At 42.4% G+C, this 288,358-nt stretch overlaps 8 protein-coding genes across 10 annotated transcripts; 3 read left to right on the forward strand and 5 right to left on the reverse strand.

The window, feature by feature from the left end:
- Positions 1-241: 241 nt before the first annotated feature.
- On the forward strand, positions 242-7,615 carry LOC123994913 (CMP-sialic acid transporter-like). Its single transcript, XM_046298022.1, has 8 exons — positions 242-384; positions 776-956; positions 1,150-1,309; positions 2,706-2,858; positions 6,265-6,331; positions 6,423-6,599; positions 6,746-6,880; positions 7,244-7,615. Exons 1-8 carry the CDS (start codon positions 375-377, stop codon positions 7,375-7,377), a joined length of 1,017 nt encoding a protein of 338 aa, XP_046153978.1. The 5' UTR covers positions 242-374; the 3' UTR covers positions 7,378-7,615.
- Positions 7,616-10,128: 2,513 nt separating this feature from the next.
- Positions 10,129-22,366, reverse strand: rars2 (arginyl-tRNA synthetase 2, mitochondrial). 2 transcript variants are annotated; one of them, XM_046299290.1, is made up of 20 exons: positions 22,189-22,365; positions 21,788-21,861; positions 21,021-21,123; positions 20,715-20,798; positions 20,457-20,554; positions 20,241-20,296; positions 20,014-20,097; positions 18,908-18,984; positions 18,596-18,754; positions 18,225-18,331; positions 14,602-14,697; positions 14,425-14,485; positions 14,246-14,322; positions 12,518-12,642; positions 11,759-11,826; positions 11,408-11,517; positions 11,177-11,272; positions 10,787-10,861; positions 10,628-10,691; positions 10,129-10,301 (listed from the first exon to the last, which is right to left on the reverse strand). In XM_046299290.1, exons 1-20 carry the CDS (start codon positions 22,228-22,230, stop codon positions 10,215-10,217), a joined length of 1,743 nt encoding a protein of 580 aa, XP_046155246.1. In that variant the 5' UTR covers positions 22,231-22,365; the 3' UTR covers positions 10,129-10,214. The 2 variants fall into 2 exon arrangements, with proteins under 2 accessions (XP_046155246.1, XP_046155247.1); XM_046299291.1 differs by lacking the exon at positions 10,787-10,861 and having other exon boundaries at positions 22,189-22,366.
- A 1,298-nt stretch (positions 22,367-23,664) lies between these two features.
- Positions 23,665-28,050, reverse strand: akirin2 (akirin 2). The gene is made up of 5 exons (XM_046298023.1): positions 27,516-28,050; positions 26,217-26,360; positions 25,839-25,988; positions 25,683-25,754; positions 23,665-25,034 (listed from the first exon to the last, which is right to left on the reverse strand). The coding sequence occupies exons 1-5, from the start codon at positions 27,691-27,693 to the stop codon at positions 25,024-25,026; spliced, it is 555 nt and encodes a 184-aa protein (XP_046153979.1). The 5' UTR covers positions 27,694-28,050; the 3' UTR covers positions 23,665-25,023.
- Positions 28,051-32,785: 4,735 nt separating this feature from the next.
- Positions 32,786-37,696, reverse strand: cnr1 (cannabinoid receptor 1). Of its 2 annotated transcripts, none has more exons than XM_046299317.1 (2): positions 37,434-37,696; positions 32,786-35,848 (listed from the first exon to the last, which is right to left on the reverse strand). In XM_046299317.1, the coding sequence occupies exon 2, from the start codon at positions 35,838-35,840 to the stop codon at positions 34,434-34,436; it is 1,407 nt and encodes a 468-aa protein (XP_046155273.1). In that variant the 5' UTR covers positions 35,841-35,848; positions 37,434-37,696; the 3' UTR covers positions 32,786-34,433. The 2 variants fall into 2 exon arrangements, with proteins under 2 accessions (XP_046155273.1, XP_046155272.1); XM_046299316.1 differs by having other exon boundaries at positions 32,786-35,890.
- Positions 37,697-74,261: 36,565 nt separating this feature from the next.
- rngtt (RNA guanylyltransferase and 5'-phosphatase) lies at positions 74,262-220,284 on the reverse strand. The gene is made up of 17 exons (XM_046298024.1): positions 220,135-220,284; positions 219,817-220,033; positions 215,517-215,626; positions 214,895-214,998; positions 214,676-214,764; positions 207,809-207,884; positions 205,807-206,062; positions 204,995-205,104; positions 203,620-203,721; positions 180,116-180,251; positions 175,470-175,541; positions 150,837-151,001; positions 120,233-120,301; positions 86,469-86,569; positions 80,271-80,337; positions 76,855-76,978; positions 74,262-75,504 (listed from the first exon to the last, which is right to left on the reverse strand). The coding sequence occupies exons 2-17, from the start codon at positions 219,878-219,880 to the stop codon at positions 75,338-75,340; spliced, it is 1,812 nt and encodes a 603-aa protein (XP_046153980.1). The 5' UTR covers positions 219,881-220,033; positions 220,135-220,284; the 3' UTR covers positions 74,262-75,337.
- A 1,280-nt stretch (positions 220,285-221,564) lies between these two features.
- On the forward strand, positions 221,565-225,787 carry pnrc1 (proline-rich nuclear receptor coactivator 1). Its single transcript, XM_046298025.1, has 2 exons — positions 221,565-222,214; positions 222,895-225,787. The coding sequence occupies exons 1-2, from the start codon at positions 221,864-221,866 to the stop codon at positions 223,369-223,371; spliced, it is 828 nt and encodes a 275-aa protein (XP_046153981.1). The 5' UTR covers positions 221,565-221,863; the 3' UTR covers positions 223,372-225,787.
- Positions 225,788-227,338: 1,551 nt separating this feature from the next.
- Positions 227,339-238,265, forward strand: LOC123994918 (xaa-Arg dipeptidase-like). Its single transcript, XM_046298026.1, has 7 exons — positions 227,339-227,772; positions 230,672-230,820; positions 231,386-231,528; positions 231,729-231,883; positions 234,585-234,720; positions 234,877-234,984; positions 237,074-238,265. Exons 1-7 carry the CDS (start codon positions 227,359-227,361, stop codon positions 237,262-237,264), a joined length of 1,296 nt encoding a protein of 431 aa, XP_046153982.1. The 5' UTR covers positions 227,339-227,358; the 3' UTR covers positions 237,265-238,265.
- A 3,516-nt stretch (positions 238,266-241,781) lies between these two features.
- LOC123994919 (gamma-aminobutyric acid receptor subunit rho-1-like) lies at positions 241,782-276,967 on the reverse strand. The gene is made up of 10 exons (XM_046298027.1): positions 276,550-276,967; positions 254,558-254,608; positions 249,139-249,245; positions 247,319-247,386; positions 246,936-247,159; positions 244,099-244,181; positions 243,808-243,948; positions 243,531-243,683; positions 243,137-243,333; positions 241,782-242,940 (listed from the first exon to the last, which is right to left on the reverse strand). Exons 1-10 carry the CDS (start codon positions 276,657-276,659, stop codon positions 242,647-242,649), a joined length of 1,428 nt encoding a protein of 475 aa, XP_046153983.1. The 5' UTR covers positions 276,660-276,967; the 3' UTR covers positions 241,782-242,646.
- Between the last annotated feature and the right edge of the window lie 11,391 nt (positions 276,968-288,358).

A 288,358-nucleotide genomic window follows, 5' to 3' on the forward strand; every position in this document is an offset into this window, starting at 1 on the left:
GGATAATGTCACCCAAACCTACCTCCCCGAAGATGGTGCGTGCCAGTGCAAGAGGGATAGCAAGAGCAACGTCCCCAAACCGTATTTTCCACCGCTGAATAGTGGTATATAGGTGTAGTGGTGCAATTTATTTCCTTTTCATTTTTGTATCACAAAATGTAACGTGAGCGGCCACCACACTCCCGCACTCTAGGTGGCGGCATGCACAAACAAATGTGCGAACGCCATGATTACCAAAGAAGAAGAAGACGACCTTATTCAGGATTTCATATCTGATAATCATACATGTGATGTTCAGTCAGACACGTCGGTAGGTGATCACGTTAAGTACCCAAGCATTCGTCTGACAACGGATCACAACAATCAAGTTAACCATGGCTAACGGTAAGTGACATCTGCTAGCTATGCTTAACGTTATTTGCACTGTTATTTACTATTTCCTGTTTCAGGAACTATTTAACGCAACAAGTTAGCCTAATACACTGAACTAAACAAATTGTCTTCGGTATTTTGCAATCCAGCTAAAAAAAAAGACAGCTTCTCTGAACGGAAGGGCAATGCGAAATAGCTAGTTAGCCACCTGCTGAGTCCAGATACAACTAGCTAGGTGACTGTCTAAACTTATCCCCCGGCTATATAGATTGTTCTTGTAACGAATGCGAATCTCTTCAGTGGGTGGCTGATCCACACTGATTTTCGGTTCCTTGCCTCATTGTCTTACTTTCTGTGAACTTCACACTTCATGCTGTCAAGAATCATTGTCCTCTCTCTACAGAGCCAGTGAGTGTGATGTTCAAGGTCTACTGTCTGTCAGTGATGACACTGGTGGCAGCAACTTACACCGTGGTATTACGATACACAAGGACAGTATCATCAACAGTTATGTACTTCTCTACAACAGCCGTATGCATCACGGAAGTTATTAAATTATTCTTGAGCCTTGGGATGTTGACCAAGTAAGTATATCCAATGTACTACCGTTCTCATAACCGTACATGTTCCAAATGCACTTGGATAGCCTTTTTCCATTGGTCTCTGCCTTGAAGAAATACTGTAGAACACCCTTGTGTTGAGTATTTTGTTGAATGAATATAAATGTCCCAGTAGCTCAGCTTTTATACATGTTTTGTCTTCATTTTCACCTTGCAGAGAAACTGGCAGCTTTGGCAGGTTAAAAGCGTCCATAGTTGAACATGTATTTTGGAGTCCAAAAGAGCTGCTGAAACTGAGTGTTCCCTCTGTGGTCTATGCAGTTCAGAATAACATGGCCTTTATCGCCTTGAGCAATCTTGATGCAGCTGTGTATCAGGTATAAACTACACATTTCTTGATTTCTGCAGAACATGTCACATTAAGGCTGGACGTACAGTACCAGTCAAAAGTTTGGACACTTACTCATTCAAGGGTTTTTATTTTTAAAAGATTTTCTACATTGTAGAAATGATAGTGGAGACATCAAACTATGAAATAACACACATGGAATCACGTAGTAACCAAAAAAGTGTTAACCAAATCAAAATATATTTTAGATTTTTCAAAGTAGCCACTCTTTGCCTTGATGACAGCTTATCACACTCTTGGCATTCTCACAACCAGCTTCATCTAGAATGCTTTTCCAACAGTCTTGAAGGAGTTCCCACATGCTGAGCACTTGTAGGCTGCTTTTCTTTGACCATGTGGTCAAAATGATCCCAAACCATCTCAATTGGGTTGAGGTTGGGTTGATTGTGGAGGCCAGATCATCTAATGCAGCACTCCATCACCCTCCTTCTTGGTCAAATAGCCCTTACACAGCCTGGAGGTGTTGGGTCATTGTCCTATTGAAAAACAAATGATAGTCCCACTAAGCACAATCCAAATGGGATGGTGTATTGCTGCAGAATGCTGTGGTAGCCATGCTGGTTAAGTGTGCCTTGAATTCTAAATAAATCACTGACAGTGTCACCAGCAAAGCACCATCGCACCACCTCCTCCATGCTTCACGGTGGGAACGACACATGCAGAGATCATCCGTTCACCTACTCTGCGTCTCACTAAGACATGGTGGTTGGAACCAAAAATCTCAAATTTGGACTCATCAGACCAAAGGACAGATTTCCACCGGTATAATGACCATTGCTCGTGTTTCTTGGCCCAACAAGTCTCTTCTTCTTATTGGTGTCCTTTAGTAGTGGTTAATTCGACCATGAAGGCCTGATTCACACAGTCTCCTCTGAACAGTTGATGTCTGTTACTTGAATTCTGAAACATTTATTTGGGCTGCAATCTCTGAGGCTGGTAACTCTAATGAACTTATCCTCTGCCGCAGAGGTAACTCTGGGTCTTTCTTTCCTATGGCGGCCCTCATGAGAGCCAATTTCATCGTAGTGCCTGGTTTTTGAGACTGCACTTGAAGAAACTTTCTAAATTCTTGAAATGTTGCGTATTGACTGACACACGTCTTAAAGTAATCTTCTCTTTGCTTAATTTGAGCTGTTCTTGCCATTAATATGGACTTGGTCTTTTACCAAATAGGGCTATCTTCTGTATACCACCCCTACCTGGACACAACACAACTGAGTTTTGATGTCTTCACTATTATTCTCAAATGTAGAAAATAGTAAAAATAAAGAAAAACCTTTGAGTAGGTGTATCCAACCTTTTGACTGGTACTGTATCTATACTTCCCCTCTGGCTCATATTCTCACTGTATCTTCCTTACCTAGGTGACCTATCAATTGAAGATCCCGTGCACAGCCTTGTGCATGGTCCTCATGCTGAACCGCTCTCTCAGCAGGCTGCAGTGGTTCTCAGTCTTTATGCTGTGTTTAGGTGTCACACTGGTCCAGTGGAAACCGGCAGAGGCCACTAAAGTCCAGGTACCTTTGGTGTTTCTGTTTTGGCTTTTTATTTAACATTTATTTATCCAGGAAGTCCCATTTGAGGTCAGAATACCTATTTATACAAGGGAGACCTGGCCAATGGGCCTGTAAAGTGTATACTGGTTCGTTGCTGATGTTCTAATGGCTTGTTTACAACCCAAGTCTGAGGTTTGGAATTCTCTGCCTTCTCTATTTATTAAAAATCTTATACACTTTTCACATAGGATTTATGGAATGTTGCCTGTAAAAATGTTAGAAAAAAAATTGGGGGCAGTGCAATGTTTATATGACCCCCTTTCAAAACAGGCCCATTTTTACCACATTATTGCCAGCATAAACCTTTTAAATACATCCAATGGCATGAATAGAATATCATATTTTGAGTTGAATTATGTTACTGGTCTGTGCAGCCTATAAGATACATGGCTGCCCCTTGCAAATGAAATCAATATTTTGTTCATTAAACAGACAAGACACATTAAGATTCCCTGTAGGTGCTTTAGAAACCTTAGAAAATAAAATAGCCATTTATATTTTCCAAAGCATTGCATTTCAACCTTTTTGGATTTGCCAATACGCCGACCGAGCAAACTAATAGGTCTACACTTGATTTCTGCTACATTATTGCATGCGAAACATTTCTGATCCGTGATAGATGAGCAATCGAATAGATGACATTATCTATTTGTTTGCTCATTATCTCATATTTATTTTAGACTAACATTTAGTTTAACAGCAGAGATTTGTATACACCTTGCTGTCTGTGTCTCCCTGACATTTACAACATTGTCTGTCCCATAGTAATGAACATGTCGGGACGAGACAAAGGCAGGCAGCGTTTCTCAGGCAGTCAAAATCATGAATCAGCTGGCATCATTTTTATGGATATATACACAACCGTTCAAAGGTTTGAGGTCACTGAGAAATGTCCTTGTTTTTGAAAGAAAATCTATTTTTTTGTCAAAATAACATAAAGTTGATCAGAAATACAGTGTAGACATTGTTAATGTTGTAAATGAATATTATAGCCGGAAACGGCAGATTAAAAAAAAAATGGAATATCTACGTACAGAGGCCCATTATCAGCAACCATCACTCCTGTGTGCCAATGGCACTTTGTGTAAGATAATCCAAATTTATCATTTTAAAAGGCTAATTGATTATTAGAAAACCCGTTTGCCATTATGTTAGTACAGCTGAAAACTGTTGTTCTGGTTAAAGAAGCAATACAACTGGCCTTCTAAACAGAGTTCCTGAAGATATTCCATAAAAAATCTACCGTTTCCAGCTACAGTAGTAATTTACAACATTAACAATGTCTACACTGTATTTCTGATCAATGTAATGCTATTTTAATGCACAAAATGTGCTTTTCTTTCAAAAACAAGGACATTTCTAAGTGACCCCAACCTTTGTGTGTGTGTACAAAGAAATGTCAATTGAAAAAAGGTAAAACGAAATGAAGTTCAGCTACTTTCCAGTCTTTTCAGTTTGAAAATGTTGTTAGATGTGTTGTTGGCCAGCTCCTCTGAACAACAGTGTCCTGAGGAGAGAGCACATTTTCTATGCCAGGAGAAATCACGCCTCATTAGCTCATTGTTATAGATGTGTCTAAATAAATGTCACTAGAAAACCGCTTAAACAACAAATGCAAATGCCATCACACTGTTATTCTGAATGCACTGTTTGACGCGACTGTAAATTAGCAGTAGTTGGCTAGCTAGCAAGCAAGGGATAAGAACGTTGCCAGACAGTAATGGAACATTTAGAACGAACGACTGGGTTGTGTCCAAAGATGCAGAACAAAAAGACTGAACGGCTGGGTCGTGTCTTTGGCAAACGGACCGATAGAACGAACAACCAGCCAGCTTGGGTAGCAACCCTAGTTTTGTGTCAGGACTATATCTTGTGTAAGGATGAAATAGTATGAACAAATTAATCAAAATATATTTTTAAATTAAACTATCAATCATTTTTTCAAAATGTTGAAAAACCCGGTTTGCCAGCCATCGACTTTGTCTCGGGACTAACAACCCCCGTGCCAATATATCCTCCAAACATCGGCTTCTCGGACATTATCACTTAATTATACTATGGCATTGTTGAATACTTGTTTCTGATTGGCTTGAATGACATTCTAGAGCATTTATTATTTCCCTATAATGCACAGTATATTTGCATGGTAGAATTCAGTGGCTATAGTTCATTTTTACGTGTTTGAGTTGCTTTTGAACGCAAAAGTAGAGTTGAAAACATTATTGGCATTGTTGAATTTGATTTTCATAATAGCAAGCCAGTACTGATGGGTTTTGTTAGCTGAACTAGCAAGTCTGTTTGTTTGACTACCAAGGCAACTACTGTTGCTATCTAGTGAACTTCAGTGGATGTTGAACACATTTCTAGCAGCAAATGTGTGACATCATAGCCATGGTATAAAAGGGATAATGAACTCGTTATCTGGAAAACAATGCAACTTCTTGGAAGGTGAGTTCCACTCCTCCAGACGTCATTGAACACACCTTCCATGAACACACCTTCAACTTGTTGTTGATTATCCCTTACACAATGCTGATTACTATCATGTGAAGCTGGGGAAGTTGATGCACTATCCCATGATGTTTTCAATATTTCTGACCAAATTTAAGATCAGTCTGATGTAAATATATTATAGCGATTGGATGGCGGGGAGTTTCAGTAAGCAGCCATTTGATACATGACTTTTTGCATTCGCCTACTTTATTCCAATATTTTCGTCATTCAGTGGTATTCAACCCCACAGTAATTCTTAATGGATTCATCCAGGTGTGGTTCAGAGAACAGCCCACCACTAAGAATGCACTATGTGAAGGGATGGGATGGTTACAGCCTAGTAATGGGTGCTGCCTAGCAAATAAATGTCTCTATTTGTGAGTGCTATTATATGATGCAATATCAGTACTAGTTGCATTTACAAGTTGTCTAAGTCCTATCATCAACTGATTTCAGCCGGTAGAATGACCGTGTTGTTTGAATGGAATATTGGCAGTTCATTTGCCAGTTCCTCTAAAACTGTCTGGCTAGTGCAGAAATTCATTATTTTATACTTCTCACAGCACTGGCAAGCTTTGGTTGACCATTATGGCTGACCTTTATCATCTCATCATAAGAAGGTTCATGTCCATTCTAGTATTCTTAATTCTATGGTAGTTTGTGCCAATGCCGCTTTGGCATTACGGCTACGTTTCATACTAAGCCGTAGACGACTTTACCGCAATCATGAATTGGTCAGTTGGCGGAATTAAAAGTACAGGCTTTCCTTTGTTTACTGGCAATACCTTTTCAGATCTAAAGAAAAGTGTCAAAATTTGGGTGCTAAATGTCTTGGTATGTAAGGTGTATTCGATATGTTCTAATCTTTTTTTAGGTGGAGCAGAACCCATTTGTGGGGTTTATGGCCATTGCTGTGGCTGTGTTGTGCTCCGGGTTTGCAGGTAATCTTGCTTTGTCTTCTATACCTTTTTTAATATTCTATGATGATAATGGCAGGTAATCTAATGGTGTCCCTTTTTTGTGTTTGAGCAGGTGTGTACTTTGAGAAGGTCCTAAAGAGCTCAGACACATCCCTATGGGTGAGGAATATCCAGATGTACCTGTCTGGCATTGTGGTCACCCTCGCTGGAGTTTACATGACTGAGGGCGCTCAGGTCATGGAGAAAGGCTTCTTCTACGGTTACACGCCTTGGGTGTGCTTTGTAGTCTGTGAGTCAAAATTCAATATTGACACATGAACATATTCCTGATTTTCTACAATGCAAAAAAATGTTTTTTTTTATTTTTATAAAAAAGTGTCCTAACCTAAATTTGTGAGGTACATTGCATTTACATTTGGTATTTTCTTCTTCCAGTTTTGGCCAGTGTGGGTGGTTTGTACACATCAGTGGTGGTGAAGTACACAGACAATATCATGAAAGGCTTCTCTGCTGCAGCCGCCATCGTTCTCTCTACTGTGGCATCCGTCACTCTGTTTGGGCTACAGATAAGTGAGTCAAATCATTCACATCTTTGGGCATGGACTATCATAAGTTACTGTTTAGCCACTAGGCTTTTGTGTGGTCTGACACTCAAGTACTAATATAGTATTTTATTTTTCAGCCTTTGTGGCAAAGGTCGTGGGGGGTACATTGCTACTAGCGCAATGATATGCTACCTGTTCCCATAAACTTCCAGTCATTAAGTCAACTACTATCCATTTGTGTGTCGTGGCAGAAATGTATCTTTATTTCTAAATTAATGAATATAGGGGAAACGCTGATTAGAAGTGAAAAAAATCTGAAAATATTTTTGAGTGAATTCATCAATAGTCCATGGCAGGTTTTCAGTAACCATTTTCCCTTTTCATGCAGCTGCTACCTTTGCTTGTGGAGCAATGCTGGTGTGTGTCTCCATATACCTTTATGGACTTCCGAAACAAGACACCACCAAGCTTCCAAGAGCAGACACAGACAAGGAGGCCAGGCAGAAACTGATCACTGTTTGAAGCCTGGGTCTGGAATAGCAAAGGTTTATGGTCTTTCCTGACCTCTGTGTTGGAGCTGCCCATGGAGCTGCCCTCTTTCACACTGCGGTCTACTGTTGTCCCATAAGAGCGTCGGCAAGGAACGTCAATCTAGATGAATCATTATATCAGTAATGATGGAGCATAAAGTAAGGGAAGTGTGGCGCTGAGGCAGAATGTATACATAGAAAATAAATACCATTTGGGTTTTTATTCCTTATTTCTTTTGTTTACTGTGGGACTGCTGTTTAGTAATGGACAACAATATTTTTGTTGAACCACTGTCAATGTCAACTACTCCACTATTGACAAAGTACCGAATGTATATACACAGCTGACAGAATCTCACCTGGGAGAGCGCATTTGCGGTGCATTCGGAAAGTATTCAAACTGCTTCCATTTTCCCACATTTTGTTATGTTACAGCCTTATTGTAAAATTGATTCAATTAATTATTTCTCAATCTATACACAATGCCCCATAATGACAAAGTGAAAATAGGTTTTTAGAAATGTTTTCAAATGTATTGAAAATAAAAATCATACCTTATTTACATAAGTATTCAGACCCTTTGCTCAGGTGCATCCTGCTTCCATTGATTGTCCACCTGTGGTCAATTAAATTGATTGTACATGATTTGGAAAGGCACACAACAGCACAGTTGACCGTGCATGTCAGAGCAAAAACCAAGCCATGAGGTTGAAGGAATTGTCCGTAGAGCTCCGAGACAGGATTGTATCGAGAAACAGATCTGGGGAAGGGTACCCAAAAAATAAATTCTGCCTCATTGAAAGTACAAGAACACAGTGGCCTCCATTCTTAAATGGAAGAAGTTTAGAACCACCACAACAATCTTCCTAGAGCTGGCCGCCTGGCCAAACAGCAATCGGGGGAGAAGGGCCCTAGTCAGCAAGGTGACAAAGAACCTGATGGTGAACCTTCCAGAGTTCTCCCAGGAGGACAACCATCTTTGCAGCACTCCACCAATCAGGCCTTCATGGTAGAGACGGAAGCCACTCCTCAGTAAAAGGCACCTGACAGCCCGCTTGGAATTTTCCAAAGGGCACCTAAAGGACACGGATGATGAGAAACAAGATTCTCTGGTCTGATGAGACCAAGATTGAACTCTTTGGCTTGAATGCCAAGCGCCACGTCTGGAGGAAACCTGGCACCATCCCTACGGTGAAGAATAGTGGTGGCAGCAACATGCCGTGCGGATGTTTTCAGAGGCAGGGACTGGGAGACTAGTCAGGATTGAGGGAAAGATGGAGTAAAATACAGAGAGATCATTGAAAACCTGCTCCAAAACATTCAGGATGTCAGACTGGGGCAAAGGTTCACCTTCCAACAGGACAATGACCCTAAAGCACACATCCAAGACAGGAATGGCTTCGGAACAAGTCTGAATGTCCAAGTGGCTTTTTTTATAAATTTGCAAAAAATTCAGAAAGTTTTTGCTTTGTCATTATGGGATATCGTGTGTAGATAGAATTTGTTTTACATTTTAGAATAAGGCTGTAACAATGTGGAAATAGTCAAGGGGTCTGAATACTTCCAGAATGCACTAAGTGCCCATACAGTTACATGTTAAAGTCATGTTATTGGTGTGGCTGTCTTTGTCCATGTATATACTGAATACAAAAATATAAACGGAACATATAGTGTTGGTCCCATTTTTCATGAGCTGAAATAGGAGCACACATTTTCCATATACAAAGCTTTCTCATTTTGTGCCCACATTTGTTTACATCCCTATAGTGTTAATTTCTCCTTTGCCAAGATAATCCATCCACTTGCTAGGTGTAGCATATCAAGAAGCTGATTAAACAGCATGACCATTACACAGGTGCACCTTGTGCGGGGGACAAAAGGCCCCTCTAAAATGTGCAGTTTCGCCACAGATGTCTCAAGTTGAGGGATCATGCATATGGCATGCTGACTGCAGGAATGTCCACCAGAGCTGATGGCAGATAATGTTAATTTCTCCAAAGTTTTAGAGAATTTGGCAGTACATCCAACTGGCCTCAACCGTAGACCACGCCAGCCCAGGACCTTCACATCTGGCTTCTTCACAAGCTAGGTTGCATCCCTGAAAACCGGATGCATCCGCTTGTTGGCAACTCCGCTACCGGTGCTTAAATTAAAGATCACTTGTAATTCTGATTAGTAAGCAACTGAGTTACTGCACACATTAAGGAAGCATTTCCCAAACTCGGTCCACGTGACCCCAAAGAGTGCACATTTTGTTTTTGTCCTAACACTACACAGCTGATTCAAATGATCAAAGCTTGATTCATTGGTTATTTAAAAACCCCTTGGGGTCCCGAGGACAGAGTTTGGGAAACGCCGCCTTAATGTGTGCAGTAACTCAGCTGCTTACGATAAGAATCTGCCTTTACTGATGTGATGGCGTTGATAGTTAGTGTTGAGTAGATGCAAATAATTAGGAAACCCTGCATTAAGTGGTTGGGCAACAAGGAATACAGGTAGGACAGGCTGTCAAACAACTTTGCATATTGAGGAGTACAGTAAGTTTGGTACAGAGAAATGCTCGGAGGGATCATCTGTTGTAGGCCTTGCTATAACAACAGTGTGGTTGGATTGACAGCAGCATGGTTGCAAAATGAGATCTGTCAGGAATATATATCATCAGATATTTTGGCCAGTTCCCTAACCTGTCAAAGCAAAGACAATTGGATTTGATGCAACCAGAAACCAGTCATTTATCATGTGGAAGTGTTAAATCAAGACATTTATTTACATTAATTCAATAACAGTAGTTACATACACAGGAACATTGATCAAGCAGGCATAGATTGGTCACATTTTATCGACTGGTGTGATGCCTAATATTTTCATCCCGTTGGCCAACACCGTGCAGACACCACTGAAGAGCCGCAGCCTAGCCTATCGACGAGGATGAACAAATGATCTGAATCATCATCTCAACAGTTTACATCATGAACATGTTCCTTATCAAAGGACGGTACTAAAACCTGTTAGCAAATGGTCAAAAGTAGATTTGTAATCTATATGGCTATGCCTGTATAAAATACATTTTCCAAGGTAAGGCCATTCACAATTAATGGATAGCATTGAATCTGAATACACCAGGCCCTAAATGCATCCATTGACTGAAATGACACTTATGCACATTGTGGAATTTCCTACCTTGGGTCTCAGGCTATTTGTATTGAATAAGATATATGAGCAAATGATCAGTGTTTACATACCTGTGCAACAGCTTGAGGGCTTCCCTTCACTGGCAGCTCCCTGTGTGCTGACGCAGCCAGGTGACTAGCCAGGCAGGAGAACAAATACATTTTATGATTAGATAATATAATCATGTCCACACTGCCTGGATGTCAGACATTAAACACCCTGCTCCTCACCTCAGTGTCATAAGGAAGTTGACAAGATGTTTTGGCTGCAGATCCTGTACAGACTGGTATAGAACTTCGTCATAGCTGAAAGTAGATAGTGAATGATGTAGGACAAATATTTTGATCACAATGGAAAACAGCATGTTCGGGTGTGACTGCATTTATTTAGCGACACTGACCCTTTCATCTGTGAGTACCCCACCTACACATGCTTACATTCCTCTATGATGTAATCAAATGCAACAGGAATGAGAGCAGGTTATTTAATTGGCTTCCAGTACACAGTAATTTGGGCTCAGAATAGTTCCTGGTTAGGGAACCATCCCGGCCCAACACGTAATCAGTGAAGAGTAAGCCTGACCATTCTCCTATGTGTGGGGTTAGAGGGCATTCGCTTACCGAAGGAGGTGCTGGAGTATCGAAATACTCCTCTGATCTAGAAGAAGTGACGGGTCAAAGGCACCTTCATCTCCGTCGCCATACCGATGTATTAAACTGAAATGACGACAGTTGGTGAGAAGTCAGACGATGAGTTGCTTAATCAAGAGTCAGTTTATGTATTGTACTAACGTTCTATATTATTGAAAGTCCTGCAGTTTGTGAAATGATGAATGCTTCCTCATCACTCACCTACAGAGTCTGGCATGTGTGTACTGTAGAAACACCCCTGTATCACCTTGTGCCTGGAGGATCCTGTCCCAGTCAAACTTGTAGTCTGATCCTAGAGGCCCTTTAAAGTCCTGAGACGAGAAAGACAGAAAACAGGGTCATGCCTGAGCATAACCTGGAGCAGTCTTCCATTGTTTTCATGCTTCAATAACCTATTTCCAAAGGCACAGCTGTCGCTACACCAACAGACCCACAGTGTTCTTACTCTTTGTTTGCCCTTCGTTTCATACAGCAGATAGGTAAGAAGAATTTGAAGAATAGGATGTTTGGTTGGTATGTCATATTCTTTAAGGTTGGGTCAAATTTGTTCACCTGAACTATGAGTGCGCTGATCCCCACTTTCTCAGCTGTGTCTTCTGGATACACCATTTCCTTGGTGGCTGAGGAGATAAAGAATGTTAACTGACAGACTATTCATGACTAATAACTATACACCTAGGCTGAATCCGAAATGGCAACCTATTCCCCACATATGGCACTATTTTTGACCAGAGCCCTATGTCACCTGGCAAAAGTAGTACACTATATAGTAAATAGGGTGTAATGGGAATATTTAAGATGAATAAAGTTCGTATTCAGTTTCGAGTGGTACATAGTTTAGCGTATTCATATATTTTCCCTTTCTGTAATACACATGATTTACAGTGTTCTGCTTGTGACACTCGGGTTGATGGTCACTAGACTCAATGCAGTATTTTATGGATTCAATTCATATCTGTTGATAGTGATTGAAGTACAAGGACTCACTGAATATTTTGGTATTCTGTGAAATGTTGTGCAATTCTTTCGCAGCTGAGGAAGTCACTGCCTTTTGTTTTGACTTCCTACAAGCCTATTGGGCTGGTGTTTACAGAACAGTTACTTATGGTACTGTATAATGAAGGCCAAATAGACATTTTCTCTGCCTCTGTGCTGGGTGGCATCTTCCTGTTGCAACTTGTAATACATTTTTGATTGACTTTTATCTGGGGCTGCCCTTCTCTTTTGTTCACCTGGAAATTCCTATTACTTAGGGTTTCATTTGGGACGCTGCCAAAAATCTCTATAATGAATCCCATGTCGTGTCCTTACTCTTGGACTGGCTCATGTTCCTGAGCATCCTAGCCCGGGCTTCATCCAGGACGTCTTCCAGGAAAACCACCTCTCCTAGCCTCGTCTTCATACCCTGCACCAGGCCAAACGGCACATGCTGGCACCTGCAGCCAAACAGATGAAACAATACCTACATATAAACTCAGCAAAAAAAAGAAAACATCCTCTCATGGTCAACTGTGTTTATTTTCAGAAAACTTAACATGTGTAAATATTTATGTGAACATAACAAGATTCAACAACTGAGACATAAACTGAACAAGTTCCACAGGCATGTGACTAACAGAAATTGAATAATGTGTCCCTGAACAAAAGGGTGGGTCAAAATCAAAAGTAACAGTCAGTATCTGGTGTGGCCACCAGCTGCATTAAGTACTGCAGTGCATCTCCTCCTCATGGACTGCACCAGATTTGCCAGTTCTTGCTGTGAGATGTTACCCCACTCTTCCACCAAGACACGTGCAAGTTCCCAGACATTTCTGGGTGAATGGCCCTAGCCCTCAGATCCAACAGGTCCAGACGTGCTCAATGGGATTGAGATCCGGGCTCTTTGCTGGCCACTGACATTCCTGTCTTGCAGGAAATCATGCACATAACAAGCAGTATGACTGGTGGCATTGTCATGCTGGAGGGTCATGTTGGGATGAGCCTGCAGGAAGGGTACCACTGTAACTGACAGCATTGATATTGCCTGCAATGACAACAGGCTCAGTCCGATGATGCTGTGACACACCGTCCCAGACCATGACGGACCCTCCACCTCCAAATCGATCGCTCTCCAGAGTACAGGCCTCGGTGTAACGCTCATTCCTTTGACAATAAACGCAAAGCCGACCATCACCCCTGGTGAGACAAAACCGCAACAGTGAAGAGCACGTTTTGCCAGTCGTGTTTGGTCCAGCGACGGTGGGTGTTTGCCGATAGGCGATGTTGTTGCCGGTTATGTTTGGTGAGGACCTGCCTTACAACAGGCCAAAAAGCCCTCAGTCCAGGCTCTCTCAGCCTATTGCGGACAGTCTGAGCACTGATGGAGGGATTGTGCGTTCCTGGTGTAACTCAGGCAGTTGTTGTTGCCATCCTGTACCTGTCCTGCAGGTGTGATGTACCGAGGCTGAGCAGGTGTTGTTTCACGTCCGGTCTTCCTGTAGCGCTGTCTTAGGCATCTCACAGTACGGACCTTGCAATTTATTGCCCTGGCCACATCTGCAGTTCTCATGCCTCCTTTCAGCCTGCCTAAGGCACGTTCACGAAGATGAGCAGGGACCCCGAGAATAATTATTTTGGTGTTTCTCAGAGTAAGTAGAAAGGCCTCTTTAGTGTCCTAAGTTTTCATAACTGTGACCTTAATTGCCTACCGTCTGAAAGCTGTTAGTGTCTTAACAACCGTTCCACGGGTGCATGTTCATTAATTGTTTATGGTTCATTGAACAAGCATGGGAAGCAGCGTTTAAACCCTTTACAATGAAGATCTGTGAAGTTATTTGGATTTTTACAAATTATCTTTGAAAGACAGGGTCATGAAAAAGGGACGTTTCTTTTTTTGCTGAGCTTACATAAATATAACATAGGATAAACATAACGGATAAAACAACTGCATAACAGTGCGGGTGGACATGCCAAGCCATGAAACCAAATAGATTTTGTATGGGATTATGTGTAGAAACAAATCGATTGTTTGTATTGTGACAGCTGTGTACACAGCGTTACCTCTCAGCCCACGAGTGTCCCATAGCCAAGAGGATCTGGAACAGCTGCTGGAAATGAATCCCTTGACTTTTGTCTGTCTTCACAAAGAAACAAATGATAATACGTTTAGATAAAAGTTCATATAACACTGCTTTTTGTAGCCATTGCTGAGTGTTAGAGCAGTTTGGCCGAATGCTTACCACATAGATCATCTCGTCGAAATTGTACCTTTCCTTTCGATCTATAGCTGCAGCAAGATCTCTGGAAAGACACAACATGACAAAAATTATCATCAAGACTCATGTGTCACTTGATAATTACTAAAGTATTGCACACCAGTCATAACAACACTGTCAACCTTCTAAAGCAGCACAGACCTGGTGATATAGAGAGATGTCCCATCACTGCGTAGTACTGTGGAGTAGCTGGACATGTCTCCAGCTGAAGAGAGATCCACCACGCCTGTCCCCTTCCTGTTAACAGATATATATATATATACAGTGCGTTGTGAAAGTATTCGGCCCCCTTGAACTTTGCGACCTTTTACCACATTTCAGGCTTCAAACAAAGATATAAAACTGTATTTTTTTGTGAAGAATCAACAACAAGTGGGACACAATCATGAAGTGGAACGACATTTATTGGATATTTCAAACTTAACAAATCAAAAACTGAAAAATTGGGCGTGCAAAAATTATTCAGCCCCCTTAAGTTAATACTTTGTAGTGCCACCTTTTGCTGCGATTACAGCTGTAAGTCGCTTGGGGTATGTCTCTATCGGTTTTGCACATCGAGAGACTGAATTTTTTTCCCATTCCTCCTTGCAAAACAGCTCGAGCTCAGTGAGGTTGGATGGAGAGCATTTGTGAACAGCAGTTTTCAGTTCTTTCCACAGATTCTCGATTGGATTCGGGTCTGGACTTTGACTTGGCCATTCTAACACCTGGATGTTTATTTTTGAACCATTCCATTGTAGATTTTGCTTTATGTTTTGGATCATTGTCTTGTTGGAAGACAAATCTCCGTCCCAGTCTCAGGTCTTTTGCAGACTCCATCAGGTTTTCTTCCAGAATGGTCCTGTATTTGGCTCCATCCAACTTCCCATCAATTTTAACCATCTTCCCTGTCCCTGCTGAAGAAAAGCAGGCCCAAACCATGATGCTGCCACCACCATGTTTGACAGTGGGGATGGTGTGTTCAGGGTGATTAGCTGTGTTGCTTTTACGCCAAACATAACATTTTGCATTGTTGCCAAAAAGTTCAATTTTGGTTTCATCTGACCAGAGCACCTTCTTCCACATGTTTGGTGTGTCTCCCAGGTGGCTTGTGGCAAACTTTAAACGACACTTTTTATGGATATCTTTAAGAAATGGCTTTCTTCTTGCCACTCTTCCATAAAGGCCAGATTTGTGCAATATACGACTGATTGTTGTCCTATGGACAGAGTCTCCCACCTCAGCTGTAGATCTCTGCAGTTCATCCAGAGTGATCATGGGCCTCTTGACTGCATCTCTGATCAGTCTTCTCCTTGTATGAGCTGAAAGTTTAGAGGGACGACCAGGTCTTGGTAGATCTGCAGTGGTCTGATACTCCTTCCATTTCAATATTATCGCTTGCACAGTGCTCCTTGGGATGTTTAAAGCTTGGGAAATCTTTTTGTATCCAAATCCGGCTTTAAACTTCTTCACAACAGTATCTCGGACCTGCCTGGTGTGTTCCTTGTTCTTCATGATGCTCTCTGTGCTTTTAACGGACCTCTGAGACTATCACAGTGCAGGTGCATTTATACGGAGACTTGATTACACACAGGTGGATTGTATTTATAATCATTAGTCATTTAGGTCAACATTGGATCATTCAGAGATCCTCACTGAACTTCTGGAGGGAGTTTGCTGCACTGAAAGTAAAGGGGCTGAAATAATTTTGCACGCCCAATTTTTCAGTTTTTGATTTGTTAAAAAAGTTTGAAATATCCAATAAATGTCGTTCCACTTCATGATTGTGTCCCACTTGTTGTTGATTCTTCACAAAAAAATACAGTTTTATGTCTTTATGTTTGAAGCCTGAAATGTGGCAAAAGGTCGCAAAGTTCAAGGGGGCCGAATACTTTCGCAAGGCACTGTATATATATATACACTGCTCAAAAAAATAAAAGGGAACACTTAAACAACACAATGTAACTCCAAGTCAATCACACTTCTGTGAAATCAAACTGTCCACTTAGGAAGCAACACTGAATGACAATAAATTTCACATGCTGTTGTGCAAATGGAATAGACAACAGGTTGAAATTATAGGCAATTAGCAAGACACATAAAGGAGTGGTTTTGCAGGTGGTGACCACAGACCACTTCTCAGTTCCTATGCTTCCTGGCTGATGTTTTCGTCACTTTTGAATGCTGGCGGTGCTTTCACTCTAGTGGTAGCATGAGACGGAGTCTACAACCCACACAAGTGGCTCAGGTAGTGCAGCTCATCCAGGATGGAACATCAATGCGAGCTGTGGCAAGAAGGTTTGCTGTGTCTGTCAGCGTAGTGTCCAGAGCATGGAGGCGCTACCAGGAGACAGGCCAGTACATAAGGAGACGTGGAGGAGGCCGTAGGAGGGCAACAACCCAGCAGCAGGACCGCTACCTCCGCCTTTGTGCAACGAGGAGCACTGCCAGAGCCCTGCAAAATGACCTCCGGCAGGCCACAAATGTGCATGTGTCTGCTCAAACGGTCAGAAACAGACTCCATGAGGGTGGTATGAGGGCCCGACGTCCACAAGTGGGGGTTGTGCTTACAGCCCAACACCGTGCAGGACGTTTGGTATTTGCCAGAGAACACCAAGATTGGCAAATCCGCCACTGGCGCCCTGTGCTCTTCACAGATGAAAGCATGTTCACACTGAGCACGTGACAGACGTGACAGAGTCTGGAGATGCCATGGAGAACGTTCTGCTGCCTGCAACATCCTTCAGCATGACCGCTTTGGCAGTGGGTCAGTCATGGTGTGGGGTGGCATTTCTTTGGGGGACCGCACAGACATCCATGTACTCGCCAGAGGTAGCCTGACTGCCATTAGGTACCGAGATGAGATCCTCAGACCCCTTGTGAGACCATATGCTGGTTCGGTTGGCCCTGGCTTCCTCCTAATGCAAGACAATGCTAGACCTCATGTGGCTGGAGTGTGTCAGCAGTTCCTGCAAGAGGAAGGCATTGATGCTATGGACTGGCCCGCACGTTCCCCAGACCTGAATCCAATTGAGCACATCTGGGACATCATGTCTTGCTCCCATCCACCAACGCCATGTTGCACCACAGACTCTCCAGAAGTTGGCGGATGCTTTAGTCCAGGTCTGGGAGGGAGATCCCTCAGGAGACCATCCGCCACCTCATCAGGAGCATGCCCAGGCGTTGTAGGGAGGTCATACAGGCACGTGGAGGCCACACACACTACTGAGCCTCATTTTGACTTGTTTTAAGGACAATACATCAAAGTTGGATCAGCCTGTAGTGTGGTTTGCCACTTTAATTTTGAGTGTGACTCCAAATCCAGACCTCCATGGGTTGATACATTTGATTTCCATTGATAATCTTGTGTGATTTTGTTGTCAGCACATTCAACTATGTAAAGAAAAAAGTATTTAATAAAAAGATTTCATTCATTCAGATCTAGGATGTGTTATTTTAGTGTTCCCTTTATTTTTTGAGCAGTGTATACACACACACATCACTTTTGTTTGTTAATTGGACACTCTTATTCAACATATACTATCACTGTTACCTGTGATCAATGCACACTTTTGTTGTATTTCTTATTCATTTCTACATACTTACCTATAAATAATCCATAGATTATTTCTCCGCTTAATTTAACACCTAGTAGTACTAGATGTTGGGTGGGAATGTTTACTTAAAGGTATGTGGTGACAGTTTGCTTAGTATTTGACATTCACCCAGACTTTTTACACAATGCTCTTTCATAACTCATAAGGATGTTTGCTTCCGTGACATACTCTGTGGTTTTCAGCAGGCCTCGTCTCTGTAGCTGCTGCACCACCTCCTGGGCTTGTTGTTGGTGAAAAGACTCTCCGGAGTAGATGTCAAAGTGAACCCCTAAGCGCTGAGAAACAGAAACACATTGCATCAATATTGACATCTGATAACAAAACGGTGTGTTACAAAGGCGCTGACGTCTTGTGCACGTCCCTGGAATGACAAACCTGTCTGAGTTCATGTTAGGCAAGTGCATGGGAATCAATACAAACAGTGTTTGCTTGAGTAGTGTACATTACTGTTTTAATTTAATAAAACAGTTTAGGCAAATGTTTAGTCCTACAAAAGCCTTTTGGCTAGTTGGTCAGAGGTGTGCCGGCCGGGTCAATACCTTATAGACTTGTTGGTACTCCTCCACTGTGATCTCTCTAAACTGTTTCCATAGTAACAAGGCCTGGTGTTCCTGCTGTTCCAGCTGTCTAAAGAACTCTCTGGCCGCCTGTCCTATGACCTCATTGTTCTCCGCCTCCTTGTTCACCTGAACGTAAACCTACAGGACATGTATACACACAAACAAACTTGTAAGGGAAGGCCGCCAAAGACGTGTTCACACCTGCTGACATGACTGTATAAAAAAAAACACAACACAAGAGGGCAGTGGTTCAAGTTCTCTCTCAGAACTACTATGATTCTCACAACTTACATCAAATAGGTGTTGTAAGGGATTCTTTTTCAATTTCTCCTGACACCCAAAGAGCTGAAAGCCAGCTCCCAGCAAACCTAAAATCCACAGGCAAAGAAGAGGTTATGGAAACCTGGTCCCATTTCCCAAGGCAATGGTTTACTATACCTTTCAGCAAAAACGATCATTCTTATTTTCAAAAAGTAATCAAATCACATATAGATTTATATTGCTTAAAGATAGACTCAGTGATATGACGTAGGTGCCCAAAGTAAAATCCCCCAAAGGAAGTTGAAGCTCGTTTACTGCATTTCTACACAATTTAAACTCTAAAATGATATTTTGGAGAAAAATAAATAAAAACCCCAGCCATTAATTATCACCACAATATTAGGTTTAAAGGTCTGTGGAACGGCATATACATTGTCAACCACTACTCAACCTCCTCATAAATTGACTCAACTGAGGAAAGGAGCATATATTCCAATGTAAAATAGATGCGTAATACAACCTATCAAGTCACATCAAGGCCAATTTGTTTTTACACTAAAGGATTGCATGCATCCATCATTCCGTTTGCAAAATAATGCAAGATAGGTTACTACTCCTAATGTGATTGCATAGTCATAATTTAGGCTAATAATATACCTCAGTTCAGAACAACGCATGCCTGAGCACACAGTGAGTAGGCCTAATCAGAGATGTTTCTTCTCCTTTCTTTGCATGGGAAGAATTTGGCATTTTAGAAACACATTTCATGCAATTTTACTACACTTTATATGACTGGAGACAATCAACATGTTTTTAATACGACACAAATTAGTAGCTCACTGACAAGCAGATCAGTAAATACGACCTGGCCTTGAATGCAACCATCTAACATAGATCTACGAAAACAAAAGAAACAAATTGTACAATATGACGTCCATCTAGTGTGGAGGAAATGATTGTCCCCAGGTGTACTGATCCAATAATAAAAGAGATGTGTGTGACGTTGTGGGAGCGAAGTCTTGCATCTCACGCGTCGCAAGATCTTCTTTGATGCTCGTGGCTACGTCATTTCACTGAGTCTACCTTTACAGCTTCTCAGTGTAATTCTTTATGCTCTTCTTCTCTGCTTTACTCACCAAACTGCATGCCCCAATCTCCTAGGTAATTCACTCTAATGACGTTATTTCCCAAGGATTCTTTCAGGTTGGCAATGAAGTTACCTAAAAAATAACATTGTGCATTTTTCAGTCACAATAGATACAATATTTCAAACACATCCTGAATTTAGCCTGAGGTAAGGAACAATATCAAGAATGAACTCTGCCCTCTCCTGGTACGTTAAAGAACTTCAACTGAGTCTCACCAATAATGGTGGAACGCAGATGTCCAGCGTGAAACTTCTTGGCAATATTTGGAGAACTGTAAGAAAAACAAAAAAAGGGAAATATTGTCAATAAATTCATAAAAAGAAGGTAGCTATTTCTTTAGTGCTTGCCTCTTAACACTTTGCCTCAACATCCTAGACTCTGAAACAATACAAAAGAATGGAAGTTTGAGGAGAACATATTTCATTCAATACCTAAACTCCACCACAGTTGTTCCTTTTTTGAGGCCATCGAAAAGTTCACTTTTCACACCAAATGTGTGACGTTCTTGGCACAACTGCTCTAAAACTTTCTGAAACAAAACAAAAACAAATGTGTTCCAGATGGTTGTCTTGTTCATTTATATACATTCTATTCCTACACGCTGGTTGATAAAAATATTTCAAACAGTGTCTGCAGTTTTCTGACTGACATGATCAAAATGAAAAGAGTAGGGAAAAAGGCATATTCACCTGTACTAACAGATTCCGACTAACTCTAAAGTGTATCACTCCCCGTCCAGCAAATATTTCTTCCACCACACTGTCTTGCTTTAACTGAAAGGAAATAACATGCACTGTAATTCTGACAGGAGGGTGAAATCTAAATATCAGCAGTGTGAGTATGTGACTGACTACAAAACGTTTCAGGGTGAAGTTTCCCCTAGGTAACGATTTAGGATCAGTTTCTCCTCCCCCAAACAAAACCTTACCAATTAGTGTGGAAAATGTTAACCTGACCCAAGATCTGCATCTAGACTACAATGCTATTGGTCCCACCTGACTGGCCAGAGCCTCTGTCTGTGCCTGGAGGTCTCCATTAGTTGGCAGGATCCCATTCCTCAGCAGAGTGTTGACGGACAGCCGGAAATCTGGGGATTGCCTGAGATGAACAATATCAGAAGAACTATTGAGAAACATGGTGACTGTGTAGTGATAATCATGTTTGATTGAGGGATCTGTAAGGACCAGACTAGGACTGAGACTTCATTCAGTAGATCTCTCTCTCCCCCTCTCACACACACACTGGTGTAAAGTACTTGTGTAAAAATACCCCCCAAAAATACTTAAGTAGTATTTTAAAGTATCTGTACTTTACTATTTATATGTTTGACGACTTTTACTCTACTACATTCCTCAAGAAAATAATGTACTTTTTACTCCATACATTTTTCCTGACACCCAAAAGTACTAGTTACATCTTGAATGCTAAGCAGGACAGAACATTTAGGTGTCTCGTTTGTAAATTATGTCTGAGTGTTGGAGTGTGCCCCTAGCCATCTGTAAAATAATAAAAACAAGAACATGTTACTGTCTGGTTTACTTAAAACAAGGAATGTGAAATTATTAATCCTTGTATTTTTTAATACTTAAGTATATTTTAGCAATTACATTTACTTTTTAATACTTAAGTATAGTTAAAAACCAAATACTTTTATTCAAGTAGTATGTGACTTCCATTTTTACTTGAGGCATTTTCTATTAAGGCATCTTTACTTTTACTCAAGTATGACAATTGGGTATTTTTCCACCACTGCACACTTAACTGTTTTTTGGAGACTGGGATAGCACAGAGAGCTGAAATGAAGGCATCTTCAGACCGTCCCAAAGCCCTAGAGAGCTAAACCAAGAGAGGTCAAATATGAAAACTGCAATACACATTGTTGTTGTATCAATTGAACCCCATAGCATAGATTATTGGTATGTTTTGAAGTCATGATTACCTACATTGACCAGCTTGAAATATTCAGAATACTCCGCTATCAATGTTAATTGGCCGATAGAAATTATAGTTATATATATTTAAACAAACCAAAGGCATCTTGGTTCTTAAGAATAATGACAGGCACAAACATGCGGATACTATTTTCTAACATTACGCACGAAATGAAACCCCACATAGCTAACGTTAGCCAACTACACAAATTACACAGAACACATGCACTACCTTCGATGCAATACTTCTTCTGAAATAACAAGCCATGTGCATACATCGACATCAATGCCGTGTTTTCATAAATTACATTCAATAGTCATAAAATAGATTATTCCATATCACATTCATGCGTGCTTTTGCAGTTGATGACATTCAAACACTCATTTCCTGCTTAAGTGATCTTTGAACTCAACCTCACACGTTTCATCCAATCGTAGTGGTGTATTTGCCGACTACGTCATAGAAGAGTGGGCACGTTAGATTTCCACTTCGACGCTCTCTGGCGTCGTCTGTCGTCACACAGACTGTGATACCAAAATGAAATATGCTCTCGCAAATAATGATATATTTATGCAGTACTCACTTTTTCATTTATTTTGTATTCATAGTGATACATTTTAAATTAATTGGCTCATATAGGTCAGATATATGTTCCAATACCATAGAATAAGAATTAAGAACATCTATATTTCTAAAGTCACTAATACACCTGATACTGTAACCACACAATTGCTTTGAGAGCAGTGATTATTTGACCAGTAAGTAATAACTCAACAGATAAAACAGACCTTTCAGGGTAGCCTATCAGTGTTTTATGATTGAGAACATGAAGTCATAGGCTTCATGTTCCTTCCGCTAACTAGGTTTCCATCCAACCTTTTTAATACAAGTAAAGTACATGTTGGATAACAAAATGTCATGACAGGCCTGATAGAAAGTGTCAGTAAAGTTTCAAATTGTCAAAAAATCTAAATATGCTGCGTCTGCTAAATGACTTAAATGTAATGTAATGTAATGTATATTTTTGTTTTGGTACAATGTGAGAAATTTTGATGGAGCACTTTTATTGATATAATAAATCATAAAGTAAACACAATGACGTGGTCCGGGCACCAAAGACGTGGATGTCGATTAAGGCAGCCCACCGCACCTCTCCGATTCAGAGGGGTTGGGTCAAATGCAGAAGACACATTTCAGTGGAATGCATTCAGTTGTAAACTGACTAGGAATCTAATAATAATAATAGCCATTTAGCGGACGCTTTTATCCAAAGCGACTTACAGTCATGTGTGCATACATTCTACGTATGGGTGGTCCCGGGAATCGAACCCACTACCCTGGCGTTACAAGCGCCATGCTCTACCAACTGAGCTACAATCTCCCTTTCACATCCCACTTTGACTGGTTGGGAAAGCCGGCAGTTTATTAAGCTACAGATTAAACTATTTATGAACTTCACAGGGTGGTGAAAATGCAAGGTGATGAGCTTGATGCTCCATTTCAATAAATATCGAGGGTCTTATTCTGGTGACACAAGACGCTGTAAAAAATAATCTCATTAATTTGTCCATAATAATCTCATGTACTCACACTGGATCTGCGAGCTGTTGCCTAGAACGCACATGCCAATATCAATGAGCACCAAGACATACATTTCTTATTTTTTGGGAAAACCATCAGTAGAGCTGAAAATGTGACAGAAACCCATTTAACTTTAACGTTTTTATTCGATACATGGGAATTTAACCACAATATGCATTTGTATGTCCACTACATCATTATCCATAACAAGTCAATTCAATGAAAACACATCTGGTGGGAAAAATTAACATTGTTTTTATGCAGATTATACAATATTCACCTGGAAATCTATCACCAATTGGATGGAAACCTAGCTACTATGAACATTTGTATTTGGACAAGATATAATACCTTCAAAGTACTCCTTCTCAAATGGTGGAGGAGATGGATTATACACAGTCCAAAATCAACACCATCAAAAGCAATCACTGAAGTGGAACCTTCTCCAGCACACATGGAAGAGATAAATTGAACAAAGATGTCAACTATTCTAGCATTTTTTACTATGAAAAAGACAATGTGAACCCGGAACATCCTTTAATGTAAACCTATTATTCATTAGCTTTACCCAACCCAAGTCCATTAAGCTACATAGGCAATAATATAAACAGGGGAAAAAAATGGCACTTTTTTTTAAAGATTTTTTTTTTTTTTAAGATAACTGTAACAAAGGTCAGGCAAAACGACAATTTACACAGGCCATTTACCATTACAATGTAACCATAGCTGATAGATCATAGGATGTCCTCTCCTGGTGTCCAGTCCAGAAGCTTCCTTGGATTATCTGCTCTTTTGTAGTGGACCACCCCTCCCAACTGTATAAGTTGATTTGATTAAAAAATAAAATAGTTGTGTCTTGCCATTTTCGAAACAAAGAAGCATGTTTATGGAACAAAATACATCTAAATGTGTGGTGGCAGAGTCATAGCCTGAGTGCCAGTCTGTTTGGGCTATAATGCCAACTCCTTGTCACTCATTGTCTTAGCTCGACAAGGACAACAATGTAGTTGGAAAGAGCACAAACAGATCTAAGACGAGGTTAGCAGAGTTGGGAATGGCAGGTCACTTTATAAAAAGGCCTAATAAATATCAGTACAGCAATTAAAACAACGGAGGCCACTGGTAGAGTAATAGGTAGCAGAGGTCCATATATGTGTTGACAGCAGGAAGCACTCCAAGGTTTCATCCAAAATGGCACCCTACTTTATATATAGTGCACTAATTTTGACCGTAGCTCTATGAGCGCTGGCCAAAAGTAGTAAATTGGGTGTTAAGCCGCAGCACAAATACCAGTCGCTGAAGAGAACGTAGTTGCCACTGACAGAAGCTTGAGGCATCCTAAGCCCACAGGGGAGATATGGCACTGCTACAAGTCCAAATAGAGCCTGTGAGTCTCTGGAGAATACGGTTGGCAGATAATCAAATGGGAAGCTTTGAGCAATAATAAAATGGGAAATTGGTATTCCATCAAATATGAGGTTTCACTCAGGAAACATCTGGGGAGGAAGAGAGAGCAGCTATGAATACAGATTCATGGAACAAAGTTCACAATACATTAAGCATGATACAGAAGTGACAGGGGTCTTTATAAAGAAGGGAGGAAGCATGTCAGTGTTTCCCCTAGGTGTTTTATTTCTTTCCGCAGTGGCAAGAGTCACAAAGGGGGGGGTGTTCAGGTTCACTCTCCAATCACTTTTTTACATAGAAAAGCAACACAATTGTATGTTCCAAGTACACAGAAATCATAAAACCACACTAGGAGACCACCTTCGAGGTCTGGAAAACATTAAGATATTTAGATTTAATGTTTACCCTTTTATTCAAGTCATCACGCACCTAGGACTGTTTGGTTAGCAATGTTTCTGTAGCACATGTGATGGCATTTGAAAAACAATTGCCCATTGGATTGATGGAAATAATCATGATATCATTTTACCAGGTAGGCATAGGCTACTTTATAGCAAGTTAACATTTAATTGAGAAGGTTTTTGGGAAAGCCTTTCCATCCACCAAGACATTAGAGTTGCTACATTTCCCCCAGTCAAATTGTAGGGGTGTGGTGGCAACAATTTAGCAGCAGCGGTGCAATGCTGCTAAAATAATATGGGAAACACTGCACTGACAGAGGGAAGTATATTACTCACAGCTAGCAGGTTGCTCTCCAAATCGCCGCATTAGCTGATCGTGAGTGAACTTAACGAAAGCATCATATTGCTCTGCAAAAAGAGAGAAAAAGGTCTGACAATAAATAGAGTGCTATATATTCTGCAGAGGTCACAGAAACAGTTTCTCCAACACACCTGCTAGTTTTGTTGTCAATATTTCGTCATATTCTTCCCTTATCTTCTCCTCTCGTTCTTTAAGTAGTCGTTCACAGATCATCCCAACCTGTCTCAAGGTAAATAGAGGTTGCTCTTTTCTAGATGGGGAGACTGCACCAGAAGATGTTCCTATATAGAGAATAAGTATCCATTATCAAAGAGAACATTCTCAAAACCACATGTGAAACTTGACCAATAAAATGATGACATTAAATGAAGCCAAGCGACATACAACTGCAAGCTAACAAAAGGGATAACAATTGTTGTGAGGTAACCAATGGTTTCCATTTAATGAACACCCTCAGATGTGTCCATTCCTCCTGATGTCCTTCCTGAGTAAAAGCAGACTGGACATACCTGGCAGACTGGATCCATTAAGGATGGAGCTATGGGGTTGTGACTCCAGGGGACAACAGCCCTCGGTCTGCTGAAAGCTGTTCTCCAGGTGCCTTCGCTTCTGCATCCGCTTGTACTCTTGCTTGATATTGTGCAGGATTTGCTCTGGAATGGAAAACAAGGGCAAGATGTGGTTAGGTCAAGCTAATCAATCATTCCAAATACGAAATTGCACATCATACTCAAACAATATACCTTGTGAGTCATCTTGATACTTCACTAAGTAACTAACAACAATATGACCTTAATTGAAGGACAAAGGATACAAAACACGAGCTATCCACTTCCGTAGCAAATGAGAACCCCATCCCAACCCCTGCAGGAAGCAATTCCACTGCACAGACTAGGCCATGTTTGACCAGTGGTGGAAAAAGTATCCAACTGTCATACTTGAGTAAAAGATAAGTTAATGGAAAATGACTCAAGTAAAAGTCCCCCAGTAAAATACAACTTGAGTAAGCCTAAAAGCATTGTTTTAAATATACTTAAGTACCAAAAGTAAATGTAATGGCTAAAATATGCCTAAGTATCAAAAGTATAAATAATTCCTAATTCATTATATTAAGTAAATTTACAGACAGACAGGGGCACACTCCAATATAATTTACAAACTATGCATGTCAATGATCAAAGGCAGTAGGGATAACCTCTTGATAAGTGTGAATTACACAACTTTCCTGTCCTTTAAAGCATTCAAACTATAACAAGTGTCAGGGAAAATGTGAGTAAAAAGCACATTATTTTCTTAAGGAATGTTGTGAAGTAAAAGTAAACAAAAATATAAAATAGTAAAGATACCCATAAAAATATGTAAAGTAGTTTTACTAAACCTAAAGTACTTTACACCAGTATTTGACTAATATATTGCCCATATGGCTACATGCCATCATCCTGTTGCTGTTAAATAAGTATTTATCAGATACATGTCTGGCTAAATGTAAAATGCTCATTTATAAGACTTATGCTAACTAGCTTAGCTTGAAGGTTTAGCACCGGCCTCCTAGCTGCCGTTAGTTAGCAAGCTAGTTGAACAAACAGTTGTGCCTAAGTCACAGGTTTCAACAACAAATGCAAGAAGTGTTTACAAGTTTATCGGTAACGTACTGTAGCTACTAGTCATGCATTTGATATTGCTTAGCCAACTAGTTAGTAGTTAGCTACGCTAACATAGCTAATATCATCAAGGTGCCCTAACGACTTCTTTCATTCATAGATTCCCACTCCTGCCTTAAAATCTAGTAGCTATTAACTGTTACTAACCCGTTGTGAGTCTGGACGACACTTCTCCAAATGGTGAGGGCTCCATACGCAGATATTTCTGGGGTGATGAAGTCGAGGCGGCTTGAGACATTGGGGTGCACCTCCTCCTTTTGGGGGACGCCTGGTTCATCAATGGATCGAAATCCATAGTCCTTTTCAAAGTAGCCCCACAAGCCATTCCGTTGGAAATATTATGAATCTATAAAAACGAGAAAGCTGTGGTTTTCTCTATCAGAGGGCACACCAGAGCTCCTGTGACTGGGTCCCTCCGCTGGCTTTCTTCGACTACGCTCAAGGGAAAATTCAGGTTATGCACAAATGGCTTCGTTTTTCACCTCTCGAGTCTTAATACCATCCAAAACGCAGACCCTGTAATGGCCTAGTGTTAGTAGAAATTCATCCAATCAATTATTGTATGTGAATGATCATATAAAACCAGATGACAGTAGATTTCGGACAAATATTTCCTTCTCCCAGCGCCGTTGTCAAATTCTCTCCTCGATGACAACCAACATGGCGTCAAAACAACGTTCATTTTACATTCTGAGCTAATGGGCATGCGCACTTAACGAATCTCGTGTTAGTTAATGTAGTTTATTTTTGTATACAGTTTATACTTGTTCATATGCAATACTTGGCGCCTTTGCACTACATTCCCCACATAAACCGTGAATGCCAAAAGCACTCCCCAATTTGAAATGGGTGTGTGCAATCTGGTATCCTTGGGACGTTCATTGAAATTGAAATGTAAAATGTTTAAGGTAAGGGTTAAGGTTTAGATAAGGGTTAGAGTTTAGGAAAGGGTTAGGCTAAGGGTAGGGGTTAAAGTTAGGGTAAGGATTTCGGGTAGGGACGTCCCAAGGATTCCACATAGCACTGACCAATTTAAATGCCACAGTACTTTCAAATTATTTACAGAATTGGAATAAAGCTATTAGTTAATTCCTAACGAAGAACAGAACGTTTGAAAACGTATCCTCCAGTCATTGTCTCATTTCTGAATGTGCATATTTGATTCAACTTATTTTATTGTTCTTGTAAATAACCGTAATTTGCTCGATCTATTCTCTATTGTTCTGTGCTGTAATGTGACTTTATTTACCAGCAGGAAGAAAGAACCATGAGCTGTGTTTAGACAGGCGACCAAATCCAGATTTTTTTTTTTACTCAGCTCTGATTTGGTTGGTCAAAAGACCAATTAGTAGAGAGAAAAAAAATATGCCTGTTTAAACGCAGCCCGTGACGTTTGCAGGAAATCTATTATTACAGCTAATCCCACAGACTTTTCAAAATATTGGACAAAGTAAAATATACCTTAAACGTTTCTCGCTCATAAGGGACATCCCCATGTCAGCAGGCTACATACTTTCAGTTTAGGACTGGCCCAATTGTGTTTGAGGTGCACTTCCTTATTTAGATGTTATTTATGTCCAGTTTCAGATATACCTGAACTAATGTCGGTTAAACCAGAACTAAAGTCTCACGTAATACATCAGCTGCTCGATTAAATTCCTGGTTCATATGTGTTAAAATAAGAGATGAGGAGGTGCAGAAAAGCTCTCTCTTTGCAAATTACAGGCCGAATGTTCTCTCTTTTGAAATTCGAAAGATGCGAACACCAGCAAAACCATGAGTTGTCGAAACCAGTGACGAAAAATCTAACTACAATCAAATTGTAGTTGTCACATGCTTTGTAAACAAGAGGTGTAGTGTTTACTTACGTGATCTTCCCAACCATGTAGAGAAAAATATGAGTAAAGATAAATTGGCTATATAGGCAGCGGTGACCCCTCATTCAGGGCAGAATAAATTAAATATATATTATTATTTTTGGGGGGAAGGGGGGTTGCATGTTATTTTAGCATTATTACGTGTCACATATCAGTTTGCAAACAATGTAAAAAAAATAAAAATAATTCATTGTTAAGCCACTTACAAACATTGTCTCTTTTTTTCTCCCTTGAGTAAGGCAGCTCCAAAACGCAGGTGTTTCAGCCAAGCTTAGTGCTTTCTGTGGTGGTGGGGCAGCAAACGGTAAATACTGAGAGTAGGGGTTGGTAATGTTCTCTAGTTGTGACGTGATTGGCTCAGTGTTCTGTCACTCATGGGGATTTTATGTCACCACCAAATCTAAGGGTAGAGCTTGAAAATTCAAGCCCCTTGGGTGCTGCCATAGAGTTACATTAGAAGTGCCCATCCAACAAGTCTCAAGGTAATTGGCCACAGATAAAAGGATGCCAAATCAAATCAAATCAAAATTATTTATATAGCCATTCGTACATCAGCTGATATCTCAAAGTGCTGTACAGAAACCCAGCCTAAAACCCCAAACAGCAAGCAATGCAGGTGTAGAAGCACGGTGGCTAGGAAAAACTCCCTAGAAAGATCACGTTAGCTTTGATTCTTTCAAAATCTTAGCTAGCAGTCATCATCATGAATCAAGTCTACAATCTACTGGCAAATCCTTTTTAATCCTTGCCATATGAAGAGAAATAACAAAGAGAAATTATAGATAAAATGTATCGGTGCTCATCTGCTATTGGACATAAACAAGTTGGAAATCGCAAATTCAACAATTTAGTGGTTTGGAAGGAATCAGTAGCTAACTGCAAGCATTGCAAAGAAATCACTAGCCTGCTATTCAGTGGAGTGGATGTGTGGTCCCAAGTCTGCGATTACGGGTCTCTTTTCCAAGCTTAAAATTATAAACATTCACCATTGGCCATACTGTCAATCCAGCATGATTTCTGCCCCGCTGAAAACAACTGTTAACTTGGAACTGGGAAATCTGACTTCAGTGAGTTCAAGACAACTGGGAACTCGGGGAAAAAACGAGCTCCGACATAGAAACATTGCCAGACATTGAGTCCAAACATGTAATGTATGCTGCTGCATAAATTATGTAATATGCCAGGGAGATATCTATACGGTAGTTAAGAAAGCAATACTAATTACTATGTTGTGTAGTAAGCTGTTTGTAGCCCATGTGCCTCACCCTAATAATTTGGTCTATTTTCCCTTCTTCATTTCGCCTACTGTTCTTAGTACACATGTAGCCTATAACCTGTTTTAGAGAAATGTAATCATTGAATATTGTAAGAACTTTCATTGTCTTCTTATATGGCCCCCTTTATTTATCCTACGGTTCTGACTTGATGTACAGGGAGAACACTGTAAGAATGGCCGATGTTCTGAATTCTGTCGCTGTACATTTCAAAAGTGCTGAACAAATAGTTATATTGACTACGTCCGTCCTAGCTCGCTCATTAATGTCTTAATCGAAATTACAGATTGCCTCTTATCTGCTTGTTGTCCCCTTATGCCATAGTTTGTCAAATCAAATCAAATTGTATTTGTCACATACACATGGTTAGCAGATGTTAATGCAAGTGTAGAGAAATGCTTGTGCTTCTATTTCCGACAATCAGTAATATCTAACAAGTAATCTAACCTAACAATTCCACAACAACTACCTTATACACACAAGTGTAAAGGAATAAAGAATATGTACATAAAGATATATGAATGAGTGATGGTACAGAACAGCATGTACATCTCAATTGTCAGTAGAAATCACATTTGTTGAAGCAAGGCAGCCATATCAGCTATGTTTTTTAAAAGTCAGTAAATGAGGCTGAATTAACTGTTTCACTGCCAGACAAGGCTCCGCTGATAGCCAGGTGTAGCAGTAATAAACTGTTGGGACTACTGACACGACACTGCTGTTGGGACAGCTGTATGCAAGCCCTGACAGATTGCGGGCACCGTTTTTCACCGTTATAGTGCAATTAATGTATTATTTAGTGTTGTGTTGTGTAGTGTCTTTGCTGGCATGCAAAATCTGTCCACGAGAGATTATACCTGAACTGACATCCTATGAAATCATGTTCATAGCATTGCCTCTTTCATGTGTCTCTGTTCAGCTGTAAATCTGAACTGTTCAAAAAAAGTATTGTCTGTTTATAATATGCATAGCACTGCTATTAGCATTGTCAAAGTCCCACGTAGGGGGCCCTATGTATCAAGCGTCTTAGAGTATGAGTGCTAATTAAGGATATGTTTTGCCATTTTTAGATCACAATGGATGAGATTACATGGAGAGTGGGAACTGATTGGAGATCAATGCTCAATCGGAGGTGCTTTATACATACAACCCTAAAGCCCTCAGTTTATAACAATTGTATTGTATTATATTGTATTGTATTATAACAACTGTATTATAATTATTCATCCTGCAGGATTGTAATCCCAGCAGGCCTGTTCTGATTAACTATCTTCCAAAAAGGCCTATGAAGTGGACAATGCAGAGTTGCTGGGAAATTCCCATCCTGTGGATGTGAGACAGTGAGGGCAGTGTTGTATATCGTCCACAAGAGGGCGGGAAAGCGTCAGGAGTCCATGCTTCCCTTTAAAGCCAACTTATACTTTATCCAAAAATGTGGTCATAAGCTTTGTATGGGGGTGTGATGCGATTCCAACGCCTCTAGAGGGGTGCAGAGGCCAAATCAAGCTCCATACTGTGTCCTCTCAAACTTTGTAACAATGCGGGAGGGCTCTGTATAGCTCCAACATTGACATAATTGGTTGATGGTAGGTGGGTCCGGAAGGTCCTGTATAAACACAAATGTACTTCCTTGAAAACTTCCTTCACAACAGCTCTGCTCCACGAAGCCAAAAGGTGTATTTTCTCTGACTTCTGCAGGCTGCATCATAGCGTTCTATTCTTGGGAAAAAAATAGATTTCTGTTCAGTGTCCTTCCTTTATTGCCTTCTTGAGTGGAGTAATAACATACCGTACTTGACATGGTTGGTGTAGGTGTATAAGCTATGGGTGTATGGTTGTATAAGTTATATGAGTGGATCTCTGCTTACACCTATTTGTGACAGATCTAACGCCTTGTTATCAGAGAATGTATGCACACATGACTGTAAGTCGCTTTGGATAAAAGGGTCTGCTAAATGGCATATATTATTATTATTATTATTATTAGATGACTTCAAAGAAAAGAGGAAGGAAGGGTGCTATTCGAACAAGACCTTGGGGTCACTTCTAACAGTTTATCAAATTTGTTCTATTGCGAGTTTCTTCTCTTTTGTAGGCTGAACATACTATACCTACTAGTCTACAGCTTTTCATCAAATAATCATGAACTTGGGCAGAAGACATGATAACCAGCTGTGACTTTATTCAAAAGCTTGGAAACATTACATTGCAATATGAAAAAAAACTTTGAATACCGCAGATCCCCCCCCCCCCCCCAAAAGACTTCTCAGATGCCACCACAGTACAGAAGCCACTTAACAGTTTGACATTTGATTTCCAACACTCAACATTACAAGAGGCAGCAAAACACACTGGTAAACAGCTGTCGGTAGTAGTTTAACACCAAGATAAATGTCTAAAGAACAATGTTAACTGAGTGATAGTTCTAGATTAAAAGTCCTATATAATATCATTGAAAATGACCATTTTCATCAACACTGGTAAGAGATTCATTCTAATGTTTTGTCTGCTAACGAATGAAAGGCTTGCCTTTGATTAGAATGAACTGCAGTCAACCTAAAAACTGACAGACAGGCTATCTTCTTGTTTTGTTTATCTAAAAGCTGTGCTGTATGTCTACTCTAGGGTAGCTATTGTGATCTCCTCAAATATCAAAATAATCCTAATCAAGTTAAATTATGTTTACGGTAACACTGACACAATTTGATGAGGTATTGAACAGAAGGTAGATTTTTTTTTTTTTTTTTTTATCAAGTTGTAAAGTTATTCACAAATGTACTGAATTCAATTAAATCCACTTACAAGTCATCTGAATTCAATCCATTGCTATGATTATTATGGTAGTGTGGCCAGCACACTGCAAACAGATCTCAATTTTCATGACCTGTGCTCAAGCTTTAGCCATACAATACATTGTTGCGTTGACAAACTGTTTTAAAGACAGACTCATAATGAAATCATTTTTGGGAACTGCATTGTATGTAACACTGTAAAATTGTTTGGTATACATTCATTTTTTTATTGAAAACATACCACTATACCCAAGAGTAGAGACAAAGATATGAAAGGCACAATACCTTATAATGACATTGTAGATTTTTGACTTTGTGAACACATCTCATCTCACATCTCATAAGTATTTAAAGCAGATGGCACATGGCACATGGCCTCAAATGGCACATTTATTCCATTAAATTGAAGACTGTGGTTTTCAGATTCATCCAGCTTCTATATGAAAGATGACTCAAACAGTCAATGGAGCTGTCTACACAAAGTCAGGTCAGATTTGATTTCCTGTTAGTTATTTCTGCATAAAAAAATTAATTCAGACCGGTCGGTATAAAAAGAAAATACAAAGGCAACGGTTCCTCTGTCGCTTTATGGATCATACATGTCTTAAGTAAATTTAAATTAAAGTTAGACCCTCATGTAAATCAAATGGAACTCTTCACACAACACTGTATATTTGTACATAACGCCTGGACAAAGCCAATGCCTGTTCTGGCTTCTCAAAGCCTAAATGATTTATCTTCTTTATGGAACACATATTGACATCTTGATAACATACTGAAACATACTTCTAATCTCAAAAACGTAATTAGCCCCTTATCCCATGAATGAATATATCATTGGTTCAGAACCTGAATTCACAGTACAAAAAAATATGCTAAGCCTTCTACAGTTTGATCATCATAAAGTCTATGGCCAACAGTCCCCATCCCACTGTCTTCATCACCTTTAAAATTCTATTTGGCACTTAGGCACTGGAACACTATACTGGCACACCTCGTAAACATAAAACAATTAAGTAATGAACCGCTGAAGCATTTAGCTATGTGTGTAATTCATTACATCCTGTGGAAGGTCCATCCCCATCTCGTGACGCAACATCGCTGTGACATGATGATGACCAGCTAGACAGCTTCTGCAGATGTCTCAGTGGAGACAGACATGGTCACTTTGGCTATTTTCACAGTGGTCTTCACACAGCTCTCTGCAGCCCTGTTGGCAGCAATGTGCCTGTTCTGGCAGTCAGACTCCAGGCTATTGTCCAGCTGCTGGGCACTGCCCCGGCACGCCTGGCATGAGTTTAGGAAGGCGTGTCGCATGTCCTTGCTCCTCAGGGCGTAAATGATTGGATTGACGGTTGAGTTGAGCAGACAGAGCATGCTGGCGAAAGCAAACACTGTCTTAATATCGTCATCCATCTTCCAAAACAGGTCATAGACCATGATGGCCAGCACAGGGCCCCAGCAGATGACCAGCACCACCAGGATGAGGACCAGTGTCTTGGCCAGGCGGATGTCCATGCGCGTCTGCTCAGGGCGCATGGTCTGCGACTTAGTCCCATCCGCCGAATACACCACCAGGCTCTTCTGGGAGGTGCGGCTCAGCATGCGCACGGCGTGGTGATGGGCCTTCCACAGGATGTACATGTAGGCGTAGATGATGAAGAAGACGAGCACACTAGTCACCCCGATCCAGAACATCAGGTACTTCTCGTCGATAAGCGGAAAGATGTCTGAGCAGACCGAGTTGAGCTGCTTGCAGTTCCAGCCCAGCAGAGGGAGCACTGCGAAGACAATGGAGATAGTCCACATCACGCAGAAGGCGATGACAGCCTTGGTCCGCGTGACGATGCGCCTGTAGGCCAGAGGCCTGTGGATGGAGATGTAGCGGTCTATAGCAGTGAGAAACAAGCTTCCCACAGAGGCTGTGAACGAGGCGGTGACTCCGCCCAGCTTGAAGAGGAACACATTGGGGCTGTCTTTTCTGTGGAACACATGGAAGTCCAGAAAGCTGTAGACGAAGATGACGCTGCCCAGCAGGTCGGCTACAGCCAGGCTGCCTATGAAGTGGTAGGAGGGACGGCAGCGCAGGGTGCGGGATTGGAGTATCACACACAGCACGATAAGGTTCTCCAACACCGTGAAGGTGCCCAGGGTGAGTGACATCACCGCCACAGCCAGCTGCTGGCTAGGGGTAAGGATCATGAAGCATTCCATATCCATGAAGTTCTCCCCACACTGGATTCCGGTTCCCTCATCTCCAAAGCCACTCCGGTTGCCAAACAGGTCTGTGGCATTGGTAGGGAAGAATGGGATGCCTTTGAGGATGAGTTCCTCATCTCCAGGCACTTTGTCTGGGAAAGAGTTACTGAGGAAAGCAGAGAGAGGCTTCTGGACGGACAATCCACCCTTAGTGAAGTCAGCGTTGATGGTGGTGTCATCATAGATGGCATCGTTGGAGCCCAGGTACTGCAGTCCAGATGTTATAGTCCGGAAGGTGGTGTCAGCCACACCATCTAGCACAGACTTCATGACTGGGCCTGAGAGGTGAACACTGCGGTTTAAGATGATTCCTGGTTAACCTATGAAATGATGAGAGAAATATTTGTGGACAGACATAATTATGGTTTTCTTTTTGTTCTTTGGATCCCCACTAGCTTTTGCAGAGGCAGCAGATATTCTCGCTGGGGTCCACAAAAAAACACAGAACATGACAAGTAACAAAACACTGGTGCACTAATAGACAAGGACAGTCACACAAATAAAAAAATACCATGATATACACACACAATAAATAAAACAATAACAAATCAAATAATAACACAAACAATACAACAACAACCAACGATGTGTGTGTTGGAGTGTCTGTGTGTGTCCCCTGACAGTCCCCGCCGTTCCAGGAGATGTTGTTAAAACAAATTGTAATGGTAGTTTTGCTTATTGCTTGAGTAATTGGAGATGGAAGGGAGTTCCATGCGATCAAGGCTCTGAATAATACTGTGCGTTGCCGTGAATTCTTTTTGGACTTGGAGACTGTGAAGAGACCCCTGGTGGCATGTCTTGTGGGGTATGTATGGGTGTCTGAGCCGAATGTTATTTGGTACTCTTTTATGACAGTTTAACTGGCATTGAATGGCACTGAATCACATATTCCGTGGCCAAAATGAATCCATGTCTTAGATTGGGTTTTTCTCACATTGCTTGAATGAGCAAAATCATCAGGGTGTTTTAACTCCAACCTGCTATATCTCATTCTATAAATTATATTACTTTATAATTATCTAATGATAATCATTAGCCTGAGGGGCAGCCTTCTTTTGTTTTTTAAATGATAGAGTATGCTAACCATTAGGGATGGGCAAAGGATGGGCAAATGATAAGCTATTGCCCTGCATGTCACACAGAGAGAAAATTCCACTCCTGTCAGATAACTCATGTGCAACAGGAGACAGTCGATTTTGTTCATGTTTGAATACATGAGATCACTAAACACGGCTCCTGTTATACATTCCCTTTACTGTTCTTCTGTGCTATCGTTCTCATGCTTAGCAGTCGCCATAGGATGGTGCACACAGGTGCAGTCATACCGAAGCTGATGGGGTATACTGATGGGGTGTACTGTTATCTAAAAGTGAACGAAGCCTTTATAACGTTGGTTTATATTTTACAAAATTTATTTAAAGAGTCCTAAATTCATTATATTAACTTTTAACTGCATTTACAATTTCACAATATGAGACTAAAAGGCTAAATGCCCTACTTTGTAAACGTTAGTTTCACTTTCACCACCATAGGCTTCCATTAAATTGGTTATTATTCTTTCAATGAGTTTAACCTTTTATTTTTCACATTAATTCTAGATCTACTATTCAATGCCATTGTATAGGCTTCGTTAACGTTTAGGTTAATGTGTCGATGTCAATACAAATGTTTTTTGTTTGTATCGTTTTTGTACTGTGAAATGAATGAGAGTCCTGAATTCGGACACATTGGCCTAAATAATTTATTTTAGCCGAATAAATCGCAATACATTTAATTATACATGACACTGTAATTTGGGGGGGGGGGAATGATTCCTTATTAAATTAAAACGGTAAATGAAATACAACAAAAACATCTATTTACCTTCACATCGCTCGCTCAGGTGTTGACTTCCCTCCACCCAAACTGTCTCCAATCATTAATCCAACCTTGACGCGCTGTATCTGACTAAATAAATATACGTTTAATCACCGAAACAAGGAAAGGTAAAAACATTTAAAATTATATAGAAAATATATTTATATAAGTATCTAAGTGGTAATTTATTGGTTTATAAGGTGTCTTGATGGGCGCTCATTTCCTTTGGCATCCGCGCTCTCATGTGCGCCCTTCGCACTGGTCTAAAGTTCTGGTTGCTGCGATGTCTGAGTTTTTTTTTATGTGCGTATTTATGAAGCATTGCTTTAGAAAGCCACATCACGTGCTATGAAACGCGCTATGCATAGATTTCTATAACCAAGTGCAGGGATTTTGGTGCCGTCAAGTGCAAGAACAGGGGAGGATGCAGACACAATAAAAACAGGGATTTTAGTCCCCAAAGCCCATGCCTTGGACAAAAGGACAGCTGTACATAGCCTACTGTTACAGGTTCCATGCATTATGGCTCAAATAGGTTCACTTACAGATAGGCTTTGTATAAGACAATCAGTCATTTTCACATCATTTCACTGTCATTGATTTGTCATAATGAAAAACGGCATTTACAATATTCTTGAAATTGAACTTGGTTGATTTGGTAAGCCATTGTTCATTACTATCTTTATCCAATGAAAATCTTGGATTAAACAAGCTGATTGTGAATCCCACCAGTGAGTGATCTGTTGGGGTGTTTTAAAGACAGTGGAACACACTGCATATAAATGACCATGCATTGTAACCTCGTCAGTGTGTGTTCATGAACTGGGCCATAGGAGCACTGTTAATGAACTCCTCAGTAGCACATCATGTCAAACTATCATTAGGCTATTTGCATCATTAGGCCGTGTTTTGCCATTCTTCAGATACATGATCTGTTTCTTCTCAGACAGTCATGTTATTGATTAAGGACATCGCTGGTGGGAGGGCACATTTTCAGTCTGTCTTTAAGATCAATTTATGTAGATATTGACCTCAAAGGGCATACATCTAAAAATGGGTCTGAGCACAGGGAAGAATACTGTAACAGAGTCTCAGAAGGATTGAAATTCCTTCAGGAAACACTGCGATTTCAACAGCCTGCCCAATTAGAAATCTAAAACATATTTAACTGGAATGAATTATATATCTCTCTTTATCTCTTTATGACTTTAATCATGATTATAAGCACAGACAATTCATTTCCATTTCATTGTCCATTGTCATCATTGAGTGGACCAACCTCTTATGCGTGGAATTTTATATTTTATTCTGCATCCTAAGCCAGCCGGAAGAAGGAATTGAATGGTCGGTTGGAGACATGAAAAACAGAACAAAACCAGAATTGGACATCGAATCCATAGGCAGCCTTGCCAGAGCGTGACAACCTTGTCTGCCATTTCAGCAATGAGAGAGAGAGAGGGAGATAGAGAGAGAGGCTCTCTCAGTATTGTGACAGCAGGGTTAATCACAAATGTGGCTGGGCCAGGAGACTGTAGTGAGTGTCCACAATGTTCTCTACAGTCAACACAGCTCTAAATTATGTTTTAATAGGCTGTGGGCGGCAGGTGACAGCTAGGTTAGACGTGACAGGCTGAAATAAAAAATGAGCTCTTGGTTTATAATTGTTCATTTTTACCCATTTACTAGTGTTCCTTTTTTCATTATACACACAGATATAACGAGAAGTACCTGATGTTCTGGACCAGGGTGACCAGTGTGCTCGTCAAACTTTTATGTGACGGAATTCAAAACTTTATTGAACTAAACATAAAGTAAGTACTAAGCATTTCATTAACACATTCGTGACATTGTGGTAGAGCCATGCTCGGGAGTATGGAGGCTTCTTCCTAAGAGGAGGAGGGGAGGACCATTCCTTTTTCCGACATAAAGTAAGTACTAAGCATTTCATTAACACATTCGTGACATTGTGGTAGAGCCTTAGTGGAGTATGGAGGCGCTCCTAAGAGGAGGAGGGGAGGACCATCCTCCTCAGTGAATTTCCTAAAGATCGTGAAACATTTAAAAAGTTATTATTTTGAGAAAACTATACAAAATATTTTCACCAAATAATGGATTAAAACACATTGTTTTTGCAACAAAGGTACATAGAAGCCTCAACAGCAGTCAGGGTAGCACCATGGTGCTGCCGGAGGACAGCTATGCTACGTCCTCCTGTGGGTACATTGACTTCAATACAAAACCTAGGAGGCTCATGGTTTTCACCCCCTTCCATGGACATACACAGTAATTATGACAACTTCCGGAAGACCTCCTTTGACCTCTCAGAGCTCTTGCAGCATGAACTGACATGTTGTCCACCCAATCAAAGGATCAGAGAAGGAATCTAGTACTAAAAGCATAAGCTACAGCTAGCTAGCACTGCAGTGCATAAAATGTGGTGAGAGCTGACTCAAAGAGAGAGAAAGACAATCGTTGAACAGTTTTGAACAGATTCATTCCTTCAAAAATGAAGGAGGAGCAAGAGAGAGAGAGCGCTAGCTATAATTTGTACAAAAAATGTTTTTTACTTACTTAGCTATCAAATGCAACTAGCTAGTTCTAGCCTACTCAAACACCCGGCTCAAATAGATGGATGCTATGTTAGCTAGCTATGACTATCCAACACCGGAACTCTTCCCAGGCAAGGTAAGCTTTTTGGTTTGACTAATTATTCAAATAAAATCAAATCAAATCACATTTATTTATATAGCCCTTCGTACATCAGCTGATATCTCAAAGTGCTGTACAGAAACCCAGCCTAAAACCCCAAACAGCAAACAATGCAGGTGTAAAAGCACGGTGGCTAGGAAAAACTCCCTAGAAAGGCCAAAACCTAGGAAGAAACCTAGAGAGGAACCGGGCTATGTGGGGGGGGCCAGTCCTAACTTCCAGAACTTTCAAAGCCGGAGTCTGATTGGGTTTTTGACCGTTTCAGAGTAGTCTGGAGTTACTTCAGCCCCTCTTCTGGCTGTGCCGGGTAGAGATTATAACAGAACATGACCAAGATGTTCAAATGTTCATAAATGACCAGCATGGTCAAATAATAATAAGGCAGAACAGTTGAAACTGGAGCAGCAGCACAGTCAGGTGGACTGGGGACAGCAAGGAGCCATCATGTCAGGTAGTCCTGGGGCACGGTCCTAGGGCTCAGGTCCTCCGAGAGAGAGAAAGAAAGAGAGAATTAGAGAGAGCATATGTGGGGTGGCCAGTCCTCTTCTGGCTGTGCCGGGTGGAGATTATAACAGAACGTGGCCAAGATGTTCAAATGTTCATAAATGACCAGCATGGTTGAATAATAGTAAGGCAGAACAGTTGAAACTGGAGCAGGAGCATGGCCAGGTGGACTGGGGACAATTGCCACCGGGACCCGCCGGTGTAACTGTTAAACTGCTTACTGGCTGTACACGGTGCTGCATGATTGTAGCGGGTTTACTAACAAGTTAGTTCTATTAGCTATGTGATTATGATTTTACTTTAGCTAATATTGTGACAACGATATAGGCTGTGTGTAGCATTTATGATATTGTCACGCCCTGACCTTAGAGATCCTTATTATTCTCTATGTTTGGTTAGGTCAGGGTGGGAAAGTCTATGTTTTCTATTTCTTTGTTTTTGGCCGCGTGTGGTTCCCAATCAGAGGCAGCTGTCTATCGTTGTCTCTGATTAGGGATCATATATAAGTTGTCATTTTTCCTTTTTTGGTTTTGTGGGATCTTGTTTTCTGTTTAGTTTCTTAGCCTTACAGAACTGTGCGCTTTCGTTTTTTTTGTCTTTGTTATTTTGGTGTCATCAATAAATAGATGATGTATGCTTACCATGCTGCACCTTGGTCTCCTTCTACCAACGAGAGCCGTTACAGATATAAAGGTTTGCCTTGGAAAGGTTTTTTCGCCTGGTCACGGATATCTGATTTGTTATGCACTGAAGTCCACAAGTCAAGGGAAAATGTGAGAGGACCTGTGTGCACCTACGTTGTAAACGTTAATTCACAGGCTAGGTTGTGGCAACCTTATGATGGGTATAGGGAAATTTGCAGTAGCCTGACCCTATCAATGTTATTTTGAACTAGGTGAATGGAATATGAATGACAGTCCTCCAATATGGTGTAACAGAAATAAGGCCATGCTCATTAAAAAAAACGATTGTCCTCCCTCATCTTAAACGGAACCAACCGCCACTGTGGTGGACCTACAAAAAAGCTACTCTCATATGTGGTTTTTCATAGATGTGAGCGGACCAAGTACTTTGAGGTTGCTCTAAAACGGAAAGGTGGACTAAACGAGTCAGGAGCAACTTTTCTTAATTGACCAAAGTTCTCTATTGAGGTTTTTTTCCCCTTTCAAACACTCCAACACTATCAAGGATGATCTCCCAAGGAAAACACAAATCTCCTTCTTTACAAGGGCAAGGAACAAAAAGGAGAGTATCTTTAAACTATAACATAAATCACGGGTGTGTTACCGCCTTAACGATCCATCCATGGAGAGCTCCCTATGGGTGGTCGTCCGGATCCGTGGTGGCCTTTCCCAAGAGGTGGTGTGTCCCCATCTGGCTATTCTGTTGTTATTGTTTCTCTTACCGGCCAACCACGTGAGGGGAGCATGGTCAGTAACGAGGGCAAACCTACGCCCGAGTAGGTAGTACCGGAGATAATCAAGAGGTCACTTAATAGCTAGGGCCTCTTTCTCTAAGGTAGCATATCTCTGTTCCCGATCACTGAGCTTCCTACTTATAAAGATAATAGGCCTCTCTGCTTTGCCTTCACCCTGATCTAGGATGGCTCCAAGCCCCCGTATCTGAGACGTCTACCTGCACAATGAACTCTTGGGAGAAGTCAGGAGCCTGCAGGACGGGATTAGAGCACAGGCTATCTTTTAGCAACTGGAAGTCTCATCCTTCCACACTCCACAGTTTGGCAGGTTTTTCTTGATGAGGTTTGTGAGGCAGCATTTTTTTGGATTGGCTGTCAGCCCTGTAGCCTCCAGGCTCACGAGCACCGCCTGTGGTAGCAGGAGGTGGCTATCCCAGTCCTCGCTGTGGATGACCACATTGTCTATGTACGTTGAACGTAGAGATGGCTTTTACACCCCCAAAGTTGTTGCAGAGCCGCATACTAACGTCGGGTTTGGGGACCAGGACTATGGGACTGGACCACTCACTCGTAGATGGCTGAACATCTCCCTTACCTTGTTCTTTGCGATGACTTGGCGGGCCTCAGGAATCCTGTAAGGTCGGATATGCACCTTCTTGCCGGGCTGATGAAACAGGACATCTGTTTGTCCTGGGAATGGCGAGAATACCCTGCCGAATTGCGCATCAGCTTGTCTAGCCGTCTCAACTGCTCCGGCAGGGCCTCCTCTTTTTCCTCATCCTCCACGGTCATCAAAGCTACACTAACTCTCTCCCATGGTACTTATTCAGCAGGTTGATATTATAGAGTTGGACCTTCTTCCTCCTGTCCGGTTGCTTGATGAGGTAATTGACCGGTGATACCCTTTCCGTTACCTCGCAGGGGCCCCTCCACTGCGCCAGCAAGCAGAGTTCGGACGTGGGCATGAGTACAATCACTTTTTCTCCCACGGTGAACTCCCTGGTTCCCTGGTTGGCTGGAATCGTCTTGGGAAGGCCCACCCGGAAGAACAGCATAAACAATTCCTTGGCGATTCCCTTTGACGACATGTTGCGAAGGGGTATGGCCTCTGGGAACTTGGTCGCGAAATCTACGACAACCAGGATGTACTCATGTCCTCTAGCGGATTTCTGGAGGTGTCCCACGAGGGCCATAGTTATGCGTTTGAAGGGGGTCTCTATAATGGGGAGAAGAATCAAACGATTACGCAAGTGTGGCCGTGGGGCCGTACACTGACATTGAGTACACGTCCTACAATACCTGGGAACATCTCGGGTGACACGAGGCCAATAGAACCTCTGCATGATTTTGTTGATTATTCTGTCCCATGCCAGGTGTCCTCCTAGGACGTGGGAATGAGCTAGCTGTAGGACAGTATCCCTGTAGGCACCATTAGTAATTCCTGTTTTTCCCCCCTTCGTTGCACGACCCAATAGAAGAGACCCCAACTGATTGCATAGTAGGGAAGAGAGGGCTCATCTTTCCATCAACATTTCTCCCATTGATCACCTTCACCTTCCTCATGGCATCCCGTAGGTCTGGGTCTCTATGCTGAGAGGTCCCAAACTGTCTCTTTAATTCTTGTGGCAGATCGACCTCGGTAGAGGGGTGGGGAGGTTGTTCCCCATCCCGGTCGGGGGTGCCCGAGGAGAATCCCTTCCATGTTCCCTCCTCTGATGGGGCTTCAAATATAGCCCTTAGCCTCTGGTTGCTCCTTCCTTCCTCCGTCGTGTATAACCCTTCGCAGGTGTCTTCATCTGAGGTTTCCTGGAACAGTTGTCGGAGGCGTTGGGTCTGTATTTCTTCCTCTGCCCCAGAGGACGAGGCCGAGGCTACGTTTTATTGTAGGGCTACTACTTCGGGCATGGACTTGGGTTTTGTCTTTCTCTGCTTTCCTGCCCCCCTGCGGTGGCCCGGCACTTGGCGTGTGATAGAGAGACCTGATCCTCTTTGTCTGGTGCATAACATCATCTGCCGAAGCTCCATATATAGGGAACAGTCTCTCTCGACCAATAATGGCACCTTCAGCTGGGGTAAATTCCCCGCCCTGACTGTACACCTTCCTTTCAGGGTGAGAATGGACAGACTCACGGTGGGGTAATAATAATCAACAGAGATGATCCTGCCCTCTCGGCCCGGGATGCGTGGGGACGGGTAGCAATGACTCGGTGGCCATGGACTCGTCCTTTCTGGGACACTGTGGGGCATAATGGTCTGGAGACTGGCATTTATTGCACCGACCCTGTTGTATGGATGATGATGACTACCACGTCAGGAGTGTGTTTCGGTGACGATCGTGCCGGGGTTAGTCGGGGAACGGGCTTGGCAGAGTCCTTCCGGTCCTCCTTTTAACAACTCCCATGTAGATCAGTATGTTTCCACAGCCTGGGCTATGTCGTCGGCTGACGACAGGTTTGCTTGCCTCATGACTATTTTTATGTCCCTGGGTAATTCCCTTAAAATCTTGTCCACTATGAGGGTCTCTACGGCATGTCCTACTCCCTTTCCGGGCTCCAGCCACTGTTTCGTTAGTCTTATGAGTGCAAAGATCTGGGCACGGACGGGTTGGTCGACAATATAGGTCCATTGATGGAACTTTACAGCTCTATCTCGGGCGGTCAGCTGGTACCGGGATAGAATCTCGGTTTTTAATCGCCCATAGTCAGCAACTTTGCGGGGGTCCAGGTCATTAGTAAGCTTTCTGGGCAATCCCAGTCAAAAGAGGAGCTAACTAAGGTGGCCGTCCTTTTGAACGTCATGATGAATGTCTCAATATCATCCTCCCTTGAGAGGTGAGGTAAGATGGCGTGAGCAACCGCTCTCGACTTCACTCTCGGTTCTTCTCGCCGGCTCAGCTGTTGTTGCATGAGTTCTATGGTTGTCTGCTGTGCCGTGATCAACTGTTTTAGTAGAGTGTTCTCCATCCTTCTTGAATGGTTCCTGTGACTACAGGTAGATTTTCATTTTCCTCACTTATCCTTGTGTCACTCGTCCACCTAATGCCCGCATTCTCCATTCTCTGCCAATGTGGACTAAGTACTTTGAGGTTGCTCTAAAGCGGAAAGGTGGAGTAAACGAGTCAGGAGCAGGTTTTATTAATTGACCAAAGTTCTCTATTGAGGTATTTCTTTCTTCTCAAACACTCCAACACAATCAAGGATGATCTCCCAAGGAAAACACACATCTCCTTCTTTACAAGAGCAAGGAACATAAGGCGAGTATCTTTAAACTATAACATAAATCACGGGAGTGTCACTGCCTCAACGATCCATCGGTGGAGAGCTCCCATCGGGTGGTCGTCCGGATCCGTGGTGGCCATTCCCAAGAGGTGGTGTGTCCCCTTCTTCTCCCTTCCGACAGGCACGTCCTCTCCTTTGTAGAAGAAAACACTCTTTTCTTTCTCCTCTCTCTGCCTGTTCCCTCCTCTCTCTTGTAGGGGAAAGAGAATAGCTCATTAGTACCGTCAGCTGTGCCTAATTGCCTCTGATCACCTTGACTCACATGCTGGGCTGTGCTACTGTCCGTGTGAGCAGCCTGCCCTCTGGTGGTCCTTCCACATGGACTACTGAAGAGAGTCTGCCACTATTTTTGCACAAAAGCATCTATGGACGCCAAGGTTTTTAAGCCCTCTCTACGCACAACTATTGTACCTGCATGATCTACAATGTTAATATTGTTCATCCCTTATCCAACACACACAGGCTTTTGTGATATTTAAAAAGCTGCTAAACCTTCATATGAACGACATCATTTCTTAGGAATGAGTAAACACTATAGTATATAGTGTGATCCTTTTGGTCAATACAGTTTGCAAATCAGATGACACAAGCGAAACACATTGCCGTCTGAGTCTCACATCATGTCATACATTTTGTTCCTGTCAGGGCTCAGATGAGTATACAGCACGACATAGAACTTGGAATGAGATATTCAAGGCCCTATCACCAGGGAATGAACTATTCCTTATATCATTTTCAGTAGAGTGCACTTCATGAACTGCTCTCATGAACTGGAAACGTCCTGTTGCGATCACAATCGTTAGGGTGACATGCAGGATAAGAATCAATCATGTTGATTTGAGTGAATTAAATGTATTTCCCCATTGCCATCTGTAGCCAGTGGTTATTTTTTTGTGTCCCAAATGACACCCTTTTCCCTACAAAGTATACTAGTTTTCTGGTCATAACTTACACTCGACAAAAATAGAAACACAACATGCAAAAATTTCAAAGATGTGAATAAGTTACAGTTTATATAAGTAAATCAGTCAATGTCTGGTGAGTATGCAGGCAATGGAAGAACTGGGACATTTTCAGCTTCCAGGAATTGTGTACAGATCATTGTGACATGGGGCTGTGCATTATCATGCTGAAATATTAGGTGATGGCGGCAGATGAATGGCATGACAATGGGCCTCAGGATCTTGTCACGGTATCTCTGTGCATTCAAATTGCCATCGATAAAATGCAATTGTGTTTGTTGTCCGTAGCTTATGCCTGCCCATACCATAACCCCACCACCACCATGGGGCACTCTGTCCACAATGGTAACATCAGCAAACCGCTTGCCCACACAACGCCATCTGTCTGGTACAGCTGAAACCGGGACTCATCCATGAAGAGCACAGTTCTCGAGCATGCCAGTGGCCATCGAAGGTGAGCATTTGCCCACTGAAGTCGTTTACGACCCCGAAATGCAGTCTGGTCAATACCTTGTTGAGGACAACGAGCAACAGATGAGCTTCCCTGTTTCTGACAGTTTGTGCAGAAATTCTTCAGTTGTGCAAACCCACAGTTTCATCAACTGTCCTGGTGGCTCGTCTCAGACCATGCCGCATGTGAAGAAGCTGGATGTGGAGGTCCTGGACTGGCGTGGTTACACGTGGTCTGCGGTTGTGAGGCCGGTTGGACGTACTGCCAAATTCTCTAAAATGACGTTTGAGGCCGCTTATGGTAGAGAAATTAACATGACATTTTCTGGCAACAGATCTGGTGGAAATATGCGGCATTGTGTTGTGTGACAAAAGTGCACATTTTAGAGCAGCCTTTTATTGTCCCCAGCACAAGGTGCACCTGTGTAATGATCATGCTGTTTAAACAGTGTCTTGATATGCCACACCTGTCAGGTGGATGGATTATCTTGGCAAATGAGAAATGCTCACTAAAAAGGATGTAAACAAACTTGTGCACAAAGTTTGATAGAAATAAGGTTTTTGTGCATATGGAACATTTCTGGGATATTTAATTTCAGCTCATGAACATGGGACCAACACTTTACATGTTGCGTTTATATTTTTATTCAGTATATATGAGGAATAGGGTTCCACTGCTATGCAGTCTCCAGTCTGATCAGTCAGCCTCTCTGTGTGGGAGGAGCTGAGGCCTACACTGGCAGGCACAGTTTTATTTATTCCACTGTGCCAGCCTCCTAATGAATCAGTAAGCACCTCATCATTCTCCCAGCCTAACTGAGCCTTTGACATACAGGATCTGTCTGGGCAGCTTGCATAATCAGCCCCAACCTGATTTCCCTCTAATGGGGAGAATTATATTAGCCCTCCATCCCAGCCTGGGCCATGGGCAGTGTGTCTAAAATGGCATAGTATTCCCTATATAGTGCATTACTTTTGACCAGGACCCATAGGGCTCCGGTCAAAAGTAATGCACTATATAGGGAACAGGGTGCCATTTGGGACGTAGCCATGGAAACCTGCCACACTCCTCTTCTAAGTGAAACAGCACATTTCCTGGAACAGAACACACCATAATGACAGTTAATTAAATGCAGTGATTGTGGCAATCATTGTAGAGCATAATAAACGTTATGCTAATAAAGGGTTTGTTAACAAGTCAAATGTGATTTTTTTTTTTAAACGCTTCATCATTTGTTTGTTAAGTTGGTAACAAATGGATGCATTGCTGTGTTGTTTTGCCAGTAAGCAGTAAAGGGGAACATGACCATTTTTTCTCCTCAAATGTAATCATGTGTTTTACGCATAAATTATGGAGAACTAAGGAACACATTGCTGATATGTGGTGCGTCCATAAATAGTCACTTCAGCCATGGTATATTTACAGTTATGCAGTTCCTGATAAATGACTGTTTCTACAACTCTGTGATTGATCCAACAGCTTGCTGTAGTCCACCAGAATATCTCTGCGGCATTTTACAGTAGAGAGGCTGTGTTTGTTACACAACTTTAGTATTTTCAAATGGTTGTAAAATTATGCAAGTAACCTGCAATATCTCCTATTTTTACCTGCCAAGTGCATTTGAAATGTATATGTTTGTGTCCGGAAGAACTTCAAGGTACAATTGCGATGACGTGACATATCATTGATATTTTATTTGCATGCACCAATCCCCCCCGGTGTCATTATGGCCACAAAACGCCTACCTGCTTTTCTGAATTAATGCTATTATTTATTTATTTTTTATTTCACCTTTATTTAACCAGGTAGGCTAGTTGAGAACAAGTTCTCATTTGCCACTGCGACCTGGCCAAGATAAAGCATAGCAGTTCAACACATACAACAACACAGAGTTACACATGGAATGAACAAAACATAGTCAATAATACAGTAGAACAAAAGAAAACAAAATGTCTATATACAGTGAGTGCAAATGAGGTAAGATAAGGGAGTTAAGGCAATAAATAGGCCATGGTGGCGAAGTAATTACAATATAGAAATGAAACACGGGAATGGTAGATGTGCAGAAGATGAATGTGCAAGTAGAGATACTGGGGTGCAAAGGAGCAAGATAAATAAATACAGTATGGGGATGAGGTAGGTAGATAGATGGGCTGTTCACAGATGGGCTATGTACAGGTTCAGCGATCTGTGAGCTGCTCTGACAGCTGGTGCTTAAAGCTAGTGCTTAAAGCTAAAACTGATTGGATTTGCAGATGAATGAACACCACTATGCACCCTTAGTGCATGTAAACATATTTCCCCAACATCTCCACAAATGTCATTTACACACCTTTATGAATCCTCAGTCAAAGTGACAAATGGGGTCATTTCAATATTCCGAATTGCATTGACAAGAGAATATATATATGTTTTTTATGTTTTACAAAACAAAGCCAAAATGAAGCCATGCCTGTTGTCTGTCCCAGTGCTCTGCCTATATCAAATTCAGCCAGTGCCATTAATGGTTAGATACAGGAAACCAACTATTAAAAAGCAGGTCTTTACTTATACAAGGGGATCAATTGATTGGTTTAAGAGACAATGTTGAAAGTATGTGTATGATGGTTAATTGCATTCCTCCATCCATGTCCTTTGCTCTCATGCCAGACATGTCACACCAGAGAAGAGTATTGCCTTTGCCATATGGCTACTTGGCAGTTCCACACTGCCAATGGAACAACAGCAGTGGAGGTGCAGAGATGTCCCAGACAGACCGAGGCCCCCTACTCCCTATACAGTGCACTACTTTTGGCAAGGCCCTCGCTTACCCCCTAACAGGCAGCAGAGTAACATGGCCTCAGAACATTTCCTATGAATCTTTATGTAAATCCGAGATACTATATTAAGTATGATACACTATATATATATATACACAAAAGAATGTGGACACCCCTTCAAATTAGTGGATCTGGATATTCAGCCACACCAGTTGCTGACAGGTGTATAAAATTGAGCAGTAAAATGGCCTTACTGAAGAGCTCAGTGACTTTCCAAGTGGCACCGTCAAGTGAGTTCATCAAATTTCTGCCCTGCTAGAGCTGCCCCGGTCAACTGTAAGTGGTGTTATTTTGAAGTGGAAATGTCTAAGTGCAACAACGTCTCAGCCGTGAAGTGGTAGACCACACAAAAATCGTCTGTCCTCAGTTGCAACACTCACTACCGAATTTCAAACTCCTTCTGGAAGCAACTTTAGCACAAGAACTGTTCATCAGGAGCTTCATGTGTCACGACTTCCGGCGAAGTCGGTCCCTCTCCTTGTTCGGTCGATGTTCGGCGGTCGACGTCACCGGCCTTCTAGCCATCGCCGATCCACTTTTAATTTTCCATTTGTTTTGTCTTTGTTTTACACACCTGGTTTCAATTCCCCAATTACATGTTCATTATTTAACCCTCTGTTTTCCAAATGTTTTTTGTGCGTGTTTGTTTGTTGTATTTACAGTACGTATTGTGGGCTCGGTATGATCGACTTGTATTTGAAAGTCTTGAGTAAATGTATGTGTATTACTCATCTGTTGTCCTGTGCCCGACTCATCTGCACCAGCTACACCCAGACCTATTACATCATAAAATGGGTTTTCATGGCCGAGCAGCCGCACAATAGCCTAAGATCACCATGTGCATTGCCAAGCGTCGGCTGGAGTGGTATAAAGCTCACCGCCAATGGACTCTGGAGCAATGGAAACACGTTCTCTGTAGTGATGAATCATGCTTCACCATCTGGCAGTCCGATGGACGAATCTGGGTTTGGCCGATGCCAGGAGAACGCTATCTGCCCCAATGCATATTGCCAACTGTAAAGTTTGGTGGAGGAGGAATAATGGTCGGCTGTTAGTTCCAGTGAAGGGAAATCTTAATGCTGCAGCATACAATGACATTCTATTCTGTACTTTCAACTTTGCGGCAGCAGTTTGGGAAAGGCCCTTACCTGTTTCAGCATGACAATGCCCCCATGCACAAAGCAAGGTCCATACAGAAATGGTTTGTCAAGATCGGTTTGAAAGAACATGACTGGCCTGCACAGAGCCCTGACCTCAACCCTATCAAACACCTTTGGGATGAATTGGAACGCTGACTGTGAGCCAGGTCTAATCGCCCAACATCATTGCCCGACCTCACTAAGGCTCTTGTGGCTGAATGGAAGCAAGTCCCTGAAGCTATGTTCCAACATCTAGTGGAAAGCCTTCCCAGAAGAGTGGAGGCTGTTATAGCAGCAAAGGGGGGACCAACTCCATATTAATGCCCATGATCTTAGAATGAGATGTTAGATGAGCAGGTGTCCACAGACTTTTGGTCATGTAGTGTATGTTACATTTCGTATGGTATGTATTAACTTGTGAATGTCCATCATCCATTTCGTATGATATGTTACGAACTACAATTTGTATGATATGCTACGAATTGCAATTTGTTCAATATGTTATGAATTTGCAAAACAAACAATATGTTACTAATTTGCTAAATGTATGATATGTTACGAATTCCAATTTGTTGTGGCTAACATTAGCCAGCCTAGGGGTTAAGGTTAGGAGTTATGTTAAAGAGTTAGGGGAAGTGTTAGCTAACATGCTAAGTAATTGTAAATAGCTAGAATGTAGTAAATTGTTTCAAAGTTGCTAAAACGCTAAGGTGGTCCATGATGAGACTCAAACACACAAGCTTTGGGTTACTAGACGTTCACATTACACGGCTACCCATCCACCCCAACCATCTCCTTTCAGGTTTTGCCTTAAGTGCATTCAGAAAGTATTCAGACGCCTTTACTTTTTCCACATTTTGTTACTTTACAGCCTTATTCTAAAAATGATTACATTTGTTTTCCCCCCTCATCAATCTACACACAATACTCGATAATGACAATGCAAAAACAATTTTTAGGACATTTTTACAAATGTCAAATGTAAATATCAAATTTACATAAGTATTCAGACCCTTTACTCAGTACTTTGTTGAAACACCTTTGGCAATGATTACAGCCTCGAGTCTTCTTGGGTATGACACAACAAGCTTGGCACACCTGTATTTGGGGAGTTTCTCTTTTGGCATTCAGGCCAACGAGTTCATTCTTGGTTTCATCAGAGCACAGCATATTGTTTCTCATTGTCTGAGAGTCCTTTAGGTGCCTTTTGGCTGTCATGTGTCGTTAACTGAGAAGTGGCTTCCGTCTGATTTCTCTGCCATAAAGGCCTGATTGGTGGAGTGCTGCAGAGATGGTTGTCCTTCTGGAAGGTTCTCCCATCTCCAGAGAAGAACTCTGGAGGTCTGCCAGAGTGACAGTCGGGTTCTTGGTCAGCCTCCCTGACCAAGGTCCTTCTTCCATGATTACACAATCCTGTCTCAGACCAATACGGACAATTCCTTCGACCTCCTGGCTTGGGTTTTGCTCTGATATGCACTGTCAACTGTGGGACCTTATATAGACAGGTGTGTGTCTTTCCAAATCATCAATCAATTGAATTTACCACAGGTGTACACCAATCAGTGGGGAGAACAAGTATTTGATACACTGCCGATTTTGCAAGTTTTCCTACTTACAAAGCATGTGGAGGTCTAATTTTTATCATAGGTACACTTCAACTGTGAGAGACGGAATCTAAAACAAAAATCCAGAAAATCACATTGTATGATTTTTAAGTAATTCATTTGCATTTTAGTGCATGACATAAGTATTTGATCACCTACCAACCAGTAAGAATGACAGTCAATCACCCTCGGTCTGGGGCTCCATGCAAGATCTCACCTTGTGGGGCATCAATGATCATGAGGAAGGTGAGGGATCAGCCCAGAACTACACGGCAGGACCTGGTCAATGACCTGAAGAGAGCTGGGACCACAGTCTCAAAGAAAACCATTAGTAACACACTACGCTGCCATGGATTAAAATCCTGCAGCGCACGCAAGGTCCCCCTGCTCAAGCCAGCGCATGTCCAGGCCCATCTGAAGTTTGCCAATTACCATCTGGATGATCCAGAGGAGGAATGAGAGAAGGTCATGTGGTCTGATGAGACAAAAATAGAGCTTTTTGGTCTAAACTCCACTCGCCGTGTTTGGAGGAAGAAGAAGGATGAGTACAACCCCAAGAACACCATCCCAACCGTGAAGCATGGAGGTGGAAACATAATTCTTTGGGGATGCTTTTCTGCAGAGGGGACAGGACGGCTGCACCGTATTGAGGGGAGGATGGATGGGGCCATGTATCGCGAGATCTTGGCCAACAACCTCCTTCCCTCAGTAAGAGCATTGAAGATGGGTCCGGCTGGGTCTTCCAGCATGACAACGACCCAAAACACACAGCCAGGGCAAATAAGGAGTGGCTCCGTAAGAAGCATCTCAAGGTCCTGGAGTGGCCTAGCCAGTCTCCAGACCTGAACCCAATAGAAAATCTTTGGAGGGAGCTGAAAGTCCGTATTGCCCAGCGACAGCCCCGAAACCTGAAGGATCTGGAGAAGGTCTGTATGGAGGAGTGGCCCAAAATCCCTGCTGCAGTGTGTGCAAACCTGGTCAAGAACTACAGGAAACGTATGATCTCTGTAATTGCAAACAAAGGTTTCTGTACCAAATATTAAGTTATGCTTTTCTGATGTATCAAATGCTTATGTCATGCAATAAAATACAAATTTATTACTTAAAAATCATACAATGTGATTTTCTGGATTTTTGTTTTAGATTCCGTCTCTCACAGTTGAAGTGTACCTATGATAAAAATGACAGACCTCTACATGCTTTGTAAGTAGGAAAACCTGCAAAATCGGCAGTGTATCAAATACTTGTTCTCCCCACTGTATATATAAAAAAATATATATATATTTTAGAACAAGGTTGTAACCTAAAAAAAATGTGGGAGAAGTCAAGAGGTCTGAATACTTTCCGAATGCACTGTATCTTTATGTAACCATACTAAAAGTAAAATATACTCATTTGGATGTCCCGGAATATACATGTATTATGTTACGTCTAGTCTATGAGACCAGTCTGAGGAGCGACACCAGCCATTACACCTCTTCCTCACTCTCTCCACATGTACTGGATATATCTGTCGACACCCTCCACCACTTGACTCTACAAGCTTCCTCAACCAACCGCCTAGAATATGTTGTTGGCATGACAACCACAGAGAATTCTGACGACTGGTTGCACGACACACACGAGGACGAAACACATTATAGAGCTGAAATACGATATATTTTTCACAAGGAAGTCTTTGAGTGCAATGTTCCGAAAATAAGAGCCAATTACAAGACGTCTTATGTCAGAAGTCTGAAAGACATCCAACACGTTCAAGGAAACACTCTTTCAGTACAATGTGAAGTGGTTGTATTTTGCACTGATTAGTGACGGTGCTGTTGAGCAGAGGAATACGACCGAAGCACTAAGGTTGAAGCACAGCAAAAAACATCAGCATCCATTGCATAAACAAACTACAGACCAACCAAGCTCTGGTGCCAGACAGGAGTGCCACAAAGGAGGTGTTGGTGTTCTTCCATCACACACGCTAACCACGTTTCATGCCGTATAAAAGTCATACCATATAGAAATGATCACGACAGCTGTGATGGAAATAGGAAGTTTCGGTTGAATTTTATAAACGCTGACAGTTAATCTGTTTGTTCCTCATGGTGGGATCTTTTTGTGTTGGTAATATATTAATTATGCGGAACATTGCGGTGGAAACGCCTTATGCGCAAAATATTGATATAATAACATATACAAGTAAAATTGTCGTCACTGGATTTTATTGCGCATGCAGTTTATTAGGTTACAGAAATTATTACGATTAACTTCACTGAGTGGTGAAAGCGCACGTTGATGGGCTTGGTGCTCATTTCCAATCAATATCGAGGGTTTTATGGTGACATTATCATTGATGCTTGGCTGCGGTTTGCAAATAAAAATAATCTCGCTCTTTTGTTCATACTAATCTCATCATGTAAACTATACCCGCACCGTATCTGCAAACTGTTGACTAGAGCGTACGTGCCGATACCAGAGTGGGCATACGCTATAACGTTTTTGTTGTTGTGAGAAAACCTCCAGTAGGGTTGAAAATGCGAAGGAAACCCATTTAACTTGTATTTTATATTCGGTATATGGGAATTTAACAGCAAAATGTATTTTATGTGCACTACGTCAACGCGCACATCCATTTATGCATAATTTAATTTGATGGGAACTCATCTCTGGTGGGAAAATGCGCATATTGTTTTTATGCTGTTTTAGAATATGTGCATGAAAATCTGTTGCCAATTGGATGGAAACCTAGCTAATGACAGGGGGCTTCTGGAAAGTGTTGATTGAGGAGCAAGCTGTACAGGGACAAAGCAATACAGGGACTAAAGCGTGCGTAGTCTCAGAAATACCAGACCTAGGGTGTATGCTTGAACATTGTTAATGTGAGAGGCAACCTGTCTGCCTACAAGAGAGTACTATGCGCTAGGAGCGTATGGTCTTTAGGCTCAGAACTCTAAACTCTATGTGTCAGGGTTTATGGTGCAGAAGTGATGAGACTCAAATCTATGAAATAAATAAATAGCTCATATAGGGAAAATCCCCTTGCGATCTTGAGGGAATTTCTGAATGGCAGATTACACTGTCATAAAAGCCTTGTAAATGACAGCTTAATTTTTATCAATATGATCAGTGATATTTATGATGCACAAATGGCATCTCCATAGGTTTGTCCAGTATCTTGTAAAATAGTTTTATGTCCTACACTCAAAACATTAGGGGTTCAACAAGGGTTTTTCTAAGATCCTCAAAGTTCTTTGAAGAACCTTAAGGTTCTTGGCACTGAAAATTGCCCCCAAAAGTTTCTTCCAAGAACCCCAAAGGAGGTGGGGTTCATCAAGGAACCTCCTTAGTTGATGGGGGTTCTTGCAGAAACCTAACTGCCCATTTGGATTTGAAAGGACAGCAGGTGCAGAAACTTAACTGAACAATGTAAAGATCTCCTCAATTTAAGGTAAGTTTTGTCCCTTGTAGTATGATCTAAATTAATATTGTTTTATGATGATATCATCTATCTTTTCATATTTGTGCAAATCTTTGTAAGACAGAAAATGGACACAATTCAATGGATATCAATCAACAAAGAGGGAAGAATATGTAGGCTATAATAATATGTTGAAGGCAAGCTGTATTGGGTGCAGGTGACTGAACTGCTCACTTTTGTGTCTGTGTCTCATCGATGGGGCTGTAGTGGAGCAGGTTGAGAGCTTCAAGTTCCTTGATGTCCACATCACCAACAAACTAACATGGTCCAAGCACATCAAAGACAGTCGTGAAGAGGGCACGACAAAACATAGGAGACTGAAAAGATTTGGCATGGGTCCTCAGATCCTCAATAGGTTCTACAGCTGCACCATCGAGAGCATCCCGACCGCAAGGCACTACAGAGGCTAGTGCGTATGGCCCAGTACATCACTGGGGCCAAGCTTCCTGCCATCCAGGACCTCTATACCAGGCGGTGTCAGAGGAAGGCCCTAAAAATGGTCAGAGACTGTTCTCTCTGCTACCGCACGGCAAGCGGTACTGGTCCAAGAGGCTTCTAAACAGCTTCTACCCCCAAGCCATAAAACTTCTGAACATCTAATCTAATCAAAATCTTTTACACCACTGCTACTCTCTGTTATTATCTATGCATAGTCACTTTAATAACTCTACCTACATTACCTCGACTAAACGGTGCCGCCCCCCCCCCCCCCACACACACACTGACTCTGTACTGGTAGTCTCGCTATTGTTATTTTACTGATACTCTAATTATTCGTTACTTATTTATTTTTTTGTATGTATTTTTCTTAAAACTGCATTGTTGGCTAAGGGCTTGTAAGTAAGCATCTCATTTTACGGTTGTATTCAACAGATAACATTTGATTTGATATGGGGATTAGTTATGGGGATCACATTTACCATCCTCCTCCGTTACCTCTTCAATAAATATCTCATAGGCCTCTACATTATGGACAAGGTATGTGTATGAAAACCATTATCAAAACAGTTTTTAAATGTACATTTACCACAGAAACCAAGGTATGAATTCTGTTGTGTGCATGTTTTTGTAAAAAATAATTTGATGAATATGACAGGAAACATGTTCGATCACCATACAGTGCAAAATCATTCTGGCTATGGATACATAGAACATCAACACATTAACATCAACAGGACAAAGGATATACCTATTGGACTCGGGGCTCTGCTAGGAGTTTAACTCGTATTTAGATTTTTTCTTATTCCGTTTTGCCACTAAAATTATAATTCATCAGAGGTGTACGGAGGGTGAAATTTGGGAATCCAAAAAATTGTAATTGTACAAATGATTACATTACTTTCAGACTGCATTATTTTCCCGTTGGCTGATCTTCTTTTAGCTCAAATCGCTAGGTGATTGTGTTCCCCGAGTACTCAAGAAAATCCTGGCTCCTCCATTTTCCTTTCATCTTTCTGATCGGTTGTTTTTTAGGGAGGTGTTGCTGCTCTCCCATGATACCCCATGATCAGGGGACATTTATCAGTGCCTGGCGTTAAATATTATACCAGCACCACCAAAGACGCTGCACTAGTAATATGTTTTCTGTGCTATTGGGTTAGAACGAGGACGCTCTTTGATGTGGGTAGGGGCAATATAGCAGGGCATTCAAGGTCCAATTCCTTATTACAGCATAATGCCATAACTCAGAACCACAGGGCTTGATGCCGCCTCTGCTCAGAATTACACAAAAGCACTGCACATGGCTTTACAATGCCTCTTTCTCTCTGAATTCATTTTTCTCGTGCACCCTAAGAACCCCCGACTCAAACATGACTGGAAATTCCCCACAGCCTTGGAATAGATCATTACAAATATGTCAGTCAGAGAGGGCAATTTCAAACATCTGTCTCTCTTCACTCTCAGCATTACACAGTATCTCAGAGACTTACAGTATACTGTACGGATCACTGAAGGCTTTACCTTGAAATGCTATCATTGTCCACAATTTCATATACATAACAATCTTTCTGTTGATTACCTTGATTCACAGTTGGATACTGTTCTAATACTCCCCTCGACCTTCAACGTGTTAATCTACATTTGCAGGAGGCTTTGAAAACCAAACCAACGTTGAAAAAAGAAAAGAAAAGAAGGAAACATCATTGTCTCTCAAAGTGTGCGATCGTCGAGATCAGATGAACCTCAGACGACACAAAGTCTTGCCGCATAACAATGGCTGCTAACAGAAGAGTGGTGGGGCTCCTAGGCTCAGACAAATTCAAATATACAGTAAGACTTTCGCCGAAACCGCCGTAGATAGATGATTGTACAGAACAAGTAGATATCTAGTGTCTGACTGTGGGAGGGTTGAGGTCAGTGGAGAGGGGGTGACTAGGTGTGAACAGCCCTCAAACCGAAGACAGTGTTCCTATCGTCACCCCATGGATGTGTTATTGGGTTACAGAGTCACGAGCCTCGGACAACCAGGTTTTGCTTGCCGAAGGTGGAAAGCCTGTGAATGAGTACAAAGAAACCTGAGAGCCTCTCTGACTTAAACCTGAAGAAAATAGATGTCTTGTGTAATATACCCCAGAATGTCAAGGTGTAAATATTCGTACTTCACCTGATGTTTTACATTATAAAAATGAGCTGTAGCGCACCCCCCCCCGAGGACATAGAGATTGGGTCACAGTGTAAGTAAGGAATGTTTTGCGGTGTGCACACAGAGCCAGTTGTCTTAGCTGCGGAGCTAGAGAAAATTGACCCTATCACACTGTATCTGTCACAGTAACAACATCAGTCTGAGACAAGACCCAAAGCCAAACGTGAGTCATAGGTTTTGTGTACACTCACATTCCAATAAATATCTGTGCTTATGCTTGTTTGCTGTAGCTCTGAGCTCAGAGGCTGGGGTGGAGGAGGAGAAAAATAGATGGGTATGTTGACTGTAAGACATAACCGTCTGGTTACCAAGATGGCCCCTGTTGAAGCCCACTGTCTGTGTCCCAAATGGCACCCTATTATCCATATAGTGCAGTACTTTTGACCAGGGCCCATAGAGCTCTGGACAAAAGTAGTGCACTATAAGGGAATAGGGTGCAGTCTCTATGAAGTAACACGAATAACATAACTATTACTCTGCTTCTCAAGCATCTCATTCATCTCCTCTAGCAGAGCAGTACACAAGCCCTCTAATTTAATAGTGATACATTATATTAATAGAGATTTTCTCAAACTCAAAGCTCCAAAGTAGGACAGGGTAAACAAAAGCTGATTTAAAAAAAAGTGAATTATTAACACAGCTGCAAGTAATGGGCAGAGAAATCAAGACACAAATGAGAAGTTTATTTGAATCCAGATCATTTGAATCCATCTGTATTGGCTTTTGGATTGACACAGTGATGCCTTGTTATCTGTGTATTTTGTCACCATACACGTGGGATTTCTCCACCTCTGTTATGACACGGGGCGGGGGCCTATGTTATACACTCTATCAGCAGGACAGCAGCCTCTGGTATTACACGGGGCGGGGGCCTATGCATTTATGTAAACAACAGCTGGTGATATCTAAGGACGTCTAGGTTTTTCTCGCCAGAGGTAGAGTATCTCATGATAAGCTGTAGACCACACTGTCTACCTAGAGAGTTTTCATCTGTGTTTTTCATAGCTGTCTGCATACCACCACAGACCGATGCTGGCACTAAGACAGCACTTAATGAGCTGTATACTGCCATAAGCAAGCAGGAAAACGTTGATCCAGAGGCGGGGCTCCTAGTGGCCGGAGACTTTAATGCAGGGAAACTTAAATCAGTTCTACCAAATCTCTCTCAACATGTTAAATGTGCAACCAGAGGGGAAAAAAACTCTGGACGACCTTTACCCCAAACACAGACTAGAATATGTTCCAGGGTTCTTCTGATGACATTGAGGAATACACCACATCAGTCACTGGCGTTAACAATAAGTGCATCGAGGACGTCGTCCCCACAGTGACTGTTCGTACATAACCCAACCAGAAGCCATGGATCACAGGCAACATTCTCACTGAGCTAAAGGGTAGAGCAGCCGCGTTCAAGGAGCAGGACTCTAATGTGGAAGCTTATAAGAGATCCCGCTATGCCCTCCGATGAACCATGAAACAGCCAAAGCATCAATACAGGACTATGATCAAATCGTACTACACCGGCTCTGAGGCTCGTCACATGTGGCAGGGCTTGAAAACTATTAAAGACTACTGAGGGAAGCACAGCCGAGAGCTGCCCAGTGACACAGCCTACCAGACGAGATAAATAACTTCTATGCTCGCTTTCAAATAACACTGAAACATGCATCAGCTGTTTCACGCAACGTTGTGACGCTGCAGGCTCCCTGCCTGTACCATTAAACCCCTTCAACTCATCCAGAACGCCGCAGCCCGTCTGGTGTTCAACCTTCCCAAGTTCTCTCACGTCACCCCGCTCCTCCGTTCTCTCCACTGGCTTCCAGTTGAAGCTCGCATCCGCTACAAGACCATGGTGCTTGCCTACGGAGCTGTGAGGGGAACGGCACCTCAGTACCTCCAGGCTCTGATCAGGCCCTACACCCAAACAAGGGCACTGCGTTCATCCACCTCTGGCCTGCTCGCCTCCCTACCACTGAGGAAGTACAGCTCCCGCTCAGCCCAGTCAAAACTGTTCGCTGCCCTGGCCCCCCAATGGTGGAACAAACTCCCTCACGACGCCAGGACAGCGGAGTCAATCACCACCTTCCGGAGACACCTGAAACCCCACCTCTTTAAGGAATACCTAGGATAGGATAAGTAATCCCTCTCACCCCCCCTTAAGTTTTAGATGCACTATTGTTAAGTGACTGTCCCACTGGATGTCATAAGGTGAATGCACCAATTTGTAAGTCGCTCTGGATAAGAGCGTCTGCTAAATGACTTAAATGTAATGTAAATGTAATTTACTGAGCTCTATATGTATGTTACTGTGCCGGGCTATAAGGTTTTTAATTGTTTAATCATTCCTATTGGCCGGTCTTTGCCATTAGCACACATATTTGGTTTATCTCTACAGAGTCCCATTACAGATGTCATCCTCTCTTATTATTCCTGCTTTGGAAGCAGTGCCGCATACTACTATTAACGTCAATAAGAATGGCTGTCTATTTGAAACGGTGCCTCCCGGACTCGGTGTGCCTTGGCTCAGGTAGAGCTCATAAGAGGGATTTGGGATTTTGAAACTGTGAATGTGAATTTGGTTGGATTGGAATTGGAAACAAACGCTCCACAGCTCTCCATTTTATGTAGCAAGATATTCTACCTCTCCTCAGGACTGCTGTCATAGTGTATAAAATATAAAGATAGGAGGCATATAGTGCATTCGGAAAGTATTCAGACCCTTTGACTTTTTCAAGATTTTGTTATTTTCTAAAATGTATTAAATTACATTTTCCTTCATCAATATACACACAATACCCCATAACGACAAAGCTAAAACAGGTTTTTCATTTTTTTTTGCAAATTTATACAAAAAATGTATTTTGTTATGAGACTCGAAATGGAGCTCAGGTGCATCCTGTTTCCATTGATCATCTTTAAGATGTTGCTATAACTTGATTGTAGTCTGTGGTAAATTCAATTGATTGGACATGATTTGGAAAGGCACACACCTGTGTATGTAAGGTCCCATAGTGCATGTCAGAGCAAAAACCAATCCATGAGGTCGAAGGTATTGTCCGTAGAGCTCCGAGACTTGATTGTGCTGAGGCACAGATCGGAGGAAGGGTACATAGAGCTGGCCCCCCGGCAAAACTGAGCAATCGGGGGAGAAGGGCCTTGGTCAGGAAAGTGACCAAGAACCCAATGGTCACTCTGACAGAGCTCCAGAGTTCCTCTGTGGAGATGGGAGAACCTTCCAGAATTTCAATAATCTCTGCAGCAATCCACTAATCAGGCCTTTATGGTAGAGTGGCCAGACGGAAGCCACTCCTCAGTAAAAGGCACATGACAGCCCGCTTGGACAAAAGGCACCTAAAGGACTCTCAGACCATGAGAAACAAGATTCTCTGGCCTGAATGCCAAGCGTCACGTCTGGAGGAAACCTGGCACCATCCCTATGGTGAAGCATGGTAGTGGCAGAATCATGCTGTGGGGATGTTTTTCAGCGACCTGGGACTGGGAGACTAGTCAGAATTGAGGGAAAGTTGAACAGAGAAAAGTACAGAGAGATCCTTGATGAAAACCTGCTCCCGAAAGCTCAGGACCTCAGACTGGGGTGAAGATTCACCTGCCAACAGGACAGCGACCCTAAGCACACAGCCAAGACAACGCAGGAGTGGCTTCGGGACAAGTCTCTGAATGTCCTTGAGTCAGCCAGAGTCCGGACTTCGAACATACATCTCTGGAGAGTCCTGAAAATAGCTATGCAGTGACACTCCCCATCCAACCTGAACACGCTTGAGAGGATCTGCAGAGAAAAATTGGAGAAACTACCCAAATACAAGTGTGCCAAGCTTGTAGCGTCATACCCAAGAAGACTCAAGGCTGTAATCGCTGCCAAAAGTGCTTCAACAAAGTACTGAGTAAAGGTTCTGAATACATGCGTAAATGTAATAACAGTTTATGTTTATGATTTTTTTTAAACTGTTTTTGCTTAGTCAATATGGGGTATTGTGTGAAGGTTGATGAGGGAAAAAACGATTTAGTCCATTTTATAATAATGCTGTAACGTAACAAAATGTGGAAAAAGTCAAGGGGTCTGAATACTTTCCGAATGCACTGTATAACGTTAAGCCATCAGCGTATACAGACACCATTCCATATAAGCATGCTGAAATTCTGCGATTTCAAAGTATTTAAAAAATTTTTTTTTTTAAATTTAGGGTCGGTTGCAGGCTGATCGGTCTGTTTGAATCAGTAAAGGGTGCTTTGCTATTCTTGGGCAGCGGAATTACTTTCCCTTCCCACCAGGCCTGATCTCACACACTTTCCCGTCGGCTTAGATTGAACAGATGGCAAATACGAGTGGCAATATAGTCCTCTACCATCCTTAGTCATTTTCCATCCAAGTTGTCAGTACCAGGGGCTTTGTCATGATTGTTTATTTTATTTTATATACTTGCACACATTTCTAAAAACCTGTTTTTGCTTTGTTATTATGGGGTATTATGTGTAGATTGATAAACAAAACAAAAATCTGTTTTAGAATAAGGACGTAACGTAACAAAATGTGAGAAATGTCAAGTGGTCTGAATACTTTCCCGAATGCAATGTAAACATAAGAGAGCAATAATTATCCACAGGTCTCCACAGAAGTATTTTGCCACTTAAGAGCCGGCATTAATGCAGGACATATGTAAAATCACGAGCTTATTCTACAACCCCCCCCCCCCGAATAAGGCTCATAAGTGTGTTTCAGTTTCATTCTCAAGTCCAGTAACAGCTGTTTCATATGTACACATAAATATTTCACACTTGGAACCACTACATCACATTTTTCACAGAAAACAGCAGAAAAGAAAGACAGAAAAACTGTGACGATGACTACCTTCTGGTACTTCACCAGGAACACGTTCAGAGAGAAACGCTTGACACCCAGTTTAAAACGAGTGAAAGGGACCTCTTTTCATGCAAATACATAAATTAGTCTTTTAGCAAATGCAGGATGAAAGTACTGTACTTTTTGTTTTTGATGTACCACCACACCCCACCCCTTTCATAACACAGCTACAGCATAACAAAATGTAACACTGAGGAAATTATCATTTTTGCAATTGAATATGGAGGAATTTAATGGTGATAATGCATAAAAGTTAAGTAATAATAATAATATAATAATAATATATGCCATTTAGCAGACGCTTTTATCCAAAGCGACTTACAGTCATGTGTGCATACATTCTACGTATGGGTGGTCCCGGGGATCGAACCCACTACCCTGGCATTACAAGCGCCATGCTCTACCAACTGAGCTACAGAAGGACCATCTGTTGTAGCATCCTCCTTAATAAATCACTGAAGCTGCCCTGTGACAAAACACGTGTTTTTTAACCGGAATATGAATAGAACAGCACATAAACTCAGCAAAAAAAGAAATGTCCTCTCACTGTCAACTAAGTTTATTTTCAGCAACTTAACATGTGTAAATATTTGTATGAACATAACAAGATTCAACAACTGAGACAAACGAAACAAGTTCCACAGACATGTGACTAACAGAAATTGAATAATGTGTCCCTGAAAAAAGGGAGGGGGGGGGGTCTAAATCAAAAGTAACAGTCAGTATCTGGTGTGGCCACCAGCTGCAATAAGTACTGCAATGCATAAACTCCTCATGGACTGCACCAGATTTGTCAGTTCTTGATGTTACCACACTCTTCCACCAAGGCACCTGCAAGTTCCCGGACACTTCTGGCAGGAATGGCCCTAGCCCTCACCCTCCGATCCAACAGGTCCCAGACACTTCTGGCAGGAATGGCCCTAGCCCTCACCCGCCGATCCAACAGGTCCCAGACACTTCTGGCAGGTATGGCCCAAGCCCTCACCCGCTGATCCAACAGGTCCAGACGTGATCAATGGGATTGAGATCCGGGCTGTTCGCTGGCCATGGCAGAACACTGACATTCCTGTCTTGCAAGAAATCACGCACAGAACGAGCAGTATGGCTGGTGACATTGTCATGCTGGAGGGTCATGTCAGGATGAGCCTGCAGGAAGGGTACCACATGAGGGAGGAGGATGTCTTCCCTGTAACACACAGAGTTGAGATTGCCTGAAATGACAACAAGCTCAGTCCGGTAATGCTGTGACACACCGCCCCAGAACATGACAGACCCTCCACCTCTAAATCGATTCCGCTCCAGAGTACAGGCCTCAGTGTAACGCTCACTCTTTCGACGACTAACACAAATCTGACCAGCACCCCTGGTGAGACAAAACTGTGACTCGTCAGTGAAGAGCACTTTTTGCCAGTCCTGTCTGGTCCAGTGAAGGTGGGTTTATGCCCATAGGCGACGTTGTTGCCGGTGATGTCTGGTGAGAACCTTCCTTACAACAGGCCTACAAGCCCTCAGTCCAGCCTCTCTCAGCCTATTGGGGACAGTCTGAGCACTGATGGAGGGATTGTGCGTTCCTGGTGTAACTCGGTCAGTAACTCGGGCAGTTGTTGTTGCCATCCTGTGTGATGTGATGTTCCGATGTACCAATCCTGTGCAGGTGTTGTTACACGTGGCCTGCCACTGCGAAGATGATCAGCTGATATTGCAATTTATTGTCCTGGCGACATCTGCAGTTCTCATGCCTCCTTGCAACATGCCTAAGGCACGATCACGCAGATGAGAAGGGACCCTGGGAATATTTTGTTTGGTGTTTTTCAGTCAGTAGAAAGGCCTCTTTCGTGTCCTAAGTTTACATAACTGTGATCTTTATTGCCTACAGTCTTTAAGCTGTTCGTGTCTTAATGACCTTTCCACAGGTGCATGTTCATTAATTGTTTATTGAACATGCATGGGGAACAGTGTTTAAATCGTTTACAATGAAGATCTGTGAGGAAATCTGGATTTTTACTAATTATCTTTGAAAGACAGGGTCCTGACAAAGGGAGGTTCCTTTTTTGCTGAGTTTATAAACACACTGTTCTCCTGTCAATCATCTCTTGCCATGCGGACCGGAGGCAAATCAACAGTGGTTGTCAGTCACACTACAGCAATCACTCTGACCCATATCATCCATCCCATTAGAAACGCATTAAGACAATAATTTACATCTCAAATCACTACATGGATTGGCTATAACATTATGCTAACGCCACCTACTGAAACCACATAGCTATAAAGCTACATCTATGTACACAAGCACACAGACAGTAACATGGCAAATATAAAATATTAGCAACAATTTAAATTTAACAATGTAAAACATTTTACTGAGTTACAGTTCATACAGTGGGGCAAAAAGGTATTTAGTCAGCCACCAATTGTGCAAGTTATTTTCCGCCATAATTTGCAAATAAATTCATTAAAAATCCTACAATGTGATTTTCTGGATTTTTTTTCTCTACTTTTGTCTGTCATAGTTGAAGTGTACCTATGATGAAAATTGCAGGCCTCTCTCATATTTTTAAGTGGGAGAACTTGCACAATTGGTGGCTGACAAAATACTTTTTTTGCCCCACTGTATATGTTTGCAACTTTTCAGGGAAGTTAGGAATCAATATTCACAGGCAGTTAAGGAAAGAAAAGGCTAGCTTTTTCAAACAGAAATTTGCATCCTGTAGCACAAACTCCAAAAAGTTCTGGGACACTGCAAGAGCACCTCCTCCCAGTTTCCCACTGCACTGAACCTAGGAAACACTGTCAAAACTGGAGAATTTCAAAAAGCATTTTTCTACGGCTGGCCATGCTTTCCACCTGGCTACCCCTACCCCGGTCAACAGCTCTTCACCCCCCACAGCAACTTTCCCAAGCCTCCCCCATTTCTCCTTCACCCAAATTCAGATAGCTGATGTTCTGAAAGAGCAGCAAAATCTGGACCCCTACGAATCAGCTGGGCTAGATAATCTGGACCCTCTCTTTCTAAAATGATCTGCCACAATTGTTGCAAGCCCTGTTACTAGCCTGTTCAACCTCTCTTTCGTATCGTCTGAGATCCCCAAAGATTGGAAAGCTGTCACGGTCATCTCCCTCTTCAAAGGGGGAGATACTCTAGACTCAACAGTTACAGACCTATATCCGTCCTACCCTGCCTTTCTAAGGTCCTCGAAAGCCAAGTTAAAAAACAGATCACCGACCATTTCGAATCCCACCGTACCTTCTCCGCTATGCAATCTGGTTTCCGAGCTGGTCATGGGTGCACCTCAGCTACGCTCAAGGTCTTAAACGATATCATAACCGCCATCGATAAAAGACAATACTGTGCAGCCGTATTCATCGACCTGGCCAAGGCTTTCGACTCTGTCAATCACCTCATTCTTATCGTCAGACTCAACAGCCGCACCTGCCTGCTCGTCTAGCATCACTACCCTGGACGGTTCTGACATAGAATATGTGAACAACTACAAATACCTAGGTGTCTGGGTTAGACTGTAAACTCCTTCCAGACTCACATTTTAAACATCTCCAATCCAAAATGAAATCTAGAATCAGCTTCCTGTTTCGCAACAAAGCATCCTTCACTCATGCTGCCATACCCTCGTAAAACTGACTATCCTACCGACTTGTTCTCAACTGGCCTACCTGGTTAAATAAAGGTGAAATAATAAATAAATAGAAAATAAGGAAAACAGCCAATTGAAATAAATAAATTAGACCTTAATCTATGGATTTCACGTGACAGGGACTACAGGTGGGCATCCATTGGTCACATACCATATATAAAAATAATAATAAAAGATAAGGGCGTGGATCAGAAACCCAGTCAGTATCTGGTGTGACCACCATTTGCCTCATGCAGCGCGACATCTCCTTCTCATAGAGTTGATCAGGCTGTTGATTGTGGCCTGTCGAACGTTGTCCCACTCCCCTTCAATGGCTGTGCGAAGTTGTTGGATATTGGTGGGAACTGGAACATGCTGTCGTACACGTCAATCCAGAGCATCCCAAACATCCTCAGTGGGTCACATGTCTGGTGAGTATGCAGGCCATGGAAGAACTGGGACAATTTCAGGAATTGTGTACAGATCCTTGCGCCATGGAGCCATGCATTATAATGCTGAAACATGAGGTGATGGCGGACGATGAACGGCATGACACTGGGCTTCGGGATCTCGGCACGGTATCTCTGTGCATTCAAATTGCCATTGATAAAATGCAATTGCGTTCGTTGTCTGTAGCTTATGCCTGCCCATACCATAACCGCACTGCCACCATGATGGGACACTCTGTTCACAATGTTGACATCGGCAAACCGCTTGCCCACTCAACGCCATACACGCTGTCAGACATCTGCCCACTACAGTGAAACCGGGATTCATCTGTGAATAGCACACTTCTCCAGTGTGCAAGTGGCCATCAAAGGTGAGCATTTGCCCACTGAAGTCGGTTATGACGCCAAACTGCAGTCAGGTCAAGACCCTGGTTAAGACGGCGAGCAAGCAGATGAGCTTCCCTGAGATGGTTTCTGACAGTTTGTGCAGAAGATCTTTGGTTGTGCAAACCCACAGTTTCATCCCCTGTCCGTGTGGCTGGTCTCAGGGGATCCCTCAAGGTAAAGAAGCCAGATGTGGAGGTCCTGGGCTGGTGTGGTTACACATGGTCTGCGGTTGTGAGGCCGGTTAGATGCACTGCCTCATTCTCTAAAACAACGGAGGTGGATTATGGTATAGAAATGAACATTCAATTCTCTGGCAACTGCGCAGGTGGACATTCCTGCAGTCAGCATGCCAATTGCATTCTCTTTTAGAGTTGCCTTTTATTGTCCCCGGCAGAAGATGCACCTGTGGAATGATTATGCTGTTTAATCAGCTTCTTGATATAACACACCTGTCTGGTAGATGGATTATCTTGGAAAATGAAAAATGCTGACGAACTGGGATGTAAACACATTTTTGTAAAGAATTAGAGAAATAAGCTTTTTGTGGGTAACATTTATTTTATTTCAAATCATGAAACCAACATTTTACATTTATATTTTGGTTCAGTATATTTGATTTGGAGTGCACATTCTGTAATATTTGCAGTCAAATTGCCCTCAGAGCATTTCATTTGCCAGTGTATAAGTGACATGGATATGAGAGGCTATCTTCAGTTCTACGTCCATGTTTTTCCAAGACTCATCTCAATACTCTAAATGACACCGACTGCATCGCAGCGGCACCATGTCCGTTCCGGTAGTTAAACAGTTGGTGTAATTAAGAGCTAATCTCTTTACCATGCAAATACGTTCGTTAGGGTTTAATTGCATCTGTACCAATCAAGGCTTTTTTATGTTGTTGATGAACATAACACTAGGCATCAGAGTGATTCATGATACCTATTCTTCAGCATGAAGTTCGTTGACAATGTAGAAGTTCCACAGGAGGAGGCAGATAGGATCCTACTGAAGTACTATCTTAAATTTGATCAATTTCTCAAAGTAGGAAAATAATCTGGCTGCAACAAGACGTGAATTATTATGTGATAACATTAATGGATATTTTTTAAGAGGGAATGACAAACTTTAAAAGCCCTTTATAACTTTGAATATAGTACAAGTAAAAAAAAAACCCGGAAAGTTTTCCTGCAACAGGGAGATCAAATTAAGATCCTACATCTGTACATGTGGGAAATAGGACAAATATGAGCACCCACCCATTTGTATGGCTCATCATGTTACGAAAGCCAGAAAAGATACAAAGGACTGATTGTTCTGGACTGGAGGACTTGGATAGCCTGGACCCAGAACATGTTTGTGCTCTGGCCTACTCAATTGTGATTGTCACGCTGGCATGACAATTCCATCAAGAGTTGGCAAATGAGCAGAAACAGTCTGGCAACCAGGCTGGGCATTGGCAGACCAGACAGACATCTGAGGGCCAAGGAATGCATGGGGCTGATAGAAACGTGAGGTCGAGACATTGTGACAGGAGCAGAAGGGCCCTGCCATGCCTACGATTCTGATGCCCAGGATCTACTCCACCTACCTGTGCCAGTTGAACGGCTGGCCGTTACACTGCAGTCTGTCTGATGAGAAAGTCATACTGTACAGAAGGTTCAAAATGGGGCAGACTCATTTTTCAGATGGCCACCTACATGCAATTAAATGTTTAATTTCAGGAGGGTAATTGGGTCAGACCAGACTGATTTAAAGCTAGTGCAAACCGCCCTGTTGAATCGGTTCTACAAAGACAGATGTATTGTGACGTTAGGGAGAGCTGTTAAAGTGGGCATTTCACATCTCTAATCATATTCAAAGTTAGGTTGTTATTAGCTACCTGCTTGCTCCTCTCACCTGCTTGATCAAAGACATGATTTGGGCTCCCTTTTAAATAATAACAATGATTGTACACACAGCACGCATGCACACTCACAATAAAAGACTACGGTTCTTCTTCCCAATGCCAAACCACTCTCAACAAATGCAATATTCAAGATCACAATACATATCGAGCAGAACTGCCATTCGGTCTCTTCTCCTGTGGGGATATGAGTGTGTGTTTGAGTTACAGAATTCCAAAAAGGCACACACACACCTGAACCAAGTGTGATCATCGTCCAACCCTGGAGTTAACACACACACTACAGTTTACCAGTGGCCCACCACACCGGTACCCTGGGTCTCGACCCCGCCCTGTGCAACTGGGTCCTGGACTTTCTGACGGGCCGCCCCCAGTTGGTGAGGGTAGGAAACAACATCTCCACCCCGCTGATCCTCAACACTGGGGCCCCACAAGGGTGCGTTCTCAGCCCTCTCCTGTACTCCCTGTTCACCCACGACCTGCGTAGCCATGCACACATCCAACTCAATCATCAAGTTTGCAGACGACACTACAGCGGTAGGCCTGATTACCAACAACGATGAGACGACCCTCAGGGTGTGGTGTCAGGAAAATAACCTCACACGCAACGTCAACAAAACAAAGGAGATGATCATGGACTTAAGGAAACAGCAGAGGGAGCACCCCCCTATCCACATCGACGGGACAGTATTGGAGAAGGTAAGTTAAGTTCCTCGGCGTACACATCACAGACAAACTGAAATGGTCCACCCACACAGGAGTCTGAAGAAATTTGGCTCGTCACCAAAAACACTCACACCTTTACAGATGCACTATCGAGAGCATCCTGTCGGGCTGTATCACCGCCTGGTACGGCAACTGCTCCGCCCACAACTGTAAGGCTCTCCAGAGGGTAGTGAGGTCTGCACAACGCATCACCGGTGGCAAACTACCTGCCCCCCAGGACACCTACACCACCCGATGTGACCAATAAAATTAGATTTGATATTTTCTTTATTTTTTTGCACATTTTTCATACTTTCTAACTCTGAATTGTTGGGACAGGGTTCGTAAGTCAGCATCTCACAGTAAGATCTACTACACCTGCGGTATTCGGCACATGTGAAAAATACAATTTGTCTTGAAGTGGTACCAGTGCACTAAGTCTGGAATCAACAGGACCCTGAACAGCTTATAGCCCCAAGCCATAAGACTGCTAAACAAGTCTGCTAAATAGCTAATCAAATGGCCACCCGGACTACCTGCAATGACCCTTTTTTGGGGTCTCTTGCACTGGTCTCTCACACCCTGGACTCTATAAAGTTATTCAATTTTTTATCTTTACCACACACTCACACATACTCCACTGACAGCCCAACACACACTATTGTTCAATAGTTTGGGGTACTTAGAAATGTCTTTGTTTTTTGAAAGAAAAGCACATTTTCTGTCCATTAAAATAACATCAAATTGATCAGAAATACAGTTTAGACATTGTTAATGTTGTAAATGACTATAGTAACTGGAAACGGCTGTTTTTTTAACGAACAATCTACATAGGCGTATAGAGGCCCATTATCAGCAACCATCCCTGTGTTACAATGGCACGTTGTGTTAGCTAATCAGTTTATAATTTTAAAAGGCTAATTGAACATCAGAAAAGCCTTTCGCAATTATGTTAGCACAGCTGAAAACAATTGTGCTGATTAAAGAAACGAAGCAAAAATCAGGTCTTCTTTAGACTAGTTGAGTATCTGGAGCATCAGCATTTGCGGGTTCAATTACAGGCTCAAAATGTTCAGAAACAAATAACTTCGTCAGTCTATTCTTGTTCTGAGAAATGAAAGCTATTCAATGTGAGAAATTGCCCAGAAGCTGAAGATCTCATACAACGGCTACTCCCTTCACAGAGCAGTGCAAACTGGCTCTAACCGGAACAGAAAGAGGAGTGGGAGGCCCCGGTGATCAACTGAGCAAGAGGGCAAGAACATTAGTGTCTAGTTTGAGAAACAGAGGCCTCACAAGTCCTCAACTGGCAACTTCATAGTACCCACAAAACACAAGTCTCAACATCAACAGTGAAGAGGCGACTCTGGTATGCTGGCCTTTTAGGCAGAGTTGCAAAGAAAAAGCCATATATCTCAGACTGGCCAATAAAAAGAAAAGATTAAGATGGGCAAAATAACACACACACTGGACAGAGGAAGATTGGAAAAAAATGTTATCGACAGGCAACTCCTTTCATGCATGTTTTCATGGAAAACAAGGACATGTCTAAGTGACAGCAAACTTTTGAATGGTAGTGGATACACAAATAACACGCGCACTCATGGATACCGACTCCACACACACATTTTCACTCACCACTTACGCTGCTACTACTGCCTATTATATATCCTGTTGCCTATTCACTTCACCCCTTCTGTACCTATATGTATATACAGTGGGGCAAAAAAGTATTTAGTCAGCCACCAATTGTGCAAGTTCTCCCACTTAAAAAGACGAGAGAGGCCTGTAATTTTCATCATAGGTACACTTCAACTATGACAGACAAAATGAGAAAAATCCAGAAAATCACATTGTAGGATTTTTAATGAATTGATTTGCAAATTATGGTGTAAAATAAGTATTTGGTCAATAACACAAGTTTATCTCAATACTTTGTTATATACCCTTTGTTGGCATTGACAGAGGTCAAATGTTTTCTGTAAGTCTTCACAAGGTTTTCACACACTGTTGCTGATATTTTGGCCCATTCCTCCATGCAGATCTCCTCTAGAGCAGTGATGTTTTGGGGCTGTTGCTGGGCAACACGGACTTTCAACTACCTCCAAAGATTTTCTATGGGGTTGAGATCTGGAGACTGGCTAGGCCACTCCAGGACCTTGAAATGCTTCTTACGAAGCCACTCCTTCGTTTCCCGGGCGGTGTGTTTGGGATCATTGTCATGCTGAAAGACCCAGCCACGTTTCATCTTCAATGCCCTTGCTGATGGAAGGAGGTTTTCACTCAAAATCTCACGATACATGGCCCCATTCATTCATTCCTTTACACGGATCAGTTGTCCTGGTCCCTTTGCAGAAAAACAGCCACAAAGCATGATGTTTCCATCCCCATGCTTCACAGTAGGTATGGTGTTCTTTGGATGCAACTCAGCATTCTTTGTCCTCCAAACACGATGAGTTGAGTTTTTACCAAAAAGTTATATTTTGGTTTCATCTGACCATATGACATTCTCCCAATCTTCTTCTGGATCATCCAAATGCTCTCTAGCAAACTTCAGACGGGCCTGGACATGTACTGGCTTAAGCAGGGGGACACGTCTGGCACTGCAGGATTTGAGTCCCTGACGGCGTAGTGTGTTACTTAATGGTAGGCTTTGTTACTTTGGTCCCAGCTCTCTGCAGGTCATTCACTAGGTCCCAGTGTGGTTCTTGTGATCATTTTGACCCCACGGGGTGAGATCTTGCGTGGAGCCCCAGATCGAGGGAGATTATCAGTGGTCTTGTATGTCTTTAATTTCCTAATAATTGCTTCTACAGTTGATTTCTTCAAACCAAGCTGCTTACCTATTGCAGATTCAGTCTTCCCAGCCTGGTGCAGGTCTACAAGTTTGTTTCTGGTGTCCTTTGACAGCTCTTTGGTCTTGGCCATAGTAGAGTTTGGAGTGTGACTGTTTGAGGTTGTGGACAGGTGTCTTTTATACTGATAACAATTTCAAACAGGTGCCATTAATACAGGTAACGAGTGGAGGGCAGAGGAGCCTCTTAAAGAATAAGTTACAGGTCTGTGAGAGCCAGAAATCTTGCTTGTTTGTATGTGACCAAATACTTATTTTCCACCATAATTTGCAAATAAATTCATTAAAAATCCTACAATGTGATTTTCAGGATTTTTTTATTCTCATTTTGTGTCATAGTTGAAGTGTACCTATGATGAAAATTACAGGCCTTTCTCACCATTTTAAGTGGGAGAACTTGCACAATTGGTTGCTGACTAAATACTTTTTTGCCCCATTGTAGCTACGGCAATTACCTCGTATCGTTGCACATCGACATGGTACTGCCTATACCCATGTTATTTTTACTCGTTATTCATGTATTTATTCCTTGTGCCACTATTTCATAAAAAAACAAAACATTGTACATTGTTGGTAAGTAAGCATTTCACTGTTAGTCTACACCTGTTGTTTACGAAGCATGTGACAAATGCAACTTGATTGGGTTCTTTCTCAGTCTATAGTCCATGGCACAATCACCTCCAAATCAAGCCTCTTAATGATTATTTATGTGCGTGTGTGTGTGGGCCTCCAGCTGTATGTGAATTACTACATCTCTGAGGCAGTCGAATACAAGACAAAAGGTAGTGTGGCTTTGATGAGGATTGAGCAGCTTTCATGTGTTGCAAGAGGGGAAAGTGCCTTGGCAGTACAACTCATCTACCCCCCCCCGTCTGTTCCCCTGCTGCAAGAAGGGCACAAACATTCAGAAACATTCAGAAAGACAGACGCACACACACACACACACACACACTAGGCAGACAACAAATAGACCAGAAATACGCAAAACATCATACACATGCAGTCACACAGAGAGACAGAAACACAAAGGAATATTCCTCAAATGGTACTTCATTTTAAGATCGAGCAACATGGAATCAGTCATCTGTAATCAGCAGGAAATAAGTGAGTATGAACAAGTTCTGATGAAAATATGTTCCCTTTTCACATGTATTGCTTTAATGGATCAAACCAAACAACAAATGCAGTAAACCAGTCATATTCTGTTATGAACCAGGGCAGTCCTTAAGGGGAGGAGCTGTTACAAAAGCAGGGGTTGGGGTCAAGGGTTGAAATATTGTCCTACACACATTAGAGAAGAAAAATACAAATGGAAAAACACAGGAGGAGCGGCGTGCTTCTATCATCACATTTCCCAAGCGGTTGCCGAGTTTATTCTGGGGTCTGACGACATGGTAACGCAACGTGGAGGCAGGGTGCGTTTGTTACACACCCACTGAGGATAATGCCTGTCATGGTTACTAATGTTGTCAACTACTAAATGTGTCAGAATATGTCAGAGGAATAGCCCTCTCTTGCTACTAAAACAATACATTGAAATATGTGCTTGTGAGTTCCTTCACGTCATTGTTGGGAGATCGAGAAAGGGTGGAGAGGAGGCATCAGATGATTGTTTGTTTCCCATCTGATTACCATCCTCCCAAATACAAATAGCTCGACAAAACATTTACAAGATCTGCATAGTCAGGTGCTGCTGTAGTCATAATACCAATTTGTCTGTTGTTGACCAATAGATTAGTTGGGAGATCCTTAAGAAAAGGAAATAAAAAAATAAAATCAAAATTCAACATTATGTCTTTTTTTTAATCCTTTTAAAGTACCATAGCAATTACAGTGAGAAGGGGTGCTACATGGGGATACCTAAGGGGATCTCTAAGCAATTCAATCAGATCTTTTTAAAGTCTTTAATTAAGAAAGCCTTTTCGAGGCCGACAAACAAATGGTCAGAGATAAGAGGGGCTTTCCAAATGTCTGTGTCACTGAGGGGGACGGCGACGGGACAAGGGCCGGGGGGGGGTGGTGGGGGCTGTAGCCATGAAGGACCTTCCTCTGCAAGCCACATACACACATTTCTACACTGGCCCAGCCCACTCCCGCGGTGTGGTGCTCTACGGTGCAGCCCGGTTTGGTCTCTTTGGAGCGGGAGGGGGCATGAGCTCCGTGTCTGGGTCAGAGGGGCGTTTCCGGTTCTGTCCTTGGGCTCCCAGGGCACAGCGGTCCAGAAACTCATAGAGGTTTTCTTTTGTGACAGGATACTTGATGCTGTTACACACAGCTGGAAGAGAAGAGAGAGACACAGACAGGAAGTTAGCTCAGACATGATGATGGACTCTTCCTGGGCTTGGTCCACCTCGAAATCAGGCCGTTTCTGCAGCTACACAGACAAAAAATACCAAAAGTCCAGGTAGTTTTAAACCTTTTCCTTTTATGCCCTACCCCAGGGCACAAGTGTACAGCAGCAACTCTAATCTCTCGTGGACAGACCACATAAACATGAATGGTACCATAGATCTTTCATGATACAACTGGATGCTTGAGAAACCGAGCAACATTAGTTCCGTTTGCGTTTTTTTGTCACTGGTTATTTGGACAAATCACAATTTGGCACATCTTAGGATCTTTCAAATTTCAGAAAGGGCACGGGGGATCCATAGACTTGCAAAGAGAGAGGGTGGAGCTCTTCGTTCTGGTTCTACCTCTTCTCTTAGCACGTTTGGACAACAAATGAAATCGAGAAACTGACCAAGTACGCAGGACTTCAGTTCTGGGTTAACTGATATTACAGCAACTCTAATACATGGTAACCTTCCAAAAATACAGGAATGTTTCAGGAATGTCAAAATATATGTTTTCTATGTTTAGGCTCCCTTGACATTTGCAGCTAGAAGGCTGGCAGAATTCAAGCATTCGGCAAACAGTTGGGAAACCGAGAAGGCAAAAGGAAAGAGTATGGTATACCATCAGTGGACATTGCTACAATAAAAGAAAAACAGAATAATGAACAACGTACACAAAGAGAATACGTTGCTCTCCTTACATGCAAGTGTAATCTCTTTTCTCTTGGGCACACACACACACACACAGTTCTTCTATACACTAACCCGTTACCCTAATTGTAACCATAAACCCTAAGATTAAAATAGCCTTTGTTCTCATGGGGATGTGGGACATTTTTTCGTGTTTTACTGTACTCGTGAGGTATTCACGAGGATAGAAGAACCAACACACACACACACACACACACACACACACACACACACACACACACACACACACACACACACACACACACACACACACACACACACACACACACACACACACACACACACACACACACACACACACACACACACACACAAAAGTAAGACAGGATGTGTGTTTGAAATATAGATGAACTAAGCCATTAATCTAATAGGCCCAGTAATTGTCTTATTGTAGACAGAGATAAAGAGGCTGCAGATATTAATACAGATTGCTCCAGGGCTAGCCAGGCAGTCAGTCAGGCAGCCAGGTAGGACAGGCAAGCATGCTCTCACCCAGTGTGTCCAATAAACACCAGCTGGCAGCCAAATAGCATTGCTTTTGTATGGCAAACATTTTGGGGAACACCCTGCACACTCACCCATGGCTGTGTCGTAAGAGTTGGGGAAGCTCTTGTCTACCCTCTGTCTCATGAACACCCAGGTGTTGTTGTTAAAGGAGCACTCGATGATCTTGTTGTCGTACTGCTTCAGGTCCTTGGAGGCCTATAGAAGGAGAGAGGAGAGTCAAGGTGGTTGGTTTAGAAGGTCAACATTTATAGTATATTATTGACTACAATAATTCTGGTCCTCCGGTCACAATATTGGGACTTACGTTATACAGCAGTAACAGTTTGACAGTGTGTACACTGTATGTACAATTGAACACTGCATATCAGGACCGGTATTTGTGTCATCTGTTGCCCATTTGTGATGAGCTTGATTACCTAGAATCTGTTTTAAAAAACTACCATTTGTGCTATTTAGTAGCTGGATTCCTTAACAGGAAATCAAACAGGCACCTTCTACTAATGCAAAGTCAAAGGTGATATCGGATGAGCCAAACTTCAGTACGAAGCTCTCATCGCTTTGGTCTTAAGTTCCACTGATATTGACTGTTCAATGATTTAATATCCATCTACATGGGTGAGGTGGTGTTTAAGAAGAGTGAGTGAGAGTGGGGCAGAGATCACACTTCTAGGGCCAAGCTGGGTGGGGCTCAGACGACTGGTGTGGGCCCGCTGCCAGGCTGCCCCTGAGCAGGTGAAGGGGCGGCAGGCGCCAGGGAGTGGGCAGCCCTGCCAGGAGCACAACACCTTGACTGGCAAGACCAAGCCTTAAGTAAGAGCCCGATTGCTCTTGGAGAGAAGGGCATCTGGGTACTCAACAGGGAAGGGAGGTAGCTGTGTGTGTGTGTGTGTGTGTGTGTGTGTGTGTGTGTGTGTGTGTGTGTGTGTGTGTGTGTGTGTGTGTGTGTGTGTGTGTGTGTGTGTGTGTGGAAAAAAAAGGTGTTGAGAGTGGGTTTGTTTGAACGAGACAGAGGGGACATGCTCAGGTGGACATCACACCACAGAGAGCATGACCTTGGAAAAAAAAAAGTGGGATCAATCCAAAATCACACATTTTAAGACTCAGGGAGTACACGTTCTCTCACACTAGCCGAATCACTAGTGTCTCAGAGCCAAGTCGCAGTACGCCGTTATTAAAATGAGAACACGCACACATTTCGCTGTCGTGATCTGTCGATTAGGTTCCATTTCCAAACCAAACACATTTTTCCCCCCAGACCTTCCTAAGAATAGCTGAGACTAAACTCAGGAGGAGTGACAGAACGGGCGAAGAAATGTGTTACACAAAGGCAAGCGGGGCGAGCTGCCAAATAACAATGCAGGAGGCAAGTTTGTCAGGCAGGGAGTGGAGTCTGTCCTGTTTGCTGGGATCCCATCCTAGTTGTGTGTGAAATGCTGGCTGCCTCGTCTCCCCCACCGCTTGGTGTTTAATCCGTCCAAATCCACTTCATTATGGTCTCACTCCTGCAGCCATCTAGCAGGAGACTCAGTGCAAAGGAAAACTCACTATCAACCCAATCTATTATTCTGTGTTTTCAACTGGACTATATAATAACTCCGTCAATCTGTCCTCCATGCCCCGCTCTTCCAATCATGGCGAGTTTAGGACCAGCAACTCTGCTACGGGGAAAAAAAATGATATTGTGCTTCATCATAGTGTCACAGCTGTGACTGATTGACTCATAAACAACACGACTCCGTTAAGAACAACAGCCGTGCCTTAACGCCTCTACACAGCCACCTTTTAAATGGGAAGAGTGTTAACAGTCTCGCACTGTGCCATTAAGTGAGGTCAATGTCTGACTACTAGAGGAGATGCTGTTGTTTCCACGCAAAACTATTAACAGATGCAAATTGGTTTAGTTTTGGAGAGAGATTGAAGGATATATTGATTTCTGTCTGCATTAAAGCAGTCAATTATCTACTTGGAAAATATCCAGGGCCTTAAAAGAAGACAAAACGGGCAAATCATAAGAAGTTGCTTCTGTACGGAACAAAAATAGAACTCCTAACAAGCATATCAAATCAAGATCTTTTATGTCAATTATTCTTCATAAAATTACTAAAGATCTGAGTCTGAAATTACCAAAACAATCTAGAGGCAAACAGGCATACATAAAATGTGTCCCATTAACTAGTGCTTCATTTGGAAATCTGGAGTTGCTGGATAAAAAAAAAAGAGCGAGAGAGAGGGGGGTGGGGGGGACCTGGGGGGCTCTGAGCTGAGGTACCGGAACTCATTAAAAAAAGAGAAAAATCCCCTTTTTAATAAAGCATTGCATGCAGTAGCATCAATTGTGCACAGTGGCATAGAGCAGTAGAGTAAAGGTGCTTGCAGAAATTTCCAACATGGGGGAACGTTTCTTTGTAGCTTTGGGTCCGGGAAAAATGTGGCCTTTTATAAACGCATTTCATGCAATTCGACATCATTTTACATGACTGAATCTTCTTTTAAACGCTGCACAAATGATCAAAATGCCAGGCTACTGACAAACTAAGAATATCTGAGATCAATAAAAACAACCATGCCTTGAATCCACCAATAATTGCCTCGGTGTGTGAAGACAGACATATTGCACGATACGAGGAGGAAATCATAGCCCTAAAACAGCTTTCCAATTTCACTGACTCACCCAATGACGCGCCGCTCACTCACCTGTGATGGCAGATGCGTTCGTGCCAAAAGCTCAGCTCTCTTATTTTACTTTGTAAAACAGTGCTGTTCGCTCAATAGGCCTATTTGGAAGATAACACATTTTTGGTAGCCTACAGGCAGATTAGTCTTCTCTTTTCAGCAGGAGCCATTTCCTTTCCAACCTGTGTTCTCCTGTGATTGTATTTGAAATATTTGCGAAAGGATTGTTTTGGCTGCATGCTGATCACAGACAGACTTGCGCGCGTTAACCCGGGCCGGCCCAACACAAATCCATTTTTAGAAAATCAAGCATGTTTTCACATTAACGTTTTTTAGGGGGCAGGAGAATTAGAAAAGATGCAACTCGAATTTACACTGATCGCTTTTATTGGAAGTTTTACATTGCAAAGAGTGAAAATTATTTTTCATGTCAGGAGAGCTACCGGTACGAAACAGTCCAAAACTGAGAGAGGCAGGATCCGGATAAAATTAAGCACTGCCATTAACCCACACATAGGTATAATACAATGAGACTGAGATGCATTACACTGTCCCTCCCCTGGGAAATTGATCACTATCTGGGCAGGTGATGTGAGAGTATGTCAATGTGTACACCATTAAAGGCTCCTCTCGTTTCACTGGTACCTGCTGTTTTCACCATAAACGCCGGTGGTGTCAGACATAAACAGATCGGTCATAGATGGTGCAGGCTCACTTGGAATTGTTAGGCAGATATTTTTTCATGGCCTGGGCTTACAGCATTCTGTGTGGGTGTTGGGTTGAATTTAGCAACACATCCAGCTTCTTGTCTCACCTTCATCTGTGCAAAGGGCATGTCATGGCTGCCGACGTAGAGCAATCCAACAGTCTGGGGAAGCAACCTGCAAAGACAAAACCATCTTCATTAACACCCCAAGACTCCCTGAGGTCACCCTGAGCGTCAAACGCAACACAGCACCCTCCAGTCTGCTCGTTAGATAGAAAGAGAGGGAACAATGGCTCCCTCGACAACAGAGTTAGCCTACTACTGCACACCGCTGATTACCAACTAGTAGCAGAATGATATTCTGCCAACATCCACCATCACACCTCCCATCTCTGGGTGCGTCGCAATAATATCGGCTTTGTACTGAAGTGTGCACTCATTCTTATACCAGTCATTTCCTTTCAAATCAGTGAAGGGAACAAGTATAGACATTGGGAGGAAGGAACGATGTTTGGAATGTAGCCTTTTTCTCAGAGCATCTGGAGGTTCAACATGTAGGGTACTGAGTGCAAACACACGACGGTGACAATGCTACATCTGGGGGGTAATTATAGCTATGCCCAAAACCCACAGGCATCAAACTGAGCACCTTCTACCTGGAACGTTATAACAGTTTTACATCCTCTCCATACATCATCCGTCGGTCTCTACGTCAGCTATTTTAATTATGATTTCTGATCACCAGCTGTGAGCGCTCAGCAGTTAATCAACCGTAATGTGGCTTTATCAGGGGTTTGTGTGTGTGTGAGGCCAAAAACAAGTGGTTCGCTGGCCCCCCTGTTCCTGTAGCCATGTGCTTTTCGGGTCTCATCCCAGGGAACACACCCCACAGTTGGCCTTAATGAAACACTCATCCCCTCCACTGAACACCCCCCAACCCCCCCCAGCCCATGGTTATTTCGGGATAATCATGGGCAGCCATCGTCTGCAGTTGATACGCACACAAACCCTCCCCCCACCAGACCTAAACGCGGTCTCTGACGATACTGTCACTGGCTTCCTGCTCCTGGTTGTCCCGACAGCATCACTTAACCAGTGAGACGCACCGGCGGAGAAGAGGGGGCTAGCGGAACTGATGTTCAAACCACAGTGGGTGGATTTAATCTCACCCACCATGTTGGGTTATCCTGTTGGAGACCACCTATTGGGTATACATGGATTTGGGTGACCAGAACACACATTAAGGGGAGGGGCCTGCCTCTCCACTCCCCTTTTCTTTGTAATGACGGTGGTGAAGAGAGGGCAGGCAGGAAGCAGCCGTCAACACTGCCATTGAACCCTCCGGCCTTCCATGAACTGATGGAAACAACTGGAGAGCAACCCTGACAGTTCCACGCCACACCCGCCCGCCAAAAAGGTCTCTCGCACGCTTCTTTACCCGACCTCTGTCCGACGTCCAACTTTCCTAAAATAGCATACTTTGCTCTCCTAAACTGCATGGCTCTGTATTCACCAAGCCCTTGTCACTGACAAAAAAGTAAACCATGACAAAATGTACAATTCTATTGACATGGAAATAACCAAATGTACCACAGTCATTAATGCCGATACTGTGAAATGACAGTCTGCCTGTGGCTTCTGTCATTTCAATTACTGGATCTTTACGTGAGACGCTAAGTTGACGTTCCACTGCAATCTGAATAGGTTACTCCGTGTTACTTAGTGTTTCACGTTTGACAATTGCTCAATTGATGTACAAATGACCTAAAATCCACCGAGTAAAGGTGATAACGTGCATTTATAGCCTACCTTACCCAAATTGAATCAAACACATTTGGGAACAGGACTTACGTTTGAATCCCCAAATCACAGAGAGCCACAGTCAACGATACAGCTCCAGTGTATTGAAACGGCCTGCGTCCAACAAGCTTCAAATGGACTGGGGCTGAGCTGCCGGCAAGGGCTGTGGGCCACAAGTGCATTTCAGATAACTTGTTCGACATGCACAACAGTAATTTCACAGAGAGAATACAGTCCCAAAGGAACATGTATTGCCCTGACAGATCTCCTTCTAGATGCTGAAGGATGGAACCAGATGGATCTCTGGCAGCAGCCCAAATGCTACCGTATTTCCCCTACATAGTGGACTACTTTTGACCAGGGCATAAAAGTAGTGCACTAGATAGGGAAAAGGGTGCCATTTAAGACTCAGCCTCCATCTCTTGCCACTGCAGCTGGCTGGGAGGGGGGTACGTAAACTAAAGCCTCTAACCCCTGCCTGCCTGCTGTAAGCTGCTTTCATGCAGGGCCATCAAGCCTACTCTCCCTGGAGTCCTGTTCAGCAGCTGATAAAAGTGGACACAGATTACTCACCTTTTGCTTACCGAGGTGGAACATTTGGTATGCATATACTGTACTGAGGTGGGAAGTTTTGAGCTAAGCTTTTTCCAAGGACAACAGACCTGTTAATAGAGAGCAATAGTAACAGCATTTTTTTGTAGGCACTAATCCCGCCATGCCTCATTGGCCAAAGCCGATTTTTAGGGTTTTTGGAAAAATGCTGAAAATAAGGTCTGTGGTAAACACAGGCTTAGCTTCTATGTTTTGTCATATGAGATAATCTTCATGGGCTAATGTTAGCTAATTGGGCTCCCGAGTGGCACAGCAGTCTAAGACACTGCATCTCAGCGCTAGAGGCGTCACTACAGACCCTGTAGGCTAAGCCCGTTAACTAACCCCAGACCTTATTTTTGGTATTTATCCAAAACCCCGATTCTTTTCCCATGAATAGTCCCCTAGGAATGGCTGAACAAACCAGAGGTAACTAATTTCCAGTTTTTAGAACTACAGGCTGGCGAGTTCTATTGCAAGTGTGTGGCTGTAACTCCGCCCAGACCTGTCAGTTGGTGTAACAACACCAGTGTCCCATATGACAGAGGCCAGGCAGAGTCAGAACAGGCCCAGACATGGCTGGCCCCCGTGGAGCATGTCCACTCCGCCTCAGCTTTGGTAATTCATATTCACACAGTGTTTTTAATGGAATGTTATTTTGGTTTGCATTCTCTCCCTACATTTATTAATTGCGACTTCTGATATTCAGCTGTGAGCATTCAGCAGGTTATCCACTGTAATGGGGTGCAGTATCAAATACGTCTGGCTGGCACCCTGTGGAGTGGCCCTGTCCAGTCCACCTGGGCTGCCGTGATTCATATCCACATATCGCTTTAACAGGGGCTGCACTGCAGTCAGGTCTCACCCCGATTGGTTGAATTTACAATGACGCATGCAGAAAATGTTTTATTGGCCCAATTAGAGGTAACCTCTTCAGAGAGAAACCAAACTCGATTAATCCATAAATCAAGTTGCCATGTCAGAAACCAAAGCACTACTTCTTCCATGCCCCACATGGTAAAACTCCTTTAATTACTTGCTGTCTCTTTCGCTAACTGTCTTCTTCTCTCTCTCACACGCCCTCTTCTTCCTGCTCCCTCTCTCTAACCTCCTTTCCTCCCTCCACCAAAACATCCTTTTCTCTCGGCCTCTCCTCCTGTTTTTCAGTTGAGGTGATGAAAGTCGTGAGACTGTGAGCTGCTTCTTCTCTGTAGCACAGAGAGCAGAGACACGCTGAGGGATGGAGTGGGCAGATAAACAAGCACTTGTTCCTTCTCTGTCTTCTCTAACTGAGACAAAGACATACTTAATGACCTGCACCACTAGTGGGCTCTGAGGAGAAGCAGAGGAGCGCTACTCTGCCAGCTAACAGCACTATCAGAACTACACTGAACAAAAAAATATAAACGCAACATGTACGAGCTGAAATAAAATCATTGGTTTGCCAGAGTTCGTTGTAACAGTCTTAGCTCCTGACAAATACAGTCTGTGAGAAAGTAAGTACACGCCCTGGAAAGAATCACACAAAAAAGTAAACTTAGATCATGTTAAGTAATTAAAATAAACAAAAACGCAATATACTTTTGCAGAAAAAGTTAGTACAAACCTAGCTTTACCATCGCAAAAATTAGAATCAGGTGCACAAAAACAGGTGCAAATGATTATAAAATCATTAGAGAGTAACTTGTGAGGTTCTAGCCTTCCATAAAAATTTGAAACTTGGTCTGGTTTGGTCTTTACCAAATGGGTGTGTGGCTACACATCCTGCCAACATACTATCCCAGATTATTGATGCCCATGCGTCTAAGAGGGGTTACAAATCCATTTCCAAGCTATTAAAATAACATAATTCCACTACTGTTTGACAGATCATCTACAAATGGAGGAAATTCCAGACCACTGGCAATCTACCTAGGACAGGTCATTCCAACAACTTTAGCCCAAAGCTTAAAGATGCTCATAGAAGTAACATCAAGGGATCTACAGGCCTCTCTTGCCACAGTCAATGTCAGAGTGCATGAGTCAACTGTCAGAAAGAGACTGCACAAAAGTGGTCTACCTGGAGAGCAGGAAGGAATAAGCCTCTGCTTTCAAAAAATTATATCAAGACACGACTAACGTTTGCCAGACAACACCTGGATAAAGACCAAAACTACTGGAACAATGTTCTCTGGACAGATGAGTCAAAGGTCGAGTTGTTTGGCCGCAATGCCAGGCGCCATGTTTGGCAAAAACAAAAAAACTACCTTTGAACAGAAGAACCTCACACCAACCGTAAAGCATGGAGGCGGTGACATCATGGTTTGGGGCTGCTTTGCTGCTTGAGGGCCTGGCCAACTTGGCATCATTGAGTCAACCATGAATTCCATATTGTACCAGAGAATCCTTGAGGAGAATGTGAGGCCATCTGTCAAAAGAGCTGAAGCTGAACCAACAGGACAACGATCCAAAACACAAAAGCCAAGCTACAAGAGAATGGCTCAAAAAAATAATCCTATCGAAATTGAAGCGGGCCGTGCATGCAAGAAAGCCCTCACGGTTCCAGCAGTACCTGACACAGTTCTAGCAGTACTGTAAAGAAGAGTAGACAAAAATTCCTCCCAGTTGACGTAAGAGACTGATCAACAGTGATAAGAAATGGCTACATTAAGTTAATTCAGCCAAACGGGGCAACACCAGCTATTGAAGCTAGGGGGGGGGGGGGTACTTTGGAATTGCTTTTCTGTTGATTTTTGATTAAGAAATGATTGCAAAGTATAATCTTTCAGTGCAATTTGTTAAATTAGGTTACCTTTATCTGTGAATAGTGTTGAAGTGAAGATTACATTACATAGCCATCTGTCCAAATATGTAGAAAAAAAACGGACTATATGACCCACTCGCGACAGTGTTTGGGCCCTGTCTCGGACACTTTCCCGTCTATCCCCCTCTGTGTTCATCTCCCTCTCTGATTTTCCTACTATACTGTGGAAAATAAATAAAAAAGGTGGTTGGAATTTTGGTCTCCTTAAAAAAAAAAAAAAAAAAGAACTGAACGGCTGTGCGCACTGCAGTGAGTCTTACTTAGAGTACCAACTAAGAAACCTCATCTCACAGACGAGCATAGCAGTACCTGGGAAGGTGCTGAGGGAATGAGGTAGCAAACAGGCATTTTCTCAAATATACCCCCAACATGATTTATTTAGCATGTTTGATGTATTAGCTGTGGACCTATAGGAAACATTTTACAGCCCAGTAAAGTACAGTACAGCACAGCAGTGCCTGGGGTAGGTAGTAGGTACAGAGGAACTGAGAATAATGGGTCAATTTAATCAAAGGTATTTTCTGGAAAAAACTCCCACCATTTCAGGAGCAGGCTGGCAAGATGAGATGAGAATATGTTGGTGATAAATATGGCGTTCTAACCTAATACAGGTGGAGAAAGTAAAAGAGAGCTAGAAGGAAATTACCCATCAGTAGGAAAACATCTGATTTATTTGTGGACTTTCATATGTACAATGAAAGGAATGGAAGTCTGCAGTTCAGGCAATGGCAAAGCCTGCTGACTTCTATTCCGTCTTCATTATCGGAAGTGGCAACAAAATACCAATGGTGTCTTGGACAGATATTGCAGTTGAATTCAATAAGGGCCCGTGGCAGAACATAATGTCAGTAGTTGTGGGCGATTCAAGGTATAGCTCATACAGAAAAAAAACATCTTATATAAAAAGAACGATACAAACAAAAACAAAACAGAAATGTCTAAAAGTGACAAAACATGGTTCAAAGCGATTAGGTGACACTCACTCACTACTACTATAGTACGTGGTTGGGTTTGATGTCTCAAACTACACGCATGTGTCTAAGAGATGGGGGTTTGTTCTTGCAGTGGAATCATCACGCAGCCAGAGCGTTTCCCCAGCAACAGTGACTCACCCTTCTCCTCCGACTTTGGTGATCTTGAGGCGGAAGTCTACAGAGTTGAGGCTGGGCGGCTTCCACTTGAGGATGTCATCACATCGCCCAGCTTTGTATTTCTGCAGACACACAAAGAGAGAGACCGATATTAGATCCGATTGGCATTCATTGTCATACAAACGGAAAAGCTTACTACAGCGCACACATTTCACACATAATACACATAGGACCACAGCAGGAAACAAACAACAGTAGACAATCAGATTTAATAGTATACCCCCGCCCTACACCCGCACAAAGGAGGAAGCTACATGTCAGATCATTCATTCCAAACACACTGGCATGTACTCAGAACATCACCTGTATTTAGCTTTTATTTGTTGTCTGTGTTCTATGTTTTGGATTGCTTTTATTACTGAACAAAAATGTAAACGCAACAATCTCAAAGATTTTACTGAGTTACAGTTCATAGAAGAAGAAGAAAAAAATCTGTCAATTGAAATAAATTCATTAGGCCATTATCTATGGATTTCACATGACTGGGCAGAAATACTCCTCAGTAGCACTGTGGCATTGTGTGACAAAACTCCAGTGGGCTTTTATTGCCCCCAGCACAAGGTGCACCTGTGTAATGACTAGGCTGTGGGGAAAAAGGGTGTGCAACTCAATATTAGGAATATTATTTTGTACACTCAGTGCTGGGGCACGCTCAAACATTAGCAAGCTTTTTTCATCCTAATGTCACCTTGGGGATTAATAAAGTACAATCTCATCTCAATGATTTCTTGATCCATGAACAAATGACTCAACAGGCAGAATAACATGAGGTACAGTATGTACCTTCACACTCTTAAGAGAAATTGACTGAAAATCCAAGTATTTTACACAGCTCCCTTCAGAAAATCACCACGTTTCTCAAAAGGCAGCCAATATGTCTGAAGGTAAGCTCCATTCGTAATCGATTTGGAGAGCTGAAAATGTCATATTGTTCAGGGAATGGCTCAAAACCTTGAACATCGACTTTGTTCCACTTCCAATTTAGGGTAAAAATCCTGTCTTAAAAATGAGTAGTAAGGTAGTCAGGCTATACATAATGGATAATAATTAAGCTTCCATGGCAGGTCTAAAATAGGAGGCTCATATTGTAGTTAAAAAAGAGAAAGCTTGTCAAGAGCAATTTATAGATAGATATTGAAAGGGCGGGAGTAGCCTACATGAATTCATAACTAATCAGAAATTAATTTCTGGAGAATCCAATTAAAAGCTGCAAATGGAAGTACAAATTCAACGTTGCTTTTAGGTCTTACGACGAGGTCTACAACGAGTAGCCATATATTCTGTTCTGATGATTAGGCTACATGTTGTCATAGACATTAGCATGACATAGATTTATATACATACGGTACATGGCATTTATTTAATCTAACTCATATGCAACTAGTGTAAAGAGTGTGAATGTGGTATTTAGGATGTAAAGCCATACAGTGTGACGGGGCAGGAACAGATGTGTCAATGGTGTAAGTGTCAGATTGCCCGGTAACAGAACTATGCCTCCACGGATTTCCTCAAAGAAGGCATCACATGGGCATCATAGTGCCACCATCTCCATTTCCACCCACTCTCACTATTCCAGAGAGAACGTGGAAAGGAAAGCATTTCCTGGAAGAATGTACAGTAGAGAATTCCAAGAAACCAATCCCCACGGGAAAGGATGGCGCAAGGATTTAAAAAATAATTTAAAAGGAGAAGTATAGGAATATATAGACAGAAACCAAAACAAATCCCATTTCGCCATAATAAATACATGTTTCCTCAATAAAGTAGCTATCAGCAAGGTCAAAGCTGGTAAGGGGAAAAAAAATATAGCGCGAGTATTAAGGGGGTGAGGAGGTAGGGGTGACATGGGAGAACTTGGGAAGGTTGAACCTCAGGCAGGCTGCAGCGTTGTGGATAAATTGTAGGGGTTTGATGGCACAAGCTGAGTTCCTCAGTATTAAACTAGAGTATTTATCTATTTTTATTTTTTAAATTGTACCTTTATTTAACTAGGCAAGTCAGTTAAGAACAAATTCTTATTTTCAATGACAGCCTAGGAACAGTGGGTTAACTGCCTGTTCAGGGGCAGAACGACAGATTTGTACCTTGTCAGCTCAGGGATATGAACTTGCAACCTTTCGGTTACTAGTCCAACGCTCAGTGAAGGCCACAAAGCATACTGAATTTGACAGACAGTTACATGATCTACAGCATGGTCAAGTTAATGTTTTTGACATTTTCGGACCACTAAACAACTATTGACTTAGAACCACAGAGAGTTACAAAGAGTTAAAAAGTCACAAAGAAAACAGGAGCTTCTTCCACTATTCCAGCACTGTTTCAACTTCAACATTCCTATTTGAAGTAGATATTGTGTGTTTGCATTGACATGTAGGCTACGTGTGCCTTTAAAACAAAAAAAAGGTATGTAGTTCTGCCCTTGAGCTGTTCTTGTCTATTGATGTTCTGTATTATGTCATGTTTTGTGTGGGACCCCAGGAAGACAAGCTGCTGCTTTTGCAACAGCTAATGGGGATCCTAATAAAATATCAAATACCAACATCAAATTACCTGTGCTTATGCTAATACGGTGACGACTAAGACACCAAAAACAATTCAGTCCAATCAACATAAGCTAAATATGATGTGGCTTTCCATGGTTCTGATTTCGGTGTGCGTATGCAAGTAGAAAAACATGTCGACTCACCCTACTTGTAGGGAAACGCCAATGCCATCCTCCTCTCATGTTGATGAAACGGTCTATCACTCTGTCATATAGTACACACTTATTTTTTGTTGTCCTACCTGGCTAAAATGTTTCCTCGCTAGACTAACTTCCATTTATGGGCAACGTTAGCCTTCTACATCTAGCTACATATTGAACTTCCATTCTCTTAGGCCAGGGGCACAACAATGTATGAATTAATGGTTGGATCAGAATCGCAGTAATAAACCATTGGCCAGGATCAATGGTGAGCCGTCATTCAGGGCAGGTGGGGCAGAGTTCCCAGTTGTCTTGAAAGCACAATAAATACAGAGAACACCAGACTGATGACAAAGTTTGATAACAAAATTTGCCCATGCTCACCTTCGTGTTCAAGTGAGCACAGCACAACAAGGTGAGTCCAAAAGTGTAATGTATGCTCCTGCCTAAATGATGTAATATGTCAGGGAGATATGTACACTGTAGCTAAGAAAGTAATACTACAGTAAGTATGTTGTGTAGTAAGCTGTTAGTGCCTCACCCTAATAATTTGGTCTATTTTCACCTCTGAATTTCACCATTTGTTCTGACTTCATGGTGCACATGTAGCCTATAACCTGTTTTTGAGAAATGTAATAATTGAATATTGTAAGAGCTTTTATTGTCTGCTTATATGCCCCCTTTATTTATCCTACGATTCTGACTTGGTGTACAAGGAGAACACAATAAGAACGGCCCATGTTCTGAATTCTGTCGCTGTACATTTCAAAAGTGCTGAACAAATAGTTAAATTGACCATGTCCGTCCTAGCTCGCTCATTAATGTCTTAATCAAAATTACGGATGGCCTCTTATCCGCTTGTCGTCCCCTCATCATGCCATACTTTGTACATCTCAATTGTCAGTAGAAACCACATTTGTTGAAGCAAGTCAGCCAAATCAGCTATGTTTTTTTTTAAAGCAGTAAATGAGGCTGAATTAACTGTCACTGCCAGACAAGGCTTCACTGATAGGCAGGAGTAGCAGTGGTATGGTGCAATTAATGTATTGTTTAGAGTTGTGTTGTGTCTTTGCTGACATACACCCCACATTTCTTTTGTTTTTGCCCCACCAAGATGTACACCACTTGCCAGCATGGATAATTAAGTAAAACCACAAGTCCAAATCCCTATCTCCAACCATGGCTAATTTTGGAAAGTGCCAATTGTATACCTAGCTAGCCAGCCACCGGAGGACAACACCACAACGAGATGCAACAATTCAAGTTGTCAATGACGTATGCACTCAATGCGATTTAACAGGAGTGACACGAAACGCAAACATTTTTTTGTTGTGCACCAAGACCATTCACAGTTGAGCTCCCTCAGATTAGCACATTTGTTATTTTATTATTATTATTTTTTTTTATCAAATGTTCGCTGGCTTCCCTTGCATCCAATGCTATGGGCTGCAACAATGTCATATGTGGTCCTTCTGTAGCTCAGTTGGTAGAGCATGGCGCTTGTAACGCCAGGGTAGTGGGTTCGATTCCCGGGACCACCCATACGTAGAATGTATGCACACATGACTGTAAGTCGCTTTGGATAAAAGCGTCCGCTAAATGGCATATATTATTATTATTATATTATCATATTCTTTCTAAATCAGGTAATTGCCAACTTGTAGAGAGACAGAGGGTCGCTGTTTCGTTCGCTCGGATGCTTTCTACTGTGAGATACATTCAGCCTTTTTATAATTGAAGGAAAATTATGAAACAGAGACGAAAGAACAAAAAAAAAATGTTGGTAAGCCTGGCTTCAGGCCTTTATGGTAGAGTGGCCAGGCGGAAGCTACTCCTCAGTAAAAGGCACACGACTGCCAAAAGGCACCTAAAGACTCTCAGACCATGAGAAACAAGATTCTCTGGTCTGATGAAACCAAGATTGAACTCTTTGGCCTGAATGTCTGGAGGAAACCTGGCACCATCACTATGGTGAAGCATGGTGGTGGCAGCATCATGCTGTGGGGATGTTTTTCAGTAGCAGTGACTGAGAGACTAGTCAGGATCTAGGGAAAGATGAAAGGAGCAAAGTACAACGAGATCCTTGATGAAAACCTGCTCCAGAGCACTCAGACCTCAGACTGGGGACGACGGTTCACCGTCCAACAAGACAACACCCATAAGCACACAGCCAAGACAACGTAGGATTGGCTTCGGGATAAGTCTCCGAATGTCAAGTGGGCCAGCCAGGTTCCGGACTCCAATCGAACAACTCTGGAGATACCTGAAAATAGCTGTGCAGCGACACTCCCCATCCAACCCGACAGAGCTTGAGGATCTGCAGAGAAGAATGGGAGAAACTACCCAAATACAGGTGTACCAAGCTTGTAGCGTCATACTCAAGGCTGAAATCGCTGCCAAAGATGCTTCAACAAAGTACTAAGTAAAGGGTCTGAATACGTATGTAAATGTAATAAGTTTATTTTTATGCATTTTTTAAACTGTTTTTGCTTAGTCAATATGGGGTATTGTGTGAAGGTTGATGAGGGAAAAAACGATTTAGTCCATTTTATAATAATGCTGTAACGTAACAAAATGTGGAAAAAGTCAAGGGGTCTGAATACTTTCCGAATGCACCGTATAACGTTAAGCCATCAGCGTATATAGACACCATTCCATATAAGCATGCTGAAATTCTGCGATTTAATTTAAAAAAAATCTAAAATGTTAATTTAGGGTCGGTAGCAAGCTGATCGGTCTGTTTGAATCAGTAAAGGGTGCTTTGCTATTCTTGGGCAGCGGAATTACTTTTCCTTCCCACCAGGGCTGATCTCACACACTTTCCCGTCGGCTTAGATTGAACAGATGGCAAATAGGAGTGGCAATATAGTCCTCTACCATCCTTAGTCATTTTCCATCCAAGTTGTCAGTACCAGGGGCTTTGTCATGATTGGTGAACACTCATTTTTTCACCTCTTCCACACTCACTTCACAGAATACAAAATGACTTTGCTTGTCTACATTTATTTGGTCAGACGCATGGATATGAATGTTCAGAGCTTGTTGTTGGAATGAAATACGTAAGTTTGCTAATCTTGCCAAAGAAAAAGTCAGTCAAGTAGTTGTCAATATCAGAGGGTTTTGTGATAAATGAACCAGATAGATTTATTTGCAATTCCATTTGCCTCGTCCCTCTCAACCATACAGTTTTTCAATTTCTCATCGAGACGCAGGGTTTAGTAGTTTTAAAAGTCAGTGTTTTAATGGGTGCATGCTAATCAGTAACTGAATGTGCAAATTCAGAATTGTGTCAACTGGTTGCTCATCATTACACACAAACAGATCAGCAAATATTCTTCACATCTTCAACATAGGAATAACAAAAAAAAATGTGTAGAAGCTTGAACTTTGTTGGAACTAAAACGACAATTGATCTATGTTATCCAGCTCACACACTCCAATGCCAAGCCCCCATCAACACATGTGCTGAGCTATTCAGACATTACCTTAATTAAATAAGCTTATTGATAGAGGAGCTCAGTGAGGCAAACCTTTTTGCAATTTTCGGTTCACTTAAGTGAAAGCCTGTCTCATTCAGTCCAAAGAGAATGAAAATAGAGCAGAGAACAGTGTGTCCTCTTTTTCCTGTGTCCCTGATCTAGCGCTGCACGTAGGCGGAGGCCTTCCCCAAACCAGCGCTTTCCTTCACAATGGCCATTCAGCAGAGGCTGCCAGAGAGCATGAAAAACAGGGCACCGCGCTCTTAAAGGACTTCCACCCCACCAACATATGTTCTTCCGAACATTCTTCAATAAAGGCAGTTATGTAGTACGGTGGATAAACAGGATTAATGTACAAACGCAAAACAAGTCTCAGCAAAGTGAATTATTCGGTCTGAAAACTCTGTACCGTGGTCAGTGGATAAAAATGAGAACCGATCACTAGTATAAAAGGCTCTGCAATTCTGTTGGAGGGCACATAGTTCACCAAACTGAACAAGAAAAGGGAAATACACACACATATATATACACACAAAAGTATATGGACACCCCTTCAAATTTGTGGATTTGGCTTTTCAGCCACACCCGTTGTTGACAGGTGTACAAAATTGAGCACACAGCCATGCAATCTCCATAGACAAATATTGGCAGTAGAATGGCCTTACCGAAGAGCTCAATAACTTTTGTGTGGCACCGACATAGGATGCCACCTTTCCAACAAGTCAGTTCATCAAATTTCTGCCCTGCTAGAGCTGCCTCGGTCAACTGTGCTGTTATTGTGAAGTGGAAATGTCTAGGAGCAACAACGGCTCAGCTGCGAAATGGTAGGCCACACAAGCTCACAGAACGGGACAGACGAGAGCTGAAGCTCGTAAAAATCATCTGTCCTCAGTGAAACACTCACTACCGAGATCCAAACTGCCTCTGGAAGCAACGCCAGCACAATAACTGTTCGTCGGGAGCTTCATGGACGGGTTACCATGGTCGAGCAGCCACACACGCCTAAGATCGACGACTCATTGCGAGCTCACAGAACAGGGCTCCGGGCAGCCGAGCGGAAATGGAGGAAAACTCGCCTCCCTGCGGACCTGGCATCCTTTCACTCCCTCCTCTCTACATTTTCCTCCTCTGTCTCTGCTGCTAAAGCCACTTTCTACCACTCTAAATTCCAAGCATCCGCCTCTAACCCTAGGAAGCTCTTTGCCACCTTCTCCTCCCTCCTGAATCCCCCCTCCCCCTCTCTGCAGATGACTTCGTCAACCATTTTGAAAAGAAGGTCGACGACATCCGATCCTCGTTTGCTAAGTCAAACGACACCGCTGGTTCTGCTCACACTGCCCTACCCTGTGCTCTGACCTCTTTCTCCCCTCTCTCTCCAGATGAAATCTCGCGTCTTGTGACGGCCGCCCGCCCAACAACCTGCCCGCTTGACCCTATCCCCTCCTCTCTTCTCCAGACCATTTCCGGAGACCTTCTCCCTTACCTCACCTCGCTCATCAACTCATCCCTGACCGCTGGCTACGTCCCTTCAGTCTTCAAGAGAGCGAGAGTTGCACCCCTTCTGAAAAAAAACCTACACTCGATCCCTCCGATGTCAACAACTACAGACCAGTATCCCTTCTTTCTTTTCTCTCCAAAACTCTTGAACGTGCCGTCCTTGGCCAGCTCTCCCGCTATCTCTCTCTGAATGACCTTCTTGATCCAAATCAGTCAGGTTTCAAGACTAGTCATTCAACTGAGACTGCTCTTCTCTGTATCACGGAGGCGCTCCGCACTGCTAAAGCTAACTCTCTCTCCTCTGCTCTCATCCTTCTAGACCTATCGGCTGCCTTCGATACTGTGAACCATCAGATCCTCCTCTCCACCACCCTCTCCGAGTTGGGCATCTCCGGCGCGGCCCACACTTGGATTGCGTCCTACCTGACAGGTCGCTCCTACCAGGTGGCGTGGCGAGAATCTGTCTCCTCACCACGCGCTCTCACCACTGGTGTCCCCCAGGGCTCTGTTCTAGGCCCTCTCCTATTCTCGCTATACACCAAGTCACTTGGCTCTGTCATAACCTCACATGGTCTCTCCTATCATTGCTATGCAGACGACACACAATTAATCTTCTCCTTTCCCCCTTCTGATGACCAGGTGGCGAATCGCATCTCTGCATGTCTGGCAGACATATCAGTGTGGATGACGGATCACCACCTCAAGCTGAACCTCGGCAAGACGGAGCTGCTCTTCCTCCCGGGAAAGGACTGCCCGTTACATGATCTCGCCATCACTGTTGACAACTCCATTGTGTCCTCCTCCCAGAGCGCTAAGAACCTTGGCGTGATCCTGGACAACACCCTGTCGTTCTCAACTAACATCAAGGCGGTGGCCCGTTCCTGTAGGTTCATGCTCTACAACATCCGCAGAGTACGACCCTGTCTCACACAGGAAGCGGCGCAGGTCCTAATCCAGGCACTTGTCATCTCCCGTCTGGATTACTGCAACTCGCTGTTGGCTGGGCTCCCTGCCTGTGCCAATAAACCCCTACAACTCATCCAGAACGCCGCAGCCCGTCTGGTGTTCAACCTTCCCAAGTCCTCTCACGTCACCCCGCTCCTCCGCTCTCTCCACTGGCTTCCAGTTGAAGCTCGCATCCACTACAAGACCATGGTGCTTGCCTACGGAGCTGTGAGGGGAACGGCACCTCAGTACCTCCAGGCTCTGATCAGGCCCTACACCCAAACAAGGGCACTGCGTTCATCCACCTCTGGCCTGCTCGCCTCCCTACCACTGAGGAAGTACAGTTCCCGCTCAGCCCAGTCAAAACGGTTCGCTGCTCTGGCCCCCCAATGGTGGAACAAACTCCCTCACGACGCCAGGACAGCGGAGACACCTGAAACCCCACCTCTTTAAGGAATACCCCCTCTCACTGAGTCAATCACCACCTTCCGGAGACACCTGAAACCCCACCTCTTTAAGGAATACCTAGGATAGGATAAGTAATCCTTCTCACCCCCCCCCCCACCTTTAAGATAGATGCACTATTGTAAAGTGACTGTTCCACTGGATGTCATAAGGTGAATGCACCAATTTGTAAGTCGCTCTGGATAAGAGTGTCTGCTAAATGACTTAAATGTAAATCACCATGCGTAATGCCAAGTGTTGGATGGAGAGGTGTAAAGCTCACCACTATTGGACTTTGGAAACAAGTTGTGGAAACGTGTTCTTTGGAGTGACGAATCACGCTTCACTATCTGGCAGTCCAATTGACGAATCTGGGTTTGGCAGATGCCAGGAGAATGCTACCTGCCCCCAATGCATAGTGCCAACTGTAAAGGTTGGTGGAGGAGGAATAATGGTCTGGGTCTATTTTTCATGGTTTGGGTTAGGCCTCTTAGTTCCAGTGAAGGGAAATCTTAATGCTATAGCATGCAAGGACATTCTAGACCATTCTGTACTTCCAACTTTGTGGCAACTGTTTAAGCCTTGACCTCTTCTCCATCGAACACCTTTGGTATGAATTGGATTGCCGACAGCGAGTCAGGCTTAATTGCCCAACATCAATGCCCGACTTCACTAATGCTCGTGGCTGAATGGAAGCAAGTCCCTGCAGCAAATGTTCCAACATCTAGTGAAAAGCCTTCCCAGAAAAGTGGAGGCTATAATAGCAGCAAAGGGGGACCAAATCCATATTCATGCCCATGGTTTTGGAATGAGATGTTTGACGAGCAAGAAAACTTGAGTCAAATTTTAACAATGTGTATTTGTCTCCAGACTTCAGCTGTTGTTTTGTTAACCCCCTTTTCTCCCCAATTTCATGGTATCCAATTGGTAGTTACAGTCTTGTCTCATCGCTGCAATCGAGGACAGACGTTTAGCACTATAACACTATGCAGCTGCAACTCTACAAAAACAGAGGTTCTGTCTGACTGGTTCTGTCTGACTGCAGCTCAAGTCACAACCACATGCATAATACATACGTAACAAATATAGCTCTAAAATGCTCTGGAGATATTTGTAATATAGCCTTGCTACAGCAATGCAGAATTACAACCATATCTTAGCTTAGGGAAGGGTTCCCCATACATACATATATATATATGTTTTGTCTAATTTTCATTATTGGACATAAGACTGTAAAAAAAAACAGGAACTCAGCTCCAAGTGATTTAAATTTTTCGAAATCTGTTCCCAAATATTCCTAGGCATAATAGAAATACGTGATCATTAATATTTGTGTACAATAACTAATAATTGATTGGATTTATATTTTCTACCAACTGAGGCACTCAAAGCACTTTGCATAGTAGGAGGAATCACACCTCATCCACCATCAATGTGTAGCACCCACCTCAGTGATGCATGGAGACTATTTTTTGTGCCAGAATGCTCAACACACATCAGCTATCAGGTGGAGAGGTGAGGAGTGATATTCCAATTAGGAATGAGGGGGATGATTAGGTGGCCATGATGGAATGTGGCCAGGTTGGGAATTGAATCACGACACCCCAGTGGTGTAGTGGAGGGTATATGCAGGTATACGCTGTATACCCACTTATTTTTTCAGTGGGAATTGCGTGAACTCACTTCTTAATCCCCACTGATACGCATCAAAGTAGTGTAGGGGAGGTATATGCTGTATCAATTAATAGGGCTGATAGATTGGAATGTTTAGCTTAAAATGTTGATAAACTATTATCTATTCACATTTTAGGCGCAACAATGTACACACGGCAGTAGGCCAATGCGTGAATGTTCAAAAATGCAATTTGCGGGAAAACACCGTTCTAAAATGCACATGCAAGAGGTTTCATGGACAGAGATGGAAATATCCATGAGGAAGAGGGGAGATTTAAAGATGCAACAACTATCATGGGTTGTTAATATGATTAGGATAATGCCTTTGGCTGCTAGACAATGAAAGAACGTGGAAAGAAAACCAATATGAGGAAGTCGTTATAAAAATAACTGCCTCCATGTTTCTATGGTGGGATTTTGGCTATAGGCTACTTTGAAGCAAGGTAAGACATGAGTCATAATATGAAGTAAAACGTCACAGGATTGAAACAATTAAGGAACGGGAATGATATAGCGATGCGATTGGGCTACCATCTAGCAGAAGACTGCCTGATGGCCCATGCCTACCTGTCAGAATGATACCATGATGATTATATGCATCACTCCTGTGGCCATTTCTTTTGCAAAGTCCATTTCATGCACTAAAGGTATTCCCAAAATGGGGTGGGGATACGCGCAATGCCGTCGGGGGTATGCCAAATTAAACAGTGATTCACTTGTCTTTTCTTAAAAAAATATATAAAAAAAACATTTGGGTGAGTTTCTTTTCCTCGCCCGAGTAGCCTCGTTCCACTGCCAAAATCAAATTAAGCCATCTAGTGTTCAGCGAAATAACAACACAATGTAAAATACAGGTAGCCTAGTCAAATAACTGATATCCAATCACATTAACCATTACTCACTAGCGGGAAACCTTCATTCTTGTGCAAACATTTAGAAACAAAATATGTCAATTTGAAAAATAAGCCACTGGAGTTTTTTGAGATTGCATCATCTGTGGATCTGTTGGGGCGGTGTGCGAATTGGTGTGGGTTTAGGGTTTCCGGCATGATGGTGTTGATGTGAGCCATGACCAGCCTTTCAAAGCACTTCAAGGCTACCAACGTGAGTGCTACGGGGCGGTAATCATTTAGGCAGGTTACCTTCGCTTTCTTGGGCACAGGGACTATGGTGGTCTGTTTGAAACATGCAAGTATTACAGACTGTCAGTGAGAGGTTGAAAATGTCAGTGAAGTCACTTGCCAGTTGGTCCGCACATACATTGAGTACACTTCCTCGTAATCTGTCTGGCCCCGCAGCTTTGTGAATGTTGACCTGTTTAAAGTTCTTGTTCACATTGGCTATGGAGAGCGTGATTACTCAGTCGTCCGGAACAGCTGGTGCTCTCATGCGTGCTTCAGTGTTGCTTGCCTCGAAGCTAGCATAAAAGGCATTTATCTTGTCTGGTAGGCTCACGTCACTGGGCAGCTCGGATTAGTGTCCCGCTCTTAGTAAGATGCAGCTTTAGCCTTTAGCTCAGTGCAGTTGCTGCCTGTAATCCATGGCTTCTGGTTGGGAAATGTACATTATTGTGGGGACGACTTTGTCGATGCACTTATTGATGAAGCCGGTGACAGAGGTGGTATACTTCTCAATGCCATTGGATGAATCCCGGAAAATATTTCAGTCTGTGCTAGCAAAACAGTCCTATAGCGTAGCATCCGCATCATCTGACGACTCCTTATTGAGCGAGTCACTGGTACTTCATGCTTTAGTTTTAGCTTGTAAGCAGAAATCCTGGTCAGATTTGCCAAATGGAGGGCGAGGGAGAGGCTTTGTGTGCGTCTCTGTGTGTGGAGTAAAGGTGGTAAAGGAGTTTTTTTCCTCTGGTTGCACATGACATGCTAGTAGAAATGAGGAAAAATGGATTTAAGTTTGCCTGCGTTAAAGGCTCCGGCCACTAGGAGCGCCACTTCTGGACAAGCATTTTCTTGTTTGCTTATGGCCTTATACAGCTAGTTGAGAGCGGTCTTAGTGCCAGCATCAGTTTGTGGTGGTAAATAGATGGCTACAAATAATATAGATGAGAACTCTTGGTAGATAGTGTGGTCTAGTGTGACCTCAGACGAGCAATACCTTGAGACTTCTTTAATATTAGACATCACGCACCAGCAGTGATTGACAAATAGACACCCCCCCGACCCCTTGGCTTACCAGAAGTAGCTGCTCAGCCCTGCCCGATGCACGGAGAAGCCAGCCAGCTCTATATGATCTGTGTCGTTGTTCAGGCACGTCTCGGTGAAATGTAAAATATTAACGTTTTTAATGTCCTGTTGGTAGGATAGTCTTACTAGTAGATTAAGTTTGTTTTCCAATGATTGCACGTTGGCCAATAATACAGAGGGAAGTGGTAGTTTACCTACTCGTTGATGAATTATTACTGGGCCCCCAGCCCAACTCCCCTTTTTCCTCCATCTTTTCTTCACACTGATGACGGTGAAGAAAAAGCAGTATATATCCTTCGCGTCGGACTATTTAAAAGAACAAATCTTTTTCCAGTTCGAGATGAGTAATCGCTGTTCTGATGTCCAGAAGCACTTTTCTGTCATAAGAGACAGTAGCAGCAACATTATATACAAAATGAGTTACAATGTGACAAAAACGAACAAAACAGCAGTTGGTTAGAAGCCAGTAAAACGACAGCCATCGCCATTATCACTAGTCTGAGTGCCAGTCAGTTTGAGCAATCACACCAATTCCTTCTGTCACTAATTTTCATGCCAAACATGATTTAGGACAACAGATATTGGACATACTTGAGTGGTGTCCTGTAGACACAAATGATAACAGCAGGAACAGAAGGAACACAGATATGCCTAATAAGAACCTACATTTACCTCACACACATTGGATGTGTAAAGGATTTAGATGAATAAAGGTAAGGAATTATGCTGTCCTCAATAAAAACCATGGCGACTAACTTACCCCTCAAGACTCTAGACTCCTGGGTGACCTTCGAGTTGATTCTCTGAAGGAAAAGTACTTTTAAAATGTTTTATTACTGTTGTTTCGCAGGAGTGTCTACATTATGAAAGTGCAAAACAGACACTCGACGTGAACACATAGCACTCCATCTAGCAATTCCATTTATATATGTGATGGATCGCACATTGCATATAAACAGCCAACTGTCACTGCCGATGAAATCAGTGGGTTTACCATAGTAGGACAGACAACACGAGGGTGCTGCCCAGTGGAAAGGCACTGAAGGCTGAGTATACTCCGGCCTGATTCTGTCCGGTTCTCCATGCCATCTGGACGTACTGTGGAGGAGTAGCACCAGTGATGCCCACTATACTGCGGTTAGCCTGCTGGGATGTAAAGATCACCTCTCCACACTGCCAATATGACGGAACAGTCAGGGGTATCATCAGAGGACTCTGGTGACGTGTCACTCTGGAATGAGGTGTTCCTGGTGCCCATAGAGAACACACGGTGCCAAGTGCCGTTTGAGACACCTACAAAGCAAAGATACAGAGCTGTATTCTGCTATTACAATATAATCCATCATCTGACACAAGTGCAGAAATGGCAAGGCTGAATTGTGAATGATATTATATAGCGTACATAAGTCAAATGACGATCTATTGCTTAGAGATCACTCCCTTCCCATCACAGTAATATTCACAGAGAGTTCTCTTCTTTGAATAACAGCTTTTTGTTTGCTCCACGGCAGGCTCTTTGTTAGTGTTGCTGAGGAATCAAGACAAAGGAGTGAGCCCTCGACTAAATCCCCTCCCAGGAGAGGAGCCGCCTCTGTCAGTGCTCAGATATGCACGCAAGCACGCACGCATAACCTAAGTGCAGCATAAATCATGCGACAAACACCCTGCAGAGACGTGTCCACAGCCACCGCCCAAAGATACCGACGTATACATTTATGAGCCCAGAGTCGAAAGGTAACATGAAAACATTCCATCTAAATTGATGATATCAATTATCTCAGGGACAATTTTCCCAAAATGAGCAGAATGAGTGTATTAGGAGGAAGTGATGTTTAAAGGGATGCACTGGCTCATTTATAAAACCAAATTCATCTGTTATCCACTGAGTGAAAGATTAGCTATAATCATATCCAAGTAACAATATTTCATTATAAATCACTCCAATCTACCACAGCCCTCCCACATTGGGACCAGAGTCCGCACCATGATATATTTGCGTCATTTTATTTTCTTCTCCATTGGAAATGAAGTATTATTTAAGATGAACACAGTTCATGGGGGGGGGGGGCTTATGGGTTTTCGTACACTCTGTACAAAGATCAGCTGGAGCGGTGGCCCATTTGCTATTTAGCCATCTGTGACAATGACACTGTTCTGTTATTATTAATGCCCCCCACACAAAGAAACATTTCCCAAGAACACTGTGTTGGGCAAGATAACCAAAGAGCAGTGAGTAAGAACCACTGCTGTGATTATATTACTGCCTGGACATCTAGCAGTCAGATCCAAGCACCAACTGGCATTAATACTCTGTTCATCTCCAAAATGTCTGCATCCCAAATGGCACCCTATTCCCTATGTAGTGCACTACTTTTGACCAGACCAATATGGAATAGGATGCTATTTGGGACACACAGCCAGGTCTACCCCCAGTTCACGTTCAAACTAGGAGAATATACAGTGTGACTAACAGAAAAGGAAAAATAAGCATTACATTCTTCAGAAAGAAGAGATTTCTACACGGCATAAATCCTGAGCCCTGGTCCAATATTTCCTCAGTCTTTTCCATTCCGTCTTCTTGCAGAATCCAAAAAGCCAGAGAGAGCCCGGAGGTATGAACCCCCCATGGCGCTGAAGATCAAAATAAATATTTTGTCTGTGATAGCTAGGCTATTCCTCCGTGCCACCATGGCAGGTCTATGTTTATTAGGAGTAGTATCGCTGTTTCGGTGCCAGGAGAGAGGTGTGTGTGTGAGGGGCTCTGTTCTACTGGGCATAGGTAACACTACCTGACATTTGTTTGTTTGGAGGGGTATAGCTCAGTTGGTTGAGTATGGTGCTTGCAACGCCAGGATTGTGGGTTCGATTCCTGGGGCCACCCAAATAGACAAAAACATATGCGCGCATGACTAAGTTGATTTTGTAAAAATGTCTGCTAATGGCATATTATTAAGCTTATCGTTCTGATGGATGTCTCTTAATTGGCTAACACAGTCAGAGGTTGTATCCCTCTACGCTGAGTAAATAACACCGTGGTAATAATTACTACTCTTCCCTGCCTTCTGCTCGCTTTAGTTCAAGCTAATGAAAAAAACTCCCACACCTGGGGGTTAAGCTTCTAAAAGTACATTTGTTGTTCTTAAAGGGATAGTGTGTGAGATTCTGCAAATAAGCTGGTCTGGCTCACGAAACTATCTCCAACTTCTGCACGAATAGACATACAAATGGTATCCACGAGTTCATCGAACTCTGGGTAAGTAGAAAAAGGGCTTTATTGTTAAGAGTCTCGCTCTATCCATTTAAGGTTCTACACACTGTTGGCTTGAAGCAAATTAAAGCAATTAAACAAAAACAAGTACTTTGCAGTGTCCTTTTCAGTGGAAGCACAGACTGTTGTTGCAGTAGCACCTCCAGAGAACAGCAGGTTTGACAGGCTGCTTGTCATGCACAAGAGGAGAATGTGCTTTCACATGGACCACCACATTCTTTGTATGTGTAAAAGAATAAAGGTGATTCTAACCAAGACATCACACCAGCTAGCACCAAGACATCACACATAACAAAACACACATCTTTCCGACAGTACATCAACGTTACGACCTTAATCACTCAGTAACCTTACTCCAAATGGTTGGCAGTACATCAGATACATTGTGAACAGACCATCTTCTTATGTCAATCTACACCTCAAGAAGCTAAGTTATGAGAGAGAAAAGTCTAAATAAGAAAATACCCATCTCTGATATGGCATACTGTATAATCAGTAATGAGATCAGGCATGATTGTGCTTCTTGGAAAGCCCCATCCCACAATCATTACAAAACATGATTTAATTTATATCCGAGACAGACAGGGACTGGTCTAAGAATAGAAAGGACACAAATCATAATCCCTGATTAACACAAGGCATCGGACACGTCCCAAGTAGCACCCTATTCCCTATAGTGCACCAGGTTTGAAGGAACATGGTGCCATTTGGGACACACAGTTGGTGTCAGTCAGTGGTGCTGTGTAGGGGCTGTTGATTTTCTTCTGGTCAGTAGCCCCAGTGTGACAGATAGATATGTGGTCCAGTGGGGTGTCTGAGGCAGTGGCCGTGCTATGATCCGACTGAGCGGCTGCAGATAACAGTCCCACTGGGAAGCATTACCGCAGGGGAGCCAGTGAACATCGGACGGACAGACACCCTTCCTGGTGACAAAGATACGAGGGGGAGGATAAGAGGGGGCCTGGCTCTCCGTGCCACCAGTAGAGAAAGGAGGTGATTGATGCACACACTGATGGAGCAGATGTTTCAGACTGAGGGCAAACAGTGGTGATAGGATAAACAGGGGAGGCAGGTGACCGTAGACTGAGAAGTGGTTCCTCAATTAAAAGTGTAGAACTTATGATGCAGCGTATTTCCGTCATAGCGCCAGACTATCGCAAGGGGGAGTTAGAACGCTGATTATGCTTTTGGTTTCCCTCCCTAAAAAAAATCAACAAAGAATGAATTCTGAAATTAAGTGTGAAGAGAGTGATAGCCCTAGTTTATATAAAGTGAGTTTCTTTGCAGATGTAATTAAGAAACTGAATGAAAGAGAGTGGACTACAGCGACAAAAAACCTACAGGCAAGTCATCAGAATGGGCCTCATTTATGCACATTGTGAAAACCTTTAGTTTACAAAAACTTGCTGCAATCTAAATAGTGTGTCAGAAAATGTTGCCAGTAATGGTGAATCTGAGACAGACCTTTTTCAACAATAATATTTATTGCCACAACAATTCGCCCGAGTTTTTTTTCTCTTCTGACAAACAATTCTCCCAATGTTCTAATTGAGTCTGTGGCAACAATATTTATTGCCACCAGTGGCAACAATTCACCAGAAGCCATTTCTGGTGAACACATGAGTTCTAAGACAAGTAACCGTTGATGACCAATCAGGGGGATTACAAAAAATCTGATGGAAAATGGAAACCAAGCTATCTAGCTAGCTACCTACCAAAGTTGTTCGTGAGATTTCAACTTTCGGGCCTCCCGAGTGGCACAGAGGTCTAAGGGACTGCATCGCAATGATTAGATCGCTAGATTTTGAGTTTGAGTCCAGGATCTGTGTTAGCCGGCCGCGACCTGGAGACCCTTGGGGCAGTGCATAACTGGCCCGGCGTCGTCCGAATTGACAAATTCCACAATTTGGTAGAAAAAGGGTTAAACAATAAATAAAAATAATTAAACTTCCTAATAAACTTTCAAATGGTGTTAACTAATTGAAGCCTCAGTAGCAATGTAATGTTTTATGGGATAGAGTGAAACACATCTGTCAGCGCCACTGATGTTAGCCATCATATTTTTGCACAATTAATTTGATAGCTATCTAGCTAACTAATGATTTGCATAAACACATATTTTTAGGTGAATACTAGCCAGCCAAAGGAGCTGACAGATTTAAATTAGTATAAACAAAATCCCATAAAACATGACATTTCTACCTCGGCATCACTCTCTGCTGTAGGTAGTGAAACATAATTAAAACTGAACTTGGTAAATCTAATTGATGGCTTAATTAAATCTAACTGATGGCTTAAGACCTATGGGTTTAACCTTCTGAATGAAGGAATTATGTTGAAGAAAGTAAAGTGCCTCTTATGAGTTCCCGAGAGCCGATCCTTGAAATGACAAAAATAACACATTTATTTAGAATAATTGTTTTTATGAATCCAGACAGTAGGCTATTATTCCTCTTTCCCGCATGACTTAATTTGTCTGCATGTATATTCAACATTTGGATAAAAAGAAACCATGCTATGGAGGTAATTCATATTTTTATTTTCAAAATGCAATGCGGCACATTGACAACTCAAATTGCTTTGAAAGAGCCTTATAATTTAAACCTAAATAATCAAGTCCCAGAATTGAATATAGGCTTAAAAAAATCCTACATTTATTTTGAATCGGCCTACTCAAATCTTATCCGGACTCACTGGTCTAAACTCCTATATGGCCTGCGTATGGTCTATAAATGAAAGCCTAAATTAGAAAACAAATAAACATACTAAAACAATAACTTTAGGCAAAGAATTAGCCCATTTAATTAGCACAAATATTCCAGTCATCACTTCGATGAAAGACTGAATTAGCCAACAAATAAAGCTACTAAAACAATAACTTCAAAAACAGTCCATTCATCACTCGGACTTCTTCCAATTTCTTAAAAATAATTGGAGTGGAAATCTTCAGTCAACATGTCAAGTGTAATTGTGCCATTATTATTCAAGTTCAACTCTGGGACTACCCAACGTTTTTTTAAATGCAGGACTCTAGTGAGAGAGAGAGAGAGAGAGACTCTGCACAAAACATTCACACCTCTGTTAATTTACAAAAGGATAGTCTAATAGCTTGGCTAGGTGTGAAAAATTCCCCAACTTGTGCCACAGTTTAGGCTACAGATAGATGCTGCGGTCAGTCTTCTGAACGATGGTAGAATAGAGTCTACCACGCCCACGAATGATAATGAAATGACTTATTACTATAATTATAATAGTAAAAACAACAATAAGGAAATCAAGGTGTGCCAGGCCGCATTCGCGTAAAGTCAGAATCACAGACCTGATTTGCCCTGACTAAAAATACCTCCTAAAAACAAGTCAATTTATTATAATCCACATAATAACTCATACGAGACGAGCTGCAGCGAGAGGAGACAAAGACGACCAGAAAGAATGTGTAGTTTAAGCTGGGTATAAACACAACAGGTCCGGGTTCCAACAGCCCCGGACACAACTCATTGGAATGCCACCACACCATGGCCCAACTAGCAATTTATACCAGTTCAACAAAGTTCCTGACAACGCGCAAAGAAAAGAGGCAGGGCTGAGGGGAAGGAATCTTAAATACAGGATGGTATCAGTGATTTGGCTATGCATAATGCAAACCAGGGCTGCCCAACCCTCTTCCTGGAGATCTACCGTCCTGAGGGTTTTCAGTCCAACCTTAATTTAACACACCGGATTCTACTAATTAGCTGCTCAACAAGACCTTAACTAGCTGAATCAGATATGCTACATTTGGGATGGACTGAAAACCTACAGGACAGTAGATCTCCAGGAACAGGGTTGGGCAGCTCAGCTGTAGGCCTATAAATTGTCGGGAATAATGCGCCTCTTTCAAAGCATGAAGCTGAAACAGAATATAAACCATTAATTGTTTGAAACGTGGACGTTTTACTCCATATAGACCTTATGAGGAATTTCTTACCTTGCGTCAATAGCTTAGCAAAACCAGACCACTCAAATTTGAGGGAATTAATTTATAAACACTTCCGAATATGCCATTGAAGCTAGTATCTCTTCTGTTCTCGGTTTTCAAATCACAAATAAAGCTTTATGCTGCAAAATATCCTTCTAAATAGACCAAGCCTCATTAGCTTAATTAGTTTCAGAATATTTCAGCTCATCCACTCAGCCAGGCAAACAAATAGTATTATAGTTTTTCACACTTTACAATAGTGTGACAAAGTAAAAATACCGGTAATCAATTAGCCGCATTAGCCTGGCCTGTGTGTGAAAAATTCCCCCCAATTGCCACAAGTTGTGCCTCCGTGTCTAAAAACAACATAAGGCCTACAGTTTCTAATTTAAACAATGAAGCAAATTAACTTTATAATAGGTAATGATTTATATACAGTATATTCAATAGAAAGGAGTATCTACAGTATTTGTTTATCAAGCTCTTTGGTTTTTCTTAATAAAGAATGATACAAAATACAGATGTTTACTTCAACTACATTTTAGTTGCACTTCCCCCCCAGCGCCAAGACCATGATGTCATCATTGTATTTGTTGCATTGTTAGTTACTCTAGCCAAAACGTCTTGATGGCATTCAAAAGTTGATATTTGTTTTGTAGGCTTGGCAGAGCTACGAATATATGTTTTCAGATGATGCCAAACAAGTTTGATCAGGTTCAAAATCAGGAGACCTACAAAAGTTTTAGAACACCTACTCATTCAAGGGATTTTCTTTATTTTTTACTATTTTCTACATTGTAGAATAATAGTGAAGACATCAAAACTATGAAATAACACATATGGAATCATGTAGTAACCAAAAAAAGTGTTGTTAAATCAAAATAGATTTTATATTTGAGAGTCTTCAAATAGCCAACTGTTGCCTTGATGACAGCTTTGCACACTCTTGGCATTCTCTCTTCCAGCTTCATGAGGTAGTCACATGGAATGCATTTCAATTAACAGGTGTGCATTCTTAAAAGTTAATTTGTGGAATTTGCTTTCCTTCTTACTGTGTTTGAGCCAATCAGTTGTGTTGTGACAAGGTAGGGGGGAGGGGATACAGAATATAGCCCTATTTGGTAAAAGACCAAGTCCATATTATGGCAAGAACAGCTCAAATAAGCAAAGAGAAATGACAGTCCATCATTACATTAAGACATGAAGGTCAGTCAATACGGAACATTTAAAGAACTTTGAACATTTCTTCAATTGCAGTCGCAAAAACCATTAAGCGCTAATCATGGAACTGGCTCTCATGAGGACCTCTGCTGCAGAGGTTACCTCTGCTGCAGAGGATAAGTTCATTAGAGTTATCAGCCTCAGAAATTGCATTCCAAATAAATGCTTCAAAGAGTTCAAGTAACAGACACATCTCAACATCAACTGTTCAGAGACTGCATGAATCAGGCCTTCATGGTTGAATTGCTGCAAATAAACCACTACTAAAGGACACCAATAAGAAGAAAAGACTTGCTTGGGCCAAGGAACACTCGCAATGGACATTAGACCGGTGGTAATTTGTCCTTTGGTCTGGAATTCAGCATTCTGCAGCGATACGTGATCCCATCTGCTTCGGGCATAGTGGGACTATCATTTGTTTTTCAACAGGACAATGACCCAACACACCTCCAGGCTGTGTAAGGGCTATTTTACCAAGGAGTGTGACAGAGTGGTGCATCAGATAGCTTGCCTCCACAATCCACCGACCTCAACCAAATTGAGATGGTTTGGGATGAGTCAGACCACAGAGTCAAGGAAAAGCAGCCAACAAGTGCTCAGCATATGTGGGAACTCCTTCAAGACGGTTGGAAAAGCATTCCAGGTGAAGGTGATTGAGATAATGCCAAGAGTGTGAAAAGCTGTCATCAAGGCAAAGGGTGGCTATTTGAAGAATCTCAAATATTACATATATTTAGATTTGTTTAACACCTTTTTGGTTACTACACGATTCCATGTATTATTTCATAGTTTTGATGTCTTCACTATTATCCTACAATGTAGAAAATAGTAAAAGGATAAAGAAAAACCCTTGAATGAGTAGGTGTTCTAAAACCTTTGACTGATAGAGTACATGTACAGCAGGGTTTGCGTTAGGAAAATGTTGCGCCGGACATTTGACTGGCAACATTTAAATTTACTGGAAATTTGAGAAATTGAACAGACCCATATGTATTGCACACCCGCAGCAATGCAGACACGGCATTAGACCACGTGCGGATGTTCGATCCATAAAGCAATTAGCAGGGAAAACAACATTGTCACCAGGGCACGGCACATGCGGGCTGTTTCATGTGACAGATATGAAAATTTAGAAGGGAGAGGAGATCTAATAGGCTAGTTTGAAGCAAGGTAAGAAATGCCTTATAATATGCATTAAAACTTTCAGGTTTCAAACAATTAAGTACACTTCATGATCAAAAGTATTTGGACACCTGCTCGTCAAACATCTCATTCCAAAACCATGGGCATTAATATGGAGTTGGTCCCTTCCCTTTGCTGCAATAACAGCCTCCACTCTTCTGGGAAGGCTTTTCACTTGATGTTGGAACATTGTTGCGGGGACTTGCTTCCATTCAGCCACAAGAGCATTAGTGAGGTCGGGCACTAAGGTTGGGTGATTAGGCCTGGCTCGCTGTCGGCGTTCATCCCAAAGGTGTTCGATGGAGTTGAGGTCAGGGCTCTGTGCAGGCCAGTCAAGTTATTCCACACCGATCTCGGCAAACCATTTCTGTACGGATCTCACTTTGTGCACTGTCATGAAATAGGAAAGGGCCTTCCCCTGAAATAGGAAAGGGCCTTCCCCAAACTGTTGCCACAATGTTGGAAGTACAGAATAGTCTACAATGTCATTGTATGCTGTAGCACTACGATTTCTGAAGGGCCTAGCCTGAACCATGAAAAACAGTCCCAGACCATTATTCCTCCTCCACCAAACTTTACTGTTGGCACTATTAGGGCTGTGGCGGTCATGAAATTTTGTCACCTGGTGATTGTCAAGCAAAAAACTGCCGGTCTCACGGTAAATGACCGTTAATTAACATAAACACATTTAGCATCTCCAGGCTTCCACACATTGTCAAGCCACTGATGCAGACCTTTGGAACATCTACAATTAAAAAAGTATATTAAATCCATGTCCAGATGTCACAATAAATCCATTACTTATTTTAGACGGGTCTAAAGAAGCATGATATGAAGAAAAGGTAGTCTATTTCAGAAGAACAGAATAGCATACTCTGTGTTGTCCTTATGGTAGGCCCTGATCAGGCTATGCTATATGGCTGTGGGCGACACTAGTTCATTTAGTTAAGATTTGTTTAGAATTCTGTGGCATTTTATAGCATGAAGAATACAATTGAACACAGCTGAATAAAATAGAAAATATATGTTCTCCAAACTATTTGAGGGAGTGCAGACATGCGGCTGTTCTGTGTTGAGCGGTTAACGAAGAAACAGGTACTCACTCCTATAAGCTTAATTTAGAGTTATTTATGTACCTTTAGTTATGATAGAAATATTGGGCTATATGTTTCGATTTTGAAAACATTCTAAGGCTGCATGATCAAATCAAATTTGTATTAGTCACATTCGCCAAATACAACAGTGAAATGCTTACTTAAAAGCCCTTAACCAACAATGCAGTTTAAAAAATATGATTTAGAATAAGAAATAAAAGGAACAAGTAATTAAAGAGCAGCAGTAAAATAACAATAGCAAGACTATATACAGGGGGTACCGGTTAGTCGAGGTAATTGAGTTAATATGTACATGTAGGTAGAGTTATTAAAGTGACTATGCATAGATAACGGAGTATAGCAGCAACGCAAATACTCTGGGTAGCCATTTGATTAGAAGTTCAGGAGTCTTAATGCTTGAGGGTAGAAGCCTTCCTTAGAGCCTTCCTCTGACACCGCCTTGTATAAAGGTCCTGGATTGCAGGAAGCTTGGCCCCAGTGATGTACTGGGCCGTACGCACTACCTTCTGTAGTGCCTTGCGGTCGGAGGCCGAGCAGTTGCCATACCAGGCAGCGATGCAACCAGTCAGGATGCTTTCAATGGTGCAGCTGTAGAACTTTTTGAGGATCTGAGGAAGATACGACGCTAATGATGATTAGAAAAAAAGTTGCATGAAAAGAGATCTGCTTTGTTTTTTTTGCACAGGCTGTACACACTTCATTAGTCTCTCCTTCACAATTTGGCAAGAATTGAGAATGCCTTGAATTTCCCAGCTGCATTTGCCCCCTCAAAAAAATCCATGCCTTTTGCGGCCAGTGGCCGTTGTGCTGAATATAATAATTATAGTTCCCTTCTCTCGGCTGCGTGCAAAAGCACCTCTCACTCACATGGATCTCCATCACGTGATCGGGTCTTTCTCACAGGTTACAAGTGAAGACAGACACAACGGGGACACAACTGTGCGTGTCCTTATCCAATTTCGAGGTGCATATTGAAGATATTGGAAGAACTGTCCACATTTACTTTGTCAGCCAACAAGATGAGTCATCATGTCATCTATGCACTGAAATAGCAAATGGAGGACGCTTTTGCCGTGGTTCATTTTCATGCCAGCTCGGTAGGCTATATATTAGGAAAGTTGAGAAATAAATATAGCAGGATGGGATCCTTCTCTTTTTAATAGAGGCATTCACTCTGTTCTCACGCAATTGCAGAGTCTATAGCAATGTTGCGCAACTTCCACTTGACCTCTTCATCCATTAAATATCTTGGAGTATATCTACCAAAAGATACACCCAAACTTTATTGCATGAATTACGATCACATCAACAAGAAAATATATGATGACCTAGACAGGTGGAATTCACTTCCCTTAGATCTTAGTAATAGAATTGAAACAATCCAAATGAACATCCTGCCGAGATTACTGTACTTGTTCCAATCACTGCCCATAGAAATCCCACCTAAACAGTTTAGGGAATGGGATAAACAGATATCAAGGTTTATCTGGAACAGTAAGAGACCAAGAATTAGATATGCAACATTACAATTACCAAAAAACTGTGGGGGTATGGCCTTACCAAACCTAAAAGATAATTTTGTCTCAGCCCAATTGAGACCTCTGGTGTGTTGGTGCAATTCAGAATACGAATCCAAATGGAAAGACATTGAGACTACTTTGACAGAGATAAAAATCGTCAGTTTTGGGAGACAAGGACATGGTAATAGAAATATACAATAGACAAAATCAGTGGATTATTTTCTCTCTTATTAAGACATGGTAGTTAAGCAAAATAATTTAGACAGAGATCAAACTGCTGAGTTGGCCCGCATACGACCCCAGCTTCATCCCTGCAACTCAGGACAGTAGATTTAAACATTGGACGCAGAAAGGCATCACATCATTCAGTACAATTATAAGGAATGGGGACCTAGATAACTTCCAAGACCTAAGTAAAAAACATGGCTTGGATAAACAAGATTTTTACAGATCCTACAAGTTCGACACTATTTCTTAAGGGAGATAAAAGTGATTTGAGCACCTCAAAAATGTATCCAAGTATGTACTAAAGCATACAACTTGGGGAGTAACAAAAAAAGCTTTACACCACTCCAGCTGATGCTTGGCATTACGCATGGTGATCTTAGGCTTGTGTGCGGCAGCTCGGCCATGGAAACCCGTTTCATGTAGCTCCCGACGAATAGTTCTTGTGCGGCTGTCGATCCCAGTAGTGAGTGGTGATGATTTTTACGCGCTTCAGCACTTAGCGGTCCCATTCTGTGAGCTTGTGTTGCCTACCAATTTGCGGCTGAGCCATTGTTGCTCCCTAGACGTTTGCACTTAACAATAACAGCACTTACAGTTGACCGGGGCAGCTCTAGACTTGTTGTGAAGATGGCATCCTATGACGGTGTCACAATGAAGAGCTCAGTGACTTTCAACAAGGCCATTCTACTTCCAGTGTTTGTCGATGGAGATTGCATGGCTGTTTGCTCGATTACATACATATAGACCTGTAAGCAACGGGTGTGGCTGAATTAGCCAAATCCACTAATTTGAAGGGGTGTATATGCTTTCAAAACGCATACTGCCTCCAGTACATTGCAAAGTGGTGTGTGACGTGCTGATGAATCCTACCCTTCCATTGCCGCAGCATTCAAAACAACTGAGAACTCGGAAATATCTAACTTCCGAAATGGGAACTCGGAACAAAACGAGCTCCGACTGGGAAAAATCTTTTTGTACAGTCATCCAACTTGGAATTCCAACTTGGGAACTCAGGCCTCTTTCTAGAGCTCCAACATTCCAACCTGAAGATCACTGATGTCATGATTTGACCATGTATTTTTCTCAGTTCCCTGTTATCTTGAAAGCACCATAAGATACTACAGCAGCAACTCTGGCGCTGTCGGACATATTTTCTACTCCAAGGCTCTGTATCTGTATGCGTTTATTAAATAAGATACATAACAAATCTACTGTACACACGCTGTAATTTTATTCCACAAAATTATGCAAATTAACCTATAGACCAATAAGCATGATCAGTCAAATGTATTTCTATTTCTACCAATGAATAGGCTAAAAAGCATTATTTCGTAATGGGATTGTTTCTTCTTCTCCCGGACAATTGGCCGGCGCAAATTTTATTAATCGGTTTATACATTTATTTTTAAATTGGACAAAAGCCGGCTAACAGAAACTGTGATGTAGAGTTATTTGGGGCATTGAATAGAGACAAGCAGAAAGAGAAACATTCTCCGAGGGCAGAGATACGGGCAATGGCTGATGCATTGGTTCAGAGCCAGATGGCACTGACGGCGTGCCAGGCCGCATTGGCAGAGAATGACACAGTGAAAAGGGGGGAGGGACACTGTACAGTAGCTTAATCAAGATCTGCACTTCATCTAATTCAATAATATATTTCTACTACTGTAGATGCTGTGTTTTTATTTAGAATACAGTACTGGGCTTATAGTAGTGATTGGCCACAGTACACACCTTGATGAGCCATTAAATTGGACAAGAGCCAGCCAAAAATCTCATAATAGCTAATTGGTGTTCAAAACTAAATTGAATGAGAGGAGAGGTTGGTGTTCTTCAGGAAGAAAATGAATTCTTAAAAACAAAAATACATGTAAATAAAAGAGAATGGAACCAGTCAAATTTGAATTGAAACGACCAGGTTTATTTGAAATGACCAAATGTCGGCCTTTAACCATCCGACTATTTCACACAATATTGTGCAAATATTTATATTTTTGAAAGACTTGCATTAACAGATGTTTTATGAAATTGTAATTATGAAGTGTATTCACAATTGCATGGTACGATGAGCTCTGCTCAACTTCAAATGCCGTGATTAATAAATGGAGTAGATATGCTCAAAGTTACCGTCTGGTGGTTTGAACGAGCAATAACGGCACGCACCATACTGTACCACGGTGTCCCGCATGCTATACCACAATATGAATGTAACTTTTAATTGAAGAACCACTGTAGGTAGAGCTCTATTGGAGAACACACCCTGGCTGCACCTCAAATGGCACCCTATTCCCTTTATAGTGCACTACTTAAACATTTCTCTCTCTTTGAACAGAGGCGCTTTGACGCAGTAACACATGGAATATGTATTAGCCCCCTGGTTAAACGTGTCAGGTAAGTCTGAATAAGAAAAGCAATTTATATCATGCTGTGATAATTATCAGTTAAATTTACAAGTTAAGTAACATACAGAGAGGTAAAGAGACCCGATGACAAGATGGATGGTATGGACAGCTGTCTCCCGGTTTCCTGTACTTGTCTTGAACATTTTCACACAGCCCACAGCTTCAAAACACACTGACAGGTTTGATTCGCACATGATGAAAAGCAATCACGGCAGGCTGTTCACCAAAGGCAGTACAGATGCTCCAAAATAGCTCATCAAGACAAACTATCAAGAGTTCTACTGAACTGAATGTTTCTCATTATATTAAAATGAATTGCAGATGTTTTCGCAGGTGAAGCAATATGCTTGTGTTTCTAGCTCCAACAGTGTAGTAATACCCAACAATAAAATTTAAAAAACACAGAAAAAAAGTGATATACTGTAAGATGAGCCATGACTAGAATACAGTATGTATATATATTAAATGGGTGAAACAGTATGTAAAACATGTTTAAAGTGACTAGTGTTTATAGGGCAGCAGTCTCTAAGGTGCAGGGTAGAGTATCGGGGGTAAGCCGCTAGAACAGAGACTGAGGTTCAGGGCAACTGTTTAACAGTCTGATGGCCTTGAAATAGAAGCTGTTTCTCAGTCTCTCCGTCCCAGCTTTGAAGCACTTGCACCGGAGTATGTGAGCGGAGAGCAGCTGGGTTGGATCGTGCCCAACTTGACTAGAGCGCGGAGCGAGATTCACAAAACCTGGTGCTTCGGCGTTCGCTCCCGCTCTAATTTCACTCCAGTAAGCACTTACTTCAAGAGCTCAGGACATGCCGCCCAGCATGCATGTGAAGTCTACTTGTGCGCTCCTATGGCCCCCTTGCTTTAGCTACTGTCATGGAGTTAAATATTTTAATAAAGAAACTGATAAAACACACAGACGCTAAATCAATGGGACTTACAAAGATGAGGACCAAAATCAAGAGAAGGCGTGCGGTGATGTAGTGTCAACAGCTCAAGAATCATTGTGGAATCTGAAAAGACACGTAGCCCGAAAGCATGACGGTGTACTTACTACAGTACGTGAACATGCTAAAAGCAAGGAACGAGGTGGGTAGATAACCATGCTCGCCATTGTAGCAAAAATAATAAACAAAAAATATGAGCTCTTAAACATTTAGTTCATTATTGTTCTATTTTCTATACAATAGGCCATAATTGATTATGGCCCAAAAGTCGTAGCATATTCAAGGACTTTCCATTTTGATTGGCTTATTTTGCCCAAAAACCTTTAGGCCTACCTAAATAAATAAAAACAACTCTGCATCTCTGCTCAGCTTGGCAAGAGTGGCCCAAAAAGTGTTTAGCATCCCCAGTGGCTCTTCAAGTATGAGTGAGGATATTCTCCACTCCTGGCCTGCTCTCCAGGCACCATCACATGAGCCTGAAGCCACAGACTGGCCAAATTCGTGTTTCTAAAAATGAATTCAATGGCACCAAGTCATTTTTTGTTAAATGTTTTATTTAGTCAGGCTATATGCACAAGTTAAAGACTATAATGATTCAATACAACAAAAAAGTCATTTAAATGCTTATTGCTTTATGTCCCTACCAGCCTATTGTGTCACACACGCAAATGCTTCACAATGTATTTATTTGTTGGCTTTAGCCTTGAAATAATAGAGCCTAAATAATTAATTTACGTTCTTTCTTTGGCTCCCTGTCTGGCTCCTGACCTATTTAGAGTGTTTATATGCTGTTTAATATGACATGTAGCCTATTGGAAATTATTGCTTTGCTTTTTACATTCACCTTTTAGTGTTTATTCAAATCCATATAGTTTGCTTTCAATAATTCAAAACCAAATGGTAGGTCCAGGTAGTCACAACAATAGATGGATGTTGGTTAAATTGTGAATTTAATGAATGGAGCGAATTTGGAGCGGTTTTTAGCGGAGAGGTTGGAAAGTATCTGGAGTGACATGAGCGAGACTTCCAGCTCACATACTCTGGCATCTACGGTCTTCTTTCTAAATGGTAGCGTGGTGAACAAGCCGTGGCTCGGGTGGCTTAAGTACTTGATGATCTTCTTGGCCTTCCTGTGTCACCGGGTGCTGTAGACACCTGGAGGGCAGGCAGTGTGCCCTCTGGAGAGCCATGTGGTCGCTTACGGTGAAATTGATACAGCCCGAAAGGATGCTCTCAATGGCGCATCTGTAGACGTGAGTGAAGTTCTTAGGGGCGAAGCCGAACTTGTTCAGCCTCCTGAAGTTGAAGAGGCGTTGTTGCGCCTTCACCACGCTCTTTGTATGAAGGGACCATTTCAAGTTGCTAGTGATGTGCACGACGAGGAACTTGGAAGCTTTTGACCCTCTCCACTATAGCTCTGTCGATGTGGGTGGGGGCGTGCTTTCTCCGCTGTCTCCTGTAGTCCACAATCAGCTCCTTTGTTTCGTTGACGTTGAGGGAAAGTATTTTCCTGACACCACTCCGCCAGGGCTCTCACCTTCTTCTTGTAGGCTGTCTTATCGTTGTTGGTAATAAGGCCTACCACTACTGTGTCGTCAGCAAACTTGATGATTGAGTTGGAGACGTGCGTGACTACACAGTCATGGGTGAACAGAGAGTACAGGAGGGGGCTGAGCACACACCCCTGTGGGGCCTGCGTGTTCAAATCATCATGGCGGAGGTGTTGTTGCCTACCTTCACCACTTGGGGTCGGCCCATCAGGAAGTCTAGGACCTAGTTGCACAGGGAGGAATTCAGACCCAGGGCCCTGAGATTAGTGATGAGCTTGGAGGGTACTATGGCGTTGGAAGGCTGAGCTGTAGTCAATGAACAGGATTCTTGCGTAAGTATTTATCTTGTCCAGGTAGGATAGGGCAGTGAGCAGTGCAATGGCGATTGCGTGGATCTGTTGGGGCGATAGGCGAATTGTAGTGGTCTAGTGAATCGGGTAAGGTGGAGATGATATGGTCCTTTACTAGCCGCTCAAAGCACTTCATGATGACAGCAGTGAGTGTTTACTCACGTCGGCCCCTTCACTGTGAACCTCGCTGTTGGTTTGAGGAGGGAGGAAGGTCATTCAGCAACATTATCCGGCCTGGCAGCCTCTCCTCCAGCAAGCCTATAGACAGCTCGGCCATTTCGGGTCCTACATCAGACCACCACATAAGCGTCCAAACCTCAAAAAAGTCCAGTATGCATCCAATCCGCCTCTTAGTCAGAACTGAGATACAATACAAGCATACAAGCTACAACAATACAAGCATCACAAACATAGGGTATGCAGACAGAGGCTTAGCCTGTGTTGCAAAAGGCACACTATTCCCTACACAGTGAGCTACTTTTAAAGAGGGCCCATACGGCTCAGGTCAAAACTACTGCACTATGTGAGGAATAGGGTGGGATTTGGGACACAACCTTATTGTGGGAGCCAGGCAAGGCTATTTCTACAGACGAAAAGTCAATGATGGCTCCCAAACATATTCTTTATTCTATGTTTATTTAAATGTGGAACATTTTGTGCCCGAGGGCTTTCTCAGCACAGTACCTAATGTAGCTAACTTGTTAAAAAAATAAATACAGCCATAAATTACAACAATGTACACTCTTGAATTTAATAGCAAAAAGATATACACGGAAAATGGACCGTAATTAGTATTTTCCACACAGCCCCTACTTACTCCTAAAGTGGGGCTTACGCTCCAAAGCCAATCATAAAAAGGGCTTCTGAGAAAATGGAAGAATTTCCAAGCCAGAACTGTTCAGAAAATATGCGAGGATCATCGATCAATGGAATTGTTATGAGGGAGAACAAGAAGGGTAAGAACAAAGTGGGAAAGAGGCAAACATGGTGGCTGCGTAACAAATGGCACCCTATATAGTGGACTACTTTTGAGTCCTATGCGCCCTGGTCAAAGGTAGTGCACTATAATGGAAATAGGGTGACATTTGGGAGCATCCAATGTACCCGGCTATAATGGGGGAACAGGAAATTACCACTGATATTAATAACATAAAACGACACATCAATTAGCTCCCCTGAAAGAGACGCCTATTCCCGTCAGAGAGCCAGCCACTCTGAGTTCCGGTGGAGTGCGGGGCTGCTACAGCCGCGCCAAACCTGCACTCTGCAGCCTAATTTCATTCCCAGCCCAGCACACCCAGGAAACTGGCTCCTGCTACCTGACAGCTACGGAGCTTTTCATATTCTTCAAACATTATTTCTAAAATTACAGAGCAACGCAAAACCAAAACTGTTCACGGCGAGGAGGGGGGGGTTGCAAACCAAAATAATGAGTTGTAGACGCTGGGGGAAAGTTCTGAATTAACCCAGGTAAGTGCTCAGGCTGCTGCTTGCTTTCAGACAAAATAGACTGACTTAAATGGCTAGTGCTATTATCGAGGCAAAACTTGATTCCTTGATGCACAGTCACTTGAGTGAGAATCCAATCTGACAACTTGGATCATAAGAAAAAGCCCCATGGCCATTGTTTTGCCCATAGGGAAATGACAACAGGAGTTGAAAAGCTGTTTTCTTCTAGCAGGTGCATGGCTGGACAAGCTCTCTCTCCAGCCCAAAGAAGGAATATAAATATTTCACCTGTGAACTAACAACTGATCGAATGAACATTCATCTCAAGGGATATAGGCAAACAGGTTGGATTTTTAGGTGGAGTCCAAATCTACCCTCATTTCCTAGTTAGGGTCAAGGTTCTACGTATTTTACTTCCCTTCTATGCCTGTCTATTGATCCGTGTTGTCTTTGTCAAATAGTCCCATCTCCTGGTTTGGCTATTTCAGTGATGATCAATCACTTTCTTGTTGCTACTCAATGATTTACAGCTGGACCAGGGATATGAAATCAATATTGTAACACACAGACATAAGGAAGAAGACAAGGCTTCTGATGGCAAATAAATGAGAACTCAGAGAGGAGGTCAGGGCAAAACAGCCCTCAACACAAGAAAGGGAAAAGTAGTTAAATACATAGACACTGCTTGATAGTTTGTTTGACACCTACCGTAGCAGCTAACTAAAGCACAGACTGAGTAAAGCATATTTTTTACGAGACTAAATGTCTAACACCTGTGGCGCCAAACTAGAGAATTCGTGAAGGTAGTACCCCGACGGTATTTGGAAGAGACGGGGTTGATGCACGTCGCACAATGTGCAGCATCAGAGAGAAGGCGTTGAGTCCGATCGGAATAGCAACTTGTATGTAAAACACTCTGCCTCCCTGCGCCCAATCAATCTGAACGTCTGCAGGTGTGCACAGCTGCACACCACTTCTGATTCTACTTACCTCCACCACATATCTCTCTCTAAATGCCACCCCTTCCGTTACGCTGTGCAGACACTATCGGTTATCTGAGGTGATGTTGTGCTTATTAATTGACTATGTACAGAGCCATGTTGTATCTCTCCAGAGAAAAACACGTCTCTGCAAACTATCCAAATAGGGGACACTGTCCCTCCTTGAGGGAGGCATATGATGATGAAGTCCACGATTCATTCCCCATATAAGGGTAATCTTCCCCGGGACCGCTGCTGTAATAATATCATCACAACATTGTAAGAGTAGTGTTGGTAGAGAAAGCTATTTCCCACCAACACAAAGCAGAGATGGCCTTCCTACCTTGACCCTTTTACAGTGCTGACAGTGGCTGTTCCACACGTGTCTGACCTGTGGACTGTGTGAGTGCAGTTTTGGGCATCCCTTCCTTCACAGTGACAGGAGGGCAGGTAGAGGTGACTGACAAAGAGCGAGCCTAACAAATAACCTTCTCCAGAAACCTGAGGTGGAGTCCTACCCCGCTGCCTTATTATTAGAGGGAGGTCGATGAAAACTTGGTGCTGCTGTGCAATTAGCCTGTAGACATAACCCAGTGCTTTGACACAAATAACAGTGTTTAAGACCGACTCACCCCGCAAGGCTGGAAGATAAGGCCGTCGACTTCATGGCTGACCTGGGACGTGAAGCTGCCTTCCAGGAGCTAGAAAAACACAACAGGAGATATCATCAGCAACAGGACAGACAGACAGTTACTGTACAGCAAGGAATGGAAATAACAAGCTGGAGTCTGGTTAATAGAATGACATCTATATCCTCCTACAAGCTCACACAAAATAACCATGGATTGCATCCCAAAAGGCACCCTATTACCTTTATAGTGCACTACTTTTGACCAGAGCCCTATTGGCCATCTGTCAAAAGTAGTGCACTATGTAGGGTATAGGGTGCCATTTGGTTTCTATTATAAGACAGAAAAGCAATCCTTGTAGAACTATGCTGGAGGCTATCTTTTCCACCCACCAATCTATCAATATACAGTAACGCACAATGTATTGTCTATCGTGTTACTGTATCAGTATCAAGCACTCATCTCAGTGATTGATATCACATCAATCAAGTTGGAAACATCAATGCACAGTTGCACACCATTTGACAGTTTAGGCTTAGGTTAATGACCGAAAAATCACAGACCACATAAAAACTTAGGCTCATGATGGCAGGAAAAGAGAGGCTTGTTCAGCTCCTCGATTAAGGATGACAGATGTTCAGCGAAAGACAATCTACAGTACCATATTGTCTGAGGCATCCCCAGGAGAGGAGACTTAGATAGGCTACTGTAAAAACTATATTCATCTGAGATTAAGCTGTACTACATAATCAGCAAGCTGAATATGGTCTTCAAATAAAGACAGCCAAGAGCAGAACATTTAGAGTGCTATAAGTTAGGCGTTAAAGCTCAGGGCCAGAGAGTTTAGTTTAAGATTTATGGTCACAACAGAATTTGCATTGGAAATCTTCAGTACAGACCCTATGTTCCTCCAGGAACAAAGAGGACTAAGTAAGAATGTAAGATTTACCTTGAAGTACTAATCTGACCATGGCTTACATTATAGAGTAAGCAAACTCAAAATGAATCGTGCAGTGGGGAATATGACCTAATAGTCTAAGGCTTTGTATCCTGAGGATGAGAAGCACCCAGTCCATGTTGAATCAAACACTGTGGGGATGAATCTAAGTACAGAAGTGACACTGGCTGACAACAAAGCCCAAGTCTGCACAATACTGCTGTCTCACGCTGAGAATCGTGACAACAATTGCAAAACATTTGAACTAAAATCAAAGTTTTGGTCTCGACACAGGTTTGCATGTGTTAAAGCTGGTGAAGCTAAATGCTTTTGTTACTAGCTCCAACGGTGCAGTAGAATGGCTAGCAACAAATAGAAGAAAAAAAAGAAATAAAAAAAAAACACAATCCAAAGTAGATACAGTGACTTATTCTTGACTTATTCCACATATTGTTGTGTTACAGCCTTATTATACACACAATACCCCATAATTACAAAGCAAAAACAGGTTTGAGACATTTTTGCAAAAAATAAAAAACAGAAATACCTTATTTACATAAGTATTCCAGACCCTTTGCTTTGAGATTCAAAATTGAACTGAGGTACATCCTGTTTTCATGAATCATCCTTGAGATGTTTCTACAACTTGATCGGAGTCTACCTGTTGTAAATTCAATTGATTGGACATGATTTGGAAAGGCACACACCTGTCTATGTAAGGCCCCACAGTTGACAGCACATGTCAGAGCAAAACCCAAGCTATGAGGTCGAAGGAATTGTCCGTAGAGCTCCGAGACAGATCTGGAGAAGGGTACCAAAACAATTGTGCAGCATTGAAGGTGCCCAACAACACAGTGGCTTCCACCATTCTTAAATGGAAGACGTTTGGAACCACCAAGATTCTTCTTAGAGCTGGCTGCCCGGCCAAACTTGAGCAATCGGGGGAGAAGGGCCTTGGTCAGGGAGGTGAACAAGAGCTCTGACAGAGCTCCAGAGTTCAGCTTTGGAGATAGGAGAACCTTCCAGAAGGACAACCATCTCTGCAGCACTCAACCAAAATCAGGCCTTTATGCTAGAGTGACCAGATGGAAGCCACTCCTCAGTAAAAGGCACATGACAGCACTCTTGGACTTGCCAAAAGGCACCTAAATGACTCTGCCAAAAGGCACCTAAATGACTCTCAGCCCATGAGAAACAAGATTCGGCCTCCCGAGTGGCGCAGTGGTTAAAGGTGCTGTACGGCAGCGCCAGCTGTGCCACCAGAGACTCTGGGTTCGTGCCCAGGCTCTGTCGCGACCGGGAGGTCCGTGGGGCGACGCACAATTGGCCTAGCGTCGTCCGGGTTAGGGAGGGCTTGGCCGGTAGGGATATCGTTGTCTCATCGCGCACCAGCGACTCCTGTGGCGGGCCGGGCATAGTGCACGCTAACCAAGGTTGCCAGGAGCACGGTGTTTCCTCCGACACATTGGTGCGGCTGGCTTCCGGGTTGGATGAGTGCTGTGTTAAGAAGCAGTGCGGCTTAGTTGGGTTGTGTATCGGAGGACACATGACTTTCAACCTTAGTCTCTCCCGAGCCCGTATGGGAGTTGTAGTGATGAGACAAGATAGTAGCTACTAACAATTGGATACCATGAAATTGGGTGAAAAAAGGGGTAAAAAAAAAAGAGAGAGAAACAAGCTCTGATGAAACCAAGATTAAAATCTTTGGCCTGAATGCCAAGAGCCACATCTGGAGGAAACCTGGCACCATCCCTACAGTGAAGCATGGAGGTGGCAGCATCATGCTGTGGGGAAGTTTTTCAGCGGCAGGGACTGGGAAACTAGTCAGGGTCGAGGCAAAGATGAACGGAGCAAAGTGCAGAGATTCTTTATGAAAACATTCTCCAGAGCGCTCAGCACCTCATACTGGGGTGAAGGTTCACCTTCCAAGAGGACAAAGACCGTAAGCACACAGCCAAGACAACACAGGAGTGTCTTCGGGACAAGTCTCTGAATGTCCTTGAGTGGCCCAGCCAGAGCCCGGACTTGAACTCGATCTAACATCTCTGGAGAGACCTGAAAATAGCTGTGCAGCAACGCTCTCCATCCAACCTGACAGAGCTTGAGAGGATTTGCAGAGAAGAATGGGAGAAACTCCCCAAATGCAGGTGTCCCAAGCTTTTAGTGTCATACCCAAGAAGACTCAATGCTGTAATCACTGCTAACGGTGCTTCAACAAAGTACTGATTAAAGGGTCTGAATACTTATGTAAATGTGATATTTCAGAGTTTTATTTATAAAACATTAGAACAAAATTATAAAAACCTGTTTTTACTTTGTCATTATCGGGTATTGTGTGAAGATTGATGAGAAGAAAGAAAAATCTAATTGTAGATAGCCGGCTAGTGATGGCTGTTCAACAGTCTGATGGCCTGGTGACAGAAGCTGTTTCTCAGTCTTTCGGTCTCTGTCTGCTAGATGGTAGCAAAGTGAACAGCCTGTGCTCGGGTGGCTGAGGTCCTTAATGATCTTCTTGGCCTTCCTTGGACAGAGTGCTGTAAATGTCCTGGGAGGTCAGGCAGTGTGCCACCGGTGATGCGTTGGGCTGACCACACCAACCTCTGGAGAACCATGAGGTAGAGGGTGGTGCAGTTGCCTTACCAGGCGGTGATGCTGCTCAACAGAAGGCTCTCAAAAAAGTGCATCTGTAGAAGATCCACAATCAGCTGTTACACTGTGTGGCCTAATATAAAAGAGCGGAGTTGGAGCAGCCTGTGGCGACATGCAGGCTGGCTGTATTATTATTAGTGATGTTGGCCCTGATGCGGAGGTAGCAGCAAGCTGAGGCCCTGTGGTAAAAAGCCTAGAGGAGGAACGGAGGGACGCAAGCAGCCAGCCAGGCTGTTCAACAGAGGCACAGACAGCTGCCAGATGGGAGAGACAGATACAGCCCAAAGCTAGGCATAGGGGCATCAGGGAGCGGGTATTAATATGAATATGCAGTTTATTGGGATGAATCTTATCCTGGAGGCAGAGCGATTTCTACTAGATGGGCCAGTGGCAAAGTAAAAATGTGCAATATATTGTAAAAATTCATGAAAACAAAAAATTGCTTTTCCGTCTTAATTTGAAGTTAGGCATAAGGTTAGCAGTGCGGTTAATGTTTGGCTTAAAAGTTAGGTTTAGGTTTAAAATAAGATTGTATGACTTTGTGAATGTGCCAGCTAGTGACTACCCTACAGAGCCGCCTGCAGTACATGAGTCATCCCAATAAATACCAATCTGCTATTAATATGGGCACTGTACATCAGCCTCAAAGTACGAATAAACAACTCACAGTTCAGTTCATTCATTCATCTTTCCAGTGGTGTAAAGCACTTATGTAGAAGGACAAAAATGTTCAAATTCACACACTTATCAAGAGAACAACCCTGGTCAGCCATACTGACTCTGATCTGGCGGACTTACTAAACACGCATGCTTAATATGTAAATTATGTTTTGAGTGTTGGAGACAGCCCCTGGCTATCCGTAAAAAAAGAAATAACTAACCAAATGAAATTGTGCCGTCTGGTTTGCTTAATACAGTGGGGAGAACAAGTATTTTTATACATTGCCAATTTTGCAGGTTTTCCTACTTACAAAGCATGTAGACGTCTGTAATTTTTATCATATGTACACTTCAACTATGAGAGACAGACTCTAAAACAAAAATCCAGAAAAATCACATTGTATGATTTTTTTGGCCCACTCCTCCATACAGACCTTCTCCAGATCCTTCAGGTTTCGGGGCTGTCGCTGGGAAATACGGACTTTCAGCTCCCTCCAAAGATGTTCTATTGGGTTCAGGTCTGGAGACTGGCTAGGCAACTCCAGGACCTTGAGATGTTTCTTACGGAGCCACTCCTTAGTGGCTGTGTGTTTTGGGTCGTTGTCATGCTGGAAGACCCAGCCACGACACATCTTCAATGCTCTTACTGAGGGAAGGAGGTTGCTGGCCAAGATCTCACGATACATGGCCCCATCCATCCTCCCTTAATACAGTGCAGTCGTCCTGTCCCCTCTGCAGAAAAGCATCCCCAAAGAATGATGTTTCCACCTCCATGCTTCACGGTTGGGATGGTGTTCTTGGGGTTGTACTCATCCTTCTTCTTCCTCCAAACACGGCAAGTGGAGTTTAGACCAAAAAGCTATATTTTTGTCTCATCAGACCACATGACCTTCTCCCATTCCTCCTCTGGATCATCCAGTGGGTTATTGGCAAACTTCAGACAGGCCTTGACATGCGTTGGCTTGAGCAGTGGGACCTTGCGTGCGCTGCAGGATTTTAGTCCATGGCGGCGTAGTGTGTTACTAATGGTCCTTTGAGACTGTGGTTCCAGCTCTCTTCAGGTCATTGACCAGGTCCTGCCGTGTACTTCTGGGCTGATCCCTTACCTTCCTCATGATCATTGATGCCCCACGAGGTGAGATCTTGCATGGAGCCCCAGACCGAGGGTGATTGACCGTCATCATTTTCTAATAATTGCGCCAACAGTTGTCGTCTTCTCACCAAGCTGCTTGCTTATTGTCCTGTAGCCCATCCCATCCTTGTGCAGGTCTACAATTGTATCCCTGATGTCCTTACAAAGCTCACTGGTCTTGGCCATTTTGGAGAGGTTGGAGTCTGTTTGATTGAGTGTGTGGACAGGTGTCTTTTATACAGGTAACGAGTTCAAACAGGTGCAGTTAATACAGGTAATGAGTGGAGAACAGGAGTGCTTCTTAAAGAAAAACGAACAGGTCTGTGAGAGACGGAATTCTTACTGGTTGGTAGGTGATCAAATACTTATTTGCAATAAAATGCAAATTAATTACTTAAAAATCATACAGTGTGATTTTCAGGATCTTTTATATTCCGCCTCTCACAGTTGAAGTGTACCTATGATAAAAATGACAGACCTCTACATGCTTTGTAAGTAGGAAAACCTGCAAAATCGGCAGTGTATCAAATAATTGTTCTCCCCACTGTATATAGATTTTTTTTAAAGTATTTAATACTTATAATTTTGATACTTAAGTATATTTTAGCAATTACATTTACTTTTGATACTTAAGTATAAGTAAAACCAAATACGCTTAGACTTTTACTCAAGTAGTATTTTACTGGGTGACTTATTTTTCCTTTTCTATTAAGGTATCTTTACTTTTACTCAAGTATGAAAATTGGGTACTTTTCCCACCACTGATTCTTTCAGACAAGTCAGACAGACAACGTACCCTGCATGCAAACACTACCATTGTTATGAACAAACTACATTTACATGTCCATAAATAACAGTGAAATATAAATTAAAGTGGAGTTCAATTTCATTGCCATGGCAGCTCATTATATACTCATTATCTATGCAAACAGCATTTTACTCAAACACAGAACAAATGCTGAAAACAGTTGAAAATGTGTGACACATTTCAAAATGTCACCACGGGTGGTGGTAGCAATGCAACGTGGCTGCTAAAATATCTCCAAATGTCACATTGCAGTCTCTTTACAACAACCAGAGCGTGAATTAATGCCAACGTAAGTCATGAAAACAACCAAGAGATGAACAACAAAGGAAGATCATAAGAGTCCTTCTTGCCACTCTTTTGTATCCATAGTTTTACAATCTCAATGGTTTACAAACAATTAGCCAGGAGTTATTTTTCTCCATGTGCCATAAGTGCTATAACATGAGTGGTAAACGGGATAACGGACAAAAAATGCCATTGCTCCTCTATAAGTACAGTCCTGCCAGAAGGCAGGTTAAGGTATCATATCCACCAGGAGAGAGAGGAGACAGAGCTGAAATACAAACAGCATTATACAAGGCAGGAACATAACAACAATCATATTAACACAGAACAGTCATCACTGTATCAAACTTGCCGAGTGACTGGAGTCAGTGACACTTAGTCATCATGTCTAATCATGGAGAATGAAGAGTCTTTCTCTCTGTATTGTCAGAATCTGACATTTAAGTTAGATTAGGCTGTGTGTATGGTACAAGAGCCTGTAGCTAGGAGACAGAGGTACTTCAGATGGCGCTTCTGCACTCTGAAGTCAGGAGGAGGAATGAGAAGAAAGGAGAGAGGTCGTTCCACCTCAAAAAGCACAAGAGGATTGAGACACCCACCATCTCAGATCGTTCTGAGATCATTTCTGAACTTAGAAACAGATAACATTAGCATTTCTTCAACGATATTTTGTTGAAATATAATTTTATTTATGTTAAATTAAGTCAATTGATTGCACCCAAATTGGCAATTTTAAATTATAGGATTCATATAATATTAAATAAACGTAGTACACAACATCTGATTTGGATCCCCCAAAATTGTAACAATGAGTAAGACATGAGGATTCCAAAGAAAGGGTCAAAAGCCCCACACGGGCCACCCACGCCGATCCCAACCCATCAAACAAGTATACAGTATCAGTTCTCTGTTTGACGAGTAGTATGGAGCTGCGGATCAGAGTATTGTTTATTCATCCTATGTAAAGCATTCTCAATGAATTTGGTGATGTTTTTTCCCCTGTTCAGAGAAAATCATTGAAGTTGTTAGGTTTATGTCCCATCCTACATCCTGACATTACCAGGTTCTGACCACTACAGGGTGCTGCTCCTACTATTAGTTTATTATTTTTTAAGAACCCCCCCACCCCCTCAATGTTAAATAGATAGTTCACCCAAATTACAAAATGACATATTGGTTTCCTTAGCCTGTAAGCAGTCTATGGACAAGGTACGACAGCAACCCATGCTTCGATTTTGTTTACCTGGCCACTGTTTCGAAGGTACCATTGACTTACATTGGATTTGTGCAACAAACGCTACAAAGTTAGCATTTGAAACAGTGGCCAGGTAAACATAACCAAAACATGGGTTGCTGTCATACATTTTCAATAGACTGCTTACAGGCTAAGGAAACCAAAATTAAATGTTCTAATGTGGGTGATTAAAAAATAAATCACCCAATAGCAGGAGCAGCACCATCTAGTGGTCAGAAGGTGGTAATATAAGGATGTAGGATCAGGATGGGACATAAACTGAACTTCAATGACTAATTTCTGACAAGAAAAAAAATGTTCACAGAGAATGCATTACATAAGATGAAGAAACAATACTCCAAGCCGTAGCTCCATATCAAATCAAATCAAATCAAATTTATTTATATAGCCCTTCGTACATCAGCTGATATCTCAAAGTGCTGTACAGAAACCCAGCCTAAAACCCCAAACAGCAAACAATGCAGGTGTAAAAGCACGGTGGCTAGGAAAAACTCCCTAGAAAGGCCAAAACCTAGGAAGAAACCTAGAGAGGAACCGGGCTATGTGGGGTGGCCAGTCCTCTTCTGGCTGTGCCGGGTAGAGATTATAACAGAACATGACCAAGATGTTCAAATGTTCATAAATGACCAGCATGGTCAAATAATAATAAGGCAGAACAGTTGAAACTGGAGCAGCAGCACAGTCAGATGGACTGGGGACAGCAAGGAGCCATCATGTCAGGTAGTCCTGGGGCACGGTCCTAGGGCTCAGGTCCTCCGAGAGAGAGAAAGAAAGAGAGAATTAGAGAGAGCATATGTGGGGTGGCCAGTCCTCTTCTGGCTGTGCCAGGTGGAGATTATAACAGAACGTGGCCAAGATGTTCAAATGTTCATAAATGACCAGCATGGTTGAATAATAGTAAGGCAGAACAGTTGAAACTGGAGCAGGAGCATGGCCAGGTGGACTGGGGACAGCAAGGAGTCCTCATGTCAGGTAGTCCTGGGACATGGTCCTAGGGCCCAGGCCAGTTGAAACTGGAGCAGCAGCATGGCCAGGTGGACTGGGGACAGCAAGGAGTCATCATGTCAGGTAGTCCTGGGGCATGGTTCTAGGGCTCAGGTCCATCCTGAGACAAGGCCGAGTATAGCCCACAAAGATCTCCGACACGGTACAACCCAAGGGGTGGGGGGAACCCAGACAGGCCGACCACAACAGTGAATCAACCCACCCAGGTGACGCATCCCCCCCAGGGACGGCACGAGAGAGCCCCAGCAAGCCAGTGACTCAGCCCCGTAACAGGGTTAGAGGCAGAGAATCCCAGTGGAAAAAGGGGAACCGGCCAGGCAGAGACAGCAAGGGCGGTTCGTTGCTCCAGAGCCTTTCCGTTCACCTTCCCACTCCTGGGCCAGACTACACTCAATCATATGACCCACTGAAGAGATGAGTCTTCAGTAAAGACTTAAAGGTTGAGACCGAGTTTGCGTCTCTGACATGGGTAGGCAGACCGTTCCATAAAAATGGAGCTCTATAGGAGAAAGCCCTGCCTCCAGCTGTTTGCTTAGAAATTCTAGGGACAATTAGGAGGCCTGCGTCTTGTGACCGTAGCGTACGTATAGGTATGTACGGCAGGACCAAATCAGAGAGGTAGGTAGGAGCAAGCCCATGTAATGCTTTGTAGGTTAGCAGTAAAACCTTGAAATCAGCCCTTGCTTTGACAGGAAGCCAGTGTAGAGAGGCTAGCACTGGAGTAATATGATCACATTTTTTGGTTCTAGTCAGGATTCTAGCAGCCGTATTTAGCACTAACTGAAGTTTATTTAGTGCTTTATCCGGGTAGCCGGAAAGTAGAGCATTGCAGTAGTCTAACCTAGAAGTGACAAAAGCATGGATTAATTTTTCTGCATCATTTTTGGACAGAAAGTTTCTGATTTTTGCAATGTTACGTAGATGGAAAAAAGCTGTCCTCGAAATGGTCTTGATATGTTCTTCAAGAGAGAGATCAGGGTCCAGAGTAACGCCGAGGTCCTTCACAGTTTTATTTGAGACGACTGTACAACCATTAAGATTAATTGTCAGATTCAACAGAAGATCTCTTTGTTTCTTGGGACCTAGAACAAGCATCTCTGTTTTGTCCGAGTTTAATAGTAGAAAGTTTGCAGCCATCCACTTCCTTATGTCTGAAACACATGCTTCTAGCGAGGGCAATTTTGGTGCTTCACCATGTTTCATTGAAATGTACAGCTGTGTGTCATCCGCATAACAGTGAAAGTTTACATTATGTTTTCGAATAACATCCCCAAGAGGTAAAATATATAGTGAAAACAATAGTGGTCCTAAAACAGAACCTTGAGGAACACCGAAATGTACAGTTGATTTGTCAGAGGACAAACCATTCACAGAGACAAACTGATATCTTTCCGACAGATAAGACCTAAACCAGGCCAGAACATGTCCGTGTAGACCAATTTGGGTTTCCAATCTCTCCAAAAGAATGTGGTGATCGATGGTATCAAAAGCAGCACTAAGGTCTAGGAGCACGAGGACAGATGCAGAGCCTCGGTCCGATGCCATCAAAATGTCATTTACCACCTTCACAAGTGCCGTCTTATTACTTATATTACTCAAACATAGTGAACTGATATTGTATATTCATTGTTGGGTTGGGATTGGCAAGGGGGAGTCGGTTGGTGGCTTTGAACCATTTCTTTGGAATCCTCATGTCTTACTCATTTAAAAAAAAAATGCATGTCCAAATCAGATGTTATGTACCATCTTTGTTGAATATTATATGAATCGTATAATTTAAAAAATGCCAATTTGGGTGCAATCAATTAGCTTAATTTCCCAAATGAAATTATATTTCAACAAAATAATGTTGCAGGTATGCTAATCTTACCGTTTCTAACTACAGAAACGATTTCAGAACAATCTGAAAGGGTGGGTGTCATGGCTTGCTGAAATGACATGGAACAACACAGATGAGCGGAAAGGTGAGATTAGGAGGCTGTCAACAAGTGGCCTAAGGCACAGTCAACACGTAGGAAATGTGAGGTATCCGCTTATTACTTAGAAACAATGTTTCATCACAATGGAGCTAAACACACAAAAGACCTGCACCAGCCAGATTTCTTTATCGTGAGGCGCAATTGCTTTCGGGAGTCAAATTCTCCAATGTCAAACATCGTTAAGATGCAAAGAATGTGTTAGGGGGGAATAATGAAATAAGCCTCTATCAGAATGGCTGCTCGGTGGCTAAGTGGTGAAGACCTGCCAATTGCCACAGTTGGAAAATTAGATAAAGTGGTGGTAATGGTTCCTTCAGCTGGCAGTAGATAACCCAAGACAGTACTTGACAGTGACTATTACCACTAAAGAGAAGCATCAGGGCAACCTGGAATGGAATAATAGTGAGTCATTCCGGTTCCATACTGAAGTTCTACTTTCCATATAAAGAATACAATTATTGTGCTTCCAGCCAGACAGAAAAATAACTGCTGTTGTCTTTATGATGCAACTCTATGTAGGAGGCACACTGGTCTATCTGGAGTTCCCTTTCAGTTCTTTGACACCATAGTACACCCACCACCTCCAATGCATCTCCAAGCCATCTGAGAGAAAGATTGAAAGAGGGAGACAGGGAGAGGTGAACACGAGGTGGAGGAAAGATGAGCCAAGGGAGACCTCCACCGACGCACCCACCTCCATAGAGGAAGTTCCCTTGGAGCTATGGTTGCTTGGAAGCTACAGAGAGGGGGCCGCAGCCCAGCAGCCCAGGCTTTCATGCTAAACCTGTTAAGGCAGGATTCACAAAGCCTTCGCCTGGAAGGCCTGCGGAGAAGATGAAATCACACAGTCCTATTAGGAGATCTATCAGGCTTCCACAGGAGACGTCAAGCGGAAGGAGGGATTAACTACTGTACCTGATGACTAGCGTGGCACTCGGCGGAGAGACAAAAGGTAAAATGTAGTACCCATCTTCATGCCATGATGATGGAATAGAAGTCAGTGTATTTTTCTCCCCTACAATTGAACGTCAAGGTTAAATTTCACAGTGGCACAGTAATGAATCATAGTTGGGTCGGAGAAGGGCTGAGTAACATTAAAACAACAACGAGCATGCCATCCTCCCTGCAATCTTTTTTGTTGTTGTTGTGTGGGTAGATCAGCTTTAATATTGCAGATAGATTGTAGCTTCCATCAATGTAATTGTCTGCATCACTTCCAATCACCCATATATTTTATTGTGAAACGGTTCACAAAACTCACAGTTCGGTACGGTACAGTGGTGTCACGGTTCTGTATGGTTTCGATACATCGACAAAATAAATGCGTGAGAAATAAGTCATTTGTATTTAGATTTTCCATTATTATAATAGTAAACATGGGTAGCTTGAATTCCCAGGAGCATATGGAAACAAAGGGACAACAAAAAACAGCAGTGCCTGCCTTAAAACATGAAATAAAATAGTCATTTAAAACAGAACTTCAACAAGAGTGCATAGTCCAGCAGCATATATCAAAATTAAGTCACATAGCAGTCAGTGCCTTAAACAAAATAGGACCACTTGAGACTGGTTACTTGAAAACAATTAAAAATTAAAACTCAGATTTTCACGTTTTTCTTTAAGAAGATCCGTCTATCTACATTATCTGCAGTGAGCACAGATCGGCTTGCTGTGACAATGTCAGCCTCTGTGGAGAATACCCTCTCGCTAGGAACAGAGGTCCTAGGCACAGCCGGGTAGCACCTTGCTAAAATGGGAACATGAGAGTATATTAACTCTTAGGTCTTCCACCATGTAAGTGGATCAGCATCCAGGGGAATACAGTCCACTTCCCTGTATGAGGTCACCAGCTCCTCCACGACCTTGATCTTTGACTTGGTTCCCTGCTCCTAGGTCGTGAACAACTCCTCGAAAAGCTCAGCCATGGCAGACTTCTTTTCTGGAGGACAACCCCTGTCATCTGCCATCTCTGGAGAGGGCTTGACCCTGTATAATTAAATTAGATGATTAGATGAAAATTACTCTCTCTGAAGTGGCTTTAAAAATATAATTTGCTGTTAGAAATATATAATCAGACAATTACAATTATTACTTCATAATTAATTGTTGAATCACTAATTAATAAAATAATAAATGTCATATTAACAAAATAAATACAATACCTGTTGTATATTGGTCACAATCTCTGTTGTGAGTTCATTGTAGACTCTCAGATGAGCAGCAGCATCCAGGTGCAGCGGGGACTTGAACCGGGGGTCCAAAGCGGTGATCTTGTGTAAGAAGTCTTGGACACCAGGGTCAGCATATCTAGGCTCCAGGTCAACTCTGATAGCAGTCTTAAAATCCCTTAAATTGATTTCCATCTCGTAGGGACATCCTGGATTAGTTTGTGGTTTGGCAGCTCCAACATCTCCTGTTGTGTCTTGAAAACATGAGCAGCAGTTGTGCTTTTATGAAAGAAGGATACCACCTTCCTGGTCTTGGCTAGGAGGCGAGAGATTGGATTCACTGACATACTTTTTTGAGATGCAGATTAATAACGTGAGCAAAGCATCCCATCTGTGGCCCCAATTCAGCTAGTGCAACTGCATTTACGATATTTCTAGCGTTGTCAGTGTCCACAGGAATCGTTACATTATCCCTCTCCAACTTCCACACTGCAACTACAAGTTAATTTATACGCCATTGGATTATGCAATAATATTTTTTATACAATGAAATATATTTTCCTAGTTATAATATATGATTCATATATTGTTCAGTTCGCAAACGTTTGGGATCACTTAGAAATGTCCTTATTTTTCATGAAAACATACATGAAATGAAAAGGAAATGAAAAGGAATTTAGTGTCCTTCAAACTTTGCTTTCGTCAAAGAATCATCCATTTGCAGCAATTAAAGCCTTACAGACCTTTGGCCTTCTAGTTGTCAATCTGAAGAGATTTCACCCCATGCTTCCTGAAGAACCTCCGACAAGTTGAATTGGCTTGATGGGCACTATGGCATGGTGTTGCAAAATGGAGTGATAGCCTTCCTTCTTCAAGATCCCTTATACCCTGTACAAATCTCCCACTCGACCCCCACCAAAGCACCCCCAGACCATCACATTGCCTCCAACATGCTTGACAGATGGTGTCAAGCACTCCTCCAGCATATTTTCATTATTTCTGCGTCTCACGAATGTTCTTCTTTGTGATCCGAACACCTCAATCTTAGATGTGTCCGTCCATAACACTTTTTTCACAATCTTCCTCTGTCCAGTGTCTGTGTTCTTTGTCCATCTTAATCTTTTCTTTCTTTTTGCCAGTCTGAGATATGGCTTTTTCTTTGCAACTCTGCCTAGAAGGCCAGAAATCCCGGAGTCGCCTCTTCACTGTTGAGACTGGTGTTTTGCGGGTACTATTTAATGAAGCTGCCAGATGAGGAATGGGGAGGTGTCTGTTTCTCAAACTAGACATAATGTACTTGTCCTCTAGCTTAGTTGTGCACCGGGGCCTCCCACTCTTTCTATTCTGGATAGAGCCAGTTTGCGCTGTTCTGTGAAGGGAGTAGTACACAGCGTTGTTCGAGATCTTCAGTTTCTTGGCAATTTCTTGCATGGAACAGCCTTCGTTTCGCAGAACAAGAATAGACTGACGAGTTTGAGAAGAAAGTTCTTTGTTTCTGGACATTTTGAGCCTGTAACCAAACTCACAAATGCTGATGCTCCAGATATTCAACTAGTCTAAAGAAGGCCCGTTTTAACCTATGCACGTTTACGAGCACAGTATGTATGTTTTACATTAGTTCTTGTTGTTAGTCCCAAACTTCAGCTCCATTCAACCCCTCCCACCTATCTCTTAACACCATCCATATTAGATTTCTATTTGCCATATATTTCTCAACTGTGCTGTGAAGTTTCACAAAAGTTCTGAACCTTTCTATTCTCATGGTTTCTACAGATTGTAAATTGAAAACAAACATTTTTGCTTAAAGTAATACATTATTAATCGATTGAGTATGACTTTACAGAATGCCCAGTAGTGCTATCAGCCCAGTTAGCTCCAGGTAAATATTGCAATTCTTCAGCAATTCCTAAACCTGTGACCAAAAACAAGCTACATATGGACAGTACAAAAACAAATTACCTAATGATTCTGCCTCCTCGCAGCAGAATCTGTAGAGCTGTGAAGGCTGCATCCCCCATATAAATAACATTAGGTTGGTTGCAAGAATTCTGTGTTATAATTTAAATGGAAAAATTCAAAGTTTTGAATACGGCATCGTTTTGCATATCAGTTTATAAACCATGTGCCATGGAATTGGTATGTCAAAAATCTCTTCCATACTATATTGCAATCTATATGGCACAGCTGTCATTTTTTGGTCCTTAAATTAAACTGATATACTTTTTATTCATCAACATTTTCTTTAACCAATTATGGTCTTTAATGAAGGGCCGACAGACAAGTTCCTTACTTTCTCCCCCCCTTCCACTTTCCTCTTCCATTTTTGCGGTAATGCTGCAACTAGTTGGTTGTCATTTTGGGCAGAGCAGACATGTTTTAGTTAGCTGCATGTATGACATAACTCCAACAGTCGTATTTATGATATAATTTACGATATAATTTTGATCAATTAGTATATTTGAGTTTTACCACGATATTTGTTGTATTATTTGTTCTGTCTTTCTGGTGGATTAAATTGAAATTGCAACCATTTTTCTATGGCTTGTTTTAAAAACAGCGATATTTGGGAGATGAGTAACTGAAAGTGAGAGGTTGTTATCTGAATACCATTTTAATGGTAAACTACATTGTAAAGTAAAAGTAGCATTTTTTTGTGATCCAATAGGTAATATAGTACACTTATCATAATTTGGTTGTAATCCAGAAAGGTTAGAATAATTATCTAGATCCTCTATGGTGCTGTGGAGGGATCCAAGTTGTGGATTTAAAAGAAAACATGAATCATCAGCATACAATGACAACTCTGTTTTTAAGACCTGTATTCATAATCCCTTGATATTATTGTTGGATCTGATTTTAATAGCTAACATTTTGATGGCCATAATAAATAGATATGCAGATAGTGGACAACCTTGTTTTACTCCTCTTCACAGTTCGAGAAGTAGCCATTATTTAATATTTTAATCCTAGGGTTACTATACATGATTTTAACCCATTTTATAAGATATTCTCCTAAATTGAAATGTTCCAGGCATGTATTTATAAACTCCAACCGTACTTTATCAAAAGCCTTTCAAAGTCTGCTATGAATAACAGGCCTGGTTTCCCAGATCATAGTGTTCTTTTGTTTCCAAGACTTGCTTTATATTATCTCCAATGTATCCATGTACAAAACTGGTCTGATTAGAATGAATAATGTCCGACAATATCTTTTTTAATTCTATGCTAGAATTCTTTGCATCGTAACACTGAAGTGTAAAGACCCTCCAATCTTTATATTTCCCACTTGTATCCCGTTTCAGTAATAATGAAATCAGACCTTGTTGAGTGTCTGATAATCTACCATTTACAAAGGAGTGGTTAAAATATCCTAATAATGGTCCTTTGAGTACATCAAAAAAGGTTTGGTATACCTGCACTGGTATGCCATCCAGCCCTGGAGTTTTCCTAGACTTAAAGCCTGTAATTGCATCAAGTTCCTCCTCTGTACTTTCACATGAGTCTTTCTGTATGGCTGTTAATTTGGCATTATTAATAGGAAAAAAAATCCATACAATTAGCTTCAGTTAGAGGAGAAATTAAAACATATGCTTAAAGTACTTATCTTCCTCTTTCAAAATATAATTTGGTGAATCATAGGTGACTCCGTCACTTGTTACAAGTTTCAGTAAATTATTTTTGGTTGCATTTCTATGCAGAAGATTTAAAAAATAATTTGGTGCATTCAATATTCCATCCAGTTTGCTTTATTATTCTAATATATTACACTTGATATTTGTTGAATAAGTTACATTTTTTTGTTTTTCCTTATTTTGAGCCTCTATGGTACAGTTCTTATTGGGATCTATCTGTTCTGTTTCCCTTTGTTAGTATGGACTCCTTTGACCGAAATTGCTTTTGTTTTAGAGATGAGTGCTGAATTTCATGGCCTCCCTGCATTCTTTCACCTCCCTCTCTCTATTCCTCCCTGCAGACCACAGGTCTGATATCAGCGTACACTTTCGCAACAAATCGCATATGAAGAACTTACCATCAACAATCCTGCTGGTCCGTTTAATATTGATATTATACAATGGTGGGTGATAATGTCATGTAAGGCGCTTGATGATCTGTAGTATTTACAATGCCTAGCTCACTATTCTTCTTCACACCCATTTCCCATAAATAAATAAAAATTTGCTACCACTGCAACCTCCATGCTTTATTGAACGATCTGTCCCTGAGTGCTGGGTTCTCATCAACCCTGAACTCCTACGCTGTACCAGATATAATAAAATCATGTTTTACAAAGGCTGTGAAGGTAACAATCACAGGGAACGAGCCGGGAATGGTGCTTGGCAACCATTCTAGAGATAATAATAATATAATAATAATAATATATGCCATTTAGCAGACGCTTTTATCCAAAGCGACTTACAGTCATGTGTGCATACATTCTACGTATGGGTGGTCCCGGGGATCGAACCCAATATCGTGGAGGAACCCAAAAAAACATTTCACCTTCATGGTTATCAGATCTAAAAAAAATAATAAAAAGACTTTACAAGACTTTAAAACAAGGGCACCCTACAAACCTTATTCCAAAAGTAGTGCACTACGTAGGGGGTAGGGTACCATTTGGGACGCACTCAAGATCACATCCCTGCTCCTAGCTGCCCCGCCCCGCCTTCTCTCAGAGGAAGCTGCTCTGGCAGCCAGCCTCTGAACTAAGTAGTGAAAGTGTTGGATGATTTTGATATAACACATTCAATAAAGAATGTACAATTAACAAAAAGGCTATGATTTAATTTCAGAGCCACAGCTGGTATGACTTGTCTATATGATAAAAATGCAGTTGCATGTAAATGGTCTGTTATCACCTGAGAATCTTTCACTCAAAATATTAATATCATTATGCAGGGTTCACCCCAAAGCAGGTAAGAGAGGAGCTGTGCCACCTTGTGGACTGACTGTGCCACTATGTACATTTTTTAATGGTATTTACATGCGTTCAAAAACTCAGAAATCTCTGATTCCAAAAGGGGGGCACTGCCCACCTCAGGGAACCCCCCCCCGGCCGTACTCAGCAGCACCACCTTCTTAATAAATACCTTCTTAATCCTGACCTGATTGATCATGGATCATTCTCAGATAAAACTGCAGAATCAGCCCAAAACATTAATTAATTAACTATCTGATTGATACAAAACTGAATTTCTCAGAGAATCTCACATTTGAAGTGACAAAATCACACCTCAGTAAAAAAAAGAAAAAGTGTTAAACGGGGGTGTTTATGAGATATCTGCACTGAGCACAAATCAGTAGCTTAGGAATGGAAACAAGCTGCTCACATCTACCACAGAATAGTGACACCTTATTCTCTTTCAAATGACTCAATCTCCTCTGAAGCGCATAAAAGCAGCTCCAAATGGCTGCTCCCGGAGCACTGCACATGTCAGACTAGGGGACAGGACAGTCTTATAGAGAGACACACAAGATGAACTCTCCATAGAATAGTGGTCGTAGTTCAGTGGCGCAGGCCCACTGCAAAACTGAGATCCACTCTAATCTACAGAGGGTAGGGCGTACGGCCCTGCCATTCAGGACCTCTATACCAGGTGGAGTCAGAGGAAGGGCAGAAACATTTTCAAAGACACCAGCTACCCATGTCATAGACTGCTCTCTCTGCTACCGCATGACAAGCGGTACTGATGCACCAAGTCTGGAACCAACAAGATCCTGAACAGCTTCTACCCCCATGCCATAAGACTGCCAAATGTTTAGTTAAAAGTGCAAAAATGTGTCCGTGTTGCAAAAATTTGAATAGATCGCCTAATTTCAGAGAACCATTTTACCGTCTAAACCACTGTGAAATACATGTTCAATAACCACAAATATTGTATTTTCAGCTGTTTGAACCTGGTGTACTAAACCAAAAGTAACTTTTTCTCGAGTGTTGTAAGTGTATATGGAGACATACTACGTATCCAGACGTCACGCACAATGAGGGGGATTTTTAAAAATGTATTACTGTATCAGTAAAAGCACAGTAAATCACGTTCAGCATTAAAAGCCATCTGACGGCTGTGAGTAAACCACCAAGGTTTTCACAAAATCCCGACACGTACACCATGAGCATACAGAGGGAGAATTCATAACACTGCGATACTGTTTTGCCTTATAATTTCTTCCATACCTGCAATTTTCCATACCGGCAACTTTCACTCCACTCTCTACCTAGCACACTTCTATTGATCAGGGCCCTGGTCAAAATAAGTGAGCTATAAATGGATTGGACTGCCATTTGGGACGCAGACTAAGATGGGGTCCCTGTGGCTCAATTGGTATGGCAGTCCATTTGCTATATAAGAACATAGACTCAGTTGGTTAAGCTTCCCTGTTAAATACACAAGCTGACATGAGAGAGCATGGGGCAAGGCTAACAACGGCTACTTACTGCCTGCTGGACTCGAGTCAAACAAGGTTAGAATGTATGAAGCTGCGGCGGAGGACTTTTGGCTTTGATGGATGGATTCAATAAAACCATCATCAAATTAAAGAAATTCATGAGCAAGATGCTGTATACACACTGCCATATTTGATTTGGTCAGTTCAGTGTAGCGATCACTGAAAGTGATGATATGCCACCGTGTGTATCCAAAACTGATCTTGAGCAAGTGACTGTCCAAGACTTGCTGACTCAGGATGAGTTTTATACCAAACAGTTCAGTATTCAAGAGGAGTGATTATTTTGTATTGCAAATTCAAATTGAAGGTGGTGGCAGTGGCACATCCACTTACTGCAGACATGAGTGTAGACAGGGAGCCGATCCCTCCCTCCATCATAAGAGCAAAGAGTTCATTTCCATTATGCCTCTGAACATATCCCCCAGCAGTGCCTGAACCCTCCACTCTTCCAGCCCTAAAGTGACACCTAAAATCAAAATTAAATAAAACATATTTGGGTCACGTGCCAAATACAACAGGTGTAGATTTGACCATGAAATGCTTACTTACAAGCCCTTTCCCAACGATGCAGAGTAAAAAATATAACAACAATATGAGGAATAAAAATACACAAGAAAGAAGCTACAGTATATACAGGGAGTACCAGTGCCAGATCAATGTGCAGTGGCACAAGGTATTTGAGGTAGCCTACATATAGGCAGGATTGTTGCTGGCTTATAAGCTTAATGATGAATGAAAACACTACACTGAATTTTACACAACTGCAAAGCGATCTGGGATGCAACGGGAGCCGGAGGTACCAATAAGGACTTAATTCTGTCTGGTGTAATTCAGCAGTAAATTAGCACTTCGGGTCCAATGCACACTCAAGTTCTGTAATGCTGAGCTCGTGGCGAGTCTGGTGTGTCACGTGCGTTCAACTAACATATGAAAAAGGTAATGATAGGGATAATGATGCTTGTTGCATCATTTCCCAGAAAGCACCCGACACGAAGGTCCTCACCCACGACTGTCTGACAGAGCTCACAGCAACAGACAGAAGAACGTGGCCATGTTCGAATACCCATACTTGCCTTCAAAATACTATGCATGTTAGGTATGCGGCAATAAGATGTTTTTATATGAAGTGAAATTTCAAAAATAAGTTTTAAATGTCAGGATGTTATATTAAATTTAGTATTTTCATCTAGTAGAATTTGCTGCACACTTTAGGGGAAGAGAATCATCTTTCTAGACTCACGTGTGTTTGACAATAGCTGATAATGAGATAATGTCGGGCATCAACGCAATTGTGCATTAGATTATGCATTCTCTGGATGGGTAAGCCTCGTATGTGTTGCTTACTGCATTAGTTGTTACACAAATGTATGTTCTAAATAGTAGGTAGTACAATTAGTACGTAGTTTTAGTAAGTAGTAGGCAAGACAGATTTTGGACAGAGAGAGAGAGCCTGTCTTTTTCAGAGGTTTAACGCCAATATAAGAGCCCTAGGGGCCCTGGACAAAAGTGGTATAAAGGGTATAGGGTGCCATTTGGGATGCAACCAGGAGGGCGTTATGAGTCATCTGCTGAGGGCGGCTGAGCAGAGGCCTGTCTGACGAGGTGGTGTCTGACTGAAACATTGAAAAGAGCTCAGAACACCACCGAGAGCCAGGCTTTCTGAGCACATCTGAAGATTGACTGACACCTGCTGACTTCACTCAGTGAGCTCAAGGCTCTCTCCAACTGTAGTGTACAAGCTCTCTCTAAGCCTGGAGGGCATGTAATGGAGTGCCAAATTAAATACAAAAAAGATATTGTTATGGCAATCACACACTCATCAATCCACAGAATACACCATTGACTACATTCATTTATCTGCATCATTACATATTGCTTAAATCTTTTTCAGACGAGGCCTTGAAGAAAGCTTCTAATTCCCAAAAGAACGGAGGTAAACAAACCTTTTTAATCATCGATCTGGCAATTCTTCGCCCTTATAAAAGAAGGTAAGCTACATGTTTCTCTTTGTAAGGCACCGTTGAAGGGAAGAGAGAATGCATGTAGTCCTTGAATCCAACCATGGTAATTGCTGCGATGTTACCAAGGACAGTGTTGCAGGGCATTGTGGATGGTGTGTTTGAGTGCACTTGCTGTATGGTGTGGAGGGGGTGGTATTGATGGAATGTTCTAAGGCAGTGTCAACAATACATTCTTTGCATTTTCTCTTGGTTGTGTTTGGCCTATTTATCAGACAAAGTCTCAAAGTTTTAATACAGGAGAAGTTTGTACAAGAATTTTCTGAGAACACAAAAATTTGCTGGAGAAAAACATATCTGAAAGGTTACTTGCTTTAGGTTTGCTGCAAGCGAATGAATGATTACGCTCTTCTACAGTTTGCTATTAATTGAATACTGATAAGGGGAAGCAGGGTTTTAATCAGCATCAACATTTTTAATTACATTAAATAAAAGGTCATATCACTTCTGTAATGATTGAGTTCACAAAATGGCACACTGAACATTCTCGAAAACTTCAAAGACGGCAATCCGGACAAGGCCTTGGTTATTGCACACAAAAACACAAAAAAACATAGACCAAAACTTCTGATTCAAATAAGGCAATCTGGACAGACCTTGGAATTTGTTAAATACACTTAGATAAGGGAAGGACAGAACACCTTCCAATGACATTCATGAACATGAAAACAAACAAAAACAATGAACATTGTCTAAAACGTCTGATTTAAAAAATGGCAAATCTGGACAAGACCTTAGAATTGCTTAACATAAGCCTACCTAGATAAGGGAAGGACGGAACACACACACACACACACACACACACACACACACACACACACACACACACACACACACACACACACACACACACACACACACACACACACACACACACACACACACACACACACACACACACACACACACACACACACGACCCGCTCCTTCTCCATCCCCGGACTGCGACTCCCTCCCAGTCCCCCATCATGTTCACCTTGAGCTGCTGAGGGCAGGCAAGCGGTGCTAGGCGGGCCATGATTAAAAAAAGAGCTTAATGTTTTATTTCTCAACTGGTAATTAAAGTACAGTTCCCATTCGCCAATCAAGTGTATAGGCAACTAGGCAGGCTTCAGTGCGTCACACACCACTTTGCAATGAGTTGGAGGCAGTATGCATTTTGAAAACATATCCTTAATTGTTTGAAACCTGAACGTTTTACTACATATGAGGCATGCCTTACCTTGCTTCCAAGTAGCCTAGCCAAAATCCAACCAAACGTGCAGGCAATTATTTTATGAAGACTTCCATATGCCACGGAAACCAGTGGCCTTTTTCCTTTCATGTTCTGTTGGTTTTCAAATCAAATGTATTTTATTGTCCAGTAGCCAAAAGCACAATCCTAGTAATTTTAGCAAGCCATGCTAGTTGTTGCATACTTCGATGTCCCCTCTTTCAAAATGTCTAATGGATATTTTCATCTCTGTCACATGAAACCCCTCACAAATGGTGTTTTCCTGCTAATTGCATTATGGAACGAAAATCTGCACGTAGCCTACTGCCTTAAAATGTGAAGAAATAACAGTTCATCTAAATTGTATGCTAAAAGTTCTGATCTGCAGCATGAGCCTCATTGCTTTTTTATATTTTGGGGGATGAAGCCTAGGCCTACTGGTTGTATGCATTTAGGATCTATTGTCCCACAACTGTCCCAGAAGCTGTTTGGATTAGGCTATTTCTTTCTCGCACAGATCGACAAGCTTAGGTAAACTTTCCTACTATGGAGTACAGTAGATTGACATAGGCTCGTGATTGTGCTGTTTGTTACTCGTCTTATTGCCTAAGTAAATGTGAACAGTTACTCTAACATACATGGCGTGTGGGTTTCATGTTTGGGGAAGCTAATTTATCATCATAAAATTAACGTTTATAACAAAGCATTCTCGCATTTTCAGACTTCTAGCCTTCCATTCCTAAAGGCTAATAATATAACTTAATCACTGCTCGCAAAAAAAAAAGAGTAGTGGCATAGAGTAGGCCTAGGCTATATCAGACGGCCTATATTTCTTCTCTTCACTTTGCAAAGGAAAACGTCAGGCTTTGATAAATACACTTCATGCAATTCTACTAAACCTTATATGACCGGAGACATTAGCAGAATCTTTAATACAACAAAAATGGCAGGGCAACCTACTCTGCCGACACTGACCAACATTGTCTGATCCATATACAGTTGAAGTCGGAAGTTTACATACACCTTAGCCAAATACATTTAAACTCCGTTTGTCACAATTCCTGACATTCAATCAGAGCAAAAAGTATCTGTCCTAGGTCAGTTAGGATCACCACTTTATTTTAAGAATGTGAAATATCAGAATAATAGTATAGAGAGAATGATTTATTTCAGCTTTTATTACTTTCATCACATTCCCTGTGGGTCAGAAGATTACATAAACCTAATTAGTATTTGGTAACATTGCCTTTAAATGGTTTATCTTGGGTCAAATGTTTTGGGTAGCCTTCCACAAGCTTCCCACAATAAGTTGGGTGATTTGTGGCCCATTCCTCCTGACAGAGCTGGTGTAACTGAGCCAGGTTTGTCAGCCTCCTCGCTCGCACGCTTTTTCAGTTCTGCCCACAAATTCTCTGTAGGTTTGAGGTCAGGGCTTTGTGATGGCCACTTCAATACCTTGAATTTGTTGTCCTTAAGCCATTTTGCCACAACTTTGGAAGTATGCTTGGGGTCATTGCCCATTTGGAACACCCATTTGCAACCAAGCTTTAACTTCCTGACTGATGTCTTGAGATGTTGCTTCAATATATCCACATAACTTTCCTCCCTCACGATGCAATCTATTTATAAGGTATGTACCCTATAGGTATGTATCCTATAAGAGTCCACCAAATCCAAGCAGTCTTATCAGTCTACTCTGACCTACTTGAAGTAGGCTACACAGTGAGAGCGTGTAATTGTGCATGCTGAAAGGCTTTCAATATCAGGGAAAAGATCCACATTGGGCAGCAGGTTAGCGAGTGTCGGAGATGAGGCTTGTAAATGAGGCTTGCGGAATATTACATTGACAAGGGGACAAATGTCACCATGGACAATTTCTTCACTTCACTGTCATTGGCGAACAAGTTGCTTGCAAAGAAAACAAGCCTGGCTGGCACCATGAACAAAGTGAGATGGGAGCTTCCTCCCTCTGCGCAAAATAAGGCACCTGCACAGCCGTTGTGGTCCACAACGGTGCTGAAGAATGGCAAGACAACAGGACACAAAAGAGAAAGCCTGGAGACTATTACGCACTACAACCAAACAAAAGGTAATGTATGTCAAAGTATGTCAAGTAAGTGAAAGTTACAAAGATTTGTGTAAACTGTTAGCACAATGGACTGCAGATAAATGAAATTCAACTGACACCATTGCCCGAAGATGCACAATGTAAGCACGAGCTGACAATAATTGCTTATTTTTGACTGCTGTCATATCGACACATATTATAATGCCATCATTGCTTTATTTATCAAGGCCACTGGACATTTATAATGATGTTTAGGCTACTGATGTTTCATCATTGGATCGCACGTCTTGCTGACTGTGTGTCATGGTGGTTGGGGTATTTTTTATTTATTTTGTAGTTCTAAAAAGATGTTACCGTGTTCCAACACATATGCTTTCTGTTTCATAGTTGTAACAAAAGACACTCCACTAATCAAATTGATTGAACACTTGACTTAGTGTTTTTTTATATATAGCCTACCACAGTAACATAAACTAATGAAAATGATTATGTTATTTGAAATAAAATAGGTATTCTAATGCTATCCAAAGCCTTCATAAACACAACCAAATGATTATCTTTGTGATAGCATATATGAATGGATTAATTACACTGTCAAAGCTATTCACTTTTTGTCCTGAACACATAACTGAGTACTTTATTTTCTCAAGCATAGTGGTGGCTGCATCATGTTATGGGTATGCTTGTAATCATTAAGGTCTGGGAATATTTCAGGATAAAAAAGAAGAAATGGAATAGAGCTAAGCACAGGCAAAATGCTAGAGGAAAACCTGGTTCAGTATGCTTTTCACCAGACACTGGGAGATGGAATTCAACTTCAGCAAGACAATAACCTAAAACACAAGGCCAACACTGAAGTTGCTTACGAAGAAGACAGTGAATGTTCTTAAAACATCCTGAAATTCTATGGCAAGATCTGGAAATGATCAACAGCCAATTTGACTGAGCTTGAAGAATTTTGAAAATAATAAAATGGGCAAATGTTGCACAATCCTGTGTAGAACGCTCTTAAAGACTTACCCAGAAATCTTCACAGCTGTAATCACTGCCAAATGTGATTCTAACATGTATTGACTCAGGGGGTTAACTACTTATCTAATAAAGATACTGTATATTAGTGTTTTTTATTTTATTTTTTACAAATGTTAGAATTTTTCTTCCACTTTGACAGTGTGTATTGTTTACAAGAAATGACAATTAAATCCATTTTAATCCGACTTTGTAACAAAATGTGAATAAAGTAAAGGGGTATGAATACTTCCTGAAGGCACTGTAAGTTAGTATTTGTTGCATGAGAAATATAAGGACAGCTATTAATAAAAGCTATTACTGAGCTGGATAAGAGTGTTTGCTAAATGACTCAAATGTAAATGTAATTGACTGTGGGCTCTTGCACAAAGATGAATTAAACCCAGTGAGTGAGCACATTTAGCTGATGTGAAAGAGCATTCAGTGACACTATTCATTAAGCCCAGATCTTTTGCTCATCTACTGCCAGTCATTTCAAATGACAAGAGGGCTCTCCATCTGAACCCTCTCCCATACTCCAGTCTGCTAATGGGCCCTTAATTTAGACCAGAGCTAAGGTAAATCTAATCTAACGCCTAATCTTCCACTCAGCACATGCTTTTTGCCTCCAAGGGGTCAATTTACCAGTCCCATCAACGTCCAATTTACTGAATAAAAGGCAAAACGATAAAATAAAACAGAGGAACTATAAGTCCTTTGTATTCCAACAGCAGACCAGCAATTGCAGCAGATTCAAAACAATTTCACAAACAAAATAAAATAGATAATCCTATATAGTCCAATTTGAAAAGAGAACTGCTAGAGAACGCTGCCGGGCGTCTCATTTAGCATATGCATCAGATTAATATCAACCTGCGAGGTGAGCAAACATAAGAACCAACGATTGATAAATAGTGCATAAAGAAATTAGTGAAATATATCCATGTAAAAATATAACAATAGTTATTTGTTTAGATAGAGTAAAGGATATGTTTTGTATTATTCTACAAAAGTCCTAGTGAAAAATGTAGGCCTAAAGCCAATTATCAACACCTTAACCTTTTGCGTGTAGGGGGCAGTATTTTTGTTTTTGGCTAAAATAAAAACGTACCCATTTGAAACTGCCCATTTCTCAGCCCCAGAAACTAGAATATGCATATAATTGTCATATTAGGATAGAAAACACTATAAAGTTTCCAAAACTGTAAAAATATTGTCTGTGAATATAACAGAACTGATATTGCAGGCGAAAACCTGAGGATAATCCAATCAGGAAGTGCCTCTTAATTTGAAAGCTCTCTGTTCCTATGCATGCCTATCCTGCATTTAAAGGGATATCAACCAGATTAATTTTTTCTATGGCTTCCATAAGGTGTCAACAGTCTTTAGACATAGTTTCAGGCTTTATTTTGAAAAATTAGCGTGAAAGATCACATTGCGTAAGTGGATAGGTGGGGGCTCTCATAGTGAGTTTTAAACTACAGAGTAAAGCGGCCATTGTTTCTCCCGGTGTTTAAAAAAAAAGCTACACACCCGTTTGATATATTTTTGAAAAATATATTTTAAAAACAACCTGAGGATTGATTATAAAAAACGTTTGACGTGTTTCTGTGGACATTATGGAATGGAATTATTTGGAATATACGTCTGCGTTGTCGTGACCGCTCTTTCCTGTGGATTTCTGAACATAACGCGACAAACAAACAGAGGTATTTTGGGTATAAAAATAATCTTTATGGAACAAAAGGAACATTTGTTGTGTAACTGGGAGTCTCGTGAGTGAAAACATCTGAAGATCATCAAAGGAAAACGATTAATTTGATTGCTTTTCTGATTTTCGTGACCTAGATACTTAATGCTTAGTGTACATAATGTTATGTTATGCTATTGATAAACTTACACAAACGCTTGGATTGCTTTCGCTGTAAAGCATCATTTCAAAATCTGAGACGGCAGGTGGATTAACAAAAAGCTACGCTGTGTTTTGCAATATTGCACTTGTGATTTCATGAATATATTTTTTTGTAATATTATATGACTGTGACGCTATGCTATTCAGAGGTTGCTGACGAAAATGATCCCGCTAACAGGATGGGTAGCATCAAGAAGTTAAGCCAATGACCCATCAACAGTCTAACAGTCAAATAAATACATTTGATTTATGCTATCTAATGAATAATAATTATTTGGTTGTGTTTATAAAGGTCTTAGGTAACAGAATACTGAAAAACTATTATTTCAAGGAACATAACAGCATTTTCATTAGTTTATGTTCGTCTAGGCTACAAGTACAAACGAAAAAGCACTAGTTCAAGTCCATAACAAAGAAGTCCATAATTTAGTTTGAGCAACTCTAAAGAAATATTGTTTAAATAAAATGTATTTAAAAGAAAACAGAAGTTTATTACGTTACTAGTCTTTGCTTAGTAGCCAGAGCAATGCAGCCGCGAGTGTGGTCATGTGCTAAATGCATGGATAGCCCAGATATTCTTGCAAAAAGTGAAATTTGGAAATAGAGCTCCACCTCTTGAATTTTGTAGAGATATGTGACAAAGGTAAGTAGAAACTGCAAAATATTATCTTTCTGATACTATATAGAAATGTGACTGAAGGAGGATTTGATAAACTGATGCTTCTTTCCCTGTACCTGTCAAATATAAGATTTGCCCATCTCTTCATTTACAATTGAACAACTGATAATATTGTCCCTCATCATACTATTGTACATTTAATCCTGTCTATAGGCTACGTCTTATGTGTGAAATTAGTTTTGGTATAGTCCTGATTGGCCGGCTGTGCAGGCTGACAGGCATGGTTTCCCCTCGCTTATCAAGGATATGTTTTGCATTATTCCAAAAGACCTACTGCAACCCGTAGCATGTTTTAGTTTCCCTTACACTATTGTTGCACTAAATTTAAATCACTTTTCACCCTCATCATTGTTAGGCCTAATTTAAATTTGATTGTGAAGTAATGTGCACAATTATCGCCCATTCATCCATTTGTCATTCATTCAGTGGGATGGCATCGTTTGATTCCCATTGCGCATCAACTCGGATAGAGTCAATGATATGTTTGGCATTACTCTAAAGGACTACTGCAACACTTAGCATGTTTTCATTTTCCCTTACAATAAATTAGATTAGTAATAGATTTATTGTAAATAAAACAGTCCAGGTAGCAGCTTATTTTTACAAAGTAAAATGTAAAAGAGAATGACATCAATCCGCAAGGATCGCGGTCAAGTGATGTGCTATAAACATGAGCGCCAACGCTGATAAATAGGCATAAGAAACTTATCTTTCTAAATTAAATCGACCTCCTCACCCTCATCATTAGGTTGGGCCTAATTTAATTTTCAATTGTTAACCAACGTGCACAATTTTCACCTATTCATCCTTTCATTCATTCAGTAAGGAGAGAGATATAGACGCATTAGCGCCTGGCTGGGTACCAACGTCTTACAGCGCATTGTTTTGGAGGGTTACGTTGGGAATAGGTGTAAAGAAAAAACAGGTCAAAGGGCTCTAAATATTTCTCTGTGATTTCTAAATTCAGACAAATTGAGCAATGTAAAATACAAACATTTAGGAAAGGTCAGGGAAAGAGCAGGACGTAGATTTTTATTGCGGATTACTTTTATTACACAATCAAATGTCAATGGCCGTTGGTCTATGGCAGTTCTAGTGTTAATTCAGGGGAGCTGGAAACATCACACAGCCTCGGCCTCATTGAAATATCATAAAAGGAATTTCCGGCAAACATGCCATGAAGTGGAAAGCTGCGCCACCGCAAATGAATAAACCAGATTCCTATTCCCCCATTTCATGATGTCTCTAACAGAGATATGGCTGTACGCAGAGCAGATGGCCTCAGCATCGGAACAAAGACATAGCGAATGAGGCAGGCGTAATTCTAATGACTTCATTTCTGGAATATCTTAATCTACATCCTGCTAACAAGACAGTGGGCAATCTGTCATAAAAGCCTCAGACAGGAGGGGTTGGAAGTTGGAACAGGGTTTACCAGGGGGGTAACCCAGTCATTCATGGCTAACATTTCATGCAGGACAAAACATGCTCCAGCACAAAGAGATCAGTGATAGTAGCTGGGACTGGAGTTGTTCCCTGCTTCCGCCATGACCAGACCTGCCATATGAACAGTGGTGGGAAAAATGTGAAGACTGCCATAAACCCTTGCTCCCGCTACTCTGTTATCAGGCATTTAATGGAATGTACAAAGCTACAGTTTCCCACTGATCTGGCGCAGTGTAGATCTAGTTTTTTTTGTGCAATGTCCTTCGGTGGAGCCATTATGAGACTAAGGGTGCAGGGCCTTGCTGGCGAGTTTTAATAGCTTTTGGTGAATAAAAACACTCTTGTCCTTGTCAGTAGAAGCACATGATCTGCAAACACAAATAACTCTGTATAGAGGTAGGCTAGGATTTCTAATATAAAAAGGCTCCTTAGAATACCTCCATGATCTGTGAATAATCAATTATAGAATGTAAGTAGTGGAGCCACATAGGCCATTTTCAGGGCTAATAATTTTTTCTTTTGATTCATAGTTTTTATGAATATTCCCACTGATTAAAAAAGCTTTGATCACATGTATTTTTCCTTTAATGGTGACAGAGGAATCTACAATGCCCTTTGTACGAAGGCAGTCAAAAGCAGTCAATCTACAGTAAAAGCACAGCGTGGGAAGAAAATGCAATGTACCCTTTATGAGAGCACATTAATATTTCAAGATTAATAATACATATTTGTTTCAAAGTGAGAAAACAAAATCGGCGACTGTGAAGCCATTTAAAGTTCATCTATCCTGTTGTTTTGATTAGGCCTTAGACAAGTCCCTGACCTGATGGGAAAGTTAAATTATGCATTAGTAACATGTACGGCTAGAATGTCAGACCACCACAGACTTGTGATGATCTGGCCCTGGCACAGTTTGTGCACATGCATGCGTGTATTACCTTTCGTGCTGCATGGATGTCAAAGAATGGCTTGTTCCTGACACTGAAGGGCTCCTTTGTCTTGTCGATCTGTCCCGTCTTCATCTTCTCCATCCGAGGGGAGATGATCTCTTTCTCTATGCACAACAGCCGAATATTGAAATCACACTGACCGACCGGCTGACCCTGAAAGACAAACAGACAAACAAATGAATCATCTTTGAACACAGCGTGAGGCATTGCATTTCTATAAGTCATTTGAGAAGGAACTAATGCAAAACCTGACTTGCTAATACAAAGGGAATTTTGATCGCCAATATCTCCCTCACAGCTCAATGGTACAGTGAATATGAACGCATTTGGATGTTTTTACTTGGTTGATATTTTCAAACGAAATCCAATCTTTCATATCTTCCTCTCGATAGATTGGTCTAGATATGACAAGGTTACGAGCTGCCAATCCAGTGCCATGGCAACAGTGTACAGGTCTGAATAATCATAAGCTGAACTGAAGAGAGAGAAAGGGAGAGAGAGACAAAAAGACAGAGAGAAGATGAGACGGAGACTGAGAGAGAGATTGAGATTGTTGAGTTCTCTTGGGATAGTTACAGCCAGGGCCATCAAATAAAGAGCATCGCTAAGGCAGCCAGAAGTCACAGGTAATGAGTGTCTGTGTATTCAATCAACGTTTTAGTGAGGTCGCCATGCCAACGGGTCTCGTCTAATGTCCTCCACTCCTGTTTTTCACACAGAGCTTCTGAGAAAAGGATAGGTTCACTTCAGACTGACAGCAGTATGTCTCCCAAACCTCAGGGACCACAAATCTTCTGTTAGGCACTAAACGGTCAGTCCGTTCTCATCCATTTGGTGCCTAATGAATATGACCCTGAACACGGACAGAAACAGGGATGGACTACACTACCGAACTTGCCAAATCGTTTTTCTTTGTGCCCTAATGAATATGACCCAGGTCTATGGGGGTAAATCATTGACATAGCAATTTGAACATGTAGAATATATTTGTAGTTGTACACAATTTGCTAGTGTGCAACTGATGACTTATGAAGATGAAAGAATAATCTGTAGTTGTAAACACATGGCAGATAAGTTTAAATGCCATTCTTTTATGGCTAGTTAGCAAGCTTTTATCTTCTGTAATATTGTTTTTGGAAGCTATTGTCCAAGTCATTGTTATTAAGAGTTCGCCAAAATCGATTAGGTAAAGTTATTTTGCAAACAATTTTGAAGCTAAATAGCTAGCTTGATTTTGTATGGAGCCATAGCTAGCTAGCACAACCATTAGAAAAGTAATCATTAATATGCTAAGACCAAAAAAACGGACATAAATCCCATGAATATTGATCACCCAGTTAGATCTGAAGTTTTAGTAGAAGCACGACTGAAGGTAGAAACTAATTTGTTTAGCTTTAGACATTGACTTCATTCTGTAGCTACTGCCCTTTGATTAATGCAAATCCCTATCTAAACCATTTCAAATTGTCTGTCTCCACTCTTCAGGCTGCAATCCACTCCCAGTTAAACAGGGTCCGTTCAGGCCTCCGTCAGCTCCACAATGCCCTGGGAGACGTGATGGACATCCAGAACTCCCTGGCAAAAGTCAGCAATGCCTGGAGGCAAAGCATCAACATCATTAGGAACCTGAAGGATGTCAAATAAGCAGGGATGCAACGCAGTCAGCTAGCCTCAGCTGTGGAAAACGTGTATATTAATAAATATTTATTTTCAGGTATGTTCCGCTGCACCATTAAATGCCACTTGAATGGGAACTATTATTGATGGCTTGCATTGTATTTGATATGACAATGTACAGTTAATATATTTATGTATGAATATTTCTCCTCCCTTCCTGGGATGTGCCTGAGAGGGTGGCAGACACTCCGTTAATGATAGAGCAAGCAGAGGTGCTGGGGGGCCATCACAAGCGGAGGACCCTGGAGTGCTCATGGAATGACCTCATGTACAGTCGGTGTCGCTTGGGCAGCAAGATCATGCACAACATTAACCTCATGCGAAACTACTTTGGCAAGGTGCAGGGCCTGTCAGACAACCTGGCCAAGAATTTGTGGATAGTGCTTCAGCGCGCCATGGGCAAGGCTGTAGGCAACAGTGAGCAGTGACACTGGTGCAGTGCTTTCTCCACAAACACGTGGCAGGTTCTTCAAGCTCTGCTACAACACTGTCCATGAGGGTGCAGGAACTGGCTGCAGAGAACCTGACGGCCAACAAAATGTCTCACATTAATTGCGTCCTCAATTAATACCTACAAAGGCAAGTCAGTACTGGGACTCATGAAGCATCAGTGATATCATGGCACCAGTCCAAATCACAACTTTCTACCAATTTCATGGTATTCAAATTGGTTGTAGTTACAGTCGTCTCATCCCCGCAACTAGCGAACGGACTCGGGAGAGGCGGAGCAAGAGGCTGATTATCTCTTCCAGGTAGATACGGAGCCATTCATAGTCTTCCAGTTATCATATAGTTAAACCGTACCCCCTTTTGTCACATCAGCATGAATTTCTTAAACAAATGGGGGAAAATAAGTTGTCGGAAACCACTCCTCAGTAAAAAAAAAGGCACATAACAGCCTGCTTGGAGTTTTCCAAAAGGCACCTAAAGGACTCTCAGATCATGAGAAACAAGATTCTCTGGTCTGATGAAACCAAGATTGAACTTTGGCCTGAATGCCAAGCATCACGTTTGGAGGAAACCTGGCACCATCCCTACTAGAGGTCGACCAATTAATCGGAATGGCCAGTTAATTAGGGCCGATTTCAAGTTTTCATAACAATCAGAAATCGGTATTTTTGGACACACCGATTTAGCCGACTTTTCAAAATACCTTTATTTAACTAGGCAAGTCAGGTAAGAATACGTTCTTATTTTCAATGACGGCCTAGGAACGGTGGGTTAACTGCCTTGTTCAGGGGCAGAACGACAGAGTTTTACCTTGTCAACTCGGGGATTCAATCTTGCAACCTTACAGTTAACTAGTCCAACGCTCTAACCACCTGCTTGTCATTGCACTCCACGAGGAGCCTACCTGTTACGCGAATGCAGTAAGAAGCCAAGGTAAGTTGCTAGCTAGCATTAAACTTATCTTATAAAAAATAATCTATCAATCACTAGTTAACTACACATGGTTGATGATATCACTAGTTTATCTAGCGTGTCCTGCGTTGCATATAAATCGGTGCAGTGCGCATTCGCGGAAAAAGGACTGTCGTTGCTCCAACGTGTACCTAACCATAAACATCAATGCCTTTCTTAAAATCAATACACAGAAGTATGCAGCTGTGCAGCAATGCTCCCCATCCAATCTGACAGTGTTGAAGAGTTTGCAGAGAATAGGAGAAACTCCCAAATTAAGGTGTGCCAAGCTTGTAGCGTCATACCCGAGAAGACTCAAAGCTGTTATCACTGCTAAAGGTGCATCAACAAAGTACTGTTTTTGCTTTGTCATTATGGGGTATTGTGTGTGTAGATTTGCGGGGGGGAATAAAGCTGTAACATAACAAAATGTGGAAAAAGTCAAGGTGTCTGAGTACTTTCTAAAGGCACTGTATATTATAATGCCACACACCTAACATCTTTGGCGAATGGGTCAAAATGGTCTTATTCTCATGGTATACAGCAGGTGTCAATGAAGATTAGTTAAGTGAGTACTCTCCCCCAATTGCTCAGTTAAGCCAGGCGGCCAGCTCTAGGAAGAATCTTGGTGGCTCCAAACTTCTTCCATTTAAGAATGATGGAGGACACTGTGTTCTTGGGGACCTTCAATGTTGCAGAAATGTTTTTGGTACCCTTCCCCAGATCTGTGCCTCGACGCAATCCTGTCTCGGAGCTCTAAGAAACAATTCCTTAGACCTCATGGCTTGGTTTGCATCCCAATATTGTTTTAAAATCCTTTTAAATAATGACACTAAGATCGTGAGGGTAAGACAGCTGTACTAAGGACAGTCAAACAAAAATAATCCTAAATAGGGATCAAAACAGTATCAATAAATTAGTCTTAATGCAAGCAGATCCAAAAAAGCTGTGTGATATGCACTATTGGACTGGGATTGCAACATCTCCCGTGGACCTACCAGTTGACCACGAGCACCATTCTCTCTTGGGGGACCAAACAGCTCAGTACAAACTGAACCAATAACGGCATAACCTGGAGGCCTAGGAGAGCCAGAAAGCCCTTCAGTAAATTAATTAAGTAGCATCTCACGAGCCTTGGCTTGTGCGAGCCGGAACAGCATCTCCTTAATGCTGAGTGCCATGCTGAGACACATTGGGTCTACAGTCTTTGGTTAACTCAGACGGGGATCAAACTTCCAATCTCAGGGCAGACACTAACCACAAGACCACAAAGTTGGTCACAGACAACCCCTACCCCTTCTAAAAATGTATTATTTGACCCTTCATTTAGGCCCATTCGACCCCTTGCTTTTCCGCTGCATATCGTCAGTGCGCTGCTGTAACTCAAAAGTACAAGTCTCCTGCTGTGATTTCAACTTCAAACAAGTGTTTTCGGGCAATCGCTTAGCGAAAGTATCGTAATGCTTTCCGAGTTGTATACATTAGTGGTGGCTGGCCAGAGTTTGTTTCAGAAGTCTCCCATGCAACTATTCAGTAGTAGTTTATTCTTCTAGTTTGATATCAACACAGTTATTCTACCCCAATTCAGGTATAAATAATAATCAAGAGGTATATAGCGTTTGAAAAACAGAAAAATTTAGACTGGTGCCCAGATATCACGAGTGTGTGCCTCCATCTGGGTCATCAATTAATACTTACGAAAGTAAGTCTGTCCTCCCATTCTCTGTATAAGGAACCTGTGTTTTGGTTAATCATGTCACCCGACCTGGATTTGAACCTTTATTTGATGTCTTTTCCAGAAATGAGAATTAGTTTACTACCTAAGATTATAAAAATTCAAGAAATTGTATGCACAGCACTTTAGTGTCTTCAACCATCGCTTCATACAGCAAGAAAGGCACTGATCTCAGTTCTTGTTCCGGGAAGTCAAGTCCAAATTCAAATTTCAAAGCCCTTAGTTATTCATACAGCAAAGAGAACACAAAACGCCACCAAAATTCTGCAGCAAGAAAAGCGCACAGAGAATATTTTTCCCTAAAGTGAACGAAATAGAAGGAAAATAAACAATAACGTAGTAATCAGATTAGAGCGCTGCAGAGTGACAATAGCAGCCTTCATTTGCAATCCAGTGGCAGTCTTCTGCTTGGATGTGCTTCATTAAACAACACCAACTACAGTCACTCATTAGCAGGAACGGACTGCTGGAGGGGCTGACAGGCGGCTGATCAGCGTTAATTGCAGCACAGCCTATACATCATCTTCAACATTCACTATGATCATCCTCATGATCATAGACTAAGCCATATACAGTATTCTACTTTCTTTGGACTTCTCATGAGGCTTTGATGTAGCCTAGCCTACATGCAAACAGCATTGACACAGATTGTGGCTTTTCAGATCTTGCGGAAATCACACTCCAAGAAGCAAAATGAAAGAGAGAGAGAGAGAGAGAAAGAAAAGAGACCCATAGAGAGAAAGAGAGAGAGACAGAAGCTTGCAGAGAAAGATTGTCACATCAATGTTCTCAGCAGAACTGAGAAATACTGACATGCAAGCCTGAAGCCAGCCTGTATGTAAGGTTGGAGATAAAGCTGCAGCACTTTAACCTATATCCAACATAGTGCACTACTTTTGACCAGAGCCCTATGCCCTGGCCGAAAGTAGTGCACTAAATAGGGAGTCATTTGCAGGGCCATACATATGTTTGTACCCAGGGGAGCGGCTCAATGCTTAAAGTAAAAATTCACCCATTATGACGGTTATATTGTTTTTTTTTGCATTTCTGAGCGATGTTCTATCGATTCACTGGGTCATTTTATGTTTATCTGAGCTATTGCCGTTCAAGCAGGCAGAAATCTGACCGGTATGAAGTAGCATTGCGATAAAGCTGCTCTTACTACACAAGTCAATAGGAATACGACGTTTAGATTGCGAAAACATCTATGATACATGTCAGATTTCAATACTGGCCGATGTCATAACGATATTCCTACTATGATACATTTGTCATTTAACAGAGGGTCTAACACATTTCTCCTATTGGTCTGCCTCCTCAGTCCAGGGTGCATTGCATGTTGCGAATGTCAGACTGAACATGGTGAGATTGTAGATTGGCGATTTTATAGCTGACTAGCTACTACTGATATTGACTTTGGTATTATTGTGTGCAGCTATGTTTGCTCGCTAGCTAGCTAGCCAGCCCATATAGAGTGCTTTGCCATGTAGGTTTTGTAGTCGACTTGAGCTGCAACAGACTTCCACAAGTTGCTACCAACCTTATAACAACGAAATTAAACATTTGTTCACAAATGTAAATTATAGGAATGAGTGGGTTTTGAAGGAGTGGATTCTTCCTTTAGCACTTCATGTTGGGAAAATTTCACAAGAACAAAACGCATGCGGGTAACAACTGGTTGACATTTAAAGCTTCTTATACAACCTGTCAAGAAGAAAACACGCTCTCTGCAAGCCAATCGGCCGCATGGGACGGCATCATCTATAAAGTGGCCACACAACACCGGGGGACTCTGGATCAATACATTGCTAATCTACGGGGAAACCATCAAGTAGTAAAATAAAGGCTGTTACCTCAGTATACATGTCTAGACTGACCAGGTGAATGCTACTGTACAATCCCTTATCCCGTCTCCTGTTATATCCACTTCAAACCAGTGTAGATGAAGGGGGGGAAGACCAGTAAAGAAGGATTTTTAAGCCTTGAGAAAATTGAGACATGGATTGTGTATGTGTGCCATTCAGAGGGTGAATGGGCAAGACAAAATATTTTAATGCCTTTGAATGGGGTATGGTAGTAGCTGCCAGGCGCGCCGGTTTGAAGTGTGTCAAGAACTGAAAATGTTGCAGGAGTTTTTCACGCTCAACAGTTTCCAGTGTGTATCAAGAATGGTCCACCAGCTAACTACACACAACTGTGGGAAGTATTGGAGTCAACACGGGCCAGCATCCCTGTGGACCGCTTTTGACACTTCGTAGAGTCCATGCACCAATGAATTGAGGCTGTTCTGAGGACAACAGGGGTGCAACTCAACATTAGGAAGTTGTTCCTAATGTTTTGTACAGTTGGTGTATATTTATATGCTGCACCGTTATGTAAAGGCTATGCCTCTTGGGTGCTAGTAGGAATCATAGCTGAGTAGAACATCACTGTGTAGGGACTGAGGACCATCAACTGAAACTTCTTTAAAACAGCTCAGGGAATAATACCTCACTTCTCAAAATGTGCTGCTCTGAGGGCTTATTACAGTGCTGTTTGATAAAAATTTAGAGAATGAGACACTTCAGCAGCCGTATAATGCAGCCGCCTTGGTGACATGGCTCGCCTCCAACTCTGGAAATCTTCACACACAACCTCTAAAGACAACGAATGCGTCCCAAATGGCTCCCTATTCCCTATGTAGTGCACTAATTTGGTCCAGAGCTCATATGGTTCTGGTCGAAAGTAGTGCACTACATAGGAAATGTGGTGCAATTGGGATGCACACCCCCTCGCCTGCCTGCTAGGCTTCAGTAACTTTGGTTGGGCTTTGTGAAGACAAATATAATTACATGAATGGATGGTGGGCAGAGGGGATTATGTAAACACCCCGTGAGCGAAAAGCGAGAGTTTAGTTATTTTCTTTTAAGAAGATTTTTTGCATTTTGAATTCAAATGTATTATGCTCAGACTCAAGGTGCAATTATGCTCAGAATCAAAGTTTCCGATTCCATTACAATTAAGAATGTGTTTTAACTACAGCAGCTTTCAGAATTATTTTTTTTGGGGGGGGGGGATTCACTCGATGTCTTAACTTATGGTGCAATTTCGAAATTTGGTTGGGCATCAGCAGATTTTTATCTTGTTATGTCAGTCACTGACAGTCAATTAGCCCATGTCAGATAATTATTTTTAGATTGACAACTCAGTCTAGCCATCACTTTTGTTTGGGGGGGCCGTCATGGGGAGTTTAGATTTTTCTGGGCCCCACCCTCATCAAAGTTGCTAGACTAGACTTTGGCTCGTTGAAGAAGTTCCTGCGCATTTCACAACACAGCGTCACTGGATGAAAAGATAGAATTCTATCCAATTCACAGCAACTCAAAGCAGAGCGTAATGTTCCTGGAACAACAACTGGTATCAAAGCCAAACAATTTTACACCATCTGTGTGTCATAGGGGGAAGAACACGGTGGAAGTGTGTGAGACAGCTACAAGTGATTCAAAACAGTTATTCTGGGCATGTGCAGTCCTCTAGACTGTTCAGCTACAGTTCACTGGGTACAGTATGCCTGCTGCCAGAGATAGTCTAGGGTAAAAAATACCAAGTTTCTCCAACCTTACCTTTTACGTTTTGATTTGCGCTCTTAAAATCGAAATTCAAAGGGAGCCCTTTTGAAAGTTTGAAAAGCGCATTCAAATTCACTTGACCAGGCAAAGTACAAAGATCAATAGGAGTCAATTAACATAATTAATGCCATGGCATTTTGTTCATACAGCCAGAAAAGCCAAAAATGACACAAGGGACAGATTAAACAAAGCATGACAAATATATGCACGAAGTTAAATAACCCAATTTAATTAATCCCGAGGGATACGAGGGGTGGCAGGGTAGCCTAGTGGTTAGAGTGTTGGACTAGTAACCGGAAGGTTGCAAGTTCAAATCCCCAAGCTGACAAGGTACAAATCTGTCGTTCTGCCCCTGAACAGGCAGTTAACCCACTGTTCCTAGGTAGTCATTGAAATAAGAATTTGTTCTTAACTGACTTGCCTAGTTAAATAAAGGTTAAAAAAATAAATAAAATAAAAACACTAGAAAGCGTGCTATGGGATAAATGTGGATTGTTAGAGCTCTGCTCAATTTTGAAAAATAAAATTGCATATTTATCTTAATCTCTCACAACCTATAAATTCAAACATTATCTGAAAAGGCACCAAAAAAAATAAACAAGGTACTTTGGAAAGCCGGACTATGAATCGATGCTAATATCGCCGACCCACAAGGAGTTCGCTGAAGATGCTTGCTCCCAAGAGCTCCCTCTCAGAACTCACTCAGAGCAACCTACTGGTTGCTATAAACAAATTAAGTGAGGAGGTAGACACAAAGTTGGCCTCGATCTCAAAGAATATTGGAACTATGACAGGAACTGTGAATGAAAGGTGCATGAGGTCGAGCAGACGATTACGAGGCCAGGCTACAGGACATTGAGAAACAGTGCAAACCGTTAAACTTAAAAACAAAACAAAAATTCAGCTGAAAACCTGCCTGGAAATGCTTAAATCACATTCACGATAGCAGAACATCCAAACCTTTGGGATACAGGTAGAGAAAGGGAGGCTCACTGAATTTGTAATCAGAGATGATACCGGTCCTGCTGGGGAATGAAAACTTCAAATCACACATCCAGACCAATAGCACACACAGATCATCCGCACCAAAGCCAGTCAAGGACGCACCACCAATGCCATTCATCGCACACCTGCAGATCCCCTCAACTATAATGGAGCTAGGGTGTCCTTCTACCCAGATCTTACTTTGGAGGTGAAGAACGAACTGAAATATTATGATGAGCTGCGCAAAAAAGGCAGGACAGCCAACATCCGATATGGATTCCTTTTCCCAGCCAGGTTCAAGGTGACAGTCGAGGGATCATCGCGCTTGTTTGATACTCCAAAATAAGCCAAATTGTTATTGGCAAGCTCTCTGGCTGAGGAACCAAGCCTGTCGTGTAAGACTGCTAAATATAGGCCAGTAGTGTGTTTGAATTTCTTGCCGATGCTCATTACGATGAACATTGGAACTCATGATTGGTGAGATGTTATTGTTTATAACATTGTTTAGCCGATCAGGTTTTAGTCCCACTCATCATCTCTGTGAGAGTTAAGATGTTTTTGTTTTTTGTTTTTTGCAGAGCATCTATAGATGCGGAGTTAAGTTAGGTTATATGTCTAGGCACCATAAGGTTTGTGTGTTAGTCAAGGGGTGCTTTGCTGGAGGAAGTCACTCAGTAGTCAAATCAAATCAATCTGTGTTTTATATTTAGTTTCAGTACAGGTGGTATGATAAGTTCCAGGATGGTGGGACATTTTTTGTTTTATGACAAAAACAATTAGTTCTAAAACAAGTAATGGCACATAGTGAACGGGCACAGAGTAGGCCTAGTGGAATAAAGATAGTACGTTGGAACTGTAATGGCTTAGGTCAGTTCGTTAAAAGAGTTAAGGTTTTCTCCCCCATCTTAAATCAATGTCCGGTGTCATGGTGTTTCTTCAGGAAACTCATTAAAAAGGCATGGCTCGAACCAAAACTACAAGTCGGCTGAATTGGTCAGATATACCAGTCAAATTCTGATGCAAAAGCGAGGAGGGTAGCTATTCCTTTTATTTACTCATCCTTGATTTCAGATCCTAATGTCGGTATATTATTGCGGTTGGTACAATGAATTGGATACCAATAACCTTGGTTAATTTACATGGTCACAACTTCGATGATCCATTATTGTTCCAAAGGGTATTTAAGTCCAAAACAAATATATTGTATACAAATGTTATTGTAAGCAGCGACTTCAACTGTATTTTGGATCCTCTTTTAGATACAGCTATCAAGGTCAACAATCAAAATGTCAGTGTTTGTCTAAATACAATGACAAACCTTAACATTGCCGATATTCAGAAACTGGCGCATCCAACAGATAGGGATTATTTTTTCTTTTTGCCAGTTCATAACTCATATTCCAGAATTGAGCAATTTTTTTTGCTACGGCTGTTACATTTCACCTGATTCTAAATCAAAGGCCATTCTCCACTCTCCATGGTGCTGAAACTGGACAATATGTCTGCAGGTCGGTGACTGTGTCGCTAAGATGCTTACCTGTTGAATGATGAGGCTTTCTGTCAGTATTTGAAGGAGCAGATAACTTATTTTCCCTTTGAGCTAACAACACGAGGATGTTGATGACTATCTTTTGGGAACCTCTCAAAGCTGTGTTTAGAGGACACATTATTTCATATACATCGGAGAGGAAGAAACACACCAAAACCAGGCTGAAAGAACAAGAGTTAGGGGAGCAACAATTCCTCGAATGAAGTCCTTGAGAAGATCAAAGTGTTGAAATATGAGTACAACAGCATCCTTTAGAAATAGGTAGCCTATTTACTTGATAGAATGAAAAATATATATTTTGAACTGGGTGATAAACCGCATAAATGATTTTCAAGGCAGCTACGGCATACACAAGCAACTCAAGCTATTCATAAATTGAAAGACCGGAATGGAACAATTGTAACAGACCTAGGGAAATCAATAAATGCTTTGCACAGTTTTACTCAGAGCTATATCAATCAAAATGTGATCCTGCTGAGCCACAAATTATTAAAGTGCTTTCTCACCAAATTTGAAATTCCTAAATTAGACAGGGGGGCAGCAGTTGCGCTCGATGCCTTGATATCTCCTCTAAAGTTTAGTACAGCGATGGCACAATATTCCAAACAACAAGGCTCCCAGGCCTGATGAATAAATAATACAATTGTATTCGTACTGTGCCAGACTAGCGCTGCTTCTGTTGCAAATGTCCCACAAACATTGTATGAGGCTACTATAGGTCTGATCATGGGGGAAAAAAGAGTGGCCACAGATGTGGTCTCATCTCGGTGGCCGCTATAGAAGGCGTTGACAAAAAAATATTGGCAAAAACGTTTTAAATAATATATTTATGATATTATACACCCCGACAACACAAGTTATCCCAGGCCAACACAGTGGGGTCCGAATATATTGGATCCCTTGATAAAGATGAGTGAAAGCGACTGTATAAAATAATACACATACTGAGCTATAATTGTATGCTCAAAACATACATATTATTTTTAAACTAATACAATTGCTCAAAAGAAAGACATTTTGTTTAACAAGTAAATAATACAAAATATTGGATCCACTGTTTTCAATCCCGCTGCAAGGATAACGACAAAATACTTTTTGTGATTGGAGAACACGTCGGGAGGGATCTTAGACCAGCGATTCTCAAATGGTGGGTTGCGACCCAAATTTGGGTCCTCGGATATGTCATGAATTATTCTATGGATGAGGTTTTCAAAGAACATTTGTGAAGATTAGTATTATATATATTTTTTAAACTTTTGTTCTGAAACAGTACTGCTACACATTGGCGTGCAGTGCATTGTTTATTGTTGCTGGCATTACACATACACCGTGTGTCCGAGATCGCTACATTCTGACTGAGCTTTTACGCCACATGCACTAATCCAATAAAATCAGAGCGTTCTTGAGGACAGAACGTGCCAGACCACAGAGCGCATAGCAAATGACTACTATGCCCTGCAACTGGATGAATCCACAGATGTGGCAAACCATGCTATTCTCATGGCGTACTTGAGACATGTGTGGGAAGAGGACTTCCAGGAATCATTTGATTAGTGCAGATTTGCCCCCCACCACAACTGAAATTTCCAATACACTGGACCTATATCTGGGAAGTACTGTCCGTAGAGCTCCGAGACAGGAATGTATCGAAGCACAGATCTGGGGAAGGGTACCAAAACATTTGTGCAGCATTGAAGGTCCAAGAACACAGTGGCCTCAATCATTCTTAAAATGAAGTAGTTTGGAACCACCAAGACTGAGCAATCAGGGGAGAAGGGCCTTGGTCAGGGAGGTGACCAAGAACCCGAGTCACTCTGACAGAGCTCTAGAGTTCCTCTGTGGAGATGGAAGAACATTCCGGAAGGACAACCACCACTCCACCAATCAGGCCTTTATGGTACAGTGGCCAGACGGAAGCCACTCCTCAGTAAAAGGCATGACAGCCTGCTTGGAGTTGGGCAAAAGGCACCTAAAGCACTCGCAGGCCATGAGGAATAAGACTCTGGCCTGATGAAACCATGATTGAACTCTTTGGCTTAAAATTCCAAGCGTCACGTCTGGAGAAAACCTGGCCCTATGGTGAAGCATGGGGGTGGCAGCATCAGGCTGTGGGGATGTTTTTCAGAATTTGTTCGTAACTGGCATGCCTAGTTAAATAAAGGTTAAATAAAAATTTAAAAAATACCCTGACTTGTTCTGAACAGTGGCACAAGCACCTGAATGCCCTCATGACCCCTTTCTATGCACACCAAAATGTCCCTGAAATGCATTGTGAAAGCCTAAGACTTTAATGTTGTATGTTATAACTTAGCTAGTCATGTCGGCCATTCAACAGGCTTTCAAATTATGCCCACCTGACTCAGATTGCAATTTATAATAGACTGTTGTTGGATTGCGTAAAAAAAACAACAGTAATTGTGTTGCAGGGTTGTGGTCCAAAAAAACAAACAAGCATGCTGGCTCTAGTTCCTCAACAGCACAGCCAGGAGATTTCAAAAAAGCACATTATAGTTGACTCTTCTTTCAGTCATAACACTGCATTGAAATTACTTAGGAACTGTGCTGATTAAACCCTTGAATGAGTAGGTGTGTCCAAACTTTTGACTGGTACCAGTCAAGTGTTGACAACTACTCATTCAAGGATTTTTCTTTATTTTACAATAAAACTATCAAACAACCCATATGGAATCACGTAGTAACCAAAACAAAAGAAGTGTTAAATCCAAATATATTCAAAGTAGCCATCCTTTGCCTTGACAGCTTTGCACACTCTTGGCATTTTCTCAACCAGCTTCATGAGGTAGTCACCTGGAATGCATTTCCATTAAACAGGTGTGCCTTCTTTAAAGTTAATTTGCGGAATTTCTTTCCTTCTTAATGTGTTTGAGTGAATCAGTTGTGTTGTGACAAAGCAAAGAGAAACGACAGTCCATCATTACTTTAAAGACATGAAGGTCAGTCAATATGGAAAATTTCAAGGACTTTCAAGTGCAGTCACAAAAACCATCAAGCGCTATGATGAAACTGGCTCTCATGAGGACCGCCACAGGAAAGGAAGACCCAAAGTAACCTCTTCTGCAGAAGATAAGTTCATTTGAGTTAACAGCCTCAGAAACCAGCAATTAACTGCACCTCAGATTGCAGCCCAAATAAATGCTTCAGAGTTCAATTAACAGACACATCAACAGTTCAGAGGAGAATTCGTGAATCAGGCCTTCATGGTCGAATTGCTGCAAAGAAAACACTACTAAATGGACACCAATAAGAAGAAGAACCTTGCTTGGGCCAAGAAACACGAGCAATGGACATTAGACCAGTGGAAATCTGTCCTTTGGTTTGATGAGTCCAAATGTTTGAGTTTTGGTTCCAACTGCCGTGTCTTTGTAAGACGCAGAGTAGTGAACGGATGACCTCCGCATGTGTGGTTCCCACCTTGAAGCATGGAAGAGGAGGTGTGATGGTACTATGCTGGTGACAAGGTCTTGATTTATTTAGAATTCAAGGCACACTTAACCAGCACGGCTACCACAGTATTCTGCAGCGATACGCCATCCCATCTAGTTTGCGCTTAGTGGGACTACCATTTGTTTTTCAAAAGGAAAATGACCCAAAACACACCTCTAGGCTGTGTAAGGGCTATTTGACCAAGAAGGAGAGTGATGGAGTGCTGCATTAGATGACCTGGTCTCCACAATCACCCGACCTCATCCCAATTGAAATGGTTTGAGATGAGTTGGACTGCAGAGTGAGGGAAAAGCAGCCAAACAAGTGCTCAGCATGTGGGAACTCCTTCAAGACTGTTGGAAAAGCATTCCAGGTGAAGTCCAAGAGTGTGCAAAGCTGTCATCAAGGCAAAGGGTGGCTACTTTGAAGAATCTCAAATATGAAATATATTTGGATTATTATCATTTATTTATTTTTGTAAATACTTTTTTGGATAGTACATGATTCCATGTATTATTTCATAGTTGAGGTCTTCACTATTATTCTACAATGTAGAAAATAGTAGAAATGTCTACATTTTTGACTGGTACTGTATATGAGTTAAGTTCTGTTTGGGCCTCTAAATGTGTGATTCTAATCAACACTACAGTGAAGGTTCATATCTCTTTCTTTTTGTACTGGAAAATAATAAAGATTTTTATTTTATTATAACAAGAGTTTCGGGACCTGTCCCATAAAAAACAAATTAATAAATAAAAACAAATTAATGAACTAATCCCACAAAATAATGTATCATATAGCCTCAGTACACTGAATTCATTAGATAGGACTGGATACAATGAAGGAAATATGCTTTGTGTGGAAAAGGAAACGCCTGTTGAGAACAAGACAAGCCACAATCAAGTGCATTATAGGCGAGCTCTTAGCAAACAATTCAACCGAAGGACTTGGAAGCAATCTATAAATACACGGACATAAAATCTATAACATGCACCAGGGAAGTGCACCACCACAATTTAAGATGTCTTCAAAAACAAAAAAAATTAGGAGCGGGAATACAGTAATTAGTGAAAATTCAGAGAAGCAGCAACAACAACAGACTCGAACTTTGCTACTCTCTTGGCAAATCTGGGATGAAACACATTAAAATGGTGTGAGTCGTGACCTGTTGTCACTAGCAGCGTAATGATTAGGTTCCCCATGGGACCTCACCAGTGTTTTACAGTTGTTGTGGGCTCTGAAGCACTTTAAAAAAGCAGGAAGAATTATAAAAGTCAGAGAAAGGCATCTACGTCGTAAAAGCATTTTAGATTTCCAATGAACGCTGGTGAGTAGGGACAGTTACAGCTGTGTATTCACTAGGGCTGTCCCGACAAAAATAAATATTGGTTGACAGAGTCATCTGTTCTTTCGACCAATCGAAATTTTAAAACATACTTTCCATATATAAACACATCCTATGCGTTTTAATCAAATCTCAACTATATGCACTGAGCTTGTCTGATGCTTTAAGCAAACTGTTTGATGAAATAATTAACCCACAAATGACAAGAGGGAGTCTGACCACAATGTATTTGATTGTGCTGGGCCTGGCTCAGACTTGCTGCTTTGTGTAAAAATAAAACAGCGAGTGACTGTGTGACTAGAACCCATTGTCGCTCTGTCCTCCTGCAGCAACCACCACAGAACATCAGTGTATATTGCGCTGTTGCAACACAACTACAGCCATTTCTGACTAAAAAGCTGTTACCAAAATCCCTCATTTGTTTAGGAAAAACAATCCCTATTCCCTCAACACTTGCTCTCTTTAGGTGACACATGTATGCATGTGACCAATATCATAATCACATCAGTAAATTGGTTATAACAAACTATGAACACCGTAACACGCGAGAGCAAAATGGATGCAGAGGACGTGACAAATAACTCTGAGACGGGGGGATGTTTACTGGTTGCACAGGAGGTAAAAGGGGACATCAGATGTGTGGAACAAATTTGACTAGTGAAAAATTCTGGAGCTCAAGAAAAAGGACAGAAGCAAGTGATGCGAGCATATTATGTGTGCCAAACAGGTGTTGTAAAATTACAACACAATTTCTCTGACCATTTGGAACAATGTGAACACTAAATAAATGCTAAAGCGTAGCAGAGAGTGTCAATTTTTTTTGTAAAGCCTTTATTATAGCAAAGGCCACAAAAACGGTCGCATTTATTCGTGAATGCAATTTCTGAAATAGAACGTTTTAGGCATACTGTTTACGAAAATTATTTAAGGTCGAGTATTACATATCAGAATAAAAATAACAATAAGGAGATCAAGGAAAAAGGAGGGTTATTATTATTATAAATATAATTTCTGACAATTTGGAACAGTGTAAACAAAACTAAATACATTATAAATACCAGAGAGGCTGGTCGAACAACAACAACAAAAAGTATAAAGCCTTTGTTACAGCAGAGCAAAGATTAGAAACAGCCAAATTCAGGAAACCATTTATCTGTGGATGCATGAGGCTTGTTGCTCACGGAATCAGTAGGCTATTAAAACACTCAAACAGGATCGGTCTTATTTCTGTAGATATGATCATTTATGAAGCCAGGCACATTTAACAGTTAGACTATTGATTAGACTAGGGATGCACGATATATCGGTTAACATATCGGAAATCGTCAGATATTTGCTAAAAATGACAACATCGGTATCGGCCGATGTTTAGTTTAACGCCCCGATGTGCAAAACCGTTGTCAAAACTGACTTGCAAACCTATATAATGTAGGTACATGACGCAATGGACGCTACATAAAATGTTGCATTATAAGTGCAACACAGCAGTCCTAAATTAGCCCACACAATGTCTGCTGTGTGGATCAAGTAGTCGAGCAGTCATTTGAAAGATGAAGAAAATTTCGGCGAGACAACCCAAAAAGGTGAAATCCATTAAAGCCAAGATAATGGAATTCATTGCCCTTGACAATCAATTTCTCTCGGTCGTGAGTGATGTTGGCTTTCGCCGACTTGTCGAGCACCGGTACACACCACCAAGTGTGCTATTTTTCAGCCCTACCGGAGTTACACAGTAATAGCGTCACTGCTGTTAGCTTCTTGACATTCATACTATGGAACGCCATTTGGGTCTTTGCTTGTCAGAAAAGATACAGTAGCACCGTCAAAGCTGTACAAAAAAGTCTGCAAACAAGCAAACACCAACCACAAATTATATTTACAATACCGCGTTGGTAATAAAGCATCATTTGTTCGACCGCAACTTCTGGGGTAGCTAACTTTAGCTTGGTCCCTAGCTAGCACCAATACAAACAGCCTGAAAACAATGATCAGTAGAACCTGCAGTCATTTTCATTATTCTTAGCAATTATTTCGGAATCCTTGTGAGTAAGTATTAGCTAGGTTGGCACTTGATGTTCGCCTATTGAAATTTAACTTCAGTTCATGAAAATAAATAGCTAGTCAGCAACTTAACCCTGTTGCGCAAAGCTAATGTTATAAGCAGCCAGCTAACTTCATCTGGCTAGTGAGGCTCAACCGCACCGGATTATGTGTTGTGAAGCTAGCCACAATAAGGATTACCGTAATTTCCGGACTATAAACCGCTACTTTATTCCCACACTTTGAACCTCGCGGTTTATACAATGACGCGGCTAATTTATGGATTTTTCCCGCTTTCACAAGATGGGCGGCAGCGTAGCCTAGTGGTTAGAGCGTTGGAGGTTGCGAGTTCAAACCCCCGAGCTGACACGGTACAAATCTGTCGTTCTGCCCCTGAACAGGCAGTTAACCCACTGTTCCCAGGCCGTCATTGAAAATAAGAATATGTTCTTAACTGACTTGCCTGGTTAAATAAAGGTAAAATAAAAAAATAAAAATAAAATAAATTTGTGCCGCCAAAAAACTGAGCACAGTCACATAATGTGACGTAAATCGAGCGTGCTCAAACTTCCCATCATTCTGATTATGGTAGTAATTTTGTCATCCTCATCATGGCAAAGACACGGAAAAATGCATATGATGCAGCTTTCAAGTTGAAGGCGATCGATCTGGCTGTTGGAAAAGGAAATAGAGCTGCTGCACGGGAGCTTGGCCTTAATGAGTCGATGATAAGACGTTGGAAACAGCAGCGTGAGGAACTGACTCAGTGCAAACAAAAAGACAAACGCTTTCAGAGGGAAGAAAAACAGATGGCCCAAAGTATTTGCAGCCACTCGACATCAGTGTAAATCGTGCATTTAAGGTGGCGCTCCTTGTTCAGTGGGAGGCTTGGATGACAAGTGGGGAGAAATCCTTCACTAAAACGGGCTGCATGCGAAGAGCAACTTATGGTCGAGTCTGCCAGTGGGTCCTGACAGCGTGGAGCATTGTCAAAAAATCCACTATCATCAACGGGTTTCAAAGGCTGGACTGCTGCGTGTTGAAGAGGCAGCATGAGCTCAGCGGGGTATTTGCCTCCGGATGAAAGTGACGAGAGTGACAATGAAAACGATCCAACATCGGATGAAGCAATTCTGAGGCTATTCAACTCAGACACCGAAGGAGATGACTTCAGTGGTTTCAGTGCACAGGAGGAGGAAGATAGTGACCAAGTTCATTTGTTTCAATGTACCTGTAGGCACCTGCGGCTTATAGACATGTGCGGCTTATTTATGTACAAAATACATATTTTTTAATAATTCAGTGGGTGCGGTTTATATTCAGGTGCGCTTAATAGTCCAGCAATTACGGTAGGCACAATAGTGGTATTTGCAGCTATCCTTCAAAATAAAAGTGTCTTTGACAGTAATGCAAATGAATACAAATAGTAGAATTATGCCATACTTTTGTTTTGACAGCTAACCTCAAAGTCCACCATTGTGGCTAATCCTTATTGTGGCTAGCTTCACATAAATGGGTCCGCCCACCATTAATCAAATAAGAACGGTCTTAAAAATGAAGGTTATTTTAGACGACACCTAACTATAGCTACTGATTATGACGTGTTATTTGACATGCATCTTTTTTGACACGCAAACACCCAAACAGCGTTCCATAGAAATCCTGATTGAGAATGAAACGGCTGAACAAATTAACAACAAAACAGCAAAGCATGTAAGTGAAAGAAATAAGTATGTGCGTAAATGCCAACAAAATAACTTTTTGGTCAGTGTGGTGCGTGGGTCACCTTTATTTAACTAGGCAAGTCAGTTAAGAACAAATTCTTATTTACAATGACGGCCCGGACGATGCTGGGCCAATTGTGCACCGCACTATGGGACTCCCAATCACGGCCGGATGTGATACAGCCTGGATTCGAACCAGGGACTCTAGTGATGCCTCTTACACTCAGATGCAGTGCTTTAGACCACTGCGTCCATGTGTGTGTGTTAACTATTTAACTGTAGTAGAATGCTTAGGAGAACGCTAAAATTATAAATATCGGTTATAGGGTTTTTCTTTTGGCAAGGAAAATATTGAATATCGGTATCGGCCAAAAATGTCATATCGGTGCATCACTAGATTAGACCTAATTAAGTTGGGGTTTCCTCTCTCCTCACTTTTCTTAGACAATTAAGGCAACGGCTGTTTTCTAGTCTCCTAACTCCGCTGCTGCCTCCGCCACATTGTTCTCCACACCAATATGCTGGTTAACTTTGCTATTATGTATAAAGCAACGCATCTAAGAAAAGCTGCCAATACAACAGTGCACTGATATGTTTCAGAACTGCGGACAGTGAACACGATCCAACGTGGGAGAAAGCGCCTTTCTTATAAAATAATATTTTTATTTTTGTTGCACCATTGTTCTTATAATATAACCATATACAATTTCAGTAGCAAATGTCAGACTGATGGACTGTGCCATCCCCACTGCCTCCGCAATTGCACAGTCCACTCAGACCAATGTCTTGTAGTATTGACAAACTATGGGGAGACTGCAGTGATCAGTGACATCACAACAAAGACCACACTCCCTGCATTGGAAATCCCCATGGTCAAAACTTAGACCACAGCAGTGTGGCCCTAGGCTGGTGTGCAGCAGAGCAGAGCCAGGCTGGAAGTAAGGCTCTAATGCTCCAAGGTGACTGCAGGGGAGCACACAAACGCACGAACAGACAGACCCAGACACACACCCAGAAGCCTCTGGGTGACAGGAGGTATGGCAAGGCTTAACACGCATGCAGAACAGTTATCTCAGCAGGCACGACACAGCAATAAGGACTACCGGGCTAATATCAACGGTATCACTCAGCGTTCACACGCAGTGTACAATGAGAACATTATTTTTTTCTTCTATCACACCTAATGGCACACCTGACCTCATCTGTGCATAATGTTAATTGCATAAGTCACTTGGCCATAGGCTTTAACTTCAATTTAATGTCTTCCATTAGAAAATCAATTAAGCATAAACAGTGATGCGCTGTCAGGAAATGAAAAATATTATATATGGAGATGAGTCTACTGTGACATTTCGTCTTTATCATGACACAGCTCTTGGATTCCTCCCCAGTTGGTGGCTGACAGTGAGTGGCAGGGTTTAACTCTGGGGTTGACAGACAGGACCTTTCCAGGGAAGAAAAAAAAATAGTACTTAAAACCCCCTGGCAACAACATAAAATAGAAACATTCTTTCCTTGACTCCAGGTGGTGGTTAGGGTCAAGAAATTACATTTTTCAAGAGGCAACCAGTCATACACAATGGATCAGCATTGTGGCATTGTGTAGAATGACTTGACGTTATGAACCGTAATGGAGTAATGAAGCACGAGCTATAAATCAATACATAGAAATACAAAATTGTAAATGTAACCAAATCGATTCAACCCTACTGCACAAATCCTTCAACCAAATCTGTGTAACCTGGATCTATAGCCACCACATAAGGTCAAAGGGAAACATCCATAGAAATAGAATGAATAGAATCACTTGACTTTTTACTTATATTTTCCCCTTTATTTAAATCAGGTTAGATAAGACATTGAGAACACATTCTCTTTTACAACAAAGAGCAATGACTCCGGCAGCAAAGCAGACAAGTGAGTAGCGACTGGTGATTGATTGTAACTCCCTCACAGGGCTGCAGGCAGGCAGGACACTAGGTGGTCCTCTCAGTGTGGAGTCAGGTCTGGGCGGCTTGACTAGGATAATGGAGGAGGCCAATAATGGGCTAGGTACTGGGGATCAATACTGCAGCACTTAGTGACGGCTCCAGGACACACGCAGTGCTGCTAACCTCTGTGCCTGATTCTTGCCGGATAATTAATCTCTAAGCTCGTCTGGTATATGAAGATGAAGATAGGCAATAGGTATCATTAAGGCTTGGCGTTATACTGTATTTTGATTTTTAAAAGTTTACATACACTTAGATTGGAGTCACTAAAACATGTTTTACAACCACTCCACAAATTTCAGGTTAACAAACTATAGTTTTGGCCAGTCGGTTAGGACATCTACTTTGTGCATGACAAGTAATTTTTCCAACAATTGTTTACAGACAGATTATTTCACATATAATTCACTGTATCACAATTCTAGTGGGTCAGAGGTTTACATGCAGTTGACAGTGCCTTTAAACAGCTTGGAAAATTCCAGAAAATGATACATGGCTTTAGAAGCTTCTGATAGGCTAATTGACATCATTTGAGTCAATTGGAGGTGCACCTGTGGATGTATTTCAAGACCTACCTTCAAACTCAGTGCCTCTTTGCTTGATATCATGGGAAAATCAAAAGAAATCAGCCAAGACCTCAGAAAAGAAATGATGGATCTTCCTTGAGAACAAATTCCATATGCCTGAAGGTGCCACGGTCAGCTCTACAAACAATAGTACGCAAGTACAAACACCATGGGACCACGGAGTTGTCATTCTGCACAGGAAGGAGATGCGTTCTGTCTCCTAGAGATGAACGTACTTTGGTGCGAAAAGTGCAAATCAATCCCAGAACAACAGCAAAAGGACCTTGTGAAGATGCTAGAGGAAACAAAAGTACAAAAGTATCTATATCAACAGTAAAACAAGTCCTATATCGACATAACCTGAAAGGCCGCTCGGCAAGGAAGAAGCCACTACTCCAAAACCTCCATAATAAAGCCAGACTAAGGTTTGCAACTGCACATGGGGACGAAGATTGTACCTTTTGGAGAATATTTCTAACTGTATGGCCATAATGACCATCATTATGTTTGGAGGAAAAGGGGGAGGCTTGCAAGCTGAAGAACACCATCCTAACCATGAAGCATGGGGGTGGCAGCATCATGTTGTAGGGGTGCTTTGCTGCAGCAGGGACTGATGCACTTCAAAATAGATGGCATCATGGGGTAGGAAAATTATGTGGATATATTGAATCAACATCTCAAAGTCAACAGTGAAGACGTGACCCCGGGATGCTGGCCTTCAAGGCAGAGTTGCAAAGAAAAAGCCACCTCAGACTGGCCAATAAAAAGAAAAAGATGGGCAAAAGAACAGACGCTGGACAGAGGAACTCTGCCTAGAAGGCCAGCATCCCAGAGTCGTCTCTTCACTGTTGACATTGAGACTGGTGTTTTGCGGGTACTATTTAATGAAGCTGCCAGTTGAGGACTTGTGAGCCTTTTAACATGATAAACTTGGATTAGCTAACACAACGTGCCATTGGAACACAGAGTGATGGTTGCTGATAAATGTAGATATTCCATTAACAATCTGCCGTTTCCAGCTATAATAGTCATTTACAACATTAACAATGTCTACACTATTTCTGATCATTATTTTTTTTTTTATGGGGGATTTTTGTTGTTGTTGCTTTTCTTGCAAAAACAAGGACATTTCTAAGTGACCCCAAACATTTGAACGGTAGTGCGTGTGCGTGTGCGTGTGTGTGTGTGTGTGTGTGTGTGTATATGCAATGTTGCCCAGCCCTAGGCATCAGCACTAGCTATAAGTTCATTAGACATCAGTAGGAACCAGTGGCGGCTGCTGAGTGAAGGACGGCTCACAATAATGCCTGGAACGGAGCAAATGTAATGGCATCAAACACATGGAAACCATGCGATTGATGAATTTGATACCATTCCAACTATTTCGCTCCATCCATTACCACAAGCCCATCCTGCCCAATTAATGTGCCACCAACCTTCTGTTGTAGGAACACTATCTGCCACCACCTTGTTTTACTCGGGCTCTTAAAATAGCATACAGGACATTTCTCATGAGAAAAAAACAGCAGCAATCTCACAGCTCAGTGAAAATGAGTTCTGAGGATGAAGCCAGAGAATACATAATCAAGGTGTGTTCTGAATATTACCCTATATATTGCACTGCCCATAGGACACTGGTCAAAAGTAGTGCACTTTGTAGGGTACAGGATGCCATTTAGGATGAAGTCTTACACTTCTTTACCAAATATTCTCAGAAAATTCATCTGTGGCAATTATCGCCCCCCCCGGAACTAATTAGCGGTAAATTGATAATAATTAGTTTCAGTTTAGAAGAAAATCAAGCTCAATGATCCTTAGCTGGGTGTATTCAGAAGTTGGTGCATACAACGGAACTTGCGAGATAGAAAAACAAATATGTAGTTTGCGGATGCAGTTAAGCATTCAGAAAGTCACAGGCCCGCCAAAACATAAAACAGGCTTGCGGTCAGAGGCCACTCAAACTGCTGTGAGGGAGATATACACACAAAATGGTTTTGCAAACTTGTTTAGCAATTTCAGAATGGCTGCTCAGTCCTCAGACCGTAGCACTTGTGATAGTCTCAGACAGTGTCCTGGAACTTCATGATCAGGATGAGGGTTTACTGAGCTTTGCTGACTGACCAGCGAGCCGAGAGGTCTGGGGGGGGGGGGGGGGGGTCAGTCTGAGCTGCTCTCCTCTCCTGCTCTCCCCCTCTCGGGCAGAACTAATCAGTCTGACATACAGACAGGCTGCTGTCTGCCACCATGAACAGTGGCAGGACTGACAATGGTGATAGCGAAATACTCAACAGACAGTTTTCATCTCAGGGCTTCTCTCTCATGCCCAGCCCTGGTCTGATGATCTATTTATATTCTGTCCTTAACCAGGATCACCAGGGACTGACACTGTGGACTAGAGAGGGGACCAGAGAGAGGTCAAAACAGGGGGCAGAGTGGCTGCTAACTGACTGACCCTGGGCGTACTGACTGCAACCTGATAGGTCTGGCACCTCTTCAGGGATGTAGGGGAATTTCATGGGCAACAAGATCTCTGCTGAACGGGCATGGCACTACTCACGTTGAATTTGATGATGTCATAGATCAGGTAGCGCGGGACGGGCTGGCCGTTTACCTTGTCGATAATCATCTCCTGTGGAAACAAAGAGACAGAGGGAGTGATGAGGACAGACAGAAACCGAGAGGGAGAAAGACACCGAGAGACAGAGGCCGAGAAAGAGAGTTGGGGGGGTATAATGCTAAAACAGTGTACAGGAGACACATTCTAAGAGAAATAATTCTAAATTTGTGGTCCAATCAGACAGGGAGCGAGAGGAGCTGAGCATGCTGGAAAGTGCCCGTCAAACGATGGGGGGGGGGTTTAAACTGAGCGCTCTTAAAAAAGGGGCTGGCTGTGTCTCCTGTGGTGTACATACGGCAGACTGCGGCACACATCAGAGATGAGTACCAGGGAGAGGAATGGGAAACGGCAGCAGAAATAGATTTCCACATTCATCATTCAACATTGTGGAGTTGAGAATCAAGTACTTCAGAGCTGGTGAAAAGCCCAACTGACACATGACTGGGTTTCACAGCCACGTTATGCAACTAGGCGTCTGCCAGTTGAGGACTTTGTGAACCTTTTAAAAATGATAAACTTGGACTAGCTAACACAACATGCCATTGGAACACAGGAGTGATGGTTGCTGATAATGGGCCTCTGTACACCTATGTAGATATTCCATTAAAAAAATAAAATCAGCCATTTCCAGCTAAAATAGTCATTAACATGAACAACATTAACAATGTCTACACTGTATTTCTGTTCAATTTGATGTTATTTTAATGGAAGAAATATACTTTTCTATTAAAAACAAGGACATTTCTAAGTGACCCCAAACTTTTGAACGGTATAGAAGAGAGAGAACCAGAGAGAGCAATATATTTACACATTCATCATTCAACATTGTGGAGTTGAGAATCAGGTACTTCAGAGCTGGTGAGAAGCAAGAAAGAACGATAACGAGCGAGAGAACGAGCGAGAGAGCGCGAGAACGAGCGAGAGAACGAGCGAGAGAGCGCGATAACGAGCGAGAGAACGAGCGAGAGAGCGCGAGAACGAGCGAGAGAGCGCGAGAACGAGCGAGAGAGCGCGAGAACGAGCGAGAGAGCGCGAGAACGAGCGAGAGAGCGCGAGAACGAGCGAGAGAGCGCGAGAACGAGCGAGAGAGCGCGAGAACGAGCGAGAGAGCGCGAGAACGAGCGAGAGAGCGCGAGAACGAGCGAGAGAACGAGCGAGAGCGAGCGAGAGCGAGCGAGAACGAGCGAGAGAGCGAGCGAGAACGAGCGAGAGAGCGAGCGAGAACGAGCGAGAGAGCGAGCGAGAACGAGCGAGAGAGCGCGAGAACGAGCGAGAGAGCGCGAGAACGAGCGAGCGAGAGCGAGCGAGAACGAGCGAGAGAGCGAGCGAGAACGAGCGAGAACGCGAGCGAGAACGAGCGAGAGAGCGAGCGAGAGAGCGAGAGAGCGCGAGAACGAGCGAGAGAGCGCGAGAACGAGCGAGAACGAGCGAGCGAGAACGAGCGAGAGAGCGAGCGAGAACGAGCGAGAGAGCGAGAGAGCGCGAGAACGAGCGAGAGAGCGAGAGAGCGCGAGAACGAGCGAGAGAGCGCGAGAACGAGCGAGAGAGCGAGAGAGCGCGAGAACGAGCGAGAGAGCGCGAGAACGAGCGAGAGAGCGAGAGAACGAGCGAGAACGAGCGAGAGAGCGCGAGAACGAGCGAGAGAGCGCGAGAACGAGCGAGAGAGCGCGAGAACGAGCGAGAGAGCGCGAGAACGAGCGAGAGAGCGAGCGAGAGAGCGAGCGAGAACGAGCGAGAGAGCGAGCGAGAACGAGCGAGAGAGCGAGCGAGAACGAGCGAGAGAGCGAGCGAGAACGAGCGAGAGAGCGCGAGAACGAGCGAGAGAGCGCGAGAACGAGCGAGCGAGAGCGAGCGAGAACGAGCGAGAACGAGCGAGAACGAGCGAGCGAGAACGAGCGAGAGAGCGAGCGAGAACGAGCGAGAGAGCGAGCGAGAGAGCGAGAGAGCGCGAGAACGAGCGAGAACGAGCGAGCGAGAACGAGCGAGAGAGCGAGCGAGAACGAGCGAGAGAGCGAGAGAGCGCGAGAACGAGCGAGAGAGCGAGAGAGCGCGAGAACGAGCGAGAGAGCGCGAGAACGAGCGAGAGAGCGCGAGAACGAGCGAGAACGAGCGAGCGAGAACGAGCGAGAGAGCGAGCGAGCGAGAACGAGCGAGAGAGCGAGAGAGAGAGCGCGAGAACGAGCGAGAGAGCGCGAGAACGAGCGAGAGAGCGCGAGAACGAGCGAGAGAGCGCGAGAACGAGCGAGAGAGCGCGAGAACGAGCGAGAGAGCGCGAGAACGAGCGAGAGAGCGCGAGAACGAGCGAGAGAGCGCGAGAACGAGCGAGAGAGCGCGAGAACGAGCGAGAGAGCGCGAGAACGAGCGAGAGAGCGCGAGAACGAGCGAGAGAGCGCGAGAACGAGCGAGAGAGCGCGAGAACGAGCGAGAGAGAACGAGCGAGAAGCGAGAACGAGCGAGAGCGCGAGAACGAGCGAGAGAGCGCGAGAACGAGCGAGAGAGCGCGAGAACGAGCGAGAGAGCGCGAGAACGAGCGAGAGAGCGCGAGAACGAGCGAGAGAGCGAGAACGAGCGAGAGAGCGCGAGAACGAGCGAGAGAGCGCGAGAACGAGCGAGAGAGCGCGAGAACGAGCGAGAGAGCGCGAGAACGAGCGAGAGAGCGCGAGAACGAGCGATCTCAAGAATAAGCGAACGAGTGATAGTGCGAGAACGAGCGAGAATGAACGAGAGAAAGCGAGAAAGAGCAAGAACAAAATATATTAATAATATCCCAATGAGTATCATATCGTAGGCTAAGCATCATACAGTACACATCACCATTCTGACACATTACCTGTAGGAACATCAAGGGAACTACTGCTTTACAGCTTATATGGTACAATATCACTCCAGTTTTTGTCCTTTGAAGGGATCATACTCAAAATATTTACTCCGTTGTGAGTGTACAAACAGACAAATAAAAGACAAGAGTGAATTGCTCTGGGGGATGAATATAGTTGCATCTCTGTGAGTTGACCTCTGTACATGCAGCAGTGCAGCACACTGAGGCAGTAACTGTTATGTATTGTGTGTGGGGGTGTATGAATAAGATAAAGTGACTAGCAGCAGAGCCACTACCACAGAAGAGCTTGTGATTGAATGTATGCAGCAACAGTTCCACAGGCAATATATCTGCAAACATGAAAATACATTTTAGGTCTCTGGGTAGAGTTCACTGAAAACAATGACATGAATTCCAAACACACAAGAGAAGCCTTGTGGCAGAGGCAGATTTTGTGTAAGTAGTAAGATTCTATGAAGAATCTATGGATGAAACTGAGCATAGCTGAGTCATGGTTCAGCCACAGGTTCTTTCTGGACATGGACTCTGTTAGCACCTGTCATCAAAAACACCACAATAACAAAAAGGACACCTAGAAGCCTTGACAGGCTAGACAGACTGTCACATCTGCAGAGTGGAGCTGCTTCAAAAGCCTGCTAATGTGTTCCCTGCACAAAAGGCCCAAGCAAAGAGACAACCCACCATCTCAATCAGTCACTGAATTACCGAAGATGCTTGAGAATAATATTGCTCAGAGCATGAAAGACACGTCCGTCTTAGAGAAAAGTGAAGATGGCTAAGGAAACTCACCTCTCTAACAAGCCCCCCACATAATTGGGCTGCTGCACAAAAGACCAGGCATTGTACACCGACATGAAGCTTAATGGCATCCAGCCTCTTCTCTCCCCGGTTCTGATTAGGAGGGTGATAATGACTGGTGTCTTGTGCACCTGCTGCTTGGGGAGTGCTGGAAGCTGGCTAAGTCCCAAATGGCACCCTATTCCCTGTATAGTGCACTACCTTTGACCAGGGCCAACAGGGAATATCACTATATTTGGAATGAACACCTTCTCTAGTACAAAAACTCCAGTAGCCCGGATTGGCCTGTTATTACACGGTGAAGACATGACAGCCACTAACAATTAGCCTCCTGGGAGGAAGGCATCTACGCAGTACAGTACAATACAGAGCAGGATAAAGGAGGATGAATCTATGGTATTTCTGGTATGATTTACAAACAGTGTTTCCCCTCCTGTCTTGTAAAAGTGGATGTAGTGGCAGACTGGGTGAAAGGCTCACTGCTCTCACTGTTCTCCTCTAGGCCTAGGTGTTGATAGGAGCCACAGGGTTCTCCTGGTGTGGAAGGAGGCTGACAACAGCTACTTTTTGCTGTCAGTCATGTGTAGGTGGAGCAGCAGGGCGATATGAGTAGGGGTATGGGGTCAGGCAGGGGACAACGGGCGGGAAGAATAAAGACAGTATGAATCACCATTCTGAGACTTTTTTATTTATTTAACTAGGCAAGTCAGTTAAGAACAAATTATTATTTACAATGATGGCCTAGGAACAGTGGGTTAAACTGCCTTGTTCAGGGGCAGAATGACAGATTTTTACCTTGTCAGCTCTGGGATTCGATCTAGCAACCTTTCGGTTATGCTCTAAACACTAAGCTAACCACTAGGCTACCTGGCACCCCATCACCTGGGGGGGGGGGGGGGGGAGAGAGAAGATAAAGGACACACACACACAGACAGAGTGAAGGACTTACCCCGTCAAGTAGTGTGTTGGCTAAGTGAACGCGGAGGTCTTTCCGAAAAGGGAATTCTAGGTTGGCTATGTGGAAGACCGAGTTGTCTCTGTCGATCATGTGCACCTCATTCTTCCCATTTATCAGCATCATATACCTGTGGAAAATAGAGCAAAGAAACCCTCTTTAACAAGTTTACTTAACATTTTTAAGTTAACAACTATTTACTAGTAAGTCCAAACATTCAACAAACAAAGCAGAGGCAGTATACATATTGAATGCTGTAAATTGATGGCAAAGTTTCACTCCAACTGGAATTGGCTTTTTACATGGATTAAAAACCAAGTCAGACAGCCATTTTATAGCAGACAAACAGCTGCATCTGGATTACTCAGAGCTGCAGATTCAACTGCATTTCTTACAGTTAAAAACAAACATTTGTTGGGTTAATGCTGAAATATAAAACATTTTGGCAACCCGACCAAATTCACAAAGAGTATGTGATGAGTCAAAAAAGTTTGTGCAAAAAGGGTCAATGCAGATAGTCCTGGTAGCTATTGGTTAAATATTTAAAGCGGCAATATTCCATTTTTTGGGTGACCCCAGCAAATTCACATAGGTGTTATAGATCTGTCACTCCTTGAAAGCAAGTCTAAGAAGCGGTAGATCAGTTCTATGTGCATATTTCTATGCTTCCAGTTATGTTTAGTTTTTGGGGTCTTTTACTTTCGGTTTTATACACTTCAAACAGCTGAAAATAATATATTTTTAGTTATGGAAAATATATTTCACAGCAGTTTAGATGGTACAATACTTCTCTACACAACAAATGCTTGTTTTGTCAGAAACTCAAATTAAGCGAACTATTATCATTTTTGCAACCAGGAAATGACAGTGCAATTTCTGAAACATTACACCTTTAATAGAGTATCTGGGGAACAACACAGAATCAAACTCCAAACTTACCTCAACCCCTACTTACAAAAACAGCATCATTATATTCTAGTGCACGTAGACACTTCCAAACCAATTCTCTCCTCTATTGACAAAACTGAATGACAAAAAAAAAATCACAGGCTCTGATATATTGTGATGTTATGTCCTAAAGCACCTCTGCTTCAATGCAAATGTGCCAGCCTCCAGTTAGACATGGCTCTATCTTCAAATAGCACAATGTGCTGCTACATTCACAGGCAGTGGCGAGGCGAGTTGTTTCACTGATAGAGGAAGTTTTGGCACTAATCCCAAATTAGTTCCTCGGGAATTTGCAGGTGAGATACAAGACTTAGTTTGCATTAAGAAATACACTGCACTTAGTTTGCATTAAGAAATACACTGCACTATAATTGGCCTCAAGAAGACCACATAAGCTTGCAGTACAAACACAGTCCTTCACCATTTTATCAAGATACTGTGGATGCATATTAATGTTTTTATTCTGAGAAAATTTGAGAAAGCTCTTTGACTGCATCTACACTACAGGACTAGAGGCAAGGACATACACCACTGATCCAGCCATTCAGGAGGAGTGGTGTCCTTATCTCGCTCCTCCTCTTTGGCCTTGAACAGTACTTTTTCAATGCCACAATAGGACACACACACACACACACACACACACACACACACACACACACACACACACACACACACACACACACACACACACACACACACACACACACACACACACACACACACACACACACACACACACACACACACACACACACACACACACACACGTCCTCATTCAAATCACCACAGTGCCACACCAGATAATCCTACTGCTTTGAACTTTGTTTAATTAGAATATCCTCAAGAAAGAGAGGCGTGAAAGACAGGACATTGCAGTGTATCTCTTTAAGAAGCTGCTAAGCAAATATGATAGGACCCAGGCTCTCTTGCTCCAGTCTACATATTTAAATGGGTGATGGTAGAGGAGACTCGCGAGAGAGATGTGGAATATGGTGGTGAAGAGGAAGACCAACTTATGTTGCTAGCAGTCTGTCACACCTCTGTCTGATTACTGTCTGATCCCTCCATCACACCAACCAGATGGAGGGATGAAGTGGAGGATACAAAGCTTTACTTGAATTACATACCTGCAAACATCAGCTTTTACACTCAGATAAACTCTTACTTTTAAAAAGGGTGGACAGTGAGTCACTTACTTACTGTCTCCGACAGGATGTCTGTTTGGTAACAGTGGTGGTGGTGGAGACCAATTAGAAGTTGGTGATGACAAAGGGGACTTGGGATGGATGTACAGTATGTTAAGGATGGGACAACCCCTATGATACCCATGGTATCACCCATAGCAGACACACAGAGGATGGAAGAGTCCACAGACACTAAGGTGGGGATATCTGGGTGAAAGATACAGAGGCAGTGGAGGGGGATAAAGTCTGAGTGCTCATGTTCAGTGTTTCCTAGCTCCCGTCCTCAAGTACCCCCTAACAGCACACATTTTTGTTGCAGCCCCAGACAAAAACATCTGATTTAAATTGTCAAGGGCTTAGTGATTAATTGACAAGTAGAATCAGGTGTGCTTGTCCGGGACCACAACAAAAAGATGTACCGTTGGGGGTACTGGAAGACTGGAGTTGGGAAGACCTGCTCTTGTTGAGTCTAGAGCATGGTCCTCCAACCCTGTTCCTGGAGAGCTAACCTCCTGTGGGTTTTCGCTCCAACCCCAGTTGGAAATAACCTCGTTCAGCTTATCAACCAGCTAATTATTAGATTCAGGTGTGCTAGACTAGGGTTGAAGCGAAAACCTACAGGATGGTGGCTCTCCAGGAACGGAGTTTGGCGAGTCCTGATCTAGAGGTATTGTCAAGATATGGGGCAACACGCTGGTGCGAACACAAAGCTCATCAAAATCTCATTCAGTTAGAGGTTTGAAATAGAAAAATGGCTACATGCACCAACAACCTCAGCAATCACAGATTGGATTCCATTTTATGGCAAAGAACAAAGAGCAAAGCGCAAACAAAAGCTGTCAAGCCAAATGCTCCTGTTTGGGTAATTTAATTGAAAAAATATAGTCAACAGGGAAACTTATGCGTAAAATTAAACGAAATTAAAGTCAACAGCAGAACATGAAAATGCCTGATCTGATTCCAGGGTTATGGAGGTTCCCAATGAGAGCTGAGGGGATGTGATCAAACACGTACACACACATTTCCTCTTACAATAAACACACAAAAAAAATCTGCTCGGCAATGATTACATGACAGAGTTGACGAATCCAGTTACATGCTTCCAGGAGGCCGACTGGCCGCCGCTCTCTCTCTCTCCATCGGCAAATGCCAAGTATTGAGTGAAGCAAGATGTTTTAAATTAGCAACTCCGTATCATTTCCTGTTTTATTCCTAAAAAAGGTTAAGTATCCTAATCAACGCATCCTAAACCAGTGAGAAAATTAGCTCGCCTCCCCATTACACCACTTTATGACATTAGTGCAATCATGCAATGCTAATGGCACCCGGCTTATTATGCAAACTACTAAATTAACACAAAATGTGGGCCTGGCATATTGGGTGGCGATGTGAACCCATTTTAAAATGCAGTGACAGATGAAAAGCTCTCCGGGGGAGAGGAGACTGGTGGTGGTGACAGAGATACAGCTGAAGTCAGAAGTTTACATAAACTTAGGTTGGAGTCATAAAAACTTGTTTTTCAACCACTCCACAAGTTTCTTTTAACAAACTACAGTTTTGGCAAGTCAGTTTGGACATCTACTTTGTGCATGACACAAGTAATTTTTCCAACAATTGTTTACAGACAGTGACATAATCTGTATCACAATTCCAGTGAGTCAGAGGTTTACATACACTAAGTTGACAGTGCCTTTAAACAGTTTGGAAAATTTAGAAGCTTCTGATAGGCTAATTGACATCATTTGAGTCAGTTGGAGGTGTACCTGTGGATGTATTTCAAGGCCTACCTTCAAACTTAGTGCCTCTTTGCTTGACATCATGGGAAAAATCTAAATAAATCAACAGAGACCTCAGAAGAAAAATTGTAGACATCCACAAGTCTGGTTCATCCTTGGGAGCAAATTCCAAATGCCTGAAGGTACCACGTTCATCGCTACAAACATGTATATATACACCATGGGACCACGCAGCTGTCATACCGCTCAGGAAGGAGATGTGTTCTGTCTCCTAGATATGAGCGTACTTTGGTGCGAAAAGTGCAAAATCAATCCCAGAAAAACAGCAAAGGACCGTGTGAAGATGTTGGAGGAAACTAGAGGTCGACCGATTACGATTGTTCAACGCCAATACCGATTGGAGGACCAAAAAAGCCACTACCGATTAATCGGCCTATTATTTATATATATATATATATATATATATATATATATATATATATACACACACACACACACACACACACACACACACACACACACTCACACATACAGTGGGGCAAAAAAGTATTTAGTCAGCCACCAATTGTGCAAGTTCTCCCACTTAAAAACACGAGAGAGGACTGTAATTTTCATCATAGGTACACTTCAACTATGACAGACAAAATGAAAAAAAAATCAGAAAACCACATTGTAGGATTTTTTAATGAATTTATTTGCAAATTATGGTGTAAAATAAGTATTTGGTCAATAACAAAAGTTTCTCAATACTTTGTTATATACCCTTTGTTGGCAATGACAGAGGTCAAATGTTTTCTGTAATTCTTCACAAGGTTTTCACACACTGTTGCTGGTATTTTGGCCCATTCCTCCATGCGGATCTCCTCTAGAGCAGTGATGTTTTGGGGCTGTTGCTGGGCAACACGGACTTTCAACTCCCTCCAAAGAAATGGTGTACGTATGTATGGGTGTGTATAGGTGGGTGCGTGCGTGCGTGTATGTATGCATAGGTGTGTGTATATGCATGGGTATATGTGTATATGCATGGGTATATGTATGTATGTATGTATGTATGTATGTATGTATGTATGTATGTATGTATGTATGTATGTATGTATGTATGTATGTATGTATGTATGTATGTATGTATGTATGTATGTATGTATGTATGTATGTATGTATGTATGTATGTATGTATGTATGTATGTATGTATGTATGTATGTATGTATGTATGTATGTATGTATGTGTATATATATATGCACGTAGACATGGGTAAGTGGGGGCTGTTTTTCTTTTTGTTCTGTGTGCTTTGTCTCTGTATCTCTTAATATGGGTGAAAATTGTGAAATTTCAATAAAAAAATACTGTTACAAAAAAAAAACTCCCTCCAAAGATTTTCTATGGGGTTGAGATCTGGAGACTGGCTAGGCCACTCCAGGACCTTGAAATGCTTCTTGCGAAGCTACTCCTTCGTTGCCCGGGCGGTGTGTTTGGGATCATTGTCATGCTGAAAGACCCAGCCACTATTAAGAAGTATTGTCTTTAGGAATTCAGTGGAGTAAGTTATTCAAGTACAGATACACCACTGAAATGATATTAGCAACTCCAAATGAACACATGTAATTACAGGGGTCAGCTGAATTGCTGATGAAAGGGGCGGCAGCGTAGCCTAGTGGTTAGAGCGTTGGACTAGTAACCGGAAGGTTGTGAGTTTAAACCCCCGAGCTGAGTTTTCACTCAAAATCTCACGATACACAGCCCCATTCATTCTTTCCTTTACACGGATCAGTCGTCCTGGTCCCTTTGCAGAAAAACAGCCCCAAAGCATGAGGTTTCCACCCCCATGCTTCACAGTAGGTATGGAGTTCTTTGGATGAAACTCAGCATTCTTTGTCTTTCAAACACGACGAGTTGAGTTTTTACCAAAAAGTTATATTTTGGTTTCATCTGACCATATGACATTCTCCCAATCTTCTTCTGGATCATCCAAACGCTCTCTAGCAAACTTCAGACGGGCCTGGACATGTACTGGCTTAAGCAGGGGGACACGTCTGGCATTGCAGGATTGTCCCTGGCGGCGTAGTGTTAGTGATGGTATGCTTTGTTACTTTGGTCCCAGCTCTCTACAGGTCATTCACTAGGTCCCCCCGTGTGGTTCTGGAATTTTTGCTCACCGTTCTTGTGATCATTTTGACCCCACGGGGTGAGATCTTGCGTGGAGCCCCAGATCGAGGGAGATTATCAGTGGTCTTGTATGTCTTCCATTTCCTAATAATTGCTCCTACAGTTGATTTCTTCTAACCAAGCTGCTTACCTATTGCAGATTCAGTCTTCCCAGCCTGGTGCAGGTCTACAATTTTGTTTCTGGTGTCCTTTGACAGCTTTTTGGTCTTGGCCATAGTGGAGTTTGGAGTGTGACTGTTTGAGGTTGTGGACAGGTGTCTTTTATACTAATAACAAGTTCAAACAGGTGCCATTAATACAGGTAACGAGTGGAGGACAGAGGAGCCTCTTAAAGAAGAAGTTACAGGTCTGCGAGAGCCAGAAATCTTGCTTGTTTGTAGGTGACCAAATACTTATTTTACACCATAATTTGCAAATCAATTCATTAAAAATCCTACAATGTGATTTTCTGAATATTTTTTTCTCATTTTGTCTGTCATAGTTAAAGTGTACCTATGATGAAAATGACAGGCCTCTCATCTTTTTAAGTGGGAGAACTTGCACAATTGGTGGCTGACTAAATACTTTTTTGCCCCACTGTATATCCACAGTAAAACGAGTCCTATATCGACATAACCTGAAAGGTCCCTCAGCAACGAAGAAGTCACTGCTCACAAACCACCATAAAAAAAACAGATTACGGTTTACAACTGCACATGGGGACAAAGATCTTACTTTTTGGAGAATAGTCCTCTGGTCTGATGAAACAAAAATAGAACTGTTTGGCCATAATAACCATCGTTATGTTTGGAGGAAAAAGGGGGAGGCTTGCAAGCTGAAAATCACCATCCCAGCCGTGAAGCACAGGGGTGGCAGCATCATGTTGTGGGGGTGTTTTGCTGCAGGAAGGACTGGTGCACTTCACAAAATAGATGGCATCATGAGGGAGGAAATTTATGTGGACATATTGAAGCAACATCTCCAGAAATCAGTCAGGAAGTTAAAGCTTGGTCGCAAATGGATCTTCCAAATGGACAACGACCCCAAACATACTTCCAAAGTTGTGACAAAATGGCTTAAGGACAACAAAGTCAAGGTATTGGAGTGGCCATCACAAAGCCCTGACCTCAATCCTATAGAACATTTGTGGGCATAACTGAAAAAGCGTGTGCGAGCAAGGAGGCCTACAAACCTGACTCAGTTACACCAGCTCTGTCAGGAGGAATGGGCCAAAATTCACCCAACTTATTGTGGGAAGCTTGTGGAAGGCTACCCGAAACATTTGACCCAAGTTAAACAATTTAAAAGGCAATGCTCCCAAATACTAATTAAGTGTATGTAAACTTCTGACAAACTGGGAATGTGATGAAAGAAATAAAACCTGAAATAAATCATTCTCTCTACTATTATTCTGACATTTCACATTCTTAAAATAAAGTAGTGATCCTAACTGACCTAAGACAGGGAATTGTTACTAAAATTAAATGTCAGGAATTGTGAAAACTGACTTTAAATGTATTTGGCTAAACTTCCGACTTCAAATGTAGATGGCAGATCACTTGGTAGTTCCAAATGCAAATGCACTACATTTCCACAGCGTGAGCAGCAGTAAGAAGACCTGCAGGTGGGGAAAAAAACAGAATCAGATATGGATTACACCTAATTAATTTGCCATCTATACCAGCTTGTTCAGAGATCTCCGGAAGGCATCCAGGTCCCTGAGAAGTGGGGTACAATGGCTGTCCCCCAAATTGCACTCTATACCTTAGAGTGCATTACTTTAGACCAGCACCCAGGGGTGCATTTGGGACTCAAACAATATGAGGCAGGCCCTGAGAGAGAACTCCTGTTAAAGAACCTCTCAGCCAATGAGAAACTAGCATGCACTCTCATAGCAAATCAAGACCCCTAAAAGTGACTTGTTTCGGGCTTTCACTCTTGACCTGTAACAGGACGTATAAGGTCAACAACGTGCTGCCAGAGTAAAAGGCATCTAATCTTCCAGCTACAATGACAGTGCAGGTCTACAAAGTAGGGCCATAAAAACTGTTGGACCTAATTATTATAATGACAAAGAAGTGTGACAGTGCAGATCTGCTGGAGCTATACTAGTGCATAGAGAGGATGTTGGTTGAGTTCCTCATCCCTGTGAGTGAAGAGTGGTGAGCCACACCTGCATTGCAGTCCTCTGCTCCTGTAGACTCTGTTCTGGAAGAATCAATGCCTGCATCTACTCTGCTGACAAAGTCTCAGGAGTCTGGACAACAGCCTCTTTGGTATCCCATAATACACATTCAGGCAAACTGTCAGACACCGACACACACTTTAAAATATGTTTAGTGTTTAGTGTCGTGGCTTTGTTGGCTTGCATTAAAAAGAAAGTTGAGTTTTCCCCACCAAGACGTACATTATAGAAATCACTAAAGAGTCTGGTTCCTCTCTAGGTTCCAGCCTTTCTAGCCACCGTGTTGATACATCTGCATTGCTTGCCGTTTGGGGTTTTAGGCTGGGTTTCTGTAAGGCACGTTGTGACATCTGCTGATGTAAAGAGGGCTTTATAAATACATTTGCTTGATACTGACATCAGGGCATAAAATGAAAAACGCCTGCCACCCACCAAATGCGGAGGGAAGAAAATGTCTATTTCACCAGCCACGTAAGCGGGTGGTCAATTTGCAGGGCTCTACAGCGCGACCATGACAGTCACATTTGCAAATAAAAATAGTCAAAAGTCAAGTATGAGCACATGTGCGAGTTGTGATTTAAAGGCAGAAAAATGCTGCAGTAGCTATCTTCAAAGGTTCTGCCATTTTGTTCCATAGCTGCTAATCGCACAAAGAAATATTCGTATATCCCAACTCACACAGCAGCACTGCCAGAGTTAACCGCTTATAGATTCATTTTTGGAAGCACTGCACACAGGTGTAAACATTTGTCTAATTTACTCAGTCTACAAAGTGAGACTTTGTCCTCTTGTTTTTGTGGCTATTTACATTGTTTTGTTCACAAGCTTGGTTGTTTTTCAATGTTACTTAAGAACAAATTCTCATTTACAATGACGGCCTACCCCGGCCAAACCCGGACAACGCAGGGCCAATTGTGCAGGGCCCTATGGGACTACCAATTAGGGCCGGTTGTGATACAGCCTGGTTTCGAACCAGGGTGTCTCTAATGATGCTTCTTACATTGAGATTAGAGGTTGACCGATTAATTAGGGCCGATTTCAAGTTTTCATAACAATCGTAAATCAGGATTTTTGGGTGCAGATTTTGCTGATTAAAAAAATAACATTTATACCTTTATTTAACTAGGCAAGTCGGTTAAGAACACATTCTTATTTTCAATGACGGCCTAGGAACGGTGGGTTAACTGCCTTGTTCAGGGGCATAACGACAGATTTTCACCTTGTCAGCTCGGGGGATTCAATCTTGCAACCTTACAGTTAACTAGTCCAACGCTGTAACCACCGGTCTTTCATTGCACTCCACGAGGAGCCAGCCTGTTACACGAATGCAGTAGACGCCAAGGTAAGTTGCTAGCTAGCATTAAACTTAGTTTATAAAAAACAATCAATCATAATCACTAGTTATAACTACACATGGTTGATGATATTACTTGTTTATCTAGCGTGTCCTGCGTTGCATATAATCGATGCAACCCTGGGGGACGATTTAACAAAAGCGCATTTGCGAAAAAAGCACAATCGTTGGAAGACTGTACCTAACCATAAACACCAATGCCTTTCTTAAAATCAATACACAGAAGTATATATTTTTAAACCTGCATATTTAGCTAAAAGAAATCCAGGTTAGCAGGCAATATTAACCAGGTGAAATTGTGTCATTTCTCTTGCGTTCATTGCACACAGAGTCAGGGTATATGCAACAGTTTGGGCAGCCTGGCTCATTGCGAACTAATTTTCCAGAATTTTATGTAATTATGACATAACATTGAAGGTTGTGCAATGTAACAAGAATATTTAGACTTTGGGATCCCACCTGCTAGAAAAAATATGAAAAGTATTTCACTGAAATAAACGTTTTGTTTTCGAAATGATAGTTTCCAGATTTTACCATATTAATAACCAAAGGCTCATATTTCTGTATGGTATTATGTTATAATTAAGTCTATGATTTGATAGAGCAGTTTGACTGAGTGGTGGTAGGCAGCAGCAGGCTCGTAAGCATTCATTCAAACAGCACTTTCTTGCATTTTGCCACCAGCTCTTCGCAAGCACAGCGCTGTTTATGACTTCGAGCCTATCAGCCTAATGGCTGGTGTAACTGATGTGAAATGGCTAGCTAGTTAGCTAGGTGTGCGCTAATAGCGTTTCAAACATTAGCCGCTCTGAGACTTGGAGTAGTTATTCCCCTTTCTCTGCAAGCTTTTGTGGAGCGATGGGTAACGCTGCTTCGAGTGTGGCTGTTGTCAATGTGTTCCTGGTTCAAGCCCAGGTAGGGGCGAGGAGAGGGACGGAAGCTATACTGTTACACTGGCAATATCCAATAGTAAAAGGTATATGAAATACAAATGGTATAGAGAGAATTAGTCCTATAAATACTATATTAACTACAACCTAAAACATCTTACCTTGGAATATTGAATTCTAGTGTTAAAAGGAACCACCAACTTTCATATGTTCTCAATGTTCTGAGCAAGGAACTCAAACGTTAGCTTTTTTTTTTACATGGCACATATTGCACTTTCACTTCTCCAACACTTTGCTTTTGCATTATTTAAACCAAATTGAACATGTTTCATTATTTATTTAAAGCTAAATCGATTTTTATTGATATATTAAGTTAAAATAAGTGTTCATTCAGTATTGTTGTAATTGTCATTATTACAAGTAAAAATGTAAAAAAATTAAAGTCTGCTTAATCGGTATCGGCTTTTTTGATCTTCCAATAATCTGTATGGCCGTTGAAAAATCATGTTCGGTCGACCTCTAATTGAGATGCAGTGCCTTAGACCGCTGCGCAACTCGGGAGCTGACGAGACGGCGTCTACTTGGTTTCCACTAAAGAGCACAGCCAAAGTCAAAATTGTCTATATCGTAAAAAAAAAAAATCATGAAGTCTTAAGGTTAGGGTTAAGCATAATGTTAGCAGTGTGGATAAGGTTAGGTATAAAATAACATTTTAAGATGATACATTTTAGAAATAGACTGGGTTAATTTTTTTAAACCTTTATTTAACTAGGCAAGTCGGTTTAGAACAAATTCTTATTTTCAGTGACGGCCTAGGAATAGTGGGTTAACTGCCTTGTTCATAGGGCAGAACGACAGAATCTTGCAACCTTTCAGTTACTAGTTCAACGCTCTGACCACTAGGCTACTTGACTTTGTGGCTGTGGTAACTAGTGATGACTGTCTACTAGTAAGAAGTCAGATCCAAAATCTCACACACACACACACCTCCCGCCTTTAGAGGGGCAGCTTTTTACTCAGGTCACAAAATGAAATGGAGCAATAATTCACATTACTTCTTACTAATACCTTTCTTGTTTTAGAAACAATACTAGGGTAGCCTAGTGGTTAGAGCGTTGGACTAGTAACTGGAGGGTTGCAAGTCCAAACCCCCGAGCTGACAAGGTACAAATCTGTCGTTCTGCCCCTGAACAAGGCAGTTAACCCACTGTTCCTAGGCAGTCATTGAAAATAAGAATTTGTTCTTAACTGACTTGCCTGGTTAAATAAAGGTAAAATAAATAAATATAAATAAAGCACGGTCATCCATTTGTTTGGGGTGGATTTTGACTGATAGAATCAGAGTGTCTGGTCTATTTTTTTTATTTTTATAAATCTACGAAAACCTGCCACAGTGGTTGGTGAACCAAAAAGTTAATTTTAGGCCCGGGCGCACATGATTACCTTCAGCCTTGGTTGGGATATAGGCTATAGACCTTCTCTTTCACACATAATTTACAAATGCGAACAACCCGTCTAGATAAACGGACTGCTTTTAGAACACTGTCGGGGCCAGACGTATAATCTCATTCTAATCATTACATTGAAATGGTTCCAGGTGTGCCCTGGAAAGTGGAGCTGTAATAGTCATCCACATCTCTACTCCACTGGAGGGGATCAATACTGGGCAGTGAGAATGACCCAGGTCTCTAGGGCTGTATCCTAAATGGCCTTACTTCCTAAATAGTGCACTACTTTTGGGGAAAATTATGCCATTTCAAATCAAATTTTATTTGTCACAGACATATTTAGCTGATGTTATTGCGGGTGTAGCGAAATGTTTGTGTTCCTAGCTCCAACAGTACAGTAGTATCTAACAAGTATCTCCATCGTTTTGTTGAGGGAGAGGTTATTTTCCTGGTACCACTCCGCCAGGGCCTTCACCTCCTCCCTGTAGGTGCTCATCATTGTTGGTAATCAGGAATACGACTGTTGTGTCATCTGCAAACTTGACTGAGTTGGAGCCGTGGGTATATCCACAGTCGTGGTTATATCCACAGTAAAATGAGTCCGATATCGACATAACCTGAAAGGTCGCTCAGCAAGGAAGAAGTTACTGCTCAAAACCGTCATATAAAAAAACGTCATAAAAAAAGCCAGACTACGGTTTGCAACTGCACATGGGGACAATGTCCTCTGGTCTGATGGAACAAAAATAGAACTGTTTGGCCATAATGACCATCGTTATGTTTGGAGGAAAAAGGGGGAGGCTTGCAAGCCAAAGAACACCATCCCAACCGTGAGGCTGGGGGTGGCAGCATCATGTTGTGGGGGTGCTTTGCGGCAGGAGGGACTGGTGAACTTCACAAAATAGATGGCTTCATGAGGGAGGAAAATTAAGTGGATATTTTGAAGAAACATCAAGACATCAGTCAGGAAGTTAAAGCTTGGTCACAAATAGGTCTTCCAAATGGACAATGACGCCAAGCATACTTCCAAAGTTATTGCAAAATGGCTGAAGGACAATAAAGTCAAGGTATTTGTGGGTGGAACTGAAAAAGCATGTGCGAGCAAAGAGGCCTACAAACCTGACACTGTTACACCAGCTCTGTCAGGAGGAATGGGCCAAAATTCACCCAACTTATTGTGGGAAGCTTGCGGAAGGCTACCTGAAAGATTTTACCCAAGTTAAACAATTTAAAGGCAATGCTACCAAATACTAATTGAGTGTATTTAAACCTCTGACCCACTGGGAATGTGATGAAAGAAATAAAAGCTTAAATCACTCTACTATTATTCTGACATTTCACATTCTTAAAATAAAAGTAATGATTCTAACTGACCTAAGACAGGGAATTTTTAGGATTAAATGTCAGGAATTGTGAAAATCTGACTTTAAATGTATTTGGCTAAGGTGTATGTAAACTTCCGTCTTCAACTGTATTACTGTTGTCCAGATGGGATAGGGCAGTGTGTACAGGTGCATCCTCAATCTACACACAATACCCCATAATAACAAAGCGAACAGGTTACACATTTTTGCAAATGTATTCAAAATACCTTATTTACATAAGTATTCAGACCCTTTGCTATGAGACTCGAAATTGAGCTCAGGTGCCTCCTGTTCCCATTGATCATCTCTGAGATGTATCTACAACTTGGAGTCCAGCTGTGGTAAATTCAATTGATTGGACATGATTTGGAAAGGCACACACCTGTCTATATAAGGTCCCACAGTTGACAGTGCGTGTCAGAGCAAAAACAAAGCCATGAGGTCAAAGGAATTGTCCGTAGAGCTCTGAGACAGGATTGTGTTAAGGAAAAGATCTGGGGAAGGGTACCATACCATTTCTGCAGCATTGACGGTCCCCAAGAACACAGTGGCTTAGATTATTCTTGAATGGAAAAGTTTGGAACCACCAACACTCTTCCTAGAGCTGGCTGCCCGGCCAAACTGAGCAATTGGGGGAGTAGGGCCTTGGTCAGGGACATGACAAAGAATCCTATGGTGAACTGAAAATGACTGATTTTAATGCAGGTCTGCCTGGCCTTGCATACAATGGCTTCAGAAAACATGAAGTTTGAGGAGTCGAGACAATCTCTCCTACACAAGTACAACCCACAGAGGGAAAAATATGTTTTTATTGCAGGGCCAAAGTGGTCCACCTGCCATCTAATTGGCCAGTTAGCCATATCTCTGCTGTCACTTTCTGAAGGGCCCTTCCTCATCAGTCAAGGATAAGCCACCCCCCACCACCACGCTCTCGCACTCCCTCCCTCTTTCAGGCCATCATAATGACACTGTATACCCAGTGCCAAACTATCATGGATCCCCAAAATGTAGGCCCTACTACAATTCAAAATGACCTATTATCCATACTGGCAGAAATCCCTCTCCACCTGCAGCCCCAGTCCTCCAGTGAGGTTATAAAAGGCAGTTTTTCTCCCTTGTCTATTTCTCCAGCGCTTTGATCCTAATGATGCACAAACAGCCATTGTTTCGGCTGAGGCCTTTATGGTAGTGGCCACTCCTCATCAAAAAGGCACATGACAGCTCACCTGGAGTTTGCCAAAAAGGCACCGAAAGGACTCTTCGGACCATAAGAAACAAGATTCTCTGGTCTGATGAAACCAATATTGAATTATTTGGCCTGAATGCTAAGGTCACGTCTGGAGGAAACCTGGTACCATCCCTACGGTGAAGCATGGTGGTGGCAGCATCATGCTGTGGGGATGTTTTTCAACAGCCGGGACTGGAGCAAAGGTTCACCTTCCAACAGGACAACAACCCAAAGCCCAGTCAAGACTACGCAGGAGTGGCTTCGGGACAAGTCTCTCAATGTCCCTGAGTGGCCCAGCCAGGGCCCGGACTTGAACAAGATCAAACATCTCTGAAGAGACCTAAAAAAAACCTGTGCAGTGATGCTCCCCATCCAACCTGACATAGCTTGAGGGGATCTGCAGAGAAGAATGGGAGAAACTCCCCAAATACCACTGTGTCAAGCTTGTAGCGTCATACCCAAGAAGACTTGAGGCTGTAATCGCTGCCAAAGGGTCTGAATACTGATGTAAATGTCAAAGTTTAGCATTTTTAATACATTTGCAAAACATTCCAATGACCTGTTTTTACTTTGTGTGTAGATTGATGAGGGTAGAAAAAAAAAGAAAAAAAAAAACTTAGATTTTAGAATACGGATGTAAATGCGGAACACGTCAAGGGGTCTGCATACTTTCCGAATGTACTGTACACTATATATGATGCTACTGTATCAATCAACAATTGATTTGTTCATGTCATCACAGCATAGGAGTCATTCATGTCAATAAAATGACAAAGCGACCATTACATTTTTTTAACGTAAACAATAGGCCTAAACTGTTCCATTTCAGAAATTGTATTCACGAATGAAAGTGAACGCTTTGAGTCTTTGCTGTAATACTGGCTTTACAAAAAAAAGCTTTACAACACTCTCTGATACGCTTTATCATTTATTTAGTGTTGTTCAAATTGTTCCAAAGGGTCAGGAAAATGATATTGTAATCTAACAGGAACAGTGCTTGCTCCTTACCTTCCTTTTCTTGATCTCCGGTATTTCCCACAACTAGTCAAATGTATCCCACACATCTGACTTCCCCTTCACTTCCTGTGCAACCAAGTAATTTGTCACATCCTCTGCATCCATTTTGTTGTCACAAGTGTTCACGGTGTTCAGAGTTTGTTATAACCAATTTATTGATGCGATTATGATGTGCCATAGGTCAGGCCCTATTCGTCACGTGCATGCGATGCATACATGTGTCACGTAAAGAGGGCGAGGGTTGAGGGAATGTTTTTCCTAAACAAATGAAGGATTTCGGTAACAATTTTTTAGTCCGAAATGTATATGTTGCAGCTTCAGCAACACAGACAGCGCAATAAACACTGTTGATGTTCTGTGCAGCAGGGAAGAGGGAGTGAACTGGTGCTGGTCACACAGTCACTCGCCGTAATTATTATTTGATTTTTTTACACAGCCAGCCCCGGCACAATCAAATCAATTGCGGTCGGACTCTCTCTAGTTGCTTGTGTGTGTGTGTGTCTTAATTATTTAAATCAAACGGTTCTCTTAAAAGCATCAGACAAGCTCAGTGAATATAGTTGATTTGATTAAAACACATGGGATGTGTCTATATATGGAAAAATACACATTTAAAAGATGACTCTTGGTCGAACCAACATTTCTTTTTGTTGGGGACAGGCTTTTTACCAAAACTGGGAGGTGGGGTGACCGCTTCATTATTGTTTCTATTAAAGATTCTGGCTTCACATTTCAAATGAAGATCCTACATCTGAATATTGAAAATCTAGCAGATCAACACAATAAAAAGTTAGTGAGAGGCGTAGCATAATAACTGCCAACATTAGATAAACAACCAGTGTCGAAGTCTCCTTCAATAGCAAGCCTAGAGACACAATCTAATCCAATGCCTTACACCATCAGTTTTATTTTTTATTAAACACCATCAGTCCCATTGATTGCTCATTTTGAGAAAATGACTGTGGCTAGGGTAGAGAAGGGGGTGTGAGGAAGGAGAAAAGAGGAGTTAAGCTCTTGGCCACTGTTGGGCTGAGATAATGGAGACCCAGTGACCACATAGATTAGTGTCACTCTCCCTCTTCTCCAACCCTTGGAACAGGACAAGGTTCAAACCATTGCTGACAGCCAGGAGAGCCCCCCCCCCTCCACCAAGACCACTATGTCCCAAACTACTCAGACCCCCCTCAGCGGTCCATCACTCCTGCTGACCAATCTTGCAGGACCAGCTTGAGTCCAGAGACGCATTTCCAATACAGCAGTTAAAATGTGCCCTGCTAGGCGGCATATGTAATGACTGAGATAAGAGTCAGGAATTCATTGCATAATCCGTGAGGGGCCTGGGGAAGATAAATTAAGATCAAACTGCACCTTGGCAATCAATCAGTAAATCTCCTTCCTGAAGAAATATGCGTGAGCATCCTTGAAATTCCAATTAAATAGTATCGCCAACATGTGGCAATAATTTCCGAGCTCTAACTGCTTCTGGCATTGAGGGCTCATATTTCAGTAATGTGAACACTTATTAATTATTACGAAACCATTCTGGTGATTAATTACGGCCGAAGGTGGTGGAGATTAAAAACTAATCTCATCATCATAGCACGGAAGCATATGCAGCTCAGAGAACGCCTCCAACACCGCCACACAAGCAATTGACCCAGGGTGCGTCCATCTGTCCCAAATGACACCCTTTTCCCTTTATCGTGCACCATTTTGACCAGGGCCCATTGGGCTCTGGTCAAAAGAAGTGCACTATATTGAGAATAGGACGTCATGTGGGAAGCATCCTGAGAGAGGAGGCGATCAGAGAGGTGCTGCTTTTCAGGCTTTAAGTAGCTAAACATCACCATCGTTAATTCGAGAGGACGTTTAACCAGGCCCAGGGAGGTGTATCAATATCATCAATGCTCTTTATTCAGCACCTGCGTGTTTATCGCACCTGACAGACACACAATTCACATATTGAACTTGTTATTTGCTAAACAGGCAAACACATCAAACTGGTGGTCCTGTGGCTCAGTTAATGGAGGTTGGGACTTCAAACAAGGTTATGGGGTCACCAATGTGAAAATGTAAGCATTACCATAAGTAGTTTTGGATAAAAGTTTCTAATAAATAGCATATATTATATTAAACTGTGTGAGGTGAAAGAAGAATTGCAAACAAAAACACAGGAAAACCAGGAAAGCATGTCTCTGAAATAAATATTCCCCTTATCTGACAACAACCTCTCACATAAAAAAAAAAAAAAGACATTGCTACAAATGGTGCCTTTACAACTTCTTGCTATATGAATGGCCCTGAAAATGTTGTGAAATTGCCCATGATCACTTAGTGGGCTTCCAAATGGGCCCCATTTTTCATCCCCAAACAATAGAAGATATCCGGACACGATCTGTCGGAACAAAAATGTCCCGATTGACAAAATAGGCGCAATTTCATTTCATCATCGTGAGACCTTAAAATGTCAACCATCCTCCAGTGACAAGAGCAGCGGTACTCATTACCTGAGCTCTACCGCCGCCAAAGAATAGACAGCTAATCATGCAAATATCCACACCAAAAAAACTACATTATATAAATAATTGCTGAATAATCCCATATGCTCTGCACGCATCCCAAACCAATGTCCAACATTCAACTCAGTGTGAACCTTCCACACTACCTGGATAGAAATAGAATAATTAGATGTAGGCCTAAAGGAACAATAACTAAGGCATTACTGTTGTCAGCTTAGCACACTGGATGAAAATAGGAAGAAAAAAAAGTGAGAAAAACCCACTAAACCATTAAAATGTCAGTTTAGCTGAGGCAGCGGAGCATAATCTAACTGATGTATTCTCGTCTCTAAAAGCTGTCAAAACGAAAAGGAGGAAGGCCGGTGGCTGCTAGAGGGAACGTAAACTTAAGAAGACGCTGAGTCAGACGTCACCAGGTGAGTTTTTCTGTGAGGAAGTTGAGCTTTTTTGCAGCAGGGTTCTACTTTTGATATTGGCCAAGCAGCTTGCGGTGAGACTCTTCCGAGTTGCTAATGATGAGCTCCTATTGGGTTACTGGGGTGTTTACCCCTGTGCCATTCCCTCCAAAACTGCACAGGTAGAGTTTAGCTCCTTTGAATGCCCCATAAAATGATTCACTCCTCCTTTCAATTTGGGATTATTTAAGCTCTCTATTACACAGAGCCGTATATTTCAGAAGACTTCAGGGCATATTATAAGCATGAAATGGTATGCAGTGCACACAGTTATTACTTATGCCATGTGGCAGACCGTGTCGGTGGAACTTTTAAGAACGGGTTTGGCTGTCTTTTTTTTTTTTTGTAAGTCTTTGTCTACTGTGAAGAACATTTTTTTTAAATGCATTTGTGAAAAATATCTGGAGACCTGCCCCCGCAAAAACAGTAATCGCAACAAAAGATACATCAAAACTAGTGGTGTAAAGTAACTAAGTAAAAATATTTAAGTAGTATCTATACTTTACTATTTATATTTGACAACTTTACTCCACTACATGTAATTTTCACTCCCATACATTTTCACCTTACACCCAAAAGCACTTCAAATGCATTTCAAATGCTCAGGCAGGACAGCAATATGGTCCAATTCACGCACCTATCAATTTCACGCCTAGTCATCCCTAAATGCCTCTGATCTGGCAGACTCACTAAACACAACAAATACTGTGTTTGCAAATAATGTGTGCACCTAACAGCTAAGCTAGCTAACGAACTGGTGCTTCCTTGATCAGTCAACAACAGCTAACTAGGTTTCCTGGTGATATCCAACTTTTAGCTACAAACCATAAGATTAAAAATAGAAGGAAAGGAGAGACTGTTGTTGTATGGAGGATCTTTATTCTTGTTGGCTAGCCACGATAGGTAACATTAACATGCCAACTAACGTTAGCTTGAGAACTGCTTCTAAAACAGCCAGCAGTCTCCTACAAACCACATCATTTGAAATGGAAGTGACTTGCGAGATAGCAAAACGGACAAAAGCCTATACAACTAACATCGGCTGTAGATTTCTAACCAGCTTGTGCAGTGTGCAATCCTGAGCCCTTCCTAGTCTCCTTCTCCCCACCAGAGAATTTGGGGGAGAAAAAGCAAAAAGCTACTGGATGACACAATGTTTAAAGCAAAAGTTCTGTTTCCAAATCAAGTTTGAGGTGGGGTTTTACTGAGTGTTTTCTTAGAATGAATGCTTTTTCTACACCCCCCCCCCACACACACAGAAACAAAAGTTGACCTATTTATTCAAGGCTTCTTTATTTTTTATATTTTCAACATTGTAGAATAGAGAAAACATCAAAACTATGAAATAACACATATGGAATCATGTAGTAACCAAAAGAAAGTGTTAAACAAATCTAAATATATTTTAGATTTGAGACTCTTCAAATAGCCACACTTTACCATGCTGACAGCTTTGCACACTCTTGGCATTCTCTCAACCAGCTTCACCTGGAATGCATTTCCAACAGTCGAAGGAGTTCCCACGTATGCTGAGCACTTGTTGGCTGCTTTTCCTTCACTCGGCGGTACGACTCATCCCAAAACATCTCAATAGGTCATGTGATGCAGCACTCCATCACTCTCCTTCTTGGTCAAATAACCCTTACACAGCCTGAAGGTGTGTTGGGTCATTTTCCTGTTGAAAAACTAAGGGCAAACTAGATGGAATGCTGTGGAATCCATGCTGGTTAAGTGTGCCTTGAATTCTAAATAAAAATCACTGACAGCGTCACCAGCAAAGCACACCTCCTCTTCCATGCTTCAAGGTGGGAACCACACATGCAGAGTTCATCCGTTCACCTACTCTGCGTCTCACAAAGACACAGCAGTACGAACCAAAAATCTCAAATTTGGGTACATCAGATCAAAAGGACAGATTTCCACCGGTCTACACATTGCTTGTGTTTCTTGGCCCAAGCAAGTCTCTTCTTATTGGTGTCCTTTAGTTGTGATTTCTTTGCAGCAATTTGACCATGAAGGTCTCAGTCACGCAGTCTCCTCTGAACAGTTGACGTCGAGGTGTCTATTATTTTAACTCTGTGAAGCATTTATTCGGGCTGTCATTTCTGAGGCTGGTAACTCTAATGAACTTATCCTCTGCAGCAGAGGTAACTTTGGGTCTTCCTTTCCTGTGGCGGTCCTCATGAGAGCCAGTTTCATCATTGCACTTGTTGGTTTTTGAGAATGCACTTGAATAAACTTTCAAAGTTCTTGACATTTTCCAGATTGACTGACCTTCATGTCTTAAAGTAATGATGGACTGTCGTTTCTCTTTGCTTATTTCTGGTCTTGCCATAATATGGATTTGGTCTTTTACCAAATAGGGATATCTTCTGTATACCCCCCTACCTTGTCACAAGAACTGATTGGCTCAAACGCATTAAGAAGTAAAGAAATTCCACACCTTTTTGGTGACTACATGATTCCATGTGTGTTATTTCATAGTTTAGATGTCTTCACTATTATATAAAAAAGAAAAAAGAAAAGTACAAATAAAGAAAAATCCTTGAATGAGTACGTGTCCAAACTTTTGACTGGTACTGTATCCATATCTTCACTGGACAGTTACTGTTAGACAGGGGAGGCTAAACTGGTCTTGGAGTGCCACAGGTACTACAGGAATATGTTCCAACGTGGGCACCACACCTGGTCAATAGATCAGTTAAGTGAGTGCCTTAATTCATAACACCTGGTCTTCCAGGTCGGTTAATTAAAAAATATGAAGTGCCTGCGGTACTCCAGGACCAGGGTTGCCCACACCTTCTGTAAGAGATGTCAAGGGGTGTATCAAAGGGTGTATCAAACAGATTGTTTTTGCAACAAAGACAAGAGTTTATTGGAAAAAAATTCAGGTAGGTCCCTCCCAGTTTCATTCCATTTACTTCCTACAGCAAACAGTAAACGTTTTAGCAACAGATTTCCAACTAATGAATACACCTAAGGTAAGAGGTCTCTTGCTGAGTGATGAGAAGCTCTGAGGGATGGAGAGAATGGAGTCTCAGAGTGCTTGTAGCATTGAGCTGTAACCTGGATAGATACCAGACAGCATGTTAAAAGGTTAAGTAAAAGGTAGACAGCTGCATCAGCCAGAAAGCAATCCCCGAAGGCAAATCTCAGGAAGTATCATTGCTTCGATATCTCTAAGCCCTGTTATTGGTGTACTGATGGAGCAGTACTGTGCATTGTGTGATAAGACATCTTTATCTGGTGTGAAGGGCTCAATTTGCTCCAGCAAAGGACAGATCAACGTCAATTTCTGACAGACTTGCATTTATTCAATGACTTCCCACTACTTTCACTTCCATTATCTTTGCTTCCCTTCCAACTGGGCATTTAAACAACGACTGGGACCTGTTCATGATGACGCTACTCAGTCATGCATGAATGAACTGGCACGACTCAATCCCAATTGATATTACAACAACAAAAACTACAGAGCAACAATTTGAACATTTACCATGGCTTCCAACCCACAAGGGCTCATTCATAATGTACTTTGGAATGCAGGCCAGGGGAAACAAATAAGCAAAAGCCATAGCGTGATCTTGTTTCATCTCCTGTACAATAAGCGATTGGAGATGCATTAAAGTGGCAATAAGATGAAGGAACATTGTAAGAAGTGGTTGGAGGAAAGCTGAAAGGCAAGCAGGCAGTGGGCGGGAAGGCAGTGGGCGGGAAGGCAGTGAGGCAGTGGGCGGGAAGGCAGTGGGCGGGAAGGCAGTGGTTCCACCACAGGCGAGCCATTGCAAATTGAATAAAAAGGCCTGGCTGGGCTCTCAGGAGAAAACAAGTAACTCTCATTTATCTGAACAGCACATGGGGCCTGCGTCCCAAATGGCACCCTATATAATTCACTAGCCCTATGGGCCCTGGTCAAAAGTAGCACACTATGTAGGGAATAGTGTGCCATTTGGGACATAGCCAGGAGTTTTAGATGGGAAACCCATCTCGGCTCTGGAAAACCTAAATCTGCTCTAAGCACGGCCTGCCATCAGCCTATGGACCGACCGCCTTTGTACCGACGAAGGGAATTGCCCCTAAATGATTGAGGTAGGCCTGATTCTTCTCACTTATATAAGTACGAGCGTCTGGGGCCTTTTTTCAAAAAGACCCAGAGCGCCAAGGACCCCCATCAGTGACATTGACCAAGGGTTGGTAGCTGAAGAGAGCTGGTTGGACATGGTAGTTCCTTCTTGGATGGGTGCCAGGTCTCCACTGACCACTCACCTCACTCCCTCAGGAAATGAAAGCACTGATATGTCAAATTTCTCAAATTGACTGCATTGCTTCATGAAATATTCACCAGCGTATCAAGAGAGGAAGTGTTTCAGCACAGGCCGCCAGAATACTAAAAACAAGTACAGCACCTGGACAGGATGCTGGCCTCCAGGGTATGGGAAGGCAAAACAATTCACACTGAAAAGTGATTGGAAAGATGATCTGTGTTAGTCTGTTGGGAGTCTTATTCCAGTGGGAAGGAGATTTGTGGGAGACAGCCACAGCCCCTGGGTACTCCTGTGGCTTCCTCTGTCCAGCCAATCTGCAATTAAAGCCAACCTCCACACAAACCGAGTAGCGCTGCGACTCAAGTGCGCCGGGCTAATCGAAGACGATTAAAATCCATGTTTGCAGTGTACGGGAACAATGTTAGTATTCAGCTCACAGCCCTGACTAAAAGGCCAGGAAAATGAATGATAAATGAAGCCAGGGGATCAGTGCCGAGTGCCCAGTCAGATACTGCCATATAAAAAGGCATGTGCTGCACACTATAATATTCCTGCATATTGTCAGTGAGGACTAGAAGCTAAATACCAGGGAGAGGAGAGAAAACAGCTAAATAGCCAAATCCACTGCACAAATTGATTCATATTCAAGTCCTCCAGTGAAGCACAGTTGGATAGGAATTTTACAAGTGTATTAACCCACCTGTTGTGAGCCCTTTGTGGTCATATAGGAGAGAGAGGACACCGAAAGACGAGGGACTCACCGTGTGCCGTCGGCCTTCCAGCTGACCTTGTAGGGATTCTGTTCCAGAAAGCGAAGGTTCCGCCTGTCCATGGACACGGGCTGAGCACCTGGAAACCCGGACCTAGAACACACACAGAATACCCTTTTTATCAACAATGTCCTGGTGAGAACATCAGCGATTGGAAATTCAGACGGCTTTATAAAACTCTTACATGAAACTCCTCTCTTATATGAGACATGATGCTGTAGAGCTGAAACACCACAATTCCTCCATATCGCTAGTAAAGAAAAAAAGACACCTACGGCAGAACAGTCATTTCCTACCCTTGTACCGCTTAAGGCGTCTGCATACTAGGTTCGGTTTGCTCCTAGCAGAATTCAGCTTGGCGAAGTGAATGTCTGTGCCTCACATACTCCCTTAAGACCTTATCTTGAAAAACGAGACAAAAAGGGGCAATAGTAGTCTCGCCCTCAAGACACCGTAGCCAGTGTACACTTCATCCAACAAGTCCAAATTCATCTAAGATTATAAAAAATACTTGATTTCTTGAGTTATTTTGTTCCGCGGACTTAGCCGCACAATTTTACTTCCAGCTAAGATGTTTGGTTCAGTAATTCTCAATTGAATGAAAACAAGTCTCTCATTGAATGACAAACACTTAATTGAAGAATCCTTACTGTTGACCAATCACCAACGAAGGGCCATAGACTTCGGCTACCACCCTTCGGCATACCACAAGAAAAAATGGTGAGTGCACGAACAGCCGAAAAAACCCTTGCTGAAGACAAAAACGTCATAAAATTGGTTTGTGTCCAGGGTCTGTCGCAGCCGACCAGGAGACATGGGGCGGCGCACAATTGGCCCAGCATCGTCCGGTTTAGGAGAGGGTTTGGCCGGCCAGGATATCCTTGTCCCATCGCACTCTAGCGACTCCTGTGGCGGCCCGGAAGCAGTGCAAGCTGACACGGTCGCCAGGTGTACAGTGTTTCCTCTGACACATTGGGGGCGGCTGCCTTCCGGGTTAAGTGAGCATTGGGTCAACAAGCACTGCAGCTTGGTTGGGCTGTGTTTCGGTGGACGCACCGGTTCTCTACCGTTGCCTCTCCCGAGTCCGTACAGGAGTTGCAGCAATAGGACAAGACTAACTACCAATTGGATACCACAAAATTGGGGAGAAAAAGGGGTAAGAAAATATATATATACTAAAAATACACCCAAAACAATATGCACAAACTGTTTTGGATGGGAAGCATGCAGACGCCTATAACAGTACAAAGCCTATAAAAATCTCCAGTAAGAGTGAGTCACACACACACACCGTGCTACTAGAAGGGAATATATGACAAAGAGAGAGAGATGGAGAAAGAGATCAGTAGAGAGAAAGAATCCTCACTTTTCCCATTCCGCAAACTCCTGACACTTCCGTTGGATCTCGGCCAATTTAGGCTGTGTGGTGACCTGTGTGACGCCTTTCACTGTGACCCCCTCCACGAATATAGCACCCTGAGAAAGAGAGAGCACACAACAGGTTGGGACTTGGACATTTGGGAGAAGACATTTAAAAAAATACATTGACGTCCTATTCAAAACACACAATCCTAACAGCTCGGGGAAACAGCCAAGAAATTACATTAGGGGAAGAATTTCTGTTATCTAATGCCATCATTCCAAGGTGTGGTGCACTCATTGGGTATGTGACAGACTATGTCCCAAATGGCATCCTATTCCCTATAATAGTGCACTACTTCTGACCAGAGCTCTATGTGCCTTAGTCCAAAGTAGTTCACTAAATAGGAGTGCCATTTGGGATGCAGATTGAAAAATAGATGAGGGCCCCGTATCTTTTTTTATATCTTTCTGGGGATTTAAGCAAATTTGCCCTCGTTTGTATCACTTCAGAGGAGTCTCCTCTTGTACCGAGTTAAGAGGCATATGATGTACATTTTGAGAGCACCAATATCAGAGGGTCCCACGCGGCTCTCAGTCACACCACATGAGCTATGTGTCATCTGGAGCAGAACCAATGGATATCCTCTCTCAGCTCCTAAGCTACAGCCCATTTCCCCAGTCACTCTCAGACTGCATCCCAAATGGCAATGCATTTCCTATATAGGGGTTAGTTTACCATTAGGGACACAGCCTCTCTACTTGGAAACAGCCCATTTCCCCAGTGCCCTCTCTTTTCTCAGTCAGTCGGAGTCTCACAAATTTTAGTCTCTCCTTCCTCCGTTTCCCCGGCGCCGACTCAGAGGAGGAGGGGCCTGACTGAGACTCTTGGCCAATCACGTTGCCATCGTCGTCCTGGTCGCCGTCGTCGTCGTCGAAGCACCACTCTGGCAGCGCGGGGGCGGCGGGGGCATCTTCGACGTCTCCATAGCGACGGAAGAGCTCCTTGAGGTAGTCGCCTTTGTAGATCCCAGGGGCACGGGCCTGGGCGAAAGCAGCCACTGCCGCCTCGACACTGACCCACATCAAGAGACAAACAGAGGAACACAACAGAGCATCAGTCAGGCCCTGGATTGTCATGAGATTTGAAAAGTGTAACCTATTCAGTCTGACATGATTGAGAAAACTGTGCCCCTTGAACCAATTCCTCTTCTACTTAATGATGATTCAGGTACAGGGCTCTACGCTGATCTTTAAAAAATATATATTACAAGGAGCACGTGGGCACCTAAGTAAAAAATGAAGGCGCACACAAAGAAATTCAGGAGCACAATTAAAAATATTTGGGGGTATTAAAGTTAGAATGCTTCATTTTTCTAGGCGCACTAATGCTCCTAAATTAATATTTCAGGTCGCACAGCAAAACATTTAGACGCATATGCAAGTAAAATGGTCGCACGGTAGGGCCCTGCGGTACGCAGCTGAACGAGAAACAATGCAAGGTTTGGCTGGCTGCGCTGACAGCTGCCAAAAAAAAACGTATTGTTCAGCGCTGGTTGCCACCACATCACCTTGATCCAATAAAAACAATTGTTTACCCCCCCAAAAAAACATCAGTCAGGCGCTCTAGCCTCACAGCAGACCTCCTTAGAGACAGGACGTCAATGAGCCATCAGTGTACTAGATGTCTCAGCTCAACAGTCCTATCTGACCAATGGCCAAACCTGTCAAAAATCCTTCAACAAACGTATCTGATCAGATCGCTGCTAAGTAGCAGAGTAGTTATTGTATGTCTGCTGACTGATTCTGTGGCTGACAGTGTGAGAAAGGAAATATCAACCACATGTGATATTGTCATCCAGAACCAGAACTGATGCACATCTCAGACTCTCTCCGTCTGTGTGTACTGTGGGACTATTTAACCAGAGGAAATGGGAGAGGGGGGGGTGAGGTTGTTCATCCTCATCCTGCCTATACCTCCAACGCTGAGCCCAAGGGAATTTACAGATTCCGCTAACCTTTCCTAGACCCATTTACAAATACACATTCTCTTCCTGCCTAAAGACACAATCATCCCCTGCCTTTCTTTTCCACTGCAGTAAATGATTCAGCACCTCTGGTGTCAGGTGTGGAGTTGACTCTTCACCACCAGCCTGGGAGCCTCTGTCTTTCCCCAAGCGCGACTTTATTGACACTGACAGCATCCCTCCTTGTGACATTACATTTGGGACACAGTCAAGCTGTCATCAAGGCAAGAGATGGCTACTTTGTGGAATCTAAAATATATTTTCATTTGTTTAACACTTTCTTGGTTACTACATGATTCCATGTGTTATTTCATAGTTTTGATGTATTCACTATTATTCTACAATGTAGACATTTTTAAAAAAGAAAGAAAAACCTTGAATGAGTCAGCGTGTCCTAACTTTTGACTGGTACTGTATATAGAACCCAGAGACTTCTATTGCAGAGCTGTTTCAATGAAGTGGCCAGTTTTGTATTGGCGCTTATCATATGGTTTATGCAGGTAGAAATAGTTGTAATAGAAGTCTCTGATAGAACCCAACCCGGTCAACCACAAGGCTTAAGTCTGCATCCACAGCAGCATGGCTCCACCCCTAAGAGGACTGCAGGGGTCCATCCTGAACACACAGAAGTGATGCAAGCCATACCACTCTGGGAATTGTGTTGGTTGTGTGTTCAATGTTGGAATACGTGAACGTGTGATTTGGCAGTGAGATTCACACATGACTTCTGTGTGTGTGTGTGTGTTAAACACAGTTCTGTGGGGTGTTGATTGATTGGGATAGCTAGGCCTTACCTCCAGTCCAACTTCTCCACCAGGTAAGCACAGATCAGAAAGCCTGTCCGGTTGAAGCCGTGCGTGCAGTGGACACCTGTGGGAGAAGAGAGAAAGACACTGCACATGTCAATAAAGCAAAGTGCCCATCTGTCACTACAATTGGTGTGCGCGCGCACACACACACTTGTATTCAACAAAACGCAAATGAGGCAGTTCAATAACCTTGTCACTTTCTAACCATCTTATTACATGCATGACATGAATCCTATATGTCAAGACAGGAGGTGGTGGAACTGGTGGCCTGGCTACGCATAATATACGATGGTCATACCATGGATCATTAAAAAAAAAAAAACTTTATTGATTCAATTGATAAAATATTCAATTTGGCCTTTAGTACCAAATCCCATTGAAACGCATTGAATAACATTCATAAAATGGAAAAACAAAAGGTCATAAAAAAAAGTGTCTAATTTCTAGGAGATATATTTGTTGTTTTATTTACATATTTAACACCTTTCTTGGGGTAGGCACAAAACTCTCTATACTAGCATAGATTTGATTAAATCGTGATAAGATCGATTTTCGGGATGTCTCACAGACTGACAAACACTGCTCTAGCTCTGCCACCTTTCACTAAAGATGCTGAAGTGAGACATCAGCAGATCTCTGTAGCTTAAACTTATGGATATTGGAGATTTTGTATCATGTGCGTCAATCGACTCTAAGGGGTTTTAAATTAACTGCCCATTGAAAATCTCACTTAATAAGGTCATATTTTGTTAACTAACATCCAAATAATGTTGACTAGTCCTATAGACCTCGTTCCAGTACACAACACACTGACGTCACGCAGAGATGCGTGCGACTCCTGGCTGCAGTAACAAAGCCATCATCATCTGCGCCCATTCAACACACCCTAGATTTACGTTTGCATTACTTCTAAACACAATACCTTTTTGGGGTTCTGATACGCGTACACAGTTTTGATTCTTTCTTGAACAGTCGCTAAGATTAAATTTGGTTGTGATCTTTTCACAAATAAAAATGTGGGATGCAGTAGTTGTTAGCTAGAATGCTAATTGAAAATAGGCTGTAAAAAAAAACTAGCCAAAGAGCCATTGAAGTGGGTTTTTTTTTAAGTATAAAGCAGTTGATTTTCAATGACCAAACATTATATTAAGCAGGACATTCATACGAGCCTTAAAATCAAATTATAATACAAAAGTAGTGTGAAATGCACTCATTCTTTTTATGCTGGTATCCTATAAGATCCCCTTCCGTGTTCTGCCACCAACTTGCGAGCATTGCCCTTGTGCGGCAACGTTTGCAAACACAGAAAGGGGTCAAAACACATTTATGGCCAAAGCATAAATTGCAGGGGGAAAAAACAACTTACAAATAACCCCACATCAAACAGAACATGATGTCATCTTCTTGAGGAGGACCAGCTTGCAAATAAGAGCTCTAGAGAAAGATGAGCTGGCCAATCAGCGGTCTACTTGCATAAATATTTTGAATGACCGGTATATACCCAGACCATTCTGTTGTTGGGGTACGCCCACACCATTCCAACACAGAAAAACAGCTTTTTAACATACTCAATTACCAACAATTTCACTCATATTGTAAGTAAATAAAGATCATATTTCATTGAAATTTGAAAACACTGAACAGTTACTGTAAAACCAGTTCACCAACCACTATCTGACACTATGTCTGGAGTTTATGCTACATACACAAAGGGCCCGTATTCATAAAGCATTTCAGAGTAGAAGTGCTGATCTAGGATCCGTTTAAGCTTTTTTTAGATAATGACCGGACAGGGAGAACCTGATCCTCGATCAGCATTCTTACACGGAGTCGCTTTGCGAATACGAACGGCAGGCCCGATCTAACGTTAGGGGAGGGGTGGAAGAAGGACAGAGAAACAGCCAGGGCACACAGGGAATCGGTTAATTTATTTTTCAAAGCAGGGAAGTATAATAGGGGCAAACAAAATCTTCACTCTTTAAAACTTATGTCAGTGGCGGAGCATCTATCAGCATTCATATGTGATTTGAGGAGGGGGGGGGGGGGGGGGAACAGGTTGGATTTTAGACTCTAGGCCTCAGTCTGTGAAGCATCTCCCTCGGCCATTGTTATTCAGCGGTTTATATCAACTTTAAAGGGGAAGATGGAAATGGAGATGAAGTCTCCGGTAATGATGAGGATTTTTATTTGAGGAGGAATGATGCAAGGAAATGTTATTTGATGACAAATTTGTCTGCTAATTTCATAGCTGATCTACCCCCCCCCCCCAAAAGAATACAGAGTTACATTCACCAGTCCTGCTGTCTAATTTCGACGTCTGCATTAATACCAGAGAGAACAGATAAATATCAATGGGTGGCCGACAGACAACATTTTTATAATGACATTCATATATTCAACCCTGGGGTTCCAACAATTTCATTTACAACACGGCACTGAGGGGCGAGCAGCCGGAACCCAGGTTGCTGTGGAACTGCACTACCAGAGGTCACAACAGAGTGCCACAGAGCCCCCTGCTGGTCATAGCTTGGAAGTACACCTCGGTGCTCCATTAGCCTTGGACGGAGCTTTGCCAAAAGTCGCCATGTCTGAATACCCGTACTTGCATTCTAAATAGTACGCATTTTGGGTATCCAAAAAACATAGACTTATAATATGTGAAATATTTTAAATGTAGTATGCTTTAAATGCCAGGATGTCATACACCTTTCGGCTTTTCATCTATTAGAATTCGTTGCACACTACTGAGGAAGGGAATCGTCTTTAGAGACCCACATGTGTCTGACAACAGCTTATAATCAGTGGAGGAGACGCACTGTACCAAAATGAACGAGTGGCAGGAATTAACTTAATGGCACACTAGATTACTCATTCTCAGTAGGATTATCCTAGTATGCTGATATTTGTTGCTTACTGTATTCGTTTTTTACTACACTACATTTAGATTTGTCATTTAAGTGCCTTGCTCAAGGGCTAGTCAGAGCTTTCACCTAGTTACCACGAGTATTCAAACCAGCAACCTTTCGGTTACTGGCCCAACGCTCTTAATCACTAAACAGTACGATCTAAATAGTATGTAGTACAATTGGTACACATTTTGCAGTGTAAATAAGTAGTAAGAGACAGATTTCAGACACAGCCATAGTGTCCATGGGAACAGTGCAGTGCAACAATTTAGACATCAGGAGAATCATTTAAAGCATCCTGGTCGTCTGTTTGTGATAGTTGAAACATGCAAAACATGCACTTCTTAACAACCGCCTGCTTAACCCGGAAGCCAGCCGCACCAATGTGTCAGAGGAAACAGTCCAACTAACGCCAGAAGTCTGGCTGCTGGGGCCCGGCCCACCACAAGGAGTCGCTAGAGCGCGATGAGTCAAGTAAAGACCCCCCAACCAAACCCTCACCTAATCGGGCGACGCTTGGCTAATGACACACAGCCTGGGATGTGACACAGCCTGGGACCGAACCCAGGTCTGTAGTGAAGCTTCAAGCACTACAATGCAGTGTCTTAGACCACAGCGCCAACTCGGGAGGACCTAGATCGGATTAATTTTATAACATTTTGCGAACCTGTTTTATAGTATTTACAAACACAAAATGCATCATATCATAAAGACCTGAAAGAATATTGGGAAGAGAAGGTGACTGATAAGATGAGAAATTGTTGGTAGTTATTTCCTGGCTCCCCCTAGTGTACAAACTTGGACCTACTCTTACTTTGAAATTCTGTTTTCAAATCAAATCAAATTTTATTTGTCACATACACATGGTTAGCAGATGTTAAATGAGAGTGTAGCGAAATGCTTGTGCTTCTAGTTCCGACAATGCAGTGATAACCAACAAGTAATCTAACTAACAATTCCAAAACTACTGTCTTATACACAGTGTAAGGGGATAAGGAACATGTACATAAGGATATATGAATGAGTGATGGTACAGAGCAGCATACAGTAGATGGTATCGAGTACAGTATATACATATGAGATGAGTGTGTAGACAAAGTAAACAAAGTGGCATAGTTAAAGTGGCTAGTGATACATGTGTTACATAAGGATGCAGTCGATGATGTAGAGTACAGTATATACATATGCATATGAGATGAATAATGTAGGGTAAGTAACATTATATAAGGTAGCATTGTTTAAAGTGGCTAGTGATATATTTACATCATTTCCCATCAATTCCCATTATTAAAATGGCTGGAGTTGGGTCAGTGTCAATGACAGTGTGTTGGCAGCAGCCACTCAATGTTCGTGGTGGCTGTTTAACAGTCTGATGGCCTTGAGATAGAAGCTGTTTTTCAGTCTCTCGGTCCCAGCTTTGATGCACCTGTACTGACCTCGCCTTCTGGATGATAGCGGGGTGAACAGGCAGTGGTTCGGGTGGTTGATGTCCTTGATGATCTTTATGGCCTTCCTGTAACAACGGGTGGTGTAGGTGTCCTGGAGGGCAGGTAGTTTGCCCCCGGTGATGCGTTGTGCAGTCCTTACTACCCTCTGGAGAGCCTTACGGTTGAGGGCGGAGCAGTTGCCGTACCAGGCGGTGATACAGCCCGCCAGGATGCTCTCGATTGTGCATCTGTAGAAGTTTGTGAGTGCTTTTGGTGACAAGCCGAATTTCTTCAGCCTCCTGAGGTTGAATAGGCGCTGCTGCGCCTTCTTCACGACGCGGTCAGTGTGAGTGGACCAATTCAGTTTGTCTGTGATGTGTATGCCGAGGAACTTAAAACTAGCTACCCTCTCCACTACTGTTCCATCGATGTGGATAGGGGGGTGTTCCCTCTGCTGTTTCCTGAAGTCCACAATCATCTCCTTAGTTTTGTTGACGTTGAGTGCGAGGTTATTTTCCTGACACCACACTCCGAGGGCCCTCACCTCCTCCCTGTAGGCCGTCTCGTCGTTGTTGGTAATCAAGCCTACCACTGTTGTGTCGTCCGCAAACTTGATGATTGAGTTGGAGGCGTGCGTGGCCACGCAGTCGTGGGTGAACAGGGAGTACAGGAGAGGGCTCAGAACGCACCCTTGTGGGGCCCCCCGTGTTGAGGATCAGCGGGGAGGAGATGTTGTTGCCTACCCTCACCACCTGGGGGCGGCCCGTCAGGAAGTCCAGTACCCAGTTGCACAGGGCGGGGTCGAGACCCAGGGTCTCGAGCTTGATGACGAGCTTGGAGGGTACTATGGTGTTGAATGCCGAGCTGTAGTCGATGAACAGCATTCTCACATAGGTATTCCTCTTGTCCAGGTGGGTTAGGGCAGTGTGCAGTGTGGTTGAGATTGCATCGTCTGTGGACCTATTTGGGCGGTAAGCAAATTGGAGTGGGTCTAGGGTGTCAGGTAGGGTGGAGGTGATATGGTCCTTGACTAGTCTCTCAAAGCACTTCATGATGACGGAAATGAGTGCTACGGGCGGTAGTCGTTTAGCTCAGTTACCTTAGCTTTCTTGGGAACAGGAACAATGGTGGCCCTCTTGAAGCATGTGGGAACAGCAGACTGGTATAGGGATTGATTGAATATGTCCGTAAACACACCGGCCAGCTGGTCTGCGCATGCTCTGAGGGCGCGGCTGGGGATGCCGTCTGGGCCTGCAGCCTTGCGAGGGTTAACACGTTTAAATGTCTTACTCACCTCGGCTGCAGTGAAGGAGAGACCGCATGTTTCCGTTGCAGGCCGTGTCAGTGGCACTGTATTGTCCTCAAAGCGGGCAAAAAAGTTATTTAGTCTGCCTGGGAGCAAGACATCCTGGTCCGTGACTGGGCTGGATTTCATCTTGTAGTCCGTGATTGACTGTAGACCCTGCCACATGCCTCTTGTGTCTGAGCCATTGAATTGAGATTCCACTTTGTCTCTGTACTGACGCTTAGCTTGTTTAATAGCCTTGCGGAGGGAATAGCTGCACTGTTTGTATTCAGTCATGTTGCCAGACACCTTGCCCTGATTACAAAAGCAGTGGTTCGCGCTTTCAGTTTCACGCGAATGCTGCCATCAATCCACGGTTTCTGGTTAGGGAATGTTTTTATCGTTGCTATGGGAATGACATCTTCGACGCACGTTCTAATGAACTCGCACACCGAATCAGCGTATTCGTCAATATTCCCATCTGACGCAATACGAAACATGTCCCAGTCCACGTGATGGAAGCAGTCTTGGAGTGTAGAGTCAGCTTGGTCTGACCAGCGTTGGACAGACCTCAGCGTGGGAGCCTCTTGTTTTAATTTCTGCATGTAGGCAGGGATCAGCAAAATGGAGTCGTGATCAGCTTTTCCGAAAGGGGGGCGGGGCAGGGCCTTATATGCGTCGCGGAAGTTAGAGTAACAATGATCCAAGGTTTTTACCACCCCTGGTTGTGCAATCGATATGCTGATAAAATTTAGGGAGTCTTGTTTTCAGATTGGCTTTGTTAAAATCCCCAGCTACAATGAATGCAGCCTCCGGATAAATGTTTTCCAGTTTGCAAAGAGTTAAATAAAGTTCGTTCAGAGCCATCGATGTGTCTGCTTGGGGGGGGGATATATACGGCTGTGATTATAATCGAAGAGAATTCTCTTGGAAGATAATGCGGTCTACATTTGATTGTGAGGAATTCTAAATCAGGTGAACAGAAGGATTTGAGTTCCTGTATGTTTTGTAGTGATATGAAGGCATATGCTATAATACAACGCCCCCAAAGAGGAGACTTCTGTTCTTTGGGATATTGTTGCACCAGGTTAACACGTAAATGAATTACACCTCACGACTCTTACTAAAAAAATTCAAAAATAACATGTTTTTCCACATGAAGAACACGCCAGACCCTGGGACATTGTCTGACAACGAAGAAGAAATGTACAGGTCAAGTACAAACATTCCTTACCTATTAACTCAGTTGGAGTCTTCTCCATGAAGTTCTCACATAGTCTGATGAACATCGCAGTGGTCTCTGCTGAAGGAGACTCTCCATGGCTAAACAAGGAAGGAACTCATCACAACATTTCAATCAAGAAATGATGCCATTATTTTGAGTTGGTGGCATTTGTATGTGTAAACATAGACAATTAATATTTAGTTTTAAAAACAGGTCACTCATACATACCCTTTGCACTGAAGCTTCACATATTTAACACCCTCTTTTTCGATCTCGTTGCGGTCATAGAAGCGAGTAGTGTTTGTTAGATCAACAAGCAAACCCATTTTAACCTAGAGAAGACACAAAACATATGTTGACATTAGACTACAGTGATGAATTGAGCACAAATGTATTGTAATGAAGTAGGCAGGGAGCAGGTCTCGAACCCTCAACCTTCAAGCCGAAAGTCCAGCGCGCCATCGACTGTGCCTCAAAAGCAGGCTCAAGCAGCAGAGTCGATATCTGCGCTTATAAACCCAGGGTCGTAACACAACTCCCTCTTTTCAAAGAGCACGTCCTCGCACTAGTTTGCGTCTCAATGTCTGATAGGAATGCACTCACTGGCCATGCACACGCACGTTCATGGATGGAAAGTCCGATCACTTCTAACACCAATGTAATGAAACAGGCAGGGAGCAGGTCTCGAACTTTCAACCTTCCAGCCCCAAGTTCAGCACACTGTGCCCCAAAAGCATGCTCAAGCGGCAGACTCGATATCCGCTCTTATAAACCCAGGGTCGTTACAGTATAATTTCCCAAACCGAGACAAATTACTAATAAACACATTTCAACATCAGGAAAGACATACCTTTAGACTCTTTAAATACTGGGAAAGCATGCTTGGATGAAACCGGTTCTCTTCTGGCACTTTGTCATCATACTTGGGGCCCAACATAGTTTTCATTGGCAGGAATTTACCTGGTGAGACAGTGAAAGTAAGAGGGGTCGCAGACAGGTCACAACATATGCAGACACCATGAAAACAGTACCACACATGTATCTACACTCACTGCCCTGTGTTTTCCATACGTCGTTAATGGCCAATTTGCATTAAATAAAACGTAAAAAGGAGCGCCCCTAGTAAGCATGATATATTTTATTTTTTATAATACACAAATCTACTTACATTGCTACATCAAACATGTCTAACAAAACACAGGTATTAACAAGAAAATACATACAATTTTTTATTTTTTATTATGCAATTGCATTCACTCTGAAAAAATCTTATCTTACTAAGGAAAATGTTATTCTTGTTGTTATTCACTAGGGTTAATATTTTAATTAGATAGTTGAATTCAATCAGAAAAAATTGTAATTTTGGAATAGAATTTGGGAATTTTTGTTTGTGTATGAAGTATTTGGCAACAAGAATAAAAAATAAAAAATGTACAATAATTTCAGTGGTCTTGTTGTCATTGCAATAGTAAGATATTATATCTTTCATGTCAAAAACATAGGCATTGTTCATAATGGTAAATAAGTATTTTGCAAGGTTATCCCAAAATTCTGGCACAAATTTACATTCAAAGAACAACTGAGACAGATTCTCACCTTTTTCACAGAAAATGCAGATATCATCTATAGCCACAAATGTGGATATCATAGAATTACATGGATATATCTTATGTAAAATGTTGAAGTGCACTTCCATAACTGTTTGGTATACAGTATTTGTAAGGCCTTAACCATGCATTTTTCCAGCCAATGTCAGGAATAAGCGTGTTCCAGAAAAACTTTCCTCTCGGTGTAAGTTGGTTTTGTGAATGAAGAATGTGTCTTATATATATTTATTACAACAAGCTCTCTCAAGTAAGCCCACGCCTTCCAATCCGAGTTCTGGATAAACTTTGTGATCATTACCAAAGCTAAGATGAGTTTTCATTAGTGTAGTTAGACCACTGGGAACGGCTTTGATCACAGAAATAAAAACTCTGAAAGGTATTGGAAACTCTTTCAATGTTATAAATTGTTCATATGTGAGAATATTACCATCCTTGTAGAAAATATCAAGAACAAAGTCAATATTCCTCATGCAAGCTGGGGTAGAACAATGACTTATTCCTTATAGTTATGTCTGAATTATTCCACAAAAGAGCTTTATGTGGGGAAAAATTGGCAAATTTGGCAGGTAAACTTCCAGGACTATAATTAAATTTCAGTAACAATTGAAGACCTCCCAATTTATTAAACACATTATTTGGAATGAAATACCATATTGAATCAGTATTGATCAAACATTTTTCTAACCAGTTTATCTTGAAAGTGTTATTTATGTCAACAAAATCCAACACTTCTAGACCGCCTTCAGCGCTTTTGTTAGAAAGGACTAATTTTTTAGTTTGTGAGACTTATTTTTCCAGATGAAGTCAAGAAAGGTCCTATTGATCTCTTTAAAGTAGCAGGATTTACACATAACGATAGTGAGGTGTACACAAAACAAGACAGTCCCTCTGCCTTGGACAGAAGTACTCTCCCAAGTATAGAAAGATCTCTTTGTAGCCAATTATTAAATATATTTTTAGTTCTCTTAATTTTAGGAGAGAAATGTAAATGTTGTCTGACTAAATGGTTTTTTGACAGATGTATTCCTAAATATTTAACACAGTCCTTTACAGGAATATTTGATATTTCTTTATCATCAGAGTCAAATATAAGATTTTACATTTAGAAACATATTAATCCTGAATGATGCAATAGAAAATGCAGCTATAGCATTAAGGGCATAGGCGACCTGGTCTTTGTCTCTTAAGAAAAGAGTAGTATCATCAGCCAGTTGGGACATTTTGATTTCTTTGTTAAAAATGGTTAAGCTACACAAATTTGCATTATTCAGAATATCTAGAGATAGAAGTTCCACAACCAAAATGAATAAAAATGGGGAAATTGGGCATCCCTGTCATACACTTCTGTTGATACTGAATCTTTTGGAAATATTAAGGTTTAGTAGCACAGAACTATTTATATCTTTGTAAGACATGCAAATTACCTTAATAACATTTTATCCACCAAATCCAAAAAGTTTAAGAGACCTAGAGAGAAATTAATGTTCAATTGTGTCAAAGGCTTTACAGAAGTCCAAAAATAGGACAACTGAGTCAATTGCATCTGAATAATCTATAAGGTCCAAGACTAAACGAATGTTAGAGCTTGTGACGGCCCTTCATAAATCCTGTTTGAGTCTAATTTATAATGGTATCTATTCCTTTCTGTAATATTTTGTCATAAAGCAGAGCAATCAATTTGTAATCAACATTTAATAAAGTAATTGGTCTCCAATTGTCAATGAGAGAAGGGTCTTTATTGGGCATCGGAATCAATGAAATAAGGCCCCGTTTCATAGTGGAGACCATTTCCCCATTTTTAATGCAATCTTGAAACATATTGAAAATCAGGTATTCTAGTAACTCCCAAAACTGTGTATAGAATTCAACTGACAGGCCATCAGGGCCAGGTGATTTCCCTTTTTTCATTGAATTCAGAGCCTCTCTAATTTCTTCAATTGACACAGGTGAATCACAAACTGAGTGGAAATCATCCTCAATTGCAGGGACATAATTCTGTATGGGGCATATGTAGCTTTCACAACAATCTTCCTGAAACTGAGAGCTGTAAAGGTTTTCATAAAAGGAATTGACAAATTATGATATTGTAATAGGATCTTTTCATAAAACATTGTTAATTTTGAGTGCAGTAAAATATTTTCTCTTGTAGTTTCTCTTCTCAAAAAAGTAACTAGTGTTTCTTTCCCCCTTTTCAATCCATTTTGCTCTTGTCTTTACAAAGGCACCCTTTGCCAGATCCTTGTAAAGCTGTTCAGATTCTAGTTGTAAAGACTTGAATACAGACTCCTCTTTTTCAGATAGATTATCTTTCTTTAGAAAACTGTCAAACTTGCTCATCATCTCCTTTTCTCTAAGGTTCTTTAAGTGCATCAGCTCTTTGGTGTGTTTAATGGCTACCACTCTGACTTTATATTTGAAAAATTCCCATCTACTTCCATGACCCAAGTATTTTCTTGCAAAAATATCTTTAGCTAATGATGATGTTTTCAATGAGATGAGAGTAGTATCTTTAAGAAGTGTGTTGTTTCATTTCCAATATCCGAGTACCTTTTGATTTTTTAGTAGCTTGTAAATTCAGGAAAATCAAGTGATGATCAGAAATGGGAGCCAACTGGTGATCTACATCTATAACAAACTGTAACATAAAAGAGGAAATTAGGAATAAATCTATTCTAGATTTACGTGACAGTTTTGTTGGTCCAGGTAAAACCCTTAGCATCAGGGTTGAAATAACGCCAGGCATCCTCAACACAGAGATCCTTGCATAATGTAATGATAATGTTACTATTTTGAGGGTTTTGACTCGTTCTAGGAGGAAAACGATCAGCAGATTCATCAGGTGTTTCATTAAAATCCCCTAAAATAATTAGAAAAGCCTCTGAGTATTTGTTGCTTAAATCCTGTACTTTCCCTGGTAAATTGGGTAAAAGGGTCTTATTAGGAGCATGTGAGTTATGTCCGTATACATTACAGATGATGAAAATAGCATTGTCAAGTTTAAGTTACTATGACCCATCTCCCGTCTTGTGAAGATGTGGTTTCTAGAAGCATGATTCATTTTGATGATTCTAAACGAATGGCATGTGACGTTTCATGTAGCCTAATCTGGCTGGCTAATCCTAAATACAAAAACACACACCCTTTTTTGCTGGGGTAGCTATAGAAACACCGACCATTAGTGTTTACTTTAGCTTCATGTTTAGTCAGTTTTTCTTGTTGGGCAAATCATTTTAACATGAATACATGCGTATGCTGGTTTGTTGTGACACGTGATGTAATTTACTAGCCTACAAGGGCTAACAAAACGTTAGCTAACAGTGTTAGCATAGGGATTGTCTCTAGTCTAAGGTAACGCGTGGTTCTCGTCCAGTACATACTTAGTAGATCAAACGAAAGGCTTTGAAAAGGTCTGAATCATTGACTTGTGTAAATACAACGTGAGACAGTTAATGTTAACTAGGTAGCTTGTGCGCCACAACACCAGTATTGTGGCTACTAACGTTAGCCAACGTTGTAGCAACACAACAAGCTTTCGCAACTCACCTGCTACAGGCTGTCCTCTTCTAGGACAATTCCGCCATCGAGGGGGAGGCCCAGTGTGTGACATTTTGCCCAAGAGTGGCTACGGTAATTTCACAAATTGAGGATGTAGCTAACGTTAGCCACAGCAAGTCCGTCAGCTGAACATCGGTGTAACGTTTCCTGGGTGATCACCCTTCACCGCGAGCTCTCGGGCGCCAATGCTCTGCGGATTTGGGGCCTTGAAAATGAGGTTGATTTTGTTAGATGTAGGGCCTAACCCAGTCCTTATGGTCTAATACAGGAATACGAACATTTATCCACGTGTAGTTTTTTACTCACGGTTGCTCAATGTCCAAATGTCGAGGTAATTCTCCGTTTTCTCAAGAACCCAAATAAATGTCCATGAACGAACTAAAATCTAATTCTCAATTTCTCCCAGTGTGCACCGCGCTGTTTTGCCATTAGATGGCAGTTACTTAAAATAACCATTAGGTGGTAGACTAACCCCAAAACTCCTCGTTGTTTAATGTGTGGAAGAATATTTTGTAAATTATGAAATTGTACAACCGCAATAAAATATGACACAAAAACAGTGGTGTAAAGTACTTAAGTAAAAATAGTTTAAAGTACTACTTAAGTAGTTTTTTCTAAGACACAATATAGTTGTATTATGAAGGTTGAAATGTGTCTCTTCATTGCTCTTTCTTTCCACTCAATCTGAAACAATGTCAACCCAGGATCCAGTTGCGGTGGGAGGTGCTTAGTCCCAGGGTCCTTAGCTTAGTAATGAGCTTCATGGGCACTATGGTGTTGAACACTGAGCTGTAGTCAATGTTCCTTTTGTCCAGGTGGGAAAGGGCAGTGTGGAGTATGATTCAGATTGCATCATCTGTGGATCTATTGAGGCAGTATGCAAATTAGAGTGGGTCTAGGGTATCTGGGAGGATGCTGTTGTGAGCCATAACCAGCCTTTCAAAGCACTTCAAGAATACTGACGTGAGTGCTACGAGGTGGTAATCATTTAGGCAGGTTACCTTCACTTCCTTGGGCATAGGGACTATGGTGGTCTGCTTGAAACATGTAGGTATTACAGACTCAGTCAGGGAGAGGTTGAAAATGTCACATGCTCATGAAGCAGAGGAGTAGAGCACAAATATGCCCGTGATAGGATTAATTTGAATTCCCTTCATTTAGGGGAAATGTGACCAGGACAGCTGTCTACTATACTATGAGTGTACATCAGACCACCAAATCTTAACACTCATTGTATAATATCTGTGTGTGTACGTGTGAAAATAAAATTTGATGGAAAAAAATGTTGATCAGGATGACCAATCACAGAGGGTCTGCTCATGTGATGAGACATTCCCCCCCAGCTAGAAGCTGTTGCCTAGCTGATTTGATGCTGCTGGATCCAACCAGGAAAGCAGATGTACAAGAGCTCAGCAACAGCTTGTATGTCCTCCCTCGGTGGGATCTGAATACTAAAACAGTGCTGGTTGCCTGGCTCAGAGGACAGACACATGAAGAAAACAATTATGTGTGTCTGGAAAACATCTCTATGTGTAATGAAAATGATTATATTGCTGTGTTACATTGACAGACAGAGAGGCAGGCGGCCAGTCAGATAGATATCCCCAGGCTCGGAAAATACCCATCATGAGAATGAATGACAACATACATTAAATAATTTCCAAGTGGGAGGTCTGCAATTTAGTGCTTCTCCTGCATTATCCAGTTAAAATGGTGGCGGCTACCTACATCCGGGGTTTTGCGAGTAGCGTGTAGTTAGGAAGTTGTCATGCGCGATGTCCATCGCTTCTTCGCCATCTCGAGTCTTCTAAAACCTCGCGTAGAATTGGGAAACTAGCTACGCCATCAACATCGTTGAACTCGTCTTCAATGTATTATCAAAAACACACTGCAGAGAGGTTTTTGGACAGACTTCAGTTCCGCCAGCGACGAGCTAGAGACTAACTTTAGCTACTGTTAGCTGTTGATAACGAAGTGGTAAGGTAAATAACTTAACGCTGCCGGACTATTTTTCAAAAGTTCTCTAATTTCGTCGATGTGTCCTCCCTCGCCACCTTCACGGGACTTTGAAGTCATGTTGGGCGAATCACTAAGTCACCCTATTAAAAACAATAAGCCATCCGTTTTGACATCCCACCATGTCGGGGCCAGCCTAAGCAAACCAAAGCAAGCAATGTTGAAGAAAGATGGGAGAAAATTGCGTTCGACAACGTTGGGGTTACAGCGGACACACCAGCAAAAACCGACGAGGATCAACCCCATGCACCTGACAGACAACAATGTCGCAGTTTCGAAATCCCCAGTGCAGAGTGCCGAGTTCGCGAACAACCGGACCCAGGCGACTGCGTTGACCCTTCACAATCTTAAACAGGGAACAAAGAAAGAGGTATACAATTGAGTTAATTTGAGAACGAGATTGTTTTCGCACTTATTCTGTGCATGTACATTTGTATGTCGTTTTATTTGTTTATTCTTAATGAAATAGTATGCCGCTTTGTATCCATTAACCACCATTCATAGTGTAAACATTACACAAATTCGCTTGAAGCAGTGGGATGGAGTCCTTCCCCTACTTTATTTCTGACGGCTAAAAAACAACGTTTGCATATTTACACTGATATTCAACCAACGACCCCGTTCTAAAGTAGTGCACTCACAAGGTTAACGTACCAGAGTGATTCTGAACGACAACTAGGCAGAGTCAAATGAGACTGCCTGCCAACTTTGAATGGAAAAAATGACGTACGTTAACTACTTCTAACGGCGTGTACATGTTTGGAATCGGGCACTGGTAATATTACCAATGGACCTATAGGAATAAGGTTCACATTGTACACTGTTTAAAAAAATAAATAAAAAAGACTAGAATAGACGTGTTAGAGGTATTTAGGTTACTTGTTTTGAAGGATTTCAATATGCTGGCGATGTGCCAGTTCCTGAGATGTTAACAAAAGGCTGGCAATTGTTTGTTTCCTCAAGTGTTCTTCTTAGCAATCAATTTGCATAACAGTGTTAGAATGGTTTTGACCCTTGTGAGAATGTAATTTAGTTTTTCTTTCCTCCCAGCTACTAAAGTCAAAAAGTGGGAGAGTGGAGAGAGCCACAGGACCAGCAGGCCAGTCTGTCCACAACCTCAATAGACACAATCAAGATGCCCAGAATCTGAACACCCGGAGCCATAGGAGTAGGCATTCTAATGCACCTGGCAATGCTCTCTCAGTAATGAAAAACCACAGCAGTTGCCACCAGAAGCCACCCTCTGCTACCTTCCAGCTCCTCTGTCGAGAGGAGAAGTCCTTCAACTCAGCTGAAAGTGCCAAGATCGTGAATGTAACCCCAGCTGAGCTTGTACCCGAGGAGGAGCTCAAAGACGGAGAGAAGATCTATGCTGGAGCTAAATTCAGCGAGCCCCCGTCTCCAAGTGTCCTGCCCAAACCACCCAGTCACTGGGTTGGTGAAACTGTGCCCCAACATTCCGACCACAGCCGTGAGAAAATGACTTTTCATTTGAAGTCTTTGCTGAAGGTTGAAGATAAACCATGATCACAATGGATGGAAACCTGGAACGATCCTTCTATACCCGATCAATGACAACACATTTGGCACTGAAAAACTGGACCGATAACTTAACAGCAATCGAATGTAATGAGTTTTTGATCTGTAATACAATTTCACATAGTTTTGAGCAAGCAGGCTTGTTTTTATTTGATTTTTAATGAACTTCTGTAAACATGTAAAATTACTATTTTTCATGTTATTTTAACAGAAAGTATAGTTTTGTTACTGAAGCCCAAAATAATGTTCACCATGAATTGGTGCACTTTTTTACTGTAAATTATGGGATGCATTGCCCATTTTAAGGGGCATTGAACGTAAGAAAACATTTTACAAATTTGCACAAAACTGTCTGAAAAACAAAACATGGGTCCCCATAGCGGCGAGCATAGAGTTGTGACGGTTTGGGGTTCTGTGAACCTCACCCCACCTGTTGTGGCTGCTATTGCCCTCAAAGCACTGTAGAGGATAGAATTCTCTCGAAGGAAGATTGTTTCACAACTCCTGTAATACAGTACACATTTTCGTCCTGTAGTACAAAAATAATCTTGCCAGCTCAACGGCCGATTGAGCTGGCTGGGTGGGCGAGATTAAGAAGATGGAGTGGCGATGTGAAAGTCTCAGAATCAGTGATTACCTTTGAAGAGGACAACTGCTGCTGCAGAAAACAGACATTCAGCACTGAGTACTTATTCTTTTAAATCTCTAGCACTGACTCATTTCTGTTTTGTTTTTTTAAATGCTTTGTGTTTTTATTTCAGGTTTTTCATTTTCCCATCTAAAGCACAGAATTATATTTACCCGAAGTGATCTTGATTATTATGTAACACCTTTGACCCTAGCTAACAGATTGTAACGGACTAATGTGATAAGATCCTGATGCTTCATTAGCTGTTACAGATTAGGTACTGTTTGGCGTAACACAAAGAATTTTTGACGAACCTTAACGTGGCGACACTTCCTCAATTCCTGACAACCAGTGTCTTCTAAACATCCATGTCTAGTTGCAGGGGGTTTGTTTGAATTTAGAAAGTGCGCCGTTATTAAATTTAAATCAATGTGTATGCCACCATCTTGTCTATTTCAAATCTTCTCTCATTGACCAAGATAGGTGATTTGACCTCTGGAGCCAGGCAGCTGCTAGTTCGTGTTCCTTGACTCTTAGTGATGTCACAATGATGAAATTGTATTACTGTACCTAAGATCGACTCATGATGTTGCAATTGTTAAAAGAAAAGTGATTTTAGTCCAGTCACTAAATTTGTATTCATGTTTTTTTTAAACATCCCCCCACATGGTAATTAGGGGAAGAAAAAAAAAAAAATTTTGGGGTGCATTTAATATCTAAATTGACATTAAAATATTGTCTACCCCCAATATGTTCTATGTCTGTTCCCTACCAGCTCTCACCAGAAAAAATGTCTCGGTTGAAAAGGCTGATGGCACAAACTTCTTAATGCCAGTCAGTCTTTCATAAATGTATGGGTTTATTACACTACATCTAATATGTGTTATATTAATCTAATATATATTACATATGTAGGCTCTTAATCAGATCACCCTGTTGCAGGATAACTTTCCTCCAAGGCAGGACATTTTAAAATGTGTGGGTTTTGTTTAGGCTTAAAAATGCTTCTGAAGTTTAATTTCCACTTTGCAATTTCAGACTTGATTCTTCCTTATGAAAATGTATCAACCCTTACAAAATGTCCATTAATTATAGTTCACATTTCCTGTTGCTGCAGCATTATTTTCCTGCTGTTGCAAACCTGCACAAATGAAGATCCTACATCTGTATACAACATCAGAGAACGAGTAGTACTCTAGTTTCAGTATTAATGGTAGTGGTTGAGGATAAGTTACACAACAGTGAAAAATAAACTAGCGACAATGTAATGCAGTGTGCCCATTTTGAACAGTGCAACTAACCTTGTTTAATTCAACCAGGCTGAATGTATCTGAATTGCTGTTCTAGACTGAAGTAAATGGATGAGAGTGCCCCCTCTGACCATATATCATTATGCAACATGTTTACTCAGCCTGAAGAACATTTGATCTGGCACATAGCCGTGGCCAAAAGTTTTGAGAATGACACAAATATACATTTTCACAAAGTCTGAGTTTGTATGATGGCAATTTACATGTACTCCAGAATGTTTTGAAGAGTTATCGGATTAATTGCAATTAATTGCAGGTCCCTCTTTGCCATGCAAATGAACTGAATCCCCCTTCCCCCCAAAAAAAAGTTCACTGCATTTGTGGACCAGCTGACATGTTAGTGATTCCCTCGTTAACACAGGTGTGAGTGTTGACAAGGACAAGGCTGGAGATCACTCTGTCATGCTGATTGAGTTTGAATAACAGACTGGAAGCTTCAAATGGAGGGTGGTGCTTGGAATCATTGTTCTTCCTCTGTCAACCATGGTTACCTGCAAGGAAACACGTGCCGTCATTGCTTTGCACAAAAAGGGCTTCACAGGCAAGGATATTGCTGCCAGTAAGATTGCACCTAAATCAACCATTTATCAGATCATCAAGAACTTCAAGGAGAGGGGTTAAATTGTTGTGAAGAAAGCTTCAGGGCGCCCAAGAAAGTCCAACAAGCGCCAGAACCGTCTCCTAAAGTTGATTCAGCTGCGGGATCAGGGCACCACCAGTACAGAGCTTGCTCAGGAATGGCAACAGGCAGGTGTGAGTGCATCTGCACGCACAGTGAGGCGAAGACTTTTGGAGGATGGCCTGGTGTCAAGAAGGGCAGCAAAGATGCCACTTCTCTCCAGGAAAAACATCAGGGACAGACTGATATTTTGCAAAAGGTACAGGGATTAGACTGCTGAGGACTGGGTAAAGTCATTTTCTCTGATGAATCCCCTTTCCGATTGTTTGGGGCATCTGGAAAAAAGCTTGTCCGGAGAAGACAAGGTGTGCTCTACCATCAGTCCTGTGTCCTGCCAACAGTAAAGCATCCTGAGACCATTCATGTGTGGGGTTGCTTCTCAGCCAAGGGAGTGGGCTCACTCACAATTTTGCCTAAGAACACAGCCATGAATAAAGAACGGTACCAACACATCCTCAGAGAGCAACTTCTCCCAACCATCCAGGAACAGTTTGGTGATGAACAATGCATTTTCCAGCATGATTGAGCACCTTGCGATAAGGCAAAGTGATAACTAAATGGCTCGGGGAACAAATTATTGATATTTTGGGTCCATGGCCAGGAAACCCCCCAGACCTTAATCCCATTGAGAACTTGTGGTCAATCCTCAAGAGGCAGGTGGACAAACAAAACCCCACAAATTCTGACAAACTCCAAGCATTGATTATGCAAGAATGGGCTGCCATCAATCAGGATGTGGCCCAGAAGTTAATTGACAGCATGCCAAGGAGGATTGCAGAGGCCTTGAAAAAAGAAGGGTCAATGCTGCAAATATTGACTCTTTGCATCAACTTCATGTAATTGTCAATAAAAGCCTTTGACACTTATGAAGTGCTTGTAATTATACTTCAGTATTCCATCTGACAAAAATATCTAAAGTCACTGAAGCAGCAAACTCTGTGAAAATTAATATTGGTGGCATTCTCAAAACTTTTGGCCACAACTATAGAGCTATTCTTCATGTAGGATATTATTTTTTATGTTTTTTTTTGGGGGGGGGGGGCAGATATATGATAGCAAAAGGTGTAGACTAGCAGGAAATTAACTTTAAAACTGCCACATTTTCTCCCAGCCTCATGGCAAAATGTGAACAAAAGCATGAGATGCGCTATAAAATAGCAACATGGCAAAAACTGTATAATTGCAGAAAATGTGCTTTAAAACGGCAGCATTTTCACTTAGCCTCATTACAAAATGTATAGAATAGTATAGAATAGAATAGTATTATAAAACAGCACATTGTTTTCAATGCACCATGGCAAAATGTGTTGAAATGCAGTCGTCCGGTGTTTAGTGCTGACTCAGTCGACTCGTTATAAATGGCTCAGCACGCTACAGATAAGCTCCTGGAGCTAAAACAAAAAGTTGGCAGTTGTATCGACGAAGCCAAAGACAGGCTTCATCGTCTTAGTAAAGACATATGGAGTTGCCCAGAACTCGCATATGAAGAAAGAAAGTCCCACGACAGGTTAGTTACATTTTTCTCAGAGGAGAAGGGGTGGACTGTGGACAGTCATTTTAAACTCGAGACAGCATTCCGTGCCATATGGGGACCTGTCGGTGGCAAGGAGAACAATAATGTCATAAATGTTGGTTTCTTGAGTGAATACGACGCACTGCCAGGCATTGGACATGCATGTGGCCATAACCTCATTGCGGAAATAGGAGCTGCTGCAGCAATTGGATTAAAAGCTTTGGTAGAACACACACCCGATTTCCCCGTCCCTGTACAGGTAAAATGTTTGAAGATATATTTTACGTGCATGCTCACAGTTTCATGAAAATGTTGATCCGATATGACATGCTGTATGGGGCTCCCGAGTGGCGCAGCAGTCTACGGCACTGCATCTTAGTGCAAGAGGCGTCACTACAGACCTTTGTTCGAATCCAAGCTGAATCCTATCCGGCCTGATTGGGCAACGCACAATTGGCCCAGAGTCGTCCGGGTTAGGCCGTCATTGTAAATAAGAATGTGTTCTTAACTGGCTTGCCTAGTTAAATTGAAAAAATATGTGATGGAAATGTGGTGATTTTTCAGTCTGATCAACTGTAGTCTACTGTGATCAACTGTAGGCTACTGATTACAACCGCAGCTGCATAATGCTACAGGCCTTGTCCCGCCTGGCAAGGATGAAGACATTGTAATGTTGTGTATTTATAGTCAATTTATTTGTGTTCGGATAAAAAAAATTATCCTAACGCAAACACAAATACATCAATTCATTTTCTGAAAATGTGAATGTGATCGAATTTGGTTTATATTTCAACTTGGGCTGGCTAGGCTACCTTGACCTTTTCAATCCACAATTATTAGCCTACCTGAATGTAAAAAAACAACAACACAACAGTGATGGCATAGACTGTGAGTTGCTTTTTTAATTGCAGTTGCATAGGCCTACACGACGTAAACCTGCATAATGCAAGCTCAGCCCTGTGAGTTCTATTGTCCGGTTGTTCTCTGCGTAAAGGAACCCCCCCTAGTCTAGTTTTGAAATATAATTCATATAAACAAGTTCAATGTTGCTGCAGTTTGACAGGGTTTTCATCCTCCCTAGGGTCAGGAGTTTTTTTTAAACCATGTGCTCTGATTAGAAAAACTCTGGTCCTATCATAGCCCACACAAAACCTTTTATACCCGATAGGGTCTGGATGTATACCAGATCAGGAAAAACTCTGGTCCTATCATAGCCCACACAGAACCATTTATACCCGATAGGGTCTGGATGTATACCAGATCAGGAAAAACTCTGGGCCACGTTTTTTTTTGCCCCACCACCCTGGGACCTGTGGTGCCACCTCTGCCTGAGGGTGCATGTTCTCCTCCTGGGAGTCTGCAGTTAGTCATTTAACATATTTATTGTAAAGAAACGGTACTGAGTGTGTTATATAATGTACACTCAAGTGGCCAGTTTATTAGCTACTCAAATGTTCACGAAAATGGTTTGTTCCGACAGACATTGAGTCAAGTGGCCGTGACTTGCTAAAGCAGGCAGACAAGACAGACATCGAGCCATTCAGTTACTGTTTGGTTGAACATTAGAATGGGCACAACAAGTGACCAAAGCGACTTTGAGCATGGTATGATCGTCTGTGCCAGGCGCGCCAGCTCCAGGATCTCAGAAACTGGCGGGCTTCCTGGGTTTGTCAAGCACAACTGTGTCTAGGGTTTACAGAGAATGGTGCGTCAAACACAAAATATCCAATCAGCTGTAGTCCTGGGGGTCAAAAACAGCTCTTTGATGAGAGAGGTCGAAGGAGGATTGAACGAATCGTGCAAGCTAACAGGTGTGCCATAAGCAGCATGAGTTCATGGCCCCATCCAGCCTGGTGTCAACGGTACAGGCTGGTGGTGGTGGGTGTAATGGTGTTTGGAGTGTTGACTTACAGTTCATATAAGGAAATCAGTCAATTGAAATAAATTAATTATCTATGAATTTCACATGACCGGGCAGGGCGTAGCCATGGGTGGGTCTGGGAGGGCATAGGCCCACCCACTGGGGAGCCAGGCCCAGCCAATCAGAATAAGTTATTCCCTACAAAATGGCTTTATTACAGACAAATGCTCCTCAGTTTCATCAGCTGTCCCCCAGGTGTGGTTACACGTGGTTTGCGGCTGTGTAATGATCATGCTGTTTAAGCGGCATCTTTATATGCCACACATGTCATGTGGGAGGATTATCTTGGCTAAATGCTCACTAACAGGGATGTAAACAAATGTGTGCACACAATTGGAGAAGTAAGCTCTTTGTGCATATGGAACATTTCTGGGATCTTTTGACACTTTACATGTTGCATTTATATTTTTGTTCAGTATAGATGGGTGTATCTAATAAACTGGCCACCGAGTGTATATTAAAGTGAGTCAAAATAGGCTGCCATGATGTTTATTATTATGTACTAACCATGCTGTCACTGGTGTAGTGGAGGATATATGCAGTTATACACTGTATACCCACTTATTTTTCAGTGGGCGTTGTGTAAACTCACTTCTTAATCTCCACTGATACGCATCAATGTAGTGTAGTGGAGGTATATGCTGTATCAATTAATAGGGCTGATAGAACAGATTGGAATGTTTAGCTTAAAATGTTGATAAACTATTTTTTATTCACATTTTAGGCGCAACAATGTACACACGGCAGTAGGCCTAAACGTAAATGTTCAAAAATGCCATTTGCGGGAAAACACGTTCTAAAATGCGCACCGCACATGCGAGCGGTTTCATCGACAGATATGGAAATATCCGTTAGAAAGAGGGGGGATTTGAAGATACAACAACTATCATGGGTTGCAAATATGAGTAGGATAATGCCTTTGGCTGCTTGACAATGAAAGAACGTGGAAAGAAAACCAATAGAACAGGAGAACGCATATGAGGAAGTATTTATAAAAAATAATTGCCTATAAATATAGCTGGCTATTATCTCCACATGCAAATAAAAGCCTCATGCTGGGAAAGAAAATCATCTCTGCATTGTTGCCACCTCACTGAAACCCCCAACTCTAGGGTAACCTCCCTTACACATATAACACACCAATAACCTGAAGCATCATTCTTGAGTGCATTGTAAAATAGGATTTGCATGACCCTAATGCTCTGGACACATTGACCAGCCAACTCTTCCTCCACAGGTGACAGTGTTGGGAACCCCAGCAGAAGAGGATGGAGGGGGTAAAATCGACCTGATAAGGGAGAGAGCGTTTGATGGCATGGACGTGGTATTCATGGCTCATCCCTCACAGGAGGATGCTTCCTGGCTGCCAGATGTGGCTGAACACGAGTAAGATTATTTCAAGGGCTCACACACAACAGTCTAATTGTATTTTTGTGGCACCCGATGGCACCACATTCCTTCTATAGCGCACTACTAAAAGGGTACATTTGGGAAACGTACGCAATCTTTCATAATCCCACTTGTCATAGTTAATGGCTGCTAGAACGGAAAACATATTAGGTAGAGATCCATGTTGTAGAGTGCAATCCATTGTTAGCAGAGAACCCCTTGTAAAATATGCATGAACTCTGTACTGGGGCCCCTGGCTGCATTGCAGTGCTATTTCAGGCTGCAGTCAGACCAGCTGCAACATGTGAGATACCGCTGATGAATCTCAGAATAAACCAGACCAACGTCATGACTCTGAGGCCTAGCTCTGGTTTCTTGTTTCATTACCAGTGAAAGGCATAAGTTGATACACACTAAAAAATGTTGTAAGTGGTACTGACTAATAGAATAGTAAACTTGTGTAAAAAAATATATATATATTCAGATAGTCACACACTCTAAATATGCTCCCAATATTTTATGGGTAAAGACCAACGTTTTGGCACAATTTTTCTATTTCCAGTGTCATAGTGAGATACCATGGCAAGGCATCTCATGCTGCAGCCTATCCCTGGGAAGGGGTCAACGCGCTGGACGCTGCTGTCCTTGCCTACAATAACCTTTCAGTGCTCAGACAGCAACTCAAGCCAGACTGGAGAATCCACGGTGAGGGACAGCTCAGTTAACATAAACACGTACTGTATGTTCCTCCTGATCTTGTCCTCAAGAGTAATATTTATTTCCACAATAACAACTTCAGGGCCATTTTAAATTCTACGCAGAAGGAATGGGAGGCCTGCAAACCCTATGCAGCAAACATTTACCAAATATAGTTCTACATTGCTTCCTTGTGTGGTCCTGTGCAGGTATCATCAAGCATGGAGGGGTGAAACCCAACATCATCCCTGCCTACACAGAGCTGGAGTACTATCTCCGAACTCCCTTACGTAAAGACTTGCCCACCATCAAGGCTAAGGCTGAGATGTGTTTTAGAGCCGCTGCCATGGCAACTGGCTGTGAAGTAAGCACAATGACAAAATCACCACAAAGAAGAAAAATAATAATTTAAGAGAAATATGTGAACAACTTATCTTTTTGCGTGTCACACAAATTATTGTTTTATTTAACGAACAAATTTACTCAACATAATTTTCCAGAGTAGGAAAATTAATTCAATTCTGAATTGAGTTATGAATTAGTCTATAATTAAAATTAAATTCTTGAATTTGAATTACATTCTAATTGGCCTCACTCCACAGGAAGCAGCATTTTTTTATTGAATTTGATTGAAAGGAAGTAGAATTTAATTCATTGATAATTTATTGCGTACATCATTAGGCACATGTTTATTTTGACATCATGTATGGTTACCAATACCATGTTTAACATGTTCGTGAAACATTTCATATTTAAAACTCATCCTAAAGTCTATTTAAATAATTACAGTCCGATGGGAAAATTCTAAGAACATTTTGTAGGTTGTCTGTAATAATTCATAATTCACATTATATTCTTTGCAGTAATAAGTGGCAGATGCTTTTGGCAAAATGTTTGAGACTCATGTTTCATGTCTCCATTGATTTCTTTGAATTGGTTTGAATTAAATTCTACTTCCTTCAATTCAAATTCAATATGCTAAGCAAGTGATGCATCATTTCCTAGTCTTTTAACTGGTGTAGGCTTTTTGAATGATATCCACAAACACAAATATAATTGTGCCTTCAGAAAGTATTTATATTCCTTAACCTATTCCACATTTTGTTGTGTTAAAGCCTGAATTCAAAATTGGTTAAATATTTTTGTTTTCTCACCCATTTACAGACAATACCCCATAATCACAAAGTGAAAACATGTTTTTAGAAATTCTATCAAATTTATTGAAAATAGAAATACAGAAATATATAATTTACAGAAGTATTCACACCCCTGAGTCAATACTTTGTTGTAGATGCACCTTTGGCGGCGATTACAGCTGTGAGTCTTTTTAGGTAAATACGAGCTTTGCACAGCTGGGTTGTACAATATTTGTCCATTATTCTTTTTTTTAAATCAAGCTATGTCAAGTTATTTTGAATATCATTGCTAAACAGCCATTTTCAAGTTTTGATTTTCAAGCCGATTTATGTTAACTGTAACTATGTCACTTAGGAACATTCTATATCGTCTTTGTAAGCAACTCCAGTGTAGATTTCTTTTAGGTTATTGTCCTTCTGAAAGATTAATTTGTCTCCCAGTCTCTGTTGGAAAGCAGACCGAACCAGGTTTTCCTCTAGGATTTTGCCTGAATTCAGTTCCTTTTTATCCCAAAAAAACTCCCTAGCCCTTGCCGATGACAAACATACCCATAACATGATGCAGCCACGACCATGCTTGAAAATATGAAGAGTGGTACTCAGTGATGTGTTGTGTTGGATTTGCCCCAATCATACCGCTTTCTATTCATTTCGTTGCCACATTTTTTTGCAGTATTACTTAAGTGCCTTGTTGCAAACAGGATGCATGTTTTGGAATATTTTTATTCTGTAGAGCAGGTGTACCCAACCTTCTTTGATGTGAGATCTACTTTTTCATTTGTCAGTCTGATGAGATCTACCAGTCTCTAAATCTAAACGAACCAACAACATGTATGAAACGCAACACACCACTGAGTATGGACCTGCTGCTATTTGATACCCAAATATAATGTGGACCAATAACATGTTTTCCACAAATAAGTGCAACTAATTTAATTTCCTACCTTAGTGTTACTTTTGGCATTGCGTGGATACTAGTAGTTTTTCATTGTCAAGGCTGTAGCAACTTGTTGCAAGTCTCATGCAGGCAACAAAGTGGTCATCAGTCATAGTAGATCTGTACTTAATGTGATAAAATGCAGACTCACAGAGGTAGGTTGATCCAAAAGGGGCTGTTATGTTGAGAGCACATCTTCTTATGTTGGGATACTTCTCTAGCAGTAGCTCCCAGAACTCTTCCTTCATCTCAGTGGTTGCCCTGGAGTTCAGCTGAATGTCATTTTGAAGGATGAGAATTTCAGTTTCTGCTATAGTTGTGTCCAACTGAACATGTGATCCCATTTTGGAGGCAATGACTTCCACATTTATGTCTGTGCCAAACGGAAAGCACATATAAGTGGCAATAGGCTCAAGTGATGCAAAGTCAGTGAAACGACTGTCAAACTCAGATAAGACGCTCTGGACTTATTGAACACGGAATGAGACCATGCAACTCATTATGCGATATGTTTAGCGCATTTTTACTCCTGAATTTATTTAAGCTGGCCATAACAAAGAGTTTGAATACTTATTGACACAAGATTATTAAGTTACATTTTTTAAAATTAATTTCTCTACAAACCAAATTCCACTTTGACATTATGGGGTATTGTGTGTAGACCAGAGGCACAATCTCAATAAAATCCATTTAAAAATGCAGGCTGTAACACAACAAAATGTAGAAAAAAGTAAGGAATTGTGAATACTTTCCGAAGGCACTGTATATCAATGACTGCGTTTTTCACAAATGTGCTAATATAATCATCAAGCCCATTCAAAAGATTAGGGGACATGATACGGCAGTAAAGAGGCAGTTACTTTTACAGGATATTCAAATTCTGATTCCTGTTGGGTGTGGCCAATGAGTTGAATATAATTAAATTCAGAAATTCCAAATTGACCTTAACCCTGATCCAAAGCGATTCACCAAAAATATATATTTTTTTAAAGGTTGAACTGGAGTTCGCAAGGAATGCCTTTCACAATGTCCTGCGGAATCCCACCCTGCATGGGTTGTATGAGGTAAACGGCAAGGCTTTGGGGATGGAATTCACTACAGATGAAGATGTCCTCAAAAACACCTCTGGTAAGACAGCATCTCAATGGTGCATCCCTCACTGTGCTTTCCACAGGCCGTATTGTGGTCATTGGAAGAACTAGGAGGAAATGTTCTTCTTATGCAATGAAACTGTAATGCTGTAATGTAGAATGAAAGACCTTTGATTGTTTGTAATCTCCACAGGCTCCACAGACTTTGGCAATGTGTCTTTTATTGTTCCCGGAATCCACCCTTACTTTTACATTGGCTCAGATGCTCTAAACCACACAAAGGAATACACCGTAGCTGCTGGTATGTCTTTGTCATACACCTGAAATCAATTAGAAACACAGTAGACACGGTGCATTCGGAAAGTATTCAGACCCCTTGACTTTTTCCACATTTTGTTATGTTACAGCCTTGTTCTAAAATTGAATAAATTGTTTTTTCCCCTCATCAATCTATACACAATACCCCATAATGAAAAAGGCAAAACAGGTTTTCTGAAATTGTAGCAAATGTATTAAAATTAAAACACTGAAATATAACATTTACATAAGTATTCAGACTCTTTACTCAGTACTTTGTTGAAGCACCTTTGGCAGCGATTACAGCCTTGAGTCTTCTTGGGTATGACACTACAAGCTTGGCAGACCTGTATTTTGAGAGTTTCTTCCATTCTTCTCTGCAAATTCTCTCAAGCTCAGTCCGGGTGGATTGGGGCCACTCAAGGACATTCAGAGACTTGTCCCGAAACGCAGGAGTGGCTGTCTTGGCTGTGTGCCAAACTTCTTTAATTTAAGAATGATGGAGGCCACTTCTTGAGGACCTTCAATGTTGCCATTCCCCAGATCTGTGCCGCGACACAATCCTGTCTCGGAGCTCTACGGACGATTCCTTTGACCTCATGTCTTGGTTTTTGCTCTGACATGCAATGTCAACTGTGGGACCTTATATACACAGGTGTGCCTTTTCAAATCATGTCCAATCAATGGAATTTACCATGGGTGGACTCCAAGTTGTAGAAACATCTTAATGATGATCAATGGAAACCGGATGCACCTGAGCTCAATTTCGAGTCTGATGTCAAAGTGTCTGAATACTTATGTAATTTTTTTTTTTAAATATATATATAAATCTGCAAACATTTCTAAAAAACTGTTTTTGCTTTGTCATTATGGGGTATTGTGTGTAGATTGATGAGGGAAACAAATCATTGAATCCATTTTAGAGTCTGTAACGTATCAAAATGTGGAAAAGGGGAAGGGGTCTGAATACTTTCTGAATGAGCTGTAGTCTACTCCATTAGATGGAGAAAAAAAATGCTTTTATCTCAGTTCAGTTCAGTAAGTCTTTATTGTCCCAGAAGGGCAAATATGAGTGCAGCATAAAAATAAAAAATATGTATGAAATACAAACAGGTTTGCCAACCCCTGTTTTACAGTAGCTGTCCAGTGAAAATATAGGTACAGTACCAGTCAAAAGTTTGGACACCAATGGTTTTTCTTTATTTGTACTTTTTTCTACATTTTAGAATAATAGTGAAAAAAAGAAAACTATGAAATTACACATGGAATCATGTAGTAACCAAAAAAGTGTGTAACACTCTTGATGCCAAGAGTGTGCAAAGAGTGTCTGTTACTTGAATTTGTGAAGCATTTATTTGGGCTGCAATTTCTGAGGCTTGTAACTCTAATGAATTTATCCTCTGCAGCAAAGATAACTCTGGGTCTTCTTTTCCTGTGGCGGTCCTCATGAGAGCTGTTCATCGTAGTGCTTGATGGTTTTTGCGACTGCACTTGAAGAAACTTTCAAAGTTCTTTCAATTTTCCAGATTGACTGATCTTCATGCCTTGAAGTAATGATCAATTGTCATTTATCTTTGCTTTTTTAAGCTGTTCTTGCCATAAAATGGACTTGGTATTTTACCAAATAGGGCTATATCCTATATATATACCCCCCACCCCCCACCTTGTCACAACACAACTGATTGGCTCAAATGCATTAAGGAAAGAAATTCCACAAATGAACTTTTAACAAGCACACCTGTTATTTGAAATGCATTCCAGGTGGCTACCTCATGAAGCTGGTTGAGAGAATGCCAAGAGTGTGTAAAGCTGTCATCAATGCAAAGGGTGGCTACTTTGAAGGATCTCAAATATAACGTATATTTTGATTTGTTTAACACTTTTATGGTTACTACATGATTCCATATGTGTTATTTCATAGTTTTGATGTCTTCACTATTATCCTACAATGTAGAAAATAGTACACATAAAGAAAAACCCTGCAATGAGTAGGTGTGTCCAAACTTTTGACTGGTACTATATATTATGTAATATAGTATTCAACCATTTTTCACATAGGCTTACTTGTGTGTGTCTCTGAATACATTGTCTAGGTGATGATAAAGCTCAGTTCTACACCCTGCGGGCGGCCAAGGCCCTAGCCATGACAGCACTGGATGTGCTGCTGTGCCCAGAGCTGCTGCAGAGAGCCAGAGAGGAGTTAAAGGAGGCTAACCTAAAGGAAGAGCGGGCCCTGAGAGGGGCCTCAGAGGCCAAACATTGTGGAGGGGCAGCCCAGCACTGAACCACATACTGTATACTAACAGTAGGCTCTGGCAGATAGCCTACCATGTCATCTCCTGCCCACCTGATTCAACCAATCAACTTCATGATCTCATTGAAATGAATTACATAACTTAGTGTGGGGCTAGAACAAAACCCTGTGATCTGTAGCTCTCTATTGACCAACGTTTGTGTTCACTGATCTTTCTGGTCAAAGGTAACCATAATGGAGTGAAATACTACTGATCCGCTGGTCAGTTTTGATATTCCAACAGCTGATGATGGGCTATTGATAGGAGGAAAATCTTAATCAACTTGATTTTCAGCCATTCATGGGGCCCTAAAAACACTATTTGGTGCTTCTACCAAAGATATGAGTCTCTGTTATGTGTGAGCACTTGAATTGTTATTATCATTACATTATAAAAACACACTCATTACATTTTGTAAAGCCTTTTTTTTGTAGGATATACCTTTCCAGGTTTTGGTTGAAATTAGGCTTAACTCCAAACAGATATCATATCAATGTGGCATTGGATAAGCCTAAATGCATTGGAAAAGCAGGTTTAATTTCAAATACTTGGCTCGCCTGATCACTGGGCTCAAAGAACCAATCACACAATGTCTGTTGGAGACAGACAGGTCTCCTTATAAGGCGCCACTCGCCCGCCCACTGGTCATCCTCGCCTCTCTTCCTTGCGGAAGAGACTATGCTCACTATGCTCACTAAAGTCTTCCTACTAAACTGTTCTCAAGCGAACAGTAAGGTTAACACTGCAAAACTTGGGGCCTCAGCTCCTGTCGATGGTGTTGAGTACTGATCAAAGGGAAAGTTTTGCTTTGAGTATACAGTTAGCTATCGAGACTTAGTTAGCCCACACCGCAAGGCTCGCTGGAAAGTTAGTTAAAGTTAGTTAAACACACCAGCATTACTACCTCTCTTGTCTAGCTATCTCGAAAGCTAGCTAAAAACACTACAACGAGCTAGCTCTCGCCGGAAGACTTAGCTAAGCTGGGTAACATGCTAAGTCAGCACTCGCTTTCCCGTGCACCCTGTGCACGGTATGGACTTTCCCAAGACCGCCCTCAAGTGAAGGCTGTGAAGAGCAGTCCTTTTGTGGGCCCTATCACCCTCACAGCCTGCAGGCGAGGAGGCTACCACGCAACCTCAACCCACATGGGTGGAGGTAGCAGAGAGTTACCCAGAGGACCTCAAACCACTGTTTGATGAGCTTGCAGCAGGGGAAGGGGAAGGGGACCTTGTCATTGACAAGTTTGATGACGAGGAAATGACTGGCATCTTCCCAGAGGAAGAAGAGGGGGAAGAGGAAGCCCCAGGCTTGAGGCCCTCTTCCTACCTCAGCGGAGCTAGGATACCCAAAGACAGATTCGGACTTATCGATGTCTGCAGACGGACAGTGGTCAGACTCAAGATCGTGGAGGAGGACAAGGGCTTTGACAAGCCGCCGGTGGTCGAGCCGTCACTGGCTAACCAACTCAACCCCAGTGCCTCGTCAATGACCAGCACTGCTCTCCCTGAAGCATTTCACCGCCTCCATATTCCATAAGGTCTACATATTCTGTATGTGAATTGAACGTAATGTCCCTACTGTTGGCTTACCAGGCCAATTTGTTGCTAGGCAATATCTTAGGCAAAGGCACAGTCATCTAGTACCTATGGGACGAGATCTGTCATTGCAGATCTTAACCTCCGGGCCCCCTAGTGTCATCATACAATGTTGTGGGCGCGCCATGAGCCTTGCGGTGGTGGAGCCTTGTGGCTCAACATGTCCAGCCTCTCGGACAAGGAAAAGGCAGATTTCCTCCATAGTCCTATCACACCGAAGGAACTGTTTAGGCCTGTCGCCATCATAACTGATACACAAGATCTTTGCAAGGTAGGCGAAGCCTTTAACTTCTCCTTGTCCCCAAGATCTGGGTAACCCGCTCTCCCCTTCCATGAGCCAAGGCCTTGCGGTAGGGAGAGGGCAACACGCTGGCACCAGGATTGTGTGCAACGCAAAACCCTCAGCAACGCACCAGGCTGCGAACCCTTAGTTCGACTCTCCTAACAGAGGCCGGCGGGGAAGCGTTCCTTCGCTCCTGCCTCATCGAGATCCCGCCCACTTAATTCCCTCGGGGAAAGAAGGGACGTCCTACCTAGGGGTACGTCTCCAGCGGCAGTGAGGGGCATCCAACAGTTCACTTCGTGTCCCGACCTGCACTTCTTTTTAAAGAGATTAATTTGTTCAAAACCGTTGTCTTTCTCTCTCTTTGAGTCTACTACTCACCACATTTTAGGCACTGCAGTGCTAGCTAGCTGTAGCTTATACTTTTAGTACTAGATTCATTCTCTGATATTTTGATTGGGTGGATAACATGTCAGTTCATGCTGCAAAAGCTCTGATGGATTGGAGGATGTCCTCCATAAGTTGTTATAATTACCGTGTAAGTCTATGGAAAAGGGTGAAGTGCTACCCTACAGAGTGCTACCCTACAGAGTGCTGCTGAGGCTACTGTAGACCTTCATTGCAAACACAGTGTGTTTGAATCAATTATTTGTGAATATATTTTGTATCATTTTATCTAAAAAGGCTAACCTTTTAAATGTTACACAAAATAAATAAATAAGATTCACTGAGGAGGATGGTCCTCCCCTTCCTCCTCTGAGGAGCTTCCACTGTCACAGACTGTCTCTCAGCGCTCCGTAACTGGAAGAGCCCCTCGATCTTCTTCTCACGCACTCCCCTAGGGGTACTGTCGTCGTGAACAGGGTGGGGTGAAGTGCACGAGGATCCCCACAGCTCTGCCACACTATAAATGACCTCGAACTGCTGACAGTGTTTTATTCAAACTGATCAACTTTTTGCTCTTCCTTCGATGTTATCATATCCTTGTTCTGGACAGACAATACGACTGTAGTGGCATACATCAACACACCAGGGTGTCACTAGCTCTGCAAGGACACAGACTAGCTGTCAAGACTGTGGAGCAGGGCACACTTCCTCTCATAACGCACGACTCCTCTCATTACTTGTTGTCCAGAGGGAACCTGTTACGGGTAGACTCCATCCCCAGGTGGTGAACCAGATCTGGGAGTGATACGGTCTAGCTGCCGTATATCTCTTCACAGCACAAAGACGTGTTGTCTATTGTTCTTGGCGATAGCAGGATATACACCACTGGGATTGGACGCGCTGGCACACACTTGGCAAAGGGGTAATTATCTACGCTTTTCCTCCTCTATGCTTGATACTCCCCACTCTAAACAGAGTGAGGGAACAAGTATTATCCCTCATCTTGTTAGCCCCTCGATGGCCAGGTTGGCTCTGGTTAGCGGTTCTGGTTAGGCTCTGAAGCCTTGACAACTACCGTTACGCAGGGATCTTTCGACCCAGGTGGGCAGAGAGATTTTACACTCTCACCAAGAAACCATGGCCATCTGGACCTGGCCTGTGAGAGGATACGTTTGGTGGTGTGCCCGGAAAACAGTTCACTGTTAAGGTCTATTTAGCCGCTATCTCTGCCTGTCATATAGGCTTCGAGGACAACACTGTACGGAAACATCCTCTGTTACGAAGGGAGAGCATCGTTTACGCCCAGTCTCCAAGCCTTTAGCCCCATCTTGGGATCTTTCTTTTGTGCGTGGGCCGATTTCATAGCAAACTTTTGAGCCGCTGGAAATATCTCTCATTCAAGACATCTTTGCTGATTGCACTTACATCCGCACAGTGAGTGAGTGAGCTGCACGCAGTCCACCATTCATGCCTACAGTTTGCCCCAGAGTTATCAAGGGTAACATTCGTACCCAAACCCGCCTTTATGCCTAAGGACAGTGGCAATTAAAATGGTCTCGCTTAAAATTGAGTTAATGCCTTTCCACCCGCCGCCCTACACTTCTACGGAAGAATAGCGTCTCCACTGTTTATGTCCAGTATGCAATTTGCGCATTTGCTTGGATGAAGTGAGAGTATTGCGCTACAACGACAATGACCTCTGTGACTTTTGGGTGCCTCCCTGCAAGGGCTATCCCCCCTTTGGATAGTGAAGGCTATTTTATTGGAGAATAAAATGTTTTTATTTGTATATTATGTTGTATCTGCGATATTAAAGCTGATCAACCCCCTAAAAAATATATATATATGCTAGGGTTACCGCCCTAGCAATCTTTAGAGGAATGCACTAACTGTAAGTCTCTCTGGATAAGAGCGTCTGCTAAATGACTCAAATGGGCTTATTCCACCAGAGGTATGGCTACCTCTTGGGCACTGTTGTAAGGCATTTCCTTAAGAGAGATTTATGCAGTTGCCATATCAAGTTGTGTTGCAGCCAGTCAAGTTGCTCTCAACGGCGCAGCTGTGGAACCTTTTCGTGATCTGAGTGCCCATGCCAAACCTTTTCAACCTCCTGAGGGGGAGAGGGGCTCACCTCATTCGCCACTTGACCCGTCTGTCTCCAACAGATGTTGCGCGATTGGTTTTTCGAGCCCATAGAGCCGTGAATCCCGTCTCACTCATATTAGCATAGAACCGGGGTTACCGGGGTTACGCATGTAACCCTAACTTTTTTATATCTCCATTCAGGAAATGTAATAATTAATCTGACAAAAGTCTACTGATAATAATATTTAGGGTTTTCTTCAATCTGTTAGTCCAGTAGATTTCATTGCACGTCATCATCATATAAGAAATATGTAGCCTATGAACTAAATGTAAGAATAATGTACAGAATTCACAAACAGCCATTAGAAGAAAACATTTAAATCAATGACAAAATAAAAATGTCAATAACCTGTCCCACATGTTGAATCAAACACTAAATAAATGAGAAGGGTGCGCAGAAATGGAAAGAAATGCATGGAATCATTTTTAACCAGTTAACAGATTCATGCTAAAACACTACAAGTACTGTTATTCAATACATATTCAAGCATATCCAGAAAAGGGGGAACACAAATCAAATGGGTGTAATGGTCCATTTTGAAACCAAAATACACAAAATGATACCCTGAAATTATATAGCACGGTTTGAAACCATTTGGACACTGTTTTCATAGACATTGCATTAACGTTTTACAAAGTTGCCAAGACATGCAATTCTGGATGCTACTCTCATTTAAACTGCACAATAATGTACTTATTGTTACAGAAATGATTTGGTATAGCTTTGTTCCCTCACTTAAAGGAAAATACCGCTCAAAAACTACATTTTGGTATTTGCGTTAGTCCACTGTTGATACAGTCCCAAAATGCTTTGCATGTCAGCAATCACATTTTCAAAATATAGAACTTTCAAAACATAGAAAGTGTCACAGTATAAAGGGTGTTGCAACATACTGTGACACTTTCTGTGTTTTGAAAGTTCTATATCTGGGAAAACTACCTCCGTTCCATTCTGTGCATCTTTAGAGGTAGCAGGACCAGTAGATGATGTTAAACAGAGTATACGACCCAGGAAAAATGACCCGGGAGTACTTGTCTATGGCGTGGGTGTCGACCCACATGCTGCTGTAGGCACTGGAGCCCACATGTCCTGTGATTTGGTTGTTCTCCTCAATGTCCAGATGGACCATCATCCTCTGCTGCTTCATGGCGCCGTTCTCCTCGAGCATACAGCCATAGTTCCCCGTGTTGTTGACGTCCTCCTCGCTGTAGCTGCCCATCATGCCCGGGTGGGTCATGCCACAGGTGCAGGGCAGCTGCAGACAGACACAGAGATTGGGTTTGATCCCGAGCTACAGTACCCACATTTTCCATCCGACAAGCGCATACTGTACACATCTAGCCTACACTTTTTCCAGAGGAATTTTAAATGGTCAACTCTTCCCAGGGGCATATTTTACAGACTGAGAAACTGACACTTTGGATCCACGCGATCGTTAAAATGGCACTTACCCTTTCTCGTAGCTTTTTTTCCTTCCGTTCTTGCACCGTAGACAGGTAGTTCACTGCAGCGTACTCTATCACCGATAGGAACACAAACACAAAGCTGACCCAGAGGTAAATGTCCACAGCTTTGATGTAGGAAACCCTGGGCATGGAGGCGTTGACTCCAGTGATGATGGTGGACATGGTGAGCACCGTGGTGATACCTGGAGCACAGCACAACACACAACGTCTGTTCAGAAAGATTGAAACTTAGGGACACAGCAGGATATGCTACCGAAAGCAGAATATCAGTGGTGTTTAGGCTTTGTAATAACGAAACATCAACACTGTAGAAGACAGAATCATAATAAGCTTCGAACAAGCGTTGGCTAAAATCTTGGACTACTACGGGCCAACTCACCCAGAGGAACCCTGGCCGGTACGGCTCGGCGGTCGATCCAGAAGGACACCCAGGACAACATGACCATCAGAGTCGCAGGGAAGTAGGTCTGGAGCAGGAAGAAGAAGATGTGGCGTCGCAGGGTGAAGGTGATATACAGACGGTTGTACCAGCCTGGAGGGAAGAGGATAAGATTATTACATATGTTATATACAATGCATTGTATTAGCATAACAGAAACCCAACCTTGATAAATCACAGTGAACAGCATGTGCTGTTTCAGCCTTCAGTGTTGTACCTGTGCTGCTGTAGAAGGCTAGTTTTGAGGTGGTTTGGAACTCCTGGATGAGGAACTGGGAGAGGGAGATATTTTCATCAGTGCTCAGGGAATTGTTCCCTTTCTTCCAGTAGAGCATCAGATCGTCGTCCGTGTACGCGTCTGAAAAAGAAAGGGCGATGTTGTTCAGTGTCCACCACTTGAAACAAGAGTCTATGAACAGGTGCATTTTATTATATAATTGAATGTGACAGCAGAGAGAGAGAGAGAGAGAGTCAAAATGGAAGTGAAGTCATCCGAGCAGAGACTCACAGCTCTCGATCTCCAGGGAGCAGGTCTGTGTGTCCAGAGGGAAGCGACTCAAGTCCATGCTGCACATTGATGTCACTGTCACCCTGCGTGAGAACACAACACAGACAGCTGAGTACAGCCTGGTCCCAGATCTGTTTGTGCGTTTGCCAGCGCTCTTGCTGTCATTGCCAAGGCCAATGTTTACCATTACAATGAGTGACAAGGAGTTGACATTTTAGCACAAACAGACTGGCACTCGGGCTAAGATCAGTAGTTCTCTGGGGTTTTCACAGGAAAAAACATATATATTTTGCAGACAAAAATGCTTGATTTTGCAGCAGCAGTGCTGACATTTTGCATGGCAAAATGAAATGATTTTGTCCAATTTGTCATGAAAATGCACTGACAAAGGAAAAAGTGTGTTGATGTGTGGCTTGATTGAACCATATTATGGGGTAAATGTGCGGCGATTGGTAGAAATTGCGATCCCTCTTTTTGTACTGCAGTGATGGTTCAGTTGCTTGCGCTAATATTGCGATGATTTGACTGTTTTATGCAGAACTAGTGGAGTGATTGGTCAAATGAACAAGCCCACACATAATATGCGCGAATTGTTCAAATTATTATAATAATACTGTTCAGATCGCAGAATCCTGGAAGGACTGTCCAATAGGTCAAGAAATACACTGAGTAATGTAGATACAGTAATACAACGTGAAATAGGTTGGGGCTGGGGGATGTGGGTGAATATGTGTTGCTGTATATCATATTTCAGACACATACAGTACACACAGAGTCCGTTGTTTGAGGAGATTTGGAGCCCCCAAGGCAGGGATGAATACATGAAAATAGCAGAGATAATCCAGATCAGTATAGAAGAGACCCGCTGCTACACGGGATCCTCTGGGAGGGAGGTCCACGTATAGTAAACAGGTATTTAATCCCCTTCCCAATCTGTTTCTGTCTGTCAAATCTCTGGTTCCAACCCCAGGAGAGATTAACCCTAATGATGAGCCTGCATTGTATCTAAAGTAGAACACACACCACCCTGTCCCTCCACAAATCCTATACATCCGTAATGACAGAGAAATCCTATAATCCACCGCAAGATTGGGATTACAGACGGCCTGTGTGTCTACCAGGGCAGACTTCACAGTCCCAAAACCAGAGTTTTGGGAGCAGGATCGCTGACTCCACCAGTGATGGAAGTGTTAATGACTAACCGTGTCCACAGGTGTCAAGAAGACTGTATGCAGTGTGTTTTGACTGCCAGCAGAGGGCGGTAGGGACACACTTGATACTGGCTCTTGTTGACTAAACTCTCAAATGGACCAACTGGATTACAAATTCAATGTCTCTCTTGGGTCCAGCATTCTGATTACTCACTAACATGACAAACTCACTTTCTACCTGCAGCTTGCCTATACTTTACTGACAAGCAGTTTATCACCACATTCATTAAATGGTGTTGTGATGATACAAACTGCATGTCTATTTATTGGTCAAGTTAAATATATAGACACACTTGGCCAGGATATAGATCCCACAATAACAGCATGACAGCACTTTACCATTTGCAAATTGCTCATGGGTGAAAAAAGAAGAAGAATGGAAGGTTTAAATTTAGCCTGCCTCATCTGGCAGCTATGTGATTTGCATAATGAAATCACTTTGGGGGTAAATTGCCAGTTGGCAAAGACTAGTGTTTACAACACCACACACTTCTCTTCAGTTGATTCCATTGCAAATAGTGATCAGACCTAGCAAACTAGATTTCACCCATCATTTGTCGGCTTTTTCTGGATTAATTTTACGTAACAAGCTACTGTACTCACTACAGTTCACAAAGGTATCTGCTTAGCTAAAACCTTGGTGGTGGAAGAGGTCAGGGCTGGTTCCTGGCATAAGCGACATAAACAGTTGCCACTACGGGGCCTGACCAAAAACATTACAATTTTTTAGGAACTCAGTGGGGTCTCAACTTACTATTGGGAGTAAGAATAGTAGAATACACAAGGTGCAATTTCAAAATGTGTGCATAATTACTTTTTCTCTTATTATGTCTGTCACTGACAGTCAATCAGGCCATGTCATCTAACAATTGTTAGATCGGTATTTAGTCTAGCCAACTATCATGACCAAATACCAAACAGGCACGCAGGGCACATGCCCAGGGGCCCTGATCTCCAGGGAGCCCCCATTGATTTCGTTAGTCATTCTCACTCAGATCATGTTAGCATGGCATAAGTAATTACAGGAAATTGCAAGAAATTAGCAATAAAACTGCAAAATGTTCTCTCTACCCAATGGCAAAATGTGTAGAACTTTAAATGTAAACTATTTCTCTCCACTATCAAGAGGGGGCCCAGTAAAATGTATTTTTGGCAAATTGGAAAACTATTAATTTCACTACTGTTGACCAGAGCCCTATGGGCGGCATGTAGGCTAGCGGTTAAGAGTGTTGGGCCTCTAACTGAAATGTTGCTGGTTTGAGTCCCTGAGTCCACTAGGTGAATAATCTGTCTATTTGCCCTTGATTGAGTCACTTAACCCTACTGTAAATGCTCCTGTATGTAAAATGTAGGTGGGGGTCCCTTAACCAAATCTTGCTTAGGGCCCCCAAAAGGCTAGAGCCGCCCCTGGGTGAGGTGATTTTCTCCCATGTTATGTAAAGCACTTTGAGTACCTCAGTAGGTAGAAAGAAGCTATATAAATCCGATCTATTATTATCAAGTCTTCCAGTCTCAAGCAATGTTACTCATCATCACAGAAGTATGTTTCACTAAACCTCTTCCATTACACCAGTATGCTTTAAACTGAGAACAAAACTATAGTTTGACTCTGACCAGGTGAATTACCTTTGGCTGTAGAGCACCTTGCCATCGGGGTAGACTCTCAGCATGACATTATCTGTGGTGGTGTCGTGTGTGAAAGACTTCTTGGAGTGGACAAAGAACATGTCTGGCACCCAGATCTTCTTGACCAGGCGCCCGTCAAAGGTCATGCTCTTATTGGTGGTGCTGTGGAAAGAGAGGCGCTCGTCTTTCCAGTAGTGTCTAATATACAGGGTCATGGTGAAGTCCTGAAACACAGAGCATGACAATGCTAGGTATTTCAACAGAGCCATCACATATTGTCTCGCCGTCTTCTTTCCAAATCCTCAAATCATGGATGATCTATGCATCTTGGATGCTTTATTTTGGTTTACATCACAGCTCACAGAATGTATTGAACCACTTGCCATGTCAACTTCTGAGATCGTGTCCAGACTTTCCACCTGAACATCAACTCCAACTGGAACAGCAGGTCCTGCAAAGATACACAACTCAAATCTGATCTTAATTCAAAGGACAACACGTAACACATAAGAAAACCAATTCCATTGGGCTGTCACTAATCAGTTAACTTGAGGTCCATTTTGAAAAATGTCCGGCACTCATTTAAAAAACAGTGTTCAAAATTAACTGAAAACATCCCAAATCCATACATCTATACAGCTAAAAACAACAATGCGACGTCAAAAGAAGTTAAGATTGAGGTTAAAGAAAGTGTGCTTTATCAATTTACTGGGTTTAGCTTACTTACTTTGAGCAAAATCAAGATGTCAATATTCTTTATGTTTCTAAAAAAAATCTTAAATTAGAGTTCAATTTTAGCACACTTTTGAAATCACAATTAATCACAGAAATCGCGATTAATCACAGCAAATCCTGCGACTAACTTGATAAAAAATATGTATTATTTGACAGCACTATAACAAAACCAATCAGATATGTTAACATTTATGTAACTCGTTTCCTTAAATAGCTTCTATAATTTAATTATCGGAGTAGGGGTAATCTTGACAGTACATAAACAACAGGTCAATGGCTATCTAAAACTATACTTCCAAAATGCTGTAATACTAAACTGTCTGGATTATGAAGCTGTATTTAAGGGTCATGTTTATCCTGACAATTCTATTAAAAACCATGAGCTTTTTCTCCTCTAGTCCCTTTCATCCAGAGCCCTGCAAAAAACACAAGCTGTCATCAAGGCAACGTGTGGCAACTTTGAAGAATCTAAAATCTAAAATATATTTTGATTTGTTTAACACTTTTTTTTGGTTACTACATGATTCCATATGTGTTATTTCATAGTTTTGATGTCTTCACTACTATTCTACAATGTAGAAAATACATTTTTTTTTACATTAAAAAAAATTAAACCCTTGATGAGTATGAGTAGGTATGTCCAAACTTTTGACTGGTACTGTATGTACGTATAACCACAATGTAAAACAGTCAAAGATAGGACTCAGTTATAAGAGCCTACATTGCCTCTTTAGTACAAAATTATGTGGCAATGTTGTTGCATGCTCAAGTGGAGATTCACACAAGATGATATATCAGACATATTGCATCTATATTGTTAATAAAATGGTTGAGTCAGTATGCTGTAAAATATGTCATATCACATGGAGCAATCACACATCAACTATTCACTGGCTTTAAACACCACCGCGGAATTATAACCCTGCATTTTCTGTTTACGTCTGTTACAACTCACTGTCTGTATAGATTATTCTGGAATCTTAATCATTTTTGGACTTAAATTTACATCTCAATGTGTCCCCTTTTATTGGTGTTTTGGGATGAATCCATCAGTAAGCAGTAGCTGGATTCGGGTCCCAAGAAGGCTTCAGATTAGAGAAGTCAGAGAAGTGTTATCGAAACCCTGAGCTCCAGACTGGTGCTACTACTGTGTAATTAATCACAGCAGACATAATCCCAGTTGGTTATCTCATCAATTCAAGGCACACTGCAGCACGAGACATAGTGTATATCCACTTATGACAACTGATAAAGGCCTATATCTTCACTTGAGTAAAACAAAACAGCTGTAACTTTTCAGAAAATCTGTCATCGACATCAATGCATGACTTAACAACGACTTAATGATAAATCATGATTAAGTAAGAATTGAAAGTATGTCAGAAAATATCGGTGAACTGTACAGTAGGATGATGACGATAATGATAGATTTGTAAGGCTCGCAATAAAGCACTTAAAAAAGCCTCACCTCCAAAGCCAGGCCTCATTGTGAAGTCGTGATCATTTATGCTTAAGAGCTGTTCTGAATTACTCATGGTGTTTTTGGTGATATCTGGAATCCTTCTCAGTATAGGGCTGTGAGGAGGGGACAAAAACATGACTAATGAAACAAACGGTTTCAAATTACACTTATTTTCATTGTCTCTGAACCTCTAGCATACTGTCAAGACTATTCTGTCCTGGATCAATTTGTGCTCTTGCCAACTCCACTCCACAAACATGTTTGGTATGACAATGAGTGACAAGTTGTCATGATAGCACAAACAGACTGGCACTCAGGCTATATGAAAACCAACCATCCTATCAAATGGTACCCTACATACAACATGTATTTGTCCTATAACAATAATAATAATAATAACAATCAGAAGGCAAAAGGGTTTACAAAATATAAACTTATCAGAATATCCATAGAATTATGTTTATATTCATGAGGATTAATTAATTATGGCAGTGTTTTTCATATCAAGTTGGAACTATGCATCACAGGGCATATGAACTTACCTTGACCCTGCCCATGCTAAGGATAACATGCTGACCACACCGACGCGAGCGTTGCAAAATAATGTACACATACACGTTATTCAATCATTGCACTGTGTATATGCTCCTAAAAACCAATGAGGAGACGGGAGAGGCGGGTACTTGCAGTGCGTCAAGCATCACAAATACAACCAAGTTCTATTTTAGTGCTACGCAGAGGCGACGCTCGTTGACATGCGCAAGCAGTGTGGGTGCAATGATTGAATAACATGTATGTGTACATTTATTCTTTAACGCTCGCGCACGTGACTTAAGAGGTGTGGTCAGCATGTCAGGCTAGATTACACAGGGCTTGGTAAAAGGCTTCAAAGCCGACTATTTTATACTCTTGAGTATAATTTAAAGTGGAACTGACAGCGTTTTAACAACTTTGCAGAAATTAAACAAACGATCAATGTCAGTAAAAAATATTAAATTCCTAGTAATATGCAACAAAACAACAACTTTATAAGAGGTTTAAAAATAGGTTACATTTGACTCAAAATTCCATGACGTACAGTAAGGCGCTGTTTGCAGAATAGATGGATGCAGTTCAATGCATGATTAATACACTGCTCAAAAAAATAAAGGGAACACTAAAATAACACATCCTAGATCTGAATGAATGAAATATTCTTATTAAATACTTTTTTCTTTACATAGTTGAATGTGCTGACAACAAAATCACACAAAAATTGTCAATGGAAATCAAATTTATCAACCCATGGAGGTCTGGATTTGGAGTCACACTCAAAATTAAAGTGGAAAACCACACTACAGGCTGATCCAACTTTGATGTAATGTTCTTCAAACAAGTGAAAAGGAGGCTCAGTAGTGTGTGTGGCCTCCACGTGCCTGTATGACCTCCCTACAACGCCTGGGCATGCTCCTGATGAGATGACGGATGGTCTCCTGAGGGATCTCCTTCCAGACCTGGACTAAAGCATCCGCCAACTCCTGGACAGTCTGTGGTGCAACGTGGCGTTGGTGGATGGAGCGAGACATGATGTCCCAGATGTGCTCAATTGGATTCAGGTCTGGGGAACGGGCGGGCCAGTCCATAGCATCAATGCCTTCCTCTTGCAGGAATTGCTGACACACTCCAGCCACATGAGGTCTAGCATTGTCTTGCATTAGGAGGAATCCAGGGCCAACCGCACCAGCATATGGTCTCACAAGGGGTCTGAGGATCTCATCTCGGTACCTAATGGCAGTCAGGCTACCTCTGGCGAGCACATGGAGGGCTGTGCGGCCCCCCAAAGAAATGCCACCCCACACCATGACTGACCCACCGCCAAACCGGTCATGCTGGAGGATGTTACAGGCAGCAGAACGTTCTCCACGGCATCTCCAGGCTGTCACGTCTGTCACATGTGCTCAGTGTGAACCTGCTTTCATCTGTGAAGAGCACAGGGCACGGTGTTGGGCTGTAAGCACAACCCCCACCTGTGGATGTCGGGCCCTCATACCACCCTCATGGAGTCTGTTTCTGACTGTTTGAGCAGACACATGCACATTTGTGGCCTGCTGGAGGTCATTTTGCAGGGCTCTGGCAGTGCTCCTCCTGCTCCTCCTTGCACAAAGGCGGAGGTAGCGGTCCTGCTGCTGGGTTGTTGCCCTCTTACGGCCTCCTCCACGTCTCCTGATGTACTGGCCTGTCTCCTGGTAGCGCCTCCATGCTCTGGACACTACACTGACAGACACAGCAAACCTTCTTGCCACAGCTCGCATTGATGTGTCATCCTGGATGAGCTGCACTACCTGAGCCACTTGTGTGGGTTGTAGACACCGTCTTATGCTACCACTAGAGTGAAAGCACCGCCAGCATTCAAAAGTGACCAAAACATCAGCCAGGAAGCATAGGAACTGAGAAGTGGTCTATGGTCCCCACCTGCAGAACCACTCCTTTATTGGGGGTGTCTTGCTAAATGCCTATAATTTCCACCTGTTGTCTATTCCATTTGCTCAACAGCATGTGAAATTTATTGTCAATCAGTGTTGCTTCCTAAGTGGGCAGTTTGATTTCACAGAAGTGTGATTGACTTAGAGTTACATTGTGTTGTTTAAATGTTCCCTTTATTTTTTTTGAGCAGTGTATAATTCAACAATACATTTCTTGGTAGTCCAAAAATATTGCTATCAGGTTGTAAATCACAGTTGTCTTGGTACATTGTTTTCTGTCTCCATCCATTCAGGATGCACTGTTACAGTTTCAATGACTCAATATTTTGGACAAAAACGGACAAATGTAACTGGGCTGGGAATACCAATACAATCAAACTAGCAAAGGAAATAATCACAAGTCAGTCATAAAGTGGGCCAATAGGCTAGCGTATCTATTTATATAGCTATTTATTTAGTAAGCTAAACACTGGAGCCTAGAGTTAGCTAACTGGATAACAGTCATTCAACTGTTATCCAGGGAGGATGTCATGTCATTGGAGGAGTGGGTGAGTGACCAACTTTTTCCATTCATCTCGCTTTTCGGTGGCTACAGCTAGAGATGCAGGTGTCATTTGGCTAGCTAACAAGAAATGGGAATCACTTTGCTAGCTATCTATGCTGAACTTGGAACGAATGTTATCCAGTTAGCATATCTCTTGCGTTGGTAAATTCACTTTGGTTATCTACTCTGATTTCAGAGCACTTTCGTCTGAGTGTGCCAGCTCGCAGAATAACTGATGAATTTACGAATGTGCAACACCCGCTAAATATGACCGGTATCAGTAAACGTTGACAAAAAAAGTTATTAAATTGTTACCAGCAGCACAGTTAGTCACAAACGCTCTAGATAACATGTAAACAGCCTAACCAGCTCTGCTAGGGCGAGTAAAATGGTCAGAGTGAGGTGTTCTCTCATTTGTGTCTAGAAGTAGCTAACAAGCTAGCCAACTTTAGCCAGTTAGTTTGGGTGCTTCACTACCGTTGTGAGAACGCTTGGATTGACCCTACTCCTCCTTGGCAGAGCATCCAGTGCCAATAGTGCAGTGTGCGCTCTGAACACTTGGAGAGCAAAACGCTCTGAATTTATTAACAGACAATCTGACGACAGAGGGCACTCTGACCGGAGGAAATTGTTGTCAGTCAAAGGTATTTGGCATCAATCAAATGGGCGCGGCACCCAGTTGTCAAAACGGGCAAGCTGCATTGGGCTGAAAAGGTTTGTTTTTTTTGACAGGGTTTATCTAATGTTCCCTCGTTAGATTTTAGCTCATCTCGCTCTGGCTAGCATTAGCTGATGATCTTGTTGTTGTTGTTGTTGTTGAAGTGCATAACTGGGTTGTTTGATCAATAGACGGTAAAGTTCCCAAATGTAAGAGGACTCCTGTGGTATTTACATTTTTGCAGAAATCCATTCAGGTGTATTTTGACATTTAAAAGATATATATATTTAATCTTTATTTAACTAGGCAAGTCAGTTAAGAACAAATTGTTTCTTTACAATGACGGCCTAGCTGGTTAATTGCTTTGTACAGGGGCAGAATGACAGCTCGGGGATGTGATCTAGCAACCTTTCAGTTACTGGCCCAACGCTGTAACCACTAGGCTGTAACCACTCGGCTACCTGCCACCCCAGGTAGCCAAGTGATTGCTTTCTAATGATCTAAAGCCACTCTGTTGCTACTGCCTGTAACCACACGGTCCAGTTAAAAGTGAATGATGATAGTCCAGTGTGGCAAATGCCTTTTTGCATGAAGGCCTACTGTAGCTCTGATTGGTTATGGCGCACCGGTCTGCATAGACTCCGGTCCTGGACAAGACATGTATTTATTAGGTTTTATTTACTGCAAACGCACGGCCCTCGTTCCCACATGATATTGCTTCAGAATTTTCACAAATGCCCTACTATAAGTCGAACCCAAACATTTTACGAATTTATGAAAATGTGAAAATGACCATATCTAAGTGCTCGCTTAGAAAACTGTCATATTCTTCCTGTGAGTGTATATGAATCGATTTTAATGAGATTTAATTTAGCTAAAACGCTGTCAGTTCCACTTTAACAAAAGCTATACTCTTAAATAAGTATACTGATCAAAAATATAAGCGCAACATGTAAAGTGTTGGACCCATGTTTCATTAGCTATCTCAAATTTTGTGCACAAATTTGTTTACATCCCTGTTCTCCTTTGCCAAGATAATCAAGAAGCGGCTTAAACAGCATGATCATTAAACAGGTGCACCTTGTGCTCGGGACAATAAAAGGCCACTCTAAAATCTGCAGTTTTGTCACACATCGCAATTCCACAGATTTCTCAAGTTTTGAGAGAGCATGCACTTGGCATACTGACTGCAGGAATGTCCACCAGAGCTGTTGCCAGAAAATTTAATGTTCAATTCTCTACCATAAGCTGCATCCAATTTTATTTTAGAGAATTTGGCAGTGCATCTACCTGGCTTGACAACCACATATCAAGTGTATGGCGTCATGTAGTCGAGCGGTTTGCTGATGTCAACTTTGGGAACGGAGTGCCCCATGGTGGAGGTGAGTTTATGGTATGGGCAGGCATAAGCTACGGACAACGAACACATATGCATTTTATTGATGGCAATTTGAATGCACAGAAATACCGTGACGAGTGCCTGAGGCCCATTGCGAGGCCAATTTATTTTAAGGTATCTGTGAACAACAGATAAATATCTGTATTCCCAATCATGTGAAATCCATAGATCAGGGCCTAATGAATTTATTTCCATTGACAGATTTCCTGATATGAACTTTAACACAGTAAAACCTTTGAAATTGTTGCATGTTCCGTTTATATTTTTGTTCAATAAAAATAACCAAGTAAATAATCCAGTGTTGATAGATCCTTTGGACTAAACTCTGTCAGGGAGACTGTATTTTGATTAAGAATTCTTACCTGCCAACCTTTTGATGTCCTTTTACTGCCAACTGTACTTCTCTTTTGAATCTATAACAGAAACAAGAAAAACGGGATCTAAAGGACACTGTATCAACATGACAGTCCATTCAAACAGCCCATCAGAAGAGTTGTTCCCAAGTCCCATGTGCGTTGAGACATCTTCGAAAATAACACTACCATCAATTTGCACCAGCATTCATCCATTTGATGGTAGTGTTGCTGACCAGGGCATTGCTTAAAGCATTACTTGACAGTAGGAAGTACAGTAGGATAGGGCCCTGGTCAAAAGTAGTGCACTATATAGGGAATAGGGTGCCATTTCCATGTTTGTTTTGTCCATGCAGCTGCTAGGACTACTGAGCACCATTCAATTTGAGTGTGCAGGTTAGAAGCTCTTTAGGAGAATATTCTCCAGGCTATTAGAGGAGTCACTACTTTAGCATTGACCTAAGGGATTAAAAGGGCAAAGGGTATTCTGCCATATCTTTTTCACTGATGTAATCTTTTTCTCTAGAAATAATCTTAATCTGGGAATTATGATATGATTCCCTCATAACATATAGAGTACCAGTCAAAAGTTTGGACACACCTACTCATTCAAGGGTGTTTCTTCATTTTTAATATTTTCTACGCTGTAGAATAATAGTGAAGACATCAAAACGATGAAATAACACATATGGAATCATGTAGTAACCAAAATAAGTGTTAAACAAATGAAAACATGAGATTCTTCAAAATCGCCACCCGTTGCCTTGATGACAGCTTTGTACACTCTTGGCATTCTCTCAACCAGCTTCACATGGAATGCTATTCCAACAGACTTGAAGGAGTTCCCACATATGCTGAGCACTTGTTGGCTGCTTTTCCTTCACTCTGCGGTCCAAGTCATCCCAAACCATCTCAATTAGGTTGAGGTCATGTAATTGTGGAGGCCAGGTCATCTGATGCAACACTCCATCACCTCTATCACAGCCTGTGCTGGGTCATTGTCCTGTTGAAAAACAAATGATAGTCCCACTAAACGCAAACTAGATGGGTTGGTGTATCGCTGCAGAATGCTGTGGTGGCCATGCTGGTTAAATGCGCCTTAAATTCTAAATAAATCACAGACAGTGTAACCAGCAAAGCACCCTCACACATCACAATTCCTCCTCCATGCTTCACGATGGGAACCACACATGGGGAGATCATCCGTTCACCTACTCTGTGTCTCATAAAGACACAGCGGTTGGAACCAAAAATCTCAAACTTGAACTCATCAGACCAAAGGACAGATTTCCACCGGTCTAATGTCCATTGCTTGTGTTTCTTGGACCAAGCAAGTCTTTTTGTCTTATTGGTGTCCTTTAGTTGTGGTTTCTTTGCAGAAATTTGACCATGAAGGTCTGATTCATGCAATTTCCTCTGAACAGTTGATGTTGAGATGTGTCTGTTACTTGAACTCTGTGAAACATTTATTTGGGCTGCAATTTCTCAGGCTGGTAACTGTAATGAACTTATCCTCTGCAATAGAGGTAACTCTTGGTTATTTCATAGTTTTGTGTGTCCAAACTTTTGACTGGTACTGTACATTTCACAAAACATGTTTTATTCTATAATTGGTGTCAGAAAGACACTAAGCAAATTCAGTTTACAGAGGACTTTTTGCCTTGCTTTAGAATCTGTCAGGTCAAAGGTTGACTGATTTGGTCCATTTATGATTTGCAATGAATTTCCAATTTAAGACAACCTTCTTTGTAGAAGAACAATATAGTTTCATATCATTATCTGAGCAGCTAACCGATCGCTGCAGCTGTACATAGTCTATCGGTAAATAGCCCACCCATTTTTACCTACCTCATCCCCATACTGTTTTTATTTATTTACTTTTCTGCTCTTTTGCACACCAATATCTCTACCTGTACATGACCATCTGATCATTTATCACTCCAGTGTTAATCTGCAAAATTGTAATTATTCGCCTACCTCATGCCTTTTGCACACAATGTATATAGACTCCCCTTTTTTTCCTACTGTGTTATTGACATGTTAATTGTTTATTCCATGTGTAACTCTGTGTTGTCTGTTCACACTGCTATGCTTTATCTTGGCCAGATCGCAGTTGCAAATGAGAACTTGTTCTCAACTAGCCTACCTGGTTAAATAAAGGTGAAATAACATTTTTTTTCAAATAAAAAAATACAATAACATAAACCCCTTTTGAGTTATTCATGCTTAAAATCGAACTTAATTCCCTTTTATGCACTTTTCTCACTATACGTATTCTGACCTTGAATTTAGGCATGAGGTAACACATTTCAACCGGCTATTCGTTCAGAGTGGAGATCACAGAAATGGAGGTGTGACAAAGGTGTGTCTACAGATATGCCACATTCTGACTTTGACTTATTTCCCTCATAATTCCACCACTTTTAAGCGATGAAAAGACGAATAAGGTCGAGCAACCTGTTGATTCCAAGTGGAATATCTATTTTATTTTTTCAGATATATGCACTGTAATATACAAATTTATAAGAACTATTGAAAATAGCTAAGTAAACGAGTAAGCTGTTTGGATATGGGGATTGGAAATGGTCATGGACGTTCATACTGAGAGAGACGGTCATTTCTTCAAACTATCATCTTTATTTAATATCGGGGCGGCAGGGTAGCCTAGTGGTTAGAGCGTTGGACTAGTAACTGGAAGGTTGCAAGTTCAAACCCCCGAGCTGTCGTTCTGCCTCTGAACAGGCATTTAACCTACTGTTCCTAGGCCGTCATTGAAAATAATAATTCGTTCTTAACTGACTTGCCTAGTAAAATAAATAAAATATTGATGAATTATTGGAATAATGAAGCTGTTGACCCCACACTCTTGAGTGTGTTGCCGAGAGCTTAACTGATAATGAAAAAAAAACAGAGATCTTATATTGGAGACCTAAAAATGCATATACAGGGCTGGTTCCACCCTTCCCATGCTGATTGGTTGGCATCATAAGCCACCTTGGGTTCATCTCCTGGTTATCTGCACGGATTTTGTTTTACCCTCAACCCGGCTTAGTTTCCCAGATGCCAGGATGAAGATGAAACATTTACATTTACATTTACATTTAAGTCATTTAGCAGACGCTCTTATCCAGAGCGACTTACAAATTGGTGCATTCACCTTATGACATCCAGTGGAACAGCCACTTTACAATAGTGCATCTACATATTTTAAGGGGGAGGGGGGTGAGAAGGATTACTTTATCCTATCCTAGGTATTCCTTAAAGAGGTGGGGTTTCAGGTGTCTCCGGAAGGTGGTGATTGACTCCGCTGTCCTGGCGTCGTGAGGGAGTTTGTTCCACCATTGGGGAGCCAGAGCAGCGAACAGTTTTGACTGGGCTGAGCGGGAACTGTACTTCCTCAGTGGTAGGGAGGCGAGCAGGCCAGAGGTGGATGAACGCAGTGCCCTTATTTGGGTGTAGGGCCTGATCAGAGCCTGGAGGTACTGAGGTGCCGTTCCCCTCACAGCTCCGTAGGCAAGCACCATGGTCTTGTAGCGGATGCGAGCTTCAACTGGAAGCCAGTGGAGAGAGCGGAGGAGCGGGGTGACGTGAGAGAACTTGGGAAGGTTGAACACTAGACGGGCTGCGGCGTTCTGGATGAGTTGTAGGGGTTTAATGGCACAGGCAGGGAGCCCAGCCAACAGCGAGTTGCAGTAATCCAGACGGGAGATGACAAGTGCCTGGATTAGGACCTGCGCCGCTTCCTGTGTGAGGCAGGGTCGTACTCTGCGGATGTTGTAGAGCATGAACCTACAGGAACGGGCCACCGCCTTGATGTTAGTTGAGAACGACAGGGTGTTGTCCAGGATCACGCCAAGGTTCTTAGCGCTCTGGGAGGAGGACACAATGGAGTTGTCAACCGTGATGGCGAGATCATGGAACGGGCAGTCCTTCCCCGGGAGGAAGAGCAGCTCCGTCTTGCCGAAGTTCAGCTTGAGGTGGTGATCCGTCATCCACACTGATATGTCTGCCAGACATGCAGAGATGCGATTCGCCACCTGGTCATCAGAAGGGGGAAAGGAGAAGATTAATTGTGTGTCGTCTGCATAGCAATGATAGGAGAGACCATGTGAGGTTATGACAGAGCCAAGTGACTTGGTGTATAGCGAGAATAGGAGAGGGCCTAGAACAGAGCCCTGGGGGACACCAGTGGTGAGAGCGCATGGTGAGGAGACAGATTCTCGCCACGCCACCTGGTAGGAGCGACCTGTCAGGTAGGACGCAATCCAAGCGTGGGCCACGCCGGAGATGCCCAACTCGGAGAGGGTGGAGAGGAGGATCTGATGGTTCACAGTATCGAAGGCAGCCGATAGGTCTAGAAGGATGAGAGCAGAGGAGAGAGAGTTAGCTTTAGCGGTGCGGAGCGCCTCCGTGATACAGAGAAGAGCAGTCTCAGTTGAATGACTAGTCTTGAAACCTGACTGATTTGGATCAAGAAGGTCATTCTGAGAGAGATAGCGGGAGAGCTGACCAAGGACGGCACGTTCAAGAGTTTTGGAGAGAAAAGAAAGAAGGGATACTGGTCTGTAGTTGTTGACATCGGAGGGATCGAGTGTAGGTTTTTTCAGAAGGGGTGCAACTCTCGCTCTCTTGAAGACGGAAGGGACGTAGCCAGCGGTCAGGGATAAGTTGATGAGCGAGGTGAGGTAAGGGAGAAGGTCTCCGGAAATGGTCTGGAGAAGAGAGGAGGGGATAGGGTCAAGCGGGCAGGTTGTTGGGCGGCCGGCCGTCACAAGACGCAAGATTTCATCTGGAGAGAGGGGAGAAAGAGGTCAGAGCACAGGGTAGGGCACTGTGAGCAGAACCAGCGGTGTCGTTTGACTTAGCAAACGAGGATCGGATGTCGTCGACCTTCTTTTCAAAATGGTTGAAAGTCATCTGCAGAGAGGGAGGAGGGGGGAGGATTCAGGAGGGGAGGAGAAGGTGGCAAAGAGCTTCCTAGGGTTAGAGGCAGATGCTTGGAATTTAGAGTGGTAGAAAGTGGCTTTAGCAGCAGAGACAGAGGAGGAAAATGTAGAGAGGAGGGAGTGAAAGGATGCCAGGTCCGCAGGGAGGCGAGTTTTCCTCCATTTCCGCTCGGCTGCCCGGAGCCCTGTTCTGTGAGCTCGCAATGAGTCGTCAAGCCACGGAGCGGGAGGGGAGGACCGAGCCGGCCTGGAAGATAGGGGACATAGAGAGTCAAAGGATGCAGAAAGGGAGGAGAGGAGGGTTGAGGAGGCAGAATCAGGAGATAGGTTGGAGAAGGTTTGAGCAGAGGGAAGAGATGATAGGATGGAAGAGGAGAGAGTAGCGGGGGAGAGAGCGAAGGTTGGGACGCCGCGATACCATCCGAGTAGGGGCAGTGTGGGAAGTGTTGGATGAGAGCGAGAGGGAAAAGGATACAAGGTAGTGGTCGGAGACTTGGAGGGGAGTTGCAATGAGGTTAGTGGAAAAACAGCATCTAGTAAAGATGAGGTCGAGCGTATTGCCTGCCTTGTGAGTAGGGGGAAGGTGAGAGGGTGAGGTCAAAGAGGAGAGGAGTGGAAAGAAGGAGGCAGAGAGGAATGAGTCAAAGGTAGACGTGGGGAGGTTAAAGTCGCCCAGAACTGTGAGAGGTGAGCCGTCCTCAGGAAAGGAGCTTATCAAGGCATCAAGCTCATTGATGAACTCTCCGAGGGGACCTGGAGGGCGATAAATGATAAGGATGTTAAGCTTGAAAGGGCTGGTAACTGTGACAGCATGAAATTCAAAGGAGGCGATAGACAGATGGGTAAGGGGAGAAAGAGAGAATGACCACTTGGGAGAGATAAGGATCCCGATGCCACCACCCCGCTGACCAGAAGCTCTCGGGGTGTGCGAGAACACGTGGGCGGACGAAGAGCAGTAGGAGTAGCAGTGTTATCTGTGGTGATCCATGTTTCTGTCAGTGCCAAGAAGTCGAGGGACTGGAGGGAGGCATAGGCTGAGATGAACTCTGCCTTGTTGGCTGCAGATCGGCAGTTCCAGAGGCTACCGGAGACCTGGAACTCCACGTGGGTCGTGCGCGCTGGGACCACCAGATTAGGGTGGCAGCGGCCACGCGGTGTGGAGCGTTTGTATGGTCTGTGCAGAGAGGAGAGAACAGGGATAGACAGACACATAGTTGACAGGCTACAGAAGAGGCTACGCTAATGCAAGGAGATTGGAATGACAAGTGGACTACACGTCTCAAATGTTCAGAAAGTTAAGCTTACGTAGCAAGAATCTTATTGACTAAAATGATTAAAATGATACAGTACTGCTGAAGTAGGCTAGCTGGCAGTGGCTGCGTTGTTGACTTTGTAGGCTAGCTGGCAGTGGCTGCGTTGTTGACACTACACTAATCAAGTTGTTCCGTTGAGTGTAATAGTTTCTACAGTGCTGCTATTCGGGGGCTAGCTGGCTAGCTAGCAGTGTTGATTACGTTACGTTGCGTTAAAAGAACGACAACAATTATCTTTGATACACAGACGGCTATGTAGCTAGCTATGTAGCTAGCTACGATCAAACAAATCAAACCGTTGTGCTGTAATGAAATGAAATGAAAAATGTGATACTACCTGTGGAGCGAAGCGGAATGCGACCGGGTTGTTGAGTGCGGAAGTTCTATTCAGTAGACGTTGGCTAGCTGTTGGCTAGCTAGCAGTGTCTCCTACGTTAAGGACGACAAATAGCTGGCTAGCTAACCTCAGTAAATTAAGATAATCACTCTAAGACTACACGCTCTAAACTACACAATTATCTTGGATACGAAGACAGCAAAGACAACTATGTAGCTAGCTAACACTACACTAATCAAGTCGTTCAGTTGAGTGTAATAGTTTCTACAGTGCTGCAATTCGGTAGACGGTGGACGTATGCTAGCTGGCTAGCTGCTGGGCAGATAGCAGTGTCGACTACGTTAGGACGACGAAATACAAGTTGCAATAGAAGTACTGTTTCACTATGTTGTCCTCTTTCTTTTCCTTTTCTTCTGTCCTTCTTTTGTCCTTATTTTGTCTTCCTTTCTTCTGTTAACTAGATATTTTTTGTTGTTATTCTTTGTAAGCTAGCTAGCTTCTTCCAGGAGAGTCCCTAGCAACTGCTTAGCAACAAGTAAACAATTCTGCTAGCAATTCAGCTAGCTAAGATAACTGTACAATTTTATGAAAAATAGTTAATTTTTCAAAAGCCTGTCTTTTTTGGTTTGTTCCTTGTTTTGTCTTCTATTGAGTCTTGCAGTTTTCTCTTGATTTTTTTGATGTACTTCACTCTAAAAAACCATTTAAATCTCAATATATACAGGAGCTCATTTTTCAGCAGCTGCTCAATTTACTGCACATGAATCAGAGCAAAACAATGAGCGAAACAATGAGGGATTGTTCTAAACTCTTCCAGGCTATCTCTATCTAGGGTCACACACACCACAAATTGTCTATGGAATGCCAGCTGTAGGTTTTTATCACAAAGTCATTGACAGCTCAAGCTATCGCTAGCAAAACCCATTTCCTTGAACATATGCCCAGGCTAACTGCAGGAAGCTAGTGTGGAAACCATCCCTTTACAGAAACACAGCATTAATAGATCAGAAATGTCTTACTATTTATTAAGTATTAATTGTTAACTATTAATATCAAACAAATCAGGTAAGTAGGTCATTTTTTTTCTCACAAAATAAAAATGAACATTGTTTTAGATCTATTTGAACTTATAATCACTGGAGACCAATGTGAAACCAGTTACATGGCAGCAAAGTAAAGCATATTAACATTTCGACTTTCCCACAGTGATGTTTATGAAATGAGCCATTATGCAGAATTTAAATTGTATGGCCTTTTAACTTCAAGGGATGAAACTTGGAGACGCAAGCCAAATGGGTACATGTGAATGTGATGATGCAAAGCATTACGCAATAACAGTCGCGGAAAATCGAACCTTCGGTCACTCTCCAATGTTTTAATTATATATCCAGACTTTCTCTGTTTCCTATTTCTATCATGTTAAATATTAGCCACTTTCAATATCGTCCGTGGGTAGTACTGTTGGATCCCTTCAGTTGGTATAGTCTACATTTCATTTCATTCTTCTTCTTCTGTAAATGCTGTCACGGTGGTTGTTGCTGGGGATCATTAACAGTTTACCATATTTAATGTAAAAAGAAAAATGACATGTTGGCTTATTAAATAAGCGCACACCAAGCAGTTTGAACCTGACGCATGATGCAAAACTTGTCATCACACATTTCCATGGTGAGTGTGGACTGTAGACCAGGGTATTGTACACTATTCTCCCTATCATACTTCTATGTACACTAATCTTCCAACATCACCATGGTTTGAAGAACTGAATGTAGCAATTTTCTAAATGAATCAAACCACCTTTTTCCTTTTCTTTTGTGCGTAAAGACTCTCAACCCATTTTTTCATGATTGCCAAGGGACCATGAAAACTTCCCTAAACCTACATATTGTGAAACAACAGTGTTTTTAAATCTATGCATGGGTTCCGAAACGCATATGTTTTGATGACTGTATTTTATTGGTCTCCATTCTGAATGCCTTCTCCATAGGCTACATTCTAGTTGTAATTTATGATAGCTGGATACAACTGTAAAACCAGTCACATGGCACAGGCTGGTCTCATAGACTAGACGTAACATAGTAAACAAAAATCTGAGACACTTAAATTAGTATGATATGTTTTGTTTGGTATGGCTACATAAGACAGAAAGAAGGTTACTTAAGGCAAAAATGAAAGGAGGGTGGGTGGACGTATAACGCGAACATCTATCATACGTGTTCGAATCTCATCAAGGACAACTTTAGCATTTGAGCTACTTTGCAACTACTTAGCATGTTAGCTAACCCTTCCCCTAACCCTAACCTTAACCCTTTATCCCAACACCAACCAAAAGGTTGCTAGATCAAATCCCCGTGCTGACCAGGTAAAAATCTGTCGTTCTGCCCCTGAACAAGGCAGTTAACCCACTGTTCCTAGGCTGTCATTGAAAATATGAATTTGATATTGACTGACTTACCTAGTTAAATAAAGGTTTAAAAAAACGTAACCTTAATGCATAGCTAACATTACCCACCAAAAATTGGAATTCATATCACGCGTATTGCAAATTCATAACATATTGCACATATTGCACTTAGTAACATATCATACACATTTTAATTCGTAACATATCATGCGAAATGAATGATGGACATCCACAAATGAATACATACAATAGGCCGACCAAATATAATATATCATACTACTTTTAGTGTCCTGAATTTTCTTTTACTATGTTACGTCTCCCCAGCTACAGGTTGTATGGCAGTCAACTGAAGCTTAACAACATATCAACTTTTCCACAGTGAAGTTTATAAAATGCTGGATGAAATTTGGAGATCCAAGCTAAAGGCTTCTGTATAGCCATGTGCAAATGATAGTATAGTGCCAAATCTACTGAGTTGATTTAGGATTTCTTGAATGTGTCAATTATATTGCCCGGACTTTTCACTGTTTAAATGTTGTTGTTTGTTTAGCCACTCTCGGTAGCCACGTCACTTATACACTCTTAGAAAAAAGGGTTGCAAAAGGTTTCTTCGGTTGTCCCCATAGGAAAAACTCTTTTGGGTTCCATGTAGAACCCTCTGGAACCAAACTAATTCTACCTGGAACCAAAAAGGGGTTTTCAAAGGGTTCTCCTATTGGGACAGCTGAAGAACCCTATTAAGTTCTAGATATTTTTTTTTTATTCTAGACATTTTTTGTACCCACATACATTTATAACTGTCACTTTAGTGTTAGTTTCTTTACATTTTCCATCATTCCACTACATCATTAGTTTACCTTTCTTTCCACTGTCACTTTCGATAGCAATAGTATAATAACATTGTGCAATAATTTGGGACATGGAGCCTATTTGAAACATTATGGAACACAGTCCACACATGGAAGTTTAAACCTGGAGACTGGCGCATGGTTCCCGACTACTTGACCGTTGTCATCACACCTCCTTGATTATAGTAAAGATTATTAGGGTAGATCTATAGGACTACTGTTCAAACTTTCCTCACCTTTCAATATTTCATAGATTGAACAATTGAATAATGCAACTTTCAGGAGGAATCAAACCACTGTATTTTTGATTCACCAATTTATTTAGGGCGTAAAGGTCCTCCAAACCTGTTTTTGTATTATTCATGAATATGTTCTTAACCCAAAATAATATACAAGATCAGAGTATTTTTAAATCTACCAACAGGTGCTGAAAATGTCATGCAGGTGAAAGAGGACCCAAAAGCGACTTGGCGAAAACAGAGTCTTTAATCCAGTAAAGTAAATACAAACAAAAAACACAACTTTCACTCGAAATGACGAGGACAAACTGGAGACTCGATCTTGAACAGCAGGTGAACAGCAGGTTGCCTCGGGAAGGCACTTGAACCAGACAGACTCAGACACCTGCTCACCACGCAGCATCTGAGGAAAACACGACACGACAGGGCGATACACAAACACAGCACGGTGAATTCTAGACAAGGAACCGACAGGACAGGAACGGAACACAAAGGAAGAAATAGGGACTCTAATCAGGGGAAAGGATCGGGAACAGGTGTGGGAAGACTAAATGATTGATTAGGGGAATAGGAACAGCTGGGAGCAGGAACGGAACGATAGAGAGAAGAGAGAGCGAGAGAGTGAGAGAGGGAGGGGGAGAGAGAGGGATAGAAAGAGGGAAAGAACCTAATAAGACCAGCAGAGGGAAACGAATAGAATGGGAAGCACAGGGACAAGACAAGATAATAAATGACAAAACATGACAGTACCCCCCACTCACCGAGCGCCTCCTGGCGCACTCGAGGAGGAATCCTGGCGGCAACGGAGGAAATCATCAATGAGTGAACGGTCCAGCACGTCCCGAGACGGAACCCAACTCCTCTCCTCAGGACCGTAACCCTCCCAATCCACTAAGTATTGGTGACCCCGTCCCCGAGAACGCATGTCCATGATCTTATGTACCTTGTAAATAGGTGCGCTCTCGACAAGGACGGGAGGGGGAGGGAAGACGAACGGGGGTGCGAAGAAAGGGCTTGACACAGGAGACATGGAAGACAGGATGGACGCGACGAAGATGTCGCGGAAGAAGCAGTCGCACAGCGACAGGATTGACGACCTGGGAGACACGGAACGGACCAATGAACCGCGGAGTCAACTTACGAGAAGCTGTCGTAAGAGGAAGGTTGCGAGTGGAAAGCCACACTCTCTGGCCGCAACAATACCTTGGACTCTTAATCCTGCGTTTATTGGCGGCTCTCACAGTCTGTGCCCTGTAACGGCAAAGTGCAGACCTCACCCTCCTCCCAGGTGCGCTCACAACGTTGGACAAACGCTTGAGCGGAGGGAACGCTGGACTCGGCAAGCTGGGATGAGAACAGAGGAGGCTGGTAACCCAGACTACTCTGAAACGGAGATAACCCGGTAGCAGACGAAGGAAGCGAATTGTGAGCGTATTCTGCCCAGGGGAGCTGTTCTGCCCAAGACGCAGGGTTTCTGAAAGAAAGGCTGCGTAGTATGCGACCAATCGTCTGATTGGCCCTCTCTGCTTGACCGTTAGACTGGGGATGAAACCCGGAAGAGAGACTGACGGACGCACCAATCAAACGACAGAACTCCCTCCAAAACTGTGACGTGAATTGCGGGCCTCTGTCTGAAACGGCGTCTAACGGGAGGCCATGAATTCTGAATACATTCTCGATAATGATTTGTGCCGTCTCCTTAGCGGAAGGAAGTTTAGCGAGGGGAATGAAATGTGCCGCCTTAGAGAACCTATCGACAACCGTAAGAATCACAGTCTTCCCCGCAGACAAAGGCAGACCGGTAATGAAGTCTAGGGCGATGTGAGACCATGGTCGAGAAGGAATGGGGAGCGGTCTGAGACGACCGGCAGGAGGAGAGTTACCCGACCTAGTCTGCGCGCAGTCCGAACAAGCAGCCACGAAACGGCGCGTGTCACGCTCCTGAGTCGGCCACCAAAAGCGCTGGCGAATAGACGCAAGAGTGCCTCGAACACCGGGATGACCAGCTAACTTGGCAGAGTGAGCCCACTGAAGAACAGCCAGACGAGTGGAAACAGGAACGAAAAGGAGGTTACTAGGACAAGCGCGCGGCGACGCAGTGTGCGTGAGTGCTTGCTTAACCTGTCTTTCAATTCCCCAGACTGTTAACCCGACAACACGCCCATAAGGAAGAATCCCCTCGGGATCAGTAGAAGCCACAGAAGAACTAAACAGACGGGATAAGGCATCAGGCTTGGTGTTCTTGCTACCCGGACGGTAAGAAATCACAAACTCGAAACGAGCGAAAAACAACGCCCAACGAGCTTGACGGGCATTAAGTCGTTTGGCAGAACGGATGTACTCAAGGTTCTTATGGTCTGTCCAAACGACAAAAGGAACGGTCGCCCCCTCCAACCACTGTCGCCATTCGCCTAGGGCTAAGCGGATGGCGAGCAGTTCACGGTTACCCACATCATAGTTGCGCTCAGATGGCGACAGGCGATGAGAAAAATAAGCGCAAGGATGAACCTTATCGTCAGACTGGAAGCGCTGGGATAGAATGGCTCCCACGCCTACCTCTGAAGCGTCAACCTCGACAATGAATTGTCTAGTGACGTCAGGAGTAACGAGGATAGGAGCGGACGTAAAACGTTCTTTTAGAAGATCAAAAGCTCCCTGGGCGGAACCGGACCACTTAAAACACGTCTTGACAGAAGTAAGAGCTGTGAGAGGGGCAGCAACTTGACCGAAATTACGAATGAAACGCCGATAGAAATTAGCGAAACCTAAAAGCGCTGCAACTCGACACGTGACCTTGGAACGGGCCAATCACTGACAGCTTGGACCTTAGCGGAATCCATCTGAATGCCTTCAGCGGAAATAACGGAACCGAGAAAAGTAACGGAGGAGACATGAAAAGAGCACTTCTCAGACTTTACGTAGAGACAATTCTCTAAAAGGCGCTGTAGAACACGTCGAACGTGCTGAACATGAATCTCGAGTGACGGAGAAAAAATCAGGATATCGTCAAGATAGACAAAAACAAAGATGTTCAGCATGTCTCTCAGAACATCATTAACTAATGCCTGAAAAACAGCTGGCGCATTGGCGAGACCAAACGGCAGAACCCGGTACTCAAAATGCCCTAACGGAGTGTTAAACGCCGTTTTCCACTCGTCCCCCTCTCTGATGCGCACGAGATGGTAAGCGTTACGAAGGTCCAACTTAGTAAAGCACCTGGCTCCCTGCAGAATCTCGAAGGCTGATGACATAAGGGAAGCGGATAACGATTCTTAACCGTTATGTCATTCAGCCCTCGATAATCCACGCAGGGCGCAGAGTACCGTCCTTCTTCTTAACAAAAAAACCCCGCCCCGGCCGGAGAGGAAGAAGGCACTATGGTACCGGCGTCAAGAGACACAGACAAATAATCCTCGAGAGCCTTACGTTCGGGAGCCGACAGAGAGTATAGTCTACCCCGAGGAGGAGTGGTCCCCGGAAGGAGATCAATACTACAATCATACGACCGGTGAGGAGGAAGGGAGTTGGCTCGGGACCGACTGAAGACCGTGCGCAGATCATGATATTCCTCCGGCACTCCTGTCAAATCGCCAGGTTCCTCCTGAGAAGTAGGGACAGAAGAAACGGGAGGGATGGCAGACATTAAACACTTCACATGACAAGAAACGTTCCAGGATAGGATAGAATTACTAGACCAATTAATAGAAGGATTATGACATACTAGCCAGGGATGACCCAAAACAACAGGTGTAAACGGTGAACGAAAAATCAAAAAAGAAATAGTCTCACTGTGGTTACCAGATACTGTGAGGGTTAAAGGTAGTGTCTCAAATCTGATACTGGGAAGATGACTACCATCTAAGGCGAACATGGGCGTAGGCTTCTCTAACTCTCTGAAAGGAATGTCATGTTTCCGAACCCATGCTTCGTCCATGAAACAACCCTCAACCCCAGAGTCTATCAAGGCACTACATGTAGCACCCGAACCGGTCCAGCGTAGATGGACCGACAAAGTAGTACAGGATTTTGATGGAGAGACTTGAGTAGTTGCGCTCACCTGTAGCCCTCCGCTTACAGATGAGCTCTGGCTTTTACTGGACATGAATTAACAAAATGTCCAGCAACTCCGCAATAGAGGCACAGGCGGTTGGTGATCCTCCGTTCCCTCTCCTTAGTCGAGATGCGAATCCCTCCCAGCTGCATGGGCTCAGACTCTGAGCCAGAGGAGGGAGATGGTTGCGATGCGGAGCAGGGAAACACCGTTGATGCGAGCTCTCTTCCACGAGCCCGGTGACGAAGATCTACCCGTCGTTCTAGGCGAATGGCGAGAGCAATCAAAGAGTCCACATCTGAAGGAACCTCCCGGGAGAGAATCTCATCCTTAACCACTGCGTGGAGTCCCTCCAGAAAACGAGCGAGCAGCGCCGGCTCGTTCCACTCACTAGAGGCAGCAAGAGTGCGAAACTCAATAGAATAATCCGTTATGGACCGTTCACCTTGGCATAAGGAAGCCAGGGCCCTAGAAGCCTCCCTACCAAAAACTGAACGGTCAAAAACCCGAATCATCTCCTCTTTAAAGTTCTGGAACTTGTTAGAGCAATCAGCCCTTGCCTCCCAGATAGCTGTGCCCCATTCTCGAGCCCGGCCAGTAAGGAGTGAAATGACGTAAGCAACCCGAGCTCTCTCTCTAGAGTATGTGTTGGGTTGGAGAGAGAACACAATCTCACACTGCGTGAGAAAGGAGCGGCACTCAGTGGGCTGCCCGGAGTAGCAAGGTGGGTTATTAACCCTAGGTTCTGGAGGCTCGGCAGGCCAGGAAGTAACAGGTGGCACGAGACGTAGACTCTGGAACTGTCCAGAGAGGTCGGAAACCTGAGCGGCCAGGTTCTCCACGGCATGGCGAGCAGCAGACAATTCCTGCTCGTGTCTGCCGAGCATGGCTCCTTGGATCTCGACGGCAGTGTAACGAGCGTCTGAAGTCGCTGGGTCCATTCCTTGGTCGGTTCCTTCTGTCATGCAGGTGAAAGAGGACCCAAAAGCGACTTGGCGAAAACAGAGTCTTTAATCCAGTAAAGTAAATACAAACAAAAAACACAACTTTCACTCGAAATGACGAGGACAAACTGGAGACTCGATCTTGAACAGCAGGTGAACAGCAGGTTGCCTCGGGAAGGCACTTGAACCAGACAGACTCAGACACCTGCTCACCACGCAGCATCTGAGGAAAACACGACACGACAGGGCGATACACAAACACAGCACGGTGAATTCTAGACAAGGAACCGACAGGACAGGAACGGAACACAAAGGAAGAAATAGGGACTCTAATCAGGGGAAAGGATCGGGAACAGGTGTGGGAAGACTAAATGATTGATTAGGGGAATAGGAACAGCTGGGAGCAGGAACGGAACGATAGAGAGAAGAGAGAGCGAGAGAGTGAGAGAGGGAGGGGGAGAGAGAGGGATAGAAAGAGGGAAAGAACCTAATAAGACCAGCAGAGGGAAACGAATAGAATGGGAAGCACAGGGACAAGACAAGATAATAAATGACAAAACATGACAGAAAAGGAGATGAATATGCATGTGTTTACATGGCTTTCTTTCATTGATCCCTAATATTCTGAACCGGTTCTCTCCATATATTCTAGTCAGTCTGTTGAGAAAATTAAGATGAAAGGTACACCAAATTTAAAGGGATGGCTTTAGATAAATGTACTACAAAAACGTACTCAATGTACTGAGAAAATATGATGGCTAGCATGTGGGAGGGTTTCAGTGGATTAATTACATGTATTCAGCTTGCGCAAGGGCACCACGCCTGCAAATCCTGTTACATACCTGCGCAAGATAAGTCTGAATACCAACTATTGAGAAGTGGATAGGAAAGGCTTGCGTAGGAAAGGCGTACATTTCCTATGTCTGAATCGGGCTCGTAATGCCTATATCCTCAAAGCTATAAACATTCCAAGCAGCTTAAGCTTGGTCTTAAAATGAAAAGCCTCAGTAGAAAGAACTCTGGTGGCAATAAGACAGAGGCATGAGTGAAGCTCCTCAAAGGTGGTTGACCTAAAAATCTTAAAAACAAGCCGACACTGATATGCGAAGCCATTTCCTATTTTGACTTGCAAATCTCAAATAATGCTTCAAACATCATGTTGCTTAAATAAGAAAACCACTGGAACCATCACCCACATAAGCAGTTCCAAACAAATCAATGCCATATTCTTCTCACAAGGTCAGAGAGGATTAATATTGGACTATGATCCCCTCTAGGTATTGTAATGGAAAGTAAAGGTGGAAGGTGTACACAAATCTGCTAAATTCTTTCTCAATAAGCCTCAGGAAGCAACGTAATCTTAACTCTCTCAGCAGATGCCTCTGGGATTTTAAATAACATGACAGTATCGTTGATTTGATTGTTTTAGGCAGGCGCTGACTGAGTCAGTAATGCAATGATCTTCAATGAGTTCTCCTGCCGGTCCATTGTGCTAAGGGATTGGTCCCCCATGATAAGGGTGAGGCTGGAACATCCATTTGTGGCTAAGCAGACATCTGGCACATCAAATGTGAATTGATGCAATATCTAAGGATCAACGCAAGGCCGACAGGAGATCATCGCTATTTAAACATAGTACAGTGTAATCTTTATAACCAAATGGACTGTGGGCCCTCATTTGCGCAGTGTAATTTGTGCAATACAGCGCAAGACACACAGACAATGCCTGTTCACACAAGTTTGAATACATTGGGCCAATACGATGAGGAGTTTGTCCTGCGTGTGAGGTGCCAGGTGAACTGGGAAAGGAAGTGATTTGATTGGTCAGGACAAGCACTTGGCAAAAGCCATGCTGATGGCTAAACGTGCTGCGACCAACATCTATTCCTACAGAAGGTCACTGATGTGACTAGAAAACCTGCTGTCTCTTTAGTCCTGGGGCACTGAGACATGACATGATGTGGTGTGAGGGTTGCAGCGAAGAAGCACTGCAGGGAAAAGTTAACGACAGTCCTTCCGATGTGACTGGACAGGGGCCAGCTGTACTCAAAGCACCACATAGGCGACTGCATGGCATACCCGTGCACAGCCACATTGAACTACAGATGTCGGATCTTCATTTGATCACCCTGTGGATGGATAACTGCAATCAGTCCAAAAGTCCAGTTTCAGAAAATAAAGGCTTGTTATTCCCTTGTTGACCTGAAAGGGAAATGTTCAACTTTACCTCCCTTATCCTACCTAATTTTTACAGACTGTGTAGACTTTTTCTATTGTATTATTGACTGTATGTTTGTTTATTCCATGTGCAACACAGTGTTAATGTTTGTGTCGCACTGCTTTGCTTTATCTTGGCCAGGTCGCGGTTGTACATGAGAACTTGTTCTCAACTAGCCTATCTGGTTAAATAAAGGTGAAATAAAAAATAAAATAAAAACTTGTAGTGTATTTGAGGTTTAAAAATGTTTCAAAGGTGTGTAATTTCCACAAACCACTACAAAAATGTCCGTTATTTGTACCCCCAACAGCACACATTTAGGTTGTATCCCCAGACAAGTACACTTGATTCAACTTGTCAACTAATCATCAAGCCCTCAAGTGAGTTGAATCAGGTGAGTTTGTCTGGGGATACAACAAAAATGTGTGCTGTTGGGGCACAATTAATGGACATTTTTGTAGTGGTTGATACATTTTGTCGTAAGAGAAAATAGAGTCTGAGATTTCAGAGTGGAAATTACACACCTTTGAAACCTTTTTAAACCTCAAATACACTACAAGTATTTTTTAATTTTTAATTTACCCTTTATTTAACCAGGTAGGCTAGTTGAGAACAAGTCATTGTCAGCTCAAGCTATCTCTAGCAAAACCCATTTCCTTGAACATATGCCCAGGCTAACTGCAGGAAGCTAGAGTGGAAACCATCCCTTTACAGAAACACAGCATTAATAGAACAGAAATGTCTTACTATTTATTAAGTATTAATTGTTAACTGTTAATATCAAGCAAATCAGGTAAATAGGTCATTTTTCTCTCTCAAAATAAAAATGAAAATTGTTTTAAATCTATTTGAACTTATAATCACTGTAGACAAATGTGAAACCAGTTACATGGCAGCAAAGTAAAGCATATTAACATGTCAACTTTCCCACAGTGATGTTTATGAAATGAGCCATTACTTGAGGACTGGAATTTGGGGAAAACTGGACTAGATGTCGCCCAAATGGAGCGAATTACTAGCCTATAAATCAACATATCAATACGGTGACATCATTGGTGTATTAAAAATCACTTTTAATTACAATGAGATTTTGCTCTTTTGCTTTCCAATCGGATAACCTTCAGGTAGCAAAGCCACAACAATAACCATAAATGTAGGTTACGTAATCTGATTAAGTGATTTTTCTAACCACGCACCTTGCATCAACCAAACAAAACCCTCTATAATGCAGTAGGCATCAGGATCCAATCCCAGCTACATAAATAACACATCTCAATACATACAGAATTGTGAAATACTGACATTTTAATAAATTGACCCAACACAAACTTTTAAAGTATGACTTTACTCATTCAGGTCAACAAACGAATATCCTATACAATAATAGCTTATACCTAAGAATGTGGATATAGGCCTAGCTTCACCACAAATAGCAATGGATGTGAAGAGCTATAGTCTAAATGCATCATGCCAGCATCTAATTCAAGTAATTCCCTCCTCATTATATATATATACACACTACCGGTCAAAAGTTTTTGAACATCTACTCATTCAAGGATTTTAATTTATTTTTTTACTATTTTCTACATGGTAGAATAATAGTGAAGACATCAAAACTATGAAATAACAGATATGGAATCATGTTGTAACCAAAAAAGTGTTAAACAAATCTAAATATCTTTTATATTTGAGATTCTTCAAATAGCCACCCTTTGCCTTGATGACAACTTTGCACACTCTTGTTATTCTCTCAGCCAGCGTCATGGGGTAGTCACCTGGAATACATTTCAATTAACAGGTGAGCCTTCTTAAAAGTTCATTTGTGGAATTTCTTTCTGTCTTAATGTGTTTGAGCCAATTGCTTGTGTTCTGACAAGGTAGGAGGGGTATACAGAAGATAGCCCTATTTGGTAAAATACCAAGTCCATTTTATGGCAAGAACAGCTCAAATAAGCAAAGAGAAACGACAGACCATCATTACTTAAAACATGAAGTCAATAAGGAACATTTCAAGAACTTTGAAAGTTTCTTCAAGTGCAGTCGCAAAAACCATCAAGCGCCATGATGAAACTGACTCTCATGAGGACCGCCACAGGAATGCAAGACCCAGTTACCTCTGCTGCAGAGGATACGTTCATTAGACTTACCAGCCTCAGAAATTGCAGCCCAAATAAATGCTTCACAGAGTTCAAGTAACAGACACATCTCAACATCAACTGTTCAGAGGAAATTGCATAAATCAGGCCTTTTATGATCGAATTGCTGCAAAGAAACCACTACTAAAGGACACCAATAAGAATAAGAGATTTCCTTGGGCCAAGAAACACGAGCAATGGACATTAGACCGGTGGCAATCTGTGCTTTGGTCTGGAGTCCAAATTTGAGATCTTTGGCACGGTGTGGGTAAACGGATGAAATCCGCAATGTGTATTTCCCATCGTAAAATATGAAGGTGGACGTGTTATTATTATTATTTATTTATTTCACCTTTATTTAACCAGGTAGGCTAGTTGAGAACAAGTTGTCATTTGCAACTGCGACCTGGCCAAGATAAAGCATAGCAGTGTGAACAGACAACACAAAGTTACACATGGAGTAAACAATTAACAAGTCAATAACACAGTAGAAAAAAAGGGGAGTCTATATACATTGTGTGCAAAAGGCATGAGGAGGTAGGCGAATAATTACAATTTTGCAGATTAACACTGGAGTGATAAATGATCAGATGGTCATGTACAGGTAGACATATTGGTGTGCAAAAGAGCAGAAAAGTAAATAAATAAAAACAGTATGGGGATGAGGTAGGTAAAAATGGGTGGGCTATTTACCGATAGACTATGTACAGCTGCAGCGATCGGTTAGCTGCTCAGATAGCAGATGTTTGAAGTTGGTGAGGGAGATAAAAGTCTCCATTATGTTGTGGGGGTGCTTTGCTGGTGACACTGTCTGGGATTGATTCATAATTCAAGGCACACTTACCCAGCATGGCTACCACAGCATTCTGCAGCAATACGCCATCCCATCTGGTTTGGGCTTAGTGAGAGTATCATTTGTTTTTCAACAGGCAATGACCCAACACACCTCCAAGCTGTGTAAGGTCTATTTTACCAAGAAGGAGAGTGATGAAGTGTTCAGTGAAGTCGGACCGCAGAGTGAAGGAAAAGCAGCCTACAAGTCCTCAGCATATGTGGGAACTCCTTCAAGACTGTTGGAAAAGCATTCCAGGTTAAGCTGGTTAAGAGAATGCCAAGAGTGTGCAAACTGCCATGAAGGCAAAGGGTGGCTATTTGAAGAATCTCAAACAAATCAAAATATATTTTATATTTAACACTTTTTTGGTTACTACATGATTCCATATGTGTTATTTAATAGTTTTGATGTCTTCACTATTATACTACAATGTAGAAAATAAGTAAAAAATATAGAAAAACCCTTGAATGAGTAGGTCTTCTAAAACTTTTGACCATTAGTGTATACACCCTATATAATCCATTAATTTGAAGGGGTGTCCACATACCTTTGTGTGTGTGTGTGTGTGTGTGTATATATATATGTATATATATATGTATATATAAGGTCCCCTACAGAGAAGCATATGAACCAATTTCAGATGAATTTCTGTTTTGAAGGCTATTATTAAATCTCATCTAAATGGTATCATGCTACTTACAGCAGGGAGGGAAAGTGATTGTCATTTTGAGCGTGGCTGGTGGAAGCACAAATAGATTGCAGTCCTCCCTTGCTTTTTCTCCTGCTTGTCTGCCAAAATGTATCAACCACTACAAAAATGTCTGTTATTTGTACCCCCAACAGCACACATTTTGGTTGTATCCCCAGACAAGTACACTTGATTCAACTTGTCAAATAATCATCAAGCCCTCAAGTGAGTTGAATCAGGTGAGTTTGTCTGGGGATACAACAAAAATGTGTGCTGTTGGGGCACAATTAATGGACATTTTTGTAGTGGTTGATACATTTGTCGTAAGAGAAAATAGAGTATGAGATTTCAAAGTGGAAATTACACACCTTTGAAACCTTTTTAAACCTCAAATACACTACAAGTATTTTTTTATTTTTTATTTAACCTTTATTTAACCAGGTAGGCTAGTTGAGAACAAGTCATTGTCAATTCAAGCTATCTCTAGCAAAACCCATTTCCTTGAACATATGCCCAGGCTAACTGCAGGAAGCTAGAGTGGAAACCATCCCTTTACAGAAACACAGCATTAATAGAACAGAAATGTCTTACTATTTATTAAGTATTAATTGTTAACTGTTAATATCAACCAAATCAGGCAAATAGGTCATTCTTCTCTCTCAAAATAAAAATGAAAATTGTTTTAAATCTATTTGAACTTATAATCACTGGAGACCAATGTGAAACCAGTTACATGGCAGCAAAGTAAAGCATATTAACATTTCAACTTTCCCACAGTGATGTTTATGAAATGAGCCATTACTTGAGGATTGCAGTCCTCCCTCGTTTTTTGTCCTGCTTACCTGCCAAAAATGTACCCGCCAATAATATTCACAGCAGAGGTAGAAGCAGCCAAGTACACTTTCACAACAGAGCATAATTCTCAGTATTCATTAGCATATCCTATGCATGTCCATGAGCATCTTGCAATACACATCAAGTGCTGCCTGTGGTGATTGATATTAGTCTATGACCATTTCAAATACATCAATCATGTAGCCTACCTGATTTGCCTGTAGTTCTGAAGCACATGCCCCCTTGGACCAACCGACCTCACAGATGCGCCAACCACCGAGGCAAGTAGCAGCAGCAGTAGGAGGATATCCGTGGGCATAGTGTCCACACTGACAGCGTTCTGGACCCAGATGTCCAAAAGTCTCGTTTCAGAAAATAAAGGCTACTGTGAGAACTTTCTATGTGCGTCAGACATGATCCCTGGTACCGTTCGCGCCAGAAATACTATAGACACAAATACACACTGAAACATCCGAGGTATTTCATCTCACTGTTGGGAAAGCAATTTCGCTTAAACCTATAAATCCTTCCACGTCAGATGGCTCAGATGTTTTCCCCATCGTATATGTGTGTGAGCGTGGCGCAGAACGTCCGGTTTTCCTGGCTCTCAAGAGCAGATCTGTTAGCTCTGGTTAAAAGGCGAGAGTGAGCTACAAGGAAGTTCTGTCCCATATTTACGTAATTGAGCACATTATTCGATATTATTATAGGGCGGAATTATTTCAAATTATCATGTGGGCTGAAATACCTCAGAACACCTGACACGAGGCTAACATGCCCTCTGCCAAACATCTTTAAATACAGTAAAACATTTCATAAAGTAAATCCTATGACAGTCGTTTTAAACAATGGCTATTCTTTGTTTTCACAATAATGTCCACTCATTGTTTTCATAATAACATATTGATAGCAGGGTTGTGCTCAATTCAGAATTTTATTGAGAATGGCTCAAATATTTCATTTCAACAGGACACAGAATTGCAATTCGAATTAAAGGAAATATAATTGGATTCAATTAAATTCAAATGCCTCTTCTATCCTATACTGAACAAAAATATAAACAGTTCGTACAAGGAAATCAGTCAAATGAAATAAATGCATTGGGCCCTAGTCTATGGATTTTACATGACTGGGAATACAGATATGCCTCTGTTGTCACAGATACCTTAAGAAGGTAGCAGGGGCGTGGATCAGAAAACCAGTCAGTATCTGGTGTTACCACCATTTGCCTCATGCAACGCGACACATCTACTTCGCATAGAGTTGATCAGGCTGTTGATTGTGGCCCGTGGACTGTTGTTCAATTGCTGTTGAATGTTGCTGGATATTGGCGGGAACTGGTACACGTGGTCGAACACTTTTGATCCCAGAGCATCCCAAACATGCTCAGTGGGTGACATGTCTGGTGAGTATGCAGACCATGGAAGAACTGGGATCCAAGAATTGATCCAGCTACATGGGGCTGTGCATTATCATGCTGTAATATGAGGTAATGGCGGCGGATGAATGGCACGACAATGGGTCTCAGGATCTCGTCACGGTATCTTCGCATTCAAATTGGCACTGATAAAATGCAATTGTGTTCATTGTCCATAGTTTATGCTTGCCCATACCATAACCTCACCGCCACTACTGGGCGTACTGCCAAATTCACTAAAACGATGTTAGAGGTGGCTTGTGGTAGAGTAATTCATGTTCAGTTATCTGGCAACAGCTGTGGTGGACATTCCTGCAGTCAGCATGCCAATTGCACGCTCCCTCAAAACTTGAGACATCTGTGGCATTGTGTTGTGTGACCAAACTGGGCATTTTACAGTGGCCTTTTATTGTCCCAAGCACAAGGCACACTTGTATAATGATCATGCTGTTTAATCAGCCTCTTGATACGCCATACCTGTCAGGTGGATAGATGGTCTTGGCAAGGGAACATACACTAACATGTAAACAAATTTGTATCAGCTATGAAGGTAAGACCCACGTCGGATAACCAATAGTTTAATAATCCCAAAGGATTATAGACAGGTCAAGGCAGGCAGGGGTAAATAGTCCAGAGAAGTGGGGGAAAGGTACAGGACGGCAGGCAGGCTCAGGTCAGGCAGAGGTCGGTAATCTAGAGGTTGGGCAAAGGTACAAGACAGCAGGCAGGCTCAGGCAGAGTGGTCAGGCAGGCAGGCTAAGAGACTGTCCCAGCAATGGTCAAAACCAGGAGGGAGAGGAAAAGAAGGACTGTGTGAACCCAGGCTCTGAGACAAACCACTGGTAGCCTTGAACAAACAAGACAAACTGGCACAGACCAACAGAAAACACAGGTATAAATACACAAGGGATAATGAGGAAGATGGGTGACACCTGGAGGGGGGGAGACAATCACAAAGACAGTTGAAACAGTGTGACAAATAACATTTGAGAGAAAGAAGCTTTTTTGCATATGGAACATTTCTGGGATCTTTTATTTCAGCTCATGAAACATGGGATCAACACTTTACATGTTGCGTTTGTATTTTTGTTCAGTGTATATTAGGCGTAGTCTATACAAATATACATCTTGTACATAAAACATGTCGTTATATAGGGTACATGCACATAAAATATTGATGAAACAATAGATTTTGCTGACAAACTCTTAAAATGAATGATCAAGGAAAACAAAAACTGTATGTGAATATTGTAAATTATTGTATTTCATTAATCACTTATATTTTAAATATGGGGAAAATACTACATTTTCTAGACTACATTGATTTAACCCTCATGTTGACCCCAAAGCCTTCAAAAATAATCCAAACAAACTAAATGGTTGGTGGAAATACACTATATATTAAAAAAGTATGTGGACACAACTTCAAATTAGTGAATAAAGCCATTTCAACCACACCGTCGCTGACAGATGTATAAAATTGAGCACACAGCCATGCAATCTCCATAGACAAACATTAGCCGATGAATGGCCTTACTGAAAAGCTCAGTAACTGCTACCAGTTCATCAAATTTCTGCCCTGCTAGAGCTTCCCCGGTCAACTTTAAGTGCTGTTATTGTGAAGTGGAAACGTTTAAGAGCAATAAAGGTTCAGCTGCAAAATGATAGGCCACACAAGCCCACAGAAAGGGACCGCCGAGGGCTGAAACGCGTAAAAATCCCCTGTCCTCGGGTTGCAACACTCACTACGAGTTCCAAACTGCCTCAGGAAGCAACGTCAGCACAAGAACTGTTCGTCGGTCGCGTCATGAAATGGGTTTACATGGCCGAGCAGTCGCACATAAGCCTAAGATCACTATGTGCAATGCCAAACATCGGCTGGAGTGGTGTAAAGCTCGCCGCCATTGGACTCTGGAGCAGTGGAATTCTCTGGAGGGATGAATCACGCTTCACCATCTGGCAGTCCGATGGAAGATTTAGATCTGGATTTAGCAGATGCCAGGAGAACGTTACCTGCCCAACTGTATAGCTCCAACTGTAAAGTTTGGTGGATGAGGAATAATGGTCTGGGGCTGTGTTTCATGGTTCGGGCTAGGCCCCTTAGCTCCAGTGAAAGGAAATCTTAACGCTACAGCATACAGTGACAGTCTAGGCAATTCAGTGCTTCCTACTATGTGGCAACAGTTTGGAGAAGGCCCTTTCCTGTTTTAGTGTCCACATCACCAACAAACTACCATGGTCCAAACACACCAAGACAGTTGTGCAGAGGGCATGACAAAGCCTATTCCCCCTCTTGTACTCCTGTATTCCTTAAGGAAGATTAGCAGTATATTCCTATACTCCTTATGGAGGAGTAGCAGTATGCACCTGCACTCCTGCGCTCATTGTGTACTTCTGATAGTACTATAAGTATACTCCTGATACTACTGTATCATTAGACTATCCCAACCTGCAAACAGGATCAGGACAGAACCTGGAAGTGTCTGAATAGGCTAAAACACAGGGAGCGTAATACTATTATGTGCCAATCTGAAATCTGAGATTAACATACTAAAACGCAGCATCTGTTCAGGCCAGGCAGAGTCACAAGGGCGCATCAACACAATTTAGGGATTGGCTGTCAGCACCACACATAGTAAAAGGGATGTAGACATGTTTTTATGGTTTAGGGCAGCACCACAGGGCAAAGCCAATTTCTCTGCAAAAAAAGATTTGTAAGTTACTAACTTCATGTTCTCTGATGCACATGGTGTCATGATATGAGCTGTCCCATTACTGTATGTGGCATTACATAGGCTACAAGTTATGTAAGATTCAACCCTAACCCATGTTTGTGTGGGTTGAAGCTAGGGTTAGAGTTGAACTGGGAATCAAATCAAATCAAATTTTATTTGTCACATACACATGGTTAGCAGATGTTAATGCGAGTGTAGCGAAATGCTTGTGCTTCTAGTTCCGACAATGCAGTGATAACCAACCAACAAGTAATCTAACTAACAATTCCAAAAACTACTGTCTTATACACAGTGTAAGGGGATAAAGAATATGTACATAAGGATATATGAATGAGTGATGGTACAGAGCAGCATACAGTAGATGGTATCGAGTACAGTATATACATATGAGATGAGTATGTAGACAAAGTAAACAAAGTGGCATAGTTAAAGTGGCTAGTGATACATGTATTACATAAGGATGCAGTCGATGATGTAGAGTACAGTATATACGTATGCATATGAGATGAATAATGTAGGGTAAGTAACATTATATAAGGTAGCATTGTTTAAAGTGGCTAGTGATATATTTACATAATTTCCCATCAATTCCCATTATTAAAGTGGCTGGAGTTGGGTCAGTGTCAATGACAGTGTGTTGGCAGCAGCCACTCAATGTTAGTGGTGGCTGTTTAACAGTCTGATGGCCTTGAGATAGAAGCTGTTTTTCAGTCTCTCGGTCCCAGCTTTGATGCACCTGTACTGACCTCGCCTTCTGGATGATAGCGGGGTGAACAGGCAGTGGTTCGGGTGGTTGATGTCCTTGATGATCTTTATGGCCTTCCTGTAACATCGGGTGGTGTAGGTGTCCTGGAGGGCAGGTAGTTTGCCCCCGGTGATGCGTTGTGCAGACCTCACTACCCTCTGGAGAGCCTTACGGTTGAGGGCGGAGCAGTTGCCGTACCAGGCGGTGATACAGCCCGCCAGGATGCTCTCGATTGTGCATCTGTAGAAGTTTGTGAGTGCTTTTGGTGACAAGCCGAATTTCTTCAGCCTCCTGAGGTTGAAGAGGCGCTGCTGCGCCTTCTTCACGACACTGTCAGTGTGAGTGGACCAATTCAGTTTGTCTGTGATGTGTATGCCAAGGAACTTAAAACTTGCTACCCTCTCCACTACTGTTCCATCGATGTGGATAGGGGTGTTCCCTCTGCTGTGTCCTGAAGTCCACAATCATCTCCTTAGTTTTGTTGACGTTGAGTGTGAGGTTATTTTCCTGACACCACACTCCATGGGCCCTCACCTCCTCCCTGTAGGCCGTCTCGTTGTTGTTGGTAATCAAGCCTACCACTGTTGTGTCGTCCGCAAACTTGATGATTGAGTTGGAGGTGTGCGTGGCCACGCAGTCGTGGGTGAACAGGGAGTACAGGATTGGAGCTGGAGCCAAGGTTGGGGTTAACTCTAACCCTCAACCACAACCCTAACCTTAACCCTAACCCTAGCTGTCCACATCCCGGTTCAACACTAAACCAGCCTCAACTAAAACTGTCACGGTTCATGAATCCACTGCCTCCCTCTCTCTTTCTCTCTCTCTCTCTCTTTCTCTCTCTCTCTCTCTCTCTCTCTCTCTCTCTCTCTCTCTCTCTCTCTCTCTCTCTCTCTCTCTCTCTCTCTCTCTCTCTCTCTCTCTCCTCTCTCCCCGTGTTTGTGTAGGCGTGGTTCCCAATCTCGGCCTGATTGTCTGCGCCAGCTGGAACCACTTATCTTCCCTTTATATGTTCTGTAACCAGTGTTTCTTGTTGTCAGATCGTTGTTACTTCCCTGAGGTTGTGTTGTTACTTCCCTGAGGTTGTGTCGTGCTCATCTCTCGCCGCCCTTGTGTGGATTATCTGCTGTGCTCCTTCCTTCCCATCCGGACACACTCCCCTGGATTTCTCAGCACGCTATCACCGGAGGATGCGCCCTAGTCCCTGGGTCGGATTCCGTCTGAGTACAGTCTGTCTGTCCTGTTGCTGATATAATTGTATTCATTAAACCATCGTTGCTTGCATCTTGCATCCGCCTCTGTATTGTCACAGAACGATCTGACCAGACCATGGATGCAGCGAGTTCAACGAGTCTGACCGAATTCATTTCCCGCAGTATCACGAGAATGGATCAACAAGAGGAGAACGTCTCCAGCACAGGTCGGGCAGTACAAGCCATTGCGACGCAGGTATCCCAGCTGACCCAACAATTACAACATCTGAGGGGTTCCGCTGCGCCACCTACACCGGCAGTTCAATCCGCCCCGCCAGAGCCGGATTCCCAGCTAGAGCCACGGCTACCGACACCAGAGGGTTATTCAGGTGATCCTGACTATTGCAGAGCTTTTCTTACGAGATGTTCCATGCATTTCTCGTTGCAGCCACGGACCTTCAACCGTGAACAGTCTAAGGTAGCATTCGTACTCACACTGCTATCAGGCAAAGCGGCTCTTTGGGGAACGGCAGTGGGCGAACCAGGACCCATGCTGCACCTCTTTCCAGACACTCTCCGAGGAAATGAGAAGGGTTTTCGATCGGGCCGTGGCGGGTAGAGAGGCGGCCAGACTACTCGCTGACCTTCGCCAAGGAGACCGTTCCGTATCGGAATACTCCATCCAATTCCGCACTCTGGCCGCAGAGTGTCAGTTGATAGAGGAATTCTAAATTCCTTTAATGTTTTAATTGCCAATACCAATTAGCACTCATTTCTAATTCATTTAATGAGTTGTAAGTTCATTAATTATGCATGAAGTAGATTGAGACCAGTCTTAAAAGCCAGGTTAAAGAGCGTTTTAATTCCAGAGAGTACTAACCACATACACAGATTTCCACAGGTTATAAACTCAAAATGACATCATCAGTTTCCCACGATAGCCCCGTTGTTTTTTTGTTTAGGTCCGGAGATGCTTTCTACTCCCCTCATAAACCAGACATTACAACCTGTCTAAAAGATACAGATTTCTCTCAACAATGGAACAAAACCCAAACATTCTTATCTTGTCTGAAAAGCTTTTTCTCCCCCTTGACCTTCCCAAGAGGCACAGACAATCAAATTAGTTCTGCTTACATTTTCAGTAACAGCTTAACCAATAACCTTTACTTTTCATATCATAACATAATAGTATTAGAATAAATGGTTTCTAATCATTAACGAATACATAATTGATCATCTAAACTATATTTTCCTCTATCACAGTGGAACGAGGAGGCGCAGTGGGACATGTTCCTGCATGGGCTGGAGGACCGGATCCAGAAGGAGATTTATGTTCTGGACCTTCCCAGGAGTTTAAATGGACTAGTGGAACTAGCCTTGAGGGTCGACGCTCGTCTGAGTCGTATTGGCTGCCGAGCATGCCCTAACAGACCGTATAACGACACGGAGGGCTGGTATGCCAGCGGCGGAAACACGGCCAGTTCAGCCTCAGCTCACGAACCCATGCAGCTGGGGAGAGCTCGCCTCTCTCGGGAAGAGAGGGAGAGGCGGAGATCCCAAGGACTCTGTCTCTACTGTGGTAGAGCGGGCCATTTTATCCACTCCTGCCCGGTAAAAGATCAGGCCCGGTAGTAAGCATGAGGCTACTATCGGGTGGTGTCACCACAGAGAAGACCTCATCATCTACTCTCCTCCCGGTAAGACTAAGATGGGCCACCCACACGCACGACACCCAAGCCTTACTGGACTCAGGAGCAGAGGGTAATTTCATGGACACTAAGCTCGCTCACAAACTCCAGATTCCTATCAACTCACTCACGCACAAGATATCCGTCAACGCTCTCAATGGTCAAGAACTCCCCAACATTTCTCACACCACTGAACCTATCACACTCATCACTTCTGGCAATCACACTGAGACACTATCATTTCTACTCATGGACTCACCCCTTGCACCATTAGTTCTCGGCCACCCTTGGCTCACCCAACACAACCCCAGAGTTGACTGGGTTCATAAATCTATATCCATGTGGAGTAACAAGTGTCTTGAGTCATGTTTAGTGTCTGCTTGTTCGTCTATGTCTGATTCTGTGTTTCTAGAGGAGGCAGTGGATTTGTCTAACGTGCCCGTTGAATACCTTGACCTGAAGGAGGTGTTCAGTAAGTCCCGTGCTGCTTCTCTTCCTCCGCATCGTCCCTATGACTGTGCAATAGAATTATTGCCAGGTGAGTCTCCGCCTAAAGGCAAGTTATATTCACTCTCTGTTCCGGAGAGGGAGGCTATGGAGAGATACATCTCTGATTCTCTGGCATCTGGATTCATTCGTCCTTCCTCTTCTCCAGCGGGGGCGGGGTTCTTCTTTGAGGGGAAGAAGGACGGATCTCTGCGTCCTTGCGTTGATTACCGTGGGTTGAATAACATCATAGTGAAGAATACCTATCCCTTACCGTTGATGTCCTCAGCCTTTGAAAGGTTACAGGGAGCATCCGTGTTCACTAAGTTGGATTTACGTAATGCATATCATTTGGTTCGCATAAGGGGGGGAGGACGAATGGAAGACCGCGTTTAACACCCCCAGAGGGCACTTCGAATATTTGGTCATGCCTTTTGGGCTATCCAACTCCCCAGCAGTTTTCCAGGCACTCGTCAATGACGTACTGAGAGATATGATTGATCAGTTCATATATGTTTACCTGGATGACATACTGATTTTTTTCTTCTTCTCTCCAGGAACACGTTCAGCACGTCAGACGAGTGCTTCAGAGGTTGTTGGAGAATGGACTTTTTGTCAAGGCGGAGAAATGCATTTTTCATGCACAATCCGTTCCATTCCTAGGTTACATCGTCTCGACTGAAGGTATTCACATGGATCCTGACAAGGTTAAGGCTGTGGTGGATTGGCCTAGCCCAGATTCCCATAAGGCCCTACAGAGGTTTCTGGGATTCGCCAATTTCTACCGGCGTTTCGTTCGCAACTTTAGTCAGATAGTCGCTCCTCTTACCGCCTTAACCTCCCCCAGAGTGACGTTCAGGTGGTCCGATACAGCCGAGGCTGCATTCGCCAAACTCAAGAGCCGCTTTGTTTCGGCTCCCATCCTCATAGCTCCCGATCCCTCGCGTCAGTTCGTGGTGGAGGTGGACGCTTCAGAGGTGGGGGTAGGTGCGGTACTTTCCCAACGTTCCTCTTCTGACGACAAGATGCACCCTTGCGCGTTCCTTTCCCATCGGTTATCACCTGCTGAACGCAGCTACGAAATTGGCAACAGAGAGTTGTTGGCAGTGAAGTTAGCACTGGAGGAGTGGCGCCATTGGTTAGAGGGGTCGGGGGTACCTTTTATAGTTTGAACCGATCACAAGAATTTGGAATATATCAGAACCGCTAAGCGACTCAACTCCAGGCAAGCGCGGTGGGCACTCTTTTTTCGGACGTTTTGACTTCTCTCTCTCGTATCGCCCGGGTTCCAAGAATGTCAAACCCGATTCCCTTCCTCGCATTTTTGACCATTCCGAACGCCCATCCACTCCCGAGTGCATCCTACCCGGGATCCTAGTGGTCTCCACACTCACATGGGAGGTTGAATCGAGGGTCAAAACGGCCTTAGAAGGGGTAACGCCTCCGCCCGGTTGCCCGCCTAATCGGTTGTTTGTGCCGGATTGGTGTCGGTCCGATGTTATTCGGTGGGGGCATTGCTCCAACGTAGCGTGTCATCCAGGAGTCAGCCGCACTAGCTTTTTGGTTAAGCAACGCTTTTGGTGGCCACTGATGGCTCGTGACATTCACAGTTTTGTCTTGGCTTGCTCGGTTTGTGCTACTGGGAAGACTTCTAATCGACCCCCAGATGGGTTACTCCAACCGCTGTCGGTCCCTTCGAGACCCTGGTCCCACATCGCGCTAGATTTTGTTACCGGCCTTCCACCCTCCCAGGGCAAGACAGTTGTTTTGACCGTGGTGGACCGGTTCTCGAAGGCGGCTCATTTTATTCCCTTGCCTAAATTACCATCTGCCAAGGAGACAGCGGTAACTGTCGTGGATCACGTCTTTCGCTTACATGGCCTGCCGATGGACGTAGTTTCTGACAGGGGGCCCCAATTTGTGTCCAAGTTTTGGCAAGAGTTTTGTAGGTTACTGGGAGCAAGTGTCAGCCTGTCTTCAGGGTTTCATCCCCAGAGCAACGGTCAAACGGAGAGGGCCAACCAAGATTTGGAGAGAGTGTTGCGATGTTTGGTTTCTAAGAATCCCTCTTCCTGGAGTCAACAACTCTCTATGGTTGAGTACGCTCATAATTCGTTGCCAGTGGCAGCCACGGGTCTCTCTCCGTTTGAGTGTAGTTTAGGTTACCAGCCACCTATCTTTCCCAGTACGGAGTCCGAGGTCACTGTTCCCTCCGCTCACGCTTTCATCCAGAGGTGCCGTCACGCATGGAGCAGAGCCTGTGAGACTCTTCTCCGGGTGGGGGCGCGCACCAAGGCTAAGGCCGATCGCCACCGGTCGAAGCCTCTGGTATACGTCGTTGGCCAAAGAGTGTGGCTTTCTACTAAGAACATTCCACTCCGATCCGTTTTGAACAAGCTTGCCCCCAAATTTATCGGCCCGTTCAGAGTCACCAGGATCATTAGTCCGGTGGCGGTCCGGCTCAAGCTTCCTTCGGCATATAGGAGAATTCATCCTACCTTTCATGTGTCTAAAATAAAACCTGTGTTTCAGGCACGCATTAACCCGCCGGTCCCGGTTCCCCCGCCGCCACGACTTGTTGATGGGGAACCCACCTTTTCTGTCAATCGTATTTTGGACTCTAGAAGGAGGGGGACGCGGATTCCAGTACCTGGTGGACTGGGAGGGTTACGGCCCGGAGGAGAGAAGTTGGGTATCTGCTAGGGACATTCTGGAACACTCCCTTATCGATGATTTCAATCGACAGGTAAATTCGCCTGGGAACGCCAAGAGGCGTTCCTAGGGGGGGGTATTGTCACGGTTCATGAATCCACTGCCTCCCTCTCTTTCTCTTTCTTTCTTTCTCTCTCTCTCTCTCTCTCTCTCTCTCTCTCTCTCTCTCTCTCTCTCTCTCTCTCTCTCTCTCTCTCTCTCTCTCTCTCTCTCTCTCTCTCTCTCTCTCTCTCTCTCTCTCTCGTTTGTGTGGGCGTGGTTCCCAATCTCGGCCTGATTGTCTGCGCCAGCTGGAACCACTTATCTTCCCTTTATATGTTCTGTAACCAGTGTTTCTTGTTGTCAGATCGTTGTTACTTCCCTGAGGTTGTGTCGTTACTTCCCTGAGGTTGTGTCGTGTGTCAGTGCTCATCTCTCGCCGCCCTTGTGTGGATTATCTGCTGTGCTCCTTCCTTCCCATCCGGACACACTCCCCTGGATTTCTCAGCACGCTATCACCGGAGGATGCGCCCTAGTCCCTGGGTCGGATTCCGTCTGAGTACAGTCTGTCTGTCCTGTTGCTGATATAATTGTATTCATTAAACCATCGTTGCTTGCATCTTGCATCCGCCTCTGTATTGTCACAAAAACCCTAACCCTAACCCCTAGATTAATGTCCACATCCCGGTTCAACACTAAACCAGCCTCAACTAAAACCCTTACCCCAACCCCTAGATTAATGTCCACATCCCGGTTCAACACTAAACCAGCGTCAACTAAAACCCTTACCCTAACCCCTAGATTAATGTCCACATCCCGGTTCAACACTAAACCAGCCTCAACTAAAACCCTTACCCTAACTCCTAGATTAATGTCCACATCTCGTTTCAACACTAAACCAGCCTCAACTAAAACCCTTAACCTAACCCCTAGATTAATGTCCACATCCCGGTTCAACACTAAACCAGCCTCAACTAAAACCCTTACCCTAACCCCTAGATTAATGTCCACATCTCGTTCCAACACTAAACCAGCCTCAACTAAAACCCTTACCTAACCGCTAGAT

Source organism: Oncorhynchus gorbuscha, linkage group LG14, assembly GCF_021184085.1.
Source record: "Oncorhynchus gorbuscha isolate QuinsamMale2020 ecotype Even-year linkage group LG14, OgorEven_v1.0, whole genome shotgun sequence".
In the NCBI taxonomy this organism is placed as follows: domain Eukaryota; kingdom Metazoa; phylum Chordata; class Actinopteri; order Salmoniformes; family Salmonidae; genus Oncorhynchus; species Oncorhynchus gorbuscha.

Excerpts from the sequence above, each read along its gene's own strand:
- LOC123994913 (XM_046298022.1), top strand. Across the intron at positions 957-1,149 it reads AGCCTTGGGATGTTGACCAA|AGAAACTGGCAGCTTTGGCA; the intron begins GTAAGTATATCC and ends TTCACCTTGCAG. Across the intron at positions 2,859-6,264 it reads CAGAGGCCACTAAAGTCCAG|GTGGAGCAGAACCCATTTGT; the intron begins GTACCTTTGGTG and ends ATCTTTTTTTAG.
- rars2 (XM_046299290.1), bottom strand. The coding sequence starts at position 22,230 with ATGCACATGGCTTGTTATTTCAGAAGAAGTATTGCATCGAAG. Across the intron at positions 14,698-18,224 it reads GGCCTGCTGAAAACCACAGA|GAAGGGGACAGGCGTGGTGG; the intron begins GTATGTCACGGA and ends ATCTGTTAACAG. Across the intron at positions 11,273-11,407 it reads ACACATGCCAGACTCTGTAG|TTTAATACATCGGTATGGCG; the intron begins GTGAGTGATGAG and ends TCGTCATTTCAG.
- akirin2 (XM_046298023.1), bottom strand. The coding sequence starts at position 27,693 with ATGGCTTGTGGGGCTACTTTGAAAAGGACTATGGATTTCGATCCATTG. Across the intron at positions 26,361-27,515 it reads GTCGTCCAGACTCACAACGG|AGCAAATCCTGCACAATATC; the intron begins GTTAGTAACAGT and ends TTTCCATTCCAG. Across the intron at positions 25,755-25,838 it reads ATTGACAACAAAACTAGCAG|AGCAATATGATGCTTTCGTT; the intron begins GTGTGTTGGAGA and ends CTCTTTTTGCAG.
- cnr1 (XM_046299317.1), bottom strand. The coding sequence starts at position 35,840 with ATGAAGTCTGTGCTAGATGGTGTGGCTGACACCACCTTCCGGACTATA.
- rngtt (XM_046298024.1), bottom strand. The coding sequence starts at position 219,880 with ATGTCACACACTGGGCCTCCCCCTCGATGGCGGAATTGTCCTAGAAGA. Across the intron at positions 151,002-175,469 it reads ATGACATCATCAAATTCAAC|GGTCAGCCGGTCGGTCAGTG; the intron begins GTGAGTAGTGCC and ends TTTGTCTTTCAG. Across the intron at positions 80,338-86,468 it reads ACCAAAGTCGGAGGAGAAGG|GTTGCTTCCCCAGACTGTTG; the intron begins GTGAGTCACTGT and ends TTGTCTTTGCAG.
- pnrc1 (XM_046298025.1), top strand. The coding sequence starts at position 221,864 with ATGTGTCCTCCCTCGCCACCTTCACGGGACTTTGAAGTCATGTTGGGC. Across the intron at positions 222,215-222,894 it reads AACAGGGAACAAAGAAAGAG|CTACTAAAGTCAAAAAGTGG; the intron begins GTATACAATTGA and ends CTTTCCTCCCAG.
- LOC123994918 (XM_046298026.1), top strand. The coding sequence starts at position 227,359 with ATGGCTCAGCACGCTACAGATAAGCTCCTGGAGCTAAAACAAAAAGTT. Across the intron at positions 230,821-231,385 it reads CCAGATGTGGCTGAACACGA|TGTCATAGTGAGATACCATG; the intron begins GTAAGATTATTT and ends TTCTATTTCCAG. Across the intron at positions 231,884-234,584 it reads CCATGGCAACTGGCTGTGAA|GTTGAACTGGAGTTCGCAAG; the intron begins GTAAGCACAATG and ends ATTTTTTTAAAG.
- LOC123994919 (XM_046298027.1), bottom strand. The coding sequence starts at position 276,659 with ATGCCCACGGATATCCTCCTACTGCTGCTGCTACTTGCCTCGGTGGTT. Across the intron at positions 254,609-276,549 it reads CAGAACTACAGGCAAATCAG|ATTCAAAAGAGAAGTACAGT; the intron begins GTAGGCTACATG and ends TTTCTGTTATAG. Across the intron at positions 247,387-249,138 it reads AATGAGGCCTGGCTTTGGAG|GACCTGCTGTTCCAGTTGGA; the intron begins GTGAGGCTTTTT and ends GTATCTTTGCAG.